General features: G+C 38.1%; 2 protein-coding genes across 3 annotated transcripts in view; both read right to left on the minus strand.

Moving 5' to 3' along the window:
• The window catches only part of clgn (calmegin), a 126,458-nt gene extending 115,925 nt beyond the window's left edge, over positions 1 to 10,533 (minus strand). The window contains exon 1 of the mRNA XM_028801710.2: positions 10,356 to 10,533. The gene's annotated coding sequence lies outside the window, so the exon portion shown is untranslated. The remainder of the gene's footprint in view (positions 1 to 10,355) is intronic.
• Positions 10,534 to 39,648: 29,115 nt separating this feature from the next.
• On the minus strand, positions 39,649 to 173,300 carry LOC114651760 (alpha-1,3-mannosyl-glycoprotein 4-beta-N-acetylglucosaminyltransferase B-like). 2 transcript variants are annotated; one of them, XM_028801712.2, is made up of 15 exons: positions 172,928 to 173,294; positions 121,989 to 122,150; positions 120,738 to 120,878; positions 119,305 to 119,438; positions 118,316 to 118,362; positions 114,117 to 114,230; positions 105,635 to 105,710; positions 82,791 to 82,905; positions 75,421 to 75,551; positions 60,404 to 60,511; positions 49,622 to 49,815; positions 48,377 to 48,455; positions 48,211 to 48,271; positions 44,599 to 44,711; positions 39,649 to 43,040 (listed from the first exon to the last, which is right to left on the minus strand). In XM_028801712.2, exons 1-15 carry the CDS (start codon positions 173,019 to 173,021, stop codon positions 43,017 to 43,019), a joined length of 1,593 nt encoding a protein of 530 aa, XP_028657545.2. In that variant the 5' UTR covers positions 173,022 to 173,294; the 3' UTR covers positions 39,649 to 43,016. The 2 variants fall into 2 exon arrangements, with proteins under 2 accessions (XP_028657545.2, XP_051784203.1); XM_051928243.1 differs by lacking the exon at positions 60,404 to 60,511 and having other exon boundaries at positions 172,928 to 173,300.
• Positions 173,301 to 202,500: the final 29,200 nt, after the last annotated feature.

A 202,500-nucleotide genomic window follows, 5' to 3' on the forward strand; every position in this document is an offset into this window, starting at 1 on the left:
CTGTAAGGAATGAGCCTGCCAAATTTCAGCCTTCCACCTACACGGGAAGTTGGAGAATTAGTGATGAGTGAGTCAGTCAGTCAGTGAGTGAGTGAATCAGTCAGTGAGGGCTTTGCCTTTTATCATTATATATATATATATATATATATATATATATATATATATATATATATATATATATATATATATATTTTTTTTTTTTTTTTTTTTTTTTTTAAGATTGACGCTATATTGCACCCAACCCGACACAGATTCACACGGGAGGCACGGGTAAAAACAAACTATTTTTCTTCAGCTGGAGGGCACGTCTTCCCCACAATCCCTCCCAACCACAACACAGTCCCAAGCACAGTACTCCATGAACCACAATTAAAACACACTTTCTCTTCCTCCACCACTCCTCCCTGGCAACCTTGTCCTCTTCCTCCCGATTCTGGTGGTTGCTGGCTCCCTTTATTGGATACTTGGAAGTGCTCCAGGTGCTTGATTGCCGATATCCGGCTGCACTTCTGGGTGTGGCGAGACCAATGCCCAAAAGGGGCCAGAAGCTCCTGCTGCAGCACCCAACAGGGCTGCACAGAACTCCAACCCCCATGAAGCCCTGGAGGAATCCAAGGCACTGCTGCAACCCAGGGAGGCTGCCATCTAGCATCCAGAGGGAGATACTGGGTTTCCCACCCTTGTCCCCCTGATATATATGGTGAGGGAGCGTCCTGGCCAGGCATGGGCCCCGGCCATCCGTCACAGTATATGTGTATTTATATATATATATATATATATTACACAAATATATTGTGGCGGGTAGCCGGAATCCTTACCCAGCCAGGACACCCAGAGTGTGGAAGGACCCCGGGGGAGAGAATATTTGTGGGACAGTTTCTCCCCCAGGCCAATAGAGGGCAGCCCCCTTAGTTTCCAGTGGAGCCACGGGTTATGAGCATGGGAGGGGGTGCATGGACCTTTTCTGGGGCTTATTTGGTCATGCCACACCCAGAAGTGTGGCCGTAAGAAGCTCGTTAGGCACCTAAAAAGGAGCTGCCTCACTCCATAAGTGGGCCAGTGTGGGGTGGAAGGAGTGGACAAAGCCTGAGGAAGAATGGAGGCAGAAGGACTGGTGGCAAGGAAGGGAATGGACTGTGTATCATGGTGTTGTTAAGGTGTGTGCACAAACTGTAAATAAACACGGGTGTTGACTGAAGCTGCGTCCTGCCTGTCTGTGTCTGGGTTAGGGTGGCGGTAAACCCCCTAGTGGCTCACAATATACAGTGCATCCGGAAAGTATTCACAGCGCATCATTTTTTCTACATTTTGTTATGTTACAGCCTTATTCCAAAATGGATTAAATTCATTCTTTTCCTCAGAATTCTACACACAACACCCCATAATGACAATGTGAAAAAAGTTTACTTGAGGTTTTTGCAAATTTATTAAAAATAAAAAAATTGAGAAAGCACATGTACATAAGTATTCACAGCCTTTGCCATGAGTATTCACAGCCTTTGCCATGAAGTTCGAAATTGAGCTCAGGTGCATCCTGTTTCCCCTGATCATCCTTGAGATGTTTCTGAAGTGTAATTGGAGTCCAACTGTGGTAAATTCAGTTGGTTGGACATGATTTGGAAAGGCACACCTGTCTATATAAGGTCCCACAGTTGACAGTTCATGTCAGAGCACAAACCAAGCATGAAGTCAAAGGAATTGTCTGTAGACCTCCGAGACAGGATTGTCTCAAGGCACAAATCTGGGGAAGGTTACAGAAAACTTTCTGCTGCTTTGAAGGTCCCAATGAGCACAGTGGCTTCCATCATCCGTAAGTGGAAGAAGTTCGAAACCACCAGGACTCTTCCTAGAGCTGGTCGGCCATCTAAACTGAGCAATCGAGGGAGAAGGGCCTTAGTCAGGAAGGTGACCAAGAACCCGATGGTCACTCTGTCAGAGCTCCAGAGGTCCTTCTGGAGATCAATCTCTGCAGCAATCCACCAATCAGGCCTGTATGGTAGAGTGGCCAGACGGAAGCCACTCCTTAGTAAAAGGGACATGGCAGCCCGCCTGGAGTTTGCCAAAAGGCACCTGAAGGACTCTCAGGCCATGAGAAAGAAAATTCTCTGGTCTGATGAGACAAAGATTGAACTCTTTGGCGTGAATGCCAGGAGTCACGTTTGGAGGAAACCTGGCACCATCCCTACAGTGAAGCATGGTGGTGGCAGCATCATGCTGTGGGGATGTTTTTCAGTGGCAGGAACTGGGAGACTAGTCAGGATAAAGGGAAAGATGACTGCAGCAATGTACAGAAACATCCTGGATGAAAACCTGCTCCAGAGCGCTCTTGACCTCAGACTGGGGCGGCGGTTCATTGTTCAGCAGCACAACGACCCTAAGCACACAGCCAAGATATCAAAGGAGTGGCTTCAGGACAACTCTGTGAATGTCCTTGAGTGGCCCAGCCAAAGCCCAGACTTGAATCCGATTGAACATCTCTGGAGAGATCTTAAAATGGCTGTGCACCGACGCTTCCCATCCAACCTGATGGAGCTTGAGAGGTGCTGCAAAGAGGAATGGGCGAAACTGGCCAAGGATAGGTGTACCAAGCTTCTGGCACCATATTCAAAAAGACTTGAGGCTCTAATCGCTGCCAAAGGATTAAGTATTGAGCAAAGGCTGTGAATACTTATGTACACGTGATTTCTCAGTTTTTTTATTTTTAATAAATTTGCAAAAACCTCAAATAAACTTTTTTCACGTTGTCATTATGGGGTGTTGTGTGCAGAATTCTGAGGAAAAAAATTAATTTAATCCATTTTGGAATAGATAGATAGATAGATAGATAGATAGATAGATAGATAGATAGATAGATAGATAGATAGATAGATAGATAGATAGATAGATAGATAGATAGATAGATAAGGCTGTAACATAACAAAATGTAGAAAAAGTGATGAGCTGTGAATATTTTCCGGATGCACTGTATATCCACTGGTCAAATCTCATTATAGTGAATACCAAAGTAACAAAATTTTCAAAATAACAAACACATTTTGTGGGCTCGGGTGAATATTCATACAACATCATATTAAACGAATTTTATTTTAATGAAATGTAAATTTCGGAATAACAAAATTTTTTTTCCACCAAAAATGGCCACTGAAGATTAAAATGCAAGGCAAAAGGTACTTAATGCCAGCCTACACTTTCTACTGTGAGTCTCAGGACCCCTGCAACAGGCTGTCTCAAAGAAGCAGACAGTCTATTGCAAAATTCTGGTATCAGGCAGTCCCAGCAAGAAGGTAGGCACAACATCATACAGGTATAGCAAACTTCAGACTCAGTACTCCACCTAGCCTCCGCATGGGTAGTTTTGTTCATGTGCAGATACTATACTATTAGTGTTTCATAGTGATTCTCAAAGTTTTCTTAGAGATACACAAAAAAATGTGAGAAACAGCATCAGTTAACACAGAAAGAAAAATTAACAATCCTAGAAAAAGTTGATTCCAGAATGAAGAAAAATGACATAGTGAAAGCATTTGGAATCGCGCCTTCATCATCATCTAACACCTCGTTTTCATTCTGTATTTTCATACCTGTATTTCTATTAAAAAAGTTACATCTAATGTCTCATTTACATTCTGTGATCATACCTGTATCTCTATAAAACAAAAATGATACTTCTACCATCTCATTTTCGTTCTGCATTTTCATACCTGTATTTCTATTTAAAAAAAGTTTAATCTAACACACCATTTTCATTCTGTATTTTCATACCTATATTTCTATTGAAAAAGTCACATAGGTATATTACAGAAAAATAAACAATATGGAAGCTTGTAATCATAAAAAGGATTTTATTTTATGACATATGTATTATGGATTCATATTTTGTACATATTTTATTTAAGTATATATTTTAAGGAAATTGTATTTATTTTAGTATTTTTATGGACATATTTTATTAAAGTATGTATTTTAAGGAAATTGTATTTATTTTAATATTTTTATGGTCACTGAACAAAAGCCTACATAAATTAACTTTGTTAATAAAAAAATAAACAGTTAACACCTGTGGTTTATAGTTTAATTATAAAAATACCAACGATAACACTTTAATATAGAACATTAGATTTCTATGCATCTGGTTTTGCTGGAGCTTCGATCCAATCAAGTAACATGAACCCGGCAATCATTGTTGACATTTATAAAAACCTGATCAGAACATTCCTACATATTATGCCAGCAATTAATCAACAGTGAAGCTGTTGGGAACAGGGCACATGGCACTTATATACAGTAGAAAACATGCCTATAGCAGCTTTCAAGAACAGTTCAAATACAGCAGCATTCATACTTATATATTTATCACTTTGTATTTGGTGTATCCATTTTCCTATTTTTCATCTTCAGTGTTATTTATGCCTCAAACTAGTTTTTTGTGATTCCAGTATTATTGGAGAGAAACATCCATCCATCCATCCATCCATTATCCAACCCGCTATATCCTAACTACAGGGTCACGGGGGTCTGCTGGAGCCAATCCCAGCCAACACAGGGCGCAAGGCAGGAAACAAATCCCGGGCAAGGAGCCAGCCCACCGCAGTGGAGAGAAACAATGTTTCCATATTTACAAGCCCCGCCTCCTTTTCTGGGATGTCACATGGAAATGAGCAAATTTCACTAAATTCTTTGATGCTTAACCTAGAGATTCCCCTGGGCATGACATACACTACTTTCAGGACAGGTAAGAGTCTGCATTACAAATAAGCTTGATTGCATGTTATTTTTCTAGTATTTGGTTTCCAGGAATGCATTACCTCCTTTATTAATAATTATTTTAATTGTTTTATAGAGCTTTTCTCACTACTCAAAGTGCTCCCATGAGTGGTTTCCTCTTACATCCCAAAGATGGATAAAGTTGACAGTGCATTTTGTAGAAGATCAACAGTTATTCTAGATCTGCTTTTTTTTAATATTGAACTTGGTAATCTAGTATGAAAAAAGCTTATGACATCAGGCTAATTTTGAAAGCTATATAATAACTTAGGCTTGTGATGATCATACTACGTATATACATAAATACTATCAGTTCTACATCTTCCTGTTCACACTGCATGGATGCTTAGAATAAGCTAACAAAGGTAATGATTTCAGAACAGAAGCAGTGCCAGTAGAGAAATGTTGGAAATTTGTCTAGTCGTAACGCATACAATGCTGAAATCATGATAAAAAAAATTCCAGTTCCAACTGCTGATTAGAACAGAGCAGAACATGGATTTGACCTGGAAATGGCATTTGCAGGATTTGCAAAAGACAGGTATAAATGCACTCAGTCTTATACAGGACCAATTTAGAGCTATCAGACAACTCAGCATAAACATTTCTAACATATAAGAGGAAATTGGACAAACAGGAGAAAATATAAGTGTTAACAGAAATAACACGCTAAATCCATTTAAGTATCTGTTCTGGGACTGGAACACAAAAGACTGAAGGTGACAGGCAGTAGTGCCAGCCACTACACCTAATATATTCAAGCTGTCTCTCTCTGTAAAGCATTTTACACAAATAAAGGTTCCTTCATTTTCTTAATTGTTACAAAGCCATAGAAACTTAGGGCCACTCTGCTTTGATAAAAGCTAAATATTTTTCAAGAAATGTCAACAGGGTATGCACAGTTGAGTGAATGAATGTCATCAGAGCAAAGTTTCTGTTGCTAATGGTAAAGTGGCCTCATATCAGTAGCAAGAGTGAAGAACAATTTTAAGAAGTATTCTAACAAATATTCCAAGGGTTTAAATTTCAGAGTGAGACTTCAGGAATCACTCCTATAATTTACAAAACAGCCCATACTGACAGGACTGGGTGTGATGTTGAACCCAACCATGGATGAGGTGCCACTCATCTCAGGGCACACTTGCAAATATATACACACATATTGTCAGTTAACATATTAACCCACAAATCTGTGACAGTGAAAAAATTAGGATACTCAGAGATAAGTCCATGCAGAGCTGGGTGAAGTTTTTGGAAGGAATATCAAGACAAATTTCAAACAAAGTGGTTATCTCTGTAACTGTGGTTGGTCTACAATGGTGACATAAGAAATTTCTATACATGTTTATTCCAAAATAATACTTATAAGTCCTTAATGTTTAGAAAATTTCATGTCAGGCAGACATTCATATGTTCTGATGATACTGCTGCTTTGGTGCATGAACCAGGCCACTCAAAAACTGCTCAATTCATTTCTGAAAAGAAATATAAAAATCCAGATGGGCTCACTGGGTTTTTTGAAGCGGAAGAAGTATCCAATTAGAATATGGGTATCAAACTTTAATGCTGGAGGTAGTAAAAAGGTTAATTAATCATCAACCAAGAAACTGGATTTCACATAGGTGGACTTAGGATAAATGTAAAATGAAAGGGAAGGATATACGTAGAAATGTATCGATAGCTTATGAGTTGACTTGTCTATTACATGTTACTGTTATTATTATCCAGGCAGTTTTTCCCAGTGTGCAGCCTCATATTAGCAAATTTCCTAAACCTGACAAAAGGGACTTGCTGACAAACCTGATTTGAAAGTGTGTTGTTAGAAAAGCAGCTTAAAGAGATGTTGTAAATGAGATTTTGTAAATGGAGCAATCCTTACTAATCTTGGCAATTACTAACTTGCAAGGCACAAATACAATTACATTTCAATTTTAGTAGTACACATTTCAGGCTCTATTTTTCAGTTATCAACTGGTATATGCACAGGGTAAGACAAATTTGTTGCAGCATTATTAAAAGTACTGGATGTATTCTGTTTACATCATTTTTGCAGCATGGCAATATTTTAAAAAAAGTAGAGGTGTTCAAAACAACTCAAACAGCTGGAAGTAATAAGACACAGTCAAAGGTTAAACCTCATATTTATACCAACTGAATTCAGTGATTTATCCAGTTTCTATTCATCCATGATTCAAACAATTTAATCCATCTTAGGCTAGAAGGGACCAGTGCCCATCCTGGCAGCAACAGGGCAGGATATAAACCAACCCACAGTATACACCCATGTAATTTAGAATCACCATTCAAACTAATATTTATTCTTTAGAATGGGTGAGGTAAACAGGAATACCATAAAGACAAACCCTGGACTTTGCAGCTAAGACACAACACTGCTAATCACTCTGCCACTGTGACACAAAAAAGTAAACAAGGGATCAACAAAACCAGAGTTTTTTTGTCCAATTTTTGTTGCCACTGTAGATATAATTACTTGATCTTCAAAGATATCCTGATAAATACAGCTTTAAATTAAGTCTGAGTTCTGCAATATCCATTTAGTTGTTCCTGCACAGTCTCATCTCCCATAAAGTGAAATTAAACACACTATCTGCCTGTCGCTCCAGGAATATTGTGTTTCCAATTACTCTATATTCCAGATTTTCTTCTTTTTCAGACACAAGTTGATGTTGCACACAACGTGAGGTGGAAGAAATAATTTCAATGTTGAAAACCAGATGTGAGGATGCAACAGCAGATGGCATTCTGGTCACCCAAAATTGACTTTTTAAATTGAAGACAGGACTCTTGACTAACAAATGAGTGGGAGAGGTGGATCTTCCTGTCAAAAAGTCCATTCTATGATGCATTATACACTGTTTACTGTTGTAATGTACTGGTCACTATTGTCTTGTCTAATATCAGAAACACTTCTCTTTATTCTGCATGAAAACATAAGCTTAAAAATGTTTTTCAACCACTACTACAAAGTATATGGGGTAAGTAACATACAGGAAATATCATTTCTGTGTGGAATGTTCACTTAATTCTGAACCCGGTGTCTTTTTGCTCTTTAAAGATAGTGAAAACGACTACTTTGTGATATGACATAAGCGTAGCCTTAGTTGAAATAAGAAAATTATTTTGTGTAATACAGGAGTAAACAAATTCAGTAATTTGATTCAAGCAAACCTTTCATTTGGTATTGAATTACCAAAACATTCTAAAACTACCTTAGCATATCTACCTTTCAGTAAGAAAGTATCTGTAAAGTTTTGTGTCATTCTCCACTATTCCTACTATACTTGCATATTTTTCAACAACTGTTTAAACAAAAGGCCAGCAATGTGGCATAGTTGATGCATAACTAAACCTTAAATCACAAGGTTGCTGGTTCACTTCCCAGTTCTGACCCACTGTGTGACCCTGAGCATGTCACTTAAAGTGCACATGCTCCAAATGTAGATAGATAGATAGATAGATAGATAGATAGATAGATAGATAGATAGATAGATAGATAGATAGATAGATAGATAGATAGATAGATATTTTAATAATCCCAAGGGGAAATTCACATAGGATGTAGGATGGAACTGTAGCACTGTAGTTAGCATGCTGCTTCAGAGAGCCCTGGGTCTGAATCACAATCCTGGATGTAAAGTTTGCTCTCTCTCACTCCATTTGTGTGTGGGGTTTCATCCACATTCTCCACATGTCCTGAATGTGCAAGTTAGGTCAACTGGCATTGCTTCTTATGAAGTGATGTATGTGAGTAGGCCCTGTTTATCAACTGACGCCCTATTAAGAGCTGCCCCATGCTTTGCACACAGCTCTGCTGGGACAGGCTGCAGCCATTGAAACCCTGCAAAAGATTAAGCAGGTTTTATACTGCAAATGGCATAGCTTATTTAAAAAAAAAACATTAGTTCATTATCAGGTTTTGTGGTGGGTGGCACATCAGATACTGCTTACTGCTCCTCAATAGAGTACTCTGCCATCAGTAAGTGTCTTTGTAATATTTCACTTCATAGGTAAGTAGCAGTAGAAGTAGAATATTGTTATCTTATGGCTTGGTCTTAAACTGGATGTTCAGTAAATCAGCAAGTTATCAGTGTTAACATATTGTTATTGAAACATTAAAATATCACAGTTCAATTACTCTGAATGTTGCCATCAGTAAGTGTCTTTGTAATATTTCACTTCATAGGTAAGTAGCAGTAGAAATAGAAGTAGAATATTGTTATCTTATGGCTTGGTCTTAAACTGGATGTTCAGTAAATCAGCAAGTTATCAGTGTTAACATATTGTTATTGAAACATTAAAATATCACAGTTCAATTACTCTGAATGTAGAATTAACTCAAGAGTAAAGTTAAACTGATAAAGGAGCTGGTTCACAGTCAGTGGCCATTTTGTGGCAAAGAATGCGGGATCAATATAAACCTGCTGCCAGAGCAGTCCTTCAGGGCAGAACGTATTCTTCCTTGGAATTTATTGTTTGCACAATAGGAAAGAAAAAAAATCGATCCATCCATCCATTTTCTAAACCCTCTTTATTCTAAGTAAGGTCATGGAGAAGCTAGAGCCTAACCTGGCAAGCATAGGGCTCAAGGGCAGGAGCAATCCCTAGACATATCAGCAAGAAACAATCTTGTGTATTAAGTCTGGTTTATTTATTTTTAAAAATTCCTTAGTTATTCATTAAGCTTGACTGCCAATTCTAAGTTGCAAAGTTTCTCAGACCTCTACCACTTAATATATTAAAATATATAATTTATTTTGCTACTACTACATGCCATATTACTTTTGGCAGAGTGGCAAGTCACCAGAAAATCCATAAGAATACATCAAATAATACTTATTAAAAGTGTTGCACAACTGAATCAAAATCTCAATGAACTAGACAAAACCAGATCAGTTATTACCATTAAACTAACGTACACAGTCTCCTTTGGAAATGGCATAGTAATACGAGGCGATTTAAGAGTAGTAAATCTGCGTTCCCGACCCTCCCCCGTCAAGGCAGGCTACAGAATCATTCTGCCTTGGGTATTTTGATGAGCTGCCCAAGGGAGCAGGTGATCACCGCCGAGTCGACTGAACAGCGTCCCTCTGCGTCACACCGCTCACCACAACTTGACTGGGATGGTATGGTACGACTCGGGCTCAGCAACCCCCTACGTCGTGGCCCGGGCCTCAGTAGGCTCGATACGTCCATTGGGATGCAACGCTATTAGTCAGCAGTAATGGACGAGGCTTCCGGACAAGCAGCTCGGTGTTAGACGAGGTGACCTGGCTAAGATGCATCTGCTTCGGGGCCTGCAGCCTATGTCCACAATATTATCAGTGCGCCCCCACACAACGGTCGGAGATACCGTTTAATACATGCTGCTCCTTTCTAAATGACACTTGACAAAGGCGTAGGACACCTGATACATAAAGACACGTACAGGAAAAGTTACTGATGACGTTTAAGACGCCGGCTGTCACGCGTTTACAGCCTTCACTTGTCAATGTTAGGGAATATAACACGATGGAGAAAAAATATTAAACACCTTAATTTTTCAGAAAAATGAAAATCACTCGCATACGCACCCGAAATTTGTAAACCAGCAACCACTTATTCCACCACTATCCAGGCCGCAATCAAGCTGTCAGTAGCCGTTCAGCACACTAAAGTGTGGGTTGCAGAGAAGCAAAGCTGTTCTGGAATAAGCGGAGCGGAGATCCCACACGCATCCCAGGCGAGTGTCGCGAGAGCTACTGCGCACGCGCCTGGCTGCTCTGTGCACGCGGCTGAATCTCCCAGATGCTTTGTGCTGCTTATCGCCTTTTACTCCTCCTCCTCCTCCCGCTACCGCTGCTGCTACTGATACTCCACCAGCACGTTTCCTTAAACAGAACGATTTCTCTTTATTATTTTGAGCAAACTCGCGATAGTATACGGAACAGTTCACAAAGAACTAGTTCTAGAAATATATTGTAACGTGTCGCGCTAATCTCGTGCGACTAGACAACGATGGTGAAGGGAAAGAGCGCAAGGTAAGAGGGACCGTTCCTTTCCTGAATCCTCTTCAGGTCATTTCAGTGATGGAGAAATACGAGGTGAAAGTCAACAATGGAGAAAAAGGCCTTTTGGCTTGAAAAAATATTATGACAAAATACAGTTATAATCAAAAAGTTAACCGCATACATGATAACTGAAATTTAAAGTTATTAGTCACAAACTGGGTCAGATTAAGAAGAGTGTGGGCCCCTGGGGTAGAGACACTTTTGGGGCCCTGCCTACACAAAATACTATGAGTGCTTTACACATTGACTTCAAATTCAGAGACACGGAGAGTTTTAGCTTTAAAAATGAAAGGCAAAATGCTAAAGAACAGAAAAAATATGGGTTTACTCCCTGAAATTATGATTTGCAAAATATGCTGTATCAAAGCTTGTATCTTTAATTTTTCATTGCTACTCATATAACAAGTACCCATTGTAAACTAAGGTTTGAAAAGTCAACTACAGAAGCCCATTGCAAATGCCTACAAAAGCAGGAATATCAAATACTACATAGGCAAATGCCAGTTTTAAATACTGCACTTTTCAGGATTTCTTTGGTGCAAAGTCCATGATGAGATCATTAAAATAAATTTTCAGAACCAGATTACTTTTAATTGGCCTCAGAGTGAAATGATTCAGTCTTTCCTCACACATTGTGGTACTGAGCCTAATAGATGAGACTAGGTATTACTTTATTTGTCCCCAAGAGGAAATTACAACTTTACAGATAATATATAAATAACAACCCCACAAACACACATAAGAACATCTGGCTTGGATAATGAAGAGCTGTAGCTTTCAATAGCAGGCTTTGTAGATGGCACTAAGATGGTAAGACCTGTCCAGATTTACCAGGGGTTTATATTTAAAGGCATTATAATTTGAATGCGGTAGTTCCAGTTAGCTGTTTCCACAAAAGAAACATGCCATTTAAAGGTCCATTCTATCCATAGTTGCCTGGTTGAAGATACCACTGTTCAGAATGACTCATCTTTACAGTTTTCACAACTGAGTGAATCATTTAATAAATAATAATAATAATAAATTTTATTTATATAGCACCCTTCCCATGCTCATTTCTGTTGCCGAGTTTAAAAATAAGCTTCAACAAGATGATGCAACCCCCTCCTAGTGTGAAAAGTGGACACATTCACAGTGCATTTCAAAGTCTGGATCACGCATTTCAGCTTGAATTGTAATGCCCTTGCTTTTTAACATATCTGTTCCACGTAAGTCTCCAGACCCCATCCTGCATTTTACACTCCATCTGATTGTATCAAATGTAACCTGTTTATTCTTCAGTAGCCTGAGTTTGTAGAAAGCGGTCTCACCAGCTGCAATTGTGACAGGCAATACTTGAAAACAGCATTTAGGAAGATGTCATGCATGTTGTTTTCTCTAAGGCACTGTAAAAAGGTCTGAAGAGAATGCAATACCTTTAATGTTTATACATTCTCTGAACTTGACAATCCCCTAATCACTGTGCCTCAAACAATAAAAGATGCAGAGAGAACAATAACAACAAGCAATAAGTGCAAAATATACACACACATATATATTATATAGAATATACTAGGGGGCTTCGTCCCCTGCTCACTTTGCTCGCCACCCCCCGTCTTTGCATCTCTGCTGTTCGCATATGTGGATTTAACTTTGTAGCGGACGGCTGGGACACCCCTTTGATACTGGATCCGGGGAAGCAGCCATGGGATGCACACTACATTCCTCGGAACACTTGGTGGAAGCCCCCCTGGGTTGCATCGGGGCCACAATTGTGGAACACCGGAGCTCATCCCTGTTGGGCTCTGTGGCCACCACCAGGGGGAGCTGCACGGCTTCCTGAGCTCGTGTGCACTGTAACGTAGCCACACCCGGAAGTGCAGCCTTAATTAGGTTAATTATCACCTGAGGCACTTCCGGGTGTGCTTTTAAAGGTGCTTGCAGCCACTACTTAGAGCGCCAGAATCGGGAGGAGGAGGACAAAGCTGCCTGGGAGGAGTGGAGGAAGAATAGTGTGTTTTTGGGGACTGTGTAGGGTCAGTGGGACACGGGGAAGACGTGTCCCACAGCTGAAGAAAATAAATCTTTTTGTTCATTTTACCTGTGTCTCCGCTGTGAGTCTGTGTCGGGTCGGCGCCTATATAGTGCCTTATTCCACAACTTTTACCAAACAACAAATCTTTTAAATCTCGTGGATAGCCCTCTTTTTTGGGAAGAAACACTACTTTTCCCTGATGGCAACACGAATTAGATGATCTACAAATATCCGACTTAAACTTTAAAGACAAACAATATCTACATACTTCTGTCATATCAGCTATGTCCATATATTCAGTCTCTTTTCGCTGTTCCATTATTTCACCGAGTAATAATTTCTGGTTTGTTAGCGCTAATGTGATCTTTACTATCAGTTTTTTGAGACTTTCGAATTTTAGTACTTTCATAATCGCTAACCTTCTCTGCATGTGTATCAAGCCAACATCTTTGAACCTCTTTACAACGTTCTACTTTGTCTTCTACTCTTTGTCTTTTATTTCCGACCCCGCTTGGAGCTGAGAGCACAGGAACTGTGTCTGACAATAGCATTCACATGAATGAGAGGTGATTGGACCATGGGCATGGTTGTAAATGTTTGAGAGAAGAGTGGGACTTGTTAAAATCTCTTGGCAAAAAGTCTCATTTTGCAGGACCTGCAATTATCTCTTGCGGAAGTTGAAATTATCTCAGAGAAAGTCTTGTCCCAGGATTTCCTTTTATAATAGAGAGATATGTCTTTCCCACTTGTATGTGGGGTCAATGCACATGATCAGCCTTCTCCATACAGGTCGGTTTTGCACCCCCTCCCCCAGGTAGACCCTTTTCCTTCAGATCGTCATTTACTGTACTTTAGCCATCCAACTCCACTTTGGTCTCCCTTACTTTCTCTTCCCTTGTATTTCCATTCCCATCTCTTTATTACTCACATATTCATTGTCTGTCCTCATCACATGTCCATACCACTTCAACCTACTTTCTTGTACTTCCTTAGATATCTCTGCCACTTTTGTTGTACCTCTGATTGTCTCATTTCTTAATTTGTTCTTTTTTTGTAACTCCACACATACAGCTCCATACATCATTGCTTGTCTTACCATCTTAAAAACCTCACCTTTAACCTTTGTTTTAATTCTTCGTATCACACAATACTCCTAATACCTTCTTCCTATCATTCCATCTATACTGCAGTCTATGGGTTATCTCTGCATCTATTTTAATATCTCAGGCTACCACTGATCCTAGATATTTAAACTTTTTGACTGTTTTCAGTAGCTTGTGAATCTTGATCATCATTAAACCTCATATATTCTGTCTTCATCCTGTTTATTCTCCATCTTACAAAGCCCTTCTCCATTCTTCCAGTTTCCTTGCCACATCCTCTTTTCTGGTTCTACACAACACAATATGTACTGTTAAACACAGACACAAACACACAACTGTTAAAAACAAAATCACAGTAGCACTGCACCATATATATAGTGACTGGTATAGGGTATTGCAGCACCCCAAATCCCAAATACAACCACAACCACACTACACAAGTCTTGGGTTCACATAAAACAGGTTTGTTAATCAAAGTACTTTACAACAAGGTTCTATCAAATCTCTACAAGTATTCTTTTTTCTCCTCTTTCCTCTCTCTCACTCCTTTCAGAGTGTTGTCCAGCTCCTCCGCCGATTCTGATTTACCTGGATGAGATCAAGTGGCTCCCTTCATCTTAGACCTGGCAGTACTTCCAGTGCTAGGGCATAGCCTGATGGAAACACTTTAGGGTCAGGCGTAAGTCCCCGAGAGTAGGCATCACAAAGCCTCAAAGCTCCCTCTGGCGGCACTCCTGGAACCCAACAAGGATGCTGCTCCATGGGATTAAAGTTCCCAGTCTGTCTTGTGCATGTTGATACAGGTAGCTCCCCACTAGCATGTTGCCACCTAACGTATCAAGGGAACATAGAGCCCTGACCAGTTGTTTCCACCGGTCCTTCTATCACACTTGACTCCCGGCCGGGTATTGTTTCTCAATCTGACCATGCTGGGACTCAAGCATACCCAGTTCTAAACTGGCATCTTCTGCCATCTTCGTGGTGATTGTATCTACCTGGCGAACCTGGGGTCAGCACAGTGTGCTAATGTGTTCTTTTTTACTCCCTCTGCAGAATGGAAGATTGATGGCCACTCCACCACTAACTTGACTTCTGTTGTCCGGCCTTCTGGACTTGCCCCTTTCATCATGAAACCCATATGACCAGAGTTTCGGCAATGTTTGAGTCAGTTCTGTATTGGACTCCCATCTGAAAAGATGTCATTTTCATCTTTATAAAGAGATTATTTTCCTTTTTTTTATCATTATATGGACTCACAGATGTGCCAAAACATTTTCATGTATGCTTCTTGTCTTACTTGTTCAAATCTACACTCTTGTGTTTTCTGCTTTAATTCTAAAAAACAAGTAAAGAGAATGTAGTTGAGGTGGATTGGACAATCAGTGAGGACATCACTCAAGAGGAGTGACAGTACATCAAACATACTCAACTGGGAGAAAGGCCAGGGAAGACCCAGAATGTGCTACAACAGTTCTCTCTCAAATGTCCACCTTGAACTTCAGGGAGTTCACCAGTATTAGTTTACTTGTAGTTTTTTTCTAGTTACAACAACAGCAACAATTTATTTCTTATGTAGCCCAATATTATGAAAAGGAATGCCTCAGTAGGCTTTAACAGGCCCTTTTTTGACAGCTCCCCAATCTTGATTGATAGAAGACGAGAACCAACCAAAAAAAAACTCTTGTAGGGAAAAAGAAAATGGAAGAAATCTTGAGTAAGGCAATTCAGGGTGGTCTTTGTAATTCAACATGGTACGATTGCAGTCCCCACTAGGACAAGTGATGGAAAGCAAAGTTAAGTAGTGCCACACATGTGCGCATGGGAGGCAACTAAAAGACCTAAATGAGAGCAATTCCATGCCAAACCAGGGGTTGGCAGAGTGCACTAACTCTTTCTCTCACTCCTCTGCAGACCAATTACGGGATATTTTGCCTGGACCCGATGATGTCACTTCCAGTTTCAGGCCCCAGAGATGACGTCACTTTCCAGTCCTGGGCACAATGACATCACTTCCGGTTCTGGCCACACAGATGATGTCACTTCTGGTCACGGGGTTAGCAACATTACTTGCAGTTCCAGCCACAGAGACGACATCACTTCCTCCGGTCTGCCTTAAAACCGCCAAGGCAGTTCTGTTCTGGACTCTGTTCTATACACATTTACTGTGATTATTTACTTCATTTTACAGCCAGGAAATAATATGCGGGTGGCTGCCCTAAACCTTTCTGTGGCTGTTTTGTCAATTCTTCTGACAACTGGCATAGTTGGCAGGGTTTATGGATTTCCTGAGGAAACAGGACCCGGACCTAAAACATATCCAGGTGGGAAAGTACCGTGGCCGAGTTTCCAAGTGGGGAGTGCGTCACGTGTTTCAGACAGACCCAGTGCAGGTTCCACTCCCAGTACACTTAACCGGGCAAACTGAGACAAACTGGAAGTGTGCGGGATTGGACTGGTCCAGATGGGGGAGTGCCCTCCTCCCCACTAAGGCAGAGCTCTTAGATAAACATGGGGTGCCCCAGACTGGGAAGTGGTGAAAATAAAATGGTGGAAATTTGACCCAGAGAGGCCAACCCACACACAGGGCTTCTCTCTGTGGGCAAAAGTTGGGCAGTGGCTACGGCCAAATGAAAATAATGCCCATCAAATAGTGGAACAGGTGGCCTGCTACCTGTTTCTAAATAAAATACCTGATGGCTTCACTCAGCCGGTCTGGGGACAATTCAAAAACATGGTAGACCTCATAGAGCTTGTAGAAACATTTAGGATGGCCTTGCAATCTGGGAGGGTAGAACCGTCCCTTAGTCAAGCCCAGATGGATTACGTCCTGAAAATTGAGCCCCCTTGCTACAAACCGGAGCCTGCAACGAAGTCCCCAGACTCGCAGATGCGCAAACTGCTCGAGGACAAGGAGGAATGCAGCGGGAGGGGGAAGGAAGGGTGGTGTGCTCTGACAAATCCCTTGACAATTTCACATACAGGAGTGATAATTGTAAATGGATTTAAAACCGAGTTCTTGTGCAATTCCAGCAATAACATTTCATTGTTGCCCGCCGATTTGTGCTACTGTGACAGTGGCTAAAAGACTGGTCTAACCTGCATCCACAGAGAAACCCGCTGGTACAGGTCCATCACCTGTGTCATCAAACTATGAAGGATCGCTGACAAAGTTGACCGTAGCGGTCCTTCCAAATCCACCATTCCCGGTGATACTGGGGCAGGACTGGTCTAAAATTAAAAGCAGTTGGGCACTTTCCACTCCTAAGGTAAATTTGGGCCTAACTATAGACGGGGATGAGCAGTCTCAATCTACCTCCACGCCATGTAAACAGCCGGCGGATGGAGATGATGCGGGCACTCAGGCAATTTCTGGGCAATTTTTACGTCATGTCCAGTGTGTCAATTGTGACAAATTCCTAGGAAGGACCTTGCTCCTCTCATTCCCATTCCCCTAACTGATGTCCCCTTTGAAAGAATTGGGGTTGACATAGTAGGACCCCTGGAGCCCTCTGCCCTCTATATTTTGTCCTCGTCGAGTATGCTACTTGATATCCCGAAGCTGTTCCATTGCTCTCAGCTACATCTAAAGCCATTGGTAGGGGTCTTTGCGCGAGGTGGAATCCCTAAAGAAATCCTGACAGACCAAGGGATGCCTTTTACCTTGGAGACGTTCAGGGAAACGGCCAAGTTACTTAAAATAAAGCACATGAAGATCGCGGTGTATCATCCTCAAACCGATGGTCTAGTAGAGAGGTTTAATCAGATGCTCAAACAAATGCTTTGGAAGGTGGTCAGCGAGGAAGGAAGGAACTGGGATCAGCTCCTCCCCCTCATCCTTTTTGCATATCGGGAAGTACTACAAGCCTCTACGGGGATCTCACCTTTTGAATTATTCTATGGACAACAAACCCGGGGCATATTGGATATTTTTAAAGAAGGGTGGGAAGAATAGGCTCATCACTTCCTCCAGTCTGATTAAAACCACCATCTTTTTGCCAGCAAGGTAGTTCTGTTGTGGACTGTGTTCTATATATATCTAGTGTGATCATTTACAGTACTCCATTTTGCAGCCAGGAAATAATTCACGGTTGGCTGCCCCAAACCTTTCTGTGGCTGTTTTGTCAATTCTTCTGACAGTAGTGAAGAAAAAAATAGCTTGTCATTCTCAAATACCATCAATAAAAACTATATTTATATATATATATACAGTGCGTAATTTGGAAGAGTGCAGGTACTTGCTATGTGATTTGCTGACGCAATTCTAACAAAGTAAACCAGAACACTTCGTTATTCCTATAAATTTTGTGTATGCCTTGCGGGCTTTTTTCAAAGCAACATGCATCAAAAGACACTAAGTGCCGCTGCAATTTAGTTTTAGAGATGGATGTTGCCGAGATTGTAGAATATATTATATGTAGAAAATTATTGGACATTATTCAGTTAGAGTCATTTGTCTGATCATCATGAATAAAAACGAAAGAAAAAAGCATATGCCTTGTTTACAATTTGCATAATAAACTAGGATATGAGGAAAGGAGCAACTACGAAGTGTCTGGAAAAAGAAAAAATGTGTGAAAGGTACATACGTAGATATCTGATTATTTAGTTACACTACTGGAAAAGGTGTTCCTTATTTCTTCTGTGTTTATTTTGTAGTATTTGACCAAAATACACTTTAAGCTTTCATATATGCTCCATGCCTTTTTCAAAGAAGGTACTTTTAGGAGATGTCATGAACCACATAATTTTCTTATAAAAGTTTCTAAAATTTAATCGTGTCTACTCTTAAACCTCTGTATACTTAAGCTGAATAAATATAATGTGCTCAGCCATTCCTCTTATTCCTGTCAGGTCCTGGTGACACAGCTCTTGATGGATGAGCAGGTTTAAAAAATGGATGGATGGATGGATCAAGAGTGGAGAGCAAACTAACTGGGCACATCCCAGTCTGGTACCACAAATATACTGTCATGGGTCTCAAGGTCCTCCTGGAAGTCACTAAAATAAGCCATTTCACCACTGGATCCACCACATAGGACATTTATTACATATACAGTTAGGTGTGAATCAGTTAAGCTGATCTGTTGAGTCTAGGGCTGGGTATCAGCACTGATGTCTTGGTTTGATTCTGAATTAGCATGCACAGATATATTTGACATGGTGGATTTTTTACAAATTACTTAACTAAGCATAGAAAACTTTAATATAATGAGGCAAATTTCAGTACCACTTTATTTGTAGAGTGTCTACATATTGACTTGCACTCATTATTGTAAATTAGATGAAGATCAGACAATAGTTGAGGAAAATTTTATACATAAATGCTGTTATTGCCAATGGGTTCACATACATTTTCTTGTCACTGTTAAATTAACTACAATTAATAAAGTATTGTTATGACATTCATTAGTGCTAATGTATTAATATATGGCTAGATCAAAATATTTTAAGTACTGAAAATACGCTGGTCAAAAAAATTAAAGGAACTCTTTGAAAACACCTCAGATCTCTCAATATCTTGCTGGATATCTATCCTGATATGGACTGGGTAAAGTGTTAGGAAAAAAAAGGTGCCATATTGTTTGATGGAAATGAAAATTATCAACCTACAGAGAGCTGAATTCAAAGACACTCCGAAAATCAAAGTGAAAAAATGATGAGGCAGGCTAGTCCATTTTGCCGAAATTTCATTGCAGCAACTCAAAATCATACTCAATAGTTTGTATGGCCCCCATGTGTTTGTATGCATGCCTGACAACGTCTTAATGAGACAACGAATGGTGTCCTGGGGGATCTCCTCCCAGATCTGGACCAGGGCATCACTGAGCACCTGAAAAGTCTGAGGTGCAACCTGGCAGCGTCTGATGGACTGAAACATAATGTCCCAGAGGTGTTCTATTGGATTTAGGTCAGGCGAGCCTGGGGCCAGTCAATGGTAACAATTCCTTCAACCTCCAGGAACTGCCTGCATACTCTCGCCACATGAGGCCGGGCATTGTCATGCACCAGCAGGAACCCAGGACCCACTGCACCAGCACAGGGTCTAATAATGGGTCCAAGGATTTCATCCTGATACCTAATGGCAGTCAAGGTGCCGTTGTCTATCCTGTGGAGGTCTGTGTGTCCCTCCATGGATATGCCTCCCCAGACCATCACTGACCCACCACCAAACCAGTCATGCTGAACGATGTTACAGGCAGCAAAATGTTCACCACGGCTTCTCCAGACCCTTTCAAGTCTGTCACATGTGCTCAGGGAGAACCTACTCTCATCTGTGATAAGCACAGGGTGCCAGTGGTGGACCTGCCAAATCTAATATTTTGTGACAAATGCCAATCGAGCTCCATGGTGCCGGGCAGTGAGCACAGGGGCCACTAGAGGACTTCGAGCCCTCAGGCCACCCTCATGAAGTCTGTTTCTGATTGTTTGGTCAGAGACATTCACACCAGTGGCCTGATGGAGGTCATTTTGTAAGGCTCTGGCGGTGCTCATCCTGTTCCTTGTTGCCCAAAGGAGCAGATACTGGTCCTGCTGATGAGTTAAGGACCTTCTACAGCCCTGTCCAGCTCTCCTAGAGTAACTGCATGTCTCCTGGAATCTCCTCCATGCCCTTATGACTGTGCTGGGAGACATAGCAAACCTTCTGGCAATGGCACGTATTGATGTGCCATCCTGGAAAAGTTGGACTACCTTTGCAACCTCTGTAGGGTCCAGGTATCGCCTCATGCTACCAGTAGTGACATTGGCCATAGCCAAATACAAAACTAGTGAAAAAACAGTCAGAAAAGATGAGGAGGGAAAAATGTCAGTGGCCTCCACTTGTTAAACCATTCCTGTTTTGGGGGTCGTCTCATTGTTGCCCCTCTAGTGCACCTGTTGTTAATTTCATTAACACCAAAGCAGCTGAAACTGATTAACAACCCCCTCTGCTACTTAACTGACCAGATCAATAGCCCAGATAGATAGATAGATAGATCTCAAGGGGAAATTTAGCAAAACAATAAAACTATTATATTCTAAAACGATATCGAGATTACTCGAATAAAGCCTTACTAATAACTGATTGAAAAGAATTATTGGTACCCACCTGCTAATTACTTTTAAAATGAATTGTTTGTTCAGAAAACAAATGTATGTCCTTTAGTGTTGTCTTTTATGCGTATTTGAAAAGCTGACTTGATAAAAATGCACAGCTGAACTAAAATGCCTATATTGTTTGGATAGCAATACTGCCCTCTTGTGGCCAAATTAAATTTTTTTAAGTGCTTTCAGTGCAACTTGAAAGCATTTTGCTACTTAAACAATCGCATGTAATGGCTGAAAACAAACACACAAAATTATACATGTTCATTCATAAATCCGATGGCTAATATTGTGGTTTATTTTTCACACTATATCGATAATTTCATTCTGGGTGCCAATACCTTTGAAATGCTTTTACTAACAAAAACTAGACTGCTACAAGCCACTTTGACCACTTTTAATGAAAATGAACAACTTTTGCATAACAGTAAAATGCTTGGTATCTATACTAGAAATTAACTTTTTTTTTTCAAAAAATAGTTTTAACGATGTCTCGTCATCACAAGTCACCAGAACAGCTTGAGTGCAGGCAGACTGCTTAAGTGTCCTAATTTGTGTCATTCCAGTGTTGGGTTGCTTTGAAGCAGGTAAGTGAAAATCTGTGTCTTGGTGCCCCCAGAACCACTCATAAGCGCTCTTGTGACTGGGCCAGTTTACATTGGGGTCCTCAAGCTCAGTGAGGGTCACAAGTGGCTGCCGCTTTTCTTTCCAACACAATCTCTTAACTAGAAGCCAGTCAGTACTGCTAACACAGTTAAACTCCACCAACATTTTTGTATTCATTTTTGTTATCTTGCTTGTTAAGATTCCTAACCCCTAATTGCTTCGTTTAATCTTAAACCGCGGATTTCACTGTTTTAACGACTTCTAGTTTTCTTAACCAGCTACGAATGATCGATGAGATGCAAACGACAAATGAGCCAGCAATCCGCCATCTGCCTTCCTCACATTGAAACCAGTGTTCAATCATGAAGTGTTTGTGTGAATAAAATATTGAGAAGGAAATGGAAGAGAAAAAAATAAAGTGCAGAACTGGAACTGAGAATTACTAATCTGTAATTCTGTCCACAAATTCTTTAGATTATACCCTTACAATGTAAGAATGACCTGATGTGTCAAAATACAGCCATAGAAGTAAATAAGATGTTCAGTTTCTGCTCAGGCTTGGCTTTAAATTAAGAGTCCCTCACTGTTAGGGATGGGAATTGATAAGATTTTCACGATTCCGATTCCATTTTCGATTCTGTTTAACAATTCGATTCTTTATCGATTCTCCTATCGATTCTTATTTTTAAAAAAGGAGAACACACAGGTCGATTAGCTTAGAACTTTGTTTTATATCTTATCTTTGAACAAGACAGAAATTTAGGAGTAGCATGACCTTACAAACCCAACAGTGAGATCTTAAGAGATCCACAGCCTACGGCTCCTCGATGGGGTGCCACGGGGTCCCCAGAAAAAAATTTGTAAATGTAAAATAATAATAAAATAAATATTCTTCTGTAGCAACAACAAAGTATAACATAAATAATTCTGTGGCAATTACACAAGAATGTCCAGTAACATTTACACTCTCCTTTTTAAAAGTATATATGAGCTGAGCACTCAAAAATAAAACTACATCAGCCAGCAACAAATACAATCAACTCAAGTCCAATGGAACTGTGCACAGTGCAATTCTGCAACCATCAACTATGGAGAATTAACAATTCTTTTGCAGAAATATAAGCATATCTGCTTTTTCAGGAAGGAATTTTTACTTTTCCCCGCCTCTGTGAAAGGAGAAGCTACCGGTAGACTGCAGCGAGAACTGCCAGCATCTAAGCCAGCCAGACTCTGTCTGTCTCTCTCGTCATGGTCATCTAAATGCAATGCACAGTAATAGCAGGTTTTGCAATAAGGCAAATCGCGCTAACATAATATGCAATGTTAGTTGATTAGTTACCTGCCGTATTAACGGGAGAGGACGTGCAAACGTTACCGCTGCTGCTGGGTTGAGATTCACTAGTCCGGAGCGGATCAAAAACACAACATTCATTTAAGGTTATCGCGTGAGCAAATGCTTTTGCATATTCGTAGTGTTTCCTCCCTTTGATGAAATATCTACTTTGCAAGTATTGCAAGTTGCCCTGTTGTCATCCTTTCTCGTAAAGTATAACCAAACTTTTGAGTGTTTGTGCCGCTTAGGCGTCATGTTTCCTGCTGGGTAAATGACGCTACGCAACGTGGTGACGTCATTCGAGGCGACTGGAATCGATAGGGGAATCGTTTGCAAAAATGGCAAACAATTCCATGGAACTGAAACAGTGGGAACCAGAACCGGTTTTCGATTCCCATCCCTATTCACTGTAGGACCGAACTTGAGCACGTCTGACACCCGTCACACTCACAGGGACACAATGGTCTGTGCTGCTGTCTAGTGGATCCATCATCGTTATTAGCAGCAGGCAGTTTGCATGATCCCCCATTCTTGCCTGGGTTTTCCACCCACGTCTACAAAAAATGTGCACGTCAGGGTCACTGGAGATTCCAAGTTGGTTTTACGTGACATGAGGGGGTTCAGGGATTGAGTGGCGCCCAGGTTTGTGCCCACTGCTGCCAGGATACACTATGGTGATTGTGAATTTGATCAAGCAGGTTTGAGAATGTATGCACTAGCATCTTGAATCCCAAGTTTTATTTCATATAGTGTGTTTTATAGCGCATATAGCCTTAAAACTGGCACTGTACAATGGCCAGCCCTGCACTCTGAACTCCAGAGGTCATGAGAAAAGACCATTTCCCCTCAGGGATTAATAAAGTGTATCAAATCAAATCAAACTCTAAAACACTATTCGAGACACATGAGCTTGCAATGCAAATCCACAAAATGCAGTTAGTAACTCGTGAAGTGGCTTTGCTTTATGCTTACAGAATGTTCATACCAGCAGATATAGTATTTCACATAAACTTTAAATCAAAAAAGGTGCAGCTTTCATGGATCTGCACTTATAACTGGGGCAGCTGGCTTGGGTAAAATAAGGCAGGCAACACCTCTGAATGCCTTTACAAAGAGGTCAGCATACAGTATAATGCAAAGCATAATATAATGCGGAATACAGAAAGCGACAAGTACTTGAAACTGTGGACAAAGGGGAGTTCTGCCTTTATAATGGAAGGTCCTGACCACCTTAAATTCTGATGGGCATTTATTTGTATGCATGTTACTGGGGCCGGGCGCCCATACACAGCAGGTGAACTAGGCAGTTACTTCAGGAAGGACAGAAAAATGTACCAACTACCCCTCACTGCAGGACACGGCGGGACTCCTCTATCTCGTGTCCCACTGTGAGGACACTCACTCTTTAAATGTACCACTTTAAACTGTTCTGTAACCTATTAGAAGGGTGAAGGCAGAGCACGTCATCCAATCAGGTTCTCTCTAACCCCGTCAAATGGCTAGGAATGTGTCTGTCTCAGCTCAGGCCAATCACCTCGACAACATGGCAAGCTGACAGTTTCGATCAGTGGGATGAGAAATCATCGACCGAGAGCTACATGGCAAATCAACCAGAACTGTCAGAAAGAGGAGGCACAGCACAACCATAAAGAAAGGACAGACTCGTCTTTCTCATCACTACGGCAACAAATAAACACCATCCATCCATCCATCCATCCATCCATTGTCTCCCGCTTATCCGAGGTCGGGTCGCGGGGGCAGCAGCTTGAGCAGAGATGCCCAGACTTCCCTCTCCCCGGCCACTTCTTCTAGCTCTTCCGGTAGAATCCCAAGGCGTTCCCAGGCCAGTCGAGAGACATAGTCCCTCCAGCGTGTCCTGGGTCTTCCCCGGGGCCTCCTCCCGGTTGGACGTGCCCGGAACACCTCACCAGGGAGGCATCCAGGAGGCATCCTGATCAGATGCCCGAGCCACCTCATCTGACTCCTCTCGATGCGGAGGAGCAGCGGCTCTACTCTGAGCCCCTCCCGGATGACTGAGCTTCTCACCCTATCTTTAAGGGAAAGCCCAGACACCCTGCGGAGGAAACTCATTTCAGCCGCTTGTATTCGCGATCTCGTTCTTTCGGTCACTACCCATAGCTCATGACCATAGGTGAGGGTAGGAACATAGATCGACTGGTAAATTCACAAATAAACACATCACATGATATTCAAATGTTGTTCACGTCAGAATAAGTGCTTGAAATAACATCATCATTCTCTCCTAGGAAGAGTGAAACTGCAAACTGTCAATGACAAAATAACATGTAAACTTCAAACAATAATATTTTGCATAAACAAAAATATAAAAAAAAAAACCTGCAAATTCAACAGGCAGCCTAAGATGTTTTGTTTTTCTACTCAATGTTCCTATTGATGGGCATTAAAGATAAATATCTATATACAGTATATATAATTCACTAAGCTGCCAGCGAGCAAGACACCCATGGAGCATGCAGGACGAAGCCACGCCCACCAACTCTAAGACCATTGGATACGACGACAACTCACAGAGCCACGCCCACCAACTCGGACGCAGCAACTCACAAAACACGGCGTCATTCGCATTTGTCTCTGCTACAGTCCACATGCACCTCTGAGCCACGTTGCCTTTTCATTATTCTTTTCGGTTACAACGCACGACCGCGTCCACCATTGCAAACTGTTTTACACGCCATGGTCTTAGAGTTGGTGGGTGGGTCTCTGTGAATTGCTCTTGCGAGCGGGCGCATGACCAGGCGGTGTGTATACTTTGAGAACGAGGGTGGATGCGGCAGGACCATCTAAGAAGAGGCATGTTTGTCGTGGATGTGAATCGCTGTATGCAGCGTGTAAAACATGGGATACGCACGATATAGCCACGCCCGCCAACTCACAGAGACCCACCCACCAACGCTAAGACGATGGGATACGCTGACAACTCACAGAGCCACGCCCACCAACTCTAAGAGCATGGGACGAGAACACCTGCCTGCCCGCCCACCCGCCTGACTGACTGTTACCAGCGTTCACCGCAATGTACTGGAGTGTAAAACCATCACAACTATCAGATGCTATCTATATCTAAGAAGATATATAGATACTCATTATTCCCTGGCACGCGTCCACCCACGCTCTCAACGCATTCACAGTGCCTGCTCATGTGCCCGGACACAACAACTCACCACACACAAATTTTGCTTAATTTGACTCAACACGGGAAACCTCACCCTGCCCGGATACGGAGAGGATTGACAGATTGATAGCTCTTTCTCGATTCTGTGCGTGGTGTTGCATGGCCGTACTTAGTTGGTGGAGCGATTAGTCTGCTTAATTCCGAAAACGAATGAGACTCCCTACTGTTAAATAGTTACGCGATCGCCAAGCGGTCGGCATCCAACTTTCAGCCACGTGAGATTGAGCATTAACAGGTCTGTGATGCCCCTGGATGTCCGGTAGTGCACGCGCGCGCTACACTGAATGGATCAACGTGTGTCTACCCGGCACCGACAGGCGTGGGTAAGCCGTTGAACCCCATTCGTAATGGGGACCGGGGCTTGCAATTGTTCCCCACAAACGAGGAATACCCAGTAAGTATGGGTCATATGCTCGCACTGATTACATCCCTGCCCTTTGTATGCAAACCCCAGCCATCCCCAACCCCCCCCCCCAAACCCCCCCCCCCCCCCCCCCCCCCCCCCCCATGAGCAGGCAGTGCGTACTGAACGATGATTGTATGTTGGTTCGTAGCGTGCATTGTTGCAATGTTACTTTTCTTGGTGGTTTATTAAATTACAGATTTTGCAAATGTTCATTTTTTTCCTTCTGCTTAAAAAACATTAAAAAAGCGGCGTGATTATGCGACGTATGCTACGCCGTGGGTTGGTATGCAGCGTGTAAAACAGTTTGTTTGTCGCGGATAATGTGTCTTTTACTTTTACATGAAGACAGTTTCCTGTTAGATTGGCCTTTGTGATGACAATTAATAAGGCACAGAGCCAAACTTTCAAAAAGATATGCCTGTATCTGCCAAACCCAGTTTTCAGTCACGGACAATTGTATGTTGCTCTCTCCAGAGTTCCATCTTTTCATTCATTCACAGTCGTATCCTCAAACTTCCCCTTTTAGACAACTGTGTCTTTGCGGAAGTGTTCAGCCATCAAAAAATAATTATGCGGCGTATGCCTGCAGGAACACGTGCAGCGAGCGAGCCAGAGAGAGAGAGAGAGACAGAGAGAGCGCAATACACACACATACAGGCGCGCGAGAGTGAGGGGGCTGGACGCATAAGAATAATAATAATAATACTTCATTACATTGATATAGCGGTGTTCTCAGTATTCAAAGCGTATCCACACAGGGAGGAACCAGGAAGCGAACCCACAATCTTCCACAGTCTCCTTACTGCAAAGCAGCAGCACTACCACTGCGCCACAAGGCAGAGAATGCAGTTAAAGAATGCACCGGGCTCGGTTTTGTTTTCACTTCTGTTTACAGCGATCGGGTCGTAGCGTGCATTGTTGCAATGTTACTTTTCTTGGTGGCTTATTACATTACGGATGTTTCATATGTTCATTTTTTTTCCCTGTGCTTAAAAGACATTAAAAAAGTGTTTCTCAACTGTGACTCCAGAACAACTCAGTACGCAAGCTATATTAAGTGTCAACAACGAAGACTCGCTACACCTTAATGAACAAGTACTGACACTTATCCCTACCGACATAGTAACTTTCACCAGCGTGGCCTCCATCGTCATAGACGATCCCGCTTTCAGTCACGGACAATTGTATGTTGCTCTCTCCAGAGGTCCATCTTTTCATTCACTCACAGTCGTATCCTCAAACTCACCCCATTTGGACAACTGTGTTGTTCAGAAAGTGTTCACCCATCAATACATAATTATGCAGCGTATGCTACGCCGCGGGTTGGCTAGTACTATATAAAAAAAAACAAACAGGCAAAACACAAAGGAGCAGATCGTTCATTGCATAACCCTAAACCGAGAAGATGTCAAGATGTGTAACTCAGAAGCTGTTTCTTATTTAATAACTTCATGATAATTTTTTTCTAAATGGCTTTATCATTAAAAAGCCAAATTTCCCTTTGTAGACAAATAAAGTTCCATCTATCTATTTAAATACACCTTATCAGATTGTGCCTCCATGCAAGTCAGGATAGAGTCAGTCTGGCACGAAATGAGTGCAAAGCGAGACGTGAATGCATTACACTGTGAATAAAAAGAAAACGGCCAGACAGAATCTACATACACGAACATATAGGTTTGTTTAAATATTCCCATAATGTGTGGTGCATTTACATTATGCAGAGGTAATCAGTTCACCAAAGTATTTGATATTAGTACTTATTAATATGAGAAGTTTTCAAAACAATACTGAAGAGTGTATTCGGCTCTATGTGTAGTCTGTGTAAAAATTAACCTTGGGAATGTTAATGCATTCATTTTTGAGATTAATGTGGCCTGTTTAACACATTAAAGAATATTGTCATACCCTGGGCTGGCAACGAGGCAAATGCCTCCAGCAGTGCTTTGGTCAGGGCAGCATTTTCATGTTCTTTTTTTTTTTAACCTTACAAAACAATAATGCAAAAAAGCTAAGTATGTACCTCAAGAATTACATACACATCCAGTACTGCATTTATATCCATCCATTTTCCAACCCGCCGAATCTGAACACGGGGGCTGCTGAAGCCAATCCCAGCCAACACAGGGCACAAGGCAGGAACCAATCCCGGGCAGGGTGCCAACCCACCGCAGGACACACACACACCAGGGCCAATTTAGAATCACCAATCCACCTAACCCACATGTCTTTGGACTGTGGGAGGAAACCGGAGTGCCCGGAAGAAACCCACGCAGACACAGGGAGAACATGCAAACTCCACGCAGGGAGGACCCGGGAAGCGAACCCAGGTCTCCTAACTGCGAGGCAGCAGCACTACCACTACGCCACCGTGCCGCCCCTGTATTTAACATTTCCTATTACGCGGTGTTACACACGTGCAAGTAGGAGGCAGCTAAAGGGCCTGAGTAATAATAATTCCACGCCAGACAAGGGGGTGGCAGGGTGCACTGACTGTCTCTCTCAGTTCCTCGCAGACCTTTCTCGGGGAAATCCCGCCCACTTCCGACGCCTCTAATGACATCACTTCCGCTTTCCCCCAGCGCCTCTGATGACATCACTTCTGGTTCGGGTTCCTCTGATGACATCACTTCCAGTTCCAGCGCCGATGACGTAATTTCCTGCACTGGCTAATAAAGATGCCATCTTTGATACCATATCCTCAGTTCTGTTTTGGACTCGGATCTGTGAACATCTCTGTTCAAATGTAAACCTATTTTGCAGCCTTGGAACAATATACAGGTGGCTGCCCCATACCTTCGTGATGTCTTTGACTCATTCTTGTGACAACGGCTCACAACAATACACCACATGTCAATACGTAGTGCTGGTGTTTGTTTTCTTGATTTATACATACTGACATAGGTGCAGGGGAGTGGAAGGAAAGGGGGTCGGGAGGGGGGGTTATAGCAGTCCTGGTGCAGTGCTAGAGAAAAGTAGTCAAAGTAAAAATTATGCTATTTATTTTTTTCCATTTCATGTTTCTGTAAGAAGATCAAATTAATGTGATATCACATAAGTGCTAAACAAGTTATCTTTGAGTGGCAGTAAAACCAAAATAAGTCCCTAGTTACTCTGTATTTAATTTGCCTGTCTGCTAGGCAGTGCTGACTGCCCTAATACTGTATAATAATAAAATTCTACAAAACAGAAGTGTAATGTTTATCCCTACCCATTATTCCAGTTTGCAGTATCTTTGCTAATTTATGCTAAGAATGCAACATAACCATCCAAGTATTGCACAGTGTCCGTTTTTAAGCAAGATAACTGCCACAGAGCTCTTTTTTAGTAAGGTGTAGGTAGATTAGTGTTTTCCAACTGTTTTTCTGTGGTGGCATGTTTTTGTCATCCAAAAAATACCAAGGAACACCATAATTCTACCAACCAAACAAGCATAAAACCTCTTAGATGTGTTAAACTCACCAAAGGGGGGAAATTGGGGGGGGGGGGGGGCAAAAAAAGCAGCTTGGAGATTGATGTTTGCAGACACAGCACTTGGTGAGCACTTTCAGCTGCTTCGTCTCTTTGCCCACTCATACAGATGGTCCTCTCCCTGCCCTGAGTCAAATTCAGAGGTAACTCGTATGCCTTCTGGCCGTTGGCTCTGCGAGAGTCAGTGGTGAACATGCACCTAGGCAGATGGCCCCCCAACACATCTCCTTGCTGCAAAACAGCGATAATGGAGCTGTGTTTATGTTGGCTTCTCCAGGTTGTCCTCAGACAGGTCTCGACCACCTAAGGAGTGTGTCTCTTTCAGACTAGAACCTGGGGCACTACACTGTTACTTCCATGGTGCTCCAGTTGAAAACCCCTTGTGTAGAGTATAATTACCAAGTCAATGATGGTGATGAAAAATTGAGGATAACATTTGCGGAGTTTTAACACAAGTTTTAATATATACCCATTTAACAGATTCTTTCAATTAAATTAATCTTCAGTAGTAGTGCATTCAAAGTCAACAGTCATTTTGATGGTTTCATTTTTACTTTGAAATGCCTCATACGCTATGCCAATTGAATAATTAATACATTGGCTTCATTTTTTTATTACCTTCTCTTCAATTTGCCTTTTAGGAAGGCATTCAAATTCAGGCTGTACTTGCTTAAGTAGTATTTTGTTAAAAGTTCAGGTTTAAGGTCATTGTTTAAGTTTAAACTATGCCATTATTTTGTTTTATTCTTTTGTGTTGATTCTACATTAATTTTGTGAATCAGTGTCTATTTACTTCATGATTTATGTATTAATTTTATAGTGACATGTATTAATGTTAGATGCGATTAATCAAGATTAATTGCATACATTTATGTGATTAGTTAATTTTTTAAAATCGATTCCCAGGTTATAGGATGGGGTTTCCTCCAGAGCCCATACATTGCTGTAGCTGCTGCTGGATTTCAAATTATACATATAATGCCTTCCTATGCTATTCAGTCCATGGCTATGGCTTTGGTATCGTTGAGGCTGAGTCGCTGGTTTCTAAGATCCTCCCCACTTTGTTTGGACCACATCTGTTTAGGTGCCGCTCTTTGAACCTTCCAATCCACAGTGTGTTTCCTCCAGAGTAGCTTGTATGGTATCTCAGCCTTTTCAGTTGTATTGCCTCTTCAACTGTTGGTTGCTAGTTTCAGCTTGTCCGTATGATTTCACTTCAAAGACGGTCACAGAAGGAGACACCCAGGATATGCTGCAAGCATCACATTTGGAAGGCCTCGAGCTTGTTCAGGTTTTGTTTCAGCAGGGTCCACATTTTGGATCAATAGAGGAGAATCAGCAGGATTAATGTTCGGAAGAGGTGGATTTTAGTCTTGAGGGAGATGTTGGGCTTCCTCCTTTGACACCACTTGAGCGATGCGAACGCCTTTGTTGCCTGGCTGATCCAGCTGTGGACTTCGGTGGTGGATGCCACTTTCTTCTTTGGATCAGTGACCCCAAATACTTGAATTTTTGTACTTGTTCAATTTGGAACCCATCGAGGTAAACGTTGGCCTGCGATCCATCTGTTGTCAGAGGATTGGTCTTATATGCATTAATCTTTAGGCCATACGACTTGGTGGTATGGGTGATGTCGAGGAGGATATTGGTGGCCTTGGCGTCAGTATCAGTGAATATGGCGCTGTCGTCTGCGAACATTAAATCAGTCACAAAGTTGTACTTATCGTACTGCATGCCACACCTACCCTTGAATACTTTTCTCAAAATGGCATCGGTGCATAGACAGATACAATGTAAGTCTTGATGGTACCATCAACAGTAAGCACTGCCAGGCGATCTGATATTGGTTGGAAAGCAATTACACTGCTGTCAGCCCAGCTATCCACCATAAATCCAATGTCTGCTCATCGTTTTCCACTGCCAGAGTAGTACAGCGTCATCATTTCATTATCTGTCAGTGGGTGAATGATCAGTGTTTGAGATCCAAAGAGTAGTAATTCTGATACTGCCGCGATTGAGATTTTGCATTTCAACAATTCCTTGGCTATGATTGCCTTTTCGAAGATGTGGTGACCATTTTGAGCATTCCACATAGCGATGCAGGTTTCCAATTTTGCCGTAATGAGTTTCCTATGGCCAGTAGTCCACTTCTCACCCGCACACTGTATCCCCAATGCTGGCGCATTGGCTACTCCGGATGTGGTAGCATGAGGGCATAGGTTGGTTCCATATTCGGTTTCATACCAAGGTTTTACAGACCCTTGGTGGGGGTCTGACCCATCTCCTTTTGTAGCCGGGCTTGGGCCCATCTATGGTGGAGTTTTCATGCTGCATATCTTATAGGACAGTGAATATTAGCTTATATGTATTTTAGGTAAGTGTTATGTTCTCATTTAGACCTCTTCGCCCATTTTTATTTTTCATGTGCCATATTTCTTCCTGGCTGAGGTTCACAGCTGTGTGTCTTGTACTTGTATTGTTTAATTGTATACCTTTTATTTGTGTAAAAGTTTGTTTTACTTATTATGTACATTTTTTGTAAAGGGGAATGGCCTAGGTCATGTTCTTTTTGTCTTGTGGGTGGTTCCCCCTAAAGGGAAGGGCCCTCCACCCTATTTATGGGATGGCCTTCCATGGTTCTTGGTGGTTCATTTCTTATGTGCTAAGTGGGGTATTTTTCATACGTGGATTACTCGTTTAGCCGGATGTAATTGTTGACGATTTGGCCTGATCCTGGATCTGTCGGTTTTTCGAAACTCTTGCTGGATGTGTTGTCATAGCAGCACATCCAAATCTTCAAACCTGCTCGGAGCAGGTTTGTTCTACGTAAACAAGGATTAGCTCACACACTTAATCAGTGTCCGTGCGTAGAATTCATTCAGTCATGACTTCGCCGTTCATGAATGAGCGACCAATTGATATTGGTGCGCAAATTATAAGAACAGAATTTCATATAGAGAGGGTTTTGCGCGATCGGCAAGATCCTTTATTCTTTTCGAAAGATACCGCTTTAGCCGAGGGGGAATATTGTACCTCAAAGATTTATTAGCACCTTATATTCAAAGTCAAACTAGGCGAAGTCGGGCTCTCACAACCACACAGACAGTATGCATTGCTTTGAGGTTTCTTGCAAACGGCACTTTTTTATATACTGTAGGCGATGCAGAAAATCTAACTAAAAGTGCAGTTTGCCAGGCAATTCGTAAAGTCTGTTTGGCTCTGAAACATTTCCTTTGGGTTTTCATAGTGTTTCCTGGTCACCTGCGTGTGCAGACAATAAAAGAGGCGTTTCATGCCATTGCAGGTAGGTAATACACAGGCAAAAACACCCACAGTTCCATAAAGAATCTCACAATCAGCCTAACATTCTCACTACCCAGGATTTCCAAATGTGATTGAGGCACATGGGACTGATCAGAGTGGAGTTTGATCAAACATTATTTGGAAAGTGTACCTCTCCTCCTGATGAATAATCAGACACAGTGTCTTCATCAAATATTTGACCTTCGTCAATATCTCGTAGGTCAGACACAGGTTCTAGGGATAGGACACTCCCTGCAACTGACCCAACAAAAAAAGAGGGCTGTATGGAATCTACCTGTGGCACATCGATGACAAATATACGAGGCAATGACCATCCTTTACCTGAAATGAAGTGACCACTGCATCCTGCCACTGGTTCTGAGGAGGAGCTTCCCCCTGGAATGCCCTCAGAAACAGGGGCGATGGGCATTTTGCTGGAGAGCCAACTTTTCTGCAGGGGTTAGGTCTGGACCGCGTGGACCTCCACCTGTTTTTTGCTTGTCTGCCTTCTTATTAGCTTTAGAATTAATGTTTTTTATATTATATATGATTCTTTATGTCAACAATTCTTTAAATAGTTATATATACCAATATTTACCAGTTTGAAGTATATTCTTGTACTTCACTTTAACCTGTTCCCATGTTCTCCTTGTGCTCACGTTTGATCTGGAATTATGACATATTAAATAATAATTAATCTGACACATAGGAAATGAAATGCTGCTTTCAGTAAGTACAATGCACACACGTTTAATTTGTCGGCCAGTTTTTGCCAGCCGTCTTTTCTGGTTTGGGCTGCTATTGCAGTGTTACCCCTTGTGCATATTAAATCTTGAAATCCTTGGAGTAACTAAGTAACTAACTAACACACACACACACACACACAGCTTGTGTGAAAAAAAATGCGCCCATTTTTTCGTCATTTTGTTACAGCCTATCAAAGACTTGCTGATCATGTTTTCTAGACTCAATATATATGGGCTTTTCAATCAGCGCGGGCGCGCGCATTCATCTCGGATGATTAGATCCAGCTCGACTAATCTACTAGACGGCTGTGTTTGAAAAACCGACTTATCCCGGATGAGTGTCACCGGCATTAACTCATCCAAGATGAGGCATCTGATCTCGGATGATTTAAGCGACGTACGAAAAATACCCCCAAGGAGTGGAATGTTACTTGTGTTATTGTGCCTTTTGTTATTGCTATGTTATTGCTTTGTGATTTCTGGATTTTTTCAGGGAATTCCTTATGCTCTTTGGAGCTTTGTGTATTGCAGAGCCTTTAAGTATTTTTTTATATATATTTATAAAGATTTTCGTGGCCCTTTATATTTCTAGTTCTATTTTTTGTACATTTAACCAATTGCTTCTTTGCACTCCTTTTGAGAGTATTTGTACTCCTTTTTTTTTGTTCTACATATTTCACTTGCCCTTTTCCTTTTAATTTACTTATTTGTGGTTTGTCTTGCATATTTTATTAATTTAGTTAACAGAATGAGGAAAGAAACAATAATACTATGTAAATATTGTTTAATAAATTGTGTTGTGTAATTAAATAAATAATAGTCCAATAAGTATGATTGTAGTTTAGTGTTTTGGGGGCACTTACAGTTAGGTCCATAAATATTTGGACAGAGACAATTTTTTTCTAATTTTGGTTCTGTACATTACCACAATGAATTTTAAATGAAACAACTCAGATGCAGTTGAAGTGCAGACTTTCAGCTTTAATTCAGTGGGGTGAACAAAACGATTGCATAAAAATGTGAGGCAACTAAAGTATTTTTTTAATGTGGCCTTCGGTTTGGAAAAATTCATAGCACTCTGCAGTCATTGAAAAGTAAAGACCCATTTCTCTGTTTTAAAAAAAAAAAAAAAAAAAAAAAAAGGTTATCTCCCCGTGAATAAGTGGAGGCCTGTTTTTTGTGTAGGTATGCATATATCTATTGTGAGGAGCAGTTAAATGAGGGCTCCATAGCAATTGTAGGTTCCAAGGAATTAACGCTACTGCTTCTAGAGTCCTGAATTGAAATCCTAGGTCAGGGACAGCCTGTTTGTATTGGGTGCCACAATCATCTTTTAAGTGTTGCAGATGACACTGGCATTTGTTGTATATTTTACGAAGAAGTCAGCTGAGGACCTTTAAGATGTTTCTTTCTCAAAGTACCGATTCTGATGTTTGTTCTTCTCATGTAGTTGGCCTTCTTGGCCTTCTCCCTCTTTTTCTGTGCTGGTTAGATTCAGTTCACCCTCTTCCCTCAGGACAGTTATGGACACCTTTGTATGAAATCTTCAATCTGTCACATGGAATAACCTTCTTTCTTTAAAAAGAAAAAAAAAACTGACGTTTTTTAAGAAAGTCATTTCATTTGGCCATTTTTTAACCCTGAACTCAACTTTAGGAATGCCAGTACCTTGAAACCCAACAGAATAATAGGTTCCAGCGGTGCCAATGCAATTACAATCAATTAGTATATAAATCATGACTACTTAAGGAGTTTACCATTAGGACACTGAAGGAATTGCTGTTGAAGATGGAGCTTTGCAGCCATATTTGAGTAATAAATTAAAAATCAGTCATTTCAAGCAGTTATGGCCATTATACACATTAGTAATGCCTTGGCTATATTTTTAAATACATTTAATGATATCTAGATAAAAAAAGTACACATTTCTATCAAAAACATAAAAATTTCTGGGTCTCTGAAAACACACAATATACAAAGCATTTTATCACTGCCAATGTGAATCATCAGGCTACTTTTTAGCACCCTAACCTGTTAAAGTTTGGGTTAAAAACTGTAGCAATGTCATTGTGGCTTTTTTCTATATTATTTATTAAAGAAGTTACAAGTATTGAGCAACATTAAACAAAAGACTAAACTTTCAAATTAAAAAACGCTCATATTTTTTATCAAAAAGCTAGAAGAAAAAGTTTTTATGAATTAACACATATGAAACTCAAAATTTTAAAACATTACAATTTACATTTAGTCGGAGTTGGTACATTTTTACCAACTCCAGGTCCACTAACCTAATAATTGCTTCTGACTCCAACTCCATAGCCCTGATTCCAGCTCCACAGAATAGAGTAACATTAATCCCTCAAGTCTGCTCTGATCTTCTGGCCTTGGAGCACATTTGCTTCCTTGAGAAATTTCCATCTGTCCATTCTCCACAGCTACTTTCTTTCCTGCCTGCTCCGCGTTGCTCACCCCTTATTTGGAGTCTGGCACTTGCATGTTTCTGCACTTTCCCCTGGAGGTTTACACCCCTCGAAGTTTCTGGACACCGCTATTTGCTTATGTCGCGCCCACTAGTCATTCATCTCAACATCACCTGCAGCCCTGCACTGCTGACCGCTATTTTATAATGGTGTCTATAATGTTGCAGTGCAGATTTACCCAAGATCTTTATTAGTTATTTAAGATTTTCATTTGTTTATGCTGTTCTCTTTAAGTATTACTTTTTGTGTTTTTGGTCAGGTGTCTATAGTCTCCCATTAAAGTCTGTAGATGTAAATGTACAATATATGCAAACCAGTGCTTTTAGTGGATTTAAATAAGTGCTGCTAACTTTTGTGTTATACTAAATGTATTAACGTGAAGAGTGTGGAGCATTTCCCCATTAGAAACTCAAGACCAATGTTTTTCCCTTGGTGTATTCAGCACTGTGATTGAAGGTCGGGGTTGGACAAGGGGTCACTTTTCAGTCCTGTGAGTAGGGGCTGGAAGTTGACAGAGAGCAGCAAATAAAGAGGAGAGGCGGTAGTTAACAGCAAAAAAACTGCTTGCTAAACAAAAGAGCTTTACACCTTCCTTGAGCTTTGTCAAACTTTTTCTTTCCATTTCACATGATCACGTCTTTTTTTCTGTCCACACACCTTTACTCATTTGTCCACCCTACTGGCTAGTGGTGGTATTCGTGTGGCCCGTTCTCTGTGCCATGCAAAGCATATTAATAAACAATTTTTAAATTATCGACAAAAGAAAACACCTTGGTTTGCTATTTTATTTTCTGTAATGTCACCAAATTTCAATCAAATCGGTCAAAGCATTTTTGAAATTTTGGGGTACTAGGGGGCTCCGCCCCATGCTCATCCACCCCTGGGTTTGGTTAACCGCATATACAATTTAAAGAGATTGTTATTTTCATTTCATTCATTTTTTATTTCTTGATATTTGCCAGTGGCACGGTGGCACAGTGAGTAGCGCTGCTGCCTCGCAGTCCCGGGTCCTCCCTGCATGGAGTTTGCATGTTCTCCCCGTGTCTGCGTGGGTTTCCTCCGGGTGCTCTGGTTTCCTCCCACAGTCCAAAGACATGCAGGTTAGGTGGATTGGTGATTCTAAATTGTGGGTGTGTGTATGCCCTGCGGTGGGCTGGCACTCTGCCCGGGGTTTGTTTCCTGCCTTGTGCCCTGTGTTGGCTGGGATTGGCTCTAGCAGACCCCCGCAACCCTGTAGTTAGGATATAGTGGGTTGGATAATGGATGGATGGATGGATATTTGCCAGTGATAAAGCTGTAGTGAATGACTTATTCCCCCTCCCCCCCAGGGCGCGCTACGCGCCAGCCACTTCAAATCTCTGCCTCTCGCGTTGTGAAGAGGGGGGGCTGAACAAGCGCTAAGGAGATGCAGTCGCTCCTTCGAAACCCCCTCTTAAACGGTGATACAATGGGAAACAAATACATTTTTTACCTCCTCTATGCCTGATCAGCTGGCTTGCTGCTGCGGCTTGTGCCATGTTGCATTGCAGTGCATCGAACATTTAAAAGCCTGTACAGCAGCTGTCCTTTTGTCTCACGGGACGTTAAAAGTGTCTCCGAGAAAATCATGTCTCAACTCAAGATTTTTTTATTATAATAGAGAGATTTAAGTTTTTCTATTGGCGAGATTGACGATGTATCAAATGTTCAAATTCTTTCTTAATGGATACCTACTGGCCTTGATGTACCATCCTTCACAATTTCAGTTTTATAACTAAACAGAAAATAGTGTTTTTGTTGATGATTGAGTGAGACAGGCAACTTTGCTTTACTGTTTATATAAAGTCTATTATCTCATCTCTCAAGTATGAACAATTCTAAAAGAGATGGGTATGACTTTTCCTAGGTGGAGTTAGTCTCAGTTGGAAAGCCTTTGTGTGAGGACACATAACAAGATTGTACTCGGTGTGAGAGTAGAACAGTAGTAAGACACCTATACAAACTAGCCTTTACAATGCAGCAATAGCCCGATCTGTAATAAGAAGTGGAACACAAGCTGAGCAGACAATATGGCAGCAGTCCTCAAGTTCAGTCCTTGAGTACCATGGTGGCTGTGAGATTTTTTCCCCCCAACCAGCTTCACAAATCAATGGATCACTATTACATCTAAATAGTCTAACTGTTTAATTACCTGGCCTTTCTTCTTCTGCTATTTTGCAATCAGAAAGAAATGCTCCAGTACCTTATTTTAAGAGAGGCGATATAAGGAAGAAACCAGTCTTGGATGGAGTGTCAGAGCATCCCAGATTACATTCATATTCACTTCAGGCCAATTATGACTTAGCTATCAACCTAATCTGTGTATATTTGGTGAGGTTGGGTACACAGCCCATATAAACACTGGGAAAACCTGCAGATTCCACACAAGTTTTGGCTGTAGAATGTGTGCCAGTACATGGACATGAACAGTGAGTCAAAATGTCTGGCCACTGTTTTATCTATTTCATAATGTAATCTATACTAAATAAGAAGATTAAGGCAAAACTCGTACTTGAGTTTTTTATTTTATTCCTGGATTGCTCACAAAATCTATGCTGATGTTCTTCCTACTTGATCCCAAATGAGAAATGCATATATAATGCTAAGAGCTGTAAGTAAATAATATATTTGCAAAATAACAAATTATTACAATATCGTGCAATACATTTGTGAAGAGATGTCAGATTTACAAAAAAGCAGTTATTGTGGCAGCATGTCCCATTACTTTGTCTAATAACAGTTTTTTCTTTTTTGAGTGATGAAAATAAACTTGCATACAGCAGATTTAGTTTCTTGTGCAGATTCAGAAATTAACACAGGTTATTGTTTCAGATTCAGGCCACACCTAAACCATACCTTTAGGCACTACAGCACTGATATAACATGCAGACATAAATTACTCAGTGAAATGAAAAGTTCTTAACACACCATCTTTCTGCATCTGCATGGAGTTTGTTTTTCTTTTAGTAAGCACACAGTGACTTAGTCTCAACTCCACACCACAGAAAACATATCAGACTTTTATTTTTCTTCCCCCAAGTTTATTTATATTTAAAAACATGATCCTTTAAATCAATGTACAATATAATATTTATATAAAATCCCCCAACATAAATTGGTCATTAAATAAAACTCTGGTTCATAAAAATAAACATATCTTCAAGGTTTTCACAAAAGCAAAGATCATAAAAATTGTAAACTGTGCTATAAAGACTTCAATATACACAAAATAAGACATAACCAATTGTTAATTATGAATCATTTAACTTTTTAGTAACTGTCCACTTTCAATATTCTTTGTGCGAATTCAAATAAGTTAACATTTAAAAATTCACAACACTGTCAAGCTCATGCTGAAGGCAACTTTTCCATACTTCAGTCTCTTTGGTTAGTGGAGAACACAAACATTTGTGGTTTGCTTGGACCCAACTGTTTCTTAATAAATAAGTTAAAAATGAATAAAGATATAAGAAAATATAAGCAAAAATACAAATAGGAATTACAAAAAAATTAATAAAGGAATATAGTATAAGTGTCAATTGAAAACAACAGAGACAATCATTTTCATATGAAAAAAATAAAAATTATTTTAATTATTGATTTTAAAAAGCTATACATTTTTCTCTTTAAAAAGGACTTCTGGAATTTCTAAAGAGTAGGAATTCCATATTTAGTTTAATAATAATATAAGATAAACTTCAAAAATTTACTGATGAACACATATGTCATTTAAATCATAGGTGATCACTTTACTCTGAAGAGGAATTTTACAGCAGTAATCCTTGTAAATTTAGCTGGCAGATTTTAATTCACATTAACATTTTTCAACACTGTATGTTTGGAACTAATACAATGAAGTAAATTCCAAATTCTCCTCAGCATTCCTGGGAAAGCTTATGCCAGGGAACTAGAAAGGAGACTCCGTCCAGTTGTGGGACCTCAGATCCAGAAGGGGCAATGTGGTTTCCATCCAGGCCATGGAACGGTGGACCAGCTCTTTACCCTCATGAAGATTCCAAAGGGGGCTTGGGAGTACGCCCAATTGTTCTACAAGTGTTTTGTACACTTAGAAAAGGCGTATGGCCATGTTCCTCGAGGATTCTGTGGGGGGGTGGGGGTGCCTAGAGAGTATGGGGTTCTGTGGCCCCTAATGAGGGCTATATAATCAATCACAGTGACAGCTATCTCCGCATATTCAAAATAAACATCTGTATTGTTTCCTGTGGGTGTGGCACTCTGCCAGGGATGTGCTTTGTCTCCTATCCTGTTTGTGGTTTTCATGGACAAGATATCAAGGTGCAGCTGAGGAGGGGAGGGGGTCTAGTTCAGCGGCCTTAGAATTGCATCACTGCTTTTTGACATGGTCCTGTTGGCTTCATCGGACTGCGAACTCCAGCACCATTGGGATGGTTGTTTGTGACCAAGTTTGCAGCAGCAGATATGAGTATCAGAACCTCCAAATCTGATGCCATGGTCCTCAGTAGGAAAAAGGTGGACTGTCCTCTCAGAGTTTGACATGAGTTACTGCCTCAAGTGGAGGAATTTGAGTACCTAGTGGTCTTGTTTACAAGTGAAGGGAAAAGGAATGGTGAGATTGACAGATGGGCTGGAGCAATGAGTGCAGTTTTGTGGTTGCTATACCGATCTGTAGTGGTGAAAAAGGAGCTGAGCCAGAAGGAAAAGCTCTTGATATACCAGTCAATCTACATCCATTCCCTCACCAAGTGTGGCTGTGGAAAAGGACATTTGGGACTCACTGTTGCCTGCTGTGACCCAACTTTGGTTAAGGGGTGGAAAATGAATGAATAAACAGTTTGAAATTAATTAAAATCAGTCTAAATAAAAAGCAAATGTTACTTAGTTGTGCCCTTTATAATGGCACAATCTCCTCTACACCTTAAATATTCCGCTATCATCCCATTTACAAAGATGCACCCAATAGTCAGGCACTGTAACTTTTTCTTACTTTAAAAATGATGAAAAAACTGCAACCAAATTCATAATTCTAAATTTAAAAATAGTGACAATGATAATACAACCAAATGGTGGCATACAGACTATAACAGAAAACAAACAAGAAAATACAGCATCTTTCCTAATCACTGATATTTAGTTTACCCAACTTTATATGTTAATATATATTGATTTTAGGAATGTAGACATTGAAGAGGAAAAGAGGAAGGCCTAAGTGAAGGTTTATGGATGTGGTGAGAGAGGACATGCAGGTGATGGGTGTAACAGAGCAAGATGCAGAGGACAGAAAGATATGGAAGAAGATGATCCGCTGTGGCAATCCCAAATGAGAGAAGCCGAAAGAAGAAGAAGACGACATTCACAACTGTTTCAGCCCTGGAGGCAGACAAGGTAAACAAAAGAAAAATGGCAGCACATTGCTGCCTCTTGACGATAATCAGTTAGAAGAGCTCCAGTGCAAATCCAGTGTATTGACATAATTTCTAAATGCAGATGTGTACCACTTAAAGCCATTATTATAATTTGTTGTTCAAATTCACAACTTACTCTAGTTTGGTATTTTGGTATTTTATACATTGATTAATTCCCAAAAGGGAAATTGTCTTTTCACATGACCTTTGGAGGTCAGAGTGCAGGGCAGCCATTGTACAGCATCCCTGGAGCAATTTTAAGGTTAAGGGCCTTGCTCAAGCACCCAACACAGTAGGATCCCTTCTTTGAACTGGCAACCTTCCAGGTACCAGCACAGATCCTTAACCTCAGATCACCACTGTTCATAGCAGGTAGTAATTCAAGTAGTAACAGCTTCACATCACTGAGCTATTGGATTAAAATTACAGTTAGGAAATTATTGGATATGAAGTTAAATGAGGAACCAGCCATAGAAAAATAACTCAGCACTTGAGATCATGGACAATTGTTAAAACTATAGATGGCATAAAAATGTAAAATACATAAAAACATAATAGATTCCAAGAAGATATCAAAACATCATAGGTTCCATGAAGTACCATAAAATATTTAAAGCTGTAGTGATCATAAACAATGTCTTGTTTTGCATGCTTTATTAGTATTTTTTTTAACAAAAACAGTGGTAGATGTTTGTGCAAATTCACATAATAAATGCAGTAGATTACAATTAAGGGCTGAAGTTTAAATCCCATAAACTTTAAGTAAGCAATATTCAGAACACACCACTGCTTTTCTTCTCTACTTACAAAGTCAATGATTTTCCTGATGGTTGCCTGGGGACTTCACAGTAAGGAGGACTCTCTCTCCCTCTCATGGGAGGGAAAACAGAAATTGCCTTGTGTTCTTTGTACTTATGGCATTATACAGCACCACTGTAAAAGTCACAAAAGATACCAAGCTGTATTTTGCTTTAGGAAGACCATTTTTGTAAATTCCTTTTTCCATGGCACCATATGCTGTCTTCATGACCCTTGTTTGATAAAAATCTGCCAAAAAAAAAAACAAGATCCTTTGTTTATAAATGCAGTAATATGACAGCAATGTCATCCAAAAGAAACATTACCTTTTAGGATAGAGGAGAAAAACATTGCTTGTATACACATGACAATTTAGTTTGTCAGGACATGTTTCAGATCAGGATAGTTGCTCTTGTGGGTTATTACATCTGTACTGCTTCCAGTATTTAAGGTGGTGACTTTCTTTCCAAATGACAGGGCAGATGAAACAGGTGTTTACAAAGCTCATCATATCTTATCAGATTGCTTTATGTTTTGATTCCACTCGTAGCTCTCATCATGTTTTATAAAAGCAAAATAGTTATATATGCAAATGGTCCTTGGACTCAACTAATTTGCTTCATACAGAATCACACAAAACTCGAGAGTTCCTTTGCAAATTTCCAATGGTAACTATGCATTTTTTTTTTTTACTACTGTACTTCTGGATGAAAACAAAAAAAAACCCAATATATTCCTACCAAGAATGTTTTCACTGTGTCAACTTTACGTTTCCACTTTCATAGTTCATATCAGTTTACTTTAGGTAACACTTTGCTCCATGGGGAGACTGCAAGTGCTCTACAGTTTTACAAATGTAAACAGCAAAATATAAAACAAAAAAAAACACTCATTAATAAGTTAATTCACTTAAAACATCTACAAATAATTTATTCCCAAAAAATGCAGTGGCTTATAAATTTTTGTTTTTTTACCCTCAAACTGATGTAGAAATATTGATAGTCTTCTATTTATGCAGCAAAAGCAATAAGTAACCATTAGCAAGTTCTAAAGACTAATTGCTGCATATTTTTAAAAACCTCTCAGCAAACTAGTATTTTCATATTACTTTCACCTTTAGGTTGCACTTTCAAAGACAAAGAAATTGAGAAATATTTATGTTTTTTTCCTCACTTAAACCACAACCAAGGGCCACTTCCTAACTGAAAGAAAATAACCTAATATTATACATGAATAATTTACACAAAAATACATGTTCTGGAAAATTTCTTGAGTTTTCTTGTTTTTTTCTTCTCATGTATGATCTCCATCACAGGAGACCACTGTATCTAGGCAAACTGTACACGCAAACATAATTTATTAGGCAACATTTTCAATAACAGTTGAAAAATATCGCCTACTACAAAGTAACTCTGTCTGTCTATCTAAAAGTATTTAACATTTTTAGCTACATACTGTATATGCATACAATTTGTTTTTTTAGATTACATGCTAACATACACATGCAGTATACATTGTAGTAAGCGACAATACTGATGTATAAAAGGCTAAATGAAAAACTATTTTCCACAGCATATATACTAAATGTTAAATTTATTTTTAAAATCAAATTACAATAATACAGAGATTAGTCAAGAAAAGAATAAACATTTACATCTTATACATTTATGCCTCTGAACAAGTCAAAATGTGAATGGCATTTTTTTTTTTTTTAATTACCAAAACTCTACTGCATTTTGCATTGAATTGAATTTATTAACTCTATTAACATTTTTGTTACAAAATAAATACAAATGAATGATTTTACCTCACTTAGAAGCACCCAGTATGTTGATTTGCTCTGTATGGTTAGACGAAAAGCTGAGATCTTCATCAGAGCAGCCGGGACCTTTCCTTCTGCTATGCCATTTTCAAAGGTTCCTGTCAAAAGAAAGCCAGCAAGGCATTTTCTGTATGCAAGCTTGGTTCAAGCATTCATGAGTTATCAGTCTGCGAGTCTTATTCCAGCTATGTGGTCCTTGACAGCATCTTGTCCCAGTGTACTGCATATACCTACACTTTTGCATACTGTCACAACTGATTCACAGAGGATTCCATATCCCTTGCACTTGATAATATCCTGGCACATCTAGACAATAAAAACTATTATGCTAGAGCACGGGTGTCAAGCTCAGGTCCTGGTGGGCCGCAGTAGCTGCAGGTTTTCATCCTAACCATCTTCTTAATTAGTGACCACTTTTTGCCGCTAATTAACTTATTTTTCTTTAGTTTTAATAAACTTGACTCAGGCCCCTTTGTTGTTTCTTCTTTCTTAATTAGCAGCTAAATAATAACGAGACACAAAACGAGCAACCACATGACCAACACACCTGTGCCCATCACACACAATCTGAAAATGAAGAAAGGTGAAGGTGTCAGTAAGGTCGGTCTCTCAGGTCACCAAAACATTTTGACAATGTTCTTCGAAAAAACAGAAAATCAACAGATTCGGAAATGTCTGCTGTGGCTGAATGAAAGTAACAACAAGCCATGGAATTAAAAAACTGGTTGAATTAACAGCAAGAACTGGCTTATCATTACGAAATTGATTGGAGTGAAATTGGTTGGAATTTGAAGCCCCAGTTTAGCTGGTCATCTGTTGGCTTGTTTCATGTCTGATTTACTTTTTGGTTGTCATTTAATGAAGAGAAGAATCAATTCAGAGTACTGAATCCTTAAAAACAGGGCTATTAAATGAAGAGAAAAAGAATTTAATTAGCAGTGAAAATGAGTCACTGATTAGGAAAAGGGTTAGAATGAAAACCTGCAGCCACTGCAGCCCTCCAGGCCCGGAGTTCGACACCCTTGTGCTAGAGTGTCAATTATATAGCGCACCTCAATATTCAACACTGTGGTACCACCAAAACTGACCATCAAAATCCTCAATTTAGGAGTCAGCACCATCCCCAGTGCAAACTGAATTACAGACTTCCTAACCAACAGAATATGTCATATAACAATTGGCAGCATCACATCCTCCATGCTGACCCTTAACACAGTCACCCACAGTGTAGTGTGCGAAGCCCCCTTCTGTACACCTTATTCAACTGTGACTGTTTAGCCAGACACAGCTCCCATTCTAACATTAAATTTGCTAATATGCCTGATAACTGACAATGATGAGACAACCTACAGAGAAGAGGTCTACCTTCTGACTCAGTGGTTCCAGGACAACAATATCATCCTTATTGTCAGAAAAAAGCAAGTAGCTGGTCTTAGACTTCATTAAGCAGAAGGTAGACCATACTTCCATCTACTGTATATAGAAGGTGATGCTATCAGTATGGCAAGCAATTTTACATTTCTTGGGATTATGATAACTGATGTATTGGAGTGGGGACAATACATTTCTACTCTTGTCAAAAATGCTCATCAAGTGTTTCTACTTCCTCAGATATCGGACGACAGCTCAGTTCTCTCCATCTGTTCTCATGAACATCTCCATCCAGACTTCATCTTAAACGGCTGCATCATATCCTGGTATGGCTCAAGACCACTGCAGAAAGGAGGTAAAGCTGACACAGAGTATTACCGGTACTGACCTGCCTTCTATTCATGACTGCCTTAGAAAGACAAACTGGACAATTAAGGATCTCAGCCTTTGTACACTGTTTTTCTTATTCCTACCTGCTTTAGCACTCTCACCAGTAGATTCAGGAATACTATATACTTACAAGTCAATAGTTGTACAAATACTGTAACATAGCAAGTGTGTATATTATATACAGTATATACATACACAATGTTTGAGACAAAAGACACATTTTTCCTTTATTTACCCTTCTGGTTCAGGGTTTTAAAATTACTAATCAAACAGCTGTGATTAAAATTCACACTACAGACTTTAATTTAAGGGCATTTGCATACATTTCATTCACATTGTATAGAAATTATTTAACTTTTTATACATGGTCCCCCATTTCAGGGCACTGTAATGTTTGGGATATAGCAATGGCAGGTCTTTTAAAGCAGTGCTTACATAATTAGTACTTTGTTGCATATCCCTTGTATGTAAAGACTGCCTGAAGTCTGCAATTCACAGATATCACCAGATGGAATCTTCTCTGGTAATGTTTTGCCAAACCTCTAATGCAGCCAATTTCAGCTCCTACTTGTCCCCTTAAGTTTTCACTTAAGCATATGAAAGGCATGTTCAATTGGATTTAAATCTGGTGACTAGCTTGGCCATTCAATAATTTTGCCTTTGTTAGCTTTGAAAAACTCCTGCGTTACTTGAGCAGTATCTTTCAAATCATCATCTTGTAGGATGATGCGCCATCCATTGAGTTTGGAGGCATTCACAGGAACCAGAGCAGATGTTTCTATACACCTCAGAATTCATTGCGACACTGCCATCGGCAGTTAACATTTTCAGTGGCCTACCAGTCCATTTGTGATTACTGAGCTCACCAGTGCATTATTTCTTAATTATATTCCAAACAGTTGATTTAAGTTATACTAAGATTTTACTGATGTCTATAATGGTTTAATTCTTGTTTTTCAGCCATATAATGGCTTCTTTGACTTTCATTGGCACAGCTCTTGTCCTCAAGATGACCAGTGGGAACTACAGATTTTAAAGGGTAGAAAGCAAGCCTAGGTATCTTATGGCAGCACTAATGAAGCAATGAAACTGACCTGAGTAATCACAGACACTTGGGATGCAAATTGTCCCAAAATTTATGGTTTCATGAAATGGGGGGACCTCATATATAGAGTGCTGTCAATTCTACATGGAGTGACCAAAATGTATGCAAATACCCTTAAATGAAAGCCTCCAATGTGCACTTTAATGACATCTGCAATGTTTGATTTGTAACTTTATACTGTGTGTGGAGCAGAGGGGCAAATTGATAAAAAATGCGTCTTTGTCCAAAACATTATTGAGGGCACTGTAAGCACACACACATGTGCGCATACACAAATATTGGTATTGATTTATTGTCGACCATTCTTGGGAGACACAGACGGAACAAACACACAGGACAAACTTGGTTTGATTAACAAACACCTACATTTAAGTTATATAAAGAATAACTGATTCAGTTTTAATTAATTTTGGATTTTGTTTTAATCAAATACATTTTTGCTGTTACAATTTGTTCAATAAGCAAACTATATTAAATTTATATCAGTAAAAGTTGCATCTCAATGCAATCAGCCTTCATCTCATTTCTAACATCTTCAAACATGTACCAAACGTTATAATGCGAGAGCTTATTGACTATTGTGAATGCCCCATTCATGCAGTATAAACAAACATAAAAAAACATTTTCAAACCTACTTGTCCAACTCAGGTTTGTAAAAGGCCTAGACCAACCAGTGACAAGATACTATTCTATTCCAGGGTAGACAGTTTAAAATTAGAAAAGGAATTACCAATTCTGAAATAGCCATCCTCTGTTTTCTTTATCCCATTCCCAATGCTGATGATTGCATTCTACAAATCAATAACAAAGAAATTAAAAGAAAGAAAAAAAAGTTTAGTATGAAAATCACACTGGAAGTAAATGAGCTAAATTAAATGTAGTATCTATTTACTCACACTTTCAGGGAGGACTTCAACAATTGTATCCAATAATCTGTCACTTGGATGTTCAATATTTCCACTTCGGAAGATGTAACTGCCAACGATTAAACAATTTAAAATTAAAACCTGTATTTAATTTTTAGTCTTTATTTTAGATGCATGTGAAAAATGCAACACTGCTACATCCCATTTAATATCTAAAAAAAGTTCAAGGCAAAAGATTGTTCATTTTTGTAACATGAGTTGAACTATTTATTATATCTTGATAAACATGTTTAAAAGTAGCTCTGTAAAGAATGTCTGTTTATTACATCTAACCTCTCTAATACAAGGTCGATTTACTGTTACTGTGAATCAAATTAGTATCCTAGACCTAGAGTGAAGCACATACAAACAATGGAAAACAGCCCTAGCACAAGAAAAATGAAATCCAATAAACATTTGGCCAATCTCAGTAGCTCAAATGACCTGAACAGACCTTGAGCAACATTCAAGCTACTGTATTTCTGCTGTATGAAGTGACTTGAAAGTAATGAACCAAGGAAGACAACTTTATAATAAAACTCCTGTATGCAGCTATTTGGTGAATTGGCACTTTGAGAAGTTGACAGGCTCATCACTGTTTAGTAGAGGCCACTAAAACATAGACATGAACAATGGGGTTCCTCATAGGTCTGCAGCCATGGCTTACATAAAACTACTAAAGGAAGAGACGCCTAACATCACTTTATAATAACTAAAGCCACATTTTATTTTCCTGATCACTACTTGCACTATAGGCAAGAATCACACAGCTGTAGGCTGCTGGTTAGGTATTAATGGAGCGGTACTGTCTTCCTCTGGTATGTTGTATTGGCCATCATTATGTGACACGTCAAACCTTGTAAGTGCAGCAATTCAAGCTTGGTGCATTTCTTTAAATATAGTGTGTAGTTAGTGGCAAGGAGTGCCCTAAACAAACAGGAAGCATGTAACAACTGCAACATGTCTGGGGTAATCTTGTCTGCTACTTTTAAGCAGCACAATATGAGAACAATTAGAAGGATAACCTTGAATTGTGGACGACGGCCAACCAGAAGCAGAAAACAAAAACATGTCTGAGGTTTAGAATAGCACACTGATTTAGTGGGAAATCAAGGGCATGTTTCATGTTTGTTAGATAAGGTATGCTTATGGCTAGGTCCACTGTTATTTTATAATTGTGGCCTTGAAAAGGTTTTGCATTGGATTTAAAAAGTCTTGGACAATTAGACATCTCACCTTTCCACTATCAAGGGCTCATTAAACACAATCATTATACTGTCCCCTTGTTCAGGTGAGAAGGCCCAGAAGTAATCTTCACCATTGTAAGCTCTTTCAAATGTGTATTTTTGATAGGCCTTCAAAGTTGTTTTAATTGTAGCTGGTGGGTTGGGATGGCCTATATACAGTACTTGTTTTCCAAAATCTTTATCCTGCCATTATGAAAAAAAAGATTATTCAGACCTTCCTCTTCCACATATATGTCTCTTGGCAAATAGTTAATTGCTAACATATTCAGTACTTTCATTTAATTAAAAGTAAAAGTGCCACTTTTAATCACCATACTCTCCATATTAAAGTATAGGTAAGCATAGCAATATAACTTAAATTAGTCTAAAACAAACAATAGTAACAGAAACAAAATTACACCACTTTATGAACATTATAAAACTGTTTGGTACAAGTCTAGCAAAACTTTACATCAATAACCAACCTGTAGACAGAATACTTAAAAAAATATCACTGCACTCAGGCCATTAGTTAGGATGATTTATCAGTTATGACTTTGATCTTTGCATGAGGAGCACAAGCATTTCATAAGTTTCATATTTACAAGGTTTTAAAACACAATCAATTTTATTTCCTCCACTGTCACCTGACCTTAAACATGTTACCATTTATAATTCAATAGATACAGTAGATTGAAAAGTACTGCATCATATCTGTTTCTTCTGCAAATGGAATGAGCCCCTCAGGGTGACACTCCTACTCTCTTTCAGGCTGGCAGAGGTAAGATGCAAATACCAGTTACTGAGCGACCAATTCTGCTGTTTAAGGAAGATCTCTGTCAATCAGCAGCAGATTTGGCTACTTTATCTTTGACACAGCATTTGCCTCTCTAAGACTGTCTGTGCATGCCTCCAGTTATAATTTCATAACTTATTAGATCCATTTTAATACAAAGAAAAATGACAAAACGTTTACTGCTATTTTATAAGTGGAAGGCTTTTTGAGGAGAAGCCTTATCACAAGCAAATTCATTTCATACAATAAATATGGGGATGTTAATGGGGGTTAAACTCAAACAATAATATTTACTTAAGTCCAGATGAGTGACTACAAAAAAATGGCACCAGGAATATTCACTGTCTTTGCAAATATATACATCAATTAAGCAACAGATGGTCCATTTTTTTCACTTTACTGTACTAAGAAACATGCATCTTTTCAGTAAATACCAATTGAATGGTAAGTGTTTACTGAATCAGAGTTTCAGAGAAACTGAGTTCTAGAATTACATTAGAGAAGGCTTGGGCAGATTTTATGTATTTATTCTTCCATCCTTTCATTAATTTTATGAAAATACTTTTTCCATTTTAGTGCTGCAAAATGCCAGAGCTCATCTTGGCAGCACCAGGAACATGGTAGCAACCAATGCTGAGTAAGGATCTTATAGAATAAAACAACACATAGCTAAAGTATATTCTAAAGCAATAATTACACAATAAAATATATTAGCACAGTGAAAATGTAACTATGTAAAATAAGTCAAGTGATGAATGAAAAAAATACTACATTTTTCAAACCTTCCTAATTTTCTCTACACTCTTCAGTAAGGGAAAAGTATACCTCCCTGGGTGTGGATGCAATTGCTTTTGATTAAACTGACTAATAGATGAAATCGCAAATCAAACTGCAAGAATGAAACTCATAGCGATAAAATTTGAAATTCATTGTAGCCTATTCTCTATTTAAATCAGTTCTCATTGTGAAATCTAGTGGAACGGTTTAGTTTTACCAGTTGTCACACAGGACACAGGTTTGCAGGCTTCCTGGCCAGGATGGCTTTACAACAGAAGGTTAGAAGGGAGCTGCCTGACAGGGTCACATGCTCCCAGCAAGACACATGTCATCATATCTTCCTGGCAGATTCCCTACCTACACACTTGCAGGGGGTTGTGGTCCTGATGGGTGGCCCTGCTGGGATTTTTGGGAGCCTCCAGTGAGTGCTACAAGAAGGAGGATTCAATATTTTAAGGAGGTTCTGCATGGCATGTAATTGCTTCCTAGGTAGGTGCAATGAGGTGGAAGAGAAGTGCAAGGTGAGAAAAAAAGGAAGGATTACATTTTATTGTGTTGTGCTGTGCAGTGTTCAATGGCTTGGGGCTCAGATATGCCCCCTAGTGGCCCCACTGTAAACTTGTTAAAATGCTCTGAACCTGTACTCGGAGGAGAATCCTGTACAAAAATAAATTGAATTTAAATTAAGTTTAAGTGTATGCTGAAGAGACACTTAATAATGACATACAGGTAAAGACAGTAGCAATGGAATATTGCAAACAAATATCCTTCATGTAGTTATTAATGTGGCAGACAGTTTCTGCTTACAAGTAAACAACAGTGTGACCTGCCACAGATATTCTTGAAACATCTCAGCTGTGATAATAATTGCTCCAAATAAAGACAATACAGTAGACCCCCGTGACTTCAGAGTTCACGGCCTCAGTCATTCACGGATTTCTCTTAATAACCCTATCTAATAATTGTTAGCGGAAACTGCAAATATCCTCCACAATTTTTATGGCTTTTTTTGTGGCAATACTGTACTGTAGAGAGAACAGGAAGCAACTGTAGAGGAAACGTGGCTTGGGATGATGAAAGATGATGAAAGTAGCCAATAGAATTTGAAACTGCAACTCCAAGCAGTCCCTGCAATGGCTCCAATTGGTCTTCTGCTGAGGGTGCTGGGGTCAAAGGATGTCAGCACGGCTTTTAAAAAGGAGGCCGGTAACCACCCGTCTTCACCATTTCAGGAACTAGCGGTAGGACTATCTTTACATTTACATTCAACGTGCGGATCTCTGGACTATTTATATTCTTCATTACATTTCATCCGTTGCCGTTTTTCATGATTTACTGTGTGTGTTTTGTTGGTGCTTTGTTGTATTTAATTTGTAATCGCTGTAAGGGGAACAGGGGTGGTATCGCTATTTTCATTACATTATTTGCTGTTTGATTACCGGTTTGCTTTGTTTTTGTCTCTGTTTGTGAGTGCGTGCGGGTCAGGCCAAGGCTGGGTGTGTCCCTGGAATCTCCACCATAAAAATAAATAAATCACCATCTTCTCGATGGTGTAAATCTTAGCGGCACCGGACCACTACAGCGTTATTCATTTCTCCTTGCTGCTGATTGACTGTGATGCATCCCCAGCTGAGTGTTCTTGTGTTTTCTGTTTTGTTCCTCTTAACCCTTAAACCGCCACAAGCACCTATAGTCGTTTCCCAGTGCCATTTGCGAGTACGCAGGAGCTGATCAGGCAGTGCAGTACATTCGTTGAGCAGCCAGCTCATGACCACTGCCAGCCCATTGTGAGAAGACACGGAAGCTCCTCAAAAAATCCCTCTTAAAAAACGCTGATAGACTACTTTCACATTGCTCCCTTACTTGCGGCTCCTCTGTTGCGTGATATGCTTCTCCTGTCCTTTTTGGCTGATTGTTTTGTTTCTCTCTCCTGCCCAAAGGCATCCTCTACTCCTGTTGGGGGTCCCGCTCCCGTTGTGCTCCCCTATGATGTTTGCCTATTCTTTTAATCGATAACTAACTGCATACTGAGCTCGTTTTACTTCTGAAAGAGATATGTTTGTTTGAAGTGTTTGAATAAAGTTCCTGTCTCTACAATCTCCTGTGTTTCTGTGACAATTCTGTGACCCAAGCGTGACACCCTGCAGCCTCACTGTCTCTGGGATTGAGCAGCTGCACTAGCCTGCCAGCGCCAGCGTTTACTTCTGTGTGCTTGCGTGCTGCCAGTTCAAGCGCAGTTGGCTCAGTGATTTACTTAATTTCATCCATGGCGTCAGTTGCATCTTGTACATATTGTTCCAGTAAATATTTGGCATCCAGGGATACATTAACCCCCAAGTATGTGGCAGTTTAAGGGTTAAAGCCCCAAGATGCCGCTGAAAGGCCCTGCACCTTCTAAGGCTTCTGGCAATGAAAATGCGCTTACATAAATTACAGTACTGTACATAGAGCGGTAACATCTGTATTTTTCATTCTAGCACTGCGGGAGACATAGTAGTACAGTACTGTGCAGTATACAGGTTTACATTTACATTCTTTTTTTAGGTAGTGTATTAAGCTGAGTTTGAAATTAAATTAAAGTGTTTTGGGGGCATATTTAGGGTCTAAACCAGGCATGTCATACTCACAACCATTGGTGGGCTGCTTCGACTGCCATACGTGCATCAGCGGGCCGCACTGTTAAATTTTTTAAAGTTTTCAGTATGTAACACTTAAAGTTTAAAGAAAAGTAATTTATTTCCATACAATCTCCGTACAACAGCGTACAATTAGAGTCTTAGCCTCTTAGCTAGGTCCTTATATTATTATATTCATTATATTATATCCATTGCTTATATAGGAGTCTTACAGTGTGAGATCTATTTCTTTTGTCCCGACACTTGGCATTCTCTTGTTAGTAACCAGTTCGTCAATATCAGGCTTGAAATCTTGTGCAGCTGCAACTTTTATGAGGGGTTTTGGCAGCTTTCATTAATGAAAACAATTGCTCATAAAGGTAAGTGCTTCCGAACATAGACAGTACTCTTGATGCCAACTTACGGATCTGCACATACAAAGGTGGCATGTAAGCATACAAGCCTGGCACACCAATTTCATTGTATTTTGCCTTCAGAATAGAATCTGACTGCAGTTCAATCAATTCCATTTGGATATTCTCAGGCGCATTCTCAACGTTGTAAGAGTATGGTGACGTAAACAGCGCAAAGTCCTGTTCATGTGAACTGATATTACGAAAACACTCACTGAATTCATTGCTCAGTAATTCAAGTTGGAAAACAAATCCTCCAAAAATCAAATTTTACTTTACTAAGTTTACTTCAAAGTTTATATTGTAAAATAAGCCGATATGCAAAAAGCCCCCTGACCTACACTAATTTTACAAACTCAAAATCACAAAAATTTGTTAATAAACAACTCACCCACTTCTTGCGTCCATTTCAGATCTTCAGCTGTAGTCTGCACTAACTGTTCGTTACAATGTTAGCACAAAATTACATAAAACTAGAGCAAAAAAATGTGAAAATATGCAAGCTATTACTACTCGTGATGTTCAGTTCTGCCCAGTGGCCAGTCTCAGCAGCCCAGCCAGTAGTGTAGCCTTCTAGGGAAGGCTCTAGGCTCGTTGCGGCCCTGGGCAGAGAATCTGTGGCCCCTTCACCCACCAATGTCAATATAGTATCTTATGCACGGCGGATGGCCACGTCTGTTGTGGACACTGCAAAGCCGCCTCATGCTCATGACACGCTTCTATATACTCGTGTCCGTAACTTGAAAACCAAGTGGCGGCCCATGATGTTCTCATTACGGCAGAACGTTATAATACTACATATAGCTTACTGCTCCGACTCGAGCGACATTAGTAAATACAGCGTACTAATTAACAAGAAACAGAATGTTTCTCGGCCACATTGCCGTCAGCTGTGTCGTTATTTTCTCTTTCTGTTTTATATTCAATATATATTGGCGTGGCGGCCCTGTGCAGGTGCACAGTTTGCACATGGCTAAGGCCACCCTACTGCCAGGCTGCTGCAGCCTAGCACTTCAGTTGCGACGTCGCGGCTCATTCATTTTGGACAAGGCTCGTGGCTATACTAGCAGATGACGTTTCCAGTACAGTAATGCCATGGGAAAACGCGCTTTTATCAGAAGGCAGAAGTAAGAAAAGTCAATAAGTAACACTGAAGATGTGGAATGATTCAATCACAAACGATAGTAATCATTTTGTACAAGCTTAGTGCTAACTAGGATCTGTCATGCGGGCCAGACTGATTTCTGTTGCGGGCCACATCCGCGTGTTTGACATGCCTGGTCTAAACTATAAAAATAGGCATTTTTTTTTTTAACCACATCCAAAATCTGCAGTTTTTCACAATTTACGAGTGCTCTAGGAACGTAACCCCCGCGAATTTTGGGGGTGTACTGTATATAGATATTTTATGCTAAAACAATAGAGAGAGAGAGAGAGAGAGAGAGAGAGGTTAGGAGCATGCAATGCCGCATCCACTACACAACGAACCGCCTTTCAATAGCAATAAAGGTCACAAATATCTGACCAAATAATTCCTAGCAATTAAACTGAATTAAACTGAATCGTCCATTTTGACACCTTGTATTACTTCATCTAATATTTGGTGTGATGGAAAATTACTACTTGTAGCAAACATTTTTGAAAAAAAATGGAGAACAATTTTATTAAAGGATCTGATTTATGGGCGGCATGGTGGCGCAGTGGGTAGCACTGTTGCCTCGCAGTTAGGAGACCCGGGTTCGCTTCCCGGGTCCTCCCTGCGTGGAGTTTGCATGTTCTCCCCGTGTCTGCGTGGGTTTCCTCTGGGCGCTCCCACAGTCCAAAGACCTGCAGGTTAGGTGCATTGGCCCTAGTGTGTGCTTGGTGTGTGGGTGTGTTTGTGTATGTCCTGCGGTGGGTTGGCACCCTTCCTAGGATTGGTTCCTGCCTTGTGCCCTGTGATGGCTGGGATTGGCTCCAGCAGACCCCCGTGACCTTGTGTTTGGATTCAGCGGGTTGGAAAATGGATGGATGGATGGATCTGATTTATACATTTTCATGAAGCTAACTGATTTTGATACAGTGATCACTGAGGTCAAAGACAAAACAGAAGAAAAAAAGAACAGCAGCAACAACACCGATAACACAACCCATCCTTTGCCGCAAAGGAGCATATCATTCATGTATCCCTATCCATCCTATTCTTGGATGAGTTAGTCTAGTACATAGCCATTCAAGGGTATAAAAGCAACAAAAAAGGGGGGGCTCAAGGGAGTGTAGGTGGTGACATAAAAGCCGGTTTTTAATAAATAACCAAAGTAATCCTTTTTTTTTTTTTAATGAATTTGTTACTTCCTTACTGAACCACAAAAATATAATACTTCCTAACAATTAAAGAATACACACTGTATCTCAAATTTAATTAACTCTGGTAATCCTCGTAACTATCCTGATGTTTTCAAATACATTCTCAAGTCACATACTAATTATAGTAAACTAATAAGAATACTTTGCAAATGTAATGCCCTAACACATTATTGCTTCAGACAATACCTATATACCAATGGCTCTTTGCAAAAGACAAAAGACTGATTGAAATGTAAGTACTACACTCATATTTCATTCAAAACATTTTATTAAAAAACAAGATCAAGTGTAGACATGTGAACCACTTACTGTACAGCAGTTACTTGATACAGTGACTAACAGCAAAAGCTACTGCAGAATATAAAATCTATTTTTGACTAAGAAATTAAGCAAAAGTATTGGGGAAGCTTCACTTTTCTTTAATAAACAAACCTAACAAGATACCAAGGCATAGGCAGTTGTTAATCAGAAATAAATAAAATATCTAACATCTAACATAAATTCTCAATAATCTGGCATAATTTTCTATCCATTGTAGAATTTGTAGCTGAGTGAAGCTCATTTGATTTTTCTCCTTTGTTTTTAGTTGCAGTTTAAGGAGTATGATCTGTTCATAAGTTAAATTTTTGCTCTTTTATATTGTAATTGTACTGGTAGGAAAACACATTCAGTGCCAAAAAAAAGAAACTATATGTAATCTGTATAACTATTAAATGGAACATCTTATTGGATGATTTTAACAAGCTCAGCTCCATTTATACTTCTGCTACAGCTTCCATTTCCATCACTCCTGTAATCTGTAATTTTAAGTGCTAACTACATTGCAATATATATTGCAGAAATTTTAGCACAGTTTTTCCCTGAATGTGTGATTGCATAATACTGTCTTAAAGAACACAATGAACTTGGCAAACCCATCTTTTAATAACATCTGGGAGCTGCTCATTCACGTCTGGCTTGAAAGTACATTCGTGTTTCACACACTCATGATGTGGGTTGAAATATTTTTGCTTGAAACTGTTTTGTCAAACAGTCATTTACATGCATCACTTTAGAAAATATGTGTACTTATACTTTCATATGCCTGGATGTTTATGTGTGTACCATTACTCCCAAAAACTTTGAATTTGCTCATGTTTTGTAAATATTCTTCCTTTTTGTGCTCATAATAATAATAATAATAATAATAATAATAATAATAAAGAAAAGTTCAGGTTTTCAGTGTCTGTTCCAAGTTATATCTCATTTGATCCTAAAATGAACTAGTCCTGATGCACCAGAGGTATTTCTTTAATATACACTATAGTCTACAACAATATTCAGTAAAGAAAACACTTGTAATTTTCTGCCATATGTTTTCTTCAAGATTTATTCTCTCGCTTTCTGATCCACAGCTGGCAGCTAGAAGAGGTGGTTGGCCATGCAACCTGGATGCTGATGTGAGTGCTGCAGGATTTCAGACTCACTTCATGATGATTTGTTATACTACACAGTAATGCATCTTGAGTTGTAATTTTTATAACAATATGCAGTGTATCTAGTGAAACTGGGAAATGTTCAAACTGCAACATGTGACTTTCAGCTGACAAACTGGGCTCAGAATATTTTGCCCAAATACAATTGTTAATTTACCTGCTGGTCATAGCTATGGGAAATGAATGTGTGACATTATTTTATGTATTCTATAATATAAATGAAAAAGAAAACACAAAGTTTTCAATACATGCATTTTTTTAATTTAATGTGTACCACTTTTAAATGTGGGTATAAAGTTTAAAAAGTTATCAGAAATGTTTATGATATATGCAACATATGCTACCAGCAATAGATGGGCCACAGTGAAGAAAAAAAAAAAATACGGACACAGTGAAGAAGAAAAAAAAAAAAACTAAATGTCGAGAATAAAGTCGACATGTCGACTTTATTCTAGTCATAAGAGTCGAGATTAAAGTGGAAATGTCGAGAATAAAGTCGACATGCTGACTTTATTCTCGTAGTTTGTCATTAAAGTAGAACATCGTAAACTCAACTTCATCTTAAAATGAATATTTAATTTAGTACATCTTCCCAAACCCTGTCATAAATTATGTAGCGCATGAAATGCTTTATGTTAAGCATTCCCCGAGCCATATTAATCACTAAGTGCTTCTTAAACTGATTTCCTCTGCACTAAGAGGAGGCGCAAGCAGCGATCACCACACAGAATACATTAATTTCATGATATTCCTACTCCCTGAACATTTACAATGCTAAGATAAATACTTGATATCATTTTCACGATGAAATGCATTAAAGCATGTACTAATCATGTGGGGGCACGGTGGCATGGAGGTTGCACTGCTGCCTGGCAGCAAGGGGGTCCTGGGTGTACCCTGCCTTGAGTTTGCATGTTTTCCTGGTGGGTTTACTCAGCGTGCTTCAGTTTCCTTTCAAAGTCATGTAGGATATGGGGTTTTGTTATGCTATATTGACCCTGGGGTATGTGTGTGCTCGTATTCACCATGCAATAAGCTGGCGTCCCATTCACGATTTGTTCCTGCCTGGCACACGATGCTTGCTGGGATGGGCGCAACTCTGAATGGATGGCATAATTAAAAATGTATAACGAAGATTTTATAAAGTTCTGAACACTCCGTGGTGTAAGTTTATAACTAGTTTTAATTTCACAAAGACGTTTATCCTGTGGTGATTGGTTATGTGGAGAAAGAAAAAGGAAGGATAGGAACTGGGGGTTTGGTACGTCAGATAGAAACAGCACTCATGCAATAAAGAAAGCCCGCTCAGAAGAAAATCCATTGAATTCTGTGTTTGTGTCTCGTGACCACCAGAACACGAACCCAACATTTACACAATATTTCAGTTAAACCTGTGCGATACCCATTCATACATCCAGTTTTTTGGAGCCTCGTTACACCTGCCATAAAGTACTCTACACTGAACGTACACCTGTGGACGCCTTACTGCGAGGGAGCAGCACTACCGCCAAACGACAGTTAATGTTTAATACCTGCTTTAATGCATTTCATCATGAAAATGATATCAAATATTTATCTTAGCATTCTAAATGTTCAGAGAGCAGGAATATCATGACGTGAATGTATTCTGTGCGGCGATCGCTGCCGGCACCTCCTCAATGCAAGAGGAAGTCCATTTAAGAAGCACGTAGTGATTAATAACTGGGTCTGGGAACATTTAATACAAAGCATTTAATGTGCTACATAACTTATGATGGGGTTTGAGAAAATCTAGTAAATTAAATATTTATTTTAAGATGAAGTTTAATTTATGACATTCTACTTTAATGACAAAATAAACTACGAGAATAAAGTGGAAATGTCGAGTTTAATCTCGACATAAACAGCGAGAATAAAGTCAGCATGTCGATTTTATTCTCAACATTTAGTTTTTTTTTTCTTCACTGTGGCCCTAATACGCTTCCGTACCATAAAGCCTATATGATACAAGGTTCACTTATGTCATTTTTGACTTACTTTATTATTCTATTCATTGTTCACCATTCTGTCAGAAAGTTGTTCCAAACTACATATGGTAGAACATTATTGTTAAATCTGAGTAGCACAGCTAAGGACAAATATACTTCCATTAGAAGGAGAGCAGAAATCTTTTACCAAGTTTTTGAGAACACAGTTTGAATATTCAAAAGCTCAAGTAAATGGCCAAGGTAAAATATTTATACAATATATATATATTATATATATATTTTATTATTAGTATACAGGCCCCTAATAAATTTGGAAAAGAAAAAAAAAAAAAAAAAAAGTGAAATGAAAAGCTCCAGGAAATTACTCTATACGTATGGAGACAGTTTTCAATATAATACTCACTTTCAGATTCTGAATTTTTCCAGCCAGTGAGGAGTGTGTGCCAACATGCTGAAACAAAGAGGGTTTATAGCGAATTCTCAGACTCTCCTTTTGCCTCTCACAGTGCTTCTGGAAAAAGAAAACATTTGTGTTGTCCATTATTTTACTGTGTGCTATTACTTAATCTGAAAAATGAAGTTTTTTTTTGAAGATAGTTATTTATTTCAGTGAATTTCAATAATTGCCAACTTTTTTTCTGATCACTGGTACTTCAAAAATGTATGCATACAATTACTAACAGGTTTCACTTAACACATGTAAACTAAATACCATAGTTTTTTTATGGAATGCAAATGTATCTAATGAAACATAATAAACAAATTACCATGCAGGTCAGAAGCAAAAACATAATCATTAAAACTGACTTTTGTTCAGTCAACTGTTTGGAGTACCATGACACTGTGCCAGTTCTAGATGATATCTTAAAAATCTAAATGTCATAGGCCCTTCTGTGCAGGATGCATACTTGATCCATTTTTGTATGGGTTTTCTCTAGTCTGCTATTGGTGTATAAGAAAATCAGAGGCTAGGGTAACTGACCATATCAACTGTATAAAAAAAGCAATTTTATTTACAACAAATTCAAAGTATTTGTTAATTGCACTGGTGCTTTAACTTTGATTAAGTTATTTTGTAAATGATCATCAACATACCAGCAGAAGTAAATATTGGGTGGTGGGCTGAGGTGCTCAGAATTTATCCCAGCATCACTCAACTCAAGGCAGGAAGTATCCCTGGATAGTATATCACCCTATCACATGACACAAGTGCATACACTTACACAGAGATATTTACTCTGAAGGTACTAAACGTCATAATCTACACATCATGAAGTGTGTGGAGACACCCACAAACAGAAATGAACTAAATGTGATAACTCTACAGAGATAGTGAGTTGGATAGGGAATCAAATAAAAGCACCATATAAATAGTACACTTATAAACAGATTAAGTTTATAGAAAAAAATATTTAACTTCTACTATTTTACATTGAACATCTGTCAAAACAAAATCAGAACAGGCTATCTACACTCAGATTACTTATCAGTAAATTCTACCTTATTATTTCAAACTCTTACTAATGACTGGTTACTTTGTTGTTCTGCTAAATCTTCAGAGAATAATGGAAGTTGTTCTTGTCCGTTGTGAGGGATGGACGTCTAGGACGGAGCTCTACTGAGCAGTTTTTTTTTTGTTACTATCATTCCAAGGTATCCTGTATTTAGTCAACCTGAGAGGATTTAATTTCAGGTATATTTAAAGCATGAGCATAAGATCAAGGGTTCAGAAAGAGAAGGAAAAGGCAGCTAAAGCTTCAAAGTCTAAACTGATCTCAAGTTCATGATATGGCCTACCAGACACTGACTTGGAAAGGACAGGCAAAGGAATATATCTGCCAGGACCTCACGCTGTAGCATCGGCTCTAGTCGAGAGCGAAAGTGGGAGCAAAACTGCAAGTGAGGCAAGGCAATTTACTGATCTCAGTCGCGTTATTGGAACCAAGCATGGCCTCTCTATCCCTGCTGTCAACAGCAGCAACTCCAACTAGACTCGCAACTGATGGAAGTCGGAAATTAACTGTCCGAGTTGAAGGTAAAGATTACCGCACTAGATGCAAGGGGGAGTTTTGGGACATAAATGATATAAAGACAGACATTAATGATCTGAAGAGTGATATAAAAAAAGGATATAAGGAATATGGAAAAGAAAGAGAGGAAGTTTTTATTTATCCTCTTTACCCCAACAACTAAGTGCCAACATGATAACAGGCTCCATAGCCATAATACCCAGCAACAATATGAAATCAAGACTAAAGCTATTGTATGAAACAACATCTGCGGTGGGCTGGTGCCCTGCCCAGGGTTTGTTTCCTACCTTGCGCCCTGTGTTGGCTGGGATTGGCTCCAGCAGATCCCTATGACCCTGTAGGTAGGATATAGCAGGTTGGATAATGGATGGATGGATGAATGAAACATACTACCTTCTCTTAAGTTAACAAAACGTCCTCAAACGTTCTGAAGCAGTGTCACTCTGACCAAACAGTGAACCTTGTGAGCTAGAATGTCACAGGTTTCAATCACAATCTAAAGAAAAAAAAAGTTCTCACCCTTAACAGGTCTAAATGCTAAGATAGTATTTTTTACAGGAGACTCATTTAATAAGTAAAGATCAGTTTCTACTGCAAAGAGATTGGATTGGCCAAATTTGTCACTCCAGCTACACAAAGAAATGTAGAGATGTGGGAATCCTAATACACAAAACAATCTCATTTGTAGTTTCAAATTTAGTATCTAATCCTGAAGAGTGATATGTTATGGTGATGAGCAATTCATTTCAATCTAAAGTAATTTTGATAAATATCTACACACCTAATGTGGATAATAGAGCCTTCGTCCAAAATGTATTTGCATCTGTTCCTAATGTGAACACTTATAAAATAATGATGACTGGAAACTTTGTGTTTTAAATCCAGATATGAACAGGTCTTCGCCTACAGTGGTGATAACATCTAACACTACAAAAATAATCACACAGTTTGTAATGGATCATAACTTATCAGACCCATGGAGATTTTTAAATCCAAACTTGAGCATATTCCTTATTCTCATCAGTACAGTAATCCCTCCTCCATCGCGGGGGTTGCGTTCCAGAGCCACCCGCGAAATAAGAAAATCCGCGAAGTAGAAACCATATGTTTATATGGTTATTTTTATATTGTCATGCTTGGGTCACAGATTTGCGCAGAAACACAGGAGGTTGTAGAGAGAGAGGAACGTTATTCAAACACTGCAAACAAACATTTGTCTATTGATCATAATATTCTTAAGAATCGCCTTAGTCAATGGGTGGGCCTCTCTGGCAGTGTCTTAAACTGGTTTGAATCCTACCTGGCAGGGAGAAAATTCTTTGTTAGTTGTGGTAATTATAACTCAAAGACACATGATATTCTATATGGTGTTCCACAAGGCTCTATCCTGGGTCCGCTGCTCTTCTCAATCTACATGCTTCCATTAGGTCAGATTATCTCGGGACATAACGTGAGCTACCACAGCTATGCTGATGACACACAGCTGTATTTATCAATAGCACCTGATGACCCCAAATCTCTTGATTCGCTAACACAATGTCTAACCTGTATCTCAGAATGGATGAATAGTAACTTTCTCAAATTAAATAAAGAAAAAACCGAAATCTTAGTGATTGGCAATAATGGATACAATGAGGCTATTAGAAATAAACTGGATGCATTAGGATTAAAAGTCAAATCGGAGGTAAAAAGCTTAGGGGTAACCGTTGATTGTAATTTGAATTTTAAATCGCATATTAATAAAATCACTAGGACAGCATTTTTTCACCTAAGGAACATAGCAAAAGTTAGACCTCTTATATCATCGAAAGATGCAGAGAAATTAGTTCATGCGTTTGTCTTTAGTCGGCTAGATTACTGTAATGCACTCCTCTCAGGACTACCCAAAAAAGACATCAATCGTTTGCAGTTAGTGCAGAATGCAGCTGCTAGAATCCTTACCAGGAAAAGAAAATCCGAACACATTTCTCCAGTTTTGATGTCACTACACTGGTTACCTGTGTCATTCAGAATTGACTTTAAAATTCTGCTTATGGTTTATAAAGCTTTAAATAATCTCGCCCCGTCTTATATATCGGAATGTCTGACACCTTATATTCCAAATCGCAACCTCAGATCCTCAACTGAGTGTCTCCTTAGAATTCCAAGAGCAAAACTTAAAAGAAGTGGTGAGGCGGCCTTCTGCTGTTATGCACCTAAAATCTGGAATAGCCTGCCAGTAGGAATTCGCCAGGCTAATACAGTGGAGCACTTTAAAAAACTACTGAAAACACATTACTTTAACATGGCCTTCTCATAACTTCACTGTAATTTAATCCTGACACTCTGTATATCCAATTCATTATAATAACTATTCATTCAAAATTTGTACTAACCCCTACTCTCTCTTCTGTTTTCTTTTCCGGTGTCCTATTGGTGGTGGCTTGTGCCACCACCATCTACCCAAAGCACCATGATGTTCCAACAATGATGGATGGATTAAAAGCCAGAAGTCTGTATAACCATCAGCATCAAGTGACTCCGTGAGAACCCTAACTACAAAGAGGACTATTTCATTTATGTTAGGTAGAATGCCCAAAGGGGACTGGGCGGTCTCGTGGCCTGGAACCCCTACAGATTTTATTTTTTTCTCCAGCCTTCTGGAGTTTTTTTTTTGTTTTTTCTGTCCACCCTGGCCATCGGACCTTACTCCTTTCTATGTTAACTAATGTTGTCTTATTTTAATTTCTTATTTGTCTTTTATTCTTCTTTTCTTCATTATGTAAAGCACTTTGAGCTACTTTTTGTATGAAAATGTGCTATATAAATAAATGTTGTTGTTGTTGTTGTTGTTGTCTCTTTTTCAAAAGTTTAAACTGTGCTCCATGACAAGACAGAGATGACAGTTCTGTCTCACAATTAAAAGAATGCAAACATATCTTCCTCTTCAAAGGAAACAGAGATGAAAGCAAACAAATCAATAGGGCTGTTTGGCTTAAGTATGCGAAGCACCGCCGGTACAAAGCTGTTGAAGGCGGCAGCTCACACCCCCTCCGTCAGGAGCAGAGAGAGAGAGAGAGACAGATAGAGAGAAACAAAGTCAAAAATCAATACGTGCCCTTTGAGCTTTTAAGTATGCGAAGCACCGTGCAGCATACTTAAAAGCTGCACACAGAAGGTAGCAACGTGAAGATAATCTTTCAGCATTTTTAGACGAGCGTCCGTATCGTCTAGGTGTGCGAACAGCCCCCCTGCTCACACCCCCTACGTCAGGATCACAGATAGTCAGCGCAAGAGAGAGAGAAAGAAAAGTAAGTTGGGTAGCTTCTCAGCCATCTGCCAATAGCGTCCCTTGTATGAAATCAACTGGGCAAACCAACTGAGGAAGCATGTACCAGAAATTAAAAGACCCATTGTCATCAGAAATCCGCGAACCAGCAAAAAATCCGCGATATATATTTAAATATGCTTACATATAAAATCCGCGATAGAGTGAAGCCGCGAAAGGCGAAGCACGATATAGCGAGGGATCACTGTACATCACAGTTACTCAAGAATTGATTATTTCTTTATAGGTAATAATTTACTGCCCACTATCAAATCTTGCAAGTACGATGCTATTGTTCTCTCCAATCATACCCCTTTGATCATGGAACTTAAATCACTGTTCTACACAATCACCTCATACCTGGCGTCTTAACCCTCTGTCATTAGGTGATGAGAACTGTACAGAAATCATCTCCAAACAAATTGATTATTTTTAGAGACAAATGCATCTTCTGAGGTCTCTGCAGGAATACTATGGGAAACTCTGAAGGTTTTTTTTTTTTTTGCTTTTTTTTAAATAGGACAAATTAATTCATATCTTTTTCACAAAAATAAATTGGAAACCAAGAAGGCATCCAAGTTAATTAAATTACCAGAACAGATCAAGAATATGCTAGGTCTCCAAATAAGGCACTTTATGGGAAAACACTGACAGGTTTTGCAGTTGGAATTCAACCCTTGACAACAATAGAAACGAAACAGCTCATCTTTAAATTGCTACATCAATACTATGAACCCATAGAGAAGGCTAATAAGATCACAGCTCAACAAATCTACAAGCAAGAAGTTCGCAATGCAATGACCAATGCAGATGGAGAATCATTGATCATAAAAATATAACCCACGCATTTAAGGAGTACTATAAGTCCTTATATTCAACCCAGTTTAAAGATAAGACACAATCTAATGACTTTTTGACATATTACAAATAATACAACTAGATTCTTAGTGTGGAGGAACTGGATAAACCTCTGATACTCTCAGAATTAATAGATGTATAAAGTACCTCCATTGTGGAAAATCAGCAGGCCCTGATGGCTATTAATTGGAATTTTATAGAAAAAAAATTCAAATTAGTTAGCTTCACAACTATTAGCAACATTTATAGAAGTTAGTAACAACAAAATTTTAACTCAAACTTTTTGCCAAGCATTGATTACCATCTTTACATGGAAAAATATGGACTTATTACAATGACAGACCAATTTTACTTCTGAACAATATATTAAGATACTGTCCAAAGTTTCTGGCTTGAAGAACAGACAAAAGTGATTCCTTCTGTAATATCTCATGACCAAACCAGATTTATTAAAGGCAGACACTTAGCTTCTATGCTTTGACATTTTTTAATGTAATATACTTCACCCATTAAATCTAACACACAAGATTTAATCTTATTATTTAATTAAAATTTAATCTTATTATCTTTGGACACAGAAAAAGCATTTGACATGATTGAATGGGACTATCTATTCACCACATTGCACAAATTTGGGTTTGCCCAAATATATGTGCATGGATCAATCTACTCTATACCAGTCCAGAAGCTTGTTTGTATTAACAACATTATTTCAAACTACTTCAAACTAGAACATGGCACTCCACAAGGATGCCCCCTATCACCACTGCTCTTTGCAATCGCCACTGGCCATTCACTTTCAAAATGTATCAGAGATAAAGGGGATTACCAGAGAAAGACTTGAACAGAAAATATCACTATATGTAAATGATACGGTACTGTACATATCAGATCCACAAATGTCCATACTAGAAATCCTCAATGCACTAGCAGAGTTTCAAAAGATATCTGGACTCAAAATTAATTTGAATAAAAGTGTGCTTTTTCTAGTGAACTCTCTAGCACACAATATTAGGCTGGACACCTTCCCATTTACTTTAGCAGATCAGTTCAAATACCTAGGGGTAAACATCACAAATAAATCTTAAATAAATAAAAAAATCTTTTTCAACAAAAAACTACATGGTAAAAAATTAAACAAGATGTGAACAAATGGTCTACCCTTCATCTCACATTAGCAGGGAGAATTAATACTGACAAGATGAAGATCCTTCCCAAGCTTCTATTTCAGAGCATTCCCATATACATTAACAAATAATTTTTTAAGAACTTAGATTCAGTGATAATCTCATTTATTTGAAATTCGAAACCTCCACGCATCCAAAGGACAACTCTACAACGACCTAAAGCAGAAGAAGGAATGGCACTACTTAACTTTGAATTTTATTACTGGCTGGCAAACATACAAGCTATAAATGCATAAATGGTGCATATGCACAAACATCACTGAGTCACGCTATGCCAGCTGTATAGGATAGTATTATCTGTTTATAATCCAGATAGATATGATTTCCATACACTGTGGTTGAACTGGAGAACATAAAAGCGCAATTTGCAGCAAAGTTTGGTTTTCCAAATGTAATCGGAGCAGTCAAGTTACATCAGCCAGGGATGAATCACCAAAAGAATGAGCTGGCATTACATTATATACAGTATAGCTGGAGAACCTATAAAAATGGCAGCTCTGCACCGTTGCTGGTGCTTTTTCCAACTAATGTAACAAAAAGCAAGCAGTCCTTTTAAGGATAACAAGTTACCTCAAAGTAAAGAGCATAGAATCAGTCAGTTGAGAATTGCAGAGAATGAATTTGCTTATGTAAACAGAAAGTATTTCCACTTTATTAATGTGCTGCTCTGTAGTGAACAGAAAGTGTGTCACAGTGTGCAAGCATGTACCTGAAGAGATGCGCTATGATGAATCTGACCCACCAACTGATCAGCCAAGTCAGACAGCATTACAACTTCATTTGAATGTAATTAGCAGAATGTAAAAACAGGTAATCAGATGCAGCATTTATTTTTTTACCAATTCATTTAATTTATGGTCAATATTACATAGTATAGCACTTATATTCCTTATTCATTGGCCACCCCTCTTACAACATTTACTACTGCATTTTGTGACTCCAGAACAGCACCCATCAGCACAAATGCAGATGGCCTCCCAGCAGTTTCTGAGGCAGAGGTGTGTGTGCAGCCAGTGCCCGAACACGTGCTCGGCACAGCAGCACCATCACCGCCTGGGCATCGCACAGGAATCAGTTTTTGTAATATTGTATGAAACGGAATAAACAGACGGTGGGCTGTGACTCGCTTTTCACGTCGACTGTGATATCTGACCACTTCATTTTTCTTTCAGGCACTGTGAGACTTTCTGCATTTGACATTTTGACATCTCTGCCACAGTTTTGTTGCTCATACCACTGCGTAAGCCAACAAAAAGTATGTTTTTCCTTGCTTCCACTTCAAATTTGCTGAAATTCTTATTTTTTGAGGTGCCTTTTCCAAAGTTTTTTAACCCAACACTGAATGAAGGGTGATATTTATATTGATTTGCATATTAAAATATGCAAAGTTGGGGTGGGGGCTGTAGGCCCATGCATACACATTAAATTTCACGTTTGTTGAGATTTGTAAAGGGGAAGTGCATGGAACTTGGCATACACACAGATTTATGCATCTCGATTTTTTTGTGCATATGCACATTTCCACTTTTGACCATACACCACGTACACCATTAAATAAGGAGGATATTTTGCAACTAACAGGTTGTGATCACTAAAGTGAGAAGACAGCATCACAACCAAATCAGAGAATATACTGTGCTATATGCAGAGAACATTCAGAAACCACACATAAAAGAGGTTAATAGTTTTCAAGCAAAACTAATTTTAGTGTTAAAAAGGTGAGAAAGCACAGTAATATTAGACCGTTTACTATAATAGTTAGCCTGCAATTCCAAACATACTGATGCAGTGTAGAGTCATTTCATGAAATGTACACAGATGCCTCAAGATAACGCTTTTCAACTGACAGGGAATAACTACTGTTGAGAAAATGACTTAAAATATTCATCAGCTTGTTGATCACGTGATGGCTTAAATGCTCCAACAATGCTCTTGTCACAGATTTTCAAGTGTTTAGATACAGAAAATGGACATTAACCTTTCAAAGTGTTATACTTTGCATGAGGCAATATCTGTTTATAACAATCAGATTCTTCTTTTTCTTGTTAGGGGTCACTACAGTGGATCATCTTTTTCCATATCTTCCTATCCTTTGCATCATGCTCCGTTACACCCACCACCTTCATGTCTTCTCTCACCACATCCATAAACCTTCTCATAGGCCTTCCTCTTTTACTCTCACGTGGCCACTTCATCCATAACATCATTCTCCCAATATACTCAGCATCTCTCCTCTGCACATGTCCAAACCAAAGTAATCGTACAAACAAAGTCAGAGAGGCAAGAATTTCTAATCCTGTTCATCCTTGTCACACCAAATGCAAATCTTAACATTTTCAACCCTGCCACCTCCAGCCCTGTCTCCTGTTTTTTGGTCAGTGCCACCGTCTCCGACCTATATGACATAGCTGGTCTCAATGCCATCTTGTACACCTTCCCTTTCACTCTTGCTGGTACCCATCTGTCACAAATCACTCCTGACACTCTTCTCCACCCTGCTTGCACTCTTTTCTTCACCTCTATTCCACACTCCCTGTTACTCTGTATTGTTGATCCCAGGTAATTAAACTCCTCCACCTTTGCCAAATCTCTACTCCCTGAATCCTCACCATTCCTCTGACCCCCCCGCTCATTCACACACATGTATTCCTACTGACCTTCATTCCACTCCTCTCTAGAGGATATCTCCACCTCTGCAGGGTCTCCTTAAACTGCTTCCTACTCTCGTTACAGATCACAATGTCATCTGTAAACATCATAGTCCACTCGTCTGTCAACCTGTCCATCACCATTGCAAATAAGAAAAGGGCTCAGAGATGATCCCTGATATAATCCCACCTCCATGTTGAATGCATCCGTCATTCCTACCACAGACCTCACCACTGTCACATTTCCAACGTACATATCCTGTACCACTCTTACATACCTTTCTACCACTCCCGACTTAATAAATATATATATATATAAATATATATATATATATATATATATATATATATATATGACATGTGAGTTGTTGCCTTACACCCCAAAAAGGAGACTAAAACTTTAGCAAAACCATCTTAATTCAACTTGAAACAGGCACAGCATGGTTATTTATTGTAGTGGGATCTACCACTCTCCTACACGCAGACACAGTAAACGGGAAGGGTCGGGGCAAGGTCAGTGGCAAAGTTATACTGTACTGTTCCCTGTATTTATAATGTTCCTTGCATCACCCATCAGCGACAGGGCACTTATAGTGCGATTGCGATCAGCTCGTAGTTGTTTCCATGGTGCTATGCTGCATTGCTGCGAAGCTGCGGTTGCCTCGGCAACAGATAAACAGCCTTCCATAGATGCAGGAATCGTGCTTCAACATGTCGTCCAGTTGAGTAAGATCCCAATAGAGTTCAGAAACCTCACATTATTATATATATTTTCTTGCAAACTTTTTTTCAATCATGGATTCCTTACCATTGTGTTAACAGTATGTATCAATTTGCACTTTTTTGCTTCTGGTTCACTTCTGTAATTGTCAGAGACACAGAGTCACATAAAGGCATCTGTGTGCCAAGAGGTTCAAACTAAGGCACATTCCTAATGTTTGTTTGTTTCTGCCCATTTTGACATTGCATTCATGTACTTAAGGGGACTGCTGATAAGGTAAGATTAAGGAACAGAGTATAGTTTTACTTATGTCATAGATGCCACAAACTGCACTCATATGCATATAACAGAAACTATGTACACAAGAACAAATCACTCCTTAGGTTTAATGTACTTGTAATTCCTCTGTAAAGGACATTTTTGTGTGGTTTAACTTAATATAGTTGGAAAATTTTGCTACTCTTTCATGGCAAAAGAAAAGGTCTGCTTTCATTTCATTCACTTTTATCCCATTTTAGAATTAATTGAGAAGCAAAACACACTATTTGTACTTGCTTAGAGATTGTGATGATGTACTCAGTTGTCAGATGCAGTCATTTTTCTTGCAATGTCACATATTTGAATGATGGAATTAAAATGATGGAAAGTTCAATTGATTCGTAGAGTGCCATATACAGTGCATCCGGAAAGTATTCACAGCGCATCACTTTTTCCACATTTTGTTATGTTACAGCCTTATTCCAAAATGGATTAAATTCATTTTTTTCCTCAGAATTCTACACACAACACCCCATAATGACAACGTGAAAAAAGTTTACTTAAGGTTTTTGCAAATTTATTAAAGATAAAAAAATTGAGAAAGCACATGTACATAAATATTCACAGCCTTTGCCATGAAGCTCAAAATTAAGCTCAGGTTAATCCTGTTTCCTCTGATCATCCTTGAGATGTTTCTGCAGCTTAATAGGAGTCCACCTGTGGTAAATTCAGTTGATTGGACATGATTTGGAAAGGCACACACCTGTCTATATAAGGTCCCACAGTTGACAGTTCATGTCAGAGCACAAATCAAGCATGAAGTCAAAGGAATTGTCTGTAGACCTCCAAGACAGGATTGTCTCGAGGCAAAAATCTGTGGAAGGTTACAGAAAAATTTCTGCTGCTTTGAAGGTCCCAATGAGGACAGTGGCCTCCATCATCCATTAGTGGAAGAAGTTTGAAACCACCAGGACTCTTCCTAGAGCTGGCCAGCCATCTAAACTGAGCGATCGGGGGAGAAGGGCCTTAGTCAGGGAGGTGACCAAGAACCCGATGGTCACTCTGTCAGAGCTGCAGAGTTCCTCTGTGGAGAGAGGAGAACCTTCCAGAAGGACAACCATCTCTGCAGCAATCCACCAATCAAGCCTGTATGTTAGAGTGGCCAGACGGAGGCCACTCCTCAGTAAAAGGCACATGGCAGCCCACCTGGAATTTGCCAAAAGGCACCTGAAGGACTCTCAGACCATGAGAGAAAATTCTCTGGTCTGATGAGACAAAGATTGAACTCTTTGGTGTGAATGCAAGGCGTCACGTTTGGAGGAAACCAGGCACTACTCATCATCAGGCCAATACCATCACTACAGTGAAGCATGGTGGTGGCAGCATCATGCTGTGGGGATGTTTTTCAGCGGCAGGGACTGGGAGACTAGTCAGAATTCTAGACTACTGTTAAGCTATGCTTGAAGCTGTTGTGCTTTGAGGGACCAATCACGCAAGCTGGTGACCCTCAGAAACTTGACTTCTGATTGGGTTGTGACTAGGTGTCTGCCAGATCTCTTCCTATCAGAGTTTCTTCCAGTTTCCAATTGCCTTTGGATTGTGTAGGGCACTGTATTCACTGACCCTTTGATTTTATTTATTTATTTTTGGCAATTTCTCTAAATGAAAGGTCTACACTTCTAAGGGTAATATGCTCTGCCTCATTCCATTAGTTATTTGCGGTTTTGTTGCCATTATCACTGGAATTTACAACTTTCTACAGTGAAATATTGTCCGAGCAGTACTTCAGTGGGTGTAGTAACACAGTCTTTTCCAACTCTGCTTTAAGACAGACCAAGGATTTTTAAGTAGTCAACAGAAGTTGAGACACCTGTGCAAACTGTTTGCATTTACTTGCAAGGTTAAATTTACTTTTAACTGCAGCACAACATCTGTAGGTTGTAACCTATTAGTTGTTTCCTGAAAATTCTGAAATTTCCTTTTTTTCAGTTTTTGCTAACCTAAACTTTTAAGTTTTACTGCTTACATTTTCACTATTTTCAACTGATTAAATTTGAAGTTAAAACTGAATAAACTGAGTTGTTCTAAAACTTGACTGGTAGTATAAGCATAGATCTCGCAACATCAAATCTCACAATACTTACAAAGTGATTTTCTGGCCAACTTAGCTTGAAATGTTTGTTCTCACAAAAGCACATTTACAGAGTTTTTGTACTGTAAATATTTTGAATTATCCAGGTGTTGACTATTATATAATTGTCCCATGAACTAAACTTGAATTTTTATTTTTTGCATTAATGTTAAGCAGTATTTATTTCTCAGAACAGAAAACATTAGTGAATATATTTAGTATTTGCTTAATTTAAGATAAAATCAGGCAGTCCATGGTGGGCATATTATTCTTTATAAAACCTACAAAGTGAATCAAAGTGAGTTTTCTGTTAAGAATGTATTTTACAGACAACGCTTCTAGTGTATTTACTATATATAATAAAGTAAGAACTTAAAACATAAAGCAGTCTCTCCAATAGAAGTTGTTTTGCTAGACAGACTTTAGCATCGCCAGGGCAACAAGAAACTAAGAAAACTCTAAAAACTGAGTTTGTGAGGCTGTATATTGTCTAATCAAAAAAACTTGAAATCACTGTCTAGAGTATTCATATTTCAGAAAATAAGTACAGTGATCCCCTGCTATATCGCGGCTCAGCTATCGCACCCCCACTACATCGTGGATTAATTAATATTATTATTATTATTATTACTAGGGGGCTCCGCCCCCTGCTCACTTTGCTTGCCCACCCCCGGGTTTGGTTTACCTGATAAACAATTTAAAGACATTGTTATTTTCATGGGAATTGTTACATATGCATTATTTTCATTTTTACTTTAAAACTTTTATAAAAACAATATTTGTCCTTCATTTCCTGCCCCGGGCGTGGTTAAATCTCTTTCTCGCGGGACTTATAATGCTGCTTGCGTTGTGAAGGGGGGGGGGGCAGAATGCACGCTAAAGAGATGCGATCAGTTTAGCTGGTGTCTTGCTGCTGCTGCTGGCCAGCTGTATGTTGTGTCAAGCTTGCGTCAATCACTTAAAAGCCTATACAGCAGCTGTCCTTTTGCCACTTCGCATTTCTGCTGCTAGAGTTCTGAAGGAGGAGGAGTGGGGGGGATTTGGGGGGTGTGAGGGCTGAATGCATGCTGGCTTGCTGCAGCTGCTGCTGGCAAGCTGCGTGTTCTGCTTGTCGTTGTTTTAAGAGCTGGGAGCACCTGAAGTTTGTCTGCCAAAAGCATTCCAACAACTTCTAGGTTAGATGTCAGTGAACTTGTTTTAAATTGTTTGTAAGTAGGGCGTGACATGCAAAGGTCACTATCTCATGGGTTTTGCTTCCTAAGGTTGTAATGTCTAGTCTTGTGTGTCGTCAAAGTGTCTTTCCGAGATGATCTGGTCTCAATCGCTTCGCTCAACCCCCCCAGAGGCGCGCTACGCTCTTGCCACTTCGCGTCTCTCCCACTCGCGTTGTGGACAGATCAGCTACTTGCTTTGCGCTGCTTCTGCCAAGATGCCTATTCTGCTTGTCGCTCTGCGCGTCGATCATTTAAAAGCCTGTACAGCAGTTGTCCTTCTGTCTCACTGCCTTGTCTTGCATGACCGTTAAAATGTCTCTCGCAGGATGTCAAATTGTCTTTTGAGAAGATCAAGCCTTGCCTCCCTGCCAAGACTTTTTTTTTTATAATAGAGAGATGTTACTCATATCCTTAGTCCGACATCCACATATCATATGTGTTTACAAAGTGTGTTTTAATAAGTTTACATGTGTTTAAAGCGTCTGGGAGGGGTATTTTAAGGCTTAAACTATTAAAAAAAAATGTTTATTTATATGGTCTTTCTATATCGCGGATTTTCACCTATCGCTGATGGGTCTGGAACATAACTTCCGCGATAGGCGGGGGAATCACTGTATACTGAAAATAGTTTCACTGAGAGTGAATTATGATTTAAGTCACTTGTATAAATATTTATTTTATACTGTACCTTTCTTACATTTTATCCACAAAGGTTTTTTATTACAATGCCCCATACTTTTGTTGACAGAAAACTGTAAAATGCGTAGTCAAATAAAATTAAAGCTAAAATAAGTAGTGAGTAAAGATACTGCACAGTTAGAGATCAAACAGAAACAGAAGTGTCACAAATTAAGTCATGTACATTGAAAGTTTATCAGAAGTATAGTGCAACTTAATAGGTAAATCCTTAACTTGAATTACAAATCACACAAGCTGAGCGAAAGATAATATTACATGAACTACAGGAGGTAAAAAAAAAAAAGTGTTTAAAAAAAGAAAGGAAACTCATCCTTTATTTATCTTTGTATTTTTAATGCAACCTACTTAAATAAAATAATTCACTTACAGCATCTTTTTCTGGATTGCAAACTTTAACCCACAGAATATGCTCCAGCAGCCAATCTATAGGTTTGTCTTTGTGGAACATCAAAATGAACTCCACAATAAGGGGAAGGTCAGAGATACGGAACAGCTTGCCTAGAAATGAAAAATAAATTACACTATCAGTGACTTAACATTGTGATAAACTTTTTACAGTTCAATTAAGGAAAAAGACAAATCTCCTTTGCTTTCAAAACTTATAAATATTTTCTTTAATCAGTACACACAAAATATTAATGCTAGAAATTGATAGCTATGTTTTTCTGAAACCTGGAAGAATCTGTTTTTACTTACTTTACTCCTAGTTTTTTCTTCCATATACAAAAATGCTACATAACGCTGAGAGCAGCAAAAAGTTTTATAGAGAAAGAAGAAATTATTAACAAGGAATTAGATTACTAATTATCTGTTTACAGTTGTGCTTGAAAGTTTGTGAACCCTTTAGAATTTTCTATATTTCTGCATAAATACAGTATGACCTAAAACATCATCAGATTTTCACTCAAGTCCTAAAAGTAGATAAAGAGATACCAGTTAAACAAATGAGACAAAAATATTATACTTGGTCATTTATGTATTGAGGAAAATGATCGAATATTACATATTTGTGAGAGGCAAAAGTATGTGAACCTTTGCTTTCAGTATCTGGTCTGTAAATACTGTACATGATCTTTACTCTAGTCAAATGTTGCTTTTACTTTATATACTGCCTCACCTTCAGCTATTACCTACACTTTTATTCTTAAAATGACAAATCAAAACATATATAAGAAAGTCTAGATGACTGGTGAGTGTGACTCGTGACATAACTATTTTTTTAACATTTTATTGAATTTATTAAAAGAAAGTAACATTCCATAAAAGCAAGACAAACTTGCCCGCGGACTTAAAAGGGGTTGGCTAGGATTCTTCCAGTTGAGCAAGATAAGTCTGTGTGTCAATAGTGAAGTAAAGGCAATTACAGTTTGTTTGTCCTTCTCACATTTAAGCTCATCTGGGAGTACACCAAACACAGCTATTAATGGATTAGTAGAGATTGTGACACCAAAGCTGTCTGAAAGGCATTTAAAGATTTTGGTCCAGAATGAAGTTAATTTGGTGCATGCCAAAAACATATAGCCAATGAGGCTGGAGCTCGATTGCAACGTTCACAGGTTGGATCTTACCCTGGAAGCATTTTGGACAATTTTAAATGAGTCTGACGTGTTCAATAAAAAGATTTTAAGTTGAATAATTGTATGCTTTGCGCATATGGAGCTAGAGTAAATTCTGTGCATGGCTGCCTTCCACTCCTTTTCTGAAATGTTGAGTAAGAGATCCTTTTCCCACTGTACTCTGGGATCTTTGAAAGGGAGGGACTGTAACATTTTTTTTATATATTACAGAAATGCTGTCTGAGTCCCCAAGACTGGTCAATATTTCTTCTGTAATAGAAGTAGGTGGGAGAAAATTGGGTAGATTTTATTTAGCAAAGTTTCTAATTTGGAGGTAGTGAAAGAATTGTGTTGATGGAAAGTTATGTTTTCCAAACAATAAAAACTGCGTATGTTTGAAAGTGTGGAAAAAGGTGGTTATCGTGCAGAGGTGCCACAGATAAAAGCGTCTCTATCTTGAAGTACTTCCTACATTGGTTCCATATTCTGATTGAATGAAGCACAATTGGACTGTTAGTATATTGGCGATAACTCATATTTACTGGGGTACAAAGCACGGAATATAAAGCAGTACTGCAGGATTTTATTTCTATTGCAGACCAAGCTTGTGTGTGTTCATCTATTTGTGTTAATGTCCAGGTTTTAATAGCTTGTGTAGCTGCAGGAGTGTTAAGGCAAGATCAAGCATGGGAAAAACACGTGCCAAATGAAATCTCTCAGTCCAAAAGTTCATTTTAAAAAGTTTTAGTTAAAATTCAAAGTAAAACAGTCCACACAAGAATAAAGAAAAAAGTTGTTACACATGTAGAATAAAATGCAAAAGAAAAAAGAAAAAAATGTATCTTCTCTAAACTTAACTTTTCTTGTAAAACTTTAGTTGTTTCTATACTTAAAGATTCTTAACTTCTTCTTCTGTACGCTTTGTCTTACATGTTACTTGACACACAAAACACGCACACAAGGGACACAAGGCTCAAAAGGCACAGTTTAAAACCATGTGCCCTCTACACCTTACACATGACAAGGCTGATCACTAACTGAGAATAATGTTTAGTCAGAGAAGTTAGAAATAGCTAGAATATACCACTTCTATTCAACTGATGGGGGTTATAGGAACCTTCCATAGATTATGTTATTAAAACATTTATGATTTTTGTGTAACTAGGAAATGGCTCTTACAGCTTGTATATTTCATGCCCAGAAATAAAACTGAAAGTTAGGTAGAGCCATGCCACCTTCTACCTTAGGTCTTTGTAAGGTTGACCTTCGGATGCGTGGATGTTTTGAATTCCAAGTAAATGAGGTTATCACTAAATCTAACTTCTTAAAAAAATTTGATTTGTTAATGTATATTGGAATGCTTTGAAATAGAAAAAGAAGCTTAGGGAGGATATTCATCTTGACAGTGTTAATTCTTCCAGCTAAAGTGAGATGATGGGTAGACCATCTATGCAAGTGTTGCGGAAGTTTTTCTAAGCAGACAGCAAAATTCTGTTGATAAAGCGCTTTGTTTACTTGTGATGTTTACTCCTATATATTTAAACTGATCTGTTATGATAAAAGGGAAGGTGTCTAATCTAATATTGTGTACTAAAGAGTTCACTGGAAAGAACACTTTTATTCAAATTAATTTTGAGTCTGGAAACCTTTTGAAATTCTGCAAGTGCTGTTAGGACTGCAGGGACAGTATTTTGTAAATCTGATATATATAGTACCATATCATCTGCATATAGTGATATTTTCTGTTCAAGTCCTTCTCTGATAATCCCCTTTATCGCATAAGCATTCAGAAAGTGAATTGCCTGTGGCTCAATGGCAATTGCAAATAGCAGTGGTGACAGGGGGCATCCTTGTCTAGTATCACATTCTAGTTTGATGTAGTCTGAAATAATGTTGTTAATGCAAACTGAAGCTTCTGGACGTACACATTTCAACAATGTAGTGAAACGGTAGTCCCATTCAACCATATCAACTGCTTTTTCTGCATCCAATGATAAAATCTCCAGGGTGTTAGACTTTGTGGGTGAATATATTACATTAAACATGAAGCGAAGTGTCTGCCTTTAATAAATCCTGTTTGTTCTTGCAACATTACCAAAGGAAGCATTTTCTCAATCCTTCTAGCAAGAACTTGAGAGAGTATCTTAACATCGTTATTCAGAAGTGAGATTGGTCTGTATTTTGCTTAGGAAAGATGGTAATTAATGCTTGGTGAAAAGGTTGAGGTAGAATTTTATAGTCTCTAGCTTCTGTAAATGTTGCTAATACAAGGAAAGCTAACTTAATTTTTTTTTTTATAAAATTTGGCAACAGTACCTATCAGGGCCTGCTGCTTTCCTACTGTGAAGTGAGTTTATAGCATCTAGTAATTCCGAGAGTGCCAGAGGTTTATCTAATTCCTCTGCATTGACAGTATCTAGTTGTGGTATCTGTAATGCATCCATAAACACATTAGGGTGTAAGCTGAGTAGAATATAAGAACTTATAGTAGTCTGTAAATGTATCCAATCTCTGTGCAACCAAAACTGATCCTTGCTTAATAAGTGGGTCTCCTGTAAAAATACTACTTTAGCGTTTAGACCTGTTAGGTGAGAGAATACTTTATTTTTCTCTTTATTTCTTGATTCAGACCTTTAACATTGCAGCTCACAAAGTTAATTGTTTGGTCATGGAGACATTGTTTCTGAACTTTTGTTGACATTTTGTAATCTTAATTTAAGATAGTACATTAAAACATAAGATTGCTTTAACTTTGATTTCCAATTTTTCCTGGAGTTATTGCCATGAAGCCTATTGTTATGTTGGCACTTACAATTGTAAGGATTAAAAGGACAAATTAGAAATAGCTAGCTCTCTTTCTCTCCGCCCTCCCATTTTGCCTCCCCACATGAGGCTAGACCACACATCACGAAGTCCCAGTACTCTGACAGAGCACATTCAAAACAAAACAAGCACCCCAGCAATTAAAATAGAGATATCTATTGACAATACAATCCAAATACTATAGACGTAAAATATACTCTTAAACAATCTTGAAAGATATATATATCACTATATAGTGGAACCTCGGTTCACGAACGTCTCGGACCACGTACAAATTGTGTTACGACCAAAAAGTTCGCCAAACTTTTGCATCTGTTCACGACCACACACTCGGGTGTTGAAAAAGCCAGTTTCCCTTCTGGTTCGTACGCGCCGATGATTTACGTACGTGTTCAGTCTCTCCCTGTGCATTCCCTGTGCAGCGAGCAAGTGAGAGAGCATATATATATATTTACATACAGCTTGTACGGTCCGTAACGGATTAATTGTATTTACATACAATCCTATGGGGGAAATTACTTCGGGTCATGACCAAATCGGGTTGCAACCAGAGTTTTGGAACGAATTATGGTCGTATGGTGCATATTGATATGATATGATATGATATATGATATGATATGATATGATTAGATAGATAGATAGATACAGTACAACGACCCCAAACATACAGCCAAAGTCATTAAGAACTATATTCAGCTTAAAGAAGAACAAGAAGTCCTGGAAGTGATGGTATGGCCCCCACAGAGCCCTGATCTCAACATCATTGAGTGTGTCTGGGATTACATGAAGAGACAGAAGGATGTGAGGAAGCCTACATCCACAGAAGATCTGTGGTTAGTTCTCCAAGATGTTTGGAACAACCTACCAGCCAAGTTCCTTCAAAAACTGTGGGCAAGTGTGCCTAGAAGAATTGATGCTGTTTTGAAGGCAAAGGGTGGTCACACCAAATATTGATTTGATTTAGATTTCTCTTTTGTTCATTCACTGCATTTTGTTGATTGATGAAAATAAATGATTAACACTTCCATTTTTGAAAGCATTCTTTGTTTATAGCATTTTGTCACACCTGCCTAAAACTTTTGCACAGTACTATATAACGCTGCTCGCATTCGGGGGTGGCGGGTTTTCGGGGTAGCTGCTGTCGCGCTGCCCTTCGATCTTTTTAAAGCCTGTACAGCCGCTGTCCTTTTTGCTACAACCCTGGGACAATCTCTTGGCACCAAGTCTCATGTTTACGGTCCCCACGAGACGCACCGTGGCAAGTCTCCTTGGTCTCGCGGGTCTTTAAAATGTCTTTGGAGATGATCACGTATCGTAGCCTTGCATTTGCTTTCCATTACAGGATTTTCTTTTATATATAGAGAGATGTGTTGAAATTATCAAATATAATGATTACTTCAGTAAGTAGTAGTGTGACTTTTGGCATTTTTATGAGAATTGTTAATCAGATGCCCCGTACTGGTCCTTTCTAACATCTCCTCAAAACAGAAGAAAACCGTCATAAATTACAAACATCAAGAATAAGCTAAGCAAATAAATTATTTAGTCTTCCGGCCGCAAGTCACTAAGTTCCAGTAAGTTATGTTCCTCTTTCATCTCCCCTTCCTTGACACGCCTCTCTTTAACACAATTCAAGGAGCCAGCTTGAATAAGCATTTCTCAACATAACTCAAAGCACAATTCTGAAATCCCAACATTGACTTCAGGCGAATAAACGTGGGTGTGACTGGTGAAGGACGTGTGCATTCCAGTGTTGCTTACTTGTTCATATGAAATGTCTAAAGAAAAAAGATGGATGAATGGATTAAGAGCCCATTACTTAGCAAGCTGGAGTTCCTGTCTGTAATGTAGCATTTTGTGCTGTGAATGAAGCGAGGAAGCCCTTCTGTAGAATGGTTACATTTGAATATAAGGAAATAAGCAGAAAAGAGAAGTTAGCCTATTTTTGTTAAGGATGGGATTTGTCTTCTGATGTGATAGCAAGTGACTCAAAGTTACTCTATCTTGTCTTAGAAATAAAAACTGAAAGCTTGCAGCAGATGCTGCAAGGTAAACAAGCTGTATTGTCCGATACATTTATGAACACGTGTCACTTGAACTTATTTGGGCATTAATAATCAATTGGAAACAGAGTATCACATTAAATTTCTAATCTATTCAAGCTGCCAGATATGGAAGTTGATATTACCTTCAGCTTTGGGGTAGCATGTACTGAAAATGGTCCTTTTAAAATGCCTTGAGTAGCAGCTCAATGCACTATTTTACAATTATGCATTCCTGTTCATAGTGCAAACACTGATTTTTAGAGAGTTCTTCTCAAACATTCAATCTTTACTTTAGAAAGTACCCTTCCCTGCACATTATCAGAAGATGCTTCTCAAATCAAGCAATTAAATTCAAGGTAACATCATAAAAATTCAGAATGATTCAGAACATGACAAACTACAAAAAATTAATGTACATATAGATAAATTAATTTAAAATTCTATTATTGTAGAATGACAGCATGAGATGATAATACAATTAAGATAAGTGGAGTTAGTATAGATGATTCAGGTGAATACAGTTAACTGGTAAAGCTAAATAAAATGTAAGACATAAGAGAAGAGTTTTAAATAATGGTTAGACTGTAACCAGTGATAAGGTCTGGAAAAACACACCAACTATTTGTACACAATGAATGTAAAAATAAGTACAACATTCTGGAAAAAAGGCAAAAAAAATGCATTTACTAAGACAATGAATGCTGCTTCATATTACGATCTAATCAATTATGAGACACTAGCACTCTGGTACTGTCTTAATTTAGCAGTGCATTACATAACTAACAGTGAGGTACTCTACAGCAGAATGCTTGAATTAGTCAAGGGATAGTTTAACCACATTGCTGACCTACTTTTCAATGACAGCTAAATGAGAAACTGATAAATCACCACAAGCGCTTCCATATACGTAGTAGTACAATCATGGGCAACTTGCTACAGCAGCATGTAACAAACCAAATTATTACTTTGACTCAATTTGAAAAAAACTTTGATAGTGGTGCTGCTATTAATGAAAGCAAAAAACAAATGGAAATTGTGAAAAACCTGTTTAATAATACTGTGATTAGTTTTATAAATTAAGATGTTTGCATGTAACTTCTGGCACTGCTGATGAAATTGCAGCTGTTAGTTCGTTGCAAAGAACACATTTCCCAGGTTTACTCATCTGTCATGGTAGCTATAACATAAAAGTACAAGTTAACATACAAGAAAAAATACAATTTTATTTAAAACCATTTATGAAAAAACATAACTCTAGTCAAAGTAAAGAAATGAATAAAATACTAATAAACAAAATAATTATATTAACTTACCAATGAATCCAAGTTGGGAAAACTCTAAAACCATCCAGTCTGCAGATGTCTGCTGAAGTACAAAACTCTTCATGGACTGATAATATCCTGATCTCGCCACAATATCATCTTCAAGCTGCACAGCAATTGAAAACAGAAATAAGCAGAGAAGTCAGTTGGATAAATGAGAATGCTACATAATCTTCACTCCATGCCAAAAAATCAATAATAAGCAAGTACTAAAATATAACTTTGTTATCATCTACCACAAACAGCTATAGTTTGATCCATCAATAATAAATAAATATAGCAGTCAAGAATTCTGCATAACAATTCTGGAAGATTTGGAAGATGGATATTTGAAAAGTGGTATTTTATGAAGAGGGGGATTAATCAATTGTTAACAGTGCACATAATGAAGTGTCCCTAAAATTCCTGCAGTGGGTTTTATTGCATCTTAACCAATATTTCTAAACACATTCTTATAAAGTGCTAAAATACCATGTACCTTTAGGTGGTAAAACTTTATATTAGGTACTACCTATAACACATATATTAATCTCATATTTCTATTAGCCATGAAATCAGTTTTGTGCCACACTGTGCAAATTTTACATGCTGGACACATTTGAGTCTATACACTTTCAGAGTCAGAGAAATGGTTTGTTGAGATTCAGAGTGATACCTTAAGTATTACAAGCTATTGTCAAGAGGACATTGCTTTATCAGCATTAGGTAGTCTTATATGGCACAAGAAAAGGTCTGTTCCATTTCTGTCCAAAATATGAATACTCAACCAACACCCAATGGGGTTCTGGGAATGCTTCAAGGTGGTCATTGATATCAATTAAATTTTCATCCTAATAGCACATGATTATTGTTTGGCTACTTATAGAACATAAACATATCTCTCTATTATATAAAAAAAATCCTTGGACGAGACAAGACTTTTTCAGAGAGATAATTTTTAAAGTCTCGCAAGACGAAACTTTCTGCCAAGAGATGTAACCATGCCCACGGTCCACTCACCTCTCATTCATGTGAATGCTATTGTCAGACACAGTTCCTGTGCTCTCAGCTCTTATAAATTTTTATGTTTTCCTCATTTTAATACAAGACATATAATCTATTTGTTTCCTTGTTTCCATTAATTTTATATGTTCTAGATGAAACATCAACGACTAAGCGAAGAAGAAAGGGCAGCGTGTTGAAAAGTGGCCCAAAAGCATTGGAGAGAAAAGAATCCAAAAAAAGAACAATAATAATCTAAGTGCAAATTCGGAAAATAAGGAAAGTTATAATCAGCCTGGACGAAGGAGAATTGAAAACCTAACAGGTCCAAGTGGGGGCAGAAATAAAAGAAAGAGTAGAAGACAAAGTAGAACGTTGTAAAGAGGTTCAAAAACATTGGCGCAATACACATGCAGAGCAGGTTAGAGGTTATGAAAGTAATAAAATTCGTTAGTCTCAAAAAACTGACAGTAAAGATCACATTAGCGCTAACAAATGGAAATTATTACTCGGTGAAATAATGGAACCGCGAAAAGAAATCGAATATATGGACATAGGTGATATGACAGAAGTATGTAGATATTATAAGGCTTTAAAGTTTAAGTTGGAGACTTGTAGATCGGCTAATTTGTGTTGCCACTCAGGGAAAAGTAGTGTTTCTTCTCAATGAAGAGGCGTGGCCGCGAGAATTAAAAGATTTATTATTTATTGAAAGTGAAATCCAAAAATACTACAGGCAAAATATCTGAATCTACAATAATCTGTTCGCGTTTGCATCATTCAATGCTCAAAACATAGATTTACACAATTCAGGACCATACGCTATGAGAATCTGTGGTCCTGCAGCAATTAAAGCTATTACAAGTTTAATTTCAAAGAAATCACAATTCGGTCAGGTTTATATTTATGATCATGGAAAAGTGATGCAACATAGAATCGAAAGAGTTAACGATAGGACATATTAGAAATTCTACAGCCAATAATGGATACAAATCCATACGTCCAAAAGTATCACACTTTACGTGAAATTTATCTGAAAAACACAGACAAAGAAGTTTTCTTAGATTTCTATATGAATCCAAAAGATCATGTTTGCATAAATAATAAACCAACATGTGATGAATTGTCTGCGATAATAGTTTAGAAAGATGGAGATATCAAAGACAGAGTTAATATTCGTGTTTATCCAAAAGCACAACACAATTCGCTGCAAGCAGCAGATCCAGGATATGACTTGTGCGTAGTGAGCAAGATTGCGCCTGGATGTGTAGCTACCCACTCAGTCTTCTCCATTTTCCTTCTACCCGAGATCAGGTTTTGAATTCAACACCTGTCATAGATTGTAAACTATCTGATTTCAAAGATAAGCTGCGTTGTTTACAGGCATGCTATAGAGCGTAACACAAGCAAAGCTGATACCTCATCGAATACAGGCACTGGTCAAGGTGATTGTAAAAGGCATGGGTTTAGAGTGCCATTTATTGGGACGAATTTGAAAGGTGCATAGAGGAAGATTTGGTTATAGCACAGCTACTTAAACATTTTTTCAATTCTCAGAACAAAAGAAAATGACCCAGAACAGGAGGAATGACTTTGCATCAAACAGTACCTAATCTAGTTAAAAACGCAGCAGTACACAAAACTGGCATCATTTAGAAAACCAATAAAGGAGGTGTTTCCCATCACTGTCTTTTTGTTTCTGAAAGGGCCTACTACAATATTTATTGAAAGAGGTTACCTCCTGGTACCCCAAAACATCTTATGTGTTTATCATATATTTTACAGTTGCCTTGGTCCAAAAATCCTAAAAGGTACAGTATATGGATATGAAACCACATTAGTCCGATATGTAGATGTGTTTACAGCTATAGATGTGTCTGGATATATACAATACATATTGAAATCCTTTTCCCCTTTCAATCACTTGGGCAAGATGCAGCGACTGCCATGACTGTTGAGAGATTTAAAAAACGCTAACTATCAATCATCATCTCCATTTCTGCAGATGGAGGAACAAGCAGATATTCTTATTCCAGCTGGAAGCTGAATAATGCCATATGATGTATGTCATCAAAGCATATGACATGGTTTCACCCAACAGGATTATGAACAGCAAAAATTAGATTCTTGTGAATCAGAACAAAACCCCTCCAACACTGGTATAAATGTAACAAATATAAATAACTCCTTATGCAAATGGTAATTTAATGAACAGTATATCCTCATAATTAAACATTTCACAACATTCAAATTTGAATGCTTGCTAGCAAACCCTTCACGTCTTCCCACAAAATAATGATCAAGTATCCACTCAGTTATTGATTTAACAAGTAAGCAGTTTATACTAGAACCCATCAGCTAGTCACAACCATGCCCCATCATATTCTCCTCATTTCTGTGTTAATTCTATGATAGTGTAATAATCAGTAATACTTTGATTTCTGAGTTTAATTAGCTGCTAGTTTCCACTTCTATCAGTTCTGTGTCTGATTAGATACTGCTGCCCTTTCCTAACACTACTATGGCTCTTTCCTTTACCACTTCATTCAATCTACTGATGCAATTTTCAAACCACAGACATGGTTTGTCAAATTCTAATTTTTCAATTCCATTAAAATAATAATAAGACTTATCCCACAGTTTCCCCAAAGTGCATGGAAGGAGACAACCCAAAAAAGGGACAAATTTACTAATGGTGAAGATTTTTACTTTACCCCTAATTTCTGTTCTGCTCAAAATTACATACAATCATATTGGCAAGTCATTATAAATAAAATTCATGGTGCAGCAACTGCCATCTTAAATATAAGCATGTTTTAGCTAATAATCATAACCTCCATGAGCTATAAGAGTCCATTGTGGATTTATTTCTAAAGCTTCTCTTAACAAAATGTGTCGTTGACTACCCAGAAATTATGAAATTATTCTAAAGGTACTTTAAAAACAATTCATTTGTCAGATCCACTTGGACATGAGGGGAATGTGCAGAATTCGCACAAACAGTGACTAGGCCAGGATTCAAACCAAGGGCTTGAATATACCATCATTCATTAATTTATTTTGTTTTCTGATGAAGGAATAAACTTTAATAAACATTTTCAGTGCAGTGTTGTTATATGGTGTGGCTTGCCCACACCACTCAAGCCTAACACAGCTAAAAAGACATCACAGAGCCTATAAAGACAAGATACTTAATATACTGTAGTCTATAGGGTAACCAGGGACTCAAAGAAATACATGAACATAACAATAACTAATCTATCTGCTGTAACACACTGAAAGGACAGGAAACTGAAACCCAATACACAGCACACCAGTGAAACTCTTTATTTCGGCTCCTTGTTCTTCATAATTCTAGAAAAACAACATATCTCAAAGACTCAACATTAAATGGGTGTCATTTAGCAGGTTGGTGGAGACATGTTGTTTTGGCATGCAATTAGATACTGCACAATGTAATAGAAGCATAAAAATAGAAGACAATAAAAAATAGACAAAAGAAAAAAAATGTTAATCTTTCAGAGAGGAGGGAAGACAGTGAACAAACACAAAAAGCCAAAAGAGATTTAAAAAGAAAACATGGATAGAAAAATAAACGTCATTAAGCTTAAACAGCCAAATTAAAGGCTAGCTAAATCACACTGTAGTAATGACAGACTTTTTGGGCATGGCTTGACTAAAGCACCAAGATCCTTTATATTACAGGATGAAACTTTCTTGCTTTATCCACCACTCAAATCTTTCACTTTCACTATTCCGCAGTCTTAACATGTAGAAAATACTAATACCCAGTTATAGAGTAACTTCCGGGGTCAGTGGTCAAAAGCATAATTTGTAATGACCAGATAACATTGGTATACTACACAACTTATCCCTACCTACAAAATCAGAGAACCCATCAGCCCCCAAAACTGCTCTCAGGCAGCCTGCCCTTCCCAGTTGTACAACAGAATCCTAAAACTCCATTACTAAGAGGTCCTGCTCAGAAATTACAAGTGAGAAAGCATACAGTATGTCCATCCCTTTGCAGGTTTTAACATACTGTATATACAATCAACTACTATAGCATGAACATGTGGATTCTCTGTTTTTCTAGGATTTATACCCTTCCTGTCCCCTCACTTAAAGGTTACTCAATTTATTGACAGTTTTGGACTCTATGATGCTATAAGGCTATTATCAGCTGCTAGCACTCTACTCAAGCCAAATACTGGGGACATTCATTGCCGGAACAGAGAATTTTTTCTCTTAACTTTTTGTGGAATCTTCCTCATCATAATTTCTTCTCTGTTAATGTAAAAATATAATGGTTTTAATTAAACAAGTACATTAAAAGTATTTTTGGTAAAGTTTTAAAAGATAAAGTTTTGCATTTAACAAAAATACAATTAGGGTTTCTTCACTTCACTGATGATTTTAAGGAAAATAAATTCAAGAAAACACTTCAGTATCATACAGTGTACCAAATTTCCTAAAATTCTTCAGTAAAATGAGGCAGGTAGATAAAAAGCATGCAGACAAAACATTTCGATGAAAATGATGAGAACAGAATCTAGACAGAGACAGATTAAAACTGGAAAAGAAAATGGATTTTTCAAGCATAGCCCACAGTATTATTTGTTTTCCTCATCTATTATCAATCATTTTAACCTCCCCATTTATGCAGAACTTCTTTAGGTGGTTTGTAAAGCATTGTGTCATATTGATCACTATGAAGGGTAACTTTAATTATTTTGATAAAATGATATTATTGCTTCTTGGAAATACATGTTATAATAATGTGTTTATTTTGTATTCTGCAACAAAACCCCTACATATGACATATTGTTCAACTTGTACTGATGTCCAGTTATGAAAAATGTCAAACTTTTTGAGGTTCACCCCTATGTTTTGGCCCTCTATATCTGAAAAACCCTCATTATTAGGGTGTTTTTGAATCATATTTTGTGCATAAAATTACACACACACACATGATAAAGAGTAAACCAATAGGTTTCTTCAACAAAAATTATCAGAAAAACTTGTGCATGCCAACCACTTACCCCAGGGGTTCACCTCCCAATAGAATAAAAGGGATCAAAGTTGCTTCTTTTCACAAAACTTTCAAAAAATGAGGACTGGTAATACAGACATGGTGATTAATGCTATTTCAACGTTGCTGATCACAAATTATAATATTTCTGATATCTGATCCTTCGCTTCTGGTCCTAGCCCTCTAAGAGCCTTTCCCAGGTGGATAAAAATGACAAATTTCAAACGTGTTTGTGGGGTATCATTTAGACTATTTCAAGGTTAGTGATCACAGATATGATATTTTTGATCCTTTGGTAGAGGTCCATAGAGGGCTGAATCCTTAGCAGAGTGTAAAAAAATCATAAATTTCTATTACATTTGAGAATATTTTGACTTTAAACAATTAAATAGAAGCACACATTTTAACATTTCAAAATGTCTGATGCAACTATTCTTTAGTATGTACTACTTCATCATGTAGTAAACTTTTATTTCTTAACACCCCGAATTTAACTTATGCTAATTCAGACATTTTTATTTTGGCTTATTATCAACAGTTATGGATCAAGATAATAGTGTGAAACCTAGTTAACAATATCTATTTTCATAAGTCACTAATGTGTGATCTATTTTGAAATTGTATAATTAATCCTACACCATTTATTTATTTTTATGTCATTTAAGTTTAATGCATATAGTTCCTGTAACCTGGGTTCAGTCCCTGGTTCAGTTACTGTTTGTATGGAATCTGTACACTTCTTAGTGGTTTCTCTCATTTTCTTCCTAAATCCAAAAGGCATGAATGTTGGATTAAATGAGGACTGTAAATTGGCTTTGTATGAGTCAGCATGAGTGTTGATGTTCATGTGAGTGTGCCTGGCAGTGCACCATTGTCCCATCCAGAGTTGGTTGATTTTCACCACCTCTACTATACTATGGTCAAGTAAGCTTGTATATCGGGCAAAAGCAAATGTAGAGGAATTGCTCCCCGTAAATATACATAAGAGATACTAATGGCATTAATTAAAGGAAGATGGCAATAAGAGATGAAAACAGACAAATGAAGAAAAAAAAAAAAAAGTACAATTTTTACAAATGATGATAAACATGTCAGATGAATACCCAAGAAAAATGAAACAAAACAAGCGACAAGAACATAAAAATCTACAACTAGATTTGACTAAATAACAGATTGATTCTGGAAATTAAGGAAAAATCTATATATGAAGAGCTGTTTATGTTCTATCCATCCACTTTCTGTATGCATACCTGTTCAACTACAGGTGATATTGTGCACAATAGTCATATACTTCCCCATATGAATGACTTCTTTAAAAAAAGAAAAAAAAAACATGTTTTACTTTATAATGTACTTGGAAATATAAATTAGATAAATAATTTACCCAGTAAAATGGATTATATTACTGGATAACCAGGAAAAAATAATCTGGCAAAAAGAGAGGCTTTCTCATGCACTTGCTACAAAAAGAAGACTATTTAGAGTCAAGCTACATGAAAATTTAGGAGATTCTTTTGTACTTGGAATAAAGCATGTGGGCAGTCTTTCATTAAGCAACACAGTAGCATTATTGACCAAACTCACTGCATTTAGCCAACAGGTCTTAGGGGTAAAAATTTACATTGAACAGCTTGTGTTCAAAACAGTGGTGTAGCAGATAATGCTAGTGTCTTCACTGCTTTAAAGTCCTAGGCTCAAATCCTTGCTTAGCCATTGTATGTATGAGGACTATGAATCTTTTATACATATACAGGTGCTTTTCTCTGGCTACCCAGTTTTCCACCCCAATCCAAACGATGTACAAGTTAGATAACTTACATTGCATCCAAAGTGGATTGTGTTAAATTTTAAGATTTCCTATAATACACTTGTCTGCTTTGAATAATTTTATAGCATGTAGTGTGGAAAATAAATCTTCACCCATAAAATTCCATTTTCTGGCCCATTTTATTCAACTACTCAGGAGCAGGGGTTTATTCCTGTAAAACCCAGAGCAAATGTTAAATCTACTCTAGTCCTTAAGTCTATCATCACCAAACAATCACCCAAAGTGGACCAGTTCAGTTTGGAGTTACCAGTCAACTTTGACCTAACATCTTTTGGAGGAACAGTGAGCATCCACAGAAAGCTCAAGTAGGGAGAATTCACAATCTCCATATAGACAGTGACTGGACCAGGATTCAAGTGTACTTTCCTGGAACTATGAGGCAGAATCACTGCACACTAACACAAAGATCCCTTAAAATAAATATAGATAGATAGAGATAGATAGATAGATAGATACTTTATTAATCCCAATGGGAAATTCACATTCTTCAGCAGCAGCATACTGATACAATAAATAATATTAAATTAAAGAATGATAATAATGCAGGTGAAAAACAGACAATAACTATGTATAATGTTGAATGTTAACGTTTACCCCCCCGTGTGGAATTAAAGAGTCGCATAGTTTGGGGGAGAAACGATCTCCTCAATCTGTCAGTGGAGCAGGACAGTGACAGCAGTCTGTCGCTGAAGCTGCTCTTCTGTCTGGAGATGATACTATTAAGTGGATGCAGTGGATTCTACATAATTGATAGGAGCCTGCTGAGCGCCCTTCGCTCTGCCACAGATGTTAAACTGTCCAGCTCCATGCCAACAATAGAGCTTGCCTTCCTCACCAGTTTGTCCAGACGTGAGGTGTCTTTCCTCTTAATGCTGCCTCCCCAGCACACCACTGCGTAGAAGAGGGCGCTCGCCACAACTGTCTGATAGAACATCTGCAGCATCTTATTGCAGATGTTGAAGGACGCCAGCCTTCTAAGGTAGTATAACCGGCTCTGTCCTTTCTTACACAGCGCATCAGTATTGGCAGTCCAGTCTAATTTATCATCCAGCTGCACTCCCAGGTATTTATAGGTTATTTATATTCCCACATATATATTTATATGCTAACCAAAGTTAAATTCCTGTACATTAAGTACTGGCAAATTAATGTGATTTTGATGTACCATTTTAATTTTGCTTAGAGTAGTCTACATTTAGACTGGCATGCTGGGACAGTGATTAGTACTGCTAGTGCTACTTCTCAGACCCAGCATTCTGGATCTGCATCACACACTTGATTGTTGTCGAAGTGGAACTTATATCCCCATCTACATTTGTATGAGGTTTTACTCAAGGTACTCTGGTTTTCTTCTCATATACTCAAAGACATGCAGGTTAGATAAACTTTCAACTCTTAATTTGGCAGTACACTGTCGAAGTGTGATTACAAGTGTGAGAAACTGTAAAAGTCATTACGGCAGCCAATTTAAAAATACTTTGCTTTATCAACCCTCAAATATCATTTTATCCTTTAAACACTATACAATCTGAACCCATATACTGGGTCTTACTTACAAATTAGGAATGTCATTCATCCCATGTGGCTGGGATGAAACTCATACAAAGCAAACAATGAGGTCTCTTTACTTTGATCCATTCAGTTGTATTACTGTTTCTTTTACTTTCTATAAAAAGACAGACAGCTGTGACCTTGTTCTGAATAAAGTGGATTCAGAAAATGAAATCAAAAGTAAATTAGAAAGCTTTTAAATATCTTGGCGTAAACCAAGGCTCACCAAGGACATCTACAGCAAAAAAATTAAACATTTCTCTGGGATATGATTAATAATCATTAATCCATTGTCACAAAAACCAGACATAAGAGTCGTGAAAAGGTTTGGGGCAGCCACCCGTATAATTTGGTTTCCTGGCTGCAAAGTTGCTTTCAATAGAAATAGCACTGATGTGCACAAAACCGAGTCCAACACAGAACTGAGGGAACAGGGAAAAGGTGGAGACTTTTAAAGGGGAAGACAGGAAGTGAGGTCAAAGGGGTCGGGCTCATGAAGGTCTTCTGTCATTGGTGCGAGGCCGGACGGACGTGACATCACAGGGGCCGGAGCCGGCAAGGTCTCCTTCCATTGGCTCGGTCCCGGAAGTGACATCAAGAGGACCAGGTGGGATCTCTCGTGAATGGTTTGCAGGCAAAGGAGAAAAAGAGTCAGTGCACTCTGCCACATCCCGATATGTCTCGGTACTGCCCTTACTCAAACCCTTTAGCTGCCTCCCATGCGCATGTGTGTGACACCATTTACCTAACTCACTGATCTCATTCAGAGTCAAGAGAGAAAGCTACAGCAAAAATGGGTGCAATCTGGAACACATTAAATAGTTTGCACAGAAACAGGAAATTAAACATACCTGGATATGCAAAATTTTAGTAAAAGACAATCTGTTTCTACAGAAGTTCACACATGAACATGGCAAAACTTCATTACTCACAAAAGGTACCCACTAGAGTTGAGAAACAAATCTACAGCACAATTAGCATGTCACAGGTTTGATTCCAGCCTGTAAGAATTTAATTCATGGTTGATACAAACAAGTTATGCAATATAAAATAAACAAATGAGGGAGAGTGACTGATTTATAGATTTGTTTCCTTACAGAAGAATGTTAACAGTGTTTTCTAAAAGCATCAGGAGAGTTTATGGCAAAACGGAGAAATCTGCTACACACATTAATAATTTAGCAGCTTTTTGTCAGTAAGAAGCTGAGATAACAAAAGAGTGCAGAGCAGCTTTACAAGTAATAATTGTCCATTAAATCACCCTTTAATGTGAACAAATTTGTTAGCTGATGTGGTTTGTTAGTACTCAATACAGACTATTCCCCTCTGTTCACATTAGCCCACTACATGAATTTTGAATGAGGGTGCTAAAAGCAGCTGTCATATTTCGTGTTTTCTTCTTTCTTCCCTCGGGTTTTTGACAAAATGCTGATTCTTGTGAAAGTGGTAACTGAAACTCTCCAAGGATGCATTTAGCCAAAGATTCAGTCACTATTATCAACTCAAACAAGAAGGCAGACCAACAATAAATAAATACCCCAGGTCCTCTGTGGGTGGATTGGATTAGCCTGCTTTTAAGATGCCATCACAAGACACATTATATACCTCCTGGCAGACTGTTAAAAAGCTGTTCCAGGTAATTCAATGGACTGCATAATGCCACCAGCCTGACTGCAATACAGACATTATGGCCCAAGAGCTCATTTTCAAGCTTTTTGTTGTCTAACAAAGATATCTGTGAAAAGAAAACAGAGATTGCCTCAATTTATTTCATCTGTGAAAAGAGCCTGAAGTTACCTGTAAAGGCACTTCTCTAGTCCCGAAGAAACTCACATACCAGGACAATATGAAGTCGTGGGATAAGAGTTATTTCAAAGTCTGTTGAGAAGATCTGAGCAGGAATGAACAAAGATTAGGCAAGCAGATGGTGGCAACAGCTAAATGACATTAAAGTATTTTAGAATTCTAAAGGATATCTTGCTGTTATTCTCTATAGCTTAGTCTAAAGATAAAGTTACTTTCCTCCCTATTTTCAGAAACAGGAGATCTCTCTGTGAGTAAAGATTCCAAATAAATATTTATTGATTTATTCAGTTACTTTAAATTTAAATGATACAACTTTTCTCAACAGTAGTGAATAACTTATCAATTCATATATTTTCTAGACCCACAACATTTGGTTTTATAATTATGGTGAACTGAATCAGCATAAGTATAATACAACACAATTTATTTTTGTATAGCCCAAAATCACACAAGGAATGCAGCAATGGGCTTTAACAGGCTCTGATTTGTTACAGCCCCCAAGTTTTGACTCTCTAAGAGGACAAGAAAAAGCTCCCAAAAAAATTATATGGAAAAAATGGAATGCGATCTCAAGAAAGTCAATTCAGAGACAGACCTCTTTCAAGGTAGGTTGGGCGTGCCATAGGTGTTAAAAAAATGGGGTAAATACAATACACAGAACAGAACACAAGTAATCCTCAATACAATAGTAACAGTATAAGAACAGAGCAAAATACAAGAATAGATTGCATTGCATAATAAGATTCCGATTTGTTCAGTAGTAGACATAACACAGGGCATAACCTGGACTGGAAACACTTCCTGTAAGTAGACACTCAATCATACCGGCTCAAATAAAATATACCACTTAATGTTACAGGAAATTTGAGTACCTGGACAAAACTAATCAAAAATTATTCAGAAGATAAAATGTAAACCTGAGTGCCTATAACTATGAGGAAAGAGTACAAAAATCAGATGAGTAGGTTTAGCTAAAGACATTTATTAAAACAAAAAATAGTTACATGCACTTGTGACGATACGGGTTCACTGCATGCTCCCATCGTCTGTCCGGGAGCCCTTGAACCCTGCACCGTCGGTAATGTTACCGATGAGCTCGCAGTGAGGCACAACAATGGAGCAAGGGGATGGTGTAAAAGTACAAAAGTGCTTTTATAAAAAAGACAAATTGAAAACAATATCCCAATAAATAGTGCAGTGCCTTCCAAATCATTAAATAAATAATCCATAAAAACCAAGTGCTGAAGTGGAGGTTAAAACAACACAGAGAAAAAACAATCCTTCTAAAACGAGGTCAAAACAACGCTGGAAGCAGTCCATTAAAATAAAGCCCGGTGACTTCTTTTTACCTGGTGGCTCTCCTGCTTCTCCCATCTGGGCCCCGCAACAGGAGAGTCGATCTCTCAGCAGGTGGCCTTCTCTCCGCTTGTCTGGTCTGGAGGCCTTCCAATCCCTGGCTTCGGTCGCACATTCAACCCAGACAGAGACTTGGTTTCCTTGACAACCACGACGCTCACGTCAGGGACTTCACCAACTAAGCCTTCCGACTCCCGCTGCCTTCTCGGACTTATGCGGCCAACCGTCCTTCATCTCCGGTCACTCCAGCTCCATGATCGCTCAGCTGGAGCAACCGCTTCCTTCTGCCCCACCGAGTGTTGGCCAAACACCCTTTTCGGGGCTCACCTTCCAGCTGCCTGCCTGCGAGCCTGCACTCGCTCGCTCTCTTGCCACACTGCTTCCTGCTCTCCAGCAAATTCTGTCTTTCTTTTCTTCATTTCTTTTTTTCTCCCCCTTTAGCTGCCTCGCGCTTCTATTTATCAAGAGGACGTGGCAGCCATAGCAAATCAGCAGCCCCCAGGAACAATCACAGATGCAGACGGTTTCTCACCTGTGCACTTAGGTGAGAAACGCCCACATCACGAATCATCCCGGGAACCGCTTCAGCCACACAACCACCACACCCCCCCGCTAAGCCACGAGTGCGGTGATTATTTATTTTAAAAGTGGCCCTTTGACGGGAGCTGTAGACCCACAACACCACAGCACTATGTACATACATACTATAAATACTGCAAAAATATGTTGCATGAAGGAGTACACTGTGTCCTAATTTTTTCTAGTTCTATTTATTCAGACATATTCGGCAGTTTATACTCTTTGCATAAAGGAAATCTGTAACACTGTAGTTTAAGTACTGCAAAAATGCATATATTATTCATTTACTGTTATGTAACAAGACCTTAAACACTAATTTGGGTCTTCATAACACAAAGCATCGGTATTGTGTTTGTCTGTGTAATGTGACCGACTAACAAAACTTCACTTTGGATTGGTCAGCGGTGGCTTAACTGAGATGCATTTTTCTTGATATTACATATTTAGGACAAGAACAGTGAATCCTTCATAGTAAGGAATTTTACATTCATGTCAATATGCCCCACTGCAAAGAGATGAATATCCCATTTACTGATGTTTTATAAATGCTATGAAGACCAAAAAGAAGCCTTTGTTCAGGTTTTGTTACATAAGAGTAAATGAGTAATAGATGCATTTTTGTTGTACCTAGAGTGTAACAAAGAAATCAACTCCAAAATTGTGTACTTTACTTAACAATACTGTACAAGGTGGGAATATTTATTTTTCAGGTTTCTCCAATTTTTTAGCGAGCACCATGCCAATTCATTATTAAACAATGTTCATTTATATCTTGTCTGTCTGCAATAGTTAAAATTACGCTTTTCCAGCAACAAGTAAAAAAAACAAGCTTTGTGGATCGTAAACTAGAATGTCAACTTTTGAGCCCAGTGGCAGTGCTGTCATTGACACAAAGAAAAAATATTTTTTACTTATCTTAGCTGTAAGAATACTTACCTTTATGGACTGCTACAAGGTACTTTTTACCATGAAAACAGTGTGTGAAGTATTTTCAAACTTAGCATGGGGCTATAAAGGAGGAAAACTGGACCACAGTGCCACAGTATAGGGGCAGGGTAAAGCCCTGTGTGGATTAAATGCAGAGGACAAATTCTTAATTGGAAATGAGCAATAGATACTCATCCCAGTGTACAATATAATGGTACCACCATCTTTACTGATACAGTACATTTGAAAGTGGGTACTAAAATATAAATGTTGAAGGACCACTGAATTTGGCTAGACACTGTGGCCTAAAAGCAAAGGTCTTACAATACCAAAAAACAATTTTTATATTTTTCTGATTTAACATGTTTCAAGGTAAGGACGATAGTAGTGTGATACTACATAGAATACAGAAGTCAGATCCTGTACAGTCATAGAGCTGGAGAGTGGCAATGAGTTGCATATTGATCAGCACTTGCATGTAATAACTTTATTTGACCCATAAATGTACAATCAAGAGTGCCAGTTAATGTAAAACTAGTCTTTGGTATTATGAGAGGAATACAGTGGTGTGAAAAACTATTTGCCCCCTTCCTGATTTCTTATTCTTTTGCATGTTTGTCACACAAAATGTTTCTGATCATCAAACACATTTAACCATTAGTCAAATATAACACAAGTAAACACAAAATGCAGTTTGTAAATGGTGGTTTTTATTATTTAGGGAGAAAAAAAAAATCCAAACCTACATGGCCCTGTGTGAAAAAGTAATTGCCCCCTGAACCTAATAACTGGTTGGGCCACCCTTAGCAGCAATAACTGCAATCAAGCGTTTGCGATAACTTGCAATGAGTCTTTTACAGCGCTCTGGAGGAATTTTGGCCCACTCATCTTTGCAAAATTGTTGTAATTCAGCTTTATTTGAGGGTTTTCTAGCATGAACTGCCTTTTTAAGGTCATGCCATAGCATCTCAATTGGATTCAGGTCAGGACTTTGACTAGGCCACTCCAAAGTCTTCATTTTGTTTTTCTTCAGCCATTCAGAGGTGGATTTGCTGGTGTGTTTTGGGTCATTGTCCTGTTGCAGCACCCAAGATCGCTTCAGCTTGAGTTGACGAACAGATGGCTGGACATTCTCCTTCAGGATTTTTTGGTAGACAGTAGAATTCATGGTTCCATCTATCACAGCAAGCCTTCCAGGTCCTGAAGCAGCAAAACAACCCCAGACCATCACACTACCACCACCATATTTTACTGTTGGTATGATGTTCTTTTTCTGAAATGCTGTGTTCCTTTTACGCCAGATGTAACGGGACATTTGCCTTCCAAAAAGTTCAACTTTTGACTCATCAGTCCACAAGGTATTTTCCCAAAAGTCTTGGCAATCATTGAGATGTTTCTTAGCAAAATTGAGACGAGCCCTAATGTTCTTTTTGCTTAACAGTGGTTTGCGTCTTGGAAATCTGCCATGCAGGCCGTTTTTGCCCAGTCTCTTTCTTATGGTGGAGTCGTGAACACTGACCTTAATTGAGGCAAGTGAGGCCTGCAGTTCTTTAGACGTTGTCCTGGGGTCTTTTGCGACCTCTCGGATGAGTCGTCTCTGCGCTCTTGGGGTAATTTTGGTCGGCCGGCCACTCCTGGGAAGGTTCACCACTGTTCCATGTTTTTGCCATTTGTGGATAATGGCTCTCACTGTGGTTCACTGGAGTCCCAAAGCTTTAGAAATGGCTTTATAACCTTTACCAGACTGATAGATCTCAATTACTTCTGTTCTCATTTGTTCCTGAATTTCTTTGGATCTTGGCATGATGTCTAGCTTTTGAGGTGCTTTTGGTCTACTTCTCTGTGTCAGGCAGCTCCTATTTAAGTGATTTCTTGAATGAAACAGGTGTGGCAGTAATCAGGCCTGGGGGTGGCTACGGAAATTGAACTCAGGTGTGATACACCACAGTTAGGTTATTTTTTAACAAGGGGGCAATTACTTTTTCACACAGGGCCATGTAGGTTTGGATTTTTTTTCTCCCTAAATAATAAACACCATCATTTAAAAACTGCATTTTGTGTTTACTTATGTTATATTTGACTAATGGTTAAATGTGTTTGATGATCAGAAACATTTTGTGTGACAAACATGCAAAAGAATAAGAAATCAGGAAGGGGGCAAATAGTTTTTTACACCACTGTATGCCAAACAAGCAGTGCCAGTTACATCTCTGGCAAGAAAAAATGTAGACACGTTTCAAAACAAGTGACTATCTCTGTAACTGTGCCTAATCTACAGCAGTGACTGGTCTATAAATGATGTTCTTTCCAACATAACATATTTGAAGGCTCTGCTCATAATGCTGCTTTCAAGTTGAAGAACACAAATCTAATGATACAGTGCACTGTCACTTATAGGTTTATAGGTCATTATTGCTACGTATTCAAAGTAGTGAAATTCTTACTAATACTTGCTAATGAACATGCAACACATTTACCACTCTCCATTGCCATGAATAATAATTATACCTACGTTACCTCAAAACTTCTGTCATCCTTATGTGAAAAATCTCAAAACATATCCGTCATTAACATGGGCACTGCACAACAATTTTTTTGAAAAATATTGCTTCCTGAACATTTTTTGCTGATTGTGACAGGTACCTACTGGGTATGCACAAATATAGTTTTGGTATTACTGCATCACATAGGAACTCTGAGAAATCAACATTTATATGTTTACTGACAACAACGTATTTAGTCATGTTTATGTTATTTCACTTAAGCTATTAAATTCAACAGAATTAAAAAAGTGTTTTGCTCCTGATTTTCTTTTATATTCAATGTCTGGTGCATCACTTTGCAGTGTCCAACAGTAGTCAGCAAGCATCGATGGATTCCAGTTGCCCTGGTTTTGTTTCTTCATCGTAGCAATGTCTTGGTGAAACCTTTCACCGTGTTCGTCACTGACAGCACCGAGATTTGCAGGGAAGAAGTCCAAGTGTGAGTGGAGGAAATTAATCCTGAGTGACATGTTGCACTTCATTGTCTTGCATGCTTTGAGAAGTTTGTCTACCAGCTGAATGTAGTTTGGGGCTCTGTAATTGCCCAGAAAATTGTCAATAACGTCTTTGAAGGCTTTCCAGGCAATTTTTTTTGTTTTAAATAACAAAAGCCTTCATCTTCCTTGTTCAGTGCTTTCACGAAATTCTTCATGAGTTCCGGTTGTATGTGAAGAGGAGGCAAAAATATCTTTGCCGGGTCAACAAGCGATTTATGTGCCACATTTTTCTGTCCTGGAACTAACTTTTTAAGGAGTGGCCAGTTCTGTCGGCTGTCCCATTCACAGATGAAACAACAGTATTTTGTACAGCTGAACTGCAGTCCTAGTAACAGAGCAACGACTAAGATCCCCACAGATATTCCAGTTGTACCTGCTATACTGGACGTGCTTCAGCAACAGTTCCATATTCTCATATGTTTGTTTCATGTGTGCTGTATAGCCAACAGGTACTGAAGGATCAACGTTGCCATTGTGTAGCACAACAGCTTTCAGGCTTAACATTGACGAATCAATGTAGAGACGCCACTCTTCCAGGTTGTGATCACCACCCGAGGCCATGAACAATCCTTCAATGTCACAACAAAAAGAGACTGTCGACTTGTGCAAAAAATTTGGTTATATCATGATGTCGGCCTCGAAACACAGAAATTTTGGTACCTGGTGACAGTAAACACCATTCCTGCAGTCTCGAACCCAGCAGCTCAGCTTTTGCTTTTGACAGACCCAAATCTCTGACCAAATCGTTCAATTCAGACTGTTTTATCAAATGTGGATCACCTGGGGCCTCATGTATAAACGGTGCGTACGCACAGAAATGTTGCGTACGAACCTTTGCACGCTCAAATCGCGATGTATAAAACCTAAACTTGGCGTAAAGCCACGCACATTTCCACGGTAACTCATTCCTTGGCGTACGCAATTTATCCGCCCGGTTTTGCAGACTGGCGGCACCCAGCGTCAAAGCAGTGCTACTGTTCCTGTGTGATCACCCTTTCATTCTTAAATCCACATTCCTGGCGCGGCTTTATAAATACACTGAAATTAACTACATATTGTTTATTAGTGTAATGCATCTGATTGTAATTAACCTGTAGCAATATAATGGGCCAGGGAATAGCCATAGTATTCCAAATACCAGAACTGCTTTAGCGTTGTAACTCTCACTGCATGTTCTTTCAGCTGATCCCGTTAAGGGTTGCCACAGCAGATCATCTTTTTCCACATTACTCTCACTGCACCACTCGGAGTATTTATATCACTGTATCTGAGTGGGAAATCACAGCAGCAGCTGATTGGAAAGAGAATTATCGGTACACAGCATGAAGCAGATGCTGCCTGAGCCACAGCAAACGCTTTAGTCCCTGTACGGACTTCGCGGTTTAGAAACAGTTTCATCCCAAGAACTCTAAACACACTAAATCAGTCCATCAAGTGCTCCTTGTAGAAATATTTGGACTTATAAGTACAATCACCTCACTGTAAACTTGCACTACAGTTATAATATTGCACAACCTGCGCCACTTTATAAAGCGCGTATTTACATGTGATGATGGTATTCATTTCTAAGACGAAATGCAGCAAAACATGTTGATTATATTATACAGATAAAACTTTAACTTCATTTAAATAATCAGTATTGTTTATAATTAAACATGTGAGGACACGGAGCCACAGCGCTAGCTAGTTCATGAATTGTTCCTGCATTGCGCTGTATTCTTGCTCTGACGCGACACTGGAAGGATAGACGAATAGAATAATTAAACACGCACTACTAAGATATTTCAATGTTCCTTAAAAGTTTTGAAGAATCGAAGTTCTAAGCTTACAAATGGCTTAACGTCTACTACATAGCTTATTGTGTGGCGATTGAGTTTTTGGAGAAAGAAAAGTAAGGACAGGAATTGGAGGTTAGTACGTTTGAAAGAGACAGTACTGCTGTGATAAATTATTTAATTGAAGGTTGCGCATGGCGTAGCAAGCCTCTTGCGTGAGACATGAACAAGCACTGCGCCACTGTGTTCCCATGTTTAATAACATGCTTTCATTCCTATCATCATGAAAAAGATATCACGTATACATCTCAGTATTTTAATTATTCAGAGAGCTGTAATATCACGAATGTAATGGATTATGTGTCCTGTCGGAGAAAGAGAAAGCCAGTTTAAGAAGCAGGTAGTGATTCACACACACAGAGCACATAAAAGATCAAATACAGAACAAAGCATTTAACATGCCACTTTAGTTACAATGGGATTTGAGAAACTAGTAAATTAAACGATTTTAAGATGAAGTTTATGATGTTCTACTTTAATGGCAAAATAAACTACGTGATTAAAGTGGAAATTTCGAGATTAAAGTTGACATTTCGTGCTTTTTTCCCCACTGTGTGCCTTTTTTTTGTCTGTACCCTAATAAGCTTTCATATGACACTCAGACGGTGGGCTACGACTCGCTTTTTCACGGCGACTTTGATATGTGATTTGTTTTTTATTTCGGGCACTGTGCGACTTTGTGAAGTTGAGCCTTCGAGTTTCTCCGACACTCTGTCACTCGATCAACTTCCTTTTGTTGATTATACCACTGTTTAAACCAACAAATAGTACGTTTTTCCTTTGCCTCCACTTGGTATTCGCTGAAATTCTTATATTTTCTCCCGTGCTTTTCCCATTGTCTTTTCACAGAAGGCTATTTATATTGATTTGCATATTCAAAGAGGCGTAATTCTGGGAGGAGTTGGGGCGGGACAGAAGGCGCGTGCACGTGCGTTACTTTTCACGCAAATCGGGATTTATGTAGTAGAAGAACGTGAAAGTTTGCGTGCGCACAGATTCCTGCATCTGGATTTTTCTGTGCGTACGCACAATCCCGCTTTTGTGCTTACGCCATGTTATAGTGTGAGTTCTACGCACGGCGTTATACATGAGGCCCCTGATGAGCACGGTTCAAAATCCGGGTCAATGTCACTGTCAGTACCCTGCATTGCAGTTTCTTCATCTGGTTCGTCTAAGGGCCAAATTTTCTGGTGGTTTCAGAACTGGAAGACTGTCGTCATGTGGCACGGGTCTCATTGCTGAAGGCAGTTTAGGATATTCAATTGACTTCTTGTTTTTAGCAGAGAAACCAGACACATTAGTCAAACAGAAGTAACAGTCCATCACATGGTCTTTCTGTTCTCACCATATCATCGGAACAGTAAACGGCATCATCTTTCGAGTGCGTCTGAGCCAGGCTCTTAGACTGACAGCAAATGTGAGGTGCCCATTCCTTGTCTTGATCACCAATTTTGCATCCGAAATACAGATAATAAGCTTTCTTCACAAGAGCAGTCATTCAACGTCTGAGGTGCAAGTGTATATTCGCCAGAGATATAGCAGAATGTATGGCGGCTGTTACGACATTGATGAAATATATCACCCGACACCAAAACGTCTAGAGCATCAAGCTTACTTACTGTTATATTGCTACAGATACTATACTTTACTATACTGATACTATACATACACACTGACTTATCTATATTAACCAAATGAGCAGGATCGGTGTATGCAAGCCACCTTTATAGCATGCTGAGACAGCATCAAGCTACTTCAGACCTGCCCAGGATGTCAACTTCCACAGAAAAGCTTCCAACCTGGCCTGATTCAATGCCTGGACATGCCCAGGCTGCACAAACCATTGTTGATAAGTCACTTATGGGAGCAAAAATGTTTGGATACAAATATAAGAAAAAATCATGACAAAACTGAAGATTTCTCTGAAATGGTACATTATGGGTAAATTTTGATGTGATATTCGTGATCTATAAAAATCTATAAGAAACACCCTACAGTGTTCAAGAAGCAAAAACTTTGTTGTGCAGTGTAATAAAACAAACTATGTGCTTGGTAACCAAATAATGCAAGAAGAGCAACCTTACCTTAATAAAGCAGGTTGAACACAGAACTCCGCCAGGGCTGCCCTTTGCCACCAATTCTGTTCATAACTTTTATGGACAGCATTTCTAGGTGCAGTCAGGGCATTGAGGGGGTCCGGTTTGCTGGACTCAGGATTGGATCACTGCTTTTTGCAGATGATGTTGTCCTGTTTGCTTCATCATGCCATGATCTTCAGCTCTCTCTGGATTGGTTCGCATCCGAGTGTAAAGCGGCTGGGATGGGAATCAGCACCTCCAAATCCGAGACCATGGTCCTCAGCCGGAAAAGGGTTGGGTGCCCTCTCAGGGTTGGGAGCGAGATCCTGCCCCAAGTGGAGGAGTACAAGTATCTCGGGATCTTGTTCACGAGTGAGGGAAGAATGGAGCATGAGATTGACAAGTGGATTGGTGCAGCATCCGCACTAATGCGGGCTCTGCATCGGTCTGTCGTGGTGAAAAAGGAGCTGAGCCACAAGGCGAAGCTCTCAATTTACCAGTCGATCTATGTTCCTACCCTCACTTACGGTCATGAGCTATGGCTAGTGACCGAAAGAACGAGATCGCGAATACAAGCGGCCGAAATGAGTTTCCTCCGTAGGGTTTCTGGGCTTTCCCTTAAAGATAGGGTGAGAAGCTCAGTCATCCGGGAGGGGCTCAGAGTAGAGCCACTGCTTCTCCACATCGAGAGGAGTCAGATGAGGTGGCTCGGGCATCTGATCAGGATGCCTCCTGGACGCCTCCCTGGTGAGATGTTCCGGGCACTTCTAACTGGGAGGAGGCCCAGGGGAAGACCCAGGACACACTGGAGGGACTATGTCTCTTGGCTGCCCTTGGAACACCTTGGGATTTCCCTGGAAGAGCTAGAAGAAGTGGCCAGGGAGAGGGAAGTCTGGGTATCTCTGCTCAAACTGCTGCCCCCGCGACCCAACCTCGGATAAGCAGAAGAGAATGGATGGATGGATGGATGAACACAGAAATGGGAGAGAGTATTATGGAGTGGTAGTGACTAGCTCATTGGTTTTTGCACTAGCTGCTTTCTTGTCAAATCAGTGATTTAACAATGGATATTCACTAATTTTCTGTGGTGAACACAAGGTAATGTGAAGGGTTCACTGGCAAGCACTCAAATTTGAATGTTTTAAAATGTTTAATCATAAGAATGTACTGTTCATAAACTCACTAATAACATCTGAAATAATTTATTTTAGATACATCACATTTACCTCACCCTTGGAAAGGTTTCTGTTCTGTTTAACAAGAACCAATTTTATTCTGCTTAGTTGTAGTGAATATTATGCAGGATGCTTTGAAAATAAATTGCATTTTTAGAGGACTTCTGAAATAACTAATTAATATTCAACTGAAATGTTGAATTTGTCAAAATCAGTTTTAGAGTGGGAACCAATGTAAAATGGTGGATATTTCAAGCTTACTGTCATATATTACACTGAAAAGTTAGAAAATAAAATCTATACTTTGTAATATTTGAAATTTGAATGATTTCTATTTTCCGTTAATTGATACATTTTTAGGTAGTGTTTACTTGATATACAGATTTAAACATGACTCTTGAAACAACACATTTCAAAAACCTGACTAGCTGAAAACTGTCTTTTATAAAAGAGTTTTACAGTGTTTTTGTAAATGGTGTAAATCAAACAAGCCTCAAAAAAGATTATCATTTTAAATACAATTACAGTCACACCTACCATCTTAAATTTGCCATGTTGTGCCTTTTTTTATTAAAATCCTGCTTTGTTTAAAAAAAGATTGTGTTAACACAGAACGTGAACTGCACTCTATAAACTGATTACCATACCTGAACATAGAAGGTTCCTTTATTTTGCGCATATAGCATCAAAAAGCTGTAGTCCAAATTTTGTTTTGTACGCCACCTACATTAAAAGAGCATAAACAGCAACAAAAACAAATTACCATAAAAATGAAGAATACAAAATTAGCAAACCTAAACATAAGCAGAAAAACATTTCCAATTTATTTACTCTGCTGCATCATGCTTTCTATGTGAATTTTGTATGACTGTTAACACATATTAGTTATAAACGCACCAACAAATGTAAAGGGGCAATAGTGGAGGAAGCTTCACACAACTGTTGTTACGGTTCTGTCTTTGTCCAGAAACTGTTTCAAAAGCTTTATAACCTTAGTATGGCAAAGTCTTTCTCCTGTGGGGCGACTGGGATCTTTTCCTGAATAAGATCAAACACAGTTGCATAGGGTGTGACAGGAGCTTCCACCTGCAGCTAAAGTCACGTCAGTACACATGTACTTTGTGAGCATCCCTGTGTCGATCAAACATAGGAAGCTCTGCAGTCTACTTGTGACTTTACACAAGGAAGATACGTAAATAAATCAAGGTACATAACATTCGATCTGGCTTTTATATAAGTAACATATACAATGTTAATAAAAGCATCCAAATGGTGCCATCTTTCGCCTTTTTGCCTGGTGAAGCTGCATTGTTCTTATATGTGAGTGGACGTTTTCTTGTGAGGAGGGCTTCTGTTCTCTTTCTCCGATGTAGAACCCTCATCTGAGCTCACTTCTGTTATAGCACATCTTTATTTGAAGACAGCAGTGTCAGATTTGGGGGAGTGTGAACACAACTGAGAATAAAACTGAAAAAAAATAAATAAATAAAACGCTAACAGCCAGGATCGAACCCGCAACCTGTTGATTATAAGTCAGCAGCTCTCACTGCTGTACTACCAAAGCAGTCGTTCCAATGACGCACACAAACCAGATTTCTTTTTCTTCGGTTATATTCATGAGTAAAAGCACAGTTGTTTTGTTATACTTGTACCTTTTGTGAAAGTGTTTGATATTTGGACTTCAGTCTTCACACATTATATACTTCATGTCAAAATTGTCTCATTAGTACTAAAGCATCAAAAAAGTTTGTCTTTTAGGTATGTGTTCGACATTTCTTGTATTTCCTGTCATTATGCACTTACATAGATCTTTGTAGACATGGAACACACATGAAATGCAGGTGTTCCAAACAACAATATATTATTTATCTTATACACCTACAGGTATCTCACTCCCACACAAACAAGGCTAGAGTTGGGAGAGCTTTTTGTCCTTTTTGTGGCGGCGGGGAGATGGAATAGCAGGCTGCTTGACACATTTACAAAACAAAAGACACTGAATGAAGAGGTGTGAAGGGATTTTTTTCGTAGGCTTCAGAGATTCTAGTGTTATTGCAATGGAGTGCCTTCACCGTAAATCTTTCTTGATGTGTTTCTGTGGTTTATTTAACATTATTTTAAACCAACAGGCAATTAACATTGAAAACCCACTGGCAGTAAAATCGGAAATAAGTACCTACTAGCCTAAAGCACAGAAAGCTATTTGTAGTTGTGTATGCTCCATAGAAACAGAGACCTCCTAATACTTGTAGTTCTTTATGCTTCAGTATCATGAATGCTTGTTACTTAAAAGGAAGTGTTTTTTATGCATGTTCGACAGTCCTCTGACAAGCACAACTGAGGTAAACACTACCACTACAGGGCGAGAGGGGGTGCTGTTGCTAACTGTATATTCTTCTTTTTCCACCGCTTGGAGAAGACAGTCATGACATCTGGAACAAGTCGCATTCTTTCCGGTTACTTTTCCATAAAAAAAAAAAAACAAAAAAAAAAAAACAGCAGCTCTGGAAGGTGGGTTCCGATTATCGACCAGGACTTAAGTCCAAGTTATGCATCACACACCTATTTTGCTTTGTTGTTGTTTGTAATTAAACAGGTTTACAGGGGTGATACCCCAAAATTCCTCTCTGTTCCCAACTGCCTCCTTGCTATCAGTCACACATGGCACAACCTAGAACAAGTTTATATTCCCATAGGCACCACAGTGGTTAGCACCTCTGCCTCATAGCCAAAGGAACATAGATTAGATATTCAGGAAAGCTGCTTTCTGTGAAGTTTGCATGTTTTCTCCTTGTTGGCACAGATGGTCTTGGGCCACTCAAATTTCTTCACATATTCCAGGAGGCATGTACATTAGACTGATTGGTGACTATATTCTGGCTCAGTATGAGTGAATACAGTGTAGGTGTAATCACAACTTTTCCCTCAGCTTCTACTATGCACTCAAAATGTCTACAGACATGGTGGGAGTGTAAGTTTTCTACTCCTTTGCTTTATTTTTGGGAATTCACAATTTCTTGATCTCTCAAAGTAAGTGTGATTTTACTACACTAATAATTTTTCTATATGCTTGGAAGTAGATATAGCACTAAGCTTCCACTTAAAATTTGCTTGGGACTACTTGTTAATTTTGTACTTTGTTGCTAACCACTGAAATGTATTCTACGTATGGATGGATAGAAACTTTATTAATCCCAAGGGGAAATTCACATACTCCAGCAGCAGCATACTGATTAAAAAAAAAAACAATATTACATTAAAGAGTGATAAAAATGCAGGTATAACAGACAGTACCTTTGTGTAATGTTAATATTTACCCCCCCAGGTGGAACTGAAGAGTCGCATAGTGTGGGGGAGGAACGATCTCCTCAGTCTGTCAGTGGAGCAGGACAGTGACAGCAGTCTGTCGCTGAAGCTGCTCCTCTGTCTGGAGAGGATAATGTTCAATGGATGCAGTGGATTCTCCATGATTGACAGGTATGACATGTATGTCACCTTGGACAAAGGTGGCTGCTAAATAAAGAATAATAGTACTACTTGAGTTTCTTCATCTGTATAACAGATGCTTTTAAGTGTTTGAATACACAATGGGAGGTCGGAAAATCAAGAGTACACCTTAGGAGAAGGATCTAGGATTCGTAGTGGACTGTATGCTATCACCTTCTAGATAGTGTTTGGAAGCCATTAATAAGAATGTTAGGTGATATAGCATGATGTGTAGAGTACATGTCCAAGGAGGTTATTCTCAAGCTTTATAATGCACTGGTGGGGCCTCATCTGGAGTACTGTATGCAGTTTTGGTTTCCAGACTACAAAAAGGACATAGCAATGCTAGAAAAGGTCCAGAGAAGTGTGACAAGGCTCATTCTAGGGCTACAGGGGATGAATTATGAAGATAGATTAAAACAGCTGAGCCTTTTCAGTTTAAGCAGCAAAAGATTAAGAGGTGACATGATCTCTGTCTATACTGCTATTAGGCCAGTACTACTCACTGAAATGTTCTTCTTCCTCTCCGTTTTCATTTAAGGATCTGGTGGTCTTATTGCTCCTCTCTGCATCTCTCTGTTTATTCCAAAGTATGTCTATATATTGCCTATCTTCCTTGGTGCAATCTATCCATCACCTCCTTGGTTTTCCTCTTGCTCTTTTGCCCTTTCCCTTTCTGCTGTGCTGCCCATTATACTAAATTTCCCTCCTGAACTGAAGGTGACTCCTTAACGTAATGAGGTGAAGAGGTCCACAGACTAGGTGCAGCAGCTACAAAAGCCCTGTCCCCCTTAGTTTTACACTCGGTGCGAGGGGCCTTAAGAGAAAACTGACCGGTAGATTTAAGCTCTCTGGTTGGCTGGTGTAAAACACACAATTCAGATAAATAGGCAGAAGCATACCCATGTAATAATTTAAAAACTAACAAAATTTTAAAGTCAATTCTGAAACTCACAGGCAGCCAGTGAAAAGAAGTGAATAATGAAGAAAGAATAAAACTTTCTTGCCCTAACCAAAAAACAGGTAGCAGCATTCAGAACTAACTGCAACCTATGTATCAGGGTTTTGCTGATCTCAGAGTACAATAAGTTGCAGTAATTCTGAGAAAAGATAAAGACATGAGTAGCTTTTTCAAGATTTCAAGGAGAAAAAAAAAGTTTTGACCTTAGCTAAAAGACAAAATTGGAAAAAACAACTCTTGACTACAGAGTTAATCTGTTTCTCAAAAGAAAGGTTGCTGTCAAAAATGACACAAAAAGATTACAGACTTGAGGTTTGCAAAAAGTCAGCAAAAGAGCAGAGAAGTTCGAAACCAATTTGAGCTTTGGCAGGGAGGACCAGCTATCTGCACTTTTTTTATTTTGATTGAGATCATGAAAACTGTCAGCCATCTAGGATCTTGGTTCAAAAAGACAATTGTGCAGCTGATTAATTGAAGAGTTACAATCTGGGATATAAACCTGTGTTTCATTAGGACAACAGTGAAAAGAAATATTAAAATTTCCTGAAAATAGCTCCTATAGGATGAAGATATATAGAAAATAAAATAGGACCCAAAATGGATCACTAAGGAACACAATATTTAACATGAGCATTACCAGTGACTACCAGTAAGATATGACCTGAACTAGTTGAGAGCAGCCCCTTTACTTCCCACAAGATGTTCCATCCACAACAGCAAAATATCATGGGCAATAGTGTCAAAAGCTGCCAGAAAGGTCTTGAAGGACAAGTACTGCTGCACTATTTGAGTCGGTAATAAGAGAATTGTCACAGGTGGCGCAGTGGTAGTGCTGCTGCTTTGCAGTAAGGAGACTGTGGAAGAGTGTGGGTTCGCTTCCCGGTTCCTCCCTGTGTGGATAGCGCTTTGAGTACTGAGAAAAGCGCTATATAAATGTAATGAATTATTATTATTATTATTAAATACTTTCAGGAGGAAGAAAGTATTGAATACTTTTGAGTATCTCAAAACCTTGAAAAGGACTAAAGCCAGACTGGTAGATCTCAATTAAATGAATGAAGTTAAGATGATCAACCAATCAATTATAAATCATTCTTTCTAATATTTTAGCCAGAATTGGCAATTGGGATATCGGGTGAAAATTAATTGACACTCCAGGATCTAAATCTGCCTTTTTGTTAAGACAAGGTTGCACCACTGCATGTTTAAAAAATGAGGGGACAACCCACTCACTGATAGAAACACTGATAACAGCTAACAAAAATTGACCCAGAACACCAAAAGCTTCAACTAAGAGGCATAATGGAACAATATCAAGAGGACTGAAAGTAAGTGTAAGTGTGTCAATAATACTTTTTAGCTGTGAAAGTAAAACAACATCAAAAGATTCCAAGACAATGCCATGATTAACAACAGGAAGTACATAACCCGTTGGAATAATGGCAGAGAGGACAGTATCAATTTTGCTGACAAAGAATGAAAGAAACTGCTCACATGAAAGAACAGTATTATTTAATCTCATCTCTGAATGGGGATAAATAGCCACATTAACTGCATTAAATAAGACCCTAGGGTTATTAGAATGAGAGGATACCAAATCAGTGAAGTAATCATGTTTAGATTTCTTAACTGCATCTTGGAAGTTGAACAGAGAAGCCCAAAAAATCTGCTTAGATATAGTCAACCTATCTTTCTTCCAACACCATTCAGCAATTCTACAGGCGCAGTGCAGTGCAGCTACCATGTAATGTCATTAAAACAAGAAGCAGGTCTTCCCTTATTGCAGCATATATTGAGGAGAGCAAACCTCCTCTGTATCCCTACTTAATGCAATGTCATCTGCACACTGTACCTTCTTGACCATTCCACTCATGTCTTCTATAATAATGATGAATAACAGAAGGATCAGAGCTGACCCTTGGTGTAAACTGACTTTCACTCTGTATCAGATGTCCTTTTGTTTTTGGCTCTCTATAAAGTATCATTAAAATTGTGATCATTTCCTCAAGTATCTTGTAATATCTGACCATGGTCACCATCTTCAAATCCACATCTGCTATTCTATTGGAACTATTTTGTGCTTTTAATCTGCTTTCAAAGGATGAACAAAGAGGGTTTATGGTGCTAAATCCTGTCCAGAATCCAAATTGTTTGTCCACTAATGTTTGTTCCACAATCCCTTTATTCTTTCCTCTGTAGTCCTTCCCAGAAAACACGTGTGACATTAATTTTATACACCTATAAGAGCCACATTCGTGAATATTGGCCATGAATATTCTTAAAAAGACTTATATAGATCTTTTTTTAGATGCCCTCTTTTCTCCACATAGTGCTTGCAACACTCTTGTCACTTTTCAAAATCCATGGTCTGCAAGTGTTTTTAATCATATTTACTGAAATCTAAGCTGAATTTTGACTGATCCCGCTCTCTTGGATCCTGAAGACATAGGAAATGCTAAGATGGAAGACTTGCTCCCAAATCCCTCTTTATAATTTGTTGTGATATCCAGTAAAGGTAAATCTCAATAGTTCACCCTGATATTTAGGTAACTTAAATGATTTTGTGACCACGAGAGCAACATTACTTTTGGATAACAGTAAGCTACTGGATTCTGCTGTCATGGCTTTATGTCAATGCACTTGAGCACCAAAAGGGTTCAGTTGTATGGAGAGAGACTAAAACAACAAGCAGTATAGCTAAGTGAAGTAATACGTGAGTGAAGACATAAAAACCAGACAGAAGGCAGTTTGAAAAAATGCTCAAACAAAGTTAGAGTACTATAGTACAAATTAGAAAAAGTAACAAAAGCACTAAGGCAAAAAAGAATTTTGAGTCAAAAGAGCTGGCTGTACAGACACAAAGGCAAAAAACAAAGGAATGTCCAGAATGAAAACTGCTGATCAAGTGCTTAAGACAATGGAACATTAGGGTAAAATATTCAACCTTAGTCAAAGAGAAACTCAGCCCAAATTAGTAGCCAGTCAAATTCTCAGCCTTAATAAGTTACAAAAACAAAGCTTTAGATAAGTTAACCAGTATTACAGTATTATTGTGTAATAAGTCATCTTACAAAACTGTCATTAATAAAGGATGATGGTTTACTACTCAATATTATTGCCTATGAATGGCAGTGGCATAGACCTGAGCTGTTTTTTTCCCTACAATAAAGTAATATTTTAAAACTATGACTACCCACTTTATCAAATCATACTTGTCATGTGATCGCTCTCATATACAGAACTTTATTAAAAACTCTTCATTTAACTGTTTTATCATTTTTGAATTGAACCATGCAGACAGATATTTTAATGTTCTAGATATCTGCAAAGCAAAGAACTGCTTATTTTAGTCCAGGCATGGATTTAAGTGCCCATCTGACAGGAGTAAGTTAAGCAGTAAACAATTCTGAGATGCTGTACAAAAAAAAATACATCTGTGGAGCAATTTCAAATTATATCTATCTCAGCATCTTGAAATTTAAATTAAATTCATCTCAAAGCTGGAAGTCATGAATGAGAATCATTTTAGATTGAAAGCAGTTGTTAGAAAGCATTTTAAAATGAGAAGCGCATTTCAAAGCAGTATTCCAGGTAAGATAATGAGACCATAATTAGACCTAGAATTAAACTTAAACACGCACCCACGCTGGAAGTTCTAACAGTTTACTGCACACTAATATATTTTAAATGTTTGATCTGTATTATTGTTGTTAATGTACACAATAGTTCTTACACACATATTATTAAATTAAACTCAGATAAATTATTAAGTACTGTAAAAGGCGCTATATAGCACCCGACCCGGCACAGACTACGCAGAGGCACGTACTTCAATAAAAGGTACTTTATTTTCTTCTTCAGCCGTGGGGCACGCCTTCCCCGTGTCCCACAGGCCCAACACAGTCCCAAAAGTACTTCCAACACAATAACTCACACTTTTCTCCACCTCAGCACCACCACTCCTCCTCAGGCTTAGTCCTCTTCCTCCCGACTCTGGCTCCCTGAGTGGTGGTGGCTGGCCCTTTTTATATCCCACCCGGATGTAGTCCAGGTGCTTGGTCACCTGGGCCTAATTGCATTTCCGGGTGGGGCTGAGGAATTGACCAGCCAGGCTGGTAAGTCCACGCAGCTCCCCCTGGCGGCCATCCGAGCCCCCAACCAGGCTGTGGAGGACTCCATCTCCCATGGAGCCATGCGCCGGGCTGGGGAATCATTGGCTGCCAGGGAGGCTGCCACCAAGCGTCCTGGGGGAGGTACTGAACAGTCCATGGCTGCTCCCCCGGAACAGATGTAGGAGAGGCGTCCCTGCCGGGTATGGGACCCGGCTGTCGTTTACAGTACAGATTATTGCAACATTTTAATATCCTAAACAGATTAAAAATTAACACATTGTCACATTAGTTATTAGCAATACTGCTTCCTGTATGTGATGAAATCTATACAATATAAAGCAGTGGAATGTTAAGTTTGCATTGAAAGTGTAGTACTTTTAAAAGAAGGGTTTGCATATTACATCCATGTCAGTCTGCTTTCAGAAACAAACAAAATTACAACTGCACACTGTGAGACTTTTCACATTTTACTTTTATTAGCTAGCCAGTCCAAAAACTGTAACCACTGTAAGAGAAGAGAGAAATTATACAAAACATAGTTTACACATGACTGTGTTTGTCGACACTTACTTAACTCTTTCTTTTGTGTCCCCAAAAGTTTCCCTTAGGTTTGTGAAATTTGGATAGTATCCAAAAGATGGAGAAACTACTTCTATGAGTCCAGCCTCCACATCTTGGGAAAAACTGTCAGAGAACATTATACAGTACATTAACAGTTAATTCAAGCAATAACAAAAATATGCTTTCATTCTTTTATCTATAGATATTTAGCTTTAAAATTTGTACCGACACATTATATACTGTTCACCAGAGTCATTTAAATGTACTTTTAACTTCAGATGACACTTTAATGTGTCACATCAGAATTAAATGAATGTATGTATTTGAATACATTTACAGTATGTATATTATGTAAGTTAAGAGGATATGCTTCTTAACTTAAACTCTTGTGGGATAAAGGTAAATGTAAAGGTCTCTCTCATTTATTAATTAGTGCAGACGGCATAGATGAGTGGTTAAAGTCACCCATTCTTATGATATGGAGATGAAAATTTCATTGGGGTTAAACACCATCCCTAAAACGTTTAAGAATGAATAAATTAGGTATACAGTGATCCCTCGCTATATCGCGCTTCGCCTTTCGCGGCTTCACTCCATCGCGGATTTTATATGTAAGCATATTTAAATATATATCGCGGATTTTTCGCTGCTTCGCGGGTTTCTGCGGACAATAGGTCTTTTAATTTCTGGTACATGCTTCCTCAGTTGGTTTGCCCAGTTGATTTCATACAAGGGACGCTATTGGCAGATGGCTGAAAAGCTATCCAGCTAACTTTCTCTCTCTCTCTCTCTCTCTTGCGCTGACGTAGGGGGGTGTGAGCAGGGGGGCTGTGTGCAGCTGCTTCCTGAAGGACAGGCTGCACGGAGCTTCGCATACTTAAAAGCTCAAAGGACACGTATTGATTTTTTTTATCTGTCTCTCGCTATCTCTCTCTCTCTCTCTCTCTCTCTCTTCCTGCTCCTGACAGAGGGGGTGTGAGCTGCCGCCTTCAACAGCTTTGTACCGGCGGTGCTTCGCATACTTAAAAGCCGTATTGATTTTTTTTTTGACTGCTTGCTTTGCACTCCTTTGAAAAGGAAGATATGTTTGCATTCTTTTAATTGTGAGACAGAACTGTCATCTCTGTCTTGTCATGGAGCACAGTTTAAACTTTTGAAAAAGAGACAAATGTTTGTTTGCAGTGTTTGAATAACGTTCCTGTCTCTCTACAACCTCCTGTGTTTCTGCGCAAATCTGTGACCCAAGCATGACATTCTAAAAATAACCATATAAACATATGGTTTCTACTTCGCGGATTTTCCTACTTCGCGGGTGGCTCTGGAACGCAACCCCCGCGATGGAGGAGGGATTACTGTATATATATATATATATATATATATATATATATATAAATAAAGAGGACTGTTCTCCACTTTACTATAAAGTGGAAAAAAATCCTGTTTTAGTTGTGTTCGACATTTCTTGCCTCGCATTTCCTGTCATCCTACATTTACCCAGATCATTGTAGAAATGGAACACACATGAAATGTATGCATTCCAAATAACGATATATTATGTACCCTATACAACTCCAGGCCCCTCACACCAAGATAAACAGACTTGAGCTTGGAGAACTTCAGCTGCTTCGGTTAGGGAGAGGGACAGCAGGTTACTTGCTACTTGTGCTGTTTGACACATTTGCAAAACAAAGAAGCTGATGGAGAGGTGCGAAGGAATTTAAGGTACAGTAATCCCTCGCTACTTCGCGGTTCACTTTTCGCGGATTCACGACTTTGCGGATTTTATATGTAAGCATATCTAAATATATAACGCGGATCTTTCGCTGTTTCGTGGGTTTCTGCGGACAATGGGTCTTTTTACTTCTGGTATTTGCTTCCTCAGTTGGTTTGCCCAGTTGATTTCATACAAGAGATACTATTGGCGGATGGCCGAGAAGCTACCCAATCAGAGCACGCAGTTAACCCCTTAACCGCCCTCTGCCGGATATATCTGGCACCATTGTTTTATTGCTAACGCCATACTGCCGGAATTATCCGGCACATTTGCCTGTGGTTATGTGAATGCCTGGCACGTAGTACAACTGACAGTTTGGCGTGGGTATTATTACTACGTTGTATTTCGACAACTCTGCGCTTGTATTGGCCGATCACGTGATGTGATTCGAAAGTGAAAGCTGTGAATATGGCGAAACGTAAACTGACTTCAAGTGATGCTTTGCAGGCGATTTTGGACAGTTCTGATCATGATTGTAGCAGTTCTGAAGAAGATTTTAGCGACAATGATGAGCAGCAACGTGCGCTGCATGATACTGTGAATGAAGACGCATCGGATGACGGCAATGAGTGGGTGTATCCCCAGCATCTCAACTGGACTGCTGCCCGTGGTGAACTACCTTTTCTGCATCCGTTTGAGGCAACGTGTGGCTTTATTGTTGATGTAAACAATTACACTGCTGAGCAGTTTTATGAGCTGTTTGTGTCACCTGATTTGATCAGACATTTTGTTCATCAGACAAATCTGTATGCAGCACAGTTTATTGAGAAAAATCCCAATTTACCTCCACATTCCCGTGTTCGTGCTTGGTTTGACACTGATGAAAACGAAATGAAAAAATTCATTGGGATTTTGATGTTGATGGGAATAATCAGAAAACCAGATATTGAGATGTACTGGTCTACAGATCCTATATATGCAACACCTATTTTTGCAGCTGTCATGACACGTAACCGATTCTCTTTGCTGCTGAAATTCTTTCATTTGAATGACAACAGAAATGAGCCAGATAAGAAAGATCCAAACCGCGACCGCTTGTTCAAGCTACGTCCTTTGATTGATCATTTATTTGAAGCATTTCAGTTGCCCTACATGCCAGGACCGTCAGTTGCAGTTGATGAAAGTTTATTGTTGTGGAAGGGCCGCTTACAGTTTCGACAGTATCTACCATTGAAAAGGGCACGGTTTGGTATCAAGATGTTTTGCTTAGCTGAGAATTCAGGTTACATTTATAGATTTCGTGTATACACTGGCAAAGATGATCCTATGAGTAGTATTTCAGCAGTGTTGCCAGATGAATGTAAGGACTTTGGACTTTCAGAAAAACGCTGTCGTGTCTGTTCAAAGAAGGGTCAGCGTAGAGACGTCAAGACCTTCTGCTCAAAGTGTCCCAGCAATCCAGGACTTTGTGCAGTTTCCTGCTTTGGCCTGTGGCACAGCAAACTCAAATACTGGGAATGAAACTATGATTGACTGAACTACTTTTGACTTTTGAATTACTTTTGACTGTTCCGTTTTGTAGTAGACAATAAATCCAGAAGCCTGAGAAAAGGTACATTTTGTGTTTTATTATGTGTTTGCCCATTTCTAGAACTTGCACAACATTTAGTGGTCAATACTGCTTGAATAAATGTAAAAAATGTAAAAAAAATGTAAAAAAGTAAAAAAATGAAAATTGTTCAGATTTCGCCTGGCGTGGGGAATATTTAGGGAGTTGGCGGTTAAAGGGATAAGTTCCTGTGTGCTGCTGATTGGCTCAGCGACGGAGTGCTGCATTAACCAGGAAGTCTCATCTCATTCATTCAGCATTAACGTGCTCTTGCTACTGCATTCAGGGGATTATCACCTTCATCGTCATCATTTTTACTGCGCAGCATATTCATCACCATCATCACGTCATATATAGCTACGTGTACTTCGCTATACAGTAAGTGTAAACTTATCTACCGATTTCATACTGCTTAGCAGTTGTCCCTGTTATTAATAGAGTAAAGGGTGGGTTGTAAACAATACAGGGAGGGTTTAAAAACGTCCAAATACACGTTAAATAATTAAATAAATATGGTGTCCCTACTTCGCGGAAATTCAGTTATCGCGGTCGGCCTTGGAACCTATCTCCCGCGATAAGTGAGGGATTACTGTAGTCTGAAATTACGACTTTGCGTGCTTCAAGGATTTTAGTGTTAAAACTATTAAAATAAAATCAGAAATTAATATTCTAAAAAATAAAAGACAAGCATGTTTGTGTTCAGTGAGTGTCTACATGGTATTCTTTGCTGCTAAGGTACAATTTCTCAGTGCTTGATGCCCAGTTTTGTTTTTCAAGGCACAAACCTGAAGCTTAGCACACAGGTGCTTCTCACCATAAGTCAGCAGCAAAGGGCATAGGCAAACAAACAGAGGGAAAAAAAAAAAAAAAAAAAACAACACTCACGCATTTTTTATATCATGTGCTAGTCCAGTCACATACATTACATCCACCTGTAGGAGAAAAAAAATACTTTTTGCATTATTACAATTAGCAAACAGATAATTAACTCAAATTAAAATAATCTATTATACAAAATTACAGGTGTACTTTGGTCATTGTCTTGACCTCCATCGGATAGTTTAAAATAGATTCAATGATTTACTTTTTAATAGTTGTAATTAATGTGTTGTAATGCACAAAAGTGTGCACCAAAAGACTGACATAAACAGCAATGAATTTTATTAACATAAAAATAGACAATATTTAACTAACTGCATTAATATCTTGGAGTATTTTCCAGATTATTTTTCAAACACAATGTAGAAGTCTGTATACCTTTTAAACTTTAAATTGGGCTTGTTTCTTTTTGGATCACGAACCTATTGTTAATTGTCTTTCACTTATAATAGATATAAAATTTCATATAGAGTTAACAGTGCTAATAAGTGACTTTGTTACACTGAATAGACAGAATTGTAATCTCTAAGAAAGAAGAATGAATGTTTTTCAAAAGCTAGTGAACGAGTAGTGCAAATTTCATGTCTTGAAGGGAACAGGGTATGGAACTAAGAAAACAAGGTACAAAGCAGCTTTAAAGCCTGTTTGTAAGGCAATTTAATGAGCCCCAGCTGGCTAATATATGAGACAGATAACCCAAATAAAACTTTACCACATCTCCCTGTCTAGTAGTACATCTTTACAAAGAATATTTAGAAAAGAAATAAAGAAACTAAGGACCTCAGACATTGCTGACATATTGGCAAGCCCTTTAATACATAAATACAAAAATTTCTATATTATCTTAAAATATCACTTGCCCATAACATTTCAAATAACTCAAATGAATGTATGCTGGGGTTTGTGTCTGAACAGTCTTGCCCAGTAAAGATAACAGGCCGTTGTGGTGTTTCTATAGTGCACAGCATTATGTTAAATTTTGATCAATAGTTTACCTCAGCTATGAACACTACAATGACACAATCATCCTTCTCTTCTTTTGTCAGCTCAAATAAAAGTGATTTCAAAGTTTCCATCAAGTAGCTTTCTTTTTCCCGCTTCACAGTAGGAATGCCAAACACAAGAGAAACTGTCAAAGTTAAGATAAAAAAAAATGTAATACTAAAAAGCAAATATGGTCTGTTACAGTTTCATTTAATTCAAGTCAGGTTCCATTGTAGTTACTTGAATTGGTCCTTCACCTTTTGATTTGAATGGTGAACCAAAAATGAAAGTATGCCCGTATTCCATAATTAAATAACTAACTTGCATATTTTACTCTCTGGGGCACTGTCATTAAAAAAAATCAGGTAAAGAAAAAAATGCATAACAATATTTGATGTCTGCATTTGTATACTCCGAGTCCCACAGTGTGTAGAAGTTTTCATTTCTACCCAGAGTTCACTTGTTTCCAGCAACAGGCTAAAAGTCTGAATTTCTGAAAATTTAATTGAAATGGTTTAAATATTTTATGTGTTTTAGATGTTAATTTTCTAAAGAAATCTGGAATAGCAATTCATATTTTCACGGGGAGCATCAATGCCGATGGACCACGATTACATATACTCATTCTAAAAGTCAATCTGTTTACCACCAGTGATGTCTATTATTTAAAAGCTATACTGTGCTAGGCATAAAATAATTCTGTGATAAATCAATGTGGGTAAGTCCTGAGTTGTAGCCACTAAATGCATTCTGTGGCCATTATACAGAGGTTTCATGTTTTTGTTTAGTCAACCTAATTAATCAAGACTTGCAGCAGAAGGTGTTCATAGGCTGGATCACATTTCTTCTTAACAGTTGTGAGAAAAAAGCAAACGATTAACTAGTAAGTTATACAGTTTACACATAGTATGTGAATAAAAAGAAACAATGACACAGTTATTACTTATATTTCAGCTCTGAATTCATAGATTGAGGGAAGCTATATGTGTAGTTATGCACAATGAAAATAACTACTATCTCATTGACTTCAATAAATACTTGTAGGTGACACTCACTAAAATAATTAGTTTATTTAATGGTGTACAGCTCTTAATTTCCTTAAATGAAACTTAAATTAAATCTTAGTTGACATTTTAAGGCAGTTATGTTAGATTTTTTTTTTTTTTTATATAATGAATGCAATATAGTTCCACAGGCGTAAATCTGTTGAATGAGATGATTTTACAGAATAACACAGTATAGTGATATCAAACAGTATAGTGTGTATTGCTCTGTGGTCCCTTTTAGCTGAATAACTACATCTACTGAAACTGAAATGAGGCATGTGAACGGATTTTTGAAACCTTGGTTCTATTACAGAATTAAGTCAGATTTTTCATGAACAAAAGAAAAATCACAAACTGAAAACTATTTTTAAGACAGTTCTTGAAAACTTTTCTATTACCTCCAGACCTCTGTTGTCCAACTAGAACATTTGGGTATAAACTGCTCTCATGTCTCTTCAGGTGAGGCAGAAGCACATTCAAGATTGTGGGGGGATTTTTATGTTGTGCTGTATTATTAATTTCTTTCCATCTGGAAAAATCTAAAAAATATTAAAACAAAAAATAATGTCAAAAAGCAAAACTAACAAAAAACAGGCTCATTGGACAGTCACACAAATACTATAAACAATCTCTTGATTGTTTCAGTTCTGATTCTACCACTTTTTCAGTTTTTTTATCTGCTTCAATTTTAAACCCTGAAAACAATGCATCTCATAACAATGAATTAAACTGATTAAACTTTTATTCCTTACATTTCTGTTTTAGTTTGCATCAGACTCTTAAAAAGACCAATTGAAGGCCTCTAATTTACACCTGCAGAGCATCATCGTAACCTGGTCTTTGTGTGTAGTGCCATTTATATAATAGGCATGAAAATAATACTATTAGAATTCTCTATTCTATTCATGCAACACAGAAATGAGAAGTCTGTCAAGTACCAACATTTTTCCCCAAAGTATTAGGGGTAAATTGTTCCCCCAAATACAAGAATTGAATTCTTACTGTTGATAGTGACTATGTTTTTTTCTTTTTTCTAAGGATCATACAGCCAAGGTGAACACAAATTAGAAGGAGTAACATTGAAGAAGTCCATACCCCTCTGATTTAAACAATATTACAGCAAACATCACATTCTACAAATGGCAATTACATTATTTATTACAAGCAAAAACTCTATTTTTTTTTAAATAAAAATGAGTCACATAGTATACTTAGGAGGAGTGGTAACATTTCAAATAAATGGTAAACACTGGAAATGTTGGTAGTTTCACAGATGTGTGAACATATATGTAAGCGGAAGCACAAACAAAGAACACAGCACACTTGATCATAGATTGACTATCTGGTGGAAAAAGCAAGATAAACAACCTTGCTCCAGTTCAAGTGATACTTTAGGTGATCCACAGTCATCTTATGTTACTATTCTATTTAGCATTATTGTGTAAATATTGCAAATCAAACCTATCAGCAGTTGCTCCGATCCAACCTTTTGCAATATGGACAGAAAAATAACTAGCTATACAAAATCTGAGATATGTACCTCTATACTAAATTGGTAAAAGAGTTTTTATATTTAATCATATGACAAACACTTAGGGTTCAGAGCATTCCCAAATAAATATAAAGAAATAAGTAATTAAAACAGCTACCTGTGAGATTAATGCTGATATTTCTTTTTAGTGATACTGCAAACCTAAGGTCACGCAGGAGGTTTCCAAGATTACGAGATGATTTCAGACTCTCTTTCTCCATAGCTTGCAGTCTCTCATGGAGCCTCAAAAACTGGTATGCCAAATCATCAACTTCATTTTCTGTGGAATAAACAAGCTCATTCGAATCATCTAATAAGGAACACAGGCTCACTTTTTTCTGTAATCTTGTGTATGGGTTTGCATATGTACACATACACACACACACAGAGTAAGCAATCATAAAATGGAATGTACAATCCCACAATGACATTACAGGAAACTGCAGCAAGTGTAACTGTAAAGGTGCATTGCATTCTAAACTTACTAGGGGGCTCCGCCCCCTGCTCGCTTCGCTCGCCAACCCCTGGTGTTGGGAATGACAAAGAGCGTGATGTATAAATGAGATATAGAATAGTGTGACGGTGTAGATGATGCAAATAGAAAGCAAACAATAAAGTGTGTGGCACAGTGTAAAGGTTTATTTGAAAATGTCTTTGTACACGCCGTTTAAGTGTAAAAGGTAATTCCAGCTCAGAACTTGTAAGGTCATTTAAGATGGTTATTGTTGTGATCAGAGTCAAGTTTGTCAGAGCTTAGAAAGAGTTGTGTCTCTCCAGGAAGTAATGGAATGACTTGAGTATTAATGTTTTCCACATTAATATTTTTTGGACATAATATAGTGCGTTGTGTTAAAAGGGGCATTTGGTCTAATGAGATTGCTGTTCCAAATGTCTCTGTAATTAAGTCGTCGCAGATAAAGGCTTGAGGAATTGTAATAACATGTGGCTGAAGTCCATCTGTATTGGTGAGTGCACCATCTCTCAGTTGTAATAAGCAATTGTTATGATCTGGTTCTGGACATCGTATCTTTTTTACTAACTGTATCTTTTGAAAGCAATGCCAATTGTCTGCGTATTTTAAGGTGCACTGAACAATAGCTGAGTGCATGGCATCTGGAAGAATAGCTAATCACTGTCTAAAATCTCCTCCTCATAAAAGTACCTTTCCTCCAAATCGAATATTATTATTCATAAACGTTTGTAGAAGTTTATGAATGGTGTTGAGTAAGTGACTGGATGCCATTGTACATTCATCAATAATTAACATTTTTTCAAGACGGATGTCACGTACAGTGCCACCGTTAATGTTCATAGTGGATACCGATTTGTAGGATCTAATGCAGTTGATAAAGATTTCACTTTCAGGTACATCGTCAGTTAGAAGCTTCTGTAGATATTCAGTATATGAATGTAAAGAAGGCAGTCTAATTTGACCCTTTTGACAACAACGTGTAAATGTATTACTTGTATTGCCAGTTGTTTCTTCAGGGAAGTGAACTGAATGACAATGATTGCAAATGACATTCATTAATCCGAATGAATTTTCCTGGTGTATGTTTTGCTTGTGCCGTTTGAGAGGCGCGTTGTTGCATGTGTAGTATTTGGGACGTGTTGTTTTGGAGCTGTAATCGATTTGCCTGTGCTGTGTGAGAAGCCCGTTGTAGCCTTCGCTGCCATTAACGTATGTCTGAGACGGGAGGTGTTTCGTTTTGAATCCGTGCCTGTTGCGATGCAGCACTTTGATTGATAGATTGCGTCATGTGGATCTAGGATGTAGATTTGTGCATATTTGCGTTGTTGATTTGTTTCAGGGTGCACTGTTCCAATGCGATGCAGTATTTGTGCACATATGCGAAAGCAGTATGGGCCATTGCCTTTTGGTGGCCTGATATTTACTCCGGTATATGGAAAAGCAAATGAACTATTGTAGGATCTAATGCAGTTCATAAAGTTTTTACTTTTAGGTACATCGTTAGTTAGAAGCTTTAGTTGAGCTTTGCGTTTTTGGAGTCGAGACATTTTTTCTTTTAGAAATATGGATAAGTAATAAGGAGTATTGCACTCACTGTTAATATGGAGCCTTTTCTGCAGTTGAACGGTTAATAGTGCCTTATTGTAAGGAGATCCACCAATGCTGACACCTATGCTGTCTAGTGTGAAGGTGTTGACGTTCACTTTAGAATATGTGGCTTTGGGTGTCACTTCTTATGGATGTGTGTGTGTGTGGGGGGGGGGGTTGGGGGGGTGAGGATTGTTGTTGCGCGAGCGTCTTCTTTCTTTTTGTGTTCCTGTGTCTTGTTTGAATCCCCCTCTTTGTGTGTGTCCCATCCGGTGCCTGTAGGGGGGGGGGGGTGTGGGGGGTCGGTGCCTTGCTGTTGTGCGCGAGCCTCTTTTTTTTTTTTTTTATGTCTAGTTTCGTGTGCAATGTGTTTCGTGCTTTGCTTGCGTTTGAATACTTTTTTATGTGCCTTTTCCTTTTTTTCGTTGCTCTTTGCGCCTCATTTCTCCATTTTTCCTGTGCTCACTCCTTTTTTCTGTGGTCTTGTCCGCCTCTCTCGCCCTCTTTTGTCCGTCTTTCTCGGCTCCTCAGCTGACTCTCGCGGACTCTTTTTGCGCCTGCGCAGTACGTCTTTTTGCAGCTACGGCCCATTGCCGGATGTGCCTGCGTCCATCATCCGGTTTAGCATTCTCGGTTAGTAATATGGATGAGCTTAATATGAAACCATTACTGCTGAAAACCTGAGGTAACTTTTTGGAAAGTGAATCTATTGTAAAATGACTGAATTAAAATAAACAAATAAGAAAATAAATATTAACATCAAACAGCAAAATGTGGCTAATGAACATGCCTAAACAGTTGCAAGGAAAGTTAGACAATCATCTAAGCAAAGTGAATTACTAGCAAATATGATCAACAAGAGTTCCAAAAATAGATGCCGTCATTAGCCGGCAAGTCAAACATCCTAGTGATTTTATTATCCTTGGATGCAGAAAAAGCATTTGATATGATTAAATGAAACTACCTTTTCCCTACATTGGAGAAATTTGGGTTTGGCCCGAACATTTGTGCATGGATTAAACTACTGTATACCAATCCAGAAGCTTCAGTTTGTATTAACAACATTAATTCAGACTACTTTAAACTAGAATGTGGTACCAGACAAGGATGCCCCTTGTCACCACTACTTTTTGCAATCGCCACTGAGCCATTGGCAGTTCACTTTCGAAATGCTTATGAGATAAAGAGGATTATCAGAGAAGGACCTGAACAGAAAATTTCTTTATATGCAGATGATAAGGTACTGTATATATCAGACCCACAAAATACTGTGCCTACAGTCCTAACAGCACTAACAGAATTCCAAAAGATTTCTGGTCTCAGAATTAACTTGACTAAAAGTGTGCTCTTCCCAGTCAATTCTCAAGCACACAATATTAGATTGGACACCTTCCCTTTTATCATCGCAGATCATTTCAAATATCTAGGGGTAAACATCACAAGTAAACAAAACTCTTTATCAACAAAATTTTGCTGTCTGTATGGAAAAAATCAAAACATCCACGTATCCAAAAAGCGACCCTACAAAGGCCAAAAGCAGAAGGTGGCATGGCTCTTCCTAACTTTCAATTTTACTACTGGGCAGCAAATATACAACATATTAAAACCTGGACATTGACACAAATAGATGAACATATGCAGGCTTGGTCTGCAATAGAAATAGAATCCTGCAGTTCATCTTTATATTCCTTGCTTTGTGTCCCAATAAATGCAAATTATCACCAATATACTAATGACGCAATAGTGCTTCACTCACTCAGGATATGGAACCAATGTAGGAAACATTTTAAGATACAGAATCTTATCAGTGGCACCACTGCATGAGAACCACCTTTTTCAACCATCGCAAACATAAGCAGTTTTTAATGTCTGGAAAACATTTGGGATTAAATCACTTAGAGATCTGTACATAGACAATGTCTTTACATCCAATGAACAATTACATTCTAAATTTAACTTTCCATCAAACACATTTCTTTCACTATCTTCAAATTAGAAACTTTGTTAAACAGAACCTGCCCAATTTCCCTCATCTCCCACCTCACTCTAGGCTGGAAAAAATATTCATCAGTTTCAAGGACTTAGACAGCATCTCTACAATATATAAAACCATTTTACAGTCCCTCCCTTTCAAAGATCCAAGAGGAAAATGGGAAAAGGATCTCTCCCTCAACATATCAGAAAAGGAGTGGAAGGTAGCAATGCAGAGAATTCACTCGAGCTCCATATGTGCAAAGCGTACAATTATTCAACTAAAAATTACATATCGAGCACATCTGTCTTGCTTAAAATTGTCCAAAAAGTTTCCAGGGCAAGATCCAACCTGTGAACGCTGCAATCAAGTTCTAGCCTCACTGGGTCACATGTTTTGAGCCTGCACCAAATTAACATCATTTTGAACCAAGATTTTTAAATGCCTTTCAGACAGCCTTGGTGTCACAATCCCTGCTAATCCACTAACAGCTGTGTTTGGTGTTCTTCCAGATGGGCTTAAAGTGGAGAAGGACAAACTGTAATTGCCTTTACTACACTATTGGCACGTAGACTTATCTTGCTTAACTGGAAGAATCCTAACTCTCCCATTTTAAGTTAATGGGTAAATGATGGTATATATTATTTGAAATTGGAAAAAATAAAATTCTCACTTAGAGGATCTGTGCAGAAATTTTTCCAAACCTGGCAGGATCTAATCAATAACATCTCTTATATATATATTACTCTTCTGGTTCGTCCTGCTTTCACTTCAAAACCAGTCCCGCCCACACGCAGCCGACACAGCAATTCTCGATTCCTATTCATCCTCTTCCAAACCCTTCCCCACGCTGGCCCGATACAATGCCCCGACATGTCACACCGATGTTGCAGTGATTTTCGTCAGAAAAGATGGCGAACCGCCTGCCGAAAGGGACATTTGCATCTATCCCATAGGCAACTCCTGTAAACAGATTTCCACGCTCAATATGAATTGCGATCCTATGGTTTACCCACTTTTCCTCCCTTACGGAGACATTGGCTGGCACAAACATTTACAACATGTTCCCGATAAAAGAACCGCCACGCGAATAAGGCTTACTCAATGCCAATTTTACACGTACAGATTAGCAATGAGGAATACATTTAGTATTTTGCTCTCCAGCGGGAAACTATTGCAACAGTTCGTTGAAGACGCGTATGTTAAAACAGAGGGCGCGTGTCTCAACTATCTCAGATTACATTGACAAGATCTGTGCATGGAACAATACTATTGACTGCAAGCAAACGCTGAAAATAACAACGTACGTTTAGGCAAAATGATCATATTACCGTCCACATTTCCAGGAAGTCTAAGACACATGCAACAAAACTATCAGGATGCCATGGCCATAAGTACACTAATCCCTCGCTATATCGCGCTTCGAGTTTCGCGGCTTCACTCTATCGCAGATTTTATATGTAAGCATATTTAAATATACATCGCAGATTTTTTGCTGGTTCGGGGATTTCTGCGGACAATGGGTCTTTTAATTTCTGGTACATGCTTCCTCAGTTGGTTTGCCCAGTTGATTTCATACAAGGGACGCTATTGGCAGATGGCTGAGAAGCTACCCAACTTACTTTTTTCTCTCTCTCTCTCTCTCTTGCTCTGACATTCTCTGCTCCTGACAGAGGGGGTGTGAGCAGGGGGGCTGTTCGCACACCTATACGATACGGACGCTCGTCTAAAAATGCTGAAAGATTACCTTCACGTTGCTCCCTTCTGTGCAGCTGCTTCGTGAAGTGACATGCTTCACGGTGCTTCGCATACTTAAAAGCTCAAAGGGCACGTATTGATTTTTGATTGTTTGTTTTTATCTGTCTCTGTCTCTCTCTGACATTCTCTGCTCCTGACAGAGGGAGTGTGAGCTGCTGCCTTCATTGCAACTGCTTTGTGCCGCGGTGCTTCGCATACTTAAAAGCCAAACAGCCCTATTGATTTGTTTGCTTTTCTCTCTCTCTGACATTCTCTGCTCCTGACACGCACTCCTTTGAAGAGGAAGATATGTTTGCATTCTTTTAATTGTGAGACGGAACTGTCATCTCTGTCTTGTCATGGAGCACAGTTTAAACTTTTGAAAAAGAGACAAATGTTTGTTTGCAGTGTTTGAATAACGTTCCTGTCTCTCTACAACTTCCTGTGTTTCTGTGCAAATCTGTGACCCAAGCATGACAATATAAAAATAACCATATAAACATATGGTTTCTACTTTGTGGATTTTCACCTTTTGCGGGGGTTCTGGAACGCAACCCCCACGATCGAGGAGGGATTACTGTACGTAAATTCGGAAAGCCTGATTTATTTATCACTTTCACATGTAATCCTGCTTGGCCTGAAATTCTACATGCACTGTTGGATACCCAAAGACCAGAGCACAGACCCGATACCAGTCTTCAGCCATGGTCAGTTGTACATGGCTTTTTCTACGGTTAGATCTTTCAACTCATTATTTGTCTTCTCCACCAAAACACCTATGTACAACTGCATCTTTCAAGAAGTATTTATCTTCTTGATTTCTGAATTCCTTTCTCACCGTTTTCCGTTCCTATTCTTACACCGCCGTATGCTACGGCGGGCGTCGGCTAGTTTTAGAATAAGCTTTTAAAGCACTGAGGAAGCAGATTCTCTCCCTATTCTCTTTTTTTTGTCTTCTCCATTTATCTGTATTCACTTATTAATTTATTTGCTTATTTTTACTAGGTTTAAGTTTTATTCTGCTGGCCATGCTCTCTTTCTCAGGGGTGGGAGTTGACTTGTTTTCAGTCCTATTCTTGTAAAATTGATGTACTTGTATGGAATGTTGTGTGAGTTCAATAAAATCAATAAAAAAAATTTTTAAAAATAGGAAGAGGATAACAAAGTGGTAAAAAATTCTCATAAATGAATTTGAAACCCCCACAGCCCAGTCCACCCCAGAGCTATACAAAACAGAGTAAAATTTAAATTAATAAAACACACAGGCCCATACTTTTCGCTAAGTAATAGAAAATTAGTAAATTTTAATGAAGTTGAATCCATGACTTCATCAATAAAATAGCATTTTTCCACTTGCTGATTGTGAACCAGTACACCACTGATCTGTGCAGCTGATAGTTCGAACAGAACAAGGCTGTAAAAAGAGGACCTCCAGACAGATACAGAGTAATAGGACAGCAAGAAATAGAAACAGATAAAATGGAAGAGAGTGTGAAAGCATCTGAGACCCAAAGAACTACAACAGTGGGACATTCCAAGAATGTGTGGAGAAAAGTGCATGGTACATTAAGGGAGCACTGGTGACAGAGTGAATCAGGAGCTACACCCATCAGGAAATGCTTTCTAGAGTAATGATAAACTCTATGGAAAACTTTACATTGAATGTGTTGATGATTAGAATTTCTAGAGTAATTTTCTGTGTTTTACAATTGTGTTCCAGCACAATGGAGTTGACAAAGATAGATCAGTTACCCATTTCTGAATGACTGGAACAGGTGTAATTATGAAATCACAAAAGGTAGACATGAAAAGAGGAAACACATTTAGTGAAAAACAAAGATAAGCAAAAAAAAAAAAAAAAAAAAAAACAACTCTTTTCCACATGTCCTGAACAGTTCAAAATTTGAAATTATACACATAAGGAAGGATGTAATACAGTTCAACCCTGTCTAACACTTCAGTTGCCAAATACAGCCACACAATTGTTTCAGCTGTTTCCCTTAACACCCACAGATAGTACCACCAACAAAATGTCATTTTAACTCTTAGGAGCATTCTATTCTACTACAAGTGTAAAAGATTTTGTCAAACTTGGTTTGGAAAAAACAGATGTATTATGTGTGAAATTCTGTGGAATTATGATGAGTTTTTCTTACTCCACACCCTGTAAAAGGAAGTGGCAGAGTGTCAATAGCACCTGTTTACACACTGCATTACTTCCATATACTAAATCAATATATTAGAGCGTCAAATTAAACAACACCGTTCATTTGAACCAGATTACTAGGAAGTGCAAAGTTGGTGTGGTGTTTCCTTATTGTCTTTTTATTAATTACTATTCAAAGAATTGAAATAGAGCAATATTGTCATTATCATTCTTCACAGAAAAATGCACTGTTTTAAAAGTATGATTTTTAAACAATTATTCTCAACCGATTAAGCTTGTTCTAAAAAAAAAAAAAAAAAACCTAGCAAAAAAAAAAAAACTTAGCAAATTAGATGAACATACAGTATATTTGGTGACAGTTATAAAGGGAAAAACTGATATTAAAAAAAACTGATTACAAAATATGTTTTCACTTTCCATATTCTCTATCTATGCATAATAGTTACTGAAAACATTTTGACTTAAACTCTGAAACCTGAACGTTGTTTAAGCTTAACAGGGGAATGTCTTACCATAGTTATTTATTAGCAATTAATACCAGCAACAAATTATATCATCTTACAAAAAATAGAGGGGTAGCCTCAAGAAGTATCAATTGCTAAGATTAAAACAAAAAAGTAAAATAAACAGCAAAACAATGGGTAAAAAGAATGGCAAGGTTCATTTTAATATCAGAGCATTTATCCACAGCTGAAAATTCTTATTACAGCTTATGTTTCTATAAAAAAAGGTCAAATAAGCATAACTAACAAAAACAATAAGATACACTGTTGACAGTCACCATCCAACCTCTGCTCCTTAGGGACAAGCTGACAGAGAAGGGTGTAGATTCATACCTGGTGGCATGGATCGTGGACTATCTTACAGACAGACCTCAGTATGTGCGTCTCGGGAACTGCAGGTCTGACATTGTGGTCAGCAGCACAGGAGCGCTGCAGGGGACTGTACTTTCTCTGGTCCTGTTCAGCCTATATACATCAGACTTCCAATACAACTTGGAGTTCTGCCACATGCAAAAGTTCACGGACGACACTGCTATCGTGGGTTGCATCAGGAGTGGACAGGAGGAGTATAGGAACCTAATCATGGACTTTGTTAAATGGTTAAACTCAAACCACCTACAACTGAACACCAGCAAAACCAAAGAGCTGGTGGTGGATTTTAGGAGGCCCAGGCCCCTCATGGACCCCGTGATCATCAGAGGTGACTGTTTGCAGAGGGTACAGACCTATAAATATATGGGAGTGCAGCTGGATGATAAATTGGACTGGACTGCCAATACTGATGCTTTGTGCAAGAGAGGACAGAGCCGACTATACTTCATTAGAAGGCTGGTGTCTTTCAACATCTGCAATAAGATGCTGCAGATGTTCTATCAGACGGTTGTGGTGAGAGCCCTCTACTACGCGGTGGTGTGCTGGGGAGGCAGCATAAAGAAGTGGGACGCCTCACGCCTGGACAAACTGGTGAGGAAGGCAGGCTCTATTGTAGGCACGGAGCTGGACAGTTTGACATCCATGGCAGAGCGACGGGCGCTGAGCAGGCTCCTGTCAATCATGGTGAATCCACAGTATCCACTGAACAGCATCATCTCCAGACAGAGGAGCAGCTTCAGCAACAGACTGCTGTCACTGTCCTGCTCCACTGACAGACTGAGGAGATTGCCCCCCTGGGTGGAACTGAAGAGTCGCATAGTGTGGGGGAGGAACAAACGTTAACATTATACAAAGTTACTGTCTGTTATACAGTACCTGCATTTTTATCACTCTTTAATTTTTTTTTTTTTTTCCTATCAGAATGTTGCTGGAGTATGTGAATTTCCTCCTGGGATTAATTAAGTATCTATCTATCTATCTATCTATCTATCTATCTATCTATCTATCTATCTATCTCTCACATGAGAAAAGGTAAACACTCAGAGTTTTGGAAAGCTTTACCCTTTTTATATGTTTTCAGAAGCAGGAATTTGTAGTCAGGTCTTGTCGATGGGTGACTGGGATATTGTTATGGAAGGCTGACAATAATTCAACCTTATCCTACCGTAACTACATAATTGTGACAAAATTACTTTCACATATCTGTACAGTTTTACAAGCCCTCCAACAACCACCGATGATTGTACATCTGCAGCATGAATAAATTCATGGTTACAATATTTTCATAATAACCCTCCTTCCCACAAGGACTACCCTTTGACCAAGATGGTGCTCCACCAAAGCTTTAAGCATATTCCCTTTTCTATTTTACAGCTATAAATTGAATTAAACAACTGAATCACCCAGGCTTTCCTATAATGGAAACAGTGAATTTAAATTATGGTTTAAATTAGTGATTTCACACGTAAGCAAAAGTTAGTATCAGTATTCTGTCCATGAGTAGTAATGTGCAAATTAGATTATTTTTAACCTCTATTGGACATTCATTCCAATATCTTATATGTATTCACCATTCTTGAATGTTTCAAAAATTAACTAACAGTATAAACTTTGAATGTATTTATATTTTAGTTTTTAGCCACTGATAAACACAAAAAAAGCCATCAAGCTAAAAAAAAATTGTACAGATTGTTCAAAGTTATTTAAAAATATATAACATAAAAAGAAAATGTTTCCTCCATATGTATAGACCATTTTGTTATGATACACCTAAACAAGCATCAGTGAAATTACTACTCTTATGGTTGGCTATCATAAATTCAAACATAAACTTTATCATGGTAAGAAAAAAAAAAACACATTCAGAGAAACTGGAATGGGGTTATTTAGGGGGATCAGTACCAGAAACTTCCAACCCATTGATCATCCTCCAAAGCACATGGAGGTCCACTGCAAGGAAATAAACAAAATACTTCTCTGAAGCTGCTGCACATAACAAAGAATCCTTTACAACTGAGCATTTCATAAAGAAGAACATCTGGGTTTAAAAATAGCATATCACAGCAAATAAACCTTGCCTCAAATACTGACTTCTGTTTGCTAGAAGATATCTTGGAGTATCAGCCCATATAGAAGAAGAGTTAAGTGATCTGATAAGACCAATATCAACCATTTCGGTTTCAGTGTTAAACATCATATTTACTGCAGGTGCATCTGAAAAACACCATGTAGCACCGCAGAGCTTCACTGTGTCAGGACCTGAAAGACTTGTGAAAACTAATACTGAAACTAATGAAGCAGGAAATATAAAAATCCAGATACAGAGCTCTCATGTGGTCAGCAGTAGGTTAAGACAATGAAGGAGATGTACTATACTGTAGTAAAATGCCTTAAAATATTGTTAAAGTAGAACTGAAATTGCCTAAACAAATAAATATACCAGGAAAGTGTCAATCAAACCAGGTTGTCAGTCACAAAGACAATATAGAGCTGAAGTTAAAGATGTGTTTGGTAACAGTAGAGCTAGTGGAGTCTTACCCTAAAATTAACACAGCAGTAATTTCTACCAGAAGGTATATCTGCTGCTACTACTGACTCATGTTGGTGTAGGGAAGGTGTCCATCCAGCTATCCATTTTCTATCCCAATTAATCCAATTTTAGGCCCCAGATGACAAATCTCAGAGAACATCCTTTAACTATTACTACATGAACACACATTTTGCTATCACTCCAGTTGTGTTCATTTGGATAGGTCTCCATCAATTCAATATGCCTGGATACTGCAGTTCCTCCTCCCACACTTTTCTTTCTAGAAGAGTTTAAGATGAGCGAAACTGCAGATCTCATCTTCTGGCTACATTTTATCACTGTAAAATTGTATTTTTGGCAAAGGGATGCATGTTGACTAGCACTATATTTCATCGTACTCTGTACATGTGTCAAGAATGAATCTACAGTATAAACAACAATGCAGTGATCAGACAGTCCACATTCATATACACACCCTCACTTAGACACAATGAGCCAGCTTTAAGTGAACAAATAACAGCTGCTAATTAAACTAACATGCCCATCTTTTGGAAATGGAAGGAAAAGTGGAATACCTAGAGAAATACCCATGTAAATGTGTGAAGACCTGGTAAAGCTCCAAACAATTCAGTGACCAGACTGAATTGCCAGGAGAAAAGTCAGGTGTACTATCTACTATGGCACCACACTGTATCTTTATTTTTATTTTGTTATTACTGAACTGTTTTGTTAATCATGGAGATATTATTTAAGCATTTTACACAAATTAATAATAATAATCTTTAAAATTCTCTGCTTTTTTTATATAGCACCTTTCCTATGTTCATATTGCTTACAGACTTCTCACTGATCAGTCTGGGTACTGAACCCCCATATGAGGTTACTGCTAAACTCAGCTCAAAGTTTCGTTTACAGTTTTGTAATCAAAGGATCTTTAAAGGCTACAGAAACAGTAACAATTACCTAAATTATTACATGATTTAGAAGTACATCATGTATGTTTTATATTTAAGCAGTTCATACAAATCTGCTAGTACTCCCAACTAAAACTTGTCTACACGTGAAATGTCTGATAAAGTATACTAGGGTGACATTCCCATTCATACAGAATGTTTTTATGTGCAAAACTCTTTTGGACTTCTGTAGCTCCTGCAAATGTTTCCAGATATACAGTACATGACAAACTAGATTTAAGTAATGTTGTAAAGAGGAGTGGTACCCATGTACTGAAGGAGTTGTTTAAATGTTTGAGTCAAATAAATGTGAACACTTTTGTACAATGACACGTCAGATACCGAAAGACTGCCATTTACTATCTTAACCGTAAGCACACAAATAATTAACGGCAATAAGATCCTAATACCTTCAGCTGCAATTAATAGAAAACAAAGCATAGGTGTTAAAAATTTCAGTGGACTGTGGGGTTTAAAAAGAAATATATAGTCATTTTAAAAGTACACTATCTAAAAGCTTATAGACCGTTTACTTTTAATTGCTGCCTTTATAAAGGATGCAAGAATATTTATCAAATTATTTACAACAATAGGATAAGGCTGATTTGAAATGTATTATTGATTGTTTAGCACATACTATAATCAGCACAAAGAGAACACACAACATGCATTGACAGAAGTAAAATAGGCATCCTTTACAGTCTCATTAAAAAAATAACCTCAATGAAACAGACCTGCTCTACAAATTCAGTAATGCTGTATATTTTACATTTCAATTGCAATATCACTATTACAGTAATTGAGATAGAGAACTATTGTTATTGTGTATGCAATTAACTATCTTCCTGGATAGATTTGTTTCTTCCTCTTGACCCTTATTGTTATGAATGCCTCTGGATACCATACCATTTTCTAAGCCTACTTTATTGTTAGCAGGGTCGTGGGGGCTGGAACCTATCCCAGCAACCATAGGGTGCAAGGCAGGAAACTTGCTTGGAGGCTGTGTTGTATTATTGCAAACAATGATAATATTTTCAAGAATTTTAATACTAAATCCATTTCTTCATTAAAAGTATTAGTAGAATATAAAACTATGAAATTTTATTTTCACTAATCATTTGAGGTGTTTTGCAGTCAACCTTGACTGAACTAAATTATCATTTTTCCAAATACAAATGATTACTATGTTTCCAAATATGCTGATACTTTAATATTCTGAGAAACCATGGAAATTGCACTGTATGTTTGTAGAAATAAATTTAAATATTTAACTTTTATAGTTCTGTTAGATGAAATTGAAACAGTGACTAACTATAAACATTTTGGGGTTAAATTTGGTAATAGTTTTTGTATAACAATTTAAATTATCTACTAGTTGTTCAAACCTTGGCCCTGACATTGTGGAGTAGAGCCTGTGTTCTTTCCATGTCTGCATGGATTTTTCTCCAGGTACTGTTAGGTCCATAAATATTTGGACAGGGACAACTTTTTTCTAATTTTGGTTCTGTACATTACCACAATGAATTTTAAATGAAACAACTCAGATGCAGTTGAAGTGCAGACTTTCAGCTTTAATTCAGTGGGGTGAACAAAACGATTGCATAAAAATGTGAGGCAACCAAAGCATTTTTTGAACACAATCCCTTCATTTCAGTGGCTCAAAAGTAATTGGACAAATGAAATAACTGGAAATAAAAATGTTCATTTCTAGTACTTGGTTGAAAACCCTTTGCTGGCAATGACAGCCTGAAGTCTTGAACTCATGGACATCACCAGATGCTGGGGTTCCTCCTATTTAATGCTCGGCCAGGACTTTACTGCAGCGGCTTTCAGTTGCGGTTTGTTTGTGGGCCTTTCTGTCTGAAGTTTAGTCTTCAACAAGTGAAATGCATGCTCAATTGGGTTAAGATCAGGTGACTGACTTGGCCATTCAAGAATTTTCCACTTCTTTGCTTTAATAAACTCCTGGGTTGCTTTGGCTGTATGTTTTGGGTCATTGTCCATCTGTATCATGAAACGCCGCCCAATCAATTTGACTGCATTTAGCTGGATTTGAGCAGACAGTACATCTCTGAACACCTCAGAATTCATTTGGCTGCTTCTGTCCTGTGTCACATCATCAATAAACACTAGTGTCCCAGTGCCACTGGCAGCCATGCACGTCCAAGACATCACACTGCCTCCTCCGTGTTTTACAGATGATGTGGTATGCTTTGGATAAATGAGCTGTTCCACGCCTTCTCCATACTTTTTTCTTGCCATCATTCTGGTATAGGTTGATCTTGGTTTCATCTGTCCAAAGAATGTTTTTCCAGAACTGTGCTGGCTTTTTTAGATGTTCTTTAGCAAAGTCCAATCTAGCCTTTCTATTCTTGAGACTTATGAGTGGCTTGCACCTTGCAGTGCACCCTCTGTATTTACTTTCATGCAGTCTTCTCTTTATGGTAGACTTGGATATCGATACGCCTACCCCCTGGAGAATGTTGTTCACTTGGTTGGCTGTTGTGAAGGGGTTTCTCTTCACCATGGAAATGATTCTGCGATCATCCACCACTGTTGTCTTTCGTGGACGTACAGGTCTTTTTGCGTTGCTGAGTTCACCAGTGCTTGCTTTCTTTCTCAGGATGTACCAAACTGTAGATTTTGCCACTCATAATATTGTAGCAATTTCTCGGATGTGTTTTTTCTGTTTTCGCAGCTTAAGGATGCAATCGTTTTGTTCACCCCACTGAATTAAAGTTGAAAGTCTGCACTTCAACTGCATCTGAGTTGTTTCATTTAAAATTCATTGTGGTAATGTACAGAACCAAAATTAGAAAAAAGTTGTCCCTGTCCAAATATTTATGGACCTAACTGTGTTTCAGAAACTTCTCGAAACCCACAGACACATATGCTAAGTGAGCCTAGAGTGAGAGATTCTAGGTATCTTCAGAAGTGCACCTAGTCAAGGGTTGGTTCCCACCTTGCAATGGGGTGCTGGGATAAGCATCAGCTCCTGCAACCTTGAACTAGAGAAAGAATTAAGAAATTAATGGATGGACATTTTTTATTATGTCTTTAATTTTATTTAAAGTATAGCTAGTTACACATCTTAAAAGGTGAAATAAGATTTAAGCTAATTTATTTTGCTTTTACAGCTTCCATAATAACAAAAGGCAACATTTCAATGAGAGTATTCAGGTCTTTAATTAGTCAATACAGCTACATGTATGTAACACAAAATTAATTTTGACCCTACATACTACAGTCAATAAAAACACAGTATCTTATTTCTACCTTTTTTCATACCTCTCTGTCAGTTTCAGAATGGCTATTGACACTATTAAGAAAAATAACAGAGTATCTCAAGACAAAAGTATATACTAAAGATTTTAAACTTAAGTCATACTTTCTTATAAATTGCAGTTGTTCCTCTTTATTTTGTTTCTTTTTATTATTCAATCTATATTACAACACATGCACTAACACTTGCGACCTGCATTTATTGTTATTATACAACTAAAATAGCTGAACAATGACTTTCTTATAGTGCAAATCATAAGCACAGACCAACTTGTTTGCATGTTAAGAGCTTTATCTTAAAGTAAACCTAACAGAAAATGGAGAGTAGATAAAAAAAAAAAAAATACAATAATCAATGAGATATTCTCATAAAACTTTAGCCAGTTACAACATATAGTTTGTGAAGACTATTAAAATAGTCTAAATCTAAATTCAGGCATAAATGAGTGCTTTGGCAGCAAGAAACACCCAAGTTATTCTTTGTAGCAAGGTGAACTATTTTTTCCCCACCTCTCTAAAATTTTCTCTTTCTATTATTCATAGTAACCTATAAATGTGCCAATGTGCCATTTATTTACTTAGGTGAAGATCTTCAAAGTAATTTACTACTCAATTACAACTATTTGTACATTACTATGTACCGCTCTTAGAACTGGCATGGTTATAACATGCGCTGCCCTCCTAGAGTGGCAGCAAAGGAAAAAGAAAAAAAAAAAATCCGGGGCGCGAGTGACCAACCCTACTCTCATATTACACCACCCCAAGTATAGACACACCAGTGAAAGCAGGGTTAAGTGAAATAAGATTATTGGAAGACAATACACACAAAAAACCCCTATATACATAATATCTCGCTGAAACACAAATCGCGGCACAAAACACTTAAACACATAAGTTACTAATACAGAAATTTGCAAATGAAAAAAAATAATGTATTCATAGTCCCTTAAATATTATCTGTACGGAATGTCGAGCACAGTCTGCGGTGGGGAATGAGGCGCTGACCATACCTCCTATTCCAGGAAATGTACAGATTAACAGTTCTTTGTGTTGGCCCGTCAGGCCCTCTCCTGAATACCTTTCAGCAGAAAGTAAATACAATCATATGAAAAAGTTTCGGAACCCCTCTTAATTCTTTGGATTTTTGTTTATCATTGGCTGAGCATTCAAAGTAGCAACTTCCTTTTAATATATGACATGCCTTATGGAAACAGTAGTATTTCAGCAGTGACATTAAGTTTACTGGATTAACAGAAAATATGCATCATAACAAAATTAGACGTGCATAAATTTGGGCACCCCAACAGAGATATTACATCAATACTTAGTTGAGCCTCCTTTAGCAAATATAACAGCCTCTAGATGCCTCCTGTAGCCTTTGATGAGTGTCTGGATTTTGGATAGAGGTATTTTTGACCATTCTTCCATACAAAATCTCTCCAGTTCAGTTAAATTTGATGGCTGCTGAGCATAGACAGCCTGCTTCAAATCAACCCATAGATTTTCAATGATATTCAAGTCAGGGGACTGTGACAGCCATTTCAGAACATTGTCCTTCTCCCTCTGCATGAATACCTTTGTAGACTTCGAACTGTATTTTAGGTTATTGTCCTGTTAGAATATCCAACCCCTGCGTAACTTCAACTTTGTGACTGATGCTTGAACATCATCCTGAAGAATTTGTTGATATTGGGTTGAATTCATCCGACCCTTGACTTTAACAAAGGCCCCAGTCCCTGAACTAGCCACACAGCCCCACAGCATGATGGAACCTCCACCAAATTTGACAGTAGGTACCAGGTGTTTTTCTTGGAATGCGATGTTCTTCTTCCGCCATGCAAAGCGCTATTTGTTATGACCAAATAACTCAATTTGTCTCATCAGTCCAAAGCACTTTGTTCCAAAATGAATCTGGCTTGTCTAAATGAGCATTTGCATACAACAAGAGACTGTTTGTGGCGTGAGTGCAGAAAGGGCTTTTCTCTCATCACCCTGCCATACAGATGTTCTTTGTGCAAATTGCACTGAATTGTAGAATGATGTACAGATACACCATCTGCAGCAAGATGTTCTTGCAGGTCTTTGGAGGTGATCTGTGGGTTGTCTGTAACCATTCTCACAATCCTGCGCATATGCCTCTCCTGTATTTTTCTTGGCCTGCCAGACCTGGGTTTAACTGCAACTGTGCCTGTGGCCTTCCATTTCCTGATTACATTCCTTACAGTTGAAACTGACAGTTTAAACCTCTGAGATAGCTTTTTGTAGCTTTCCCCTAAACCAAGATACTGAACAATCTTTGTTTTCAGATCTTTTGAGAGTTGCTTTGAGGATCCCATGCTGTCACTTTTCAGAGGAGAGTCAATGGGAAGCACAACTTGCAATTGACCACCTTAAATACCTTTTCTCATGATTGGACACACCTATCTATGAAGTTCAAGGCTTAACGAGCTAATCCAACCAATTTGGTGTTGCAAGTAATCAGTATTGAGAAGTTACATGCATTCAAATCAATAAAATTGCAAGGGTACCCAAATTTTTGCACAGCCAGTTTTTCACATTTGATTTAATTTTATACAACTAAATATTGCTTCACTAAAAATCTTTGTTCGGAAAACACTCCAGTACTCAGATATTCCTAGGAAATGATACATACAATTGTTATCTTTTATGTTGAAAGTAGAGAAAATTATTATGCAGGCTGAGAGGGGTTCCAAAACTTTTTCATATGACTGCATAATTTGTCTTGAACTAAACCCGGGTTCACCTGATGTTTTTCACGCAGCGTCAATCCATTCCCTCTTGCCTTTTCCTGTGATGGCGTTCACTTCTTTCTTGGCTCTGCACTTCTCTTCTCCTTTTTCCCGCCACCCACTTACATACTTGTTGGCTCCTCCCCGTACAGTCTGTTGGCCCTCCAAGCCAGGTGCTCCCCTCCCCCTGTAGAACTGGCCGGCCTTACAAATTAAGCCATTCCACTAATAAAAGTAGTGGGAAAAGGTACAAACTCAGTGGCACACACATATTCCAGACGACCGTTACAACTATAACTAGCATACTAGCAGATTACATATCTTGTTCCTGGTTACAACAGTCTGGAGTGAAGACACATTTGTGGCTTAGAGTTTACCAGCTTTGTTTCCGCAGTACTATTAACAGTGTCTAAAGTTAAGTGGTTGAAACTGTGCTAGACACAGAATTAAGAGATTGCAATAAGAGAAATTTTTGATCAAATCCAAAGCAAAAAAAAAAAAATCAGCTATAGTAAATTAATGAGTCCCACTTATTGGTATGTCAGAGTATAAATAAGACAAAAGAGTATTCTAATTAAAATGAGCAAACATGATAACAGTTTGAAAAGAGAAGATGATAATAGTCAAAAAGGAAAGGCAGTAGCCTATATATAACTGAAAAAGTTATATGATTCACCAGTTGAAGAAGCGTTTCAGACCTAGCATAATAGTGACTTTTGAAATAAACTAGAGACTATGAAAACTCTGAACAGGCCAAATACTAAGAGGAATCTTGCTTCAGCTATCTAAATTGCATATTGTCTGTAAGAAAGTTTAAAATGAATTTATCTTATTAATATACATTTTCACTTTGTCTGGGACTCAGTCTTATTTGTTAGAACATCAATTTGTTTAAAAGCAGCAAGAAGCAGGGCTTTTTCAGAGTGAATTTATTTAAGATACCGGTAAAACAGATTTGATTGATGTCTAAACAAATTATACTGAAGTGGAAGAGACTACAAAGTATTGAGGTAGCATGCTATCCAAAAAAAAAGTATTGTTAAATCTTATTATCCAAGGTGCAGTGAGTAAAATGACTGGTTAACCCATATATACAGTACATAGATATACAGATAGAAAAAATTGATTGGGGAAAAATAAAGTACTATGTGTTTAGTTTGAGAAGAAAGATAAGGTGGACAAACCCACAGCAAACAAAGTCCCTTTTACAGTTGCCTTTATTTCTGAACAAAAGTAACTGCACACAAAAGAGGTTCTTTTCCAGGGCCAAGATAATTTTAAACCGTTGATTGCATTTCTGGTGATAATGTAACTGGCTTGCAAATTAAATATATAACATTACAAAAAATGAAAAAATACTTGGCACCCAGAAATAACTCGGTTATTTAACTATTGACAATATCTGCTTTATTCAATGTAGATTCTATTGGGGGAAGACAGAGGAACTATCTGAGACAGAATGAACAAGCAAAGATTCAGTCAGCAACAGGAACTATCAACCCTGGTAACTCAAGTACTAGTGTGTTTGAGGGGTTTCATTTTGAGCTATGTATTCCTGTATCATTTGCACCTTTGCATGCCATTTAACAAGTCAGCTCATTAAAATAAAAAAATAAAATAAAAATCCCATGACCCATCAAATTTATTTCAGGACAGACATTGTTTTTCTATAAAGACACTCATGCTTCATTAAAAAAAGTTACATAAAAATCGTACAACGTGGTATTTCTGACCATGAACAGAATACATATACTATATTAAAAGGCATGCTCAAAACCTAAATTTAATTTTGGTTTTACGTCAGAATGCATCCATTTGCCCTTTTATTAAATTTAAATTGTTAAAAAAAAGTTGATATAATATCAAATAAACAAAGTGATAAACTAAACAAAGCCAAAGGTATTTGCTGCAAAGTCAATATGTCCTACAGAGACCGCACAAAAATATCTTCACAAACAATTGCATGGCTGAGTATACATATCTAGTTTTCATCCTAACATGAGAAAGGCCAAGACTCCTTAAAAAGCTGATCAGGTTAGCAAATGACTTGCTGACTGGAGGACAACAAAAGAGTCCTTTCCAGGATGTGAACCAGGACATTATTAACCACAAGATCACAATGCATTAAAGTAAACTTCAAGACAAACAAATCGCACAAAGTCAAAAGCAAAATACCACATGGAGAACAGACGACAACTCCGAATATTTTCTTTACTCTATACACCTGAGCGCATCTCTAGGTTCAGTTTTGCTGGTTATAATGCTGCTTTTTGGTTGTTTTGCAGAAAGCACACCTTCTCAATGCTAAGATGTTTTAAGTTTACCTTTGTCACTGGCATATATTTTGTATGGGCTTCGTGTAAAGGGAACAAAAAACCTAAAGCTAAGGGAAGTCTGCTATTTTCTAGAAATAAAAGCTGGTAAAATCTGAAAAGAACCATCAATGTGTTATAGCATCTATTTTTATATATTTCTTTGTATTGCTTAGCTTTAAATGATTAAATCTATTTTGTTGTTTTCTATTAAGTTGCCTTTTTAAGTAGTTTGTATCCTAGTAATTACACTGAATGTTGAAAGGATGCAACTACCTCAGCATCAGACTAACATGCTTATTATGAAATAGAAAAAATGACCAGAACACCTGGAAAAGCAGAAAGAAAATTATAATGATAATGATGAAAAGGCACCATATAAAAGAAAGATTTTTATTTCAGCTCACACAAAGGTGTTTGTCTGTAATTTAAATATGTCAAAAATCTATTGCGAAAGACAAGGACTTTCACAATCTTACCACATAATACATAAAGATCAAGCGCAAGGAAATGTTGGTCATCACACATAGTATGAACCTTACATGCTGCACTAAGTTTTGTGTGACTTTTGATCTAGCCCAGCAAAGACTGAACCACTTAGCTATGCATTTATGAAAGAAAATCCAAGAGTAGTTCCCTTGTGTTGTATTTCAAAAAATGTCTGGCTACAAAGGAGAGGCAAATTTGGGTTTTACCATTCAACAAGACAAATATAATTGGTAAGTGATGAGCTTTGTGAAAGTGTTCATGCTCACGGTGAAAGACCCTGTAGACTGAGTAATGCAAACTAAGTAAAAGCTACAGACAGTACAAATTATAAGTACAGCGCAAAATTCAATCTCAAAGTAATTTTTGCAAATTACTTAATTAATGCTCTTCCTCACCACAATCCTGCATTGGAAATTGCTAATTTAAAAAAAATGCACAATTTTACACCAACTTATATTTTTTGTCTGCAGATTGATGCCAATAAAGGCACCACATCTTTTCATGGACTGTAACCTGAAATTTTTGTTTGCATATCTTTAAAACATTAGACTGCTCAAGAAACAATTCCTAAAAAGACTATTATGGATTAATTTGATTGAATTTCTTCACTACAATAGTAAAGATTTCGGTGCCTAATATTAAATTATTTCAATAAAGACAAAATAAAAGAAATACATTCATTAACAGACAACAAAAATGTAATCAATTATGAAAAAATTGATACTTTGCCTTGCTGAAGTACCACTGTGCTGGAAATTGTAACAATTACCCCCATTTTGAGCATTACTTATGACAGAACCCTTTCTTTTTACTATTTAAAACATGCAACCATTTAATCCAGGCAGACATTAGCTGCAAAGGTTTCAGTAAACAGGACTCTCACGTAATCACTCTGAGTGATTCATAAGGAAGGATACTGCATTTGTAATATAGTCTTTTGACTTTTTTCTTGACCGTTATTTTCTAGAACTCTCCTAATACCTACCATTACCCTGTACACCAATCAGATACACAGATCAAAGCTTAAAAGGGAGGGGATGACACATGAAGTATAAAACATTTACTTTTTATTATTAAATAAGGTTGCAAACATTCTTATATTGTTTTGTTAATACAGCAGGCCTTTGCCATTTATTGATTTGCAAATCCACTTATTTCTGGGATTGTCATTAAACTGAAATTACTTTGCGAGATTTGCAGCCTACTGAAGAAAATCACAGACAATGTGCTAAGGCTAAACAATATATAGAAAACTTGAATGAGTCATTAATGCCTAAAATATATGTAATATTAATATTTTTTTTAGCATTTACTACCATAATTAATCAGCAGTAATCATGCTGTGTTGTACGTGTATTGCACCTCTCTCTCTCTCTACCTTGGTGTCTGTGTGTGTTAGCCTATATTGTTGAATGTATTCACTGATTTTCACTAGGGCCAACTGTATTTCAAAGTTTTATAGGGCCTTTCAGAGTATATTCCTGCCTAACACACATAACATTTAAACAATAATAGAATTGGGATACAGATAAACCTGTACCTGTCAGGCTGACAAATGAAAAGAAAAACTCTAATTTCAATCCAGTTCTGTTGAAACAAAAAGCATGAATAATTGCAATATCAATACAATCTGCTATTTATATTCTTATCATGGTGGTTTATAAAAATGATTACAAACAGCAATGGCCTCAGAAATAATAATTGAGGGATTTAATTTTTAACATCACCTATCTCTGAACAAGTATCTCTCAACATAACTTTTTGTTCCGAGTGTTTAAACCAATTTTGTACCATCTACACAACACCTTGAATTGCCATTCCTTTTAAATTAAATAATTAAATAAATACATTGATTTTATTTAAAGCCAGCTCTTCCTTTCTGGTCTTTCCCAATACCAACAGCTTCTGTCCTTTCCAAGTGCCCTGATAGAACAATGTGAATCTTGAAGAAATATAATGCTGCCAGAAAAAAATATATTTTTTTTTTGTAAAAACCAGATTGTCTTCTCAAAATTCTTTGACAAAATCAGGTTATGTCCAGAATCTTATTTTGTCAAGAGTTCAAAATCTTAACACTGCTTCTGACATTACCAATAAACACTTTACTGCATATTCTGCCTTTCCATCATGTACTGTATATCACTTTTGGATAGTATATATATTCAGCATCAAAGCTCTATCATAATTATTTTCACATTGTTTTATAAATACTTTTTTTTTTTGTTTTGTTTTTAATTATATGAAACACTAAGAAAAAAGGGTAGGTCTGTAGTTTCCCAGGTTGGGGGGGGGAAACTCTATAAGGTTTATGATCTTATAGTAGTATAGAATATAGTAGTTATAGAATAACTATTTCCAGTAAATCAACTAAAAAGCAAATAAAAGTAAGGCAGACAGTCATAAACATTTTTACATGAATAAATTTAAAAAGGTAAAGTTTTAGTTGAAACATGCAAACTATGTTGGCCCATCCCTACTGATATCAAAATATAACCTTTCACCCACAGGTTTAGCTTGGTTATTTCCCTATAATCTCATACTGAAAAACCGAGCTGTGTAGCTTAGTATGCTGGGTTTTATATTGCTTGTAGTATGATAAGCATGGGAAAAAGAGGCAAAAAAAAGTAAAGTAAAATGCTGCAGATCTTTGTAACATCAGAATAACCTTTAAGCCCTGAATATATACTGTACTTGCACATTACTGATACTGGGGACTGTTTCACAGCAATTTTTAATTATGAAAATAATACAAAAATAATCCTACCATATCATGTTTAACTTAAAGAGAAACAACACAAGTGCTCATGTAAGTCAACTAAAAAAACGGAGGCAGTGTTTCTAATTATTTTACCTTTCCATTCATAGTTAAAGTCAAGAGTTGTTTGGTGTCATTTTCTGCATTTAGATAGATTGGTAGATACATAGACAGATACTTTATTCATCCTCTCAGGGAAATTCAGGATTCAGGTTGCTCAAAATCATCAGTAACAATTGTTAAAAACTATTATAAAAGCAAAGAGAACAAACATAAACAAACAGTATAAAGTACAAATGGGTCAAATGCTTCAATGTTGGAAGGTAGAGTTGTGACCAGGCCATTTTATAGACATCATTTATACACATACTGTAAAAAGGAATGTGGCAATAAAGAATATGACATAAAAATACTCAAGTCAATAGCAGAGCCTGCAATGAAAAACAAGCAATTCTGAATAGTTCATTACATTTTAATTCACATATGTTTGATTGAACTGATCCGGTGAAGTAAACCTGATGGGGCACAACAGAAAATTTATTCACTATCATATTCATAAAACCATTCCAAAAGTTTTCTATAACTATAGCATGCTGAATTATGAATTAGGACAAGAAATCCTTCCATTACACCCCATACCGTTAAATAATCTTCAGTAGTGGTTATTGTTGATATCCAGTAGAATTAATCCAGTTTATTTCCTGCCATATCCTAGTCCCTCCTCCCTCCATCAGTAGGAGATGGGATTCCTAGTTCTTCGATCAATGGTGTGTTATCAATCAGAAGACTTCCAATTTTCTGGATTGTATTTGAGTGCTGGCTCATACTTGACAGCTTGGAGGCACTTTCATGTGTTAAAACCCCTGCAAGTGACACATATGGGCCAACATAAAAAGTACTTGTATTTGTTGCTTACTTCCATGCAAAGTTCAAAACGCACTTATATTTTTAGTTTTGGCCATTTTCCTTTTAGTCTTTATACAATCTACTGGCACCTGTCTACTTCCTTAAAATAGAATTGCTTCCATTTAAAGTGCTGTCACTGAGCAGTCACTTACTGTAAGAGGTGGGCAGACAGTACTAATAAAAAGTGCCATTCAGTGTATCAAAAGAGCCAAAAAATTTTTAAAAAGTGACAAAGCCTCTGAATGAAAAGGAACAGGTACATCTCACATATGCTAAGCTGTGTCTTCAGGAAAACCTACTTTTTAGCTTTGCATTTGACTCAATGGGAAAAATAATTTATGTGTGCTAATGCGAACTGGCAAACAGTATAACAATTCTATCATCCATCCATCCATCCATTTTCCAACCCGCTGAATCCGAACACAGGGTCACGGGGGTCTGCTGGAGCCAATCCCAGCCAACACAGGGCACAAGGCAGGGAACCAATCCTGGGCAGGGTGCCAACCCACCGCAGGACACACACAAACACACCCACACACCAAGCACACACTAGGGCCAATTTAGAATCGCCAATCCACCTAACCTGCATGTCTTTGGACTGTGGGAGGAAACCGGAGCGCCCGGAGGAAACCCACGCAGACACGGGGAGAACATGCAAACTCCACGCAGGAAGGACCCGGGAATTGAACCCAGGTCCCCAGGTGTCCCAACTGCGAGGCAGCAGCGCTACCCACTGCGCCACCGTGCCGCCCCAATTCTATCATCCTCCGATAATTTCAATTCAAACTGGACAAAAAAAAAAAACCAAGGTAAGCATACTCTCCTTCCAAAAATACAAATGACTTTTCAAAATATCATCTTTTTAGTATTTGTTTTAGTATGGTGTGGTGCTCTCCCACATTATTAGGGGTCTCAGGGAAGAAAAAAAATGAGTTAGAAAATGTATGCATGGTGTAACATTCAGGTGCGTTCAAGGGAAACACTTTCACAAATAATCATATGATTCCACACAATGCTTGAAGTGGAAACAAATAAATGACAGTACTGTTTGTTTTTGTCTGTTTCATGGTTGTCTTGGCAAAGCTGTTAAATTTAACACAATTCCTTAATTAAGCTTTCCCCATCATAGATTTTACTGTGTTATAATTGGTATATTATTGTTGTTCCTTTCAAAGTTTTGTATACGCAGTTCTAAATATACAGTGAGGATGTTTGTTTCAGTAGAGCAATGTTTTACTAGATGGTCAGCCTGTTAAGACTGGAGCATTTTGATATTTTTTATTTATCAAGAAGCACAGCCTGAAAAGCTTGACTGTCTGTCTGTCATCCCCTAATATACACCCTAATATAAATGACAATAAAATGCTAAATCATTATAATGTGCAGATAATAAAGCTCTGAATTTAGTTTAGCGTAAGCTAAAAAGGACTGACTAAATATTTATTTGCTCTGTGCACAGCAGCTTGCATGCCACAGGATACTTCATTTATACGTATATAACACTGTTTTCCTTGCTTGAATTTTATACATGTACGATTAGTAAGATCAATCAACTCACCTGTTACTCATTTAAAGCACTGGGAGGAGGACGATGCATGCAGTGGTTTCTGCATGCACCTTGCTTGACTTGCTGATGAGAGGTTTGCAGTGTGTTAGGTTTCCATTAGCTTGTGTTAAGGACCTGCTTGGTGTCAGCAGTACTGTATCAATCGGAGGTGAAAAAGATGAACACGTACAAGTCGTACAATTTTGTTTCCTGTATTTTCAGGTCAGATTACAGAATTTCATGTTGCAACTTTCCTTGCTAGTCTCTTGTTTCACCTCCCTGGGCCTGGTACACCAACAGATTCACTCCATTAATATCAGTATATATACTTTGGGTTATGTGCCCCTTCCTCTGTTTTATACACTTTAAGAAGTCAATCTGCTTCTAAGAACCTGTCACTGAAACACTTTTGTAGTACAAGTTGTCAAACACATTTTAAAATACAGGGGCAATTAACTACTTCATATCTTTGTTTATCTTTAGAAGCTACACAATGTTTTTGAATATAGAAGAATGAGTCCAGATAATTCTTCTTTTAGGAAACTGGAATAAGCGATTAATGTAACAGAGTGCACACAGACCAGGGTGAGAAAGACAGAGAAAGCGCTACCATATTTTATTTTTCCCCTATTATTCTGGACTTTGGAACACCTGCAACGTTACATTAAAATTTAAGGCCCTAATGGGGTCAATTCTGAACTGGACTACCTGGGTTTGGTAGTGGCTAAACTAAAAATTATGCTGTACTCACACATACAGATAACAGAAGTGTTGTCTGATTTGTTTAGAGAGGGTAAGCAGTGTACAATTCAACACTCTGCCAGTTCTAGCATTCCACTTTCTCAAATCATGGCATTTCTGCTTAGGTAAGACAGTAACTGCCAGAAACTGAGCTAAAAGATATGGTTAGAGAAGGCAAGAAGTTGAAACTGAACTGAAATTGCATCTTCAAGGGAAAAAAAAAAAAAAAAAAACTTTAAAAAGTGACATATACATTCTTAGCTTGGTTAGATGACCACAACAACATTTTCCGATCTTGCACTAAACCACCTAATTAAAAGTTTGGTCAAAACTAAACAAAAACAGGATATGAAAAAGCCTATTTTTTGCTGTCAATGTGTCTTGATACCCCAACTGGCATAGTAGCAATTGCAGCAGTCCCTACTCAATGAGTCAATGCAGTATGAACTCTATACAGAATTCACTTTCAATATATTTCTTATTACTTATAAACTGAATCATGCATTCACCTGTTAGAATATCCAAAGTGAGAATTTATTTATATTATACCAGTGTACAAAACAGCTTCCCTTTGGTACACAAAAAGTATATTATAAAAAACAGCTGCAGCAGGGAGGTAATATTGTTCAGTTTATACATTGAAGAAGTATTCAGTCACCAGTTCTTTTTTCACATTTTGATGTTTTATATTTTGAATTTCATTTTTATCTTAAGTAATCTATAAAGATTTGAATACTGTGTAAACAAACAAATCAGTTAAACGTTAAAAAAGTTACAACTTAAACAAAAACTAAAAATTTCAGATTAAAAAAAAATCACTTTGTAATTATGAGCCTAAATATATTTACTTTAACAAGGCATACTATTTGTTGCTCTCCACCTGTGAGGGAACTTACTTTAAAGCCAACAATTCACTAATCTCTAAGTTTCAACCTATGACAAAATCTTCAACAGGAATTCTGAAAGCGACAAAATACAGCTTAGGATATGTCAGAAATCTAAAGCTTGGAGAAGTATACTAGACTACTCAACAACCCTCCAACCACAATGAGGTCCAGTGCACAAAAGTGATTAAAATAAACTGACCATCAAGATCTGTCTGTTGCTTTTAAATTTACATGATAGACAAAAAAAGGACAGATCTAAGGGAACCAACTGCAACTCTGATGGAGTTATGGAAAACAGAGGCTGACATTAATGGTAATATTTCAAGACCAAAACTTTCCAAAACAAAAACTAGAATAGGCGGCTTGGCTATGAGGAAAAAAAAGATTCTTGCCAAAAAGCTATTTGCAAAATATCACCCAGAATACAAATACTGTATTGTAGGTATGTGGCAGAAAATCTTGTGTTTTAATAGAATAAAAAACTTTTTTTGACATAAATGCTATGTAACAATCAAAACTGCGTCCCCCACTGACATAGTAAGTTTCCACCTGGGATGTCACTCTTACTTTCTGGCACTGGTACCACAGCCTGGTACCTGCCTGACATGGTTATCTGGCCCTGAACAGTCACAATTTTTACACTATGGAATGTGTTATCCCAGCCAGTGTAAACTTGTTTTTCTTGAGAAAGATTCATTGTGAATTTTGCTCTAGGATATAAAATTCTGGTGTTGCTCCTGTGTCTATCAACTTTTTTCCAAACAGGCAAATGCACACATCTGCCACGAGCTTAAAACATGCAATATTCAATGCTGTTTTCTTCAGAAACATGATCAGCTATAACATCTCAAAATGAACATTTACAGATCATGTAGGAGAAATAAAGGTGCGTCTCAGCAATACCCAGAGGTACTGTAAATGCACACCCCATTTAGCTGTAAATAGCCTAGTCAAAAAGGAATACAGAATATACATCTGGATAAAGACTTGCAGAGCTCAAACCTAAGTAATTAAAAATATATATTGCAGGCTCTATGGTAAACTCTTAATCTGACACCTGTTCAAACTTCTACTTCTTCTAATGTCTGCATCATTCTCTTCCCAGTACAGTTTTAATCACATTTTCACTGCTAACATTACATGCTTAGCATACATGTAGTGAAGCATGACGGAAAGTCCTATTACTCAAGACAGTAAGAGTCTAGCACACAACAAACAGAAACCTTCCTCTTTAGGGAAGGCAATCTCTGCCTGATTTAGTCAGCTTCCTTTTTGATTTTGAAGAAATTAATTCAGTGGAAATTGGTCCTGATCAGCATATATCATTGCATAGCAATCTGAACACCAATCCTTCAGTTTAGGGCAATAGCTTCAGTTTGTCGTCATCTTTAACCCAAGAATTATATCATGGATGACTGTACATTAATGTGAAATAATCTACACAACAACTAAGAAATGCTGAAGAAACTTGACACTAGCTTGAATGAATGAATTACCATTTTAGCCCCATAATATTTTATGCTGCTATAATCACTTATTGAAGAAAACAAAAACAAACAAAACATGCTGACAGATTATCGATCTACAATAGGTAACATGTTATAAATATGTAATCATATGCAAAAAGACACAAAATGGCATGACAAGAATAAACGGGAAATAAAAAGTAGCACAACAACAGAAATCTGCAAAAAAGAATATATAGGAATAGCATTTAAAAAAAACACCCTTTTTAACTAACCCTAAGCTGACAGTAAATATGATAAATGTGTTAAATTTGCTATACATAGCACTCACAATGAAAATATCTCACATTAAGTTTTAAAGGAAAAAGAAAAGATCACCTCAGCCAGTTTAGAAAGGTTTTGCAACAGACGGTCAGGAATTCTTATTTTTCAGTATGTCTTAAAATGATTTTTAGGAATATTTGAAAAATGTAAGTACTTAAACTTAAAATATCCAGTCATCCATCTATCTACTGAACCTACTTTACCCATTTCAAGTAAATAAGAAGCTGGAGTCTGTTCTAGCAGCAACAAGCAAAAGTACAACAAGCGTTCTGTGATTCATTCATTTGCCTCGATGAAGTTAACTGTTTTAGCTACAACATCAATAACCTGATTTATCTTTAGCACGGACTTGCACAACAATTCCTGATGTATAATACAATGCAAAAATATCAATTTCTGTTTTGGGATTTTTCCCTGTCAGAGTTGGACAACCATTTGTTGTAACACCTGTCAGCTTGTCCCACTTCAGTCCTAGCTTGTCCAAGCATGCATTTACCTCCATGAACAAATTGCTTCCCTTTGTCATCTCTTCCATTGACAGCATTGCTACCAGCTCCTCCGTAATCTCAAAGTCTTTCATTATTCTGTGTAGAAAGACGAGTAAATGGGCTGTGTTGCAGATATCACAGCTCTCGTCCAGAGTCAAGGAGAAAAAATCAAAACTGACCACTTTGTTTTGCAGCTGAAGCTTCAGATTTCCTGCAATGTTTGCCTGGAGAAGGGCATGTTTTAAAATTCTTTTTTTTTTTTCAGGGCACTGCACAGTCCAAACACTCTTTGATAAACTCCCCATGGCTTCCAGTTTTTTGTGATTTTGTAAGATATTACAAAGCTGGTGTCGACTGCTTCATCCCTGAATGTGTGAAGCTTGGTAAAAAACTTTCTTGTTGCTTTTGTAGTTTAGCTAACAAACCTTCAGATATCTGTGCCCACTCTGCATCAGTCAAGCTCTTGTATTTCACCGTGTGTTTAGTCTTGTAATGGCGATTCAAATTCTAACCCTTTAACACATGCATCTGTTCTCCACAGACTATGCACATGGCCTTATCTTTGACTTCAGTAAATAAAAAATTTGAAGTCCAAGTCTTATTAAAAACTTAACATTCTTTATCAGTCTCTCTTTTTTAATGCAAGCTGATATTTTTGAAATCACCTTTCACGTAATCGTCTGTTCACCAACTCATTTCAATGAAGGAGCATACGAGGAGCATGCACACATGCTCGCAAATGTACGTAAATTGATTATGTACATATATAAATAAATAAATAAATAAACAGCAGTCCCCTTCAAAATAAAAACAGTGCAGTTGTATGGTATGCATGATGTGCAATTATTGTGTTTGATTCCTAGATTTCCATTGACATCATGCAGGCCAATGAGAGATAGCCAAATGGCTAGATGTGGCCCCAGGGCCTTACAATGCCCAGGTCTGGTCTAAGCCGTATGCACTGTGAACCTACAGGAAAAATATTTGGCAAACAACATCATCAGCAAGCAAAGCATATTCACTGTGAAAAACATTTTGACGAGTAACACTAATCACAGGGGACAATCACACCCTAGCCTTCATCCATTCAGTTACACAGCCAATTTAGACATGCTTATTCATAAACAGTAAAGAAGGTAAAAAATATGAAAATCAAAACAACACAAAGCAATAATTTACCTTTCTTATTAATTAAAAACACTTTTCTTCATCAAAGCAAACATATAACCAGTTATAAGACATCAGTTACATTTTAAAAGACTTCAGAAATTATTATACTTATTTCATAAAAATTATGTTTGAAGTATCAATCAAAAAAGCAAAATAAACAGAAAAAAATTGATATACACTTTACATAAGCTTTCAAACAGTCATTATATTACTCAGAAGTTTCTTATAATTTACTAGGGGGCAAAGTCCCCTGCTCGCTTCACTCACCAACCCCCTTACATGCCATTGCGAAGAGGTAGGCTAAACGCACCCCAGGGAGATGCGGTCACTCCTCCGAAACCCCTCTTTAACGGTGATATTATAAAAAAAAAAAAAACAACTGTTGTTTCCCAACCTCCTCTTTGTTCGATCAGCTGGTGGACTGCTGCTGCTCCCGTGTCGCATGATCTGCATTTCTTGAGGCGCTTTGAACGTTTTAAAGTCACTGCCTTGTCTCTCTTCTCCCCCAGACATCCTCGAACACTATTCGATCTCTTTTCCCTATTTGGTTTTTCACCAAGTTATATTTTACGTTTGTTTGCACTAATTTGATCTTTATGCTCATTTTTTTTTTTTGAGACTTTTGAATTTTCCTACTTCCATTATCTCTAACCTACTCTGCATGTGTAAAAGGGGACTTGCTTCCAAAGGTTGTAAGTATGACGTGACTTGCCTGCCTCACAGGACGTGAAAGTGTCTTCTCCGTCTCTCTTCAAAAGATCATGTCTCGTCAAGTTTTTTTTTTTTTAATAGAGAGATGTCTAACCTTTTATCTCTGCAGCAAAAAATAACCTGAAGTCACCTGCAGAATCTACAGTCTTTAAAAGAAGCAACTCCTTCTTCACTGCAACATTTAAGTATCTAGCAGTACTTTCTCATGGTCATACAAAAACAAATATGAAACATCTCAAAACTCCAAATGAAGATGTTTCAAACTTTGGATACATGTAACCAAATGCAACCAAAGAATTCAAAGTAAAATGTATATATCTATATAAAGCATATGAATGCAGAAAAAGATTTGATATGTGCATACCCAGGTTCCAACAAAAAACTTTAGGATTTATAAAAGAAAACATGATGTAAGGTGTGTATTTACAGCAACTCTGACTCACATGTAGTGCTGGGAGGTATACCGGTTCATACCGAAAACTGTTTATTTTTGTTATGATATGTATTTTTCTTATACCGCAATACCGGTTTAAATAGCCTAAACAACGTTCGGAACGTGGCACAGCGGGAAACTGTTTAAGTAGGGACTTTTTTCACTGGTACACTGCTAAATACGCATGCAGCGGAGTACATGCGTTAGTGGAGGTATTGAGCAGTAAAAATTGACAGAACATTCCGAAACTGAAGCTGTAGCAGATGATAAAGTTAAACTTAATGACACAGAAGAACTTTTGCCAAAAAAAAGGAGCCACGTCTGTTGTCTGGAGATTTTGGTTTTAAAAGGTCGGATGTGGACCAAACAACTATTTACTGCAAATGCTGTTGAGCTAAAGTTGTCGCTGGAGACGGTAACACAAGCAATTTGCTGCACCACCTTAGCCGCAAACATGCTTTGGAGTACCATAAATGTATGGAACTAAGATTGGCACCCTCCACGTCCTCAGGTTAAACTGAAAACGCTAGAGAACACTCGAGTCAGATATCATTTGTAGATGCATTTGCTAGAGGACCGCCTAAGACAAAAAAAGCAAGCGGTGGATTGAGATAACCAACGCCATTACAATTCATGTAGCTAACATGTCAGTGGACAGAGATTGTTAACATTAACAGAAAGTGTAGTTGGTTTACAAAAAATATTTACTCTTTAGTCCTTTTCTAAAGACATGTTCAGTGCAATACAACTTTTGACAAGCACCTCTGAATATTTTACAAAGTCTAAATGTCACTTTGGATGGTTGAAAATATGTTTTCAAAATTGACTGCAACTGTAATGCAATGCGATTCCTTCTCTTCATTAGTTTCACCCCCTTGAAAACTATCACTTTTTGGGGCCATGTAAACCTGTATTAATACATGTGTGCACATTAAAATGTTTTTTTGTATAATGTACAATTCTCATGACAGTGGAATAGGTCATTCTTAGCCAGTCTACTGCAGAAATTGCAGTACAAAATGTGGTTAACATCCACTCATGCATGGGGAAAAAAATACAGTTGAATACCATGAAACTGGTATAATTTTGAAAAATACCATGATATAGAATTTTGGTCATACCGCCCAGCCCTACTCACATGTACATAACATTACGGAGAAACTGAGAAATAATGACATCTACGATCAAGTAGGAAAATGCAGGCAAACCCGCTAAATAATGACTTACATAATAATAAATATCACAAAGCCATTACTATAACATGTTGATGTGACAAACATAATATACCTCAAAAGTAATGAGCATGATGTACAGTCTGTATTTTAGTTCCCTTTTAAGAGGGCTAATGCTGCATATTCGCACTGAAGAACTTTTTTGGGGTTTCATTAGTTTATGTCAGCTACCTGTTGTCACTTCTCAGGGAATGTGTTGACAAGAGGAGTATTTCAGTCAAGCTTCACTCCATATCTTCTGTGCTGGAAGCTATTAACCTGACCAGAGATGTGCTACATCCAATTTTCATATGGTGTGGATGCACATACACAAAACAGGTTTTTGCCAACATATAAAAGACAATTAGCAGCAGTGTCCGGTTTTCCTAGTGTAATAATCAGAGCACTCATATTGCAATATGGGCACCAAGGGAGAATGAAGCTGCTTTTGTTAACCATGAGCAATGACATTCCGTTAATGCACACATTACATGTAATGTCAAGATGAGACTGACAAATGTTATGGCTTGGTGGCCTGTGTCAACACATGATTAATTTATTTTGAGAGAAAGCAGCTTTAACAGGTGTGATGGTGGTGCATGTGGTAGCTGGCTTACTGGTAAGGTTACTGGGAGAATCCTCTGTTTTTCATACGACCTGCACTATTAACTGTAACAGCAATCATGTCATTACATGTGCCAGGTAATAGTGTCACCTGCTCAGACACCTTACACCTTTTCCTGACCCCCAAAATGCAGAGGAGAGGGGCTAATATCAGACAATCTTGTATTCTCAATTGTGGAGCACAGCCAGATACTCTTAAATGTAGGTGGCCTGCTACTTTACCAGCAAATGAAGTTGTGCAGCACCATGATTGCATATGTATGAGGTTTATTAGCAATATACCAGATAAGGATTTTCCAGGGTGATGTTCGATGTTCTAGTCCAAGGCCATAGGTAGCTGCAGTCTATTCCAAAAGAAACAAATGCAAGAACCACAGATGAATGGATCATTAATCCATCAAAATGCAAACTCAAGACCACGTCCACACATTAACACCATACCAATCAATTGTTACCAGCCAAACTAACAGGACAGAACATATGCCTAGAGTAAACAACACTGTCAGAAAACCCAAACTCCAGAAAGAAGTCATCTTAGTGAAGACTGAAGCCAGAGTCAAAATTTTGTCAAGTACCAGCCTTCCTTATGATTAGAAATTCAGTAATGACCACCATTCATGTGTTTTTCAACAAACTCTATAAAACTGAGCTTTTGTAGCCCTTTTCTTTTTAGACATGTTTTTAGGTTTTTGACTGGTGCACTGGGATATCAATTTACATCGATATACATTCTCTATCCTAATGCAATAGAAGATTTAGTATCTTGCTGAGGTTTGCTTAGAGAACTATGACAGGGGGTCTTCGGGTTACAACGTCTCGACACACGACATTTCGAATTTACAACGCTCACTCCCATAAAAACTTCAAAAAATCAAGACGTGAGAAGGAATAAAGGGATTTTTTTTTTTTTTAACACTCATTTTTTCTGTTACTACAGTACAGTGTACAGTACAGTATATTTATGTCCTTTTCCTTTTTCTGTGGCTTAGTTGTGTTTTATGTTCTTGATTATGATTTTGCAAATGTGTTAGGAATAGGTACGTGACTTAGGCTAGGGTGAGTTTCGACTTGCACCAAAATTCGGGTTACATCACTGTTGTAGGAACGGAACTGTGTCGTAACCTGAGGATCCCCTGTATATGTTTTCTACATTACCTAATGACAGTGCATTTCTACACAAAAGCTCACTTTGTCTGTGTAATAAAGTATTTATTGAGTTATTAAAGCAGCTTAAACTTCCATTCACTAAGCAAAACATTTATTTTAAACAGGCCTTAGCAAGTACTGAACTTAAGCAATTGCACAGGCTGACATAACTCCATCCATAACGGCAGCTGCTACAAACAGACAGACGAGCACGAAATGTATTGTTACCCTGAAAAAACAGGACCAAGAATCTACTGTATGATAAAATTATTTCCAGTTTACTTTTGTTGTCACAAGCATGCATAGAAACTTGGAAGGCACGTTTTCTTTCTAAATTTTTTCTACTTCAAACTGGACATACCTGTATAAAGTAACTTTTTGTGTTTTTCTTTATAATAGGACCCTGGTACACTTCACCTCCATTATAAAGCACAAGACCAGATGTTTATTTTAATTTAGAAAAAAGTTTCACTTCAGAATGTAGTTGTATATGGAAAACTAATATGTACTTCAACTTGAAAAATACTGAACTTAGTCTTTAAGTGACCCACTTTTAATATAACTTAATTTGGATTATGCAATACGAGTAGCATGAGATTTTTCCATTGACATTGTTGATATTGTTTGCTGTTGTACAGTGCTGGTTATCATTGTAATTATAATATCAGAAATTTTGGTGTGTCCATTCTCCATGAAAATGTGAGATTAAAATTTTTGTCTCAGCTATCACTACAAACTACATGGGGTAAGTAACACAGTATACACTGCCAGTCAAAAGACTAGACACAGCCAAAAAGTTATGCTTTTCATAAAATTAATACCTTTTTTAATCAAGATACCACTAAACTGATTTAAAAACATTCAAGACATTAGTAGTGTTTCTAATGGTTATTGCTGCTTGAAATTATTGATTTTTAATCTGTTATTCCCATATGACTGCAAAATCCAATTTTCAGCTTCCATTCCTTCAGGGTCATAATGGTCAACTCCATTAGCTTATCCCTAATTATTCATGTATGAATGCTGATTGCTTATTAGAGAAACATTTGTGATTACATTAGCACTGTTGATACCTGTAATTCCATTAACGTGGGTTGCAAGGTACTGACATTCCTGAAGTTCAGTTGAAAAAATGGCCAAAATGAAACAGCTTTCTCAAGAAACATGTCAGTCTATTGCTTGTTGCAGAATGAAGGTTATTCCATATGAATGATTGCTAAGAAAGTTAATATTTCATACAAAGAGGTCTATTACTGTCTTGAGAGAAAATGGCAAACTGGATTTAACCAAGACAGAAAAAGAAGGGAAAGGCTCATATGCACAACTGCAAAGAGAACATCAGAATCAGTAGTTTGACAAACGTCTTGCAGGTCCTCAGTTAGTGTATTCCTTAAATACACGCCAAATACTGGGGTCTTCTGCAACTGAGAAAAGGCAATTCCAGAATAAAGGCTTTAGAAGCAGAGTTTTAAAAACAAAGCCATACCTGAAACTATCAAATAAAAACAAAAGATTGAAATGGGCAAAAGAACACAAATATTGGACTAAAGAGGACTGGAAAAGTGTATTATGGTCAGCATCCTGAAAACATTTCTCTGTTGCAGATGACATACATATTTGGCATGTATTTAATGAAGAAGAGAACACAGGATGTGTAAGGCATTTATTTGTTTGGTTATCATCAATGTAAACATTACTACTCATAGCAAGAACCAACTGACACATAAATTGTTTCTTTCTAATACAGTCACAATGGTAAATCACAATTTTCAATCCACCTCTGTATCCAAAGATCCTTAAACACCTCCTTCATATGAATTTACTGTATGTTTACTGTAAAACACTTACAATCATTTATATGTACAGTATTTATTGTGTTTGTGCACTATGTTATATACTGCTGTTGTCATTGTACTGTCAAATATATTTTACTTTTGTTACTGTACATCTATGGCTGTAGAAATAAGACAAATTCCACCGTGTTAACTGTCAGTAAAGTTCAATGACAATTCAAATGCTTTATGGCTTTGGTGGTTATTGCTGTTAAGCAAGGCTCCAGCAGAATGGATAATACAATAATGAAAAATAATGGGATGAAATAACACTTTACAATCCTAACTTTGTTTTTGTTGTCTTTACATATAATGAGAAGACATTAATTTAGTACAGGTATAGTGTTTTTTTTTAAAGTCAAGCCATATTTTTCATATACAGCAATTATGTTTCCTCTCACACTGGATTTGTTTCTAATGATCTCAATGCATGTTACTGCCATTTGTCCTTCCTTAGGAGTGTCACAGATTACACATCTCTACTCCTAGCAAAAATCTCCCTGTATAACTGTATGATGTTCAGGAATATCCAGGCCAGATCAAGATGAATTAAACCCAAAGTGTTTCCTGTGTCTACTCCAAGGGATCCTTATTCAGTACGACTAGCTCTGTTTCTACTCCAGCTGGTTACTTCAACTAAAAGCAACAATGATTCTGCTCTGAAACCTTCCAGGACTGCCAGTTTTCTAATGACAATATTTCAGTCTTACTATCCAAAAAGGAAATAAACCTTTTACTGAAAGATTATAACAAACACAGACTGTAAGCTTCAAAAATTTGACTGGACATCAAATAAATAATAACTACTTCCCTTTCTCCAAATCAAAGTCTTACAGGTTTTTAACTTGTTCAGATAATCAACAAATGTGAAAATACGTAATATAAGAAGTAAACTGGGCAAGCCAATGCATGTAAAAAAAAAAAGGGTGTATATGCAGCACTCAGACTGGCATAATATCAACACATACTGTATACAAAAAAAAAACGCATGCAATTTTAATTTTAACCAGGTTTTTGTAAATAATTTTCTTTTATTATCATGGTATAATAAAAACAGTGGTATGGCCTGGTGCCTGAATAGTCACTATCTTTGAGATAAAAGCCACTGGTACCTAAAAAGAGGGTGCTAGCAGGATATGCATATCTTCCTTTAGTAGACCCAAAATCAATTGCAATTTTATCATGGAAGGTGAATTCGTGAAAAAATGTGTAAACATTGGCATGGCTGTGACTAGGGGAAAAGAGAAATTGCCATCTCACTACTTAGAAGTCTGCAAGGAATTCTAGTATTAGAGGGCACATTAAAGGGGCCATCTTAACACTCAAAGAAAAAGGCATTATTGCTGCTATTCTGCTAAAAGGGAGCACTTGCCTACTTGCACAGTCAAGACGCAAAATGTGCAATCTGAAACACACACTGGCCTCGAATAAATGTATATTTACATTTAAGCAATGTTGAAGTGGCAATATCAATTAATTGATTGTATAAGAAAATATATATTTGTTTTTTTGTTGTTAGAGAAATGGTTTTTTAAATTATGCCTTGTTTCAGATAGGTACATTACAGAAAAAAAGCAATATGACAGCTTGTATTTATAGATGCCATTTTATTTTTTTTATGCCATGTATTACTGATACCTATTTTTGTACATATTTAATTAGTTAAAGTATGTATTTTAAGTAAATTTTTAGTATTTTTTTTGGTCACAGAACAATGTCTACAGAATTTAATTTTGTTAAAAAATAAAAACAGTTAATATCTGCAGTCTATAGTTTAATTATAAAAATACCAAAGGTAACACACGAATATATAACAGAAGTCTTCTATGCGTCTGGTTATGCCAAAACTTAGTAAAAAAAACGTTTTTTTTAAATGGATAAAGAAAAAAAATTAAAAAATCAGAATCGGCCGATCAAGAAAAATGAAATTGGTGATCGGTATCAGCCTTAAAAAAAACATATCAGAGCATTAATATATTGCGGTATTTTAATTTAAGTGTGTTACTATGTGTAATGCTCAATATAATATAGGCATTAATTTACTACAAAACACCAGATGCAGTATTGCAAAAGCTGAACTGAAATTTTTTCCTTTTTCAAAATATTTGGTATACTGCAAAACTTCAAAACTGGTCTAATTGTGTTGATTCTGCTGGACTAAATGACTCACTTATTTAATGTTAACACTTCTGAGCTGGGGGTCAAAAACTAATAAAACATGTTATGGAATTAAATATTCAATTCTAATTTTCATTTTTGGTTTCTTTTTGTTCCCCCTAATACCATGCTTGAGCTCCTAACAAATCTTAACAAAGATTTAAGTGACAAAGAAAAAAAGTTCAGTGTTAAATTTTAAAAAAGAAAGCTTTTACTGAACAATACAGGGTGATGCTTTACAATGCTCTTACAGTGTAACTTCTACCTGCAGAGGAAACTAAATGGCAAACAACATCTGATTCACACTTACTTCCCACTGAAGCTAATCATCCTCCTGGAATCAAACCCCAGCCCTCACACTCACCGTTTTGTATCAGATAAAACACACATGTGACTTAACCAGCAGTGCACAAGAGGAGGTTTTGTTGCCCAGGTGTATAGCTCTGTTTTTATCCAACAGGTAATGCTGCACCATAACGTGCTTGCACATCAAACAATGCTTTATGTGTGCATGTTTAAAGGTAGAATTTCCAGCCAAATCTCATTTTGCCATCTGAAACCATTACCCATAATCACCATGACTTACAATTTAAACAAACCAACCAACAATATTACTATTATTAATATCAACACTCTCCCAATAGCCTCTTTCTCTTCCTTAATTTGTGAAATTGAACAATTTAAAATTATTGTAGTAGACTTTAGTAATATTTAGCGAATAATCTAGATATTTTTAACTCTACCTAGAGTAAGTGTGTATTAGCGTCAGTGTATGGATACCCTTTGATGGATGGACATCCAGTCCAGGGCTCGGTCCTGTTTAAAGGCACAGTCTTGCCAATAAAGGTTCCAGCTCTCTATGATGTAAAAATTGATTAATCAGGTTTGACGATGAATGCATTTATGTATTAATTATATACCTTTTTGCTGCTTGTTGCATTGTTGTATTCTATTGCACATTGTATCAGTTATCTATAGTTAATATGGTAAAGATTGGATATTGCACTACTTGGATTCTATTTTTACTCACTTAAGGCTATATTCACTTATGTTCAACCTAATGCCAAGAAAAAAAATAACTCCAGTGTTCATTTTTCCTATCAGGAACCTAAATATTTAAGGAAATATCTTAGAACTGGTAATGGCCATGGCAGATTATGTTACTCAATCACTATCACAAATTTAGCAAGGCTGCTGTTAGCATAATGGCACTAGTGGTGTCTGACTTGAAGTCACAAAGATGCTTGTTCTATTATAATCTCTGACTCACTGGGTTATCCTAAGCAAACTTCTGTAGCCCAATAAAAAATAAATAAAATGAAAGGACCATGTCTTAATGTGTACATATGTGAACATGACCTTACTGTACACACACAAGCCAGTTACAGATAGATTTTAGGGTGGCACTGTGGTGGAGTCTTAAGAGCTATTGCTTCGCATTTCCAGTGTCCTGGGTTTAAATCCTAACCCAGCAGTTTGTGATGTTTCAGACTAATCAACATAAGATTTCAGATTTAAGCCTATTCTAAACGTGGCAGAAAGAACTAAACTGGGAAAGGCTCCTGGTTTAAAATTTGGTTTCTGTTGTTTTGGGACTGCTAATTTATTAAGATGACACCACAAGTTTGATAATATATTAGGGCTGAGAATCGATTAAAAAAAATTAATCACAAATGTATGCAATTAATCGTGATTAATCGCATCCAACATTAAAATATGTAATTATAAAATTAATACATAAATCATGAAGTAAATGCACACTGAATCACAAAATTAATGTAGAATCAACACAAAGGAATTAAAAAAATGAATTACAAATTTTAAAATTAAACAATGACCTTAAACCTGAACTTTTAACAAAATACTATTTGAACAAGTACAATCTGAATTTGAATGCCTTCCTAAAATGCAAGATGAAAAGAAGGCAAAAAGAAAACAAGGCCAATGTATTAATTCTCAAATTGGCATATAAAATGCAGACCTGTCAAAATAAAAAACGATCAAAACGACTGGACTTTGAATCCACTACTGAAGACTGAATTAATAGAAAGAATAAGTATCTCTTAAACAGGCATATATTAACACTTGTGTTAAAACTCCGCCAATGCTATCCTCAATTGTTCATCATCGTCAACAAATTTATAATTACACTCTACACAAGTGTTTTCCAAAAAGTATAGCGCCCTTGTGTCCAGATTTGAGAGAGATACGCTCCTCAGGTGGTTGAGACTTGTCCGGGGAGGAAATGGAGAAGCAGACATAAAAGCAGCTCCGTGATCACCGTTTTGCAGGCACAGCTTGGGTGCATGTTCGCCAGCTTTTGCGGAGCAAATGACAATTTCTGAGCTGCTTTTTTTGCCAGCCGCTGTCTCTCCCTTTTAACAGTTTAACACATCTAAGAAATTTTATGCCTTTTTGGTTGGTAGAATCATAGTATGCCTTGGGATTTTTTTGGGCTACAAAAAGTGTGCCATCACAGCAAAATGGTTGTAAAACACTGGTTACCTACACCTTTGCCCCATCTCTATAGCTGCTGTCATGCTTAAAATCTGACACTGTGCATTACTTGGGTGGTTATGTTGCATTCTTTGCGTAAATTAGCGAAGATACTGCAAACTGGAATAATGGGTAGGGGTAAATATTACACTTCTGTTTTGCAGAATTTCTTTATTAGGGTAGTCAGCACTGTAAGTTACCTGGCAAACCAGCAAGATTACAGAGGTAATTAATTAATTACAATTAATTAATTAAGAGGTAATTAATTTCAGAGGTAATAGAGACTTACTTTGGTTTTAGTGCCACTTAAAGCTAACTTCTTTAGCATTTACTGTATGTGATGTGAAATCAATTCGATCTTCTAACAGAGCAAGAGGGGAGGTTGGGAGGGGATTGAGTGCAGAATTTTTACATTTGCAACTTTTCTCTGTTGCACCAGGACACCTGCAGTATGTCAGTATGTATAAATGAATAAAATGAACACCAATGCTACATATTGACATGTGCTGTATTGTTGTGAATCGAATAATATGAAATGTTAAATATTTAAATGAAAATTTTATTTCATAGAATATTTAAAGTCAGCATATAAATGCGGTCCTGGACGAGTATGTAATTCTTTAGGTACACAACTTTTTTGTATTACTGTTTTGTAATGTTAAAAAAAAAAAAAAAAAAAAAATTACATGAAAATGTCACCCTGACCAAAGCAATACCTGAGGCTTTTGCCCAGTTGTCGGTCCTAAATATGACAATATTTTTTAACATGTTAAACTGACCACATTAATCTCAAAAATTAACGTGTTAACTTTCCTAGATATATAGATTTATGTCTAAAGATAGCTATCACGTAAAGAAGTAGAACAGCTGATTCCACACTCTGTCAAACAAGGTAAACATATTTTTTCCTGAACATATAGAAACATATTATAAATGTAAGAATTTTCAGACAAATATATGGTACAGTTATATATAAATACAGGTATATATAAATGGTACAGTTTCAAAAAAAAAAACACAGGATGAAACTGGATTAAGATCTGGACTGTGACTTGGCCACTCCAGGACATTACATTGTGGTTTTTAAGCCATTGCTGGGTAGATCTGGCTTCATGCCTGGGGTCATGCTGTAAAACAATTCTTCTCCCAAGGTTCAGGTTTTCTGCAGACTGAATTCTGAGTTGTACTAGGGTCTCTTGAACAGAACATCATACCATCCGTCAAGCACTTAAAACTAAGCCTAAAGTGGATCTTCCATCATGAACTCAATTGAATGCATTCCAGCAAAAGATTGGAGTTTTAGATTGGACAAGTCCAAGTCCTCACCTAAATCCAACTGAGATTCTCTGGCAGGACCTGAACCCTGCAGTGCAAGCCAGACACCACTCAAACCTCACCCAGCTGGCAAATGTTCCACCTTTAAATATTTGCTTTGAATCTTTAAATGAAATACGGTTTACCTGCTGTAAAATTGTCCTGTGTACACATCACACTAGTTCTGGCTCTGATTCCATATTCACTTTTAAAACGTTAAAAATGAAAAGTACTACAAAAAGTGTTTAATATGATTTGTAATTTAGTGTGACATTATTTGGAGATGCATTAGCTAGAATCTTAGCTCACACACGATCTTAATAGAGCTGGCACGTTTGTCCTGTGTCCTTGTATGTTATTCACCAGGTAGTCCTGTTTTAACCCAACATCTCAAAGACACTCATGTTAAGTTAATTAGCACCACTAAATAGACATTGTTTGCGTATGGGTTGGTTCGGCCTTGTACCAGATGCTCATCATATGTATACTGTAAATGGATTAAGCAACTTTGAAAAAAAAAAAATGTTTTTCATTATGTGACATACCTGTTCTAAATGTGCATTTTAGGCAAGTTTAATATAAATGAGTAAAGTTAAACTTAGGTTGTGTCTGTAAAATTAATTATATGCATTTTTAGCATTTAAACAGTTAATTGAGTGATGCTCACTGTAAACTTCTGTAAATGGAAAACTATTTGCTTTCTACTTCAAGTCCAAATCCTTATGCACCACATCATGTTTCTGTGATTCTTAAAAACACTTACTGTACTGTGCAGATCTACAACTTTCACCAGTGTCAGCTTCTATTGAAAATAGTTACAAAGGCAAATATATCCAGGCACAGAGAAAGAATATGGTTACATATTTGCTGTTATAGTTTAGCACTAAAGATTTTTCTCTTATAGAAGTACAGTATTTCAGTTATTATAAAAGCACCAGAAACCACAAAATCCTTACAACTATGGCTGCCGGATACAAAATAACTGCCAGTTAAGGGAACCAGCTAAAACAGATTCCTGCAGCTCTTACTACTACTAAATAATAAACCACTTAAAAGCTTCGGCATACATGCTTACAAACACAGAATCATTTAGACCTAAATAAAATGCAGAAAACTCCTTAAAAGAAACAAACATTACACACATAATATAGCATTAACCTAATAATGCCAATTAATAAATGAGAGAAGTAGACACAGGGCAAATGGCACTGAATGATGAAAGGCTTAACCACAGATATTTCAAAACTGGATCTATTACATTTTATTAGAACGTAACAAGTATTTGTGTGCGTTACTTGGAAATAATTTTATTTTGGTTTTTAATACTATCAGAAGCATGATGATTCTCATTTTCAATTACTGTTGTTCTTGTTATTTAAGCCATTACTTACTAATGACAACTCTTATGGATTTTACTTTGAAGTTGCAGCAGCCTTTCATCATTCTATGTTATTTAAACAATGTCAACTTCATTCATTGTTAATTATTATTAGTATACAATTATGGAAGCAAACCCACTGAAAAATGCTATTTTTTTGAAAACATAAGAAAAAGTGGTAATAACTTTAAACTATTGCAAAAATATCAATATTCCTAAATTACTTATAAATGCAAATCTCACATTACTCCTTTTTTCTAAACCAAGATTACAAGAAGGAAAAAAAAAACCAAACAAAAAAAAAAACAGACCAGCTATTTACACAATGTGATTAACTCAAATTAAATTATATACAGCTTGTGAAACTGGTTTGGAACAAAAACCTGTAGCCACAGGAGACCCAGGAATGGAACTTAGAAATGACTGATCTAGAGTTTACAAATAATGAATGTAATATAAAAACATTCATTCAGTGAGGAACACTTTTGTGGATGAAAGCACCTTGGCGAATGAAAAAGGTCAGATGAAAATGGCTAGACTCATTTGAAATCAAATGGTTGCTACAGGACTGTAGATATAGAAATTTGCTTAAAAATAGTGGATGCATTCTGATTGGGGCATTAACATAGGCTGCTGAAGATACTAGAAAGGCATGGAAAATGTTACCACTGAATGGAATACCAGCATTATCAAATGGTACACTAGAACCATAATGTGATAACAATACATTCTATGGCATGTGCTTAAGAGTCCCATGTGCAAAAGTTGTACAAAGTTTTAATAAAGCCACACACTTAACTCAGAGAAAATATCAATGAGTTATGAAGCCATTTCAAATACTTCAGCATCCACAGCAGAAAGGTGATAGAGAGATAGATACTTTATTAATCCCAAGGGGAAATTCACATTGTTAAGTTAAAGAAGTCCAGAGTTTCAAAAAAATATTTAAGACAAATATGCTATTAAAATTTAAAAGACATGATTTGAAACTAGAAATCAATGCAAATGAGGGAGTAATCATAACAAAACAAGGTCAGTAAAATACAAGCCTGCAAGGAGACAACTTGAGTACAATTAGAGTAACAACATTACAATTTCAGTAAAAAGCTCAAATTTAAAGCTAGGTATATTTCACAGCCCACTCCACTCATCCCAAATAGAATCATAAACATAAAATGTGCATCAACCAAATTTGATGGTCACAAGAAGATTGGGAGGAGCCCCAGCAACTGTTCAAACAGACATACTGTATAATGTGGTGGTCGTGATTGGGAGTACAGGCTCTCTCAGAAGCAGTCATGAAGCTTGATGATAAGGTGTTTCATTTTGGCTAAATGGAGAGGCCGTTAGCCAGGGCTGCCTGCCCCTTGTATAAAAGCATGGGCTCCTGAATTCACTTAAAATGTTGCCATTTTTGTCATAGATGGTGTTTTAGTCATATTACATTCATTTTTCTTTTACTTTAGATATTTGCTAAATATATTGACTTCTTGTTAATATGAAATGTTCAAAAGAGACAGAAGTTAAAACCTTGCATAGTGGAGTAGTCCATCGCTCTGGTCCCAAAACATTCTTCCCCAGAAGATATTATAAAGCAGGTTCATACCAAATTACAATATTCTTCTTTATTTTGACTGAAAATCTGTTATCACTCTAATTACATAATTAGGGAGCTTAAAATTTCACTGTGATGTGCCCTTAAAATGATTCAGAGTACTGTTAAACACTAAAGCCACTTAAGAATGATTGCCAGTTTAAATGAAAAAAAAAAATACCTAATCAAATCAATAAACATAAACAACAAAGGTTCCCAAGTTTTCACAAAAATCAAAAGAAGGCAATAAATGGGACATTGAGGAACTTGAAAGTAGATATTTGTGACCTATGTTAAAATGCTTCTTCCTAATGAAATCAATGTCAAGATAAAGTTTAATTTGAACAGGATCTTGGCAGTAAATATATATAAATAATTACATTCTTATTGCTAGTCACTTAATATAACACATCATCAATGCACAAAGCGTCAGACTTCCAGCAAATGCTCCAAACTCTCTCATTACATTTCCTTACAAAATAAATACATATGTAAATAAATAAATAAATAAATAAGTAAGTAAATAAATAGAAACCTCCTAGTGTTTCACTTAATTTGTATTTTAACTTGCTGCACAGATGGATTGCAATGTTATTTGCATGCAGGACGCATTTGCCCACTCTTAGCAGGTGGAAAGGAAGTATATGATCAGGTGTCCATTTTGAGCAGCTATTAAAAGAATGAAAAAGTTAAGCAGGACCTCATTAGAGTCAAACAGGAACATACAATCTCACACCTTAGCCACTGAGCCACACTGCCCACTAAAATTTAGCACTGCAGCTACGACACCATAAGGAGCTTTTATGGAAGCATTGAGTGCATTAGTGGACTCTGTGTCAGTCACTCCATCACAGGGTACACTCCACAACCACATAGGGCTAATTTAGATTGGCCAATCAACCTGACAAGAACATCAATTAGAGATTTAGAAGCAAATAAATATTATGAGCACATGTGGAGAAAATGACAACTCCATGAAGACAACCACCAGACTGCAAAACCTATGAAGAGGCCATGCTAACTAACCCCTAGACATGAAGTAGCACTCTTAAAAAATGTCATAAACAAGATGGAACTCTTTACTCCATCAAGTTTATCTGGTGGGCTACTAGATAACATGTCACATTATCAGATTACTACAGAAATCACCTGGCGCCTCATGCATAACGCTCTGCGTAGAATTCACACTAAAACATGGCGTACGAACAAAAGCAGAAATGTTCGTACGCACAAAAAAATCCAGACGCATAAATCTGTGCGTTCGCCAACATCCATGTTCTTCCACTCCATAAATCCCGGTCAGCATGAAAAGTAACACATGTGCGCGTGCCTGCTGTCCCGCCCCCAACTCCTCCTAGAATTACACCTCTTTGAATATGCAAATCAATATAAATAGTCCTTAAGCTCAGCGTTCTGTGAAAAGGCAATGGCAAAAGCAAGGGGTGAAATAGAAGAATTTCAGAAAATACCAAGTGGAGGTAAGGAAAAACTTACTATTTGTTGGTTTAGACAGTGGTATAAACAACAAAAGTTCACAAAGTCGCACAGTGCCCAAAATAAAAAAAGTTGTCAGATATCAAAGTCGCCGTGAAAAGGCAAGTCGTAGCCCTCTGTCCGAGTGTCATATGAAAGCTTATTAGGGTACAGAGAAAAGAAAAAATACATTTCAAATGAAAGCACTCGATTCAAGACTTTTGTTGCCAACAGAATCTCCTTGATTAGAGTTCATTCACAGCCTTCACAGTGGAGGTATGTCACATCTGCCCTTAACCCAGCTGATCAAGCATCCAGAGGGCTAAGCATAGAAAACTTTCTCAAAAGCACTACATGGTCACAAGGTCCAAGTTTCTTATTGAAGCCTGAAAGGGAGTGGCCAAAAAGACCAGATCAACTGAACAATTCACTCATTGAAGATGATCCAGAAGTTAAAACTTGTGCAGTCAACATGACAAAAATAGAGGAAGCAACCGAGCCCATCAACAAATTAATCACCTATTTTTCAGATTGGCATCGCTTGAAGAAAGCAGTGGCTTGGTTTCTCAAGTTTAAAGACTTAATGCTGAACCTAAGAAATGAAAGAAAAACATTCCAACTAGAAGTCAGTCAGACTAAAAGTAATCTAGAAGAACAAAAACCACTCACACCCAATCACTTGTTGTTACTGAAGACAAAACCTGAAATACCACCTGAACTCATTTCAGAAAATGAACCATACCCAAGAAGACGCTGGAAACACATTCAATACATGGCTGATTTGTTTTGGAAAAGATGGACTAAAGAATATTTGCCAATACTTCAAGAACGTTAAAAATGGCTTGCACCAAGAAGAAATTTTGAACCAGGGGACATTGTTTTAATTGTAGATAAAGCTACACCTCGCAATTCCTGGGTAATGGGTCGAGTCATCAAGACAATGCCAGATGCCAAAGGTGCAGTCAGAAGAGTTTGTGTGCAAACCAAAACCAGCACACTGGACAGACCCGTGAACAAACTGTACCTGCTTCAAGAAACAGCCAATGTTTGAAATATGAAATTTTTAAAATGTTTGTTTGCAGTGTTATTGCTAGTGATTTGAAAACAATAGTTAATATAAAGTTAACTGGCTCATATTGAAGTATAGTAATTGTCTCTGCTCCTGCATAGCCAATTAGGGGCCGGAAATGTAAGAGCCAATCTTAGAAAGTTAAAGTTTTGAGTTAAACTCGTATTAATGTTTGCTTAATTTGAATAGAGTATAATTTCTTCCATACTCATAGACAATGGTATAGTCTTTTCTTCCTATAAGTTAGTAAGAGATAGAATCTTCTTGCTATAACTGAGAAACAATGTGATATTAAGCTTCTGTTGTGTTTAGAACAGGTCCCAGTAAACAGGGACTTGAAAGACCCATTTTCAAGTTAGAAATGGGATAAGCATAGTTTTCTGACCGCTTTGAAATGGTTCAGAAATTATAAACGATTAGTAACAATTTAAGATGCAACCAGATTAAGCTTAGAACTGAATTTTTCTTATTATAATTTTTCCTTTTTTTTTGCTATTTTAATTTTTTTTGTGTGTGAACTGTTTTACTTTGAAACTTAACTAAACTTTTAAAAACAAAGATATTTTGTCTATGGAATCATTTCTGCGCATCAGGCCTTTGTTGAATCCCATTTTTTGAGTTAGAGCTGCTGAATTTTGGAAACTTTGGGAAAACGTAGCTACAGATAGATAGATTAGATAGATAGGGACAAAGTAGGGAAAAAAGCTCGAAATGTCAACTTTAATCTCGAAATTTCCACTTTAATCACATAGTTTATTTTGTCATTAAAGTAGAATATCATAAACTTCCCCTTAAAATCGTTTAATTTACTAGTTTCTCAAATCCCACCATAACTAAAGTACCACGTTAAATGCTTTGTTTTGTATATGCTCTTCTGTGTCCACTATGTGTGTGAATCACTACGTGCTTCTTAAACGGGCTTTCTCTTCCTCCGACAGGACATAGAATCCATTACATTCATGATATTACAGTTCTTTGAATAATTTAAATACTGAGATGTATACTTGATATCACTTTCATGATGAACAGGGTTGTGGGGGTCAGCTAGTTTAGGGTGCAAGATAGGAACAGAGACTCTAGATAGGACATCAGTCCATCGTAAGTCAAACACACACACATACCCCAGTCACACACTAGGGCCAATTTAGGGTCACCAATTCACTTAACCTGCATGTCTATGGACTGTGGTAGGAAACCTTAGCAGCAGGAGGAAACCCATGCAGACACAGAGAGAAACATGCAAACTCCATGCTGGGAAGACCCAGGACATGAACTCAGGTCTCATTACTGCAAAGCAGCAGTGTGCTACCACAGTGCCATCATACTGACAGAAAGGATTCTCTCCCCCCCCAAAAACAGCTCTTTACAAATGTGGTGTGTACAGATAGGCATCTCTGAATGTCCAGTGAGCTGGACCATGAATAAAAAGAACTACAAGCAGGAGAAGACTCCTGGTAGCTTAGAAAAGGAAGGTGAGGCTGCATTGCCAAAGCTAGACAACTGAAAATTGAAAAAAAAAAAAAAAAAAGTCAACTGGTCTGATGAATCTCAATTTCTGCTGCAAAACACGGACAGCAGAGTCAGAAATTTGTTTCAAAAACTGAGGATGCATCCGGACATGCAGCATTAGTAGAGATTAGTGAAGAACAGGTAAACATGTGGGGAATGTTACCATAGAATATGGCAATTCATGAATGTGTTGACTACACATACAAGGGCATGTGCCTAAACGAGCCATGCGCAGAACTCCCATGCATCTGAATTTAAGTCAAGCATTTAGCTAGGAGAACAACTTAATGAACTGTGGCAGGACACCTCCTCTCAGAGGTGAGAAATTATAATTTGTGAATACATTTTCTACGGTATGTCTGTAAGTATATTTGTAATAGCTTTCAGGAACTGCCCAAACTAAAGAGACGGGGTCCAAGGGCTTCAGATCGGCGCTTAACTGAATTCTTCACCTCAGCGTCATTTCGCCATTAATTATACCCACACGGAAATGCCTGTACGTTTGCCTGGTTTTCGCGTCTCATGCACGTTTTAAAGTGCATTTATTCAGTAAGGCACATCCCCTCATAAATGTGGAGATGTTCGCGAAACAAAACCGGTGTCATCACTAGGCAGTGAACCACTAGCACAGAAAACCGGTCCTGCTACTAACCAGGAAAGCCAGAGGCTTGTAAAACGAGAAATACGGGATAAATACTTACCTCTGAACCTGTGCGGAGAGGGGACCCAGAAAAAGGTAGTCACCGTCACCGCCACGATTAGCACAACCAGCACACTGCCATGCCTGCACCTCATCTCATCTCATCGCAAACCCTTTTTTCATTCAGACGGTCCTCCTTTGACGAGTTCTTTTGTTGGAGAATGCGTACGCTACCACTTGGACTGAATCCACAAGAAGACAGTTACAGCCACACCTTCACCTCAGATGAAAAGGGCACACTTTAAAATATATTAATGCAAAACAAAAAAGAAAATAGAGGCGAGTACGGCAGCGACTTTTCTTGTTTGGGAAGCTCCCCACTCCTACCGTGTTGAAAGTGAGGTAAGAGGCGGACAACGCCAAACCTGATTCTTGCACTCCGGGTGGGCGTCTAACTTCCTTACCTGTCAGAAAACAGGAGTGTGAAAATGTGCCTCGCGCTCCCCCTGCTGACCGAGCCTTCAAAGTGCAGGTGGCCTCTAATAATGTCAATGAGGGAGCAGAATGTGGATAGGGGTTGCGTGGTGCAGGAATAGAGAGCGCGCCAGTCAGGGCCGGATTTTCCTATAGGCTAACTAGGCTTCAGCCTAGGGCCTCAAGATCAAGAGGGGCCTACATTCAAATTGTTAGCAAAATTAAAATTACACTATTCTAAAAACAGTGAACACTAAAACACTGAACCGAAAATAAGGAGAAATTCTACGCATATGACTAATAAACAAACATAAAAATGTATTGGTTAAGATCAACGCGTATTACGTATTTTATTATCTCTCATGTAATTTACAAACTTAAAAATGGAAGGTGAAAGGGCCTCATAAGTGGAATAGCCTAGGGCCTCTTTTCATATAAATCCGGCCCTGGCGTCAGTGCACCATAGAGCCCACACTCGAATTTAGAATACAAAAGATAAACCCTACACAGAAACAGAGAACATGCAGACACCACACGGACAGCTATCATATTCTTTTTAATTCTTCTTTTCTCGTACAGTTTAGCCCCTTAATTGTATCCACATACTGACAATTAGTGATGAGCAGTACAGACAAATGAGCAAATGACACGAAATACTAAAGAGAAGCAGCAATTTTCTGTATAATATTCACTTGCGAGCTAATTACCAAAATAGGCTTAAATGACCAGATCATAAAAAAAGAACAAAATAAAGCAAGAAAAAGAACAGTGATTAATGCAGCACATAGCAATGCTTGCTACATTCCCCTAAAAATTCAGCAAACCCATTTTGTACAGTCATTTCTAGAGTGACACAAAAATGGCAGAAACCGGGAAACAACAGCTTGTTTAATAAAGGCGGGAGTCTGGTTAAAAGCAGAAGGTGATATGGATGAACACCTGCAGTTAAGGTGGTCCGCAGGACTGAACTTGGAGACCACTTAGTTATGCCTTTTGCCACAAATTAGCACACAAATGAATATAACATTGAAGTAGCAGTTCCCCTTTAACATTTGGTGTCATTTGCCCCAGTGTCTGCACTATTCAGCACTAATTGTCAGTATTTGGATGCATTTTAAGGAGCATACTCCACTGAAATAAGGTGACATGGAAACCCCTGAGTTAGAGCACTCAATTTACTTGTAGTGCTGGGGTCTAAAACTCCAATCCTGGAGGCCCACAGTGGCTGCGAGTTTTCATTCTAACCATTTTCTTAATTAGTAACCAGGTTTTTTTTTACTGCTAATTAACATCTTTTACACTAATTTTAATTTTAATTGACTTGCAATTTAAGACTCAGACTCCTTTTTCCTTAATTAGCAATCAAACAATATTGTGATACAAAAACAAGCAAATACATAAACAAAGAATCTGTGTCCATCATACAATAAATGAAAATAAAGAAAGGTGAAGGTCTCAGTAGTGTCGGTCTGCTCTGGACCACAAAACATTTTGACAATGCTCTTAGAAAAAAGAAAATCAACCATTTCTGCAATGTCTGCTGTGGCAGAACGAAAGCACCAACAAGCCATGGAATTAAATAACTGGTTTAATTAGCAACAGGACGTGGCTTCCAGTGAAGAAACTGGCTGAAGTGAAATTGGTTGGTGATTGAGACCCCAACTGTTGGCTCATTTCATCTCCCTTTTCTCTTTGACTGCCATTTAAAGAAAAAGAAGAAATTCAAAGGGCTGAATCTTAAAAAAAAAACAAAGCAATTAAAGTTAAAGGAAAAGAAGTCAGTTAAAAGCAGAAACGGGCCACTGATTAAGAAAGTGGTAGCAAGGAAAACTTGGAGCCACTATAGCCCTCCAGGATTGGAGCTGGACCCCCAGTTGTAGGGGATAAGGCTAGCACCTTCCATTAACTATTCCAGGGGTGGCCATCTCTGATCCTGGAGGGCCACATTGGCTGCAGGGTTTTTGTTCCAACTCAGTTGCTTAATAAGAAGCCAATTCTCACCAACAACAGATCTTATTTAATTTCATGGCATGTTAGTGTTTTAACTCTACCATGTAAGTTCATTCTTAAATCATACATTTGTTTTCCTTTCTAATGACACATGCATCATCTAAGTGATTTAAAGCCTAAAACTGAGGAGTAATTTTCAGTTCTTCACTTTCTCTTTCAGTTTCCTTCTGAGTACTTAATTAAACCAAAAAGTGAATGATGAATACATGCAGATGGAAATGGAGATAAGCTAGATGGAGAACTGCTGGTTCTAATAATTGCTCATAAGGAGCAGTCAAAACAATGAATACAGCTCTTTAAGACTATAATAAACTATCAAGGGTTCAAAATCTTAACAAGCGAAACAACTAAAATGAACCAGAAAAACGTTACTTGAGCAATAAGTTCTTCATCAGCAATGAATGATTTCTCCTGAAGCAGTTGGGCTGGAACAAAAACCTGAAGCCGACATTGCTCAGCCATGATTTAAAGGGTCTGAATCTTAAATAGCAAATAAATTAAATGAAGTTAATTAGTAGCAAAAACTAGTCACTAATTAAGAAAATAGTTAGATTGAAAATCTGTAGTCACTGTGGCTCTCCAGAATCGGAGTTGGCCACCCCGATCTATTTTTTCAATATAGCATTCTGTAATAATGGGGTGTATTGAGATAAGGCAGATGACAGACAAAGTGTAGGAGTCAGGTGGAGAATTTTGAGAATTGTCTGCAGCTCAATATCAGCAAAACCAAGGAGCTGGTTATTGACTTTTGCTGCACCAAAGAGCCTCTATGTCTGGTCACTATTCAGGGAGTGGGTGTAGAGGTGGTGCACTGCTACAAGTACTTGGGGGTTGACATTAAGGGCAGATTGGACTTATCTCGGAACACAGTGGACCTATATAAGAAAGGGCAGAGGAGGCTGTTTTTCCTTAGGAAACTGCATACCATTAATGGAGGTAGTGTCATTTTTCACATCTTCTATAACTCAGTGATGGCCTTTGCGATTTTCTATGCTGTGGCATACATGAACTGGTAACATGACTTTAGGAGAGGCCCACCAAATCAACAAACTAAATTAAAGGACAGGATCAGTCATGAAACACACTCTGGACTCCATGGAGGTAGTAAAGAAGGAGAGAGTTAAAACAAAACGAGGGCCATTATGAACAATGCTGCATACCCTCTCTCTGACATATTATAACTGAGTACTTTCAGCCAATTAATTATTCAGTTGAAGTATCTGAATATAATAATATTTATTTATTAAGCTTCTTCAAAAAGCCAAATTTCCTCCAGGGACAAATAAAGTGCTATTACTTAATAATCCCATCAGTGTATATAGTAATATAAATCCAAACATTTCAACACAACTACGCAAAGTGCTTATATTAATTTAACGTAAGACTAGCTTACTGAAAATGGTTCTTACACAGTACAATATATACAGGTCGGCCTGCCTTATCCGTGGGTATATGGTTCCAGGACCCCGTCGCAGATGCTTAGGACTTATATAAAAGCATAAAGACTCATGTATTCACAAAGCAAACACAAGGGCTGATGCAGTGGGACTGAGGGTTGACCAGGCCTGGGCTTGGGTATGCCATGCCTCAGCAGCGTCAGCCTACTCATGTTGTCTCTTGTGCATATTTAGCAGGCAACACTGCATGCAGGAATTTCAAATTTTCTTTTTTGAGAACATTCTGGATTTTTTTTCTAGTAATTTCAAACCACAATGGGTCAAATCCAATGCCAAAATCCACGGATAAGGTGGGACAACTGTATTTATAAACAAAGCTGGATGTCCTTGATCAACTCACTGACTGACTGACAATAATTTTTTGGCTAAGTGTAGACAACACAAGGAGAAATGGTTTACACAGATAGATGAATCTCATGGCTTTAAGGCCCACAAAAATCCAGCCTGCACCAAACAGTTTATTTAATTATGAAAAAATCTGAGGAAACTGCAATGATGCTTTAGATTAAATTGTAGGAAAGGACAATCATAATGCTAGTCTATTTCAGTTTTAATTGAGATGGTGACTGCTTCAGCTGCAAGTTAGTGGCATTGTGGTTCCTGTACTGTCCGTATCTTTTTCATCATGATCTCATTTTTTGTATACTGTGACCACGAGGATGTGTTGTGACAGCCCAAATTCCAAACACAACCTTACAGACACAGACCTGGGTTCAAAAAAAATATTTATTGAACAGAATGCCTTTACCAGGTTTCTCTCTGTTAACACAGCACAGCAGTATAATTCTTTCTCTTCTCTCCTCTACTTCTCCATGGCAAATTGTCTCCGGTTTCTCTCCCAACTCCGACTCTACTGGAGCGAGGCAGAACTCCTCTTCTTAAACAAGACTCAGAAGTACTTCCTGTACCAGGATATTGTCTGTAGGAAGTACTTCCAGGTTAGACGGAAGCCTCACAGAAGTAGAAAGAAATAGTTCAAGCAGCATCCCCTGGTGGCACCTCCAGAACCCAACAGGGACAGTCCACTGTACTGCAGTTCGCAGCATCCTCCGCAGGTGTTTATATGGGTACTATAGTCCAGAGAAGCTGCCATTTAGTGTCTTGAGGAGGTGAATAGTTCATAGAAGACATCTCTTCCTGTTGTTTTAGAATTCAGGCAAAGTTTACTCACTCAGTCATCAACAAAAACATTATTTCCTGATTAGTTAAAAACTGAAATTTGGCAGGATTGTACCAGTAGATTCTAATGTACAGGGCTTCAATTTATGATGTGTTACTCACATAATCATACAGCGATAGAAACAAAATAAATGTATACCTTGGTAGATGTGTAAGCGATTCAATCACATTTGCTGTTGGAAATTGCCACCTTCTTCTTGCAAACACAGATAAACATGGCGCTCCATATTGGCAAAGGTATCCGCAAGCATTGTTGGGGTGATGGCAGCAATTTCCTGTTCGATGTTTCGCTGTAATTGTTCCAGTGTATGAGGCTTGTTCTTGTACACTTTTCCTTTCAGCACTCCCCAAAGGAAGAAATCCAGAGGTGACAGGTCTGGGGAACGAGATGGCCAAAGTCCCTGTGAAATGAACCGATTGCCAAAAAACGATTCAGTTTGTGCCATGCTAAGAGCCAGCGTGTGACAGGTTGCCCCATCTTGCTGAAAGTAATCTTCACTAATCTCACAGTCATCCAGTTCATTCACAAATAAGTCAAAAAGAGCACCATGCCTCACTCGTTTGTTCTTTTATCCAGGATCTTTATTTCGTTTGGATTGCTTCATTATTAAGACAGTAATACATCATAACTTTGGGCCCCTCCTATTAGAATCACCCAATATATTTGGGTCAACAGGTATCCACAAAGAAATGACATTTGAATATATCAATATTTTGGCGTAAAACTCCCCAACTATAGGAAAACTAAATACCTCAAAATCTCAACAATGTCTTGACGGTTTGACTGAAATTTGGTGATGCTATATGGTAAAGAAAATTAGCCAAAATGTGTTTTTTATTTGTCAACATTTATTAATAACTATGCTAACTTAGGTGCTCTGTGCTGAGAGCATGCTTGGTGCAAATGAAGGATAAAGTGTGATAAGAGCTCCGTGACAAAGTGCAATTTTTAAATAAATAATAGGGTCCCTGATCATGCAGGCCCTGAACAGGTGTGGGTGTGCACATGTTGGCTCTGCTCCAAGCTTGAATTGGGGTGCTTGGCTAATCGTGCATTCATGTGCCAATGTAAGTGGGTCAATCAGGAGCATCAACCACACCTCGGAGTACAGTAGGTGGCTTAAACAGGCTTAAAGTCCTTATATGGCTTTAGTAGTATGATATAACAGTTAAGCATTCAGTCTTAGAATATTTGTCTACATACAGTGAATATGCATTACAAGGTGAAAAAAATAAGACATCTGCCTTGACAGTGGAGGCCTTTTTAAGGCTCTAATCAGTGCCTCTCACTGTTTTTGTTATTCTGAAAGTCTACTTTCATTCATCTTTTTTATTTAGTACAATTGTGAGATTCCAAAAACTATTTGACTATATGTATTCATTGATTTTCTAGGCCTGCCTACTTATTATTGTGATTGCAGTGAATTGCAGTCTTTACTGTTTTCACTTTACATGCTTCCACTGGGATCTATCATTAGGAAACATAATGTTAATTTTCACTCGTATGCAGATGACACCCAGTTATACCTTTCATTTAAATAAGATGAAGTTTCTCCGATGTTGTCTTTAATTAGTTGTGTTAGCGAATTAAAGGAGTGGATGAATGAGAACTACTTGTCTTTAAATACAGATAAAACAGAGATGTTAATTGTTGGAGGGAATGACGCTGATCATAACAATATTTTGTCATCATTTAACTCAGTTGGAATCCCAATTAATTTTACTGAATCAGCCCGCAATCTAGGAGTTATCTTTGACTCTAGCATGTCATTTAAAGTGCATATTACAAAGTTGTCCAAAACATTGTTTCTTCCATCTTAAAAATGTTAGGAAATTAAGGCGCTTTCTAAATAAACAGGATTCTGAGAAATTAATTCATGTATTTATCTCTAGTAGGATTGACTACTGCAATGCAGTGTTCACTGGATGTTCAAACTGTTCTTTATACAGCCTCCAGTTAAAACAAAATGCGGCTGCAAGAATTATTACAAGAACAAGAAAATACGAACACATAACTCCAGTTCTTAAATCCTTACACTGGCTCCCGGTTAAGTTCAGGGCAGATTTCAAAATCCTTCTTTTAACATATAAAGCATTAAATGGCCGAGGTCCAGCTTACTTGTCTGAACTTATCATGACTTACAAACCAGAGCGCACATTAAGATCTCAAGATGCTGGTCTGCTTATGGTTCCAAGAATTAATAAAATAACAGTGGGAGGTTGAGCTTTTAGTTACAGGGCCCCTAAACTGTGGAATGGTCTGCCTGCTACTATAAGAGGTGCCCCTTCGGTCTCAGCTTTTAAATCCCTGCTGAAGACTCACTACTTCAGTTTAGCATATCCTGACTAGAGCGGCTGATTAACTGTACATACTGCATCTCTGTTGTTAGTCATTAGCACTAAAACATAAGTAACATGATAGTTAGAACTGGATACTAACCCTCGCCTATTCTGTTTCTCTTCTCGGTACTCAAATGTGGCACTTGGTGCCACGGCCCACCTGCCAAGGTAAAGTCATCCCTGATGGAGGATCGCAGGAATCGTGAGAAAGAGGGGTCCTTTCATCGGATTGGCTGGCCCAACACTGTTTCAGCCGTGGAATGGCCAAATGGGGGAGGCAGCTTGATGGATGAGGTCTCCAGGAGTCTAAAATTATCTAAATCTTATTATGTGATATCATCTACTGTTAAATTCTGCTCCGTACTTCTAAAAAATTTTTAATATTTTATTGAGGATTTGTTCTGTGTATTGTATTGTATTGTATTGACCCCCTTCTTTTGACACCCACTGCATGCCCAACCTACCTGGAAAGGGGTCTCTCTTTGAACTGCCTTTCCCAAGGTTTCTTCCATTTTTTCCCTACTAGGTTTTTTTTTGGGGAGTTTTTCCTTGTCTTCTTAGAGAGTCAAGGCTGGGGGGCCTGTTAAAGCCCATTGCGGCACTTCCTGTGTGATTATGGGCTATACAAAAATAAACTGTATTATATTGTATTGTAATTGGAGCCTATGCTAGTGGCATTAGGTGCAAGGCAGCAGCCGTCCCTTTCTGTCTTCACTTTCAGCTCCACTCCTTGATTTCATGGTCTGATAAATTGCAATTTAAACAAAAGGTAATCCAACAGGACTGGTTTAGCAGGTGTCAAGTCAGGAAGCTAAATGTATGGGTACTAAAGTGTGTGCTGGAGAGATGGTGAAGAAACTGTGAATTATCTCAGCTTGAGGAGGGTGCACGTAGTGTAAAAAATAAGAGAGATTCATCAACATGGATACCTCCTCAAGCAGTTCCAGGAGTTCTTTTTTACATAAATATAAAAGTACAGGTAGCAAAGTATTATCAGGGTAAAATCCTGATTAGGTACACACAGATCTTGTCTGTTTACTCTCAATGTACCTGATTTGTCATTGAGTTGTCAGTCACGGTGCAGTTTGTCATTAAATTTGGGTGGCACGTACCTTTTTGTCTTTTTTGAGAACCTGCCTTTTTGTTTGTTTGATTGACAATGACAGACTAAGAAAGGCAAACAAGAATCATTCTATAGGTAAGTGCATGGAGTGAAAGATGACTCAAAGAGAATCTTTAAATATTATAGTAGTAAAAGAATGGTCAAGGAGGAGGTGAGGAGTAATAGGAATGGTAAAGGTGAGCTAGGATATACAGACAGCGAAACAGCTAAAGTCGGCCTTTATTGAAATTCATACATTTGAATTTGATAACCAAATGAAGTTGATAACCACCCAAATGAAGTTGATAACCACCCAAAAGTAACACGGACTGTAAAGGAAATACTTAGTGACTGGGATTTGGATTAAATCAGCTGAAAGTAGCAAAAAAGTAGCACTTTGAGCTACTTTTTGTATGAAAATGTGCTATATAAATAAATGTTGTTGTTGTTGAAATGTGACAAATCACCAGGGCCCGATAATATTTAATCTTGCGTGCTGAAGGAAGTTAGTGAGTACAGTACATATACAGTACAAACCCTTTGCACATACTGCATATTTCAAAAATCTCTGAACACTGGGAAAATTACAGAAGACTGGAGGCTAGCAAATATTATCCCGTGGTATAAAAAGGCTGATCAAGTACAGTAACTATAGGCCAGTATGATTAACATGCATCACAGATAATTAATGGAAACAATTAATAAGGAAAAGATTGTCTAGAGCAGGAGTGTTAGCAAATACTCACATGGATTTATGCAAAGGAGGACATGTTTCACTAATATGTTGGAACTCAACAAAGAAGCAACAAAATAATATGATCAGAGATTTGATTTTCAGAAGGCTATAGCTAAGGTACTGCATGAAAGATTAGTGATCAGACAAAAAGAACTGGGAATCCAGGATGTGGTCTACAGGTGGGTCAAACACAGGAAGCAAAGGGTTACAGTGAGGAGACATTTTCAGAATTAGGTGATCAGTGTCCCTCAGGAGTCAGTATTGGGGCTGTTGGTCTTTTTGATGTACATACACTATCTAGACAAGAATATAATCAATAAGCTGGTTAAGACTGCAGATAATATAACACCAGGTGGAAGGGCAGATAATGTATGATCAGCTAAATTGTTACAGAGGAACTTGGACACATTTGTGGCAGATGAAATGTAATGCAAGTAAATGTAAAGTATTACATGTAAGAAGTAAAAATGTTAGATTTGAATACACAATAGGAGGTCTGAAAATTGAAGAAACACCTTATGAGGTGGACCGAGATGTCAATAGTGGACTCATCTCTGTCTACATCCAGGCAGAATACAGAAGCAAACAAGAAAGCTAATAGGATGTGAAGTTATATAGCACGATGTGTGGAGTACAAGTCAAAGAACGTGATGTTCAAGCTTGATGATACACTGGCGAGCCCTCACCTGGAGTACTGTGTACAGTTTTGGTTTTCAAATTACAAAAAAGCTATAGCAGCACAAAAAAATTCCAGAGAAGAGTGAGTAGGCTAATTCATGGACTACAAGAGTTATGAGGAAAGATTAAATGAGCTGAGCCTTTTCATTTTAAGCAAAAGAAGATTAAGGGGTAAAATAATTGGTTCTTTGTTGTATCGGATAAATAATATGATGCTACTGACAGAGGCAGGCTTTTTACAGAAACTCTTTAAATAAATAAATACATAAATATGAGATATAGTTACATATTTGGCATTCCTGGTTCTAAGTTATAGCACACAGACTTAGCATAGCCCATTTTACACAGCAAAAGAATTTTACAGCTCAAACTGGCCAGTAGATATTTATACCCTTTGATGAACCTTGTGAAAGGTAATCTTCACATCTAAGCCAATTTAATTACCCAATGATAATAACATGAATTAAAAAAGATCTTACATTAAACATACACTGAGTATTGTATTTACAAAGATGACCCAGATTCTAAATACCAAATCACTACATGCTAAAACTGATGTATGAAAAAAAAAAAAAAAAAATTCTTTGCATTTATATAGCGCTTTTCTCACTACTCAAAGCGCTCAGCAATTGCAGGTTAAGGGCCTTGCTTAAGAGACAAAACAGAGTAGAGTCTCTATTGGCATTTACGGGATTCGAACCGGCAACCTTCCGATTGCCAGTGCAGATCCTTAGCCTCAGAGCCACCACTAAAGTGTATTTAAAGAAGAATTCAATATAAGTCTGACACTAGATACATAAAATAATGAGATGTGGGGAAGGTCTGTCCTTGTATAAATGAACTTATTAGACAATAAAAAATACAGCCATCAGCACTACTGCCTCACAGTTTCTGAGTCTTGGGTTCAAATTCTGGCAGCCCACTGTCAGTGTGGATTTTGCTTATTCTCCCCCTGTCTGAGTGGGTTGTTCACCCTGGTTTTAATATTTATGTGTTAGGTTTATTGCATTTCTTACTTGGCCTTGTGTGAGTGAGTAGGGGTGTGTGAATGTGCATATGCACTTTACTTTGCCCACAGCTGCAAGCACTTCTACATGAGGAATTTATCCCTGTGACCTTGAATAAGACAAGCAGGCTACAAAATGGATAAATTCATTAAATACATAGTAATTGTTGGACCTCAAAGGTGTATAGACAGTGTGGCTGGGTAAGCATTATAAGCTTACTTGTAGAGACAAACTTTTAAATCTACAAAGTTTTATGGTCAGGAAAAACATAACATAGGCACTCTCAAACTTACTTAATCCAATTCAAGTTTGAATGTGGGAAGACTTTCCCTGCAGCAGTTCAGGAAGAGATCTAAAATTCAAGCGAGAAAGAATGAGATTTTAAGAACAATTTGAATTTTGACACTGATGAAGCATCATAGAAAATCTTAAAGAGAGAGTCAGAGAAATTCAGCATGATTCGTCCAATGGGGCTTATGAAGAGAGAGAGAGAGAGAGAGAGGGAGACAAATGAAGCTCAGGTATTTATCAGGTATATAGCAAGAAAGCAACGATGACAGAAATTCTAGGTTTTTGGAATCCACAGTTTTATAATTAAATGGTTCAAACCCATACCTTTCACCAATAACAATAATTATTGTTGTAAATTTGAGCGGTCCACATTAAATTACCTCAGGACGTACTGTAGTTGAATGAGGAATGACATGCTGGAGTGAATAAAATGAAAATCAAAACAAATGATTTTCATGAAATCAAAACAAAGTGAATCATCTCTTAGGGCTTAAGAGAAGACTTTTTAGTGGTAATACATCATGAAATTAGGAGCTCCTCCATGGGGAGTGTTCTGATTATTGATTGACGCCTCCTTCTATTGACTTTGAAACTTATAGGTAGTGGACCAGAAGGGGCAGAGTCAGATGTTCTCACTGCCCGTCTTCTCAGGACTGTGGATGGAAGGGAAGAGGACATGATTAGGTGCCAGCACCCGCTTTTGTTCTGGGGTGGTATTACGTACCTTAAAGGTGTCCAGAAGGTGACCATCTGACACGCATGAATTATAACACTTACACACCATTTTTAGCAACTTTACACCTTGGATTTGAAAAAAAAAAACTATGATTTTCAAAAAAGTGAGTTCAGAAGCAACAAGAGTAAAGAGAAATAGAACACCAGACCTGAATTTCCACTGTCATGATGCATTATCCTGGAGCACCTTTACCCTCCAGCTCATCTACCAAAGTTTGCTAAGACACGCTATAGAGATTCTTTTTGCCTCCTCCCATCATGCCCATCTTCACAGGAGCCATTTAAAACAGACACGGTGGCACTGTGACAGTATCTCTTTATATTGATTTTTATTATATGGTGTGAATAGTACTGAGATTTGTACCTATTTAATAATATGAAGATTTTTCACTGTTTTGTACTATGATTTTATGTTCTTTATTGCTGCTGGATCAAATGTATTTTTCATCTGAAATCATAAAAGTCTATCTATCTATCTATCTATCTATCTATCTATCTATCTATCTATCTATCTATCTATCTATCTATCTATCTATCTATCTATCTATCTATCTGTGTCTGTCTGTTTGTCTGTATATTTTACCCAAACAATCCTAACTCCACTATATCCCTTCTTTTCCACAAAAAGAAATCATAACCCTAACCCTAACCAGTTTGAAATTTCAGTCACAGGGCTAAGGGGAGCAAGAGCTTATTCAGGCAGTATAGAGTGCAAGACAGGAATGAACACTGCAAGGTGACACCAGTTCTTCACTAAGGCACCTACCCTCACACACATGCCCATTCCCTGTTCTAAATTCAAGCTTCTTATTAACCTTGTATGAAAGTTTTTCTGCGGTGGGCTGGCACCCTGCCCGGGGTTTGTTTCCTGCCTGGTGACCTGTGTTGGCTGGGATTGGCTCCAGCAGACCCCTGTGACCCTGTAGTTAGGATATAGCATGTTGGATAATGGATGGATAGATGGATGAAAGTTTTTAAAATATGAGAAGAAACTATCTTACTCAGGGAAAGCCCATGGGAAGAATTTACAACCAGAACCCTGAGGTTCAGCAGGGCTCACCATTGTTTCCCTGTTTTTCTAGGCAAATTAATTGTGACACGGGGGTTGGATAGAACTAGGTTTCTATACAAAATGCTGACAGGGGTATTTTCAACTGGTTGTTGTCTGTTAATGGTTTGAGGAGGACAGCCATTTAACATACTGTTTCAGTGATCTACTCCATTTCAGCTGGAGAGCTAGGATCAGAGTGTGGTAGCACTTCATAAATGATTAAATGATGTTTTGGTTATGTTTGAGATGCATGATTCAAGGTTCAGTGCTCTGTTAAACACAAGCCCAAGGATGGTTACAGGATCTGAGATTAAGCGAGAAAGAGTCATGATTATGCATCTCCCCTGAAGATACCAAAAAAGAAAACTGAATTATTTTAAGTTGGATAGTTGAACTGATAATAGTTGACTGATTGACCTTGACCTTTCCTAGACTGCATGGCTGAGGAAGAACTGGTTGTAGACACAGTGTTTTAGAATCAGGTATAATTGTTCTGAAACTCACAAAACTAAGATTTTCAGGCATAATTTAAAGAATGTCACTGACAAGCCTAGAGGGAGTGTTCCACGGTAATGTACTAATATCTGCCCATTGGGGACATATGGAGAGGGAGGAGGCTCAATTAGAACTTTACTGTTTTCCATCCAATCTGCCAAACACTATTAATGAAAAAAATGTATTAAACTTCAACAGAAATTGAATGCACAATATTACAGCAAAAACATATACAAAATTTAAAAAACATCAAAAGTAATGACTATAAAATAATTAGGAAAATAATACACACAGAAGTCTTATAAAAATATTTCTTAATTTGTTTCAAAGTAAGGAAATTAATCAATATATTCTATCTTTTTTGATACAAAAATAAATAAAAAATTGTCACTGTTAAGTATCTATAGTAGGACTTCTAGCTCAGTAAAAGGTGACTTGACTGTGATTGGTTTCCAATGACATGACCAGAGTGCACATACAAAAGTAATTCTAGTAACTTTTAGATCTCCAGTAAATGCCAGTGTTACCTTTTTCTTAGCACATGGTTACCCCAAAGGTCTGCAGTTTTCATTTGGAGCTCGCTCCTCTCCCGGTGGCTCAATTGCCCATAGTCTGGTGAGAAATGTACATTTACATACATCACTTATTATCTCAGATGCTGTTTCTGCATTTTTTTCCCGGTCCATTCATCTATCGTATACTCTCACACTGCTCACTATTCTTGTGAGGTGGCTTTTCACATCAAGCTGAATCCTAAGCCTTGACATTATACACTATATTTTATATGGTTCCTTCAGTACATTTAGGTGGGACCCAAATGATTCAAGCCCAGATGACCGTTCCCCTGCTAAGTCCACACCTGCCAATGGTGCAAGAGGATATTTTGGTATTTTTTGATCAGTATTTACTGTATAATTAACCAGACATGAAAATCCACCTTGATAAAAGGAGAAGTATCTGTGTGTCTGTCTGTGTGTCCATCCAGTTGCTAGGTCTCTGTCATTCCAAAAGATGGTGCATCACAAACATTTTAGTAATAAAAAGTATTGCAATTTTATAAACTTTCTCCTGTAAAATTTGTTTCAAAACAGTCCCCCTGATTGATATTTACTTAATTATAGTGACTTCTTTTCTAAGTCTCTTTGTAAACTCTGAGTGAACCACATGTAAATACTGTGTCAAAACACCTCCAAAAAATGTAAAAGCAGACTCATAATTGGTATTATAACACACTGAAAAGACAACTCCATGCCCACAACCCCCTCAGAGCCTTTCAGGGAAAGAAAATTTAAGATTAGAATGGTCCATAAGTAATGAATGAAGGCTCCTGTCTATTAAAATCCTGATATCTCACCAATGCTGTAGAGAACTTTAAACGAATGAGATTATGAAATGAGGTTAGCCAGTGACATGTATGAACTGATTTGCGTGATTTAAATCTGGATACAAACGATAATTCAGCTGCAATTGTATGCGAAATAATGACAGCCTTTTGGAAGGAATGCAACCTAAGTGAAGATGTATTGATTAAAATACAGATGTGTGGAAATAACCGATAACAAATAATATGCATCTGACCAAAAAGAGTAACTGAGGGGACATAAACAAAAGGTACTAGGACTATTAGATCCACATAATCCTCAGGTCATATCTGTGATGAGGACTCAGGTATACTGTAACTTATGCACAAACTGAAATTGGGTAAACTGATCTAGAACAAAATTTTATATTACTAAAGGCCATATTCCAACATCTAATTTGAAGGTGGGGAAAAGCTGTCTTGGGCAGCATGGTAGCACAGTGATAATGCTGCTGCCTCACAGTAAGGAGACCAGGTTTCGCATTTTAGGTCCTCCCTGCATGGAGCTTGCATGTTCTCCTTCCGTGTCTGTGTGGGTTTCCTGCCACAGTCCAAGGAATTGCAAGATAGGTGCATTGCAATCCTAAAATTGTCCCTAGTGTGTGGTAGGATTGTTTCTGTGTGTTTACCCTGCAATGAACTGGCACCCTATCCAGGATTTGTTCCTGCCTTGTCCCCTGTGCTACCTGGGATAGGCTCCAGCACCTCCCCCACCCCCTTGACCCAGTTCTAGACCAAGCAGATTTGACAATGACTGACTGATAAGCTATCTGTCTCAGATTTTACAGCCACAGAGAGGAAGGCAGAACATAAGAAATCTGACAAACAAGAGAAGACCGTTTAGTCCATGAAACTCATATGTTTAGCTAATAGCTAAGATGTCTCAATACCTCATCCAGATACCTCCTAAAGGTTGTCAAGGTTTGTGATTCAACTTCATGGCTTAGTTCCAGATTTCCATAAAGAAGTGCTTCTTGGCCTCAGTTAACTGTATTTCTTCTGAATTTCCACTGGCGTCCACAAGTAAGTGACTCACCAATTAGATGAATGAATTCTGTTGGATCTATTTTATCAAAGTCTTTGAGAATTTTTAAGACCTGGATTAGGGCCCCACAGAGTATCCTCTGCTTGAGACATAACAAGTTTAATTCTCTGAGTCTGTTAGAGTAGGACATGCCCTTAAGTCTTGGGATGCACTTGGTTGCTCTCCTCTGCACAGCTTCAAGTGCTGCTATGTCTTTCTTGTACCATGGTGACCAGAACTGTGCACAAATGTATGGTCTCATTAGTTCATTATATAGTTTGAGCATAATGACCCTTGATACCATAATAGTTTTTATGATATAACTTAACATTTTATTTGTCTTTTTAATTGCTTCTGAGCCATATTTAGACAATGAAAATGTTTCAACATAAGCCCTTAAATCATTTTCAGAGGTCGCTTCCTGTAGCTCAGTGTCTCCCATCTTGCATTTATAATTGACATTCCTGTTGCTTACATGTAACCCTTTGCACTTTTCCACATTAAACTGTAATTTACAAGTGTTTGCCCAGTTCTGAAGCTTTTCCAGGTCTTTTTAATTTCTTTTTGCTGCTTTGTCCGTGTTTGCCACTCCTTCAGTTTTAGTGTCACATAGAAGCTTACTAATGGGTGTTAAAAAACAAGAAAAGAGTCACATATGTGACTTATGGAAGAATAATTTTAGGGTAACATAGCTTTCATCGTAAAGAAATAGTATGAAGGGTTAATGAATGTCAGAAACCTTTAAAGACATGTCAGGAGGCCAGATAGGGGTCAATTGAACAACAAAATGTACTGAAAGATGACTAAGAGATGACAAAGAAGTCACCAGATCTCCTGTAAAAAAACAGAATGGGCAGTTGTTACATGCACAGAAATTTCAAGGGCAGTGGCACAACTTAAACGTAATAGACTTTTATTTATATAAGTCATTTGGGTGTAAACCAACAAACCAACCAGAGTAAATGTATGCTTTGATTGACAATGTATGCAAATTCAATAGTTTCTAAAATGAATCTCTATTCTTTGCTTCTCTGACATTCTTTTTTTTTTTTTTAATGTTTTTATTTTATTAATTTTCATTGTAATCATTCCATACAAACAGATCAATTTATAACCCAACAAATTTGAAGACTAATCAAACCCCACCCCTGAGAAGGAGAGCTTAGCTAAAGGAAAATTGCTTTAGGCTTTTTAATAAGGCAACATTAAACAAAAGAAAGGGAGAAGTAAATATCTATGTAAATAAGAGATGGAGAAGGGAGTTAAATGCAATAATAGTTATTTCTCTTATTCTAAAATAATATTGATTAAATCCTGCCATGTTTTGAAAAAATGTTGTACAGATCCTCTAACTGAAAATTTGATTTTTTCCAATTTCAAATAATATAAAACATCGGTTTCCCACTGACTTATAAGAGGAAAATTAGGATTCTTCCAATTTAACAAAATAAGTCTGCGTGCCAAAAGTGTAGTGAATGCAATCACCATTTGCTTGTCCTTCTCCAATTCAAGTCCATCTGGAAGAACACTGAACACAGCTGTTAGTGGGTTAGGAGGGATTGTGATACCAAGGCTGTCTGAGAGGCACTTAAAAATTTTTGTCCAAAATGATGTTAGTTTGGTGCAGGCCCAAAACATGTGACGCAGGAGCTTGGTTGCAGCGCTCGCAGGTTGGATCCTGGCCTGGAAACATTTTGGACAGTTTTAAGCGAGACAGATGAGCTCAATATATAATTTTTAGTTGAATAATTCTATGCTTTGCGCATATAGAACTCGAGTGAATTCTCTGCTTTGCTACCTTCCACTCCTTTTCTGATATATTGATTAAGAGATCTTCTTCCCAATGTCCTCTTGGATCTTTGAAAGGTAGGGACTCTAATAAGATTTTATATATTGCGGAAATAGTGTTTGTTTCCTTGGAATTGAGCAGTATTTTTTCCAGCATTGTGGAGGGTGCAAGGTGGGGGAAATCGGGCAATTTCTGTTTAACAAAATTTCTAATTTGAAGATAGTAAAAGAAATGTGTAGCTGGGAGGTTAAATTTTGAACGTAATTGTTCAAAAGATGTAAATATGTTGTCTATATAAAGATCTCTGAGCATTTTAATCCCAAAACTTTTCCAGGTATTAAAAACTGGATATACTTGCGAAGGTTGAAAGAGGTGGTTCTCTTGCAGATGTGCCACTGATAAAAGATTTTCCATCTTAAAATGCTTCCTAATTTGGTTCCATATTCTGAGTGAGTAAAGCACAATTGGGTTATTAGTATATTTGCGATAACTTTCATTTATTGGAGAGCAGAGCAGGGAATATAAAGAAGTACTACAGGATTTTACTTCTATTGCGGACCAAGCCTGTGTATGTGCATTTATTTGTGTCCAGGTTTTTATGGCTTGTATGTTTGCTGCCCAGTAATAAAACTGAAAATTAGGTAAAGCCATGCCACCTTCTGCCTGAGGTCTTTGTAGGGTCGCTCTTCGGATACGTGGGTGTTTTGAGTTCCAAATGAATGAGGTTATTATTGAATCTAACTGTTTAAAAAACGATTTATTGATATATATTGAAATGTTTTGAAATAAAAAGAGACGTTTAGGAAGGATATTCATCTTAACAATGTTAATTCTTCCGGCTAGAGTGAGATGAAGGGTTAACCATCTATGCAAGTCTTGCTTAATTTTTTCCATACATACAATTTTGTTGATAAAGAGCTTTATGTTTACTTGTGATATTTACCCCTAGGTATTTAAACTGATCTGCTATGGTAAAAGGTAGGGTGTCTAATCTAATATTATATGCTTGTGAATTCACTGGAAAGAGTATACTTTTATTCAGATTAATTCTAAGACCAGATATCTTTTGAAATTCTGTTAGTGCTGTTAAAACAGCGGGGACAGTGTTTTCTGGGTCTGATATATATAAGACCATATCATCTGCATATAGAGAAATTTTCTGTTCCAGTCCTTCTCTGACAATCCCCTTTATCTGATAAGAATTTCGGCAGTGAACCGCCAGTGGTTCAATAGCGATTGCAAACAACAGTGGCAACAAGGGACATCCTTGTCTGGTACCACGTTCTAGTTTAAAGTAGTCTGAGCAAATGTTATTAATACAAACTGAAGCTTCTGGATTGGTATACAGTAGTTTGATCCAAGCACAAATATTCGGGCCAAACCCAAATTTCTCCAATGCAGTGAAAAGGTAATTCCATTCGATCATGTCAAATGCCTTTTCTGCGTCTAATGATAGTAATATCTCTGGGGTGTTTGATTTTGCTGGTGAATATATAACATTAAACAAGCGTCGGAGATTTGAAGATAGGTGTCGGCCTTTAATAAATCCAGTTTGATCTTGTGATATTACCGAGGGCAGCACTTTCTCCATCCTTCTAGCTAGGATTTTTGAGAGTATCTTAACATCATTATTCAGGAGTGAAATTGGTCTATATGATGCACATTGTAACAAGTCCTTATTTTGTTTAGGAAAGACGGTGATTAATGCTTGTCGAAATGTTTGAGGTAGTATTTGGTTGTCTCTAGCTTCTGTAAATGTTGCCAATAAGAGTGGAGCTAGCTGAGTGGAGAATTTCTTATAAAACTCTACGGGGTAACCATCAGGGCCTGATGATTTCCCGCTTTGTAGTGACTTTATAGCATCTAGTAATTCTGTTAGCGTTAGAGGTTTATCCAGTTCCTTAGCACTTAAAGCATCTATTTGTGGTATTTGTGAATTATCCAGAAATGCATTAGATTGTGTGTTGTCTTCTTTGGGCTCAGTGGAATATAAAGACTTATAGTAATCTCTAAATGTGTGCATTATTTTATTATGGTCGATGATTTCTTCTCCATTCTTGTTGGTGATTACTGGTATTGCATTGTGAACTTCTTGTTTATGAATTTGTTGAGCTAATAGCTTATTAGCTTTTTCTCCGTGTTCATAGTAATGCTGTCTAGACTTATAAATAAGTTGTTCAGTTTCTTTAGTTGTTAAGATGTTAAGTTCTGTATGTAGGGCCTGCCTTGTCCTGTGAAAAGCTTCACTTGGACGCCTGGCTTGTTCTTCATCTATTCTAGTAATTTCATTTCTTAGCTCTGACACTTTCTTGGTTTCTAATTTATTTCTGTGGGAAAGATATGAAATAATCTGTCCTCTTAAGTAGGCCTTTAGAGTTTCCCAGAGTGTTCCTGCAGAAACCTCTGTGGACGTGTTTGTCTCTAGGAAGAAGATGATTTGTTTGGATATAAATTCTGTGCAGTTCTCGTCTGCCAATAAAAGAGGGTTAAGACGCCATCTACGAGGTGAGTGTGAGGGGCTTAATGATTTTAGCTCCAAGACTAGAGGGGCATGGTCAGATATAACAATTGTGTCATATTTGCATGATTTAATTGTAGGCAGGAAATTATTATCTATAAAAAAATAATCAATTCTTGAGTAGCTATAATGCACTGGTGAGTAGAACGAATATGTTCTTGAGTTTGGGTTAAGAAACCTCCAGGGGTCTGACAAGTTGTGATTATTCAAAAACTGTGTAATTATCTTTGCAGTATTAGATGTCGTCCCCCCTGTCACAGGAGTCCTATCTAAGAGTGGATTTAAAACACAATTAAAGTCCCCAGCCATTATAATTTTATGAGTGTTCACATTGGGAATGGATGCAAATAGATTTTGCATGAATTCCTTATCATCAACATTGGGTGCATAAACATTTATCAAAATCATTTTACTGTTATATAAGTTGCCCATGACCATCACATATCTCCCTTCAGAGTCCGACACTACATCTGATGCTACAAATGGAACTGTTCTATGTATGAGAATTCCCACCCCTCTAGTTTTCTTTATAAAGCTAGAATGGAACATTTGGCCAGTCCAGTCTTTTTGTAATCTGAACTAATCCTTGGTTAATAAGTGGGTCTCCTGTAGAAATACTATTTTAGCGTTTAAGCCTGTTAGGTGAGAGCATACTTTCTTTCTCTTTAATTCGTGATTCAGGCCTTTAACATTCCAGCTCACAAAGTTAACTGTCCCATCATGGAGACATTGATTCTGAGTTTTTAATGTCATTATAGTTTTAATTGGTAATATGGCAGTTTTAATCTTAGTTTCAAGATTCCCCATGAGTTATTGCATTTTTGCCTATTGTTGCATTGATATTTATAATTATAAGAATTACAAGAATAGATTAGATATAACCTGCTCTCCTTCTCTCCCCCCTTTATCCCCCCACCCCCCCCCATTTTGCCTCCCCACATGAGGCTAGATCCCACTTCGCGATGTTCCAGTCCTCTGACATACGAAGAGACAGAGCACGTCCAAAACAAAACAAATCCCACCCTGCAGCGGCGTTACAAAATTAAAACAGAGATATCTTTTGCAGTTAAATTCTTAATACTATCTGCCGAAAATGTTCTCATTAACAATATTTAAGCTTGAAATAATCTTCAGCGCTTTTAAGTTAAGATATTAAGATTAAAAAAAAAAAAAAAGAAACAACCCTGGGAATGATTTTAAAAACTAGTCTAGGATAAACCTGGTAATTCCTACTGTAATAGTATAATGGTAATAGTATAAATAGTAGAAAAAGCAATAAACCAAGGGTATGAAGTTAAACAGTCTACTTTAAGGTATAGTAAAATAAAAAAAAAGAAAAAAAAAAGAAGAAAAAAAAAAACGAATGCTACTTTAATTACTTCCACATTTTCACACTCACGTCTATAACTCTATAAGCTTCTCTGACATTCTGACAATGCTGTAATGGACTGCTTTTGAAGAATGCTCCCTCCAAGGCATTTTCCTGAGGAGTAATTATATATATATGTATAAAGATACAATGAACAGCTTTTCTTCTGCCTGATTACTGATTTGTCCAGTTAGAAGATGTTTCTTTCTTTAATAAGATGTTAAATTTCTACCACAGACTAGGTAGAGGGGCTCAACAAGAGAGGCCTCACAACTTCAGAGGAAGACATTATCATGTTTTGCCAGGGACACTTGTAACTCACAAAGTTTTGGGCATTAGTTGCAGAGATCCCTTAGAGACTTTTAGAAAAAGGATACAGTATGTCAATGTGCTACTGCTGAACATTTTCTTCAGTTGTTGTTTTATTTTTTTTGGGGGGGGAATTGGTAGCAGAAATCTAGTATTCTTATTCATTTTGATGTAGAACAGATGTGGTATTTGTACTGGAAACATTTTAACAGATTTGGCTTGTCTATACAACATATTGAAAGCCTGAGCACACGTTCCTCTCATTCCTGGTTCAAGTGAGTTGAGGATATAAAAATTACATATGATTTCCTCAATAACTGAATACTTGGAATCTGAGCAGCCATGGGTATAATTGTATAGACTGGTATTGACTTGTTTGTGTGCTACATTCTTTGAATTATACTTACAGTATAATAATCCTGTTGGCAAACTGAGAAAAACTGAAGCTGGGGAAAATAAAAAGCAATGAAAAGGAGTTACAATCATTATATTAAATAAATATGTTAGCAAATATATTGTCACAATTCTATCCTCATCCTTAGTAGTTAAGGGCTGGGAGCACAGAATAAAACCAGAGAAACAGACAGGGAACTTTTCATACCTCAGAGTGTGTTATTTTGTTTACCCAGGTGAGGAATGGAAACAGAACCATCCAGTCATGGTAACTGGGACACCTGAGCAGGCAGTCACATGACCCAGAGCCCCAAAATAAAAGGTGGAACCAGATATACCCTAGTCAGTTCATCTTCAGTCAGGGTAGGGTATAGAATGCCACCCTGCCATTGGAATATAATGAGCATGCCCAAGTTTAAATGTGTCACACTGAAAATGATTTGAAAGGGTGGTCCTGAAGGACTAAAAGTGGACTAAAACTATTAAAGACCAGGAAAATGGCAAACTGAGACATTGAAATTATAAAAAATTGCCTTCTTTATACAAAGACGTAGAATTACTGAAGTTAGATCAATACACCATACCTCTCAATTTCTATAAATGCTGCCATTGTCCTTTAAGCACCTTTCTATGTATGAGGCACCTCCACAATATTTTATCAATTATTATTGCTCTTTATTGCATGTAATATCATTGTATTATCTTGTAAAAAATGAGAACTTTCTTTTCAATGAATAATACTTTACAAATATTTTGTGGCAGAGTCCCAAGACCAGAGTATGATTGCTGGTCCATAGGTCTCCATAGATCAGTTTTATCATGGTACTCTACTATCCTCTCATATTTCAAAGACATGCAGTTTAAATGTGTTATTATCTGTAGATTGGTTTAATATGAGTGATTGTGTGTGTGAGCATAAGCTGCTATGGGCTGCTGTTCTGTTTAACACTGGTTCCTACCTTGTGTGTAATTCAACTGAGAAAAAGTCAATATTCCTCTAACAGTGTAACGAAAACATTTGAATCAGGAAACAGAGGGGTGAAAGGATTAATATAGCGCTTGTATGCATAGGTACAAGTACATACATTCTCAAAACTTCTTATGCTAGTTTAGAGCACCAGGTGCAAGTCAGAAACTAACCCTGGACATGCCACCAGATGTCCACAGGGCAGACTTCAAAATGACCCAAGATCTGTCTGATGTTCAACTTCAATAATGGAAGAAAATGCTGCTACTGTGGAACCGATCATATTTGAAAATTGAAAAGTGATGGAATGCAAGAAAGAAAACGCTCTAACCGTTAGTTATGAGACAGCTAAATCTAGCGATGAGCAACATGGAACAAAATTGAATTTGCAGTGAACCTTAGGGATTCACGGTGGCGCAGTGAGTAGTGCTGCTGCCTCGCAATAAGGAGACCTGGGTTCGCTTCCCGGGTTATTCTCCCCGTGTCTGCGTGGGTTTCCTCTGGGTACTCTGGTTTCCTCCCACAGTCCAAAGACATGCTGGTTAGGTGCATTGGTGATCCTAAATTGTCCCTAGTGTTTGCTGGCTGTGTGTGTGTGTGCACCCTGCGGTGGGCTGGTGCCCTGCCCAAGGTTTGTTTCCTGCCTTGCGCTCTGTGTTGGCTCGGTTTGGCTCCAGTAGACCCCCGTGACCCTGTAGTTAGGATATAGCAGGTTGGATAATGGATGGACTTAGAGATTCTCTCTGCAAAAAAAAAAAAAAAAAATCCATAAAACAAATTCTGTTTCACCACAAGTGATATTTGTACTATCAGCACACATATTTTCATCTCATCTGCAACCTTCCTCTTCATTTACAAGCACACTGCAAAATTTATTATGGTGCAGAATATGAAAAGTGGTACTCTGATAAAACCCACTGGCCGCTGGTAAGCTTCTGGGAGGATCCTGGCTTGGATTGGCTTAAAGAGTTGGGGAACGTAAGCACAGGTGGTGTTACTTCTGACTTCAAATGAGTGGTGCCAAATGAAATTGGAAGCGGGAATGTGTAGACATGGAGTGCACAAGGCAGATGAGAGGATGTGAAGCCTCATGGAGAGATCTCTGGGAGATTGGGCAATGCTGGAGGGCTGAGGAAAGAGACAACAGTTGTAGAAAGATAAAAAAAAACTGTGACAGTTGTGAAATCACATGAAACAAATTTTAGGCACAATTTTGTACAAATATATATGAAACAAAACTGAGCTGTTTCGCTTATTACTGAATTCATTCTTCATGAACAAATAAACACGAGCAAGGTCTGTGCACAATGAGTATCCAGAGAGATAAATCTTGAAATGAAGAATCATCCTGTCTAATGCTCCAAGGAGAATTCTAACGTTCTTATGATTCTGGGGCTTTTTGAATTGTGTTTATTATTATTTTTGAACTTGCTTTGTGTTTTTGAATTGGCATTGTGATTATGTTTTATCCTTATTTTAACAATGCTATTTTTAAGTTAGTAATTGACTTTGAGTACCAACTTTTTGTCCATTGTTCATACTAGAGACCAGTCCTGCTGCCACCCTATGATGGTCAGAAATTACGTTGTGTGACATCACTGCTCCAATGCAGAAGGCGCTCTCCTACTTACAGTGTTCAAGTTTTTGGATTCTGAAAATAAATAGTTTAAGTGGTAGCAACTCCTGGAAGACTCAGGGTTTACGAATATTTTCTGCATGTTTTCTGACTAGGGTTTTGGTTTCATTTTAGCTTTGGTGATTTATTTTTATTTTTCATTCTGGTTTTGACCCCATTATCTTATGACCATGCGTTTTATTGGTTCACCTCTGTTTCCCAAACTTGGCAGAACAGAGTTAATGAATTCAGAGCAGGAAAAATCTAAGGAACATTTATAACTGGGGATGAAACTTGAATACCTTATTATGACCTGTGCATGAAACAGCATTCAAAACAACTAAAGCACTAAATAACTAAATAACTAAAGTTATTGTGCAAAAATAAATCAGGAAAAAATGGTGAGAAAAGCTATTGACCATAAACATTCTGTTTCATAACAGAGCCCCCACTCACACTGCAGGGCATGCAAATGCAGCACTGTGAAACCGTGGATTCAAAAAGATGGCACATCTGCCCAAATTTCATGGCAGAAACCAGTTCTTTTGCAATCCAAGGGCTGTGGAATGTGCTAAACCAATGATGAGGACATCAAATTTGGTACAGAAGAGCGATGTGATGGGATAAGCAAGACCAAACAATGGCATGTTAAACTAGTGTTCATAGGGATGATGTTGAAAACTATAATAGGTCTGTTGTGGTGTGAAATTTTGCATACAAGTTGATAAATAATTTGTATGTCTTTATTTGTAACTTAGGCAAAGCAATGTAATATTAGTAATTCATAATAAGAAGCATTCATTTTTACCCACCCCTCTAGGACTAAGTCAGGATAGTGAATTTTATGACAGGGCTGGGGGAAGTGCCTCAAGCAAGTTTGTCAAATGTTTCTCTGCGTGGCTGTCTCAGTCAACCCCCACAGGAAAGCCAGGCTGGCAAGTGTCACCTTAACAAATGGTTATGGGGGCAGATGTGAAGGTATTCTATGTCCCATTGGTCTGAAGTATGGCTGTTTGGAACTGGCTTGTATCAGAAGCCTTTAAGTACTATGACACCCTATTGGCTGCAGGGGTTGGACAGAAAATCTATAAATTTGCTTGCTTTACCCCTCTCTCTCTCTATTTCTGACCAACTGATGAAAGCCCATCTCACACACCATGAACTGAAAAGGACAACACAATGAAGAGCAAAGCTCGGCAGCCATATTGAGACAGGCATGCGACCTGTTCTGAAGAAAGCTGACCAAAAATGAGGTTTGGACTTAAGTAGAGACATTTTAAGTAACTAACAAGTTTGTGTACCGCCTGAAACTACACATCAGCATTTATCAGGTTGCATGGTTGCCAATATTCAAATGTACTTTGCATATCGTTATTATTTTACGACTATTACCAATAATACAATATTTAAATTGTAGCTTAATTCCTGCTTGTCTTTTACTACACCTAATTGCCTGAGGTTATAAATGTAGAAGGGAAGGTGGGGAGAAGTTATAAAATACAATACCTTATAAACGGTGGTAAGTCTGTGAGATTTGAGGCATTCTGACAAAGGCTACATATTAATAACACAAAAGGGGACAAGACAAAACAAGGTCCAACTCAAACCGTTTTGATTACCCCTGTCACACAAATGAGACATACTCATATAAAGGCTTGGGGCAGCCACCCGTATAATCTGGTATCCTGGCTGCAAAGTCGTTTTTATGAAATAAACAGCACTGATGTGCATACAATTGAGTCCAAGACAAGACTGAGGAATTAAGAAAAAGGGCAGGGTTTTAAAGGGGAAGACAGGAAGTGAGGTCATAAGGATCAGGGTTGTGTTCGTTCTCCATTGGTTCGAGCCCGGACGTGACGTCAGAGGGGCCGGAGCCAGTAAGGTCTCCTTCCATTGGCTCGGTCCCAGAAATGATGTCACGAGAGCCAGGTGGAATCTCCCGGGAATAGTCTGCAGGCAAGAGAGAAAAAGAGTCAGTGCACTCTGCCACCTCACGGCATGTCTCAGAACTGCCGTCACTCAAGCCCTTTAGCTGCCTCCCATGCGGACGTGTGTGACACCCCTTATTCACAGTATATATATATATATATATATATATATATATATATATATATATATATATATATACATATATATATATACATATATATATATATATATATATATATATATATATATATATATATATTTATATATATATATATATATATATATATATTGTGACAGATATGGGCGCACTCGCTCCCTTGAACCCTCAGACCACATGTCAGACACCAGGTAAAAGTCCAAAGATGAATATTTATTATAATAATAAAGTGCACAAAGCACCACCACTCCACTATACTCAATAATAATCAATAATCAATCCTCCAATCTCCCAAACGCGTTGCCACCCTTCCACCCAGCTCATCTCGACGTCTGGGATTTCCCACAGTCCTTTTATAGTCCTTGACCCGGAAGTGCTTCTGAGCCCTCAGTCCATGTGATTATCCAGCACTTCCGGGTCAGGTAAAAACTTTTTTCTTCAGTCCGGAAGTATATCATTTCTTCCGTTCCCGTGACTTGGAAATACTTCTGGGCTATATGGAAAATATAAATCCCTGGGCATCCCTGCAGCGACTCCTGGCGGACCCCATGGTATCCAGCAGGGCTGTGCATTATAACTCCACTGTCCATGATTCCCTGCTGGCATTCGGGGCACCTCCATGCTGCAAGGAGGGCTCCATCTGGCGGCCTGGGGGTATTGGCCGGGATGAATGGCCAGCCATATCTGACAGTTCCTCCCCCTCAGTGAAGCCCAGTGGGGCGAAGCATCCAGTCCCGCGAGGGTCGTCTTCCTCCTGGAGGAGCCTCTGGCTGTGACTGGTCCTCAGCTTTGTCCCGGAAAATACTCCTGGGAGAACCCAGGGGGAATATTATAAACAAATGTCATCTTTTCCCCAGTTCTCCGTGGACAATTCCACCATACGTGGCCCGGCCGATGGCATTCATAACAGAGCCGTCTTCCTCCAAGTTGTCTCTCCCTGCGAAACTGAAAACAGTGTGGATATTCTTGCTCCGCCCCTTTTTCCACTGAGGAGGGTTCCATGGCTGCCCGAGAGCTCTCAGCTCTCTTTATTATTTTGTCAGGAGACCCCTGCTTTATTTTTGGGATCTCCTGTTTAATTTGGGGCTTGTCCACAGTTTGGGTCTCTCTATGGGAAAGAAAGAGCCCTTTTACTGTCTGCACCCCTTTCGATTTACAAATGACCGGTGGCAGCGTCTTCAGAACCGCATCGCTCCGGGAGACAGCACTAGTCAGCTGCACCGTCACAATCGGTTCTTCCTCCACCCACTCGGTCAAGGTTCGTGACTCCCTTGTAGGGCTCACGGTGACTTGGCACCCGCTACTAAGTAATCATGGGCCCGGTTCACACTGCGTCGCTCTATGATATACGGCACGGGTCTCGCTTACCTGTACCACTGCATTTACCATGACGGGAGACTCCCGACCAAATCGCCATAAGTATTCATCCAGCCTTTTAAAAGGCGCTTTGGCCACTGCTCCCAGCTCTCCGACGATCTTTTTAATTGTCGCCATAGCCTGTAAGAAAGTATGTACGGGCTGGAGTTAGCTTTTCCATCTCCCGCATGTCCATATTATTATTTAAATCGGCTGGAGGCAGGTTCAAGCCATTACTAGTCCTTCCTCCCGGCCAGGAGCCAATGAGGACGTCCGCTCCTGGCACGTGCTCGGTTGGGTTGCACACAGGTTTCTGGGAATTGGAGTTCTCTTTCGACGAGGACCAGGCCGCCATCTTTGGCTGACTGCGATCTGCCTGTATTAATTTGTCGGCAGATCGACCAGCCATTTCCCGGCCCTCCTTACCTTTCTGTGGGGTGAGCGGCGCTTCGCTCGCCTCCCCCTTCCCCTTCGGAAAGGCCAAGTTTGTCTTCTTGAGGGTGAAGTCGAAAATAGCAGGACACGGACCTCCTCCTTTCTCCAATCCTTCGGGGTGGGTCACGTGCCCCTCGCCAGCACCCGACATGTGGAAGTCCGTTGTATTGTCCATCTGCCCAAACAAAAGCGCCACACCGTCTTCGGGAGATTCACCTGCATCCCGCAGAACCTCCGGATGGTTTTCTCCGAGGTATGTGCATGGTACAAAATGAGTTATTTTAAATATGTTATCAATTATATCCCCGGCACATACCTCGTTGTAGTTTTCTTCGTCCGGAGGCCACTCCCGATCCGTGTAGCCGCCCTGTTGCTCATCCCGAGTGTCGGCCATGACGAACATGGAACTTCCGCTGGTGGTGTTGCTCTGCCTTGCCTTCTTCTTCCCTATGACGTCCTTGGTAAATCGGGGTTTCTGGCAATTTTTCCCGTGTGCCGTGACGCTGTAAATTTTTTCCAGGTCCTCTGCCAAACCGACGGCCAGAGAATCCTGCCGAGACTATGCCAACTGTGACAGATATGGGCGCTCTCGTTCCCTTGAACCCTCAGACCACACGTCAGACACCAGGTAAAAGTCCAAAGATGAATATTTATTATAATAATAAAGTGCACAAAGCACCACCACTCCACTATACTCAATAATAATCAATCCTCCAATCTCCCAGACTCGTTGCCACCCTTCCACCCAGCTCAGCTCGACGTCTGGGATTTCCCACAGTCTTTTTATAGTCCTTGACCCGGAAGTGCTTCTGAGCTCTCAGTCCATGTGATTATCCAGCACTTCCAGGTCAGGTAAAA

Source organism: Erpetoichthys calabaricus, chromosome 5 (genome assembly GCF_900747795.2).
Source record: "Erpetoichthys calabaricus chromosome 5, fErpCal1.3, whole genome shotgun sequence".
In the NCBI taxonomy this organism is placed as follows: Eukaryota; Metazoa; Chordata; class Cladistia; order Polypteriformes; family Polypteridae; genus Erpetoichthys; species Erpetoichthys calabaricus.

What these genes read in the sequence shown, in the direction of transcription:
- LOC114651760 (XM_028801712.2), bottom strand. Translation starts at nt 173,021, where the DNA reads ATGAGGTGCAGGCATGGCAGTGTGCTGGTTGTGCTAATCGTGGCGGTG. An exon ending in GCACATGATATAAAAAATGC is followed by an intron (nt 114,231 to 118,315) that starts GTGAGTGTTGTT and finishes GTTCTCTGACAG; the next exon opens with TTTTTCCCAAGATGTGGAGG. An exon ending in TTCCCAACTTGGATTCATTG is followed by an intron (nt 75,552 to 82,790) that starts GTAAGTTAATAT and finishes TTTCATTTCTAG; the next exon opens with GCAAGCTGTTCCGTATCTCT.